Source organism: Lampetra planeri, chromosome 17, assembly GCF_965212315.1.
Source record: "Lampetra planeri chromosome 17, kcLamPlan1.2.h2, whole genome shotgun sequence".
Taxonomy (NCBI): Eukaryota; Metazoa; Chordata; class Hyperoartia; order Petromyzontiformes; family Petromyzontidae; genus Lampetra; species Lampetra planeri.
The window spans coordinates 11,553,587-11,809,886 of NC_136123.1; the positions used below are offsets into that span (position 1 = coordinate 11,553,587).

General features: G+C 47.9%; 1 pseudogene across 1 annotated transcript; it reads left to right on the top strand.

Annotated features, from left to right (window-relative positions):
* The first annotated feature begins 43,637 nt into the window (after positions 1-43,637).
* Positions 43,638-239,698, top strand: LOC144723373 (zinc finger homeobox protein 3-like; annotated as a pseudogene). The gene is made up of 10 exons (XR_013586152.1): positions 43,638-45,481; positions 88,099-90,933; positions 92,149-92,675; positions 128,520-128,787; positions 193,977-194,084; positions 216,410-216,567; positions 221,136-221,336; positions 227,799-227,922; positions 228,726-234,461; positions 234,732-239,698. The product of XR_013586152.1 is annotated as a zinc finger homeobox protein 3-like (transcript).
* Positions 239,699-256,300: the final 16,602 nt, after the last annotated feature.

A 256,300-nucleotide genomic window follows, 5' to 3' on the forward strand; every position in this document is an offset into this window, starting at 1 on the left:
GGCACTTGGGAGACAAACGGGGCTGGGCACGGTGATGGCCGCACGATCCCATCATGCGTCATATCAGCCTTAATAGGTGCTCGCTAACAACAGCATTCATGTTTGTACTGTGGATCGTTTCTTTATCTGTGTGTGAACAGACTGGAACCCTGCCTAAATATACAAAAGCCACTCATGTTAATCAACAACTCATTGTTTATGGATATCAATGATTTTTATTATTCAACATTACCTAACACGGAATTAGGACAGGACGAATGTATTGTGCCCTGATTAAATATCAGTAAAAGAGTTAAAGCCCTTTGTCAAACCACTGCTGGATGAAGCTTTCCCCGTAGCGAGTTTGTTATGGGAGGTGCGCTTCTGCAGCCGCAGAAGCGCACCTATGCAATTTTTTTATTATCGAGATTGAAAACTAATTTCTGTCGAACGTTTTTTCTGTTTAGTTTGTTGTCTTTCGCACATTCGAAGTTTACCGTTGGCTACGCACGGCGTGAAAGAAGTTGAACACACATACATACAGGCACCATGATCAGGGCTGGTTTGTGAAGTGAAGGGGAGGCCCGAGACGGGTTCAGAGGTCACTTGCCATTGTCGGGAATTGAACTCAGCTTGCCGGATCTCTGCAACCACTGCTTACCTCCTCTCCCTCCATTAACACGACAGTCATTCATATAAATGATTTGCGACGATGTAGATCACCTTGCGGTGGCAAAATGTTATCTCCCTTGCCTGCTATGCAGGAGGCTCATAGGTTCGATCACAAACCCTGACGATGCCTGTTGTATATTTGGAGTACGCGTGTTCTCTCTCTCCCCATGGTGATTTCTCTCCGTGTCCTCCGGTTATTCCCCCCCCCGCCCACATTTAGAAACAACAGCACGCGTTTAGATAATTTGGCTGCTGCAATAAATTCCCACATGTGATGATATAAGCCACTATCGATGAGTTATCATGTGTGGCCAGGTCGCCTCTGAAAAAGTGGTAAGAGCTGGTAAATACAATAATTTATTTGAGCTTTTTTTCAAATCGTGCAAGTGAGACTCAAACATTGCCACTTTGCAGCATATTAACAGGGCGTTGTGAAGAGGGTGGTCCTTTTGAACTCACTGCAGTAAGTGGAATCGTTTGTGGAAACAGTCCGTTGGGAATGTGGTTATCATTAGTCAGTCGGTCACAATCAGCGACGTGCAACACAAACCCCCGGTGGTAGCACGCTGCACCCGCTTGCTGTCGGCTTTGGCGTCACACTCCAAGGGAAGCAATCTACTTGGTTCACCGATGATGAGCATCGTGCATTTTAAGTATTCAGCACGAGACTTTTAGATGTTTAGGCTGACGCTGTACTCGCGAGTAAGAGCAGTCAACCCCCCAGGCTCTATAATGTTTGGAGCCCAAATTAAAACACGTTGCCTTTCAAAATTCTCTGCTTGTCAGCTTTATAGCCTCTCTCGAACGTAATGAGATGGTTGTGCGCATGAGATGGGAGCAGTGGTTCGCACCCTGTTGTCCGTGCAATGCTGCCGCTCCACTCGGCCGTGAGAGGTTGAACTTCTTTCGCGCCGCACATAGCCAGCAATGCTAACTGGCGGAGCTACAACGGATGTCATATTTGGTGCACAAGACACCAGATTTCGTACAGAACGGTGGTGCCCAGACGCATGTTGAGGATTGGCAGCGGTCGACCGCGGTCCAGGAAGGTTTTGGAGCCCCCCGTATGCTTTGTAGGCACAGTACAGTATGTATATGTGTACAGGAAACCTTTGTTGTAAAGGTATCCAGTTCTGACCGAGCGGTATAATTTCAGGCCAAAAGCAGGCTTTCAGAGAGGGGAAATCTGAGCTGGCCAGAGCGTTGCTCCGTCCCGCCATTGTCAGCGGCGCCGTGGGCTCACGTTGTCCGCACATTTTAGCAACTGGCGCAGTGACTTGCTCTTATTTCCTTAACGCTGCGGAATATTCATTGTGAAGGAAAATAAACTGAAATATTCGCCAAAAAATGGCAGTGAACGTCAATGCGATTGCTTAATATTGTAAGAAAATCTAATCAATTCCGTCGTATTAATGCGTGTGCTTTTTTTTTTACGAGCAGCTAATTGCTTATTACAATTCTAAGTTGTGTGCCTATAGACGTTGCCTTTACTTGAGCTGCCTGCAGATTAACAGCGTCGCCGTGTTTAACTGTGTTTTAATTGACTAAGCATTTGACCAGGAATTTAAATGGATAATCCAAAAACAACGGAATGGCCCCCCGTGCTAAGCGGCGCTTAGTCTCGTGTGAACACTCGCAGCCTTTGTGTAGCGGCTGGGCAGGAGACATGCTGGGGACGGAATAAACGGCAAAGCGTCTCCCCATAGCTGACGGGGAGGGTCCCTCGCCTGTAAACAGCTGGCAGTTTGCCAGCATTGCTTCAAGCGAGCCTGACTGCTGATGAGACACCCGATGTTGAAACCGTGCTCCAGAGTTTTGCTCGATTCAATCTCGCTGAATCGTGTACTCCCAGAAGGGCGTGTGGCTGAGGGGATGTGTCGAATAAATGTTTTATTTTTATTTACGTGGAGGGGACAGATATGGGATAAAAGTGTACGGTTATTTGTTTTGTTATATATTTATAAATTGCGTACAGCAGCTTCTACGGAACTCTTGTCATGCCCCCTCCACTCGGCTGCGGGAGATGTCACGTTTCCATAAAGTTGGTTCGCTCCCCCATAATTCAGTTTACGGCATTATCTAGGATCTCCCCTCCACGCACACACTCGATAACTCTCTCCGTGTAAGTTAATGTTCCTGGAGAAACCTCGGTTTTTTTCTGCAGATCAAGCCAAAATGGGTTCCTGCCCATGCTTGCGTTCCGCCAAATCTGCAGTCCTCGCGCGGAGCGTGAGCAGTTCTGCTCTTCATGGGCCACGACTCTCTGTGCGGGGTCTGCATTGGGGTGCCCGTCCTGTTTCCTTCCTGCCTATTGGGGTAACTTGCCCTTCCCATTAGCGCATACTTCTCAGCTAGTTGTTGCCTTGTATTCTCATCTCATACAAATTATATTGTGCGCAGATATTTTAATTCATGGTAACCAGCGTAAACTAGAAACGCCATTTGTTCGACGTGACTAAATGAGTGTACGTTTGCCTCCGCAGCGTGTGTGTAACAGTAGAAGCGGGGGGGGGGCATTGTGTCGTGCCAGTTGAGAGCCAGCGGGACGCGTTTTTATTTGTACCCAGACAAAAACAAGACCGCTACACAGTGCAGCGTGACTAAAACTCGCTCGGCGTGACTGCCGCCGTACCTGCCAACGATCACTTCTTCAGAGGCCCCCCCCACCCCCCCGACATCCCCGCCCACCAATTAGAGACGCAACAAGTGGGGGGCAGGGGGGGGCAACGCGCCGCCGTCAGCGGTGGCACGCGGCAGATCGCAGCCGGAGCGGGCGCCGCTCTTGGCGTCGTGCCAGCCGAGTCGCAGCGACGCCGCCGGGAGAGAGGGAATTCCACGCCACGCATCGCATCGCGGGCGCGTGCCACCAGCCAGGAGGGGAGGCGCCACGTGCCAGCCCGGGTACCCGCGCGGACACGTGGCAGCCAAACGGCGCGCGGGGCCCCGTGCGGGCGGGGCGCGGTGCCAGCCCGTCTCCGCCCTCCCCTCGTTCCCCTCCCTCCCTCGCCGGCGTGCGCACGTTCCCACGCGTGCCGTGCCACCCGTCGCCCACCCGCCACGCCGCCGCCACCTCGCCGGGTGTACCGCCGGAGCCGAGTGCTCGCTCGGCTCGCCCGACGGGGGTGGGCGTGCGTTGCGCCTCCAAACAGTCGCGCGAGCGATCGGCGGCGTTGTATTGATCCCCCTGCCCCCCCCACGATGAAATAGTAATGTCAGTTAAGCAGGGCCGGGGACCGCGTTCGCCTCACCGTGAGAGTAAAACGACGTCGCTGCGATCTGCATTCCTGTTGGCCGGGGGTTGCGTGCGCGCGCGCGCGCTCACTCGCTTCAGGCGGAGCCAGCAGCGACCCAGGAGGGCAGCAACCCCCCGTTAACATCGCTTACGTCGGCCGCCGACTTGTATCCAGCTCTGATTGACGAGAAGTATTGAGCGCTCGGTCATTACGAGGTCAAGGTGTCATCCCGCGTCTCCGGCGTTGGTATAAAATCCTGCGGCGTGGTCATTCTGGGCTTTCTGCATGGTGGTAAACTCTTGACGAGTGGGAAGACCTGTGTGCCGAGGAGAAGCTCACCCCGTGTGTGATTTTAGTAGTCGCAGGCTATTTTTCGTGCTGGTTTTTGTGAAACAATTGGCGTTATGCGGCAGACGTACTCGAGCCCGAACGTCGTTCGTGCGCGACGATGCATCATCACCTCAAGGTGAAGGAAGACGCGGAGCAGAAGGGGATTGGCGATGAACCAAGTCGTGAAATTGCCAAACGACGGAGCACAATGGAGGGACTTCCTTTGGACCTGTCGTTGGCGACAGACAGACGGACGGGACTTGAAGCAGAAGAGGAAGACGTCTCACCTAAAATAATGGATTTCACTCATTTATACAGGGTGCTTCAAAAAAATGTTATCGTTTTTAATGCAAAAGAACGGATAGTACACTGTAACATGATAACAATATATGTTAATAGCTTTAAAGAGTCAGTCTCCACTTGTTTGCCATCATTATCAACACATGGCTGGAATCTTCCCCAGGTGGTCTCCAGAGCCCAGAAGCACAAATTTCTTGTGGTATTGTTGCAAATTCTCAGAAGTGTTAAAAAAAAAAATTAAGGACCCTATATTACCAAAATAGTAAGCAAGTAGCCAGCATATTGCATCGGGCTTCCAATCGTGAAATTTCCAATCCAGATCGTGGCCAGGTTGACTTGAGCCCATCGTTCCGCCCGTGGCGAGTGTGACTGGCGTCACCTTGCCGTGAGGTCCCCTTGGGTGGGGTCGCCACCTTCACTCCGTGCCATTTCCACCGCCGGCTCGAAGCGGCAAGCGGACGAAGGTGGCACCGTGTTAGTTGGACTATGACCACGCGCCTCTTTCTTGTGAGAGTGGATTTTTATTTTTTTGCAAGCGCTGATGTTCCGCAATTTTTTTTTCCTTTTCTCAGAATGAAATAATTACATATATTTCATGAATTTGCCTCATCGTTAGAAAAGGATGATTGGTTTTGATATGTTTTGTATATCGGTGGCCCATATGCATTATTTAAAATGTATATATGAATGCAGTCGCTCATGCCATGATCAGTTAAAACGGCTAAGCAAAGTTTACCCGTAAACTTCTAAATACATGTGTGCTTTTTGACGTCGGTTTCAATGCAATTTTCTGTAAAACCAAGTCGTAGTATTTTATTCCTTTATGTTTTCCCAAGAATATCTTACTGAGTCTCAGTAAATTTCGATTTAAAGCTTTCGTGACTGCAGGGATTCATCTTCTTGGTTCTTTCGGTAAAGTCAAGTAGAAGGGAAGTAATAAAATAATAAAAATAAAACAAAATAATTCTCACGACGTTTCGGCCACAACGCAAGCAGCCGTTCTCAGGTGAAAACCAGGTCTGTCGGGGAGACAGCGTCTGAATGATACAGCACACGAGCTTGGAGCATATATATAAGCTGGGTTGGAAGGGGGGGGAAGGGCGCTTCGACAAAATAATTTGCATATCAAGAGGAATTTAGCATATTTATGGGAAATGCAGGAATGTGATTAGTACTACATATGCCTGTGCATTATGCAGGACTAGCAGCATCAAAGGGAGGGGATATGGGAAATGCAGGTATGTGAATAGTACTAATTATGCTCGTGCATTATGCAGGATTAGCAGCATCAAAGGGAGGGGATAGGGGTAGCATTAATAAAGGGAAGGAGTGTTAATAGTATGTAGCTGCAGTAACTAAAACCAACACGTAAACAACTAAAGTATAAACTACATAGTATCATCAGTATACTAACTATACTCTACAATAAGCTGAGTTACTAACAGTAAGTAATACATTACAATTCTACGTCGTGAAAATTATATAATATGCTTCCATCTAAACTTTATTCTCTTACATCACACGAGTCTACACCGTACTATATACTGCCATAGACAAACCCAACATTAAATTATATACTGTATTGCTATAAACCACCTTATACATTGTAATATAACACTATGTATTATTCTACCCACCCTAATGTATATCACACTGCTATATATTCACTATACAATTACGATACTATATATTACTTTGAACATTGTATTAAGCATATAAATGTTATACTATTTGTTATTATACACTGTACCATTGACCGTCGTGTCAATGGGTGAGTACGCTGTCTCCCCGACAGACCTGGTTTTCACCTGAGGACGGCTGCTTGCGTTGTGGCCGAAACGTCGTGAGAATTATTTTATTATGTTTTATTTTTATTATTTTATTACTTCCCTTCTACGTGACTTTACCGAAAGAACCAAGAAGATGAGTCTCAGTACTCAAGAGGACCATGCTTTGAAATGTTTTACTAGTTTGTATATATAAAATCTCATATAAAGGGAAATTAGTGCCAAAAGGACATCCACTCATACGAGGAGGGAACACACAAACAAGATTGACACCAACTTGTGGGCACCTCCATCTCTTGTAGACGGGCATCTCTTCCACACGGTGACCGCTTCTCAGCGTAAGCCTCCGGCCTGGTCTATGGTTCCCGCACAGTTCCAGCACCACACGCGGAGACTTTTAACAGAAGTTAACAGCGTCAGTACCATGAACTTTCTCCGTTTTTTTATTATCAAACTCTACGGTTTGATATAAATTAAAAAGCCAATTCATGATTAGATTACAGATGTATATTTTATTTAATACTTTTTTTACATTTCCAGAATACAATTTTCACTTGACCCAAAATAAATTTGTTAAAAGAAAATGAAGGAAGAAAGCTCTTTGCAAAACACGCAGAATGTTCGTCGGTGTTCCGTCTGTGTTATGCTGCAAGGAGGTTCGTGAAAAGCAGCTACAAAGTGGTGAGCAATATCGTGTCTGCCAAGTCAGGTGGGAGAATTTGTGTTGCCAGTAAAATACTGTACAACACTTCAATCATCTATAATACCACAGGTTGTGTAATCATTTATTAAAGGGTACTTTACAGTTATCTGTACTTGAATGTAAAAATTTGACGATAATTTAATTGGCAAAAATAAACTTCATGCCCATGCACAAACACGGTTCTCAAAGATACCCAATTTTAATTGCAAATCAGCTCATCAATAATACAAATATTGGCATCCAGCAGCAACAGCTTTTGCTACGTCCTTATACTGGTAGGAACCTCCTGATTACACCAGCCCACAGGGGATTATTGTGTCCGTCATGCAGGGAGGGGCTGGGTGGGGAGGGAGGGGTGGGGCTGGGTGGGGAGGGGCTGGTCACCCCGTGGTGCCCTTAAAAAACTCAACGTTTAACCTACTCGCGCCGGCTTGTGCCCGCCCTCACAGTCGGGCATATTTGCGGAATACACCACGCCGCCGTTGACCCTGGCCATTGACCGAGCAACCCAACGTTCCTACCAGCTCCCTCCGCAGGAATGTGTTTTCACGAATGTACGACTGTCTCGGCGCTCCTGTCGGCACTGCACGGTGCGGTCTGGACAAGCAGACAAAGTTGGGTGCATAGGCCAACTGGTTACACCATGTCACGTAACCGGACTTGGGTGTCCCTCTGTCGTCGGTGACCTCGTTAGACAGCGCCGCTGCCACCGCTGCCACCGCTGCCACCGCTGCCACCGCTGCCACCGCACCGGTTGCGCTCGTTCCCGCGTCACAGGACCGCGGGATGTGGCGACGGCCTGGAGTGGCCTTCATCCAGCAGCGGATTTGAGTACTGCTGCCGCTGATTGCCGACAACGATTCGTCAATGTCACCGTCTTTTAACGATACGTCATCGCGTTCTCCCGTTGATACTCTTTAACGGTTGCAAAATTTTGCCCGTCTTTTCCGTCGCGCTCAAGAGATTCGGCGATGTCCCCCAAAAGTGATGTGACGTGCGCCGCAGCGGGCACGCATTGTTAATGCAGTTGCTTTGATTGTCATTTCAAGTTTTTTTTTTCTGATTTGCAAAAGCATGAACCAGGTCCATCCCACAAGGTTCAAAGGTCGAGATAAGTAAATTTTTGACCCTGTCACCGGGGTGCTGCTGTGACGAATGGCTCCCTCGCTTGAGGCAGCTGAGGTCCGCTGAGCCTTTTATGATGATAAATACGGGAATGCGATTGTGTGACATTGCATTGTTAGGTGGCAGAATTTACTGCATGGAAGAGCTTTGGTTGATTAGGTTCACTGCGAATTACATTTGTTTTTTTTTAAATACCACAATCAAAACAAAATTGGCAATCAGAAATTGACAAAAATGTATAAAAGCAGATTGGACTCGAAGTCAGTGCAGTGTTGCTTCGGTATTCGCTTTCTGTGCATGGTGCAAATTAATCAAAACACGGTCATTGTATTTGTCGTCAGCAATAGTCATTTTGGACATGATAACACCATTTGCACATTTTAAAAAAAGTTTCATAAGCTTTAGCAAAAATAATAAGAAATGTGTAGCAAGTGTTTTAATAGAGTCTGAAAAATAAATTTGTACCACTGTCAAGACCGCGTGTGGTCAACATTTTGTTGATAGAGAATTCCCATTCAACTCATCATCTTTAGCGCGCGTGTTTATGCGATTGTGCAGTGAATGATGTGCATTCAATTAGAACGAGGCCGAGCGCTGTTTAAAGCCATTACCTCCGAGGGCTCCTGGTTGACTGAGGCATCATCATTAATGCCTGTCCACTTCATTCACCCCAGCCTGAGCAGAAGGAGCGGTGCTCACAGATATCTCGCATTGATACAACTACAGGGCTCCATCAAGGCACATGTGACCGAGGATAATCGTCATAAATAAGTCAGTAAATTTGGTATTCGCTGCATCGCGTCCTTTTAGATGCACTTCTGCGGCCGTCTGGAATGCTCTTCCTTCCGATATTAGGAAGCCACTGGAGCTGTCCACTTTTAAATCATTTAGAATGAAAACTCTTTACTTTATAACTGCGTTTTGTGTTTAGTTTGTTGTCCTTCCTCCCCCCACACCTCCGATTAGTACGTTTGGCTACCTACCGTGCGAAAGAAGTTCAATATACGTACATGCATTCACGTTACTGTTATAACGACGGCGCTGCTACGTTCCACAAGCGTAAATCTGTGGGTAGTTTTGCGGCAGGGTGGCGGTGTTGCTGTGTGTAACCCCAAACGAGTAATTTGCGTTTTAGAATTCGTCAAATTTATTTGGACCGTACCGCCGTCACCCGATCGCCTCTTTGTTGTTTTGCGTGACGTCTCACGCCTCTGTAACGGCCCAGCCTGCAGTGCACTGTGAAACGCATGGCGTGTCGTACTTGCTGTTGATGCGCGCGGGGCGCAGAAATAACCAGGGCGGCCCGCCGGATTCGAACCGCCAAGCTCTCCGACAAGAGGCGAGCGAGTAATAAATACGGTACTTAATGGCAATGCTGAACTGAAATATTTATCCAAACCATTCGCAATTATTTATTTGCCACGACCGATTGAACTATTTCGTATTTCACGTCGGTTTTTGTGGAATGTATCAGTGGTAGAAATGGGGTAAAGACAGATTAATTTGAAGGAAAGCTGTTCCAGTTTAGCGGTGATGTCTGGCATCGTGCAAATAAATAATTTGTAATTACCAAAAGTTAGATTACAATAACGTGTAATGCTTGTATGTATGCTGAACTTCTTTCGCACCATACGTAGCCAACTGTGCTAATCGGAAGTGCGGGATAATAATTAACACATTTAATTAGCACTTTGTGAAAATTAACACGTATTTAAATACTTCTAAATTAGTTACACACAAAAATGACGACTGCACAGGTTATCGTGAGCCAATTGGAAAGTTGTTTCGTTCAATTGCATGATTACAAGACGTCACACCTCATCTCGTACAGCCCTGCATGCTCACCACGGGACAGCGCTTGCCATTAACGACGGATGCACCGGCAGAGGGAGATGTCACTGAAGCGATGGCCAAATGGAGGGAAGTATTATGATGATTTTTATTCAGCCGGATAGAGCTTGCTTGATGGCTGAGCACCACGGTGACGAGGAGACGTTGACCGCCTCGCCTGGTATGAAGGAGGCCGTGGGTTCGATCCCTACCCTGACGCCTGCTGTATATTTGGAGTCTGCGTGTATCTCTCCCCGTGGTCAATGTGCGTTTTTCTCCGGGTCCTCCGGTTTTTCCCTCCACATTTAGAAATGTGCCTTTGGAGTATTTGGTTGCTATATATTTCCACGCGATGATGAGCCACTTCGTTGACCTATCATTTGTGGCCAGGTTGCGCCTAAAAAGAGCAATACAGCTCAGTGGGCCTCACCTGGTAAATAAAAAAATATTTAGTTTAATGTTAATAGTTTTTAGTTTGCATACACACACAAACAGCACTGCACATCAAATACTGTACTATATATGTGAGTTGTATAAACAAAAACCTTGCAGACGGTACTGCAGTACATTACCACCGATATGCAGAATAATATTGCACCTTCAGTGCAACTACAATATGTTTTACCGTGAAATGTGATCTTCATCCTGAAATTAAATAAATGATTTGCAAATGTTTACAACTGCTGTCGATATATATAAGTAGAAATATTTAAATTACAATATTACAATATTATTAGTTGATGTTCATAAGTGAACGTGTAAAAGATATTCGTGAATTAGTCTTTATTCATTATTCAAGTGTTTTTTAAATGTTTTTTTATTAATACGTTGCTTATTTTTGCACAATTTTGTCTGCTATTTTCCTATTTCACCCATGATTATTATTACGTGAATATCGATGCTCAAAATGAAGCTTCTGTCTTTGTTTTTTCATCGCAAAGCTAATTAATGACAACTGCTAATTAGAACCAGCAAGGCTAAGAATTAGTGTGTATTTGATGTTAAACACGTGTGTGTGCATGTGTAATTATAGATCTTTATAGCAGGAAGCGGGAGTGCAGCGGCTCGTGTGCTGTGCTTTGAACCCATCGACCCGAGTTTGATTCCTGCTCACGGCCAACACCAGTGACGATAATTTGAAACAGTCCTGGGCCTCCCGGAGGTCAACTAGGGTGACCAGGCGTGGTGCTGGCCACTCACCTCATAGGTGCTCGCAAACAGCACTCGCCCCGAAAGTCTTTAAGGCTATACGGGGGATCTTTGCCTTTGATAGACCTTTATTCAATACACACTGCGAGCGGCATTCAGGCGTCCAGGCGTCCGTAGATAACGCTGCTCCGCTGAAGCAACTCTTTTCTCAGGACAATGTTTGAGCATCGAGCCATTGACCTTTGAACTTTTCACGTGAAAGTAATTCGAGCCTCAGTCTGGCGGTGCTGGGACCTTCGCCGTTTGTTTGGTCTCGAAGAGTTCAGGATGGCGTGTCGAGCAGACAGAAGCATTGGGTATTATTCATCTGTATGGAGGAGAAACGGAGTATATGATGATCAAAATCCACATGTCATTTGCTGACTTCCAAAGCAAGAGAACCCTCAGAAAATTAATGCCACGCAGATGTCAATTCCCAACCCGCATCTACACCGCACCTGCCTGAGAAGGACGCGGTGTGGGTCTCTGTAATCCTTGGCTGAGAACAGCCCTGGGATGTAATGAAGCGTTGCTGCTGCTGTGCTGCTGTGGCCCTCCTGGAGAAACTGGGTTTCATGTCATTACATATCTGGTGTAATGCCTCATCCTGGTCTGATACAAATAAACTACAACTTAAACTAAACTATGTTTCATCCATAATACAGGCTTTTTTATTTACGTGATCAAACCCCAATAACCTGTATTATGGATGATATTGGTTGTGAAAGCCTACGTGATAAACTAACTAAACTATGTTTTATTTTACCAGGGAAGGCCCACTGAGCTTCATAGCTCTTTTTCAGAAGCGACCTGGCTACAAATGATCACTCATCGAAGTGGCTCATCATGTGGAAATGTACAGCAGCCAAGTATTCTAAACGCATGATTCTAAACAATGAGGGGAAAACCAGAGGACCCGGATAAATATCCACACGACCACGGGAGGAGAGACATGCAAACTCCGATTATACAGGCGTCGGGCTCGGGATCGAACCCACGACTTCCTGCATACCAGACGAGGTAGTGAACATCTCTCCAAATGATAAAACACTCGTTTTTAAGTCGAGAAGTACAATTGAAAGTGTCGGTGCCGCTCAGTGCTCCGAGCGGCGTTGGTTGGCACTCTGGACAATCGCTTGAAACAACAAACTGACAATGATGGGCGCTAGTCGACGTACGTGATGGCAGACGTTTGAATGATTTGTAATTTTACTTTGGTTATAAAAGGTCGTCCGTCCTCCGGGGCAGTTGCGTGGCACAGCGGCTCGTGCAGCTTGCAATGTTTGTCTTGCAGCGTTGAGTCTCGCGAGGAATTCAAATCGGTGTTTGGTTTCCGCACTGGACACCCTCGGTTGGTTATCACACTTTTACCCTTGCTCTGTTCCCCCCCCCCACCCCCACCAAAAGCACTTTTTAAATTGTTTTTGTTAGTTACAATACAGTTTTATTTATGTAACACAAACAGTGTTTTGCAAGTAATGTCATATAGTTGGTAAGGCAAAACAAAAAATCCATAGTAATGTGCATTGGCTATACGAACCACGGAGTTCTTAGTTATCACACTAAATTCGTATCAGTGTATGTATAGATGTTGAACTTATTTCGCACCGTACATAGCCAACCGCGCTAATCAGAGGTGCAGGGGAAGGACAACAAACTAAACACGAAAAGCAGTTCTAAAGAAATACATTTTCAATCTCGATTGAAAAGTACATAGCTCCATTGGCTTCCTAATATCTGAAGCAACAGTGTTCCAGACGGTCGCAGAAGCGCATCATAAATTGCGCGATGCAGTGACCGTCTTTGCTCATTGGCTATAAATGAGAGAATACAAGACTGAATGTCAATTTGATTTTGACTGCTGGGGAAAGTATAGGTGCAAGAAGTCAGGGAAGACAGCGAATTAAGTTACACAAGCAATATGAACAATTTGATTCAACTGGCAATCTAATGCAGAGTCCTTGAGAAAATATCGTGGACAAGAAGAAGCGTTCCAGATGGCCACAAGCGCATTTGAAAGCGCACAATGCAGTGGCCGTCTTTGTGTGACGGCCAGCCAATGTTGGCCGTGTTTGGTGGAAGAGCGTTTGGGGTTGAAGTTAAGAAGTCGGTATTGGCTCTGCAGCACGCGCGGAAGGCAGAGCTGAACTGAGAGAGCACAGCACGAGAGAGGACGTGGTCACACGCTGTAACGGACGTAGCAGATGGCACTGGTGGGGAGTGAGTGAGTGAGTGGGCCACATGGGGTTGAGGTCAAAGCCAAGTCACGGTAAAGGAAAGGAAGATCAGAGTCCGGCCGACCGTGCGAGAGGTTATGATGAATGAATGAGCTCCGTTTGAGAGAAGTTGAGAATTGAGGCGGATGATTGGCCAGGTGGCATTCAGTGGAATTTAGTATCCTGGCTTGGGGTCTTTCAGTGAAGGCGGTCAACATCAAATGCTCAGTAAAGCGCGTGGTTTATTATTTGCGTGCTTTGACGTGTGTGTAAATAATAATTTATAGCCCTTGCTAATCCACTGCTTGATGAAGGCCTCCCTGTCGGTCACGTGGCTATTGGAGCATACTTCAGCGTGGTGGTCAGTGCAGGTTGGTGAATGTGGGGATCAGGACCGGTTTCAGGTCGCCAATCTCGCGGTACGGTGTGGTAATCACCGTGCCACCGCTTCCCTCAAATGTACAAGTGTACTTGTATAGATACAAATTATTTTAAAATTCAAAAATATACACTGAACTCACCGAGATTATTAAAATAGAATTCCCCACCATTGCAGGACTTATATTTGGTTATTTGAACACAAAGATGAGACTTTAAATTACCCCCTCCCCTTTGTGATGCTGCCATATTTGGAATCGCACTCTAGATCCGGTTTGAATGTCTGTCACGTTGTGGGAGTGGACCCCGACGTCGTATGCAGGAAGCTCGCATGCATTTTGGGAGTCCATCGATGCCCTGTTTATGAGGCTCTCGGATGGTTAAAATATAGACTAAACTGTGTAAACGAAAATGTTTTTATTTTATTTTATCAGGTAAGGCCCACGGAGCTATGGAGCTCTTTGTCAGAAGCGACCTGGCTATCACAAGTGACAGCTCAATGAAGTGGCTTAACACGTGGAAATTTACAGCAGCCAAATACCTTAAACGCATCTTTCTAATGTGGAGGAAAAAATTGGAGGATCCGGAGAAATATCCACACGACCACGGGAAGTGAGACATGTAAACTCCATATATACAGGCGTTGGGGTTGGGATCCAACCCACAACCTCGTTTATGCATGGCGAGGTAGTTAACATCTCGCCACCGTGGCGCCAGATGCGCGTGGAGATCGGTACTACGGCGGTTCACGCGCTGCGCTGTGAACCCGGCAATCCAAGTTTGAGTCCCGCTTGCGGCCAACACCAGTGACGATTATCTGAACCGGTTCTGGGACTCCCCATGTCGACTCAGCCTCAAATGAGTACGTGGTGCGGCATGTAGACATCGCCACTAGGGAGACAAAGGCGGCCGGGCGTCGTACTGGCCCACCTACCTCATGTGCCGTGCCTGCCTTCATATGTGCTTCTCGCTTGCAGCACTTGCCGCAACAGTCTGTAAAGGATATACGGGGAATCTTTGTGAAGTGGTCGAGTAACAGTGGTTTGCCTACTGTGCTTCGGACTCGGTCAACGACAATAACACCAGAAGACTACACATACACCTTTCATCTTGCTCACCTTCACTTGACTCATCTGGCATGAGCACCTGGCGTGTTGTGGTTTACTTTCACCCAGGTGTGACGGAGATGGCTCCTGGGCTGTAATAGGTGCTCGCTAACAGCTGAAAGTCCTCCTCCCCAGACAGTCTGGTGTCAACACCACGTTTTGGGGCTTTGCCGTTGTATGCGTGCACTGTACGTTCACAGTAATGACAGTCGCTGATGATGATTATTGTTAGTTCTTCACACTAAATCCCAGTCAGCTGCCAACGTCATCTCACGCCCACCCCTTGCCGTGCGTCTCCATTGTCGATGCACGGCGTCGCGCGCGCGCTCGAGCGCCGCGCGCGACGTTACAATGAGCCGTTAATTTCGATTGCCTTGTGATGTTTTTTCGTGCGATATTTATTTATTTAAAAGTGTATAATCAAATGGAACTTGCAGTGTTATTAAAATATAACAAATGCCGTATCCAGCAGGCTTGCTGCAAAATCATTTTCACGATATGACACAAAATTTCCTCTCTACACGCCACATCCTTTCTCAGAGATGCCTACGATCGTGGCCTTCCTTCCATTTAGCTCTGTCCATGATATTTACTCAAGGACTCTGCATTAGATTATTGCCAGTTGAATCCAATTGTTATTGTTTATGTAATTTTATTCGCTGTCTTCCCTGACTTCTTGCACCATTACTTTCCCCAGCAGTCAAAATGAAATTCATATTCAGTCTTGTATTCTCTCATTTCTGGCCATCGAACAAAGATGGTCACTGCATCGCACACTTTCAGGTCCGTTTGTGGAACCCTCTTTCTTCTGATATCAGAAAGCCACTGGAGCTACGCAATTTTAAATCTGGATTGAAAACTCATTTCTTTAGAGCTGCTTTTTGTGTTTAGTTTGTTGTCCTTCCCCCACACCTCCAATTAGCACGGTTGGCTACGTAGGGTGCGAAAGATGTTTAGCATACATACATTTCACGCCCAAGATATCTAACCCTGTCTTTCTCTAATTATCCTCATGAATGTTCTTGTTGTGCACCATGATGCTCGCCATAATATATGTATGGTACTCGACTTGTATATCCGTCACGTCTTCTTAACAAAACACATTGCTGTTGTTTCAAGTTTGCTTTAAAGTCTTTGTAATTGTCCAGCATTCACATCCATAAAACAGAACAGACCACATGCAACACTGATATTGATCTTCACAACAAGACAATTATGATATCAGTTTCCTATAACTTTGCAATTTTATTTCACATTTCTAAGTATTGGTTTTGCACTTTGTTGTACCTCCCGTAAGAATAAAATGGCTTAAGCATTCTCCTACTGCGGTTTACAGCCTGCCATACATCTTCTAATCCTCGTGAACTTTACAAGCTTCAGAGTTTATGACGCACACAACCGTCCATTACTAACATTATGAGTTGATTAAAATGAACTACAAAAATAGATGACGTCATTTTACCTTCACGCCGCCAATTTAATAGGTAAAAGATTATTAATCAGAACTTTAATTATTGTGCATTTGTAGGTTCGTAAAAATGTCAGAAAATTAAATATTTTTTGAGAGTATAAAGAGCAATGATAATCACAATGTAACACATATTTTGAAAAGCAGATGATACAATTGTGGTGGATCGTCCATCGTACAATGTATCCTGGCATCACAGTGTCGTGGCAACCACACGGTTCTGTACACATCAACGCAACTCTACGGTAAAACGCACAACTCTTAGTTTCAACCAAACTGTATTGTGGGTAAATAATGCATTTTTTAAAAAGGTACAATCGCTTAAAACGAGGCTATTGTGTGATTTCGATTTTTGGGATTAGTAATCCGCATTTAGTTATCGACAGTCTGGTGGATTTACAGCATTGACTGGCGGTGTCGTTAGCGGGGAGGGAGGTGCGTAGCTTTCCTGCCCGAGCCACGCGGCGTTCACACCACAGCAGTGTTGCCCAACAGTTCCCAATGCACGGCCACCGTGGACCTCCACCAATCGGGGTTGGGCTTTGCGCCATCGCTGTCGGAACACAAACTCACGAGCCAGAATGTGTTGATGCCCGGTGATTGCTGCGAGGGTAAATGCCTTGCTCGTTTCACGCTTTCGCTGGTCAGATCTGTAGGCGGTACGGGTGTTTTGAGCGTCGACTGATTCACCCATTACCGGTTTTGATTTCGCTTAGCGCGGAGGTCATTCTCATTACTGGTTCTCCAGGGAGAGGAGATATGAGTTACAAGAATCGCAAGAATGTTCAGCAAAATGATGGTGAAACAGTACTCCCATCGGATGTTGTGTTGGCGGTGTAGCGGTGCAGTAGCTCACATACAGCACGATGGAGCCTGCTACTCGAGTTCGACTGCTGGCCTCGACCAACATCGGTGACTGCAAGTGACCTGGCCAAATCATTTAAACGCGTGGCATTGATTCTAAATGTGGAGGGAAAAATGGGAGGACCCAGAGAAAAATCCACACGGCCATGGGGAGAACACGCAAACTCAAAATATACAGCAGGCGTCAGGGTCGGGATCGAACCCACGACCTCCTGCATACCAGGCGAGGTAGTGAACATCTCGCCACCGCAAAATGTTTTTAGCCAATATGGTTTTATTATAGATTAGTGGGAGGACACCATGGCACCCCCACATTAACCAATGAGCTGTACTGACCAGTGTGGTGAAGTATGGTCAAATAACCCCCACAGCCGACGCCGTGTTGGAAGGATCGATTAAGGAGTTCAAATGATTTTTATTACAATAATTCTATCAATACAATTAAGATATAAGCTTGCATGTATATCCAATGAGTATATTCTTCTTTAGGCACAGTTCAATCGAGCACATTTTATAGAATATTGTATTGCTTCACTTAATATTGCTGAAGTTTAATATGGGGTGGAACTATAATGGACTTAAAGTTGCATCCTGCTTGCGATACACAATGTTACAAAATTGCCCTTTGTTGCAAAAGACAAATATAACAACAAAACCCGCGGCGTTTCATAACGCGAAAAAATGTTCCAAGCTAATGTTGTTTTAAAAGTAAAAAAATATCTAACATTACTCTTTACAAAAATGCGTGTGATCAGTTGAAATTGAGTCATGTGACTTGACAACATCGTTTTTGGGCAGCATCTCTGTGAGGCCTAAAGGTGGCTGGTGCTTGCGAGGGGATGCAAGCGCCGGCTAAATCCTTCCCCTCGCTCCTCGAAGGGATTTGAGAGCGCTGCAGTTTTGGGCACTGGGCATCTGGGTCTGCAGACTGGCACGGGAAGAACTCGTGGCCATGTATAAGCTGATGATATCGATCACTTTGTAACGAACGCGATTGGATACAATTTGTTTAATGACTTACGATTAAGGATTAAGTATCCCCCATTGGGACAGTTATGTCATTTAAACTAAAAAAAAACTAAACGATTTTTACTTTACCAGGTAAGGCTCACTGAACTATATCGGTCTTTTTCAGAAGCCACCTGGCCACAAATGATAGCTCAACGAAGTTGCTTATCACGTGGAAATGTATAGCAGCCAAACACTCTAAACACATGTTTCTAAATGTGGAGGGAAAAACCGGAGGATCCAGAGAAAAATCCACACGACCACGGGGAGAACACGCAAACTCCAAGGACACAGGCATCAGGGTCAGGATTGTACCCACGACCTCCTGTATACCAGGCGAGGCAGTTAACAACTCACGAACGTGGCGCCCTAATATGTAGACCGCCAAGAACATAGCGGTGAATAAGTATGCAATGTTTGATTTTATCGCTGGGCTTATATCGATCCAAAAAAGAAGAGCGTGCAATTAAAAATGTTGTGATTCAACGTTGTCTGTTGCTTGAGTGAAACGTATTGCACTTTCCCCACAGCGAGAGCATTTTGCATACACTACACGGTGAACGTGACAGCCGACAAGATGCACCGCTATCCTCTTCAAGAGAGGTCTGGCCAACAGCGAGCAACCCTACAGTTCAGCACGCAAATACACGTGCATATGAACGACTGTGCTTTTGCGTCCTTGGAAAAGGCCGTGACATTTTATATCTGCATGTAGAATTCTATTTTCCTTACATAGTTTTAAGCTTATTGTGCAATTAGTTGGAGATGAACGCACACACTGACACACACACATAAGTCATGAGTAAATATAAAATAAAAATTCACAGCCCGTTGCAAAAACCGCTGCCGGATAATAGCTTCTTTGCCCATGCCACGTCAGTTGTGTTTTGTTTTGTTTACCATACTTCACCATGACCGTCGGTACATTATATATATGAGGGGTATATAATTTATGCAGTATATAAATTATGACATAACCGCGTTCCATAAAGAAGGGCCATCGCCCGGAAACGTCGCTTATTATATATTTTTTCCTTTTTAAGGCCACGCACGGTGTTATTACCGACGAACCCGTTGAGCCGTTTTGTTACCGTGCGGGCCGCTGCCTACGGCAGCGTCCGCCAAATGGTTAGGCTCGCGGAGACGTTGTCGGTGGGTTTCATGAAGGAGGAGATCGCAGACAGAGGGAAGGAAGGGACGAGAACGAGAGGTGGAGCCGAGGACTGCGACGCTGCAGCGAGGAGGTGCAGTGAGGAGGTGGTTGTGGAAATGAAGGGCAGAGAACAGAGGGAGGACGGGGAAGATGGCAGTCGGTGAACCGCCGTGAAAGCAAAGCGTACAGTAGAATACGTGATGTAAATTCTACCATGCACGTTGGGTGTGCTTACTGGTGGCATTTGTTGCGCTTCGTATATAAGACGCAGCACAGGGGCTGCATATGATGCAGGGTGGTATTCCCTCGTTATTCGCGAGGGATACGTTCCGGAGATGCTCGTGAATAGCACATTTCGCGGATAATGATATTACTCTAAAAAAACGCATCGTATTTTAAATGAATTACCTTAAATAAATAAGCTATTAAATACATGAAAATTATCATAAACAAATTAGAATTGCTTATCATAAACAAAGTAAATAAATATAAAATTCTTAAATAATAGTTCGTAAATTAGCTTACCTTAAATTATGACGATGCTCTGCATCTTCCCTTAATATCATCACTATCTCATCACTTTCTTAACGCAGGCGTGTAGAGCTCCAGACGCTATTCATAGATAGCCAAAATCATGGATAGAAAGTTCGTGAATAACGAGGGAATACAGTATATTATCTGATATAAATTACGTTTACCTTATGTTTTGCTGGATATTAAAAATATGTAATTTTGCAGAGTGGCCCAAAAGTCAGGACATACAGGGCTATTTCATGTATTTTAACCCTGGCAGGAAAACATTTAAATTGTTTATTGTTTAACTTAATATTTTATCTGTTGTCATTATTTATATCTCGTGTTCCTCTTCCTGTGTCGTCACCTCGTATCTGTCGTTTATAAAACTCGACCAAGCACCCTGAGTGAATTGGGGCTAAACATAATTGATGAATGTTCAAAGATTATACCTCACATCTTTTTTTAAAGTGCAAAATTAATTTCAAAAGAAAATTAATGGGTGCATTAATGGTATTGGAAGTCTTCGTAGTAAAATAAAATAACCCCATGGGATTTGTTAAAATAAATATAACCCTATGTGTCCTAACTTTTGGGCCATCCTGTATATTGTACTGTGTGCTATAGTCTACACCACACATCAAATTAATATGATATTTTCATGAGAGACGATGTTGGGCCGGATAGTTTTGTCGGCAGAGTGCTCAATTCACAGCCATACAAGTTGTATATTCAAACCCAGGCTGAAACTTCACTCAGCTCATCGTAAATCCCTCTGGGGTCAGTCAATCAAAAGCCACTTTGCAGAAAGCCAACAGTCATAATCCTGTAGCCAGGACCCCACCATGGAAACGTGGAATTATTACCGCTGGCTTTGCACCACCAAGGGAGGCAAGAACTCCCCCCCCCCCCGATGCTTGGTTGACTGTGGAGACGGCCTCCGTCTCCACGCCGTACACAGGGCGGTCACTGCGTGGTGATGTGCAGGTATTGCCCCTGACACACAAGTGGGCTGGCGTTGCTGAGGTAGCCCTGCCAAAAGGGATACGACGCGGCGAGGGTCTGCGTCCCGTGCCTTGTTCCGAGTATTCCTTGTGGAGGACGAGCAGCAGTGGTGGATGAAGCTTGGCTTCGTTCATCCAGCGAGCTCTTCCATTGTATCTGCACCCCTGTTTGGTGGTTGCACCCACACCAAATTACATGCCCCAAACATCGTGACTTCGAGCCTCACTCGGAGGGATTGACCTGAACTCCACCCCAATTAGCCAAATGTGCCAGCACAGGTTTTTTAGTGTGCCCACCATCGGGTGAAACCATTCGATTATAACGTGAATCGCTTATATAACTATCAATCACGCAATTAACTCTGCATTGGCCATGCCTGAAGTGTGCAGAGTGGAAAACCTTGGGATGAACAGGGTGGAGTCTCATCTAATCTCCACCCAGTGGTGCGAGGGGATAACATTAGACAACAGACGCACTAATCTAGACACGGGACATAGCCGGCAGCCCGATACCGTCAGATAATCCTCTCTTAACAATACAATGGCAGTGCGCGGCTGAAATGGTGGTTCGCGCGAAATGCCGCCTTGCCCTGCTGCCCTAGTAAGGCTTGGGTTGGGTGCTGTGGATGGTCCCTGAGATGGAGGCGGGAGATTTTGACCTTCACCGTGGATGAACAGTTGGGTGTCCTCACGGAGATAAGTCGTCAGTCTGTTGCACGTGAAAGCGGCCATTTTATTTACCATCGTCTCACACTGTTAACAGGCAGAATAATAAATACTAATATATAGCGCAGGCACTTACGTTGAATTGTTTCTTTAAATGAACAACTTTAAAGATGAACAATTATTATCGAATAGAAATTCCCCCTGAAAACTTAATTTAGACTTCAAGAAAATCAATCGATCAAACTTTATTTCTTTAAAGGTACCTTTCTTAACACCATGCCCCCTGTGCCTAAATTATCCTCCATGAATATTAAAACCACACAGTTAAATTGTAATTGCGTTAAATATACACCCACACAATTAGTGACACTAATTAAATTGTAATCTGTGAATGCCAGGCTAAACAGGTAACGTTTATATTTTTAATTGTGGACAAATTGGATCACCCTTAATATCGACGATGATCTAGCTAAAATGCCACGCATTATTAGCCTCTAGACGCTGAAACATGCACGTTCGCTTGCTTGTTTTCTGGTCTTGAACACACACACTTCACAGGCCCACCAAACCGTAACGCGCGGACGGACGCGTGCAGCAGTAACAAAGCGCAAGTGGTGCGGCGAGCACGGCCGAACGCCTTGCGAGCGCGCGAACCTCCTGACCGAGCAACAATCCCGCAGCCGCGGCCCTAACTTGGCGAGATTAGGAATAGTGACCTTTTGCAAGTCGTTCTCTTTTTTTTTCAATCAGCAGCAAATGACAACCTTTTCTCTTTAGAGGTGGCTCCCGGAGAGTTTGACATTTAGCGATTTTAGCAGGAAAACTGCATCTGTCACGGAGAGCAGGGCAACTCATTACTCTGCTTAATTGTAGCATTGCCCAAGTTGCACGGGTCATACGTTATATTACCAAGGGTTTTTTTTCTTTCTGAAAAGGTTATTTTAGCCGGGGTTTTTTTTGCTTCATATTTTCTAAGCACTTTTACACAATGTAACAATTTCCAAGAGCATTTGCAGCGCGGGTAAGCAAGACGGTTTCAAGGTCAAACTCTTTGCTTCTCCTCGCAAAATGTAGATGTCACGCAGGTTAAAACACGGATATCATGTGTCAGCTAAGAGACGTTGAAGGAGCTTCCGTCGCTATTCACGCTAACTTTGGGAATCCATTTCCTGGCCCGTTTGCGTGGGCATTTAATTGCAGAAATGCCCCTCCAATCGATATCCGGCAGATGCTTTAGGTGTTGGTAATTTCATCATCACAACACTTTGGCCGGTCCTCTCAGCTTCATCATCCTTATTTAAAGCAATTCAGGCGAATATCGCTACTTGCGGCAGAGTCCCTAAATCACATTTACCGCGCACCTCGGTAATTGTAAGGATTTTATTTTTTGTTATTGTTGAAGAATCTCAATACAAGGAAGGCATCTCCCCGTCTCAGTGGATTACTATCGAACGGAAACACGAAATGCGTTTACACGATGTGGTGGTGGTGGTGGCCGTGGTGAGCGCCTGACAGGCGTCGTTAGAAGAGGAGGGACCCTCGGCTGCCCCTCACGTGCGTCTGCAGGAGGCTACGTCACAGTCGCACGCATAACGTCATGCTCAATGGCTTTTACAAGTTGCCGCGCCTTGGTGGAAAGTCGCCTTGCACTGCCCTCGGTGCCACGTCGTTCACTTTGTCCCAGACCGGCGGTTCTTAACCCTTACTGCAGCCTTGCACCCGTTTTGGTTCTCAAAAATTAGAATGTTAATAAACACATCTGGTTTGATGAAACAAAGTAGTTGTTACGTGCCCATGCTTCATTTGTGTGTTTCGATGATTTATCAATAAAATCTGGCATGTCTCGCACCCCCCGCCCCGCCCCCCCAGAGAGGGCATCTCGCACCCCCCCCCCCCCCCAGAGGTTGCGGTCAGCCCAGGTTAAGAACCACTGTCCTCGCCGTATCTGGTGCGGGGAAGTTCCAAAGCTTTTATGGATCGTAGCACTCCATGCAGATATAACGGACTCTAACTATCCCCTTTAGTTTGTACTATGTTGTACTTCTTTCGCACCGTACGTAGCCGACCATACTAATCGGAGGTGTGGGGGAAGGACAACAAACTGAACACAGTTCTAAAGAAATGAGTTGTTCCATCTAGATGTAAAAGTGCATACGTGTCCATCACAAATATGATCTGTCAGGCCGATGCAAGTGGCTGTAGCGCCGTTATAACGTGTTACGTGTCATCATCTTCTGCTGCGAGGCCGTGCGTGGTATTGACACTGCCATCTGAGCGATCATCGGTACCGGTCGGCGCTGGCGGGTGAAGGTGCTGTGGTGTGACTTTCGCCCAGGGGTCGGCAACCAACATAACAAGTAGAGACATTTTTATTTTCAATCCGATAAAAGAAACTCAACATCTCAAGAGCCGCAATCGCATGTGAAGGACGTGGCGACGTAGTCCGCAAAGAGGCCGCATGCGGCTCTGGAGCCGCAGGTTGTTGCCCACCCACCTGGAACGAGGCCCAGCGAGGCGGCGCGACGCACTGCGCTCACCCCACGTGCTACGCGCAGCATCCAACACGAAGCGCGCGACCCGAGAGACACAAACACGCGCTTTGAGAGGGGAGCCGTTTGGCTGTGTTGAATTCCCACGCTGACGATGAACCGCAAACTTCGTTGAGCTATCATCTGTGATGTTTTATTTGACCAGGTAAGGACCCACTGTAGCGCCGGTGATGCGTTTCCGCCTCGTAGCGCCCGTAATGCCTTCGTTATTAAGTTGTTTGTTCATTATAATCACCCACTCGGTAACTCACACGGCGACGCGATTCCCGTCGCAACGAAATAAAAGTTCCAATAGAGGGAGGAAAGGACGCGGTACGCGGCACGTGTGCCCAGGTGAGCCCGCGACGTCTTCTCGAGCGCGGTGTCCCGACGTTCCGTGCCCAAGCCTCCCAGGGTCGTCGTTGCGGGTGTCGACGCGGCGTCTGGCGACGGGAACACTGTGGCCGTCGGCCGTGCTGCTCGGGACACTTTGAGTCGCCTGGTGGAGGGGTAGGTTGGGGCACACGCCCACAAGCCCTTACCCAGTGCGTGAGTCGGTGTCACAACAACAACACCCGAGCGCCGCCTCAAGTCACCGTGCCATCCCAGGTCACCGAGCGCGCCGTGTCGCTCGTGGCCATACTTCACCGCGCTGGCATGTGCCGTGAAGACGAAGCGTGCGTGTGTGTGTCTGTGTGTGTGCATGTGTGTGCGTGTGTGTGCGTGTATGTGTGTGGTGTGTGTGCGTGCGTGTGTGTGCGCGTGTGTGTGTGTGCGTGTGTGTGCGCGTGTGTGTGCGCGTGTGTGTGTGCGTGTGTGTGCATGTGTGTGCGTGTGTGTGCGTCCGTGTGTGTGCGTGCGTGTGTGCGTGCGTGTATGTGTGCGCGTGTGTGTGTGGTGTGTGTGCGTGCGTGTGTGCGCGTGTGTGTGCATGTGTGTGTGTGCGTGTCTGTGTGTGTGTGCTGTGTGTGTTTGTAGCCGAGAATCAAAAACTCCGGCGGCTGCGCCGTGAGCCGCTCCGCCGCCGCGCGCACCGCGCTGAGTGGAGGCGGAGGCGGCGTCGTCCGCGCGGGGGTGCAGCGGCGTCGCGACCCCCAGCCACTACCCCCCCCCCACGGGACGTGACCCCGGGCCGACCGGCGATGCACCGGCGGGGTGGAGAGGGGCGGGGAAGGTGTCGGGGGGGGGGGTCGTGAGACGGGCAACGGATGGCGCTAGAGAGCACCGAGGCGCGTGCAGGAGGAGGCGGATGAGGAGCGCGAGCGGCCTCCCTTCCCGCTCTCTCGGCGTGGCGAGGGGAGGAAGCTCCGTCAGCTGTTGGAGTCCGTAAATCTGTCGTCGCATTCTTGATCTGAGGCCAAGGCTGCGCATCCCCCGCGCGCGGCCCCCGCGGGGGGGTGGGCGAGAGAGCCCGCGGGGGCCGCGCTGTCAAAATATTGTGACCGGCGACAACAAACAGCACAACATCGCTCAGAGCGGGGGGAGTGGAGTGGGAGTGTGTGGGAGAGTTTGGGAGAGCAGGGAGTGTGTGGGAGAGCCTTGCGGCCACTTGTTCAGCACCAACTGTGCTCCAAATGACACCACCACAACGTGAGCCACACTCGTGTTAAATGTTCTGTGTGTCCACGGTGTGGACAAGATTCGGTTAAACGGGAAGGAACCCGGCCACCTGATAAGTTAAAGTCCCGGTCACGGCGAACGCAACCAGTGGTCTTAATTGCAAGGCCCACGGGCCACTAGCGGGCCCTGGTGGCCTTCAGTGCGGCCCCCGACAACACACAGATGGTGAAAACACCCCCCCCCCCCCCATCATCATCCCATCGTCGTGCTGTTGCTGCTGTCAACCCCCAACGGTTTCAAGATGTGTGGTTGCCCCTGAGTTGATTCACATTGAGATCACAGCTTGTGAGTACCTGGTGCGGTGTGAAAACATCGTCGCTGGGGAGACAAAGGCGGCCTGGCGTGGCGTTGGCCACCCACCCTGTCGCGTGCCATGCCGGTCTGTTAAGGCTACACCGGCGGGGGGGGGGGGCATTGTCGTTGTGTTCCATGTGCAACACGCTGGGGATCTCTGTTTGTGTTGCGTGTGCACGTGATTCAGGTGTAGGTGTGCACGTGTTTCAGGTGTAGGTGTGCAAGTGATTCAGGTGTAGGTGTGCACGTGATTCAGGTGTAGGTGTGCACGTGTTTCAGGTGTAGGTGTGCACGTGTTTCAGGTGTAGGTGTGCACGTGATTCAGGTGTACGTGTGCACGTGATTCAGGTGTGCACGTGTTCCGCGTGACGCTGAGAGCGTTCGTTGCTTCGCGCGTCGCGTGTTTAACAATCATCGGGCGCGTGCAGCGTGGAACGAGTTTAATTTGAAGGGGGGGGGGGGTCAGTAAATAGGTAAACGCAGAAAGACGGGACGTGGTGGGCCGCGTGGACTAGCCTCTGGAAGCCCCTCGCCGCCGTCGACTTTCAGAAGTGTTCTCGGGTTACGTACATTGGATGCTATTCTTAAAACACTCCGGACGCAATCCCGCGGTAGTTTGACCGGCGATGTTGTTTCGCAGTTGTTGAGAGAGGGAAGAGGCACACGGGGTCTCGCCACGAGCCCCCCACGCGCTCTGTCATCAAACTCGCACCGCTTCCATCCCCGGACACGCAGCCCGCCCTGCCAGGGGGGGGGGGGGGCAGTGCACGCGAATGTCCATGGTGGTCCCGATGTCTCGTGACCCCCCCCCCACCCCAATGAATTGACCTCTTTGTTTTCCTTTGCATATTCCTGTCTGTTTTAAATACACATTTAAAAGAAGCAAGTTATTAGAGAATCAATGGAGATCAGAAGACATCTCGACCACCCCCCCCCCGTATGTTGAACTTCTTTCGCACCGTACCCAGGTGCGGGGGGAATATTTATTTGCTCGACAAGTCTGCCAACATTTATCCCACGATATTTTAAGCTACCGCACTCAGACCAGCGTGGTGAAGTATGACCCATACCACGTGGGGGTGGGGCCTCGTCCAGCAGTGGATTGAGCAAGGGGGCTGTGCATTATTAATTAACTATAGGATTACCAACACGCGCTGCAGTTAACTGCGAGATTGTTATCAGATGGCTGATTCAGTGACTTCGTACATAGAATATAACGCGTGGACTTCAGCAGAGCGCGGACGTGTTTTCTTTAATGCTGCCACTGGGAGGAAATGAAGATCTCGACGTTTCGGTCGACTGGCCTTCAGGAGGGCATTGTGTTACTGTCAGGGAGGTGAATAATACATAATACAGTAAGTCATTTAGAGGCCTGTAACACGGACACACATTCTGACTCCAGAGTCCTATACACACACACACCTTGCGACTCGACTCCCGGACACACACACACTTTGCTACCTGAGTCACACACACACCTTGCTACCTGACTCACGTACACACACACCTTACTACCTGAGTCTAGTGCACACACACACACCTTGCTACCTGACTCACACACACCTTGCTACCTGAGTCACACACACACACACCTTGTTACCTGACTCACGTACACACACACACCTTGCTACCTGACTCACACACACACACACACCTTGCTACCTGACTCACACACACACCTTGCTACCTGACTCACACACACACACACCTTGCTACCTTAGTCACACACACACACACCTTGCTAACTGAGTCTCACACACACACCTTGCTACCTGACTCACACACACCTTGCTACCTGAGTCACACACACACACACCTTGCTACCTGAGTCTCACACACCTTGCTACCTGAGTCTAGTGCACACACACACACCTTGCTACCTGACTCACGTACACACACACACACCTTGCTACCTGACTCACACACACACCTTGCTACCTGACTCACACACACACACCTTGCTACCTGAGCCCCGTGCACACACACACACCTTGCTACTTGAGTCTCACACACACACACCTTGCTACCTGAGTCACACACACACACCTTGCTACCTGACTAACGTACACACACACACCTTGCTACCTGACTCACGCACACACACACCTTGCTACCTGACTCACACACACACCTTGCTACCTGACTCACGCACACACACCTTGCTACCTGACTCACGCACACACACCCCTTGCTACCTGAGTCACACACACACACCTTGCTACCTGAGTCTCACACACCCTTGCTACCTGACTCACGTACACACACACACACCTTGCTACCTGACTCACACACACACACACCTTGCTACCTGAGTCTCACACACACACCTTGCTACCTGAGTCTCACACACACCTTGCTACCTGAGTCACACACACACCTTGCTACCTGAGTCTCACACACGCACACCTTGCTACCTGAGTCTCACACACACACACACACACCTTTCTACCTGAGTCACACACACACACCTTGCTACCTGAGTCACACACACACACCTTGCTACCTGACTAACGTACACACACACACACACACCTTGCTACCTGACTCACGCACACACACACACCTTGCTACCTGACTCACACACACACACCTTGCTACCTGACTCACGCACACACACATTGCTACCTGACTCACGCACACACACACCTTGCTACCTGAGTCACACACACACACACACCTTGCTACCTGATTCTCACACACACCCTTGCTACCTGACTCACGTACACACACACACACACACCTTGCTACCTGACTCACACACACACACACCTTGCTACCTGAGTCTCACACACACACACCTTGCTACCTGAGTCTCACACACACACCTTGCTACCTGAGTCACACACACACCTTGCTACCTGAGTCTCACACACGCACACCTTGCTACCTGAGTCTCACACACACACACACCCCTTTCTACCTGAGTCACACACACACACCTTGCTACCTGAGTCACACACACACACCTTGCTACCTGTCTAACGTACACACACACACACCTTGCTACCTGACTCACGCACACACACACACCTTGCTACCTGACTCACACACACACCTTGCTACCTGACTCACGCACACACACCTTGCTACCTGACTCACGGACACACACCCCTTGCTACCTGAGTCACACACACACACACACCTTGCTACCTGAGTCTCACACACACATCCTTGCTACCTGACTCACGTACACACACACACCTTGCTACCTGACTCACACACACACACACCTTGCTACCTGAGTCACACACACACACCTTGCTACCTGAGTCACACACACACACCTTGCTACCTGAGTCTCAAACACACACACCTTGCTACCTGAGTCACACACACACACCTTGCTACCTGACTCACGCACACACACACCCCTTGCTACCTGAGTCTCACACACACACACACCTTGCTGCCTGATTCACGTACACACACACACACACCTTGCTACCTGACTCACACACACACACACCTTGCTACCTGAGTCACACACACACCTTGCTACCTGACTCACACACACACACACCTTGCTATCTGAGCCCCGTGCACACACACACCTTGCTACCTGAGTCACACACACACCTTGCTACTTGAGTCACACACACACACCTTGCTACCTGAGTCACACACACACACTTTGCTACCTGACTCACGTACACACACACACACCTTGCTACCTGAATCACGCACACACACACACCTTGCTACCTGACTCACACACACACACACCTTGCTACCTGACTCACGCACACACACACCTTGCTACCTGACTCACGCACACACACACCTTGCTACCTGAGTCACACACACACACCTTGCTACCTGACTCACGTACACACACACCTTGCTACCTGACTCACACACACACGCACACCTTGCTACCTGACTCACGCACACACACACACCTTGCTACCTGACTCACGCACACACACACACCTTGCTACCTGAGTCTCACACACACACCTTGCTACCTGACTCACACACACACACACCTTGCTACCTGAGTCTCATACACACACACACACCTTGGTACCTGACTCACACACACACGCACACCTTGCTACCTGACTCACGCACACACACACACACCTTGCTACCTGAGTCTCACACACACACACCTTGCTACCTGACTCACGCACACACACACACACCTTGCTACCTGAGTCTCACACACACACACCTTGCTACCTGACTCACGTACACACACACACACCTTGCTACCTGAGTCACACACACACCTTGCTACCTGAGTCTCACACACGCACACCTTGCTACCTGAGTCTCACACACACACACACCTTTCTACCTGAGTCACACACACACACCTTGCTACCTGAGTCACACACACACACCTTGCTACCTGAGTCTCACACACACACACACCTTGCTACCTGAGTCACACACACACACCTTGCTACCTGACTCACGCACACACACACACCTTGCTACCTGAGTCCCACACACACACACACACCTTGCTACCTGACTCACGTACACACACACACCTTGCTACCTGACTCACACACACACACCTTGCTACCTGACTCACGCACACACACACCTTGCTACCTGACTCACGTACACACACACACTTCTTGCTACCTGACTCACGCACACACACACCTTGCTACCTGACTCACGCACACACACACCTTGCTACCTGAGTCACAAACACACACACCTTGCTACCTGACTCACGCACACACACACCTTGCTACCTGAGTCACACACACACACACCTTGCTACCTGTGTCTCACACACACCTTGCTACCTGAGTCACACACACACACACCTTGCTACCTGACTCACGCGCACACACACCTTGCTACCTGAGTCTCACACACACACACCTTGCTACCTGACTCACGCACACACACACACACCTTGCTACCTGACTCACTTGCACACACACACACCTTGCTACCTGAGTCTCACACACACACACACCTTGCTACCTGACTCACGCACACACACACACCTTGCTACCTGACTCACGTGCACACACACCTTGCTACCTGAGTCTCACACACACATCTTGGTACCTGAGTCTCACACACACACACCTTGCTACCTGACTCACGCACACACACACACACACCTTGCTACCTGACTCACGTGCAGACACACACCTTGCTACCTGAGTCTCACACACACCTTGCTACCTGACTCACGTGCACACACACCTTGCTACCTGAGTCTCACACACACACCTTGCTACCTGAGTCTCACACACACACACACACACCTTGCTACCTGAGTCACATACACACACACCTTGCTACCTGACTCACGTGCACACACACACCTTGCTACCTGAGTCTCACACACACACTTTGCTACCTGACTCACGTGCACACACACACCTTGCTACCTGAGTCTCACACACACACACACCTTGCTACCTGAGTCACACACACACACACCTTGCTACCTGACTCACGTGCACACACACACCTTGCTACCTGAGTCTCACACACACACACCTTGCTACCTGACTCACGTACACACACACACACCTTGCGACTCGAGTCCTGCGCCCAGCACAATGCACATGCGCCGCGGCAGGGCCCCTGGGTGTGTTGTTGTTGTTGCAGCAGCAGCAGCAGTAGTTGTAGTCGTCGTGTTTACAGAAGCCCTGCAGGGCACCGTGACACGGAGAGCGGACGCCGAGTGGCAGTCGCCGTGCGCACGGAGCCTGCAACGCGCACTCTGCTGCTGTGCCGCGAAGACGATGACCTCCGTGCGCTCGTCAAGTCCCAACGCGATCGATGCGGGTCGTGTTGTGATCCGTTTGAGTGAGACAGATATGAACACGAGAAAGACACGTGTGTGTGTGTGTGGCAGTGGGTGTGTGGGTATGTGTATGGGTGTGTGTGGGTGTCTGTGTGTGTGTGTATGTGTGGGTGCGTGTGGGTGTGTGTATGGGTGTGTGTGTGGGTGTGTGTGTTGGGTGTATGGGGGTGTGTGTGGGTGTGTGTGTGTGTGGATGTGTGGGTGTTGGTGTGTGTATGTGTGGGTGTGTGTTTAGGTGTGTGGGTGTGTGTGGGGGCGGTGGTGTAGCGGTTAGCGCGCTATGCTACGGAACCAGCCACCCGGGTTCGATTCCCGCTCACGGTCAACACCAGTGACGGTTATCTGAACCCGCCCTGGGCCTCCCCCACGTCGCCTCAGCCTCAAATGAGTACCTGGTGCGGTGTGTAAACATCGCCACTGGGGAGACAAAGGTGGCCGGGCCTGACTGTGGCCACCCACCCCCCTTCATTTGCCACAGTGCCAATCCGAGTTCAATTCCCGCTCACGGCCACCAAAGCCAGTGACTATTATCTGAACCGGTTCTGGGCATTCCCTATGTAGACTCAGCCTCAAATGAGCACCTCGTGCTCGCGAACAGCACTTGCCCCAACAGTCCGCTAAAGCTACACGGTGTGGAGGGATCTTTGCCTGTGCTACCACAACCGCGTTTAGTCCCCCGTTTTACGCGTCAAAGTAGAAGTGACATCGAACTCAAATGTGTGCACGGGCATTGTTCGCGTTGAGAGGCGGCCCCCGTGTCCTGCCACCCGTTGGCAACCGCCGGCGCGTGGCGTTAGGTGCATGCGGACAGCACGGAGACCGCGGGAAATCAGAGTTATCTCTCGCGCTTTCATCGTGTCCATCATTCCGGACAATGCGACAAAGCAGCGGGCGACGTGAACGCAATAACTCTCCTGCGCCCCGCTCGGATGGCGACGCGGCTCTCCGCCCCCGGCTAACGCGCGCTCGTGGCAATCAAAACGCCGCACTTTACACACGCACACAAAATAATAATACTACTACTCAATAATAATAATAAACACAAAAACAGTCTATCTGTGACCCCAATGCTAGGCTCGTCTCTTGAAGTTCATTTGTGTCAACTTATATATGTAGAATACGATAATGTCCTGCTATACACGGGGAGCGCATTGAATGTACGAAGGTAATAGTGTAATTTTAATAACACATTTTCCAAACGTGTTTGACGTTCCGGAGAACGCTCGTCGGGCGAGTGCGTGTGGACGCCTCCACTCTGTGTGTGCGCCGGGACCTTGAGCAATCCTCCTGCTGCTGCTGTGGTGCCACGCATCTCGGCACGACCACGCACAGGTAACGCGTCTGCTACTCACGCCGTATGTCTGAAACCGCCTCGCCTACTAAAGACAAAGAATCCCCGTATAGCCTATAACAGACTGTTGGGGCAAGTGCTGTTAGCGAGCAGCTATGAAGGCCGGAACGGCACACGAGGGCGTGGAGTGGCCAGCACCACGCCCGGCCGCCTTTATCTCCCCGGTGGCATTATTTTTGCACACCGCACCAGGTACTCATTTGAGGCTGAGTCGACCTAGGGGAGGCCCAGTACCCGTTCAGATAATCGTCAGCGGTGTTGTCCGTGAGCGGGAATCGCTCCCCACGCCGCTTACCGAACACCTCTCTGACGCGCACGCGGTCACTTACTAGTGCGGAGGAGTTTCGATTATTGTGCCTCCTTCTCAAATCGGTATTGGCATTTAAATCGTGCGGTCGGAATGGAATTGACTGTTGTGAGACGACGCTGCTTGGGACACGTTGGGTCGGCGCTGCATGTGGGAGGGGGCGTGTGAATAATTGTGAAACTTTGCTATTGATTTCGTAATTACGATTCTCGGTTAATATCGAAAACAAATTAGACAAACGCGCGGATTTGGCAGAATTCCGCGTGTTGACAAAGACGCTTTGGTGCGTGGTGTATAACACGCGCGCGGGTTTTGAAAGGCGAAGCGACGCAGCGGTGGCTAGGAGATGTTATCTCTCTCGCCTGGTATGCAGGAGGTCATGGGTTCGAATCCGACCCTGTCGCAAATATATTTGGAGCTTGCACGTTCTCCCCGGGTCTTCCGGTTTTTCCCTCCACATTTAGAAACATTTTACGTTTCCATTATTTGGCTGCTCTAAATGTTCACATAAGCCACTTCTTTGAGCTATCATTTGTGAGCAGGTCGCTTCTTCTCTATAGCTGGTGAAATAAATATAAATAGTTTGGAAACTTAGTTTAGGTGCACAGCGCAATTCAATCTATCTGTAATCATGCAACAGCGCACGGAAGATCGACTCACGTGCTTAAACAACAGCCCTTACTTAATAGCATTAATTTAGCTGCTGCTAAAAACACGTTTTTTCTTAAATATATATCTATATCGATTGTGGTTTATGACCCTGGCGGGCGACGGCGGCGGCCTGCTGCTTCAGTGACCGGTGTTGGTACGCGATTTGAAATGTCCCGCATGGGGCTTCAGAAGACGGGGGGTGCGGTGGTGGTGGGGGTGGTCGCTTTGATCTTTACATTCATTCACGTGGAGGGCTTAACCGAGCCGGTGCCGGAATCGAACCGTGACGGATTTTAGCTCCGCGGCTCATCGCGACGACATTCGTTCCCCTTAGCTCGCCTTGGTCCAAGTCCTCCGCCTGTGCGACGTTGTCAAGATCCATCTGTGCGGAGTAATCGCTATTGTTTTTCCGTGCGAGCGTGCGTATATATGTACAAGCAACCGTTGCGGATTATCCCCGCAATTCTCCCAGCGTTTGCGCCACATTCCACGGGAGGGCGAATTTCTCGATTCACAGATGGCAATTGTGTTGCTTTTTACTCGCACAGGACTCGAAAGCAATGTAGAGAGGTCTTTTAAACACGTAGTCGATAGGTCTTGTATTCCGAGCCTGCCATGCGTGTGAAACCAATTCTCACGCTGGTCTATTTCTTGAGGCGCGTGCACTTGGGCATATTCGTTCCGTGATTCAGGGGTTGTAAGCACCCTGCAGAACTACATCGCGAGAACGACCGCAACTCACTGTCGTCGACCAGCGAGTGTCACTGTCACATCGAGTGGGCGAGCCGGCACGTTTCGCATGCGGATAAGCAGCACTCGAACAATAACAATAATTTTACACGTCTGTGTTTACGCCTCATCAACGAGTTTGATAACTGGATAAAAGTTCACAGTCATATTTAATAGTCAGCATTCGCAAATTTAAAACGAGAATGTCGAGCGCGTTAATGTTTCTCAAAGAAACGTCGAGTCACGCGTGCAGGTGTTGCTGCACCTACCAGGGCACGCGCACACAAACACGCTTTACATAATGCACACACAGGACATTATACGTGGCGTTTGCGATTGTGTGTACAGAATATATATTGTGTGTGTATATTTATATCAAGGCGGTCGGGCGTGGTGTTGGCAACCCACTCCCTCGTGTGCAGTGCCGGCCTTCATAGGTGCTCGCTTGCAGCACTTGCCCCAACAGTCTGTTACAGGCTATACGGGGGATCTTTGTCTGTATAGGGGAGCGATAGTGCAGCAGTGGGAGCGCGCTGCGCTACGGACCCGGCCACCCGAGTTCGATTCCCGCTCACGGCCACCAAAACAAGTGACTATTTTCTGAACCCATTCTGGGCCTTCCCTATGTAGACTCAGCCTCAAATGAGTACCTTGGGAGATGTGTAAACATCGCCACTCGGGAGACAAAGGCGGTCGGACGTGGTGCTGGCCACCCACCCACTACTCGTGTGCCGTGCCGGCCTTCATAGGTGCTCGCTTGCAGCACTTGCCCAAAACGTGTGTTAACGCTATATGGGGCACCTTTGTCTTTATATACACAGAGATATATCAAACACACACTCGCCTGCCGTACCGCAATAAGGTTCGGCGATAAGGCAGAGAGAGAGAGGGGCAGGCTGGCTGCTGAGTTCACTGCCGAATGCGCCGTTGTTATTTCTTAAGAATATATCGGTGGCAGGTAAAATATTCCGATGTGTGTACTGTATATATATTCGTTTACTGTTGCGATAAACATACGTTTGGCAACATGTACGTATACACGTGGTATACACTTATGTATTTCTACACGTGGTATACATGTATATATGTGTGTGTGTGTAAGCGTACGCACGAGCATGTTGTGTGCATTTGTGTAATGGGGCTCGCGGCGCCTTCGTGGAGTGCGCGAGGCCGAAGAGCGCGCGGCGGGACGCATGGAGATGGGAACGGCAAGAAAGTGCACTGGCATTAGCAGTCGTGTCAGCACGAAATACCTTTTGTTGTTCTTTGATTTTCAAAAAAGAATGTGCCGGGCAAAGCATGCGCGCGTGTGTGCGCATCGCAGCTATTAGCGTGCCAATTGCGCTTAAGCGTTACCCCCGCCACGACAGAATTGGTGCATTAGTTTTCGCTTAACGGGTAAATTAGCGGCACTGAATTTGCAGTTGTGTTGAGAGTTGTGATAACGTTATTTTGTGATTCACTGCCGTTGTTAGATGGTTTAAAAAAAAACTAATTTGCAGGTGACTGTAACATTCATTAGGTATATATAAAAAATAAACCCCGTAAATTACTAACATCTAACCTTCATTCGTAACGTGCACTCGGGAGGAGTGTGTGTGTGTGTGCACTTATATATGTATGCCTAGTCAATTCGCCCTCAAATGAGTACCTGGTGCATGTTTAAACATCGCCACGAGGGAGACAAAGGCGGTCGGGCGTGGTGTTGGCCACCCACCCCCTCGCGTGCCGTGCCGGCGTTCGTAGGGGCTCGCTAACAACACTTGCCCCTACAGTCTGAAGGCGACACGGTGGGATCTGTCTTGTATTATATCATGTATGCACACATCTGTCAGTGATGTCGGTCGGTTCGCCGCGATAACACCTGTGCCTGCCCCGTGACCTCCTCCTGCCCGCAGCGAGCGATCCGTCACTTCACGTGATCGCCCCAAGGTGCACCTAGCCGGCCACAAGAAGCGCCGTGGTTGACGTTCGTCACCGCCACTCAGTGGCGAACGGCGGCAGTTTGTTGTTTATATATACACATACACACGTGTGTGTGCAGACGTGCACGTGTGTGTGTGCAGACGTGCACGTGTGTGTCGTGGAATAGCGGGCGACGTTCAACATCGCGCCGCGAGGTTGAACGAGCGACGTTTGCTCGTTGCTAGAGGTCGAGGCGTCGTCACTCGCCGCAGTAGAATGTCGCACACGTCGCAGCGGTAGTCGTGGTTAGTGGTCGTGATCATGATGCTGCTATCTTAGCGCATCCTCTTGGAGTCTCCAAAGATGGGCGCGGTCCAGTCGCTGCAGGTAAGAGTGGCGGTGCTGTGGTTGGCGGTGATGGTGGCGGTGATGATGGTGGTGGTGATGGTGCTTTCCCTTCTTAAAGACATTCTTCGTTCGTGTTAAAAAAAAAGTTAGCGGTGCCGCTGTCAAAGCACGCGCATTCATTCAACACATCCTGCACATGCCCCCCCCTTCGTGTGCGCCTTTCACGTTGGGGGGGGGTGGGCTGGGATTGTCGGTGTGTGTGTGTTTGTATATCTATATACAGTCTACATCGCGCAAAGCCACGAAGAAGTGAGTAGAACATGTCCAGGGCGGCCTTGCCGCTGCCGCTGCTGCTCGTGCACAATACGGGGGGAGAGGGGGCATTGCAGTGCCCTGCTGTGCGTGGTTACTTATGGGGAGCGGTGGTGGAGCGGTGAGCGCTGCGCTACGAACCTGGCGACCCGGGTTCGATTCCCGCTCACGGCCATCACCGGGGACGATTATCTGAACCGGTCCGGGGCCTCCCCTAGGTCGACTCGGCCTCAAATGAGTACCTTGTGCGGTGTGTAAACATCGCCACTGGGGATACAAAGGTGGCCGGGCGTGGTGCTGGCCACTCACCCGCTCGTGTGCCGTGCCGGCCTTCATTGGTGCTCGCTAACAGCACTTGCCCCTACAGTTTGTTAAGGCTATACGGGGGGTCTTTCTCTTTGGTTACTTGTGTCGGAAGCGTGTCCGCCTTTACCAGTCGCGTCGGTCTTGCTGTCTGTCTCTTAGGGTAACAAGCATCGCGCCTCGGTCTGTCCGCGATGCATCCACGTGCAGTTTGACAGCGGAGATGATAACGGCGGTGACAATGATGGTGACGACGACGGTAATGACGACGATGATGATGACCGCGTGGTGGTCGTTAGTGGTGGTGGTTTAATATTGTAACTAGACGCGCTTGCCTCTGAGACAGTTTGCGAGGTTTCCAGGGATTTAAATCCGGCCACTGGCCCGATTCACGCGGCGTGAGTCGTGGTGGTGGTGGAGCGGACGATGAGCGTGTGGATGAGTCCTCGTGATTCCCCGAGTTCAGAGTGTGCGCTGCGCCATCCATGCTGCGAGTGTTCCGATTACCCGCGAGCAAAGTGCGAAAAACACAAACAACAACGATAACAACAACAACGGCTATTGTGCCATGCGCTTACCTGGTGGTAAATGTACTAGCCTGCCAGAGCGCCCACTCAGTTATGATTATGCAAAACAATCTGTATCTTCGGTAATGATAAGGAGTCAATGTTGTCCATGTCAGGGATAATGATGACGGCGGTCATATAACCCTGCAAGTGCACGTTCTGTGTATGCGGACTCACGTGAACGCACGTGTGTGTGTGTATATATGAACGCACGTGTGTGTGTGTTAATATGAACGCCCGTGTGTGTGTGTACGCACGTGTGTATGTACGCACGCGTGTGTGTGTATATATGAACGTACGCGTGTGTGTGGGGGAGCGGTAGTGTAGCGGTTAGCAAGCTGCGCTACGAACCTGCTCACGGTCATGACCGGTGACGATTATCTGAACCGGTCCTGGGCCTCCCCTAGGTCGACTAAGCCTCAAATGAGTACCTGGTACGATGTGTTAACATCACCACTGGGGAGACAAAGGCGGCCGGGCGTGGTGTTGGCCACCCACCCCCTCGTGTGTCGTGACGGCCTTTATATGTGCTCGCTAACAGCACTTGCCCCTCCAATCTGTTAAGGCTATACGGGGGATCTTTGCGTGTGTGCATGAACGCGTGTGTGTATACGCATGCGTGTGTGTGTATAAACGCGTGTGTCTGTACGCACCCGTGTGTATGCACACGCATGTGTGCATACTTACGCGTGTGTCTGTACGCACGCGAGTAGCTGTGTGTATGAACGTGTGTGTGTGTATTTATACGAACGCGTGTGTGTATGAGTGCGCGTGTGTGGGCGTGCACGCGTGTGTGTGCACGAGGATGCACGTGTGTGCACGCGTGTGCGAGCACTTTTAGAAATCTGAGAAAACTTAAAGGGATCGATTTTAAAAGCGTGACGACAAAGCTCGCACACGGTGAACGTTTCGCGAATGAAATGGATTCTTTGAATAAATAAATCACTCGAATACAATGATCGCTGAACACAGAAGTACACGCGCACGCACACACGCAAAGGCGCACGTGCTAACCGCTCGTCGTATGCGTGTTAAACGATATATATATAGTGTCCCTCTAGTTTGCCAAATTAGCCCAAACAGGAGGTGGCATGGCTCCCTGTAATGGGGTTTGAGTGGGTTGATATTAATGACGTATATATTTTGTGTCGAATTAAAGGCAAGGCAGCTATAATACGCGTTGGTTTGATGATTATAACCCCGCGTCGCCACCGAGGCGCTCCGTACGGCGGCCGCCAGACGAGCCGCGTGCACCTCCACCACCGCCACCACCACCACCGCCACCACCGCGACCACCACCACCGCGGAATAACCCCGGAGTCACGAGCGAGTACCGGGGCACCGCGGGAACTCTCCTCGCTTGCTCACCCCACTCACCACCACCGCCACCAACAACTCACTCGCGGTGAGTTACGCAGCACGCGCGCGATAGCGGGTGACGTGCGCGCTCTCTCTCTCTCTCGCAACTCGTCCCACGGCAAGGTTGTCATCCTTCGCCTTGGGGAGGACGGCTATCACCCGAGTCGCTCGCACGGTAGACGGATGTCGTGTGTGTGCAGCATCGTTTTACACGCGCGGCGATTATCTGTGGCATTGGCAGACACCACTGGGTGATGGACTTGACACAAGAGCGTCGTGGACGGGGTCAGCGTGCTCGGCGCGTGAGTGTTCGCGGGGCTGCGTATCGGCTGCGTATCGAGAGCAAGGTGGAGGTGGTCGTAGGCTTGCATTTTGATCCTGATCTATCAGGAGGGGGGATTCTCAAGGTAAACCTGGGCAGGCGTCGAACTCGGTGCATTCGCACGCACGAGAGAGAGAGAGACAGAGAGAGCGAGCGGAGAGGGATGCGGCAGATCAAACAAACTAAAAACGAGAGAAGCCGCGGCGTGCGCACGGGCGCTGCGCGCGGTCGTCACACGGGCAGGTGATGCACACGGGCGGACGTCGTTGTGTACGGATCGGCACCGCCTGTGGAACTCGGGGCGAGCCGTGTACACGAGACGGATCCACACGCGCCGATGCTTGTTGCGTGTCACCCAAAGCAACGACCGCACATCGATACTAGGAGCGCGTGCATCGGTGTCTACTCGCAGTGCGCGCCTCGCGAGTGTAGTCCACACGATGCGTGTCCCGTCTGCTTCGTGTGTTGTTGTTGTTGTCTTAGCCATTCCAAGTGAGCTTTGTGTTTCTGTGACGCTCGTAGCGGTGTGTAAAAAATATAAGCGACGCGTAACATTTACCATGCCGGGTTTTTATTGTATCGTAAGACTGACGATTCTTACTCAGTCGGGTACAGCTACTTCGTAACGTGGTCTCTGTGTGTATGTTGAACGTATTTCGCGCCGTACGTAGCCGACCGTGCTCTCTATCAACATTTGACAATTTCCCCCAGAACCACGTTTGTATGACTGAATATATACACATATATACACACGTGTAGGCGACGTGCTGTGTGTATATGCACACAAAGCGGTATTCTGGCTGATTTTAAGAATACCACTCAATATGCATGCGACTTTATAAATATCAGTGTTGTGTATGTACAGTACATACGCGATCTTGCTTTTGTAGATACCAAATAGGCGTGTAATTAACACAATTGTGCATGCACATTGCGGTGTTGTGTGTTGGTAAGGTAACCGTGTCTCGTATCAGTCCGTATGCACGTATTTTTTTGTAAAAAAAATTCGCGTCGTGTTTATTTGTGATTTGATGCGCTGGTATTCAATGCACACAGACACACGTGCACACGTACCGAACGAGCGGCCGCAATCATTACTCTGCGATCATGACGTGGCTGAGTGGACCATAGATTTATGCGAGAATAACAACACTCTGACGCGTCTGCAGACACCGCGGGCTCCGGGTTCAAATTGTCACGAGAACAAAAAATGCCAACCGAAATTCGAGCTTCATTTTAGACGCGTACTGCTGACAAAAAAACGAGAGGCTCGTCAGCGTGGCGAGCTCATCTGAGTTTGTAGCAGTAGTTGAGTGAATCACGGCACGGTTCCCAACGCACCACACTGGCTGCGTGCTTGCACGGGCGCGGCGCGCTCCGCCTGTCACCTATGGATCGATTCGAGCAACAGAGGGCGTCTCTCTCTCTCTCTACACACGCGCCTCCTCCTCCTCCACCTCCTCCTCCTCTGCGCGCCGCTAGTGTGCAGCAACGCTTCAGCGCATCACCGAAACAAACGCTTATTTAAGAAGACAAATGCATATTGAAATGGGAGAGCACGCCTGATAAATATTGAAATGTGAATAATTACGCGCGATTCGTCCGTTCACATGACCGCGATATCCGATTTGTTTTTTTTGTTACTCGAGGTAGCAGCAACGCGCTCGTTACACGGTTAATGTCCGCCCAGTCAGAAATTAACGGCGATTGTGAAATCGTCGACACGCTTGGGTTTGCGTGGCGCGCGTTGTTGACGCATCGCCAGTCGAGTTTTGTGAACGCGGAGCGCGACTCGCCGAGCCGAACGCGCGACGATGACCACTCGGCTGTGTCGCGATTGACAAAGTTTTAACGGTGTGGACGCAACAACAACAGCCGTGAATCCAGATCGAACACCACACCACACCCTCCCGTCGGCGAACTTCTACCGACGACGCGACGATAGACTTGTTCTTTGGTCTGTTAACTTTCATGGCCAAGACCCACGACTCTCCCGTCGTCTGCCAATGGCGGCGGTTAATCCTGGGATTTTAAACTCTCTTTTTTTTCCCCCAACCAAAGCGACTTATCATTCTCGCCCGTAACGACACCACCAACACCTCTGCTCACGTTTATCTCTGTCCGCCTCGGTCCCCGTGCCAGCGCGCCCGCGCCTGCCCGCGCTCATTGCCCGACCCCGCTCGGCTTTCACGGTCACTCTCACGGTCATCTCGAGTGAGTGTCCACCTCCCTGTGCCTCCTCGCTTCTCAACGCGGCAGCGGTGGCTCCCTCCGCGCTCTCTCACTCGCTCACACTCTCGCTCGCGTCCCCTCTCTCTCTCTCTTCTCCGCTCTCGTGGCTGCCTCTACTGTCACTTCACTCCACCTCCTACAATAACTCACCTTTCCCGCGATGGTCGGTAAATAGTAACGGGCGTCTGGCGGCCACTCGGAGCCCCGCGGAGCGCGGGGAGAGGATCAGCAGCAGGAGGAGCAGGACGCGCCGCGAGCGAGTCACGGGGAGTTATTCGCGAGAAGATTGAGTGCGGGGAAAGGGCAGAGACAGAGGCGGCGGCAGCAGCAGCAGCAGAACGTGCTAATAAAACACACACACAACGACGACGCTGCTGCTGCTGCTACACACGAGGACGAGGCAGTTGGGGTTGAGAGGAGGGGACGTGAGCCACTTGACAAAACACGTGTACACAGCATGGGCACACACTGGCTGTACTCACTGACACGCACTTGTGATTATAAACACGCCGCAGAGGAATGAATGGTTGCTGCCTCTTATTTGTCTGACAAATGTCGCGTTGCATGCGGTGGGTTGTTGGAGTAGGGGCACTCCTCCCCCGTGTGTATGCGTCTAAATAGTCGGCGCTATATATACACACACACATGGTGGAGTACTTTCTAGGCCATTGTAATAATTACGCGTGGACACAAAAATAAAACCACGCGCCGAGTCTTTAAGGTGAAACGAAACAATAGCAGATGATGATGATGAGTCCTCTGTAATGACACACGACCATACTTAGACGGACCACTGCCGCGCCACGGACAGTGCCACACACACGGGCGGCGCGTCAACGTTGGAGAATCAAAGGAGGCGCGTGGAGCGAAGGGAAGAAGAGATAAGGGGACATGAAGAGAGGCAGGAGTGGTAGATGAGGAGGAGCAGGAGGAGGTGAGCGCAGAGGGGGCCACCCGCGTGCCGCCTCTCGGCACGCGCTGCACCCACAAACAAACCCGCCGCGCCTTCGATTTCCTCGCCCTAATCCTTCGATTTCACTTAACGATTTACGCTTTGCGCGTCTCCTCCGATTGAGATAGCGGCTCTCCCCGTGTTATTTACTGCTCCGCAGTCTTTAACGCGTTTAGCCATGGATTTTTTCCCCTTTTTAACGCCGCAACATCCACACCCTCCCCTTAATCGCCACCCCCCACACCACCACCAGCACCCCTTTACCTCACCCACCGTCGAGATGGTGTTCACGTTTTAAAAGGGAGGCCCAGGAACCCCCCGCTGGGCTGTAGAATAAAAGTACACGATATATTTTATATTGGGGGGGGGGGGGGGACCTGAGATCGCGAGAGGCCGCGATGCTGTCCGGACGCGGGGAGGTATGGCCCGGGATACATTCACAGGGGCAGCAGCAGCTGCGCGCAGACGCACGGAGGTCATCCGTGCCCCCCCTTCCCTCCACTAGTATGTCCCAATGCACTTGATTGAAAATTGAGAAATGTTTTTTTTAGTTATTGCGAAACCAGCCGTGACCATCATGTCAGCCTTACGACGTGTACAAGTCTCGGTCGTTACCACCGTGGCGTCAAGCCATGAATATGCACAGCCCCGTGTTCAACTGCGTCGTTTGATATGAATGGGGACGCACGGTGGTTGGTGGTGGTGATGGTTGTTGTCCATCGTAAGGGGGATGCTTAAGTGATGAAGCCGGTGGTCGTGAACACGCTGGGCTGGGCTGTGCTGGGCTGGGCGGGTGTGGGGAGCTACTTCGGATCGTCGTGGCTACCGCTGCGGGCCCCGCGAGTAAACACCGCGCACGGGAACCAAGTCGATGCAGCACGACCGATCACAGGCGGCCGACTGTGAGCAGGACGCAGATACCCAGCAACGCAATTGCCCTTTCATGAACACACAAAAAACCCTTTACCTTCTCGTGCGCTGAGCCTATCAGTATACTCCCCCCGACTACACAACGCGGGAAAGCTCCGCTGTTGTTACAGTCTTTGTTGTTGCTGCTGCTGCTGCTCGTGGCTGCGTTGATCATTACGGGCGGCCTCGAACCGCGTTTAAAGCGGCGCCGAGCTTTGCTCGCTGCTAAATGCGCAGCGGCAGCGGCGGCGTTGTTGTTGTTGTTGTTTAGCAACAGCAGCAGCAGCGGCAGCAGCGGCAGCAGAGCAGCGGAGGTGTTCGCTGTTCTCAAATGGCACAACAACAACAATAAACGTGGGTTACCCTTAAAGGTGTCGGAGGTGTTTCTGTGTCTCGGGGCGTCTTAAGGAGCCCGCCTCTCGCCGCGTTGCGGGCGGAGCGATCCTCCTTAACGAGTCGCGTTCGGCGCGCTCGGCGCGAGCTGATGAATATTGATCTCTCGCTAATTACACCTTCCCGGCGTGCCTCGGTAATGAGGGCATGCGCACTGAACTCAATCAGCCATTTTTTTACACGCCGAGCAAGAAGAGAGGGGACAGGCGGCACACAAAAAAGAATAAAATAATTAGCGCGGCTAAACGCTGCCCCATCGACTTTTTTTTGCTCTCTCGCTCGCGAGCGCGGCTCGACTCGGCACGCAGCAGCAGCAGCCTCCTCCTCACCGCCACCGCCACCATCCCCAGCACAGCGAGTAGAGCCGAGTAGAGAGCGAGCAGAGAGCGACTCCCCCCCCCCACCCAGCGCCTCTCGCTGCCTCCCCGCGCCGGGCTCCGCGCGCCGCGAGAGCCGCCCCCGTGCGCGGCCGGGCAGAGGGAGCCTCGTTCACGGAGCCCGGCAGCGAGCGGGCGAGGGAAGGAGGGGAGAGGAGGAGGAGGAGGCGGCGGCGATAGCAGAAGCCGGAAAGGGAACGGCGCGGCCGAGTCGAGGCGCCGGCAGCGAAGCTACCTACCAGTCTCTCTCTCTCTGCCTGCCCGGGGCTCGAGCGAGCGCGGCGAGAGAGAGAGGGAGCAGCGGCAGGAAGGAGGAGGGGACGCCGAGGGGGTGAGTTGTTGTGGGAGCCAGGGGTGGTGGTGGTGGGGGGGGAGAGAGGGAGGGCGAGCGACTGAGGCGACCGCACGCACGGCCGGAGAGGGACCGGGCGCGGGACGGGGGACGCAGCGGCCGTGAGCGCAGCGCGAAGAGGAAGAAGACGAAGACGACGAAGAGAGCCTCCTCCCTCGTTCCGTCGAGCCGAGCCGCGGGGCCGCCGCCGCGGGGGCGACTCGGCTTGCATGGGACCGTGCTGGCCGGGCGCCTTGGGGAGACCGACAGAGGGGGGGCGAGGACGGCATCGGGGGGTCGACGCGGGACGGCGCGGGGCGCCGGCTCCGAGCGCAGCGCCGGGGCGGATCGGCCCCCTCGTCGTCACCGGCGCGGGACGAGGTGAGTGGTGGGTGGCCCTGGGAGTGAGAGCCCGCAGAGCGGCGCCTGCCCCGTCCGTCCGGCTCTTTCGCGGCCCATTCACTTTACTTTGGCGGGGAGCTTGGGTTGGGGAGTGTGGGTGGGTGGGGGGTGGAGGAGGATGGCCGAGAGGGGTCGGCTGTGTGATGGTGCCGCGCTGTTCTCCCGAGTGGGAGAGACGCGGAGGGCTTCCCCTCAAAGTCAAACTCGGCGCCTTGGCTTGGCGATGGAGGGGACGGCTCGCTTACCCCGCGCTGCTGCGGGACACTGGCCACGTTTGACCCGTTGCCCCCCGGCGCTCCGGGGGACGAGAGAGAGAGAGAGACCGTCAGTAGAGGGACGCTAACGCAGCCAAAGCCGCTGGGGACCGGGCCACGCTGGACTCGAACGCGAGGCAACTTCCCGTGGTGGAACCGCTTCTCTCGCCGTTGCCATTCAGCCGGGCCCAGTGTGCTCCCCTTTCGCCCATCGCTGCCTCGTTCACTCGAGGTCTAAATGGGCGTTTTTATTATGCGCAGCCTTCAGTGGTTTCTGAGGATCTCCAACTTCACATGCTCGCGTCGCCGCTGTTGTCATGGTTGTACCGTGATGGCCGTTCAATGATGACACGTGAATGGGGTACAGCACCCTGTGGGTACTCCATTCATCGTGCCGCGTAACACGTGGAATCGTCTCCGTTCAAACCACCATCGTCATCGTGCGCCTTGGAAAACCCACGACAAATGTTCAGGCGAATTCCCTTAAAGTTCGTGTCACCGCAGAATGGTTCTTCACACGCGTGTGTCCAAGCAAATGCCATATTTACACGGGTGATTCAGAAATGGGTACAAATGATTTATGACAACTTAGGCTAATTATACTTACTTGCGAAAACGATGGCCGGGCGTTTGCATGCCGTGATATACACACATGCGCCATCTATTATGATGGCATTTGTGTTATTGCTCGGTGACATTCAATGGAAATGCCAGTGATGGCCATTAAAAGGACACACACCACAGGGTTAGACGGTGCGCTACTACATCCGACATTGTTGCATCTTTCTATTATAATTCTTTGTCACGCATTTCGTGGTCTCGTTCTCCGCCCGTCTTTCACGTCGATGTATTCCTAATATGGACTTATTTCAGTATACGCGGACAATTAGAAGAGAATTAAAATAATAACAATATAATAAACACGATTACAGTCGGTGTGACGTGGATTGCGTTCGGCTCGCATTTTAATAATTGCAATTTGAATTACATTTGAATAAAAATCCATCAGTGCTGTAGATAGATGTGGCCGTTCAAATTCCGTAACAACACCTCAAAGTTTCCTAACTTTTAGTTGCCTTTGAATTAAATTAAATGTGATTTTTTTTTGGGGCGGGGGCGGGGGGAGGGGGGGGAGGTCGGCTCAAGGACCGGTGATGGACTTCGCCATTTGAATAGCGCCAACAGTATCGGCGTGAGCACAATTGCGCTAAATGGGCTGCGTATTGACCCAACACACGCGTTACAAGTCCGCGTTAATAGCGTGACGTGGTTTGGGAGCAGCAGCAGCAGCAAGCCATCCAGCACAGCGCAGAGCTGTGCTTTTCACAGCGCGGGCTGCCCGAGTCTGCTTCGGAATCCCAAAATCAATCTATCGATTCCTGCTGTTTAACACGGCCAAAGTAAGTTTTCACAGCCTAATGTGCGCGCCGCGTGTAACTCGAATGCCGGAGCCAAACGCGGTCGCCGAAAGCCGCCCGCCTCTGATCTCGGTGAGTGTCGGGGATGCTCGATTTTCTCTTCTCGCTGTGTCGCCTCTTCAGGTGTACCATGGTCACCGTCATAATTCATCACCGCCATCGTCGTTGTCATCGTGAATGTGCATGGGTTTTTTTTATGTATACAGAGGGCGGTAGATAACATTATAGGCCTCGTTCGAAGTGAGTGATATCCCCGTACGGGGAACACCCCCGTGCGAGTTGGGTATTCACGAATTTAATTTTTAGCGATGCTCGGAAAGATGACAATTATTATTTGTGTTGTTGCACCATGCGTCATATTTATATTACTTTAATACATTGCCATTTAAAATGGCACACAATCACATCACTTATTATTAATATACGAATTTGTGCACGCGGATTTAAAGATTGTTCATATTTACGCAACGCACATATATTTTAAATGATAGGTGATGATAGTAGGGCTATTGTATTAATTCGGGCGGTCATTGGCGGACGTGAGTGACAGTGATGGTTGTGAGAGATATCGACAACACGTGGACTCGCGTTGCCCTTGCCGCGTGTGCCGTGTGTCTGTCCCTAGTTTCGTGCACATCCCTCATTAACTCATCTTCCCGTCGAATCTTATTCGGCTCCGCACCCCCGGCGTGAGCAGCAAACGGCGATAGCTTTTATGTCGTGTCGAGACGAAACGTTGCGGAGGAGACATCTCAGTACGGTGTCTGGTTGGTTGCTCTTCTTGAGTGTTAAGAACAATAATAATGAGGATTGGGCCCAGACTGCGCGGCGAGAGAGGCAGCATCGTCATCATCATCACGACCATTATCATCGCCTCGGTGTCGGGCAAGGAGAATTGGGCGGAAATGTGCGTTATACAAACAAGATGGGCATGGAATGCGAGCGCACTTAAATATTCCAGACGTGGCTGCTACGGGGCATGTCGCTCCTCTACACCACGGGGCTCATTGCCGCCGTTGTTGTTGTTGACTTCCAGTAGTGGCCCCAAACCCTTTGTGTTGTCTGGGCGGCTGTACGTCTGCTGTCTGCCTGGGCCGTGTAGCAGCAGCAGCAAGCAGCGTTAGAGACGTGTGTCAGTGAGTGGGGTTGTGGTTGTGGGGGTTCGCGGTTGTTGCTTTGGACGGGAGGTGAGATGATGTTGAAGTGGCTGGCGGGCGGGGTGTTGTAGGGGAGGAGGACTGAGAGGGGAGGAGGAAGCGGGGGGGGGGTGGCGATTAGGTAATGGGGGCGAGGCGGAGAGGCCGGGAAAGGCCAGCAGCGGTCATTATGCCCGCGCCGCGCACACCACCACGCCAGACCGGTTCGCCCACCGGCGCCGTGTGCCGGAACGGAATGCGCGCGGCGTGTACCCAGATCGTGTACCCAGCTCGTGTCCCCAGCACGGGGCCGTCATCCTCCTGTCTTCCCTCGGACTCGCGCGTCCACGGACACACATCCCGCGTGTGTGTGCGCGCGGGGAGCGGTGGTGCAGCGGTTAGCGCTGTGCTACGAAAACCCGGCGACCCGGGTTCGATTCCTCGCTCACGGCCAACACCGGTGACGATCATCTGAACCGGTCCAGGGGCCTCCCCCTAGGTCGACTCAGCCTCAAATGAGTACCTGGTGCGGTGTGTAAATATCGCCACTGGGGAGACAAAGGCGGCCGCGCGTGGTGTTGGCCACCCATCCCCTCGTGTGCCACAGTGCCGGCCTTCACAGGTGCTACTCACCAACTGCACTGAATAGTCTGTTGATCCAATATGGGATGGGATGGGGGGGTATTTGTCTTGATGCATGCGGGACAAGAGAAAGCCCGTGCTGTTGGTGATTAGCCACCACGTAGACAACGTGTAGTACCAATGCGAAGCGTGCAGAGGCAAATCTTTAGCACAGACACTGCTCTGTCGTGTGCATGAAAGTCATGCGCACAGACGCTATCCGACACACACAACCTGGCACACACACACACAACCTCGTACACACACACAACCTGCTACACACACACACAACCTGGTACACACACACACAACCTGGCACACACACACACACAACCTCGTACACACACACACAACTTGCTACACACACAATCTCGTACACACACACACAACCCGGCACACACACACAACCTGGTACACACACACACACAATCTGGCACACACACACACAACCTCGTAGACACACACACAACCTGGTACACACACAACCCGGCACACACACACACAAACCCGGCACACACACAACCTGGTACACACACACAACCTGGTACACACACACACACAACCTGGAACACACACACACACACAACCCGGTACACACACACAACCCGGCACACACACACACAACCCGGCACACACACACAACCCGGCACACACTACGTGATACACACACAACCCGATACACAAACTGGCAAACATACAACCCGGCACACACAACCTGGTACACACAACCCGATACACACACACAACGTGATACACAAGCTCGTACACACACTACGTGATACACACACAACCCGACACAAACTGGCAAACACACACAACCTGGTACACACACACACAACCCGGTAAACACAACCTGGTACACACACAACGTTGTACACTTACACACGCAACCCGATACACACAACCCGATAAACACAACCTGATACACACACACACACAACACCTGGTATGCATACAACCCAGCATATATATACACAAACAACCCTGGACACACACACAACCCTATATAGACACACACAACCCTGGACACACACACACAACCCTGTACATACACAACCGTGTACAGACACACACAACCCTGTACACACACACACATCAATGTACACACACAACCCTATATAGACACACACAACCCTGGACGTACACACAACCCTGTACAGACACACACACAACCCTGTATATACACACACACACAACCCTGTACACACACACATACATGTACACACATAACCCTGTACACACACACAACAGGTACACGAAGCGCTCTGAACGCACGCTCCTTGCGCGTGCGTACGAGGAGGATGATGATGAGGACACACATCGGTGCACGCGAGAGAGTGGACTCACGGTGGGGGGGGGGGCAAGGGAGGGCCGGGCTGGTCAAGCAAAAGGGACCCACAGGGGCTCCGTGTCCCCCTTCATCCCTCGTGTGTGGGACAAGGGAGGGAGGGCAGCATCGCTCTGCTGCTGCTGCGACCGCCGAGTGCTGCTGGGAGCCTTCTTCTCTGGGAGATGGAACACCACGTTACCCGACACTCTTAAATCAGCCGGCGTTGTGGCAGAATAGCAGCGGCTCAAGAGCAACCACGGCAATGTTCACGCTTTGATTTGCGTGCATAAGAAACAAAACGCGGCCGTCATTTCAGGTCTAACGTTTACACTTTGGCCGTGTGTTTCTTGTAATGCAAGGAATATTTTACTTTGATGCCTTATTTATGTCAGCAGGCATCTGTGTGTGTATGTATATACATAGGTGCGTACGTGCGTGTTGTCATGTGCTGTATATTCTCGCTAACAGCACTTGCTCCGAAAGTCTGTAAAGGCTATGCGGGGGATCTTTATCTTCGTGTGTTATTTATGTGTATGTGCAGTGTTTAAAACAAAGTAACACGATATTTGTATATTCCAAAATACAAATTTACCACTGTGCAGCGTATTATAAAACACCGTCGCCTTATTCATGTTTTGAATTTTATTCCACTATTTTTCCAGGGTTCCTGCTTGGGAAATAGGACTACATGTATATTTGTTCTTCCCATAGGGCGAAAATACTTTATCCAATAATAACCGGACACTTCCCTGACATACATATGATCGATGTAGGCACAGAAATGATGGAATAAAAAAAAATATTTGACACCAGAGCCATTCCAATTAAATAGCCAAACATATAATTTTTTTCGCGTTGGGAGAGAGCGAAGTAAACATACGCGGTTTAAATTTGAATTTGAATACATATTTTGCTCAGAATGGGAGAGTGGAGGGGCCGTCAATGCGTTCCACAAAGTGTGACAAACGGCGCGAGGAACACGTCCCGCCGTTCTTGCGCTTCAAACACCCTTTCGGCCACGTTGCAATAACAGCTTCAACGGGGACACTGACCGCCCTTCGGCCTGTGCGAGGAATTTCCTTCGCGAATAATAATAAATACGTGGGATATTCAGAGGAAATAGGCCCCGGATGAAATCGGGCAATAGATAGTGGTCCCGATGCCGCGAATGGCCAATTGCGGGAAGTCAATGCATCATCGCGAGAGCGGCTTTTAAAGTTAGCCAATGGCATACATGGAGATTTTCCCACTGCAGTGGCGTTGTGACCACGCAGCAGCAAACATGGCAGATGCGACTGTGAGACCCTGTGTGGTGGTCGTGGTGGGGAGGTTTCGAGCGTAGCCTTTGGCTTGCTGCACCATCAACCTGGTGACCAGAGTTCGATTCCAACTCAACAGTTCAGTTCAACAGCCGACACCAGTGACGATTAGCTGAACCAGTCCGTCCTGGATTTCCCAAAGGCTGACTCAGCCTAAGACGAGTGCCTGGTACAATGTGTTGACATCGTCACGAGGGAGACAAAGGCGGCCGCGTCTGGTGCTGGCCACCCACCCCCTCGTCTGCCGTGCCGGCTTTCATCGGTGCTCGCTAACAGCACTTGCCCAATTCTCTGTCCAGCCTATACGGGGGATCTTTGTCTTGTTTTTTTTTTTACAATTGCATAATTGTGCATTTGTGTAGCTCTTGTTTATTTTCTTGTTTGGCAGTAAATCATATTTTCATGCGCTGGCATCATCCGAGACCCTCATGGGAAGTGTGATCCTCAGCGATCGGCATGTAGGAACACACAAGCCGCTCATTGTCCGCGGTGTGTGATTGTGTGCGTAAACTATATGGGGGTTTGTGGTTATCGTGAGGCAGTGGCGGTGGGGGGGTTGCTGAGATGAAGGCAAAGAGTCAGAGAGCCATCGTCTGACAGCCTTCCCTGCTGGGCTACACTATTTAGCGGCAGTCTGCTGAAGAGGGCTACATATAATGAAGACTATTGACCCCGTGATTGGAAAATCCATATATCAGTGACTTGACTGGGGATGTCTCTATTTGTGCCATACAAACAGCAAACCCACCATCACATGAAACCACCAAATATCTAATTTCACACAATTTTTTCTTTGCAAACAATACAAAGGACGGGCGCTTCTAACTTAAACCATATGGCACCAAAAGCTATCCCATCTGTGAGTTCCGCCAAATAAGATTGGGGGGAGCCGGTCGTCATCTTCCCGTGGAAGGGACCGTCATGTTTATGTTCCCACGTCCGTGAGTGTGCACGTATGTGTGTACGCCGTTTCGTGTAATCGTGTGCATATGGGCACCTTGTATTTGTAATAATACTTTCATTTTATATCGCGTCGTTGTGTGTACGTGCGTTGAACTCTTTTTGCGCCGTGCGTAGCCAACCGTGCTAATCGGAGGTGCTCTGCACATTCATCATATTCTATAAGGACCAAATCCCATATACAGACGCTATCAGGCAAATGAAAACCCTACAATTTCATTTCTGTGCGCATATTCTTGCAAACACGTGACCACTGTCAGGTCGCATCGCAAACACCGTTCCGCCTCCTCCCGCCGGGGCAGCGGCACGAGATGAGTTGTCGTGAACGATGAAGGTCCGTCGGTTGCGGTGACGCCGGCGGTGTTGCAGGAGCCTCGAGCACGGAGTGGGGAGATTTTGAGTCGGAGATTTAAGGGGGAGACTTTTGGTTTAGAGAAGATAGCCGCGATCGAGTCCGCTTTGCCTAACATTACACGCTTAGAACATCAACAGAGAATTGCAATATCTTTAAAGGGGGTTCCGCTCTGCATTTACATGCCTTATAATACCGTTAATTCCCTCTAATTTGGTCACCACTAATGTAGAGTTTGGCAAACGTATAATAATATAAACTTACAACTAAATTGCTGCTCTGACACAGATGTGTTTTAACTCGAGAGTGAATATTCAGAGCAGATTTAATCACGATCGCTGTTAGGGTTTAGCAGTATTTCATTTAATGCTTATTACCGTCTCAGCGTCAAATATGAGTATTTATACCGTTGACGCGAAATATGAATTGTTAAAAACACATTACGTTCTAAATAATGCCACAGTTATAATCTATCAATAATATTAACAGGTAATTTAATATTTAGTGATTTGACATAATATCATCTGGTCTAATCTATTTATAATCTGTGATATGTATTTGTGTAACATGTAATTTATAATCTGTGTACGGTGGTCGTTATACAAACATAACGACCACCTTACAATGTGAAGACCAAGTTTCAGTCCACGTATATCATTGTTCGTGAATGTTGCTACGAAGCAGCAAACTGGAGACACGGTGTTAACACACCGCACAATAATACCGACTGCAAGTACCCACGCCTGTGTCCGTGACCATTCCCACTGATGGAAAAACGCTTAACCTGGATTGGGCTTTACCGAGGTTGACAGCCTAAAATAAGTAGCCACGATGTGATTTTTTTCGACACGACTAACTTTGGCTGGGATGAAGAAGGAGTGGCGCTTATTCACTGCCGGCTGCCTCGCGTCTGTGTGGGGGCCCATCGTTAGACGTTGCTAAAAGCGCAGTCCCAACAATCTAATTAGACAAACAAGAATTGTGTCTCCGCATATAAGATTTACATTAAAACATGTATTGTCGCCCATCCCGGCGTAGCCGATGCAGGCTTTTGGGGCTGTGGCTGCACGTGATCACATGTCAAGGCTCACGTGGCACGCATGGGGCCAGATGGGTTAGTGGGTGGTGTGGCCGGAACCATCCCGCGCAGCCTTGGTTGCCGCCCCCCCCTATGGTTTGACCTCATAGAGACCCAGGCTGGTTCACTTATCGACTGCCCGGAGTTGAGCATGGCTTGGAATCAAATCGGGGCTGTTGGGCTTCTATCAGAGTACAATAACTACCGCTCACCATGCTGTGTGCTATAAAGACAAAGATCCCCTGCATAGCCTGCACATGTTGGTGGGGCAAGTGCTGTTAGCAAGCACTTGTGAAGGCCGGCATGACACACAAGGGTATCCAGCACCATGCCCGGTCGGCCGCCTTTGTCTCCCCAGTCATAATGTTTACTCACGTACTTATTTTACGGCTGAGTCGACCCTAGGGAAGGCCCAGGACCGGATCAAATATTCGCTGCTAATGTTCATAGCACAGTGCGCTAACCACTACGCCACGACTCCAAACTCTGCACTGTAAACACATTTACAAGCAGAAGCTGCGTCTGTTGTGAAGTCGCTGTTTTGAATGTATGAGCATTTACATTAAGTTGTGTCCATTTCTGTGCGCATAAGAAAAATACAAAATGCCCTCTACTAAAATATGTTATTTTCTACCTATCATTTATACCAGCATCATTATTATTATCTACTTATTTTAATCTGATGACATGTTCGTGTCTCTATAAGTTACCTATTCGCATACAATCACTTAATATCTCTAAATTGAGGGACAGGATACTGCTGTGGGAAAACTCATGGAACTCGCTGAGTGTAAGTGCGCGTTCATTCATTGTAAGAAGCACATGAATACTATATTAACACTAATCTGAGCGTAGAGCCCCAAATAACAACTAATTCTGTAATCGACCAAGGTCCTGGTTCTGGTTGAAAGCAAACTGATTAGTTTCTAATGAAGCAGTCTTTTTTAACGTTTGTATAACTTTTTATGCATTTTTGCGAAATTTGTCGGATTATTTTGACTTGGCAGAATGGACCCGACATTCCATCGTGAACCAAAAGACATGGCACCAAAAATGAGACAACTGTGAAATGGCGATTTGGCGAAGCGACGGCGCCCTTAATGAGACAACTGTGACGCAGTGATGCCTCTCAAGCCGCCCACAGGCTCCACAGTTGCGCTCCATAGTTTTGGGCGCCATTTTGACCCTCAAATTTACTCTTTGGGTTGCCAGTATCACAGTGGGCTCGCATTCTGGTCACCTTCGGGAATAAATTGACCCGTTTAACTCCTGCTTTCGTACAGGCGAACGCGTGATGATGTTGACATTTAGCTATTATTTGCTCGAATGTGATGCTGTCCTATGAATGTTATGATTCGTGTATATTCCGTGCGTATCTATCTGAGAATTAGACGCATTTGGCGGATGCTTTATGGGTTTTCTTCAACTAAACTCAGTTTATATTAAAATGTTTGATACAAAATAATGCAAAACTTAACACATTCATCAAATAACACTGCCCTTTAAAAAACTATATGATAGGTGACATTTCAGGTAAAAAATGTATCTACTTTGAACTTCATTTGCACCGGGGGTGCAAAATTAAAGCATTGTTTTGTGTGTGTGCAGTAAATACAATTTTAAGAAGGATTTCCAATTTTTTTCATAAATTACTTTTCATTCAAATAAATTATGATTTTGCAGCCCTATGTCGATCCACTGAAGACAAAGACATGTTGGCAATGGCGGTTGTTGTTTGACCGTGCCTCGCTACATTAGTGTGGGTTTGACGAAAGGTTGAATTCGAAAATTACCAGCTTTGCGCTGTATAGTAACCCATGTCAGCCCCCCGGTACATAACCGGCCTATACGAGCACAAAGGTAATGAATAGTCGTAGATAATCTGGACTTGAATGGCACTATCAGATGTGGAAGACCCGTATACATTTTTTCAGTCAGTGCCGGAAAAGTCCAAATCAGACTTCAACCCTCTGCTCCAAGTGATGCTGCAAAATCTAAATCCCCATGTAGTATTTTCATCTCCATGCTTGCCTCCTCCACTGCTCCGACGGTTGCCAAGTGTGACCATCTCGTCTCCTGTTTCCCTGCAATGGTCGAGAAAATTAGCTAAAGGCATTCCGGTGTCTGTCTCCACTTCTTCTGTTCCTTGCCCTTTCGCCTGCCGAACTACCTACCCTCGACATCCCTCAGCCTGTCGCCGTAAACAACATCGCCAGAATCATCTCCAAATTAAACACATCTGATTCAATCCTCAATCCTCTGCCCCCCAGACTCATCCCTCACTGTCACTGTCCTTTAGCTTTGAATGCTGCCGCTGCCACTCCCATCATGAGAGAAATCTCCACTGGAGCCCAGCATCCCTGAAAATTTCCATCTTTATTTGGAGAATTCCTAGAAAGGGTTATCTTCTCCAAATCTATCCAAACGTCTTCCCATGACCCAGTACAACTCGCTTTCCAGCAAGGCTAATCTTCTGACACTACTCTCCAATGTGTGGGACACCACCTCCTTCTATCCTCCGGCCCTGGATCACTCTCACTCTTCATTCCCCGAGGCCAGGGGTCGGCAACCTGCGGCTCCACAGCTCCATGCGGCTCTTTAAGGACCGCTGCTTCGTGACTTTTTGTTGTTGTTTTATTAAGGCCCACCGTCTCGTATTCACATGCATTGCGGATCTTGAATTTTTTTACCGAACAAAAATGTCTCTTCCAGTTATTTTGGTTGCCGATCCCTGCCCTAGCCCGTTCTGCTGCTTCTGATACCACACACCACTCCATAGCTCTGCAGGCGTCTTTGGCACACTTCTCTCCTGGATCCGGTCTCACCTCCCAGTGACCCTTCTTCTCGGTTTCCATGCAAGGGCTGTCTCTGTCTTTCTCTAGGAAACCCCTGCGCTACGGTGTCCCACAAGACTCCACCTCTCAACCCCTAGCAATGCTCAATATATCTCCTCCCTGTTGGCAACATCATCTCCAGTTTCAATGTTGACCTTCACCTCTGTGTCAATGACACCGAGAGCCCTGCGTCGCCACTGATGCCGCGAACCCAAACACTCGCCGTCCGCTCTCATGTCCTGCCCTTGACACGGCTCTCAACTCCGGTCGCTTTCTACTTCCTCCACCTTTTAATGTTTCCAATGCAGAAGCACGCATCGCCAGCTAAGGTCCACCCTCGGTAGAGAGGTGCACTTCCTTAAACCCTGACGTGGCGCTGGCGACGAATGTGCAACGTCTCAGGTGCCGTCGCTGATCCCGAGCTCTCGTTTCCTGCCCACGTCTCTCAACTCCGTGGGACCTCACGCGTCCATCTGCACATCTCACTCGCCGACTATTTTCTTACCCCAGCCGTCGCTGAGAGAGACACTAATCAGAATCAGAATCTTTATTGAGATTGCAGGAGGAATCCGATGAGCCATGAACCTCTTTTTCACAGATTTCCACTATGGGCGGGTCAGCAAGTTACAACAGAAATTGACACATCAAACGATAGGAGTGCTAAATGGACAAAATGGTAAGTTAGCAAGTCACTGAATATAAAACGTGATAAATTAACTAATAATATCAGTCTAATTTATCAATATTGGATGAGGCAGCAAAAACAACGACAAAACAGTCCCAGACCACACCGAGGTGACAGCGCACAGCAGTAGACCCTCAATACGATGGCCACATTAACACTGAACAATCACTCATCTCAGCTGCCTGTCAGATCCAGACTCGATGACGTGGCCCCGACCGGGAAATGAACCCATGCCTTTGCCATTGTGTGATGGGTGCCCTTGGCCGCAGTGCCACTCAGATTCGGTAGGCCCACGCTTCGGCAACGTGCGGCTCTTTAAACACCGCTTCGTCTAGCTCTTTATTAAGGACCCACCGTCTCGTATTCACGTTTTTTTACCGAATTCGAAAAATATGGCTCTTGTTATTTTGGTTGCCAACCCCTGGGTATGCCCTTCATGGTAGTGCATAATGTACGCTAACACTAATGTTGGTCAAACATCCCGGTTGGTAACAATTGCCCGCATGTTACTCAATTGGGATTGCACATACCAACATCGCCCCTAGTGCACAATGTAACCTGGCAGGACTCTCCTAGTAACGAGTCGTGAGACTCAGTGAAACGTTTCAATGGTTAAAATAGCACAATAATAAACTCCTATGCACTATATATCACTGTGTATATCACTATATAATCATTTATATTTCAGGCGAAATTATGCACTGCATTACCTTTTGGCAAGGCAGGTTGCCATCGCTCTATGCGGATTTGGTTTGCGAGATTTTTTTCGCCGTACATGCGGCTAACCTATTTCTACCCAAAATGCACTATATTGTGCGGTTTTAATTCACTCGTATACGGTTGGATATGGAACAACATTGTGTGTGTGTATTGAATGCAATACTTTACAGTATGTGGTTGCTATAAATGTCCCACGTGATAAGCCACTTTATTGAGATATTGTGTGGCCAGGTCACTTCTAAGAAAGAGCAATGCAGCTCAGCGAGCCTCGCCTGGTAAAATGAAAATAGTTTTTTCTTTACTTGGCAGGTGGCTGCCACCTCGTGTGGTTTAGCTTCGTGCTCCGGTTATTTTTTTTTGGAACTCATCTACTACTACCGCACAAAGCGAGAGAAGCCTGTATTGAGAAGAACGTGAAGTTATATTTATCTGCACTCAGTGCTTTCTCGTGCAAGGTGTCGCACACACGCACATGTGTATGTGCCCACATTAAATATTTTATTTTATACCTACGTGACTTTACCGAAAGAACCAGAGAGTACGAGTTTGAATGTGAATTTGTGATTCGGGATAAAATTCGACATCTTGCCAACATTCTCAATTGCAGAATTCCGATTTCAAAAATAATTGCGTCTGCAATGTGAACATATATATGTAAAAAAACGTAAATTGAGTTAGTTTTTTTAAATATATGATCTCTATTGCGATCATATTCCGCTTGCTCGCATTCATTCAAACCATTCTTGACGATGCTCACCGCCTATCGTTTCACGAAATGCAACAGTACCACTGCTCTCCAGATGCTGCCAGCGATGTGAATATTAAAGGGAGGAAAACCCCCGTTGTATTTATTTGCACCGACGGTATCCCGCTCTAGCAGTGAATACACGCGGGGTATGGAAGCGGTGGCGTGTCGGTTTGTGCCAGTGATGGACCGTGATGCCCTCCTCCTACATTTGTGAAACGCACGCCGCCTCCATTGGAGGGTGGAGTCTGTGTGGCTGTTAGCGGCTGTAATTTGGTATTTTAATATACTCCTCTGACCCATTTTTTTACATTGTGGCAGCTGCTTCTATTCTTAGACGGCGGCTCTATATACGATGGAAAGCGGTGCGATTGTGTGCGGGTTTTTTTCGTGCGACCCTTTGCCGCACTCCTGCCCAGTGTTTCCCCCCCCCCCGTGAGCAGGAGGGTTGTGGGCTCGGCGTAATCTTCCTGTGTTCCGGCATTTTGAGGTGCGAGCCGAGCCGTAATGAGAGTACTCCTCCTGCCCGCGTGAGCTGCCCCATGGCTTTGCATATCAATGCTGCTTGAGAGCCATTATTAAATTTTCAGGGCAACACAAAAAAACCCCCAAATAACCACACTGTACGCGCGGTGTGGGTCCAAATAAAGAGAGAGAGAGAATCACAACCCCGACCGCAATGATTGCGCGCTCGTTACGCACCGCGCTACGTCATAAGCGTCGGGCGCGTCTTCATCCTGACGCCACTGAAATCTCGGATGTGCTCGACGTGCGCGCGCGTGCGCGTATTAAATCCCCGACAGTTCTTCCCCAGGTACTTTTCACGCACGGCGAGCGCCATTCTCCCCCCTCCCCAAAATAGCTCGGCAGACGGTTCGCATACAGTTTTATTGTAAAAAAAAAGGCAAGGCAGCCGACGACGTTCATGGGTTTTACACCGTAGGCTTTGGAGAAGGCTGGCTGCCACCTGAAAAAAAAATCTGGCTGCCGCCTGATGATACCGGTTGTAATTACTGGCGAAACGTCGTGCTCAGATTGTAAATGTTGTGGATTTGCTCTCCAACACACCGGTGTGCTGTACTAGTAACGCATTGGCATAGTCTGTTTACGTGACTAACCTTACTAATTGGCAGTGTCGGGTGATGGCGAGTTTAACGACACGTTTATATTTACGCGATGTAACTAAAAAAAAAAACCCCGTGTTATGGATGTTCATGGGATTTGCATATAGGCATTAATGAAACGCCAAGGACGTTTTCTGCACACGCACGGAATTTCCGGATGACTTGCGTGGTTGCCGAACCCAATAAACGGAGCTCGTCCTCCCCTTGCAGCAAGCCACCTTGGCAAGCGTCCGTTCAAGTGGGACACGCGTGAAGCACGCATTTTTCTTTTTGTTATCGTGGAGCCCGATGTGATCCCCCCCCCCCAACAAAAAAACCGTTTAAAGAAGAAAAAATCCCAATCGTCCAACATATTACGCATCTTCGCATTCCGCTTCTCTCTGAAATGGGACCAGTGTCAACCACTGGCCGTCCACCATTCACAGCCGCCGGGGTGTTTTTTTAGCTGTTGTCGTTGTGCCAAGCCACGCGTTCACCCCGCGGATGTGCGACCGAATGTAAAACGTCACAATGGGCTAATTACCCTGACCCTCCCACCACCCACCGTTCTTCTCTCTTCGAGAATAAATGAATTGGCATATGCAAATTGCGGGGGCGTCGCCGCTTGGCAGGCAGCCAATCGGCATTAAGCGGCGGGTGGGGTGGCGTCCGTAACCCCCCCCCCGCATTGTTTGTGAGAGGAAGCTCATAAAGCTGGCCGACTTGTCGTGATCAGGCATGGCCACAAAGAGGGCCCACCACCACCCCACCTCCGATCACACACCGGCCGCCGCTGGGCCGTTTCGGGGCTGAAAAGACCAGTTTAGGATTACAGGCGCCTGTAACAATGTTAACCTTAGATTATTGTTGGTTTTAGTTTTTTGTTTGTTAGCTTTGCCCCATCAACTTCTTCTTCCCACACCCCCACACTCCTCCCCATTCGACAGCCCGTGCCTGTGATTTGGTTAAAAAAAATGGACACTGCGGTGTGAAAGGAGACCCTTTTGCTTTATGATATATCAGTGGGTGAGAGAGAGAGAGCGCGAGAGTGCCTCGCAATGTTTTTGTTATCCACCCGTGAAGTTGTTGCTTTGTGTCTGGGTCGAACCAGGGTGGGTAAGGAAGGCGATGGGGGTCGTGTTAAAAAGTTCAAGGTGCAGAGTCAAAAGAAAAGAGGATGCGCTGGAGGGGAAAAACACACACACACAGCACGGAGAATGGGGACACACGGCAAAAAAAGAGCAAAAAACACAGTGTTGATTATCTGCAACTTAATCCCTGGCCTGGGTTGACATCAACCTGTCGGGCTGCATTCCTGCCTAATTTCTCACTGATTAGACGTGCTGGCTGTCTGTTGCCAAGGCGATGGGGGGGGGCTGTGCGGGCGTGGAGGGGGCGGTGGAGCTGTGCGGCTGTGAGAGGAAGACACGAAAGGTCAAAGTTGAGATGGGGGTAGGGTTAGGGGGCCAGTGGGAAAAGGGGCACAAGCAGGGCGACCCAGGGCTTTATCCAAGTTTAGCAACGCAAAAAAAAATACTTTCGCCCCCTCGGGACACGTAACATTCACACGCGGTGGCACGCATGTGCGTGCCATGTTACGTCGGCTCGACGTTCACCGCGGCGATTGAACGACGGGAGCTTGTAACGAGGAGGATAACTCGGTACAGTGCCTCGTTTGTTCTTCTTCATCTGAGGTCCACTCGCTCAGTGCCACTTCACCGTTTGTGAACGCGTGCTAATGGCCTCGTGGAATTGTGGTGGTAGATGTGTTGTTGTTGTAGTTCAGAACTGAATGATAATAATATAGTACGTTAGAAGAATATTAGTACAAAAAAATGAAACCGCCCAAGCAAGAACAAAAGCGTTGGTCCGCCACAAGTGAAATGTGTGTGATGGATTAAAAAATGTTTAATAAAATTACGACAATCAGATTTGGCTTTTTTTTCCTCCTTAAAACAAATACCTATTGACAGCATACTTCTCTACGTCCGTGTACACGTATGTCCGGTTGTGGCGTGCAGCGCGAGAGGTGGGTTTGTTACCTCGCAGGATCGCAGGACGTGGCGGTGGCCTGGGAGGCCCTCTTCGTCAGGCTAATCTATCTCACTTCGGATGGGGTTGGGGGGATCCACTCCTACAAAGCTGACGGGGTTTGCGCGTGCGCACGCCTCCCATCATCCGGACCGATCCGAATTTCTGGGCCAAAAATCGGGTAAATTACGCTTGGCATACAGTGCAACTCGATGCACGCATTTTGGGTGAAAACATTAAATCAAACTTGCGAAACTGCTTTTGCTTAGAAAGGGGCAAAAAATACTTAATGAAAAAAATCCACAAGTTAACATTCAGGGAAGTATCCTTCTTTAGAGCACACAAAGAGAAGGTGTGGAAGGCAGCGCAGTGGCCATGACACAAGTCTCCATCGTCTGCTTCCCCTCTGCGCTCTGAAGAGGGGCTACCGCCTGAAACATTGCCTTGACTTGAGCACTGACATTCTTCAGATAAAGATTGTTGCTTGCCAATGACAGATGCAGTAAAGTACAGCACTCTATGAATAGCCTTCACTGTTGCACGCCGGAGGAAGGCCCTCATCCAGCAGTAGATTGACATCACCATCGTCGTTGGCCGTCGCCAATTGACTTTTGGCCTAAAATGCGGATCGGTTCTGATGATCGGACTCGCGCAAGCAGCACCCCGTGTGATCGGACTTGTTAGATCAGGCCAGATCCAATATTAATCAACTTAAATATGTAATTTGTAGAGCCAATAATAATTACACCTGATGGCTATAGTTACGGTAAAATAAACACTGTGCACCTACACAATAGACACACCGATAATATAATAATTGCAAACTCTACAAGGTGCCCTCCGTGAGTGAGCAATGCATGTTTCCTTATAAATATGAAAGGTGTCCGAGTGTTGATTGACGGGCGACGCAGTGTTATGTAGATTCACATCCAAATAACCACGCATGTGCAGTTTTGTGTGCTGTACGTGTACAATTCACGGATTTAATTGAAATCACTTCTTACGTTCACGACGAATGTGTGTGAAAACGGATTTACGGTTTATGCAGATTACTTGCACGCGACATGGCTGTTACGTCTACGCTAATAGAGTGAACACAGCCACACAAATCGGACAGAAAACGAGCGCATGGCAACGAGAGAGCATGATTGAAGCCTGTGTTGAACCTTAACTCAGGACCATGACGATCGAATCGCTGTGGTGTGAATCGCGAGATACCTGGACTTCGCCAGAGGCTGTAGTAATCACGATTTTGTTCACCGCAAGAGTGGCTGCAGCTGGAGCAATACAAGGGGCGAACCGATTATCGTTTTGATTGTGGAGAATGTGGAATCATCAGGAGTGGCGCCAATAATCGTGTGTTTTTTAGATTGGATTGTTATTACAATTGTTTATGTTCTCTGTGTCGAGATTTGAGTGTTGGGGTGCCAAGGTGGCAAGATGTTAACTACCTCGCCTGGTATGCAGGAGGTCGTGGGTTCGATTCTGACCTTGATGCCTGTATATTTGAAGTTTGCGTGTTCTCCCTGTGGTTGCGTGGAATTTTCTCCGGGTCCTCTGGTTTTTCCTTCCACATTTAGAATCAACATCACGTGTTTAGCGTATTTGGCTGCTATATAGTTCCACATGATAAGCCACTTCGTTGAACTATCAATTGTGGCCAGATCACTTCTGAAAATGAGCTATATAGCTCAGTGGGCCTGACCTGGTAAAATGTAAAAAACATTTTTTATCCTCGTACGTTTTTCTCTCCAAGTACTGCAGTTTTCTATCACACTTATAACACATTGTGTGTAATATAATTGTATTATTGTTGTTGTTGTTGTTGTGCAATAGTTGATCGGTCACGATCGGTGATCAACTCATTCAGGATATACAGATCTGTTGGTGATCGTACTTTACATGTAAACCGATCCACGCGTTTTTATTCAAAAGTACCCGAACCATACAGGAGGCGACTTCTAAAACTGTTGGGCCGTGACATGCAAATCCGAAACTTGGGCACCGGCAATGAATATCAAACCAGAGCAGAAAGGTGCAGCAGAGAAGCAATTTACACTGAGAGACCGAAAGAGGGACACACGGATCGGAGAACGAGAATACGAATTAAAAACATCAAAACCACCGTTCAAACAGGCAAGTGGGCTTCGGGGCAGCGATGGACGACGAAGGCTCGCGGTCGTTGAGACGGACGACAAAAGTGGCGCAGCCAGGAGAGGAAACGCACCCCAGAGGATCACCACCACCACAGCCCTCGAGACGGGGCAATCCAATTGGTTGCTGCGCGCACAGGTGAGACGGACTGTGGCATAGCAAGGCCATGAAGGGGGGATGACGACAATGTGAGTAGGGCCCTATCCAGCAGTGAATAGATCGTGGTTGATGATGATGACGACTCTTAATGATGTACTGCGTTGCATGTGACGGTTCGTCCGAGGGGAGTTGGAGAATGGGACTTGTGGGCTGTCGAGCTATACAGAATCGGTGCACTGTGTACACTGTGAACAGGTGCATTTGTTGTGTAGAGTGACTGATTTTGAATTAATGACTTCCAGTTATAAAACTGCCTTCCGAAAAATCTGTTTCACGTGCACTAATATTTTATTAAAGTGTTGTCAAAATAGTGATTACACGTATAGCGGTCATGGATAATCCCAAAGTGTAATATTTAAAAATTAAATCCCCGTTAGAGAACTTGACAGCATTTTCCGAGAAAAGTGGAGACGTATCTTAGCAGCAGAGTCTAACATGTTTGCTTTAGCGTCCACACCATGAAGAGTAATGTCCTTTGACCATTCTCTTCACCTGAATGCTTTAGTTTTGTAAAAGCTTACATCAGAACTTTTGTAAATAAATCATAATCCTAAAGTTAGCTCAGTGGGTATTTAATAGCAAAGGTTAACGTGTCAAGCAAATAGTGTGCGTTATTTATAACGGCGTGATGTTGCGCTATCGCGGTGATCAAACCAAGGTGGAGTGTTGACACTGCCTGTGAAGGAGCACCAGGGGCTGGTCCACGTCTGTCTGGTGGCCTTGAGCCAGTGATGGAAATTCCACATTTCTATGATGGGAGGCCAGTCTCTTCTCTTTGCTGGCCATCCCGTAGGTTCAACCCTACGGGATGGGCAGCAAATCCTTCTAAACCCTGGGTTTCCCAGTTCGTTGCGTTTTTCCTGTGGCACAAGAACCGTCCCGTGAAAAGCACCTGGGGTCTAATGCTTATCACGCCCACCGTACGTGCGTGAAATCGTACCTCTGGGAATAGGCCTCCGTATTTCGTGCAAAATACGTTCACGTTATATGAAAACCTCAAAAGTAGGTTGGTCGAGCGAAGAAAACTGTGCAGACAAGACAGAAGCATTGAGAAACGGAAGACAAGGACTTTTTTTGTCGATGAGCAATTTTATTAGATTCATAAACGTAAATAACAGTCATGAATTCAAAACCAGCCGCTTATTCCATACATACGGATCGGTAGAAGAATGAGACGGAATCGTGAAATTTCTTAGAAAATCGCTGTTGCTTTTGTGTAGAGGATGGTGGGGGGGGGTGACATACAAACCTCAAAACCCTCAAAGGCTGTTCCCATCGGTAGCTGTGCCAACCATTTACATGCAGTTAAATTCGTGGCCAAGGATTTTGTATTTACCCTCATTGTTCAAACAGTTTTTGTCACGACATGGCAGCCAACCCGTGCCACAGCCTAAGGGGGCAAAGAGAAGTCGCCCCCTTGGAGAGACGACGATCCGAGTTGTCTCTCGACCACCAATCTTACCCGCAGAATTCTCACATGTTGTGTACTGTATGTACGTACGGCTGTCGGACTTCTTTCGCACCGTACGTAGCTAAGCGGGGTGGGGGGGGGACAAGAAACTCTAACGCAAAAAAGCAGTTCTTAAGAAATTCGTTTCCAATTTCGGTTCACGATTGCTTATCTGCAGTGACTTCCGAATATTGGAAAGAAGGGTCAAGTCGAGTGCTCTTTCACCCAGAACCATCTGGCTTTATATCACAGTGGGAACACCAATGTACATCGTATGCCTATTTTATCAAATGCACTTATAAGTAAAGAGACACTATTTATTATTATTATACTGTGACCCAATGTTGTGTAGAAGAGACTGCACTAAGTTGAGTGACTGTTAAATTCTTCATTTACGCTTGGCTGAAATGGCCATGTAAAGTCTGTGATGCAAAGTGGCATCTCTGTGCTATTCCAATGATAGTTGCTCGCCTATTTTGTTTAATCAGCTGCATTGTGTGACCGTTTATGTTAAGAAGCAACGGCTCTCAGAGTTTTTGGTTGCACCAAGGGAAGACGAAGGTTGTGGCTGGGTTTGGCGTCATTCTGGCCTTAACAGGCACTTGGTTAGCAGCACCGGTCACGCAAGTCTCCAAGCACAATGGGGGGAATCAGCTGATGTCGTCCATGTCTACGTACAGATGATCTGCTTGATGCGCCATCATGAGACATGCGGTTCGATGGCTCCCAATAATCCGGTGGCCAGTGGCCAATTTCAATGGCAGCTCGTTGAGCTAAAGGTATGGAAGTTCAAAACACAAACAACAACAAAAACCTTCTTGGTTCTTTCGGTAAAGTCACGTAGAAGGGAAGTAATAAAATAATAAAAATAAAACATAATAAAACAACAAAAACGTAACGCAAAAAACCCCACATTCAGCCGCTCTGAACCCGTTGCATTTCACCCTACACTTGTCGCAATTACGTGGGAATGTTTGTGATCGCAACGGACGGCAGAGTGGGCACTGTCGTGGGGCACGGTTGGTCACGCCTGGTTCTGCCTCCCAGAGCTCAGGGCGGCTCGTCCTGTTGTGGCAACGAGCTCCGTTTTGCTTGCAGATCACCAGATTCATGATGTTAATGGGCTGTTGAAACATTCGGCGCCCATGGAAACTGCAGTATGGCCCCCTGCCTTTCAATGGAGTCCAATGAAGCATTTGATTTGTTTGCTCTTTTGATGCTCGTTTGCTTATTGCTGTTATTATTAATATTTTATGCTGAGAGCGACAACTTTTCAAGGAAGAAACAGAAAACTCTGCCTTTTTAAAGACAAAAAAAATACACGGTGCTTCGTCAGGTACAGGCAGTGCTTGATACAATTGGTGGCTGAAGCTATTATTTAAAGATTGTTTTTATTTTACCAGGAAAGGCCCACTGAGCAGCGACCTGACCACAAATGATAGCTCAGCGAAGTGGCTTATCATCATGTGGGCATTTATAGCAGCCAAATACTCTAAACGCGTGATGTTGATTCTAAATGTGGACGGAAGAAACCGGAGGACCTGGAGAAAAATCCACGCGACCACGGGGAGAACACTCAAACTCTAAATATACAGGCGTCAGGGTCAGGATCGAACCCACGAACTCCTGTATACCCGATAAGGTAGTTAACATCCCGCCTTCGTGGCGCTTTACCGGTAACAGCCTGAACTTCGGAGAACTGCGGATAATTCTATGCTGCTAAAAACACCATGCCGATGGCTGTAGACTATCCGCTCGCCACAATTGGAATCGCACGGTCACCGTCGTGATGTTAACGTTTTCACAAAAAGGCAGAATTGGATGACTGCGTGGCTCATTTAAGGGTATCGACGGGCAGAAAAAAAATGCTTAAGCAGAGCCAACAACAAAAGAGCTTGTGCCAGCAGATGTCTTCCCACCCAAAACGCACAATGTGTGCAGCCCACACAGCCCACTCACTCTCAGGACCCCCACTCAATGTGGTCCCATAGAAAGGGGGGCGGGGGGGGGCCCTAATTCTCCTTTTAAGAAACTTCTTCTGGAATTTGTCTACCAACTTAAAAAAAAGTGCAGAGCTCAAAGGTAGACCGGGGCCCCATTAACGTGACAGAAAGTGCAGCTGCTAATAAAAAAGCATAACACAGAAACGTGTGTGTGTGTAAACAGCGACAGCCACATGGGCCCACCTTGATTATAGCTGCGCCTGTTTCCACGCGTGCGGATCTGGTTTCCGAGCCCTGTCCCTGATATTCACCAGTGTAGGACACGGGGGGTGGTGGGGGGGTGTGCACACTGCGGACCCATTAGCATCCTTACTGTTAGGCTCGCACGCTGCCAGGTGACATTTCCGGGAACTTTCCTCAGTTTCCACGTACAGTATCGGTGTAAGTGCGAATGCCCCATAGCCAATGCACTTGCGCTTTTGCCCCAATTTAACAGGCCCAGGGAGCCGTTCTTGTGAGTGAGCGAGTGCTGCCCCCTTTCCTTCGGTAATTCTCTCTCTCGCTCTCTCCGATTGCCATGTGGGCGAGTATTTCCGTGGATCTCTTTCTTCCAGCTCTTGTCTGTAATTCTGGCAACAAACTAGATTATGGTGCAAGGTGAATGTGGGGGAGGGGGGGGAGTCACTGAACCAATCGGTTGGGTGCAGCAAGTTTGCTGTGAAGCACAAGAGCACTCTTTTCTTTAACCTCGGGGTTTTATCCCATTAGCCTCCGTGATCTCGCGTGCCAATATTACTGAATATCAAAATGCTGCCACGAAAAGAAAAAAACAATTCTACCCTTTACACGACACAAAATATCCCAAAAATGTTACAAACCTAATTTGTTAGCATTTTGGCTGTGGTCTAGACGTTTCGGTGTGCCCCGCCAGCCCCCTCTTTAAGCCTCTGGAAAACGTGAATTGGTGCGAGCTCGCCGTGTCAATGAGCCAGCGATGCTGCTGTGCTGCTGGGTTGGGTGGCACGTGAATGGCAGAGCAGTGAAGGAAGCTGAGCCCGCAGCTCCTGGCCGCACCGCGTCTACACAGATCCCTCACTCGCGTCCGCACTCCTCCACGCAGCCCAGAAGATGCACCAGACTGTGCTCACCCAGCTGAGCCGCGAATTCCATCCCAGGCTGAACCCAAGCCTTACCCCAGGCCTAAAAGCTTAGTCAAAAGGATTACCATGAAATTGTACATAGTTTTAATCCAAATGTTAAACTAAACTAATTTTTCTTAATGTTACCAGGGAAGGCCCACTGAGCTGTATAGCTCTTTTTCACAAGCGACTCGGCTACAAATGATAGCTCAATGAAGTGGCTTATCATGTGGAAATGTATAGCAGCCCAATAATCCAAACGCATGTTTCTAAATGTGGAGGGAAAAACTGGAGGACCTGGAGAAAAATCCACGCGACTACGGGGAGAACACTAAAACTCCAAATATACAGGCGTTATCTTCGCGATTTAACCCACGATTACCTACATACCAGGCGAAGTAGTTGACATCTCGCCACTGTGGTGCCTTTGTTATGTGTATCATAACGCAAGCTCCCGGTGTATATTGTACAATGTGTTTTAAATATTTGCTTCATTTGTACCTCATTGCTACGTTGCATGTTTCATGTTTCAGTTCAATCGCGTAATTATTTTTCTGTTCCTTCATTTTAAATGCAGTTTAATTTAATTTTCTGGTTTTATTCGAAATAAAATAAGCTCACACTTGTGGTCAAAAAAAAAAATCACAGTTATACAATTACCGTTTTGATACAATTAGAAACCAGTCCTTCCACTGGTCAACCCCTGTAGACTGCCCACAAAGTGGTACTTTAAAAAATTATCTGCCCCAATGATGGGGCTGACGCAACCCGTGACGGGGATTTCAACTCGCAGACCTCCCAAACGTGACGGCTGAGGACTCTGTCACACGGCACCGCCTGGATGGATTTTGACACGGAACGATTTTTGAATGTTACACTTTTCACATACAAGCATGCGCGCACCATTTTGCTGGTAGAGGGAGAAGGGGAGAACATGGAGGCATCTCCAGTGGGGCTGTTGTAATGATATGTTATTGTCTAATACAATCACTCTCTTTTGCCATAGATACACGCAGAGGAATCTGCCGTTCAGTTGCCGATTGCCCGTTCCGTGAGAGCGGCCCCAGTAATTGAACCCGTTGTCACTTAAACGTTGCAATATTTTTCTTAGTTCCTCTCAGCGGGATCACCCAAAAAAACTACACAACACGTGATTGACCAGACGTCTCCCAAGCAGGAATTTTCGCACCACTCGGTGAACGTTTCCTGAGAAAGTAATGAAAGTTAATATCAGTATTTAATTTATATCGGTAGTGGTAGACGTTTGTATTCTACTCTGTCTGTAGGCACGGTACATAGAGCACTTCTCTCGCATTCTATTTAAACTATTTATTTTACCAAATGGCTCAATAAAGCGGCGGATCGTGTTTAAATGTATAGCAGCCAAACAGTCAATAAACGCATGTAGATTCTAAACCAGAGGACCTGGAGAAAAATCCACACGACCACGGGGAGAATATGCAAATTCCAAATATACAGGCATCAGGATGAGGATGGAACCCACGACTTCATGTATGCCAGGCGCAGTAGTTAACATCTCATCACCGTGGCACCCATTCAGAGCTCAAATAGCAGTTGGGAGTTTACACAGCTCCATCATCACTCCGGGATCAATACATTGACAACCACTTTGCGTTAAATCAACAGTGGTCTTTTTATGAAGAGACTTTGCCATGAGAATGTGGAATTTCTACCACTGGCTCCAGATCACCAGCAGACATTTGCACCATCCCAATGATGGTTGAAACGTGGAGGCGCTGACTTTAAATGCGGTAATCGGTTAGCATCGCTACCATAATCATATACTTCACAATAGTCATCATCCATGGACTGACTTGTAGTGCCCTTAGCACGGAGAAATATGAACAAATTTAACAGGGGAAAGTATTCATTCACAGTATATTTGGTGCGCATGAAATTGTGTGCAGTGCTGTAATTACCATAGTCTCTTCACATCTTTCCGTAACGGTTAGCGACGTGTTTTTTTTTTTACGAAACACTGAGGTGCTATATTGTGTTTAACAGTCGAGGAGCAGACACTCGCCACCGATGTCACCCGTGGCGGGGAATGAAACTTGCGTATCCAGGTTCATGGCGCAGTGCGTCAGTTGCCCACCCACCCACTCGTCATGGTGCATTAGCCGTATCAATATTGCCGGTAATTGTAACGATATTGGCGCCGTTATTGGCACGTCAGGCACGACTCGACATCCACGGTGAAATTAGCGCCGTGTGCCAGTTTCACATCGTCATCGGAACTAATGCGCGTGTCGTGCACCCACAAGCGGTTACATTGGCAGGGGAACAAGAAAATGCCGGTAAATTCCTGAGAACCAGATTACAAATGCAACGTCTCTCTGCCAAAGAAAGTAGGGCCCTCTGGCCTGCCTACGCTACTCGTATCAGCGGTGTTATTTTGATAAAAAATTCAAACTTTTTTAAACGTTCTTGGAAGCACGCGCATGGTCTTGCAATGCGTGTTAATTGGTAGGGGGCATAATGATTACCCCCCCCCCCCTTTAATCGAGAATCTAATTAATATGATTCAAAAACTGATTCTTTGTTTTAACATCGTCAGAAATGTAGTGGCCAGCAGTACCTGGAGGGATTGCATACATCCATTACATGCGACATGGTACGCATCATAAATTAGCGATTCTTACACAGGCGGGTATCGTGAGCTGTAACAGTTGGCGTTCATCGATGAATCGATGAATCGGCACGTTCCACCGCTGTTCGTTGAGCTCTGTTCTTGGACATTGGCCTACGTCGTTCCCCACAGCGACAGGAGTTGCTAAATTAAGAGTCAGGATAGACCAGTATCGATGCGGCAGTGTCTGTAATGATCATCAGATTGTAATAAATCTCCCTAATAGGCCCTCTGTGCAAGAGCCTGACTACATTGCTTTGCCATCACGTACATTCCAAGTGAGCTTGATTGATTTGGGGAAAATATTATTTGCAAATGGGTGTCCATTTCGCTGTAGTTATAGTGTGATGCGATTGGCAATTTTATAGTTTACCCCCACTTAAAAAAATAGCGTGCGTATTTGTGCATCACAGTTTGGGTGACCATTTTTTAGTAATGTGCGAAAGGCTGGTTGTGTGTGTGTTTTTTTATGATTAATAACCGACAGTATATCTTTGATGTTCTCTCTTTTAAAAAATGTGTTACTCGTTTAAATAAAAAAGCAGCTTCACCAAGCGACGTTGTGGTATAAGGGTCCACCACTCAACTGAGCAAACAGACCCCCGAACACAATACCGTGATTCAAAGTCGTACACAGACTGCAGGCTCTGCTGGCTCTCTTCCTCTCTTTCTCCCCCTCCTTCAACCTCCTCCACTGTTGACTTCATTTTGACATGTATTCACACCGTGGGGTTCACATCAATTTAGGGTAGGGTCACAACTGCAGCACTTTAGATGGGGCCAAAATTGTGCATGTTTTTGTTAATGAGAAGCACTGGGCGAAGATTACCCTTTTAAGTTTTTTATAAGCCCTGGCCCAAGAGCGCCAAAGAGGTCTGAGCACATATTATTTTCAGGCCTGTAATTACAAGCCATTAGGTGTGGTATAGGGGGGTGGTGGGGGCCCAGTTTGGGTAAGGGAATGGTGGTTTAGAGAAGTAATTTAGCTGTTAAAAACTATGAAAGTATGGTACTTTTTAGAACACTTGGAACTTAAAAAAAAGTGGGTAATGTCACCTCTCAGTGCTGCCTGAAGGCGTTTGCGGAACTCTTAACGCAAAGTGCCGTGTATCGCCGATGTTCGTTAATGAAGCTGCAGTCCAGGCAGACAGGTTTGTACTCATTTCTAAGACTTGGGGTTTTGCGTATTGGGGTTTTTTGTCACGCGGCCATAGAGGGAAGTAGGGCGTCACGCTTGCATGCAGTTCTCAGGACAGGCGAGGCATCCGAAAGGGTGTCACGGGGCCAAACAGTGTCAACACTGCCAGCCTGTTGGGCTAAAATAGGTCGTCACCTCGCAAACGCGCTGCAGAAGACCGCGTGTAAACGCAGCCTAATTGGACTGCTGCAATAGGTACTTAGTGGTGGTATCCCCCAGAACCTGCAGGGCCGGACGTCTCTTTAAGATGCACTGTATTCCCCTGCCAAACAATCGTAAGTGGAATCACCACCAGCGGCAAAGGAGCTGTAATTATGAAGCCTCAAGGCGTCTCAGCGACTCAACTTTGCAAGTCACCAAGGAGCGAGCGCATGGCCGTCTTGGCCGTCTTGGGACAAGGAGTGGAGGAGCACGCTCCTGTGACTCGAAGAGAATGTTTACAGTGGCTCCGAATGTGTCACACTTTGTAAAGAAAGTCACCCGTAAACTCTTTGGCACGGCTGACAAGTCAACAACTTTCCCAGAGACTCTAACCCAGCGATGTTCCGGTACCTTAAACATTTCACAGGCCACACGTGTACAGTGACTGTGTTGAGAAAAATATACATTCAAACACTTAACGCGTGTTGAATGCCATTATCCGTGTCCCAGGAGCAACTTGGTTGTCAACGTGGCCTTTTGATGTTTGTAGAGATTAAAAGGTGTACAATTATCAATAGCTGCTAATTAATGCACCGGCCGTGCCTGGGCCTGTTTGCGGGATTTTATTTTATTCTTTGTTCCACCTCGGTTTTTTTTATTCAGTTTTTTGTTATTGCCCATATGTTTGTGTCCTGGCCATAGTTTATTGGAGCAGTGTAATGAACACACTCGTGCGCTGTGCGTGGTTAATGGCAGCGTGACTGAGCTATTTTAATCTCGTAGCTTGGAGTGGCAGTGTGCCACCTTGCTCGCAACTCTTGTGGTTTTGAGCACACTACTACAAAGGTATGTTCGGAGTGGGCCATTGGTGCTTTAAAGTCTCCCCTTCACTTGAAAAGCAAAGGAATATTTGGAAGCGGAACTTCAAGACTTATTTCATTTTTAAGCCAAGGACTTGCCTTTATGGGAAAAAATAGCACAGTCCAATTCACTCAATCAAGCCGAGTCAGATCTCACAGAAATTGATAATTTACTGAACCACTAATTAAATTCCTTCATCCTGTGGTCCAGCTTCAGATATGGAGATTCTTCAAAGTAATTCCTCGCTCACGTGGGTGATATCTCCGTAGTTTAAAGTTCATTAGCGTCATGTAATTTGATCGTGACATGCTGGCAGGTTTATGTCACGAAAAGCAGCGGAGGCAAGGCAAAGTCACTCTCCTTTGTTTAGGAAGATGATGCACTCTCCCAGAGGTGTTTACGAATGCTCGGGCTCATAATGTTTGAGCAGTGGAGATGACTGCGCAGGTTGTCAGCTGCATGGCAGTGCGTTCTCTCATTGACCCAGATCTCACGGGGGAGGATTTGTAAAATCATCGTGGATTACGCCAGCCACCTCCCCAAACGAGTCTCTCGCCTCACCACTCCACTAGAAAAGGCCACGTGCACACCAGCAGCGGCGCCTTTACAATTCTTCCTCTCGGATAGGGGAGCAGTTTGAGACGTACGGTAATTATTGTTCACGAAATATCTGTGGTCCGAATACTTGCCACCGAGTCAGTTCGTAAAGGATCGGGCGTTCGATTTGGAAATGCTGAGATCCATTCGTAAAATTCTGTGCGCTGTGCAATGTATGTTAAAAGACCCTGTGATGTGTGACATTCCAAAACGTAGTCAATTGTGTGCCAAACATTAAAGTGGTGTATGAAAAATACTGCGTTTGAAGTTGTGATACATTGCGTAGCATTAAATGTCGTTAAATGGCATTATTGCTCTTGTCTCCCTTGCTCGAGAAATTATTTACACTCTGCTGTACATATTCAACTTCAATAGGAACTGGGATTTCATGGCACATTTTTTGAATGAAGATGGTAAAATTATAATCCAACAAACACACGGAAGATTAAAAAAGGACAAACTGTATACGCTCTAGAGCTTTGCTTTTTGCCAAATGTTACCATGCTCTGTGAATAGAATACGACTGGTATTATATCATAAAATACGTCGTGCATCGTGAGATTACTGTATTGACAAAGGTTGCTCAACATCAGTACTGCACGCTTTAGATTGCTTCTCTTGCGATGATATTCAAATTGCGCAATCAGCACAATGCCACCACGAGATGAATGCATTTCCGTTTTGACAGAACTCCGGCACTGTCCTTGTGGGTCCCTACAATTCGGCATCGGCAGGTCGAGTCGTCCACACCTTGTGTGCGTCTCATGCCATGCAAAGAGCGTACATTCCGTGGGCAACGGACTATTTTAAATCCTCCGAGCTGGATTACGTCAAATTAAGCGAAACAATAAAATTGAATGCCGTGTGATGGGTTGTTTTATGCAGTAATTTGGTGTGCTTGGGCTAAAGACAATTGACTCGCTGTAGTACTCCTTGAGACCGGGTTTCACCGTGGGGGTATTCCTAAGACCTGCATTGAGACCCAGGACCTCAGCTGTGCTCGCTCGGTACTGACTCAGTATGGGCCCTCTGAGCCACCCCCCTCAATGCCCTCGAGGCTCGCAGTGGTTGTGACATTGGCCGGAAGGATTTGCTGCACGCCCTGTAATACGCGGTACAACGGCATTAGGTTGTTACAATGTGAAGTACTTTTAATACTGTATAGTATCATGCTGCTGAGACATTGCATTGTGGGTCACCGTGTTGCAGTGTGGCTACACTTTAGGGTCACCCACGCTGCAACGTGGTTACTCGCCATGCAATGTTCCATTACACTACAGAAATTCTGTCCTGCATTTGTTAAACACAATGCACTGTGCAGTACTTGTGTATGGTTGCTTTGTAAGATGTGTTTTCATTGATCTCACTACGACCACATTAATCATTGTGATACCTGAGCATGTTCTACTAATAACTTGAATATATATTTTGTTTACGTGGCTAAAATTAGTTAATGTTTGATCTTTAAAAAAGATATGGCTGTGGTGTCAGTTGGACGAAGTTGTAACGGTTAAGATTATAGTTTATAGTTTGGACAACAAAACCTATAATAAGTGTCATACGCAATACACTGTAAATTGTACAGTGATCTGTAAGGTTTTACAGCTGGTTGTGAGAATGCGTACACAAAACAACATTTTTGGGCAATAAAGAAAACATTACGGCGGAGTGTTTGAACATTAAAGCCAGCCTTATGTGCCCCTTAGGATTCCTCAAACTTTTTTTTATTGTTTCTCGGTTTGTGATTAGCAGTCGGTATAAAAGACAGGGTAAGAGAGAGGGGGGGGGGGAGAATTGAGGGAGAGGGATGGGGTCGCTTCATGCCTCTTACATCTTGCACACAGAACCCACAACATAATTAACTTGGGAGCTGTTGCCAGGCAGTTGGGGGGGGGGGGGGTCGGGGAGCTGGTAATTAAAAACTCGCCAATTGCTTGAGCTTTGTAGGGGGGGGGGGCTCCTCCATGCTGCATTGAAGGAAGAGAAAGAGACAGAAAGACTCCGGGGGTAAGCTGCAGGCAAGAGTGGGAGGTGGCGGGGGGGGAGCTTAAGATACAGAGGGCGAGAGAGGAGGCAGGGCATAAAGGCTTTAACAAAATTCTCAGAATCAGCGGACACAAGCAAGCAAGGGAAGGTCTTCAGTGGATCAGAGTCCTGTGCTCAGCCCTGTGCCACTTTACATGGGGTCCCCCCCCCTCTCTTCTTCTGGCGAGTTCAAAGTTTAAGAAGCTGCTGTGGAATGCGTGTTTTGCTCATTATCTACACTCTGGCGCCCTATCTGATGAAGACAATGGGTTTTTTTGTTCTCGGGGAAAACTTTACTCATCCATCCCCTGCCTCTCTCTGCTTTTGCTTTACGTTGGAATGAAATTCCAGGGGCACGGGCCGAACAACGGCAGGACCCCGACTGCTGTTTGTGGACTTCGCTGAAATTAGCACAGAGCACCGGAAAGCATGTTTATAAGCAGATTGTATATATATACACGTTTTTGCTCGCTGGATTTTAGTCTGCGGTGGTTTCTTAGAAGCTGTAACCCAGTTACTTATTATAACAAATTACTCTGTGCGGTCCAATCTGGAGGCGCAATAAAATGCCTTAATGGCTTTACAGTTTAAAGTCAAGATGTCTTCCTTTCATTAACGAGATGAATAGCTCAGGGCGATACAGTGCTAATGTTTTGAAATGCTTTTAATATCGTGTCTTGAGTTTTTGTGTATCAGGTAGATGTGACTAGACCTGCCAAGATAGAGTTCAAAGCATTTGCTGTCGCTGGATTTGCCCGTTTCTAAAATCCCCTCTTGCAAACTGCAGTGCATTGCTTGGCTCCCATTTCACTGGAATGGAAGATTTCGATTTAAAGCTTTCATGGCTGCAGGGATTCATCTTCTTGGTTCTTTCGGTAAAGTCACGTAGAATTGAAGTAATAAAATAATAAAATAAAACATAATAAAATAATTCTCACGACGTTTCGGCCACAACGCAAGTAGCCGTCCTCAGGTGGAGAACAGGTCTGTCGAGGAGACAGACTCTGTCTCCAGACTCTGTCTGGAGAAAGAACCAAGAAGATGGAATGGAAAAATTGCAGTTTTTGCTTTATGAATGCTGCCCTAATGCTTTATGTAGAATCTCTTTCTGTATTTAGTTTATTGTCCTCCCCCGTACCTCCGATTAGCGCAGTTGGCTACGCACGGTGCGATAGAAGCTCAGCATACGTACCTATGTGAATGCCACTTGCAATGTATATGCACGTGTAAGTAGTATGATATCTCTTTGGTTCTTTCGGTAAAGTCACGTATAAAGATAAAATAATAAATTAAATAATAGCATACGACGTTTCGATTGCAACACAAGCAATCATCATCAGGTATAAATGAAATAGCAACAAAAATCTAACCAGAAAACTATAGACAGACATTTAAACAGACAGATATCACCAAGATACATAGAGAGAGAGTAACACAGGCACAGAGAGGGAGATCGTTTCTGTGGCGAGGCCTTAAATAGACAGAGGGTGGGCGGGGGCGGAGAGAGGGAGGGGTTAGAGAAAAAATTAACATGTCAATGAGTACGGCGACGCGTGGTAAAGTACGCAAGCTTGAACATTATGAAAGAGGGAGAAAGAACACACAAAATTATTTTTTCTTGCTATTTCATTTATACCTGATGATGATGATTGCTTGTGTTGCAATCGAAACGTCGTATGCTATTATTTAATTTATTATTTTATCTTTATACGTGACTTTACCGAAAGAACCAAAGAGTAATTCCTGCAGTCACGAAAGCTCCAAATTTAAGATAGTATGATATCTTAATCTGCACACGTGGTGCGGTTAGTGTTGCCCGAGTTGAGATTTTCGGCCACGACAAACGTCAGCGGCGAGCGATATCTCAGCCATACGCCGGCCATGAATTGTCATGGCTGGAATATGGGTAAAAAAACCCCAGGCTCAACGCAGCAAGGGGAGACCATCTAGCAGCGGATTGAGAAAGGATGGCACATTATGAATATTTCACTGATGCAAGGGGTGCGTGTGTGGCGTGCCACTGTGGTGTGACGGTTGACCTGCAAGTTGAAGGTTGCAGGTGTGATTTTATGGCGTTGGAAGTTGTAACAATGGGCGAAGTTTATTAAACCGCTTTCTCACGTCTGTGTCCACCACCCAGCAGTGTGAGGATGCCAGCGAGTCGATCGACAGACGACAAGGTCTCTTGAAGTCGGGTTAGAATGTGAGTCCTCCTCCCCGTGCTCTTACAGGACTTCTGGCAATCATGGAAGAGTGGGCTAAACAACATCCTCGAGAAAGAGCTCTTAGTGGAGGCCCTTTCTGTCAGCCTTGGTACGAGCAAGCCATTGCGCGGCTGCACCTTTGCATTTTGTGAGACGTACCAAAAGTACGTGGCAAATATCAACATTGTTGACAGCATAAATGAATTTGCACATTTCTTTCAGGGGCTATACCCCAATCAGAGCAAATACGTTACAGCACCATCAGTCAACTCATTATAGAAATGCAGCATTTCTGACCATCTCTCAAGCATGTATGTGTGTGTTTGTTGATGCTTTTTTTGTCATGTAGATATAAATACATCCGGCGTCTATAGTACAGTAGTTATAGACTAATTATACACGCAGAGGCTATGTCCTTCCAAGCCCTGTGTGTGTGTCAAAAAAACCCACCCTACACTATACATACAATGTGACGAGGTTTTCACTTGGGCGCAGTGTCTTGCAATAAGGCGGTAACAAATAATTGTATTTGTGAGGCACCACTGAGTGGCAGTGTGTCCGTGGCAGTGCTACCCTTTGTGCCGGAGTAATGCACCCTGACGGATTGAAGAAGGGATTTTCCACGAGGGGAAAATGGCAAAGGAGAAAAGAGGTGTAGTGAGGAGTTGGGGTTCAGCACATTCACCCCTCCCCCAGAGGCAGCCAATGGTTTTGTAGTCGGATTTTAGTTTTAATTATTATCACGTGTTGCCTATTTATGTGCTAAGAAGAGTCCCATTTATGTGGCGGCGTTCCAGTTCGCTTGTCCGACTTGCGAGCTGTTGTTGTTGTTGTTGCCGACCCGTTTGGCATCACCGCCAGCCGATAACGGGGCGTGTGTTACAAAGTTGTGGGCGCACACACACACACAACACGCACACACACACAACACACGCACACACCACGCACGCAACACGCACACACACAACACACACACATGCACACATGCAACACACACGCAACACACAACATACACACGCAACACACACACACCACACGCACACACGCAACACACACAACACACACACGCAACACACACCACACACGCACGCAACACACACACACGCACACACAACACACGCAACACACACACAACACACGCACACAACGCACGCAACACGCAACGCACACACACACGCACACAACACGCACACGCGCACAACACACACACGCACACAACACACACACGCACACACACACACAACACACACACGCACACAACACGCACACAACACACGCAACAGACACACACGCAACACACACGCACACAACACACACTCCACGCAGCACGCACACGCCGTGCCCGCGTGTGGCTCTCGGGGGCAGTGTGCCCCGTGTAAGAAGACTGTGGTGGTGTGAACGCGGGTGGCGGGTGATCTCAATTGAGAGAGGTCGGCGGGGAACGCGGGCATTGGGAGTGGTGTGGTTATGCCTGTTTGTGAACCGAGTGTGTGTGGGGTTTTGTTGTTGCACGTTTTGAGTGCTGGAGGAGGAGGAGGAGCGGGTGGGGACATGGTGACTTGAGGGGGTGGGGTTCGGGTTATGGGAGGTGGTGGTGTGGGTTTGGAGGTGGGTTGGGGAGATAGGCCGCGGGTTTTTGGGGTGAGTTTGTGTGACAGAGGTGGGCGGATTTGTAAGAAGACAGCTGTGTAATTAGGAATGTGCGTGACTGGCCCTTTGTCCCTGCGAGGCCCCACACATACAGGTGAGGCCAGCCATGTTTGTACCCAACTAATCTCCCACCTTATCTGTCTGGCGAGAAGCCCCTTGTCACGACAATCACTCTGCGTGTACCACACCACACTGCCCCAGCTCTCCGCCTTGGTGCCACGGACTCTGGGGCGTTATCAGATGGCTCGTGTCTCCAACCCTGCGAAAATTACCGGTTGTGATGTTATTTCTTCGTTGTTGCTATGCTGTCAAAGAGACAATTCCACTCCCGGCGTAATGGGTTAAGCACCCACTGAAGGTGCCTGGCCGCTGTGTGGCTGGGAAGGTAAAACTCTCTAGGACTTGAAGGCAATTTACCTTTTTGCCATTTGTTCCATTCTGTCTCTCGCCTAGAGCTGTTTATTTTGCGTCTCGCGGTTGTTTTTTTGGAAGTCACTACAGTGTTTTGTTTTGGGAAGGAAATCGCGACGTGTGTTTCTCGATTTGTACTATGTTTATTTTTTCTTGGGATGACCACCGATTTTTTAATTGGGTCCTGGAGAATCGACAGGAAAACAATCTCTGCCAGAATAGTGCTTACGGGACACGCAGAGTGATTAACACTGCTCAAAGACGACATCAGTCGCCAATATACTGTACAGTGAATAATAGTTTTGACCAAATCTCACCCGTTGCACGTTCGGGACATTTTTGTAATTCCACTGCTGAATGAGGACTTCAGCAAACCTCTTGTCCATACTTCACCACGCTGGACAGCACGGGGTAGTGAGGGTGAGTTCCACCACACTGCCCACAGTGCCTGTGTTACACCTTTGGCACGTGGAGGTCACCCATCCACGCTCTGACCCAGGCTCAAACCTGCTTCGCTTTTCGAGATCCGATGAGATTGGGATCACTCCCCGGTGATTTGCTCTTATTTGAAATGCACTTATTTCGGGCTTTTTAAAAATAAAATAGTTTTGGGGTTGGATTTGATTGGTGTCAGCCTGGCATGCTTTTATTGGTATTTTGTTTCGTTCTGTACAGCGCCTTGTGTGTTACCTTTGGTTGAGAGGGCGTCTTAGAAGTGTAAATGATTATTATTTAGCAACGTTTCTACGTAAAACAAAATCGCCAGACACGTATGTACCTTACTGTACAACAACAGTGAATTAATCTCCTTGCCCATCGCAGCACGATGCGGACAAGCCGAGCGATTTCATTGCAAACGCAGAGCGCGTGCGGTGCACCGGAGCCAGCCTGGGTGAGTGAGGTGTGCGCTCCCTGGCAGGGAGAGAGAGGCGAGGCCCCCCCCCATACCGCCCGGCCCCCCATACCGCCCGGGCGAGGTGTCGCGCCTGGGGGCCCCTCTGGCGGAAGCCGCCTGGCACCGAGGGGCCTCCTCATGCTCCCCCGATGAGCCGCTGCTGCCTTTGCTGTGCCCACCCCTCTCCCCCTCCCGATTCCTCCTCTTTATCAGCTGCTGCTGCAGCACTTTTAGGCCTGGATTGCACTCCACGAGACTTGTTTATTTTCCTCTTAAAGCCAATGACGGGCTAAATATAATGAGGTAAACAAAGAGAACTCTGGCCGTGGCTCTCTCTCTATACACACACACAGGCCTCTCTCTGTAGGCTGGAAGTCAGCACATTTTCCATCTGAGACGCTTGTGCACGGTTGGAAGCTATCTTCTCTCCACCACGTGTTTTGCTATTGGCCATTGAGGGTATGCCGCCTGCTGTAACGTGGATATTGAATACACTCGAACATCATTTGCAAGAAGAGACGTGTTTGTTAGCGCCAATCAAAAAATCCAAACATTTATGTTGGTCTATATATTTTTGACGATCGTTGAAGTCTCATTTGCAAATGAGGTGTGCCTAAAATGACTTGACACCGTGGAAAAATTGTATTGATTTCTATATACACATGTTTATGTATGAGGAAATAAGAACATGGCACTGAATGTTTCATTATTTTTACGTCAGCATATTTCTAAGACTGTACATTATCATATTTGTATGCATATTTTAACGGTGTAATAACATTTTTTTTGTTCGCCGAAGTGCAATGATCTTGGTGTTATTTTAGCCCAGTACGACGCGCACACCCTTGAAGTTCAGGACAAAATCGTGACAGGTTTATTTGAGAAAACGCAGAGATTTTTCAACAGCACGCTTCAAAAAAAAAATCAGGGATTGTCTTCATCCCGCTGACTCGCCATGACGCTTCGCAGGCCCAGCCGCGTGGAATTACGTGCCATTAATAATTTTCCAGGGAATTCCATCCGTTAAAGACCTTTTTCCTGAACCTTTCAGCAAATAAACATTAAATTGTAGAAATTGTGAATGTCAAATGAACATGTTCTGCCACTTTTGCAAACTCCCACTTGTAAAATTTGTTTTTTGAGTACGTTTAATAACGTGTTAATTTTGTCATTTAAATTTATATACAAAGTAAATTTTTTTAACATAGTTGTGGAGTAAAGTTTCATGCTTAAGTGATGAACAATTCCTTTCAGAAAAAAAGTATTTTTACTGAGATAAAAAATAATTTTGAAGAGCCTTATATGTTTTAATATTTCAATTCCTCATTTAAAATGTTTATACCTACTCTGTGCTTATGTATTTCAAATGATATTTGTACCGCATCAGCGAGGTGCATTAAATAAAGTATGTAAAGGTGCATTTAATCATGGACAGCGCTCAATCTTTACATCAGACTGTGCTGATATAATACCATTGCTAGTCTACAGTTGGGCATGGTTCACTGATGAGTCCATATAAGGGTGAAACAACCCATGTGCCGCACGCAGGCCACCCCAGTTGCTTGCCTGGAGTGCGACTTTGTTGGCTGATAGGTTACACAAATGTGCATTTGAATTCCGAACGATCATATGTAAATACAGTATCATTGAGTACGTGTTATATCCAGCACGATATACGAGGTGGTGATGGCGTCAGCACCACACCCAGCCCTCGTTTGTCTCCACAGTGCTAGTCTTGACACTGCCACTCCTGACTTGTTTAAGACCTAGGGAAGGCCCAGACTATGCACATATTCCAGTTTACCCACTGGTGTTGTGTGTGTTGAGGAATGAAACCAGGGGTCCCGACTACCGAATGGCTTGTGCAATTCTACAAATTGTGCAGGCCAAGATTTGTCAGAATTCTGAGCCCCTAAGGGATTTACGCAAGGAGATCGCATAAATGTCAACAATAACCTAGGGGCGGTCGGGACCAGCCTCAAATCTGTCATTACATCCACACCTGTACTCTCAAACACATGCACACACACACACATAGACACTATCACAAATACACACGAAGAGAGACGCACACACATCTGCGTACTCAAACACCAAACACACACGTACAATTGGATACAAATAATTTCCCCACACAGTCACGTACTGTCATAATTAGACAAAGATCCCCTCATGTAGCCTTTTAACAGATTGTTAGCGAGCATCCATTAAGACCGACATTGCACACGATAGATACATTAAGATAAATATGAACACACAAAAACACTCTCACACACGCACATAAACATAAAGACATTTCCACGCAAAGTAGTATACTCAAACAATTACATTTGTGAATTCACGCACTTGCACAAATAAATGCACGCAAAATGGCAATCATATTACTGAAAAAAACCATGAAGTAACACGTGCACAATGTACAACTTACCTCAGCCACAGCCTAGGCCCAGCTGAACGCACGGAGCATTGAGTCACGGTGGCCATGTTTCACGTGGACTTGATGCAGCAACAACAGCCATGTTGCATCAGGATTGCATTTGCGGCAGCTGATTGGCTGGTGTATCGGAAGTGATGACGTAATATCTAGCAACCACTGACGCGTGCGTCCATCTACGTGATCTCGCTAGCGCAGATGCTCCGGGTTTGCACTACACACTTTTGGAGCGTACGCAAATAGCTGCCTGGTAGCATTGACGCAGTTTGTCTGTATTCAGGCCCCTGATTGTTAAGGTTCAAATCGTTGACCACTATACCACCATTGACCCAGCAGTCTATCTATACTGTGCTGTAGTTGTATACTGTACCATCAATATATCATTTGCCTACACACATACAAAGCTCTGAACAAATACACACTCCTGAGTATACGTACACTGAATGGTTTGACACCATTCATATATCGTCGGCATAAAGTTTGTGTTTCAATGTGTAATGTGTGTGTTTTTATAAATGGTTAATTCATAATACCTATGGGAAAAGATATTACGTACAAATTAAGATCAAGATGGTATCATGAGAGATGGCGGCGGCTTGAGGAGACCTTAATCCAGCAGTGGATTGAACATGGCTGACGATTAATAGGTGTTAATACAACAATTGCAAATGTGTCTGCGTTTGTGTACATTTATAACTCCTCTCATCCACAGTCATGTGGGGGAACCCATATTGCAGATCCTGTGATTTGCGGGGTTGTCCTCGATGCTACTCATCCTGTCTACGGAGTAAAAAACGTGGATATTAGGATGAATTTGCTTTACGGCTGCATATCCGCAAAAATATGGTGGCTCATCATGGGGCACCGCGGTGGTGAGATGTTAACTACCAACCTCGTCTGGTATACACACGTTTAGAGTATTTGGCTGCTATACATTTCCACATGATAAGCCACTTGGTTGAGCTATCATCTGTGGCCAGGTCGCTTCTGAAAAAGAGCTAAAATAGGTCGGTGGGCCTTACCTGGTAAAATAAAAAATAAAAGTTTAGTTGCGTTTTAGTAGCTGTGGGAGGGGGGGGGGTCGTTCTCTGCTTCAAGGCTGTGCCTCTGGGGAATCTCAGTCATGTCTCTGTGCTTCTGTCTCTGTATTTGGACTCTCCCTTTCCCTGTGGCTCTCTCCACGTGTGTCTGACTACCTGTATCTCTGTGTGTATCTGTCTCGTCTCCCTCAGTGACTCTGTTTTTGTGTCTCCGTCTGTATGTGCGTGGAGCGGTGTCTTTCTCTGTCTCCCTCTCCATGTGTATTCTTCTCGGTGTTTCTCCATATATCTATGTTAGTGCCTCTCTGTGTCTCTGTGCGTGCCTCGTGTCTGTGTCTCCTTATCTTTCTGTCTTCGCATCTCTGTGTGTGCATGTCTCATTGATTTTGTCTGTGTCTCTGTGTGTGTATTTGCGTGTCTGTGTGTTGTCTCGTGCAGTGTGGGCTCAAAGTCAGTGCCGCCCATCCATTTTCCGTGCTTTTGCTTTAATCAAAACTCTTTAAAAAATTAATCCCAAATAACCTATTTATGTTTTCAACTACTTTCTTTTTTTTACCAGGTAAGGTCCATTATGCTGTAGATGATGATAGGTTCAAATTGCCCTACGACTCCTCTTATCCGCAATACAATCACGGATATTAGGATTCCATTCCACACTCTTTGGAAATACCGCACGGACAATTGCTGAAGAATAGGGCTGCGGATAATACAGTAAGAGTTTTCATGGACCCTTATGGCTGTCATGGATAATCAGAGGCTTGGATAACAGGGCCGAGGATGAGAGAATTTCTGTAATGATGCATCTCGTTATGTGAATGTTTGCATCTTTTCATCGACCTCTATGCCAGCCTGTGCGCAGGCGTGAAACCCGTGTGTCGTGCTGCCAAGAGTAGGTGGTGCCCATTATCGGTGCCCACACTTGCGGTTCTGTGAGACTAAACGGTGTGGAGGAGGGGGGGGAGTAGATCTCTCTCCTCTTGACTCAAATCCTAAGACATTGACATTTTTTTTGTGTGCTTGTCAACGGACGTTACCCTGGCCCCGTTTGTGATCACCCACCTACCACGCACCCGGCACGCAGTGCCTTATATAAAATGCGCGCAGGTTTTCCGTGCGTTTGGCGTGCGAATCGCACACGATCACGAGTTTTGTGTGGGAGCCAAGAGTGGCTGGCAGGTGGGGTGGGTATGCGTGTGGGCGGGTGGGTGCCGTGTCAGAGGTGCACGGCTAACCAGGTAGCTGCTGCACCGCTCGGGTCAGGCTCTACGCAGCCTCCAGGAAGCCACATTTCCCCGAGAGGTTGTGTCCTCCACGTTCTAGCCACCACCCTCCACTCTTGCCCAAATAATATCTGCTTACGTGAAAACATCTGTTAAGGCTTTTCAATGAAGGAAGTGAAGGTCAACGTGCTTGAGTTGAAACCGCTGGTGTCTGCTGCAAGTGCCGTATTTAAGCCGGTCCAAAGAAAACAGCCTCTTCTTGTGATGCGTCCCACCACGTCGCTTCGACCGTAGCTTTGAATTATTTTAATGTCATGGCACGAGTGTCAAGAGCGGACTAAGTGCGAGAAACAAATAAAGAGAGAGCAGATCGTGAATGTCCTCTTGGCTAAATGCACGGGGGTTAGTGCTAGCAGACAATGCCTGCGCCCCGCTCGGTGAATGAAGCGCAAAGAAGCCCTCTTAATCGCTTCGTTCACACACAAGCCTCGGGTTAATGATTTTTACTACTTCTCCCATCGGTGCCTATCCCTCCAGCAAAACAAGCTGTGAGTTTATTTCAAGCCAATTTCCTATATTGATTACCGCTCCTCGCACTCACTCATGAATGCTTTGTCCTCGCTCATCCTTTTCCCATGTAAGTGTTGCTCCTTTTTTGTGTATTTCTTAATGCAGATAAAAAAAAGAAAAACTATATGGCTTTTATAGTAATATTATTAATAAATTAATAATAATTTGTCCAATTTTCTTGGGTCTTTCGGTAAAGTTACGTCGATAGGTTCAACAGTTTGCCTTTAGAGCCTAACCCCCTTTCCTGATGACGACCGCTTGTTTTGCGATCGAACGTCGTAGTATTTTGTTATGAAAGCTTTAAGTCAAGATTTAATTTGTTCATTGCTTTCCTTGCGATGCGGTTGATTCGTGATTATTTATATATTTGTTTTAAGTGGTAGTGGAGGGGTGGATTTTTCTCTCTCTCTCACCCCCCCCTGTTACTGTCGGCATGCCTGTCAAGGTGTCCGCTAATGGGAACGTGGCCAGAACGTCAAGCGATTAATTATTGATCACAAGAAATGTTTCGTACGGCGGTACTTAACGCCGGAATAGTGAAGATGAAAGGGTGGTCAGCCCCTTGACTTCATTTCAGCAAAGATCGACAGTCCCCCCACCCAACCCCTTCTGAGCCGGTATTGGCAGATGATTTGCGTCCAATTGATTTTCGGCTTCTGGGCCATCGATTAGCTTGCGCGGGCCTCGTTTGGCGGGATTTGTGGAGTCGCGGATGGCCAATTGCTTGAGCATTGCTCCGGTCTACGTTGAGTTATTTAATGTGCTGGCAGCTTTGTGTCGCCCGTTCACGCCCGCTCACGTCTCTGCATGTGTTTATATCTCTTAATGTGCTCAAAGCCACAGATGTTTCTGCGCGTGTTATTTTATGGAACGATTATCACGGCACGTCATAACATTACTTATTTGTTTAGATAAATTAAATTGTATAATATATGCCCATTTGAGTGGTTGCGTAGTGGTCTTTGCACTGCACTCTGTTCTGGTGGACCGGATTCAATTCATTGCCTCGCGCATCGGTGGCAATTGATACCCGATCCTTGCCTCCCGTAGGATGACACCACCTGTAATGAATACCTGGCGCGGTACGTGAACATTGTGGGGATACAAAACGCGATCAGGGATCGGTGCCCGGCAGGAGCACTCGCCACGGACGTCTGTACGGAGGAACGAAACCTTTGCACCGTGCGCGCTGTACGATCGCTCGCTGCATTTGCCCATGCGTGCACGTGTGTGTAATCGCCGCTGCTGCTCTCTGTGTTTCCTTGGCAGGCTTGCGTCGGATGGAATGAAATGAGATCGACGTGCAAGCGCCGCCATGGAGAGCTGTGAATTCTCGGCCGCACCGGGGGGACACGACGGGGCCCGCCGCGGCGGCGGTGGCGCCGGGAGTCCGTCGAAGGGGGAAGGGGGGGCGGGGGCACTGGCGGCCGACCTGGGCCCGGCCGAGGGCCGCTCGCCGGCGCCGCCCGAGCCGAAGGGCGCCACGCGCGGCCGCACGGAGCGCCGGCGGGCCGCTCCGCTCGACTCCGACGAGAAAGAGAGCAACGGGGAGGGGAGGGCGGACGGAGAAGAGGAGGGGGACGAGGAGGAGCTGGACAAGGAGTTTGAGGAGTTTGAGGAGGAGGAGGAGGCCGACGAGAGCGACGTAGAGAACCTGTCCGGAGAGATCGTCTACCAGCCGGACGGATCCGCCTACGTCATCGACGGCGGATCGGGCCCCGGTGGGGGCTCCCCGCGCTCCCTCGACGGCGTCCTCCCGTCGGCGCAGGCCCTCCTGCTGAGCGCGCTCGGCCAGCGGCCAGACGGCGCGCCCCCCGCGGCCGCCTTCCCGCGCATCATCAGCACCTGCCACATCGCGGCGGCCTCCTCGCTCGGCAAACGCCTCTGCCGGGACGCGGAGCCCGCCACCTTCCCAAATACCTCAGCGCTCGCGCGCAGCCCGGTCCTTCACAGCTTTCGCGTGTACGACGTGCGACGGGGCGTCCCCGGCGGCGATAGCTGCGCCAAAACCCCTCTCGTGGCCAAAGACAATTCGGACCCGGCCCAAAGGCGGCCGCCTGCTTTCGAGAGGCCGGCGCGGCACGGCGACGGGAAGCAGAAGCCCATCTTGATGTGCTTCCTCTGCAAGCTTTCGTTCGGCGCGGCGAGGTCCTTCGCGGCGCACGCCGTGCAGGAGCACGCCGTCGCGCTTGTGGCCGAGGAGCGCCGGCTTCTCAAGCGCCCGGGGACGTCCGCCATAGTCCAGGGCGTCGGCAACGACAAGGAGCCGCTCGTCAGCTTCCTGGAGCCCGAGGCGACGGAACTGCCAGCGCCGCAGGCCACGGCGAAGGCGGCGGTCGGCCTCGTGAGCCCAGGGCTGTGCGGTTTCATAAGCAGGTCGCCCAACGCGGGGGCTTCCCCTGCGGCCGCTGAAAAGCCGGCGCAGCCGCTGAGCGTCAGTTCCGGTGCGTTCCTGGCACCCAAATCCCCTTTTACCTCAACTGCTCCCCTTGGGCGACTGCCCTCCAACCTCTGTGTGGAAGACCTCGGGAGAGGAAGGTCTCCTGAGAAGAGCACAGATGCGGGATTAAGTCAAAAGGGCTCCTCCCACGAGGAGCTTGAAAATAACAATCCTGAGGAGGAAAATGACGATGACCTCAATGATGATGAGATGTACGATGATGATGATGATGACATAGACGATGTGGATGAAGTACCTCGAGTTTCACTAGTTGACAACCCTCACAGCAGCAGTGAGCTTTTAACCCTCTCAAACCAAAGCATTTTTAAACCTTCTTTTCTGACGCCTAGCGTGCTAAACTCTACTACTCCAAAGGCTAACTCATCTACCTTCATAGCTTTCATGGACGGCAGTGCTGGCGCGAGCGCGAGCGGCGCCGGCCTCGGCATTGCCGGCAACACAAACAGCAGCAGCAGCGACGACGCGGATCCGCAGAAACTGCCCAAAGACGGTCTCACAGACGAGGAGAGGACGGGCGAGGCGAGGGCCTCGGAGGAGGGCGGCGTGCCGGCCGCGCTGCACAGCCCGCCGCCGCCGCTGGCCATGCCAACGCTGGCGCTGCCATTCGGCGAGTGCCACGGGCAGCACCCGGGCGGCTCGGTGGAGTGCCCCAAGTGCGACATGGTGCTGGGCTCGTCGCGCTCGCTCGGCGGGCACATGACCATGATGCACTCGCGCAACTCCTGCAAGACGCTCAAGTGCCCCAAGTGCAACTGGCACTACAAGTACCAGCAGACGCTGGACGCCCACATGAAGGAGAAGCACCCAGAGCCGGGCGACGCCTGCAACTTCTGCAAGTCGGGCCAGCCGCACCCGCGGCTGGCGCGCGGCGAGAGCTACACGTGTGGCTACAAGCCCTTCCGCTGCGACGTCTGCAACTACTCCACCACCACCAAGGGCAACCTGAGCATCCACATGCAGTCCGACAAGCACCTCAACAACATGCAGAGTCTGCAGAACGGCGGCGCGGTGCCCGCGCGGTCGCCCGGCGCAATGGGGGGCGACCAGCCGCCGCAGTCGTGCGCGGCGTACGCGGGCACGCCGTCGTCGCCCGTGCAGTCCCTCGCCGGCGGCGGGGCCACGGCGACCTCCTGCGCGGCCGCGGCGGCGGCGTCGTCCTCCATGTCCACCGCCGCCGCCGGTACCCGCCTCCGCCGCGTCGACGTCCGGTTCGGCGGCGTCCGTGCCGTCCCCGTCGCCGTCGCCGACCAGGGCCAAGCCCAAGCCGACGTGGCGCTGCGAGGTGTGCGACTACGAGACCAACGTGGCACGCAACCTCCGCATTCACATGACGAGCGAGAAGCACATGCACAACGTGGTGTTGCTGCAGCAGAGCATGAAGCAGATGCAGCAGCACCAGCAGCAGCAGCACGGCCTGGCCGGCCTGGCCCAGGGCTCTGCGGCGGGAGGCATGTCGGGCCCGGCGGGCCTCGGCCCCACCGAGGCGGAGCTCTACCAGTACTACCTGGCGGCGGCGGCTGCGGCGGCCCAGGGGATGGGCCACCCCGGCCTCAAGCTGGACAAGGCCACGGAGCAGCAGTACCTCCTGGGGGGATTCCAGTTGGACCCGAGCACGGGCCTGGCCGCTCTGCCCCCGGGACTCGGTAAATTGAGATGGCAGTGGCACTGGGCTCTGGGCAGCGCCGCCAAAAGTCCTTGCGAGCGCACGCGTAACGGCAGTAGCGTAACGGCAGTAACTTAATTCCTGCACGGCTGCGCTGTTGAGATACTCTTACATTCACGCGTGTTATTTTACACACACGCACTCGGTATATATTTTTATAATATTCCCTCATAATGGTTACGTACGCGCATGAGCATATAATACAATGAAGCAATGATTTAGGTTTACGCAGCATGAACAGCAGTACATATACGTAACATACATAACATGGGATGGTAAGGGAAAAGTTATTTTTTAAGTAAACATGCCTTGGTGCGTGGGTGTATATGTGCTTTCTTCGTATAATCACTACTTATCCATGCATAGTCAACAATATATTGCATCTTCTTTAAAGTTTCTAATATATTTATACGCTGTTTACATATTAATCACAGCTTAAAGTACATATTGATATTGAGCAGTATTTGTAGTTACGTAATCATTGGGGTTTGTAATTGAGTCTGAAGAAACACATGAACAACAGTCACCTCAAGGTGACTTCCTACTAAAATGAGCATTGGGGCAGTGCTCATCTCGTGTTTACAGCCCTTGGCCAGTGGTGTAGATTCCATGTTCCTAAGGCAGGAGCAAGACTCATCCATAGGCCAACCACTGTTAGTTAACCTTCCCAGAAAATTCGTCCTCATTTTGTCGGCCCATGAAGGATGAATTAATCAACCCTCCAACCAATGTTTTGAACTCCGCAACCTTGCAATCGTGAGCCTACTCGTTCTTCCTCTGAGCCAAAAAAAACGCAATTGTAACACAAGGGAGGCAAACGTCGATAGCTATAGGGGACACAATAAACAGAGCAAGGGCGCCATGGCATTCCGTACATTAGACACATCATCTAAACAAAGGCCAAATATGGCAGCCAGATATATATACGTAAGGAACAACAATCAATCTTGATTTTTAAATCGTGCCTTGCGCAATAAAATTGCCTCTAAAGCGCTGCACGGTGAAAAAGATAAATAAAGCAACAATAGCGTATAAACAAATTCAGAAGGATTAATGAACACAAGATGATTACTTCTCGTTTATTAAACTAAACTTAACGATTTAACTAGAGGAACAGAAAATGCCGTTCGTACTCCCTACAGTCGGTGATTCTTCCCCTGCACCTCTCCCCCCCCCCCCACCACCGCACGCCCAGTGGGGAGCGACCTCGCCATGGACCCGCGCCTCGCCTCCATGGGCGGCCAGCACCTGGTGGGGGTGGACCCCGAGCTGCTCGGCCTCTCCGCCGGCTCGGCCGAGCCCTCGGCGGCCTCCGCCGACCCGGCGCTGCGGCTCTTCCAGTGCGCCGTGTGCGGCGTCTTCACCACGGACGCGCTGGAGACGCTGGCGGCGCACGCCGCCGCCGAGCGCTCTCTCCCCGAGGCCGAGTGGAAGGCGTCGGGGGCGGACGGCGCGCACACGTGCCGCCTGTGCCAGTACGGCACGCCCCTGCGCGCCAACTTCCAGCTGCACTGCAAGACGGACAAGCACGTGGCGCGCTTCCAGCTGGTGGCGCACATCCGCGAGGGGGGGCGCGCCAGCGAGTGGCGCCTCAAGTGCGCCGCGCTCGGCAGCCCCGTGCAGCTGCGCTGCAACGCCTGCGACTACTTCACCAACAGCCTGGAGAAGATGCAGATGCACGCGGCGAGCCCCCGGCACGAGGCCAGCCTCTGCCTCTACAAGGTGAGCCCCCCCCCTGTCTCCCCCCTCGCCCCCCGCCACCAACGCCCCACTGCCCCCCCTCCGTGTCCCCCGCATCGCCACCGTGTGCCCCCCTCTGTGTACCGGTAGCCGCGCTGTGACACTGCGGGGTGCCCAACGGGCGGGTGGCTCCCGGTGGTTATTGCTTTGTCACAGATGACAAGAGTTCTCCTGTAACGGTAATTGTATTACATCTACTGGCTACTGACTCCGCGCCGAGCCTCCTGTTTGTGTGCTGCTGTGTATTTAAAGGTCCCGTCTGCCACCCTTGTTGACGGGAGAGAAACATCGCCTCGACAATTCCAAGTTTTTTTTGTGTTGTCGTCCAATTCGTCACCGTGTTGTAGTTGTGCCTCGCGTCTCAACTTCACGTTTCGTTTGCCCAGTTGAGCCGTTGTAGTCCGAGCGCCGTATTGGATTTCCCAAAGTCGGCGGGAGATATGCTCCACGTCAGTGAATGGCCCGAAGAGGTGACACCTGAGAGGTACTAAGAGACCCAGTCCCAATACCTCGCCATGTGTGAGTGCACCCCACTTTCTGAGCAGCGTTGAAGAGTAGGCCAAATGCCCTCTGGTGGGTGGCCCTTCCGTCGGCTGTCATGTGAGCGTTCAATTACAGGGCCGTGCCTTTACCTTGCCTCTTGCCATACCTCTCTCTGTCTCTACTACACCTTTATGGTGGTGCTTGCTATTATCTGCAGAGTGATTCGCTACATTTAAATAATGACATTAGTCTGTACGTTTTAGCTCCTACAGCGCATAGCTCAGTGGTGTGCAACTGTCAGCTCGATGCATGTGAGAACCCTGTTTTAATTAAGAGTGGCTTCCTGGATTCGAACCCAAGTCCTCAGCAGGTCCCTCTCTTGGTGTTGTGTGAGATGCCACTGAGCTGCTCCTGACATCTACAATGGTCTAAAACATTACAAGGGGCATCTTTGTGTCTGTTTAGATCAGTGGCTTTCATCATTGAGATTGGGGGTAGATACCAGTAGAGAACTTTCATGTTTATCTATAACAATTATCACCAAATGAAGCTAAATTTAAATACTGTAATTGAAGGTCTCACGATGGAGAAAAATGCAGAAATCTTTGCTTAAAAGATCAGATTCAGAAGCTGCAATTATTCAGAAGAACGGCAGTTTTGGCAAACTGGAGGGCTGACGTTTGGGAAGACTTAAATAAGTCCACAAGTTCCAGATTGGGAATCGAAACAAGTGTGTCGGAAGGAAGGTTCTGTGGCACAAACCATCACTTTACACGATTCATTGTGGCTTCCATTTTCTTTACTGAGAGTTATTTATTGTAGATAATTGCTCATCCGTCAAAGTAATGACAAGTTCAACAAAATGTGTTACGAAACCACGAGGGCACTCGCCTTCTCAGCCTCGGCATCTGATGCAGCTGACCCCAGCCATTAGAAAAAAAAAACCCAGCAGAGTATGATTCCAAACGTAGCTCAAAAACCACCAAGATTTGGAAAAGTTTCAGGCTGTAGGATAACCCCTGAAGGTGGCCTACTGAAGACCGCAAAGCTGGATTTGCTTCATTGCCCACAATTTTCACAAAATTAAGACGAGGGCCTGCCAAGCTGAGGGGTTCAATTCAGGACCCAAGGTGCCCCACCAAGACACACACACTGTGAGCAGCAGAGTTACTTCCCTGTTTGGATATATATGCTGCACTGTTCAGCAAAGCAATTGTTAGTCACTACAGTGTAAGCTTGAAGTTTCACTTTCGACGATTTACTAACTGCGTACGTATGTTCCGGTTTTTAAACGTGTCTGTGTGTGTGTGTGCGCGCGCTCGCCCATGTGCACGCAATGTGTGCCATTCTGCAACATGTTCGGGTGCGACTTTTTCACACCAATAATAGCAATCGGCTTCCATTTCATGGCTCCTATAAAATGGAGCTCTCGGCTACTAATGTGTTTTTTTTTCTCTTTCCCTGAAGAAAATTAAATTTTTGTCCTCAACATATCGCAAAGCAATAGGGCGGTGTGCGAAAAGTGGGTGCGGTGCACACCTCGGCAAATTGAAACGCGAGCGCGCGCATTCCACCGAGCGCGCACTTTGTGCACGCACGGAGCGGCTCGACACGCGGCGCTTGTGCGCTGTTAGTGCGAGGGTCGAGACGCCGCGCTGTTGCCAACACCGGCGCCTCTCTCGTTTCCATTGTAACATTTTTTTTAGTTGGCAGAGAGATAATGCAAATCGTTATTTACTCTGCTTCCACGTGCACCGTGATTAATACAGGAGACGTGCAAACAGCAATGGGCATGTTCTATTGAAAGTTATAATTAATATTATGCCTCTTAAAAAAAAGTTTTGAGTTGCAGTCACAATTATACAGAGTTTACATGGCGAGGTCAAGTGTTAACACGCGCATAGCTGGTAAGCGAGTGAACCTCATTATGCAGCTGATTTTAAACGTTTTGACCCGTGGCCTGCAAAGCACTACCTCAGTGCAACATCTGCTCTGCAGAGGTATGTGGGTACGGTACCGTTACCAAAATACTGCCCATGTTTCATACATACAGCGGCCAAAGGGCTCGTCAAGTGTTGTCAAATGAGTGGCGTGAAATTATCAATCATCCACTCGTCCAAAATTGGTTGAATTTTTGTACATTCTATAATCATCAGCTGGCTGGATTATTGGAATTGAGGTACTCATAATTCAAGCACTGTGGTCATTTTGAATGTTTAATTTTGCTCGTGTTCAAATACAACGCAATGCCTGTTCCCATAATGTTGTGGTAAGCTAAGAGGACAACTAATGCAATTTGTGTAATGTGGTGCATGGCAAATATATGCTGGAACATTCTGTGCATGCCTGTAAACAAGATACTTTGGTCAAGGCAAGTTCAATTAAGATCCATATTTGCAATTTTCCTGTAAAATGCTCAGTTATTTTTTCATGAACGCTAAAGGAAAAACCAAGTAATGTAATGCTCAGTAATAGAATCGATTTATCCCATTTCACAGGGAACATTGTGTTTTCAGAGTTTACACTTCAACAGAGGCCCATGAATGCTGATGATTAAACTGCCCATGGCAATTTAACATGGATGCCCGTCATTTCTATAGCAACACATTTGAAATGGTTGCTATGAGCAGAATAACACCTCTGTGACTGCCACAACGTCAATAATTGGTTTAGTTTGCACTCAATTTGCACTAATGAGCTCGGATATTGATAACGCTAGCAGCTGAGAAACCCACAACTGGAAGTGACAGAAAAAAATCCGCTATCGATGACCACGCACCATGCGCTTGTTCGCACGTTCACGCACAAGGCCTTCTCCGATACAGGGAAAATCAAGCCCGCGCGTTTCCAAAAAAAACAACATCAGGCGCGTTATTCTAACGACAACATTTTAACCCAATTTGTTCATTTCCAAGCAAGTGCCGGTGACAGCAGACATTTGCAATTAAGTGGCTGCATCTGCCTCTGACGCAGCCTCAGACGCAGCCCAAGAGGCTTTGCTGCAGTGGAATAAGCCATGGCTGGGTCCGTTCTGTGCCAAACATTTAAATCATATTGCTTTTATTGACTGATTTGTGTTGTACTAGGGAAGAGCAACACACTCAAGTCACCTTTCCTTTAGAGAGCACTGCCACCCTTTTTGATGACACCTCCTGTGTCGAAGGCACTCGCTGCTCATGCGATATCGAACACGCCCGGGCGACCTTCTTGCCGCGCCCTAGGTACCACCACACGGTCCGCGAGACGGACACGAGAGAAGGGCAGCATCGCTCACTAGGAAATCAAGGCCGCATCGTCGTAAGATAAATCTATAAAACTACAGACAAGTTTTATTTTACCAGGTATGTCCCACTGAGCTATGTAGCTCTTTTTCAGAAGCAACCTGGCCACAAATAATAGCTCAACGAAGTGGCTCATCACGTGGACATTTGTAGCAGCCAAATACTCTAAACGTGTGTTTCTGAATATGGAGGGAAAACCTAAGGACCCCGTGAAAAATCCACAAGACCACGGGTAGAGAAACGTGCAAACTTCAAATATATAGGCGTCATGGTTGGGATCAAACCAACGACCTCCTGTATTACAGGCGAGGTAGTTAACATCTCGCCACCACACGATCGTGCCGAACGATTAGCTGTGCTGAACAACGTGACGTATCCGACTGTTGCGTATCTGCCCTGACCAATTATCCACCACACCTAGTTCTGGGAAAACGATGTCCCACTATGTCCGCCATTTCTGTAATGGCTATACAAAGAAGCCCTTAAGTGTGAGCTGGTGTCCATTTCGTAGGCATTGTTTAATATTTCTTGTAAATGTTTTATATGTCGAAGGCTTCTTGACTACATTGAAAACCATGTTACAATGCACAGTACTATATTCTTCATCGCTTACTTTGCAGCTTTTTTCCCTGTGTTTAAAGAAGTTTTACTTTATTTTTGTCCAGCACCCTATATGCGCGTGGTGTAACTGTAATTTTTTTCCCAAGAGATTTTTCACGTATATATATCCGTACGTACCCAGATCCCCCCACAGATAGTCGGCTACGTGACGTTGTACTGCACCGTGATTGTGCAGTTCACCTGTCCTCGCGCACGGTTACGGGGAATAAACAAGAACCCCGAGAGGTGACCCCGGAATGTTCCCTATTCAGCCACAGCTCTGTGTCCATTTTCCCTTGGCTGTGCGTGTTCTTTTGTTTTCTACTTGCGTGGGCAATTTTTTTTTCAAATTTAAACTGGCCCTTCCCTTGCCACCAACTCCCACCTCTTTTCCTTAAACTCCCCATGGTGACGGTGGTGGGGGGGGGGGCTGTTAGGCAACTCAAGTTGACTCAAGAATTAGCCTGTGCAGTTATAGGCGATGACTTGGGGATCGGATCTCTGTGGACAACGGGCCCCGTCTCTCCGCCTCCACTGTAGCCCCTCCAGACGTACCCGCCACCCATGCCGCACGGTGTGTGTGTTTGCCGTACATGCAGCCCTTTCTAACAACAATTTTTTATATTATATTATAACAATTATAATGTAAATGTGGGTTTACTCTCCAATGCATCGGTGTGCTGAACTAGTAACGAATTGACATGCTTTGTTTACGTGAGAAACTTTACGAAATGGCTGTGTCGGGTGGTGGCGGGTTTAATGCCACATTTATATTTACACGATCTAAACCAAAAAACATTCTCTATTACGGACAATAATTATGTCTGCTTCTCTCAAGGCAAAGCCCTCCCTGTACGCGCCGGACACGTGTGTCGTTTTATGAAGGTCTTCTTTTTTTTGTGCATGCTAACCCTGTGTTCTGATTCTCTGACATTTAAAAAAAAGACGTCTGTTGACTTGTGGAACTCAGTAAACCCGTCACACCACTCTGGCTAATTCGTTGGTATTTAGTCAGTCAGAAGGCCCCGCTTGCACCTTTGTTCCTTGTGTTGTGTAATACCAAACATCGTCCCCGTGTTGTTTTACATTGGCTCAATGTTATTTTTAGATACAGTTGCCCTGCATTTTTCATTGTGTCCTTACTCCGTTGTCTTGTCAGTTCCTCGTGTCGGTGCTGTCAGGTGCTGTTTTATGATTTGTAGAGCATGCGGCACCTCTGAATAGCTACTAAATGTGAATCAAACAAAGACCGCTTAGGCCGTTTATTGTACAACGTCGCAGTGTTGTTTCCCCACCTGCACATTAGCGTACAGTGAGTGGCCACGCCATCGGAATGTCAAAATACTTTTCGGCGCAGATCCTGAAAATCCATTCACACAACGGCGTCGCACCTAACTAAAGAGACATTTTCGCTGTAATTGTTCTCGAACGCGCACACAAAAGTGATGGCACTGGCCCGGCCAGGCGCTAATGGTGGGTGTGGAACGCCGGGGCTGCGCAAGAATCAGAAAGGGCGATTATACCCAAGACTTGTTGCACCAGCAATTACAGAGAACATAATGGCAGCCCCCTTTTGCGTGATGCCACTTGAATGTAAAAAAAAAAGTCAGTTTAAATGACCGACGTGGAGATTTACCTCACCTCAACTTCACGAAATACGGAGAATGTTATTATTGTGATTTCCTTCACTTGGCGTCCCCCTCGGAACTTGTTTTAACTTGAACACCGCAGCGTGTGGGGGCTTAGTGACGATTACATTAAGTGGGTCGGCCTGCGATGACCCTCACGGCCAGTGTTTGGAGTAAAGCTGGACCGTGCAGGTCTGTTTGCTTATGTTTCACTGCCGACTGGCATTAACAAATGGCAAGGACAGGGCTCTTTTCTTTCGCTCTCCAAATGCCTCATGCAATAATAACAAAAAAATTAAAGCAGTTTTGCAGGAGTATCTTGTTACAACAAATGAACGTGCAAGCCTCATTGTGCAGTGCATCAAAATGGTATCTGGCGGAAAAAAATGGCATTTGAGATAAGTCTTCTGGTGAAGCGCGTCAGCTTTACTGTACCACGAATGTGAAAGTTATTGTTCTTAAGCGCTTGGCCATTGCGCCCGTCGTTATTCAAATGGGGGTTTGGCAAAAAACGCGGCGTGGTTATCGCGGGGCAGTTTACAGACTCCCGTCTTGTTTTAGCCTCACTTTTCCCGATAAGCAAGCCATTTCGGCACAACAAGTGTGGGATAAGCATCCGCGCGGCGGGCGCTTGGAAGGCAGACGACGCCGCCGCCGCCTCCTTTGTTCCCCCGCAGGACGGTGCTCTTATCGAGCCACCCCCCACCTACCCCCGTTGCACCTGTAGGGTCAGCGCCGCCGCAAATAACGTGGCCGAGCGCACACGCAAAAAAAACAATCGCGGGCCAAGGAGGGGAGATGGGGCACGGGGCTTGGAAGAGAGAGGGGGGACGTTGTGCCCACCAGAGTTCGCTCGCGCGCACCGGAGCGCCGTTTGCATTCTCCTCGTGTAATTTTGATTTAGCGCACCTTCCAAACCCCGCGAGCTGTGACGATCCACTTGATTGCCTCAGAATTGCAGGAGCCTGATTGCACGTCTGCAAAAGCGTGCCTTGAAAACGCTGGCCCAATCTGGTTACTGTACTTCATTAACTGCTCGCTCGAAATGCATTCTTAATATCTTCCTCAATATTTTGTCATCGCACAACACTGCGGGTTTAAAACAAATATATACATGTGAAAATCCAGATAAACACGGACACGAAATAACACCAAAAAAATATCATAACGGCCGTTCACCCAGTGGTTTTACCGCCATAGTGGCGGCAGCAGTCTCGGTACGCTCCGACGGACGTCAACACGTGCAAACGCTTTTATTCTGCTCGTGCACAAAAACACAACCTTCAGTGAATGGGACAAAGGAAGAGTCAGAAACATTTCACTGAAAAGGCTTCCTTAAAGCATTAGCGGATATTAATAATGGTGATGAAAAAATGGTAAGCAAAGTATTTTTTTGTCCCAGAGTGGGAGAGGCAGTCAGCATCCGAGATGATTCTCCTTTCCCTAGATTGCACAATACGCTCGGGCCATTTCATACATAGGATTGCCTCTTGTCAATGACACACGTTTTGCAAATTACGTTTCTATTTAAATTGCCTCGCAAAACAACTACTCACAGTGTAGACAATAGTCAAAGCAGTATTCTCTGTACAGTATACTGTAGGATGAGGAGTACGACACATAAATCATGCCGCATGTAGATGTACTTTCCAACTGCATGTCCATATTCCACGTGCAGATGTACAACTCCATGTGCAGCTATTGCACCAGAGAAATGCGAAGTTCCCAGCAGTGGCTCAGGACAACCAACAAGGAGATGAGTGCCAGACACATGCTTGATTTGACTGTGCACTATGCATTGCATTTTTCTTTTCTGTGCGCTGTACAAGCACGATTACAAACACGCACAATGATTGGAGATGTCAGGGACACCGAGAGGAGTACTCTTATCGATTGATTATTAACGCAGCAGCGCACGCCAAAGTTTTAACAACTTCGCTGTTTGAATGTGGAGCGCTTCATACCCGTTGGCCAGCAGCCACACGCCGAGACACTTTGACGAGCTGAGCGTGAGCCCCGCTTGCATCGATTGGCTTGTCGCTGAGCATACGCCTTCTGATTGGCGCTTCAATTGGATTGGCCACATGGGATCTGAAGGGATGAAAGGCCGGGAAATTCGACTTCATAAATTATGGTCAGTTAGAGACCCATTGGGGAGATTGAAGTGGGATTGGCCGGGAAGGAGGCAGTTAAAAGAAGCTAGAAAGGCCTGAAAAAGGATAAATAGGGCCCGCATCAGGAACTCGGGACACCTTTGATGAGATACTCCCTACATGTATGTTGTTGCTCCCATATGTATATATGTTGGCCTAATCAATAATAAGCCCTTACAAAAACATTCTACGTCTGGACCTCCGTTCATCTGGTGGCAGCGTTGGGATTACTCCAACTTGTCCCATCTCAACTGCAAGAAGAACCCCCAAGGAAGAACCAGTGAGAGCAGGAGCAGCCGAAAGGTGAGCGATTGCTCTAGGCTTTCCGAGTCCTTGACTGGCCAGAAGAGGAGACGCTGAGAAGGCTTTGCCTACGGCACTGATTGACTAGATGCTGGCCATATTCTCCGCCATTCCAGCTGACAATGCTTGCTAGGAGATGGCAGTAATCTTCCCCTGTTCAGTGGACCTTACCAGGTTAAAATAATAACGAGTTAAGTTTAGTTTAGGGAGGAGCAGGTGTGGCTATTGCAGAGGCGGCATTGGGAGGACGTTGGGAAGACGTTGGGTCGATGGTGGTGGCCATCCGGAGATCTGTCGGTGATGCTCCAAGGAGACCATGCAAGCAGGCAGCCTGGTGGACACTCGGGCACTCTGAAGCAGCGTCTCATACTCTGGTGGTCTGCCACCGCTATGGCCAGAGCAGCCACATCATCGCACGGGGTTGCCATAGGGGTCCAGTTGCGCCTGGGTCGGTTCTGCACTACAATCGGCGCTTATTTGTGCAGGTTCTTAAAGCCTCCCTCACTGCCACCGCTGTGCAGGCTGGGACAATCCTAGGTCCCTGGATCTTGTGTGAGGACGATTCCAAGTTGGTAGGTGTGGTCGACAAGTCCTCAGGAGTGGTTGATGACTTTTCGATGGATGCCATATCCGTGCACAATCCAGAGTGGTCAGTTGTTCAAGTGCAGCAGATTCGAGCAATGTTGCAAGATTTTGGCGATGTATTTCATCGAAGCCCATATGACCTGGGATGCGCTACGTTGATGGAACTTGACTTGTATAAGGGGGATGTGGCTCCCATCTGTCAGATTTTGCACAGGATGAGCCCAACTGAGAAAGCCCTTGCACAACAGGCAGTGCAGGAAATTCTGCAAGCTGACATTATATCACTGTCTGCAAGTCTGTGTGGTGCTCCTGTGGTCCTCGTCAAAAAGGCCAGTGATTTGTTGGGGGTTTTTTACACTTCCGTCGTCTTAACAATGTCAGGCTGGCCGACGCTTACTCATTCCCACATATTAGTAACTTTGGATGCTGTGGTAGGAGCAACATTTTTTTTAACTCTGCATGTCACGATTTTGGCAACTCCCTCTTCATTCTGAGTCCCGATCTCTTTCAGTTTAACTATCTTCTGATGGGACTACAAATAGTGCCAGCAACGTTTTACGTTCAATGGAGTTGTTCCTAGCTCGTCACCAATGGTACATATGTCTAATTTACTTTGACATTGTCGTTGTCTTTGGTCACTCTCGATGAACGTGTGAGCCAATTACGACGCGTTTTCGCTCGGGTTTGGGATGCTAAATTCAAGTTGAAACCCTCTTAAAAGGCCACCTAGCCCAATCCTCCATTCGTTACCTGAGCCACTCTGTTAATTCCACTGGCGTTGCCACTGATCCAGCTGAAACAACTTGTGTGCGAGACTCGCCCGTACCTAAGAAGAATCGAGTAAGGCCCGAAAAAGGATAAAAAGGGCCCTCAAATGAGAAGCTCCCAGCACTTATGTTGTTGCTCCCTGACGCGTATTTTGATGTTGAGTTGTCGCTTAATAAATAAGCCCTGTTATATATACAGTCTGAAGTTTTAGAACACACCTTTAATTCTCCACGATTGACTTCCAAGTACACCATGGTTTAGTGTTGAAATTACTGTACATCTTAAAATAAAAAAAAATCCAATCGGCATTTTATCCGTTTTTTTAAAGGAGGGTTTTCTTCCCCTTTTAATTGTTCGCGGGATTAGCCGGCTAACCCTAACTTTGTGCCGTTAGCTCTGTGAAGGCTGGCACTGGAATAAAGGAACGCACGCAAGCCACTTAAAACAAACTGCCTTCCATGTCACGAGGTGACAGCTTACACAGTGTTTGTGAGTTTTAGTTCTGGAAAACAGCCAATCTGCGCCGTAATTTAAGATATTTCAGTGTCACAATGTCCTGCCGCATCTCTAAAACGCACCTCGGTTTACAGCCTGCCCTTTGTAAAGCATGTTTACTGGGGCCTCTTGTCAGTTAAATGGGATCAAATTGTGCAAGGTTCGTTTAAGTATTGAACTTTTCACCATGACGTGCTTGTGTTAAGTTGAATTAAAGTTTTTAAGAGGCGACATTTAAACAGGGCATTTACACTTTTAATGAACTTGCTGTTGATGGCTTGCGAGAAAAACACCCAAATTGTAACATTATAAAAAATGTCATTGGAGACGTATTCTTCGTTCGTTTCGTCAAATACTTTAAAAACAAAAGGAGTTTGTCATTTTGAAAGTGCTGTAGTTTAAAAAAAGAAGTGTTAAGGGTAAACTGGTAGTTGTCGAACGATGGGATTGTGTATGTAAATACTGTAATAGCTGAGCATATTTGTCGGAACTCAAATGGTAATGACATTTTCAGCGCTCCCAAGGATAGAATGGAAAAATAATATTCGAGTCCCCTTCGAGTGAAGCGTTATTACCTCTGCAAGGCCCGACCTCCAAGAGCGTTCGGTTGAGATGGCCCCCAGCTTTTGTGACGGGGTGGGGTGGGGGTTTTGTCGCATTCGCAATCACCGGCGGTGGCTCTCGGGGCGAAGTCCCCTTCGTTTTGCGAGTGCGTCTCATCGCAGCGTGGACGAATTCACCTGTTCATTCCTGCCGATTTATTTACGATACTCTGTGACGTCTCCTGGTTGAGGATGTACAAGTATCTGAATTTGTGGTTCCAAGTCTTTTTTTTACCACGTGTCTGTTGTATTTGGCGGTACATAAACACTGCAGATCAGTGTACAATATACAATACAGTATGCATATACTGTGTTGAAAGGGGTGGAGCGGTGGCGCAGTGGTTAGCGGGCTAAGAAACGAGCTACCCGAGTTTTGATTCCCGGTAATATCGAGCATCATTGGCAAGCGAAATCACTCCTGCCCTCTCGCCCCTTCGCCAACCCCCCACGGTGTGGTGAAGTATGCCCAAAATACCCCCAGGTCTGACATGGGGTTCATGCAATGGGGGATCGAGGATTGCTGGAGAATGTATTATTATTATTCATAATTATTATTTATTCTGTATCGTGAAAACACATGAAGGCATGCCGTCAGCCTTGCAGACAGCTGGAGCAGCTGTTGTTAGTCATCACTTATTAACACTGTCACAGCAAGCGAGGGGGTGGTGTGGGTAGTAGCTCCACACCCAGCCACCTTTGTCTCCAAGTGCTCATGATGATTTCTACATATGGCGCCACACGCTATGCTAAGCGGGCCGAGGTTGGGATGCCAGTTGCTAATGACGTGCATCGTTTTTTGTTGTTGCGGTTCACATTCGGGAAAGCGGATGAATCGAATGTGGGGCTGCCTGTATCATGGCACATTGTGGGAATGGCCACTCCAGTGTTACTTCCCACAACGACACCACACCCAGTCCACACACACACACATTCATGCACAAAGACAAATATCTCCCATGCAGCCTTTAGCAAACCGTTGGGGCAAGTGCGGCAAGGGAGCATCTATGAAGACCATCACAGCACGCAAGGGGATGGGTGGCCAACACTATGGTCGGCCACCTTTGTCTCCCCAGTCCTGATGTTTACATGCTGCACCAGTTACTCGTTTAAGGCTTAGTCGACCTAGGGGAGACCAAGGACCAGTTCAAATATTCGTCACTGTTATTGATCATGAGCAGGAATCGAACTCGCCTGGTCCCTAGCGCAGGGCCCTAACCACTGAAACTACTGCTCCCCACACACGCTCAAACACGCACACGTGCACATTCATACACCACACACACACTTGCTCCTAAAGGTACACTTACACATATTTTGTTAATTACAAATGCTGTACTTCAATTTGTCACGTAGCATGCCTGTTGCTGTACTGCATATGATTCATAGGTACAGATGGGACCACAGAAAAGCCTTCCGTTGGGTTTGTACGTGTCCTTTAGTGCCGCAACTCAATCTTAAAACTGCGTGTATGCTGCTGAAGCCTATGTATGCTGCTGAAGCCTATGTATGCGAGCATTGTACTTTTTTGTACACACAATATTTGTAGGTTCGGAGTAAAATTATTGTCATAGGCGGAAAAGTGAAAGCAAAAGCACGTACATTTATTTGTTTATTTACATTGGTCCCAATCTTATACCATTGCTATACATAGGTAGGTAAGGGCTTTCTTCAATTATTGAGTTAGCATGTGTGTGCTGTTGATATCTTGAGCACAACACATTTTTCCCAGACCTAAATGCGCGTATGTATAGATATTGATGCTTTATTTTTTGACCATGGTGGCATCCCATTGATATTCATAATCCCTTTAGTGAAGGAGACCTGGCAACAAGAGTGTGTAGTGTATTGCAAGTTCTTCTCTGTTTATTGCCAACTTTTGTTTTGGAGAATCCTTCAGCTGTGGATCATCACAGACGATGTCGTCCTGTTGTGTCTGTGTACATACGTATATTCTTCTTTCACACCGTACGTAGCCAACCGTGCTAATCGGGGGTGTGGGAAATACACATAGATGGATCTGTGTGATGGATCTGTGTGTGTGTGTGAGCGTATTCACCGTTGTTGTCATCGCATGTGTACATTTTCTTCGAGAGTAGGTGTCGATTCAAGTAACTTTTCATTGCTTTCGATAGCCGCGGCCTTAAAAGGCTTTCCCCTCCCCCCTTTTTTCTTTAATCCACTGAGATAATTTTTCATTATCAACGGTAATGAAAAATGTGTGGGGGGCATTCCTCACCCCAAACAAAGGTTGACGGGATTGCTGCAACAGGGGTGTCCATAGCCGCGGCCCTGTTAAGACAAAGGGCTACATTGATGGATCTGAGGTCACCTCTTAATGGAATTTTTAAAAAAAAATCCGTCTTCACCAAAAAGGTGGAAGAATAATAGAATGAGCTTTGGTTGTGTGAATATCCCTCAATGTCAAGCAGGAATGAAAGCTGCTCTGAGAAGGCAGGGAGGGGGAGGGGTGGTGCTGAGGCTGAGGTGGGGGTTGGGTGGGGGATAAGCCTTAGGTTTTTTTTCAGCTGGGGTTTTTTTTGTTTGGTGCGGTGGGCTTTGTTTTAGACTGGGGCTCAGCAAGGCCAGAAGGTTGATGGATTAACGTTGGAACCCAGATGATCCGGCCAGAGTTCCACGGCGTCGTTTGTCAGCCCAAAACCACAGCTTCATGTTCCGCATTATATATTTTTTTTGTCTCGCGAAAGAAAAATGGCGCAATTTTTTTTTTTTAAGCGGCAGCCAATACCACCCATGGGCTCTCGGTCCGTTTGTCTTTTGCGCGATGTGAAATTCTTCTTCTTTGTTGTCACTGCTGCGGTTAATCCATACGAGGTATTTTTCATGCCCCTTGTTTGCCTGCGCGGTCGACGTGAATATTCTGCGCACAGCGAATTGGCCGCTCTGCTGCTTTAAAGATAGCTCTCCTGCTTCTGAAGGCTATAGACAAATTGACGTTTTGACCTGATGGCCTCCATATTTTCTTCTCACAAGAGCCTAAATCGCCGGGGGTTTTTTTCTCTCCGAACAAAAGAAAAATAATCCAATGGTTCATTATAAACGTGACGCACAATATAAAATTTGACACTGCCATCAACAATCGTCTGCTGTTGTCGATGGTACCGCGGGATCTTTAACTTCTCCGTTAATGATGCACTTTGGTAATGCCCTGCGTCATTACCAGTTGGCAGCACGTTGTGAACTGCATGACCCGTCCTCACTGTCCCAGTGGCAGGTGTGCAGACCGCCGGTGCTGGGGCAGCTGCCTAGGCTGGGTCAACTCCCAAGCACGCAGAGACACACGCATGCAGAACATGTACCGCGTTCGTTTGGGTACAGCTGTGTACTTATTACGCACTGATCATATTCATCCATGCGCATTGCCACTCGTGGGTTTGGAGTTTAGACGTCGGCAATTTATTGCTCTCGGGGTTTTTTATTTGCTCGTGGCAAAATGATACCACAATTGTACTATCGATGTCAAAACAAGAGGGGGAATAAGTGTCTTTTTCAGAACTCCTCCAGTCAGCAGAACACAACATTTCATGGAATGTCTCTGGAAGGTAAAAATCAAAGAAATACTTTTGGAACCATTTCAAAAGTGTCTCGCCAGACCAACCTCCTCCTTCCCGCATGCCAGTCAATCGGTATATATTTAAAAAAAAACATTTTTTAACCCTCAGGGTGATCTCACATAAAACGACGCAAAAGACACAAATAAAATTTGTATCTGAATTTTTTTGTCACGTGCAGTTGCTAGCGACGTCGCCGCATGGTCAAGTCGCTACACTTGACAACGGCGATTTGATCACGGGTGGCTTGCCCAGATTCAAGCCGGCTGCGGCGATGCTGCCTCAAGGGTGCGATCCCCCTGAGCCTCCCAGGACGGCGGCTGCAACCTTGTAAATTCCTCATTGGAAAGAACAGGGATATTGCGTCATTTGAAGATGATTTGCCGCAGCCTACGTTAAGTACGTCCGCAGGACCAGACGACCCAGCTCTGGGCTTCTTAGCAACACCTCTGCATCGACGTCGGCTCGCGAGAGCACTAATCGGGAAAAGACCTTTGTTGGTTGGTCATGTATTCGGCTCAAAAGTAATAATAATAAAAAAAAAGTCTCCACGCTAAAATTCAATGGCGAGCTTTGTTTTGGGGGCCTAACTTGTTGATACAATATCTATATTTCTATGACAGCGTCCCGGATATCCATAGCAAAAGCAGATCAATTTAAAGGTGAAAGATCATTTCCGTTGATGCCACCACACCTTACTCTCGCTCCCTTCTGTCAAATCCTGATACCACTGGACGGTCAATACCAACCACCAAGGCCTGTCCCATAGAATCCTGTCATCATGTGGCATCGAGTCGTTTCGTAGGTCGTTGCCCGTTGAGCGCCAAAGCACTTTGTGCCTTGGTAACCTTGGTAACCTGCCCTCCTTCATCTTGCACCAATGCTTCAACTGGCAATTTGTTCAAACAAAAACAAAAAAACACGTGCGACGACTCCAAGGTAGAGCGGCAAAATTGAGCGTGGTCTTTGTGGACTAATCTTTTGAAACAGTTGCGTGCTCTCCTACAGGTGAGTAAAATGTCACCTAATATACTGAGCCCTGGGTAATGCTTGCCACCGCGTCGGAGAGATTACACCGTGGACGCCGACTCAGCACACATGCATCCTGCGACCGGCCACGTGCGCTTTTAAACAGGTCACAAGCAAAACTCCTCACATTTCTAATTCATTTAAGAGCGGTGTTGTGTACTACGTTGGAATACAACTGCTTGCTGCGTGAGTGTCCGTGTACACGGTTAGCATGTATCATAATACGGGGATATCTGGTATGATGAATAACTTACCGTACTGTGTTCTAAGGACCCAGGTAACTGGATATGTCATGGACATCAGTGACAATTATAATTCGAACCTGGTGTGACCCTCCCTATAGGGCATTTCAACATCGGTTGCTTGTGCTGGGGAGTGGCACGAAGATGGACGTTCACGGTGCTGTCCACATTCGTATTAATAGGAGCTCGCTAACAGTGCTTGTGCCAGAAAAGCCTTCATGATCACTTGAGAGTCATCCTTTGATTAGACAATGACACGGTGAAAGCTTTTTTGAGAATGTCTCGTGAACAAATCGCAGTCGTCTGATTCTACATTGATTTATTTTTACATCGTGCACATTATTACTATTAACGGCATGCAGAATGGGTGTGAGGGAGTACGCCATGATGGTTTAGGGACAGGTTGCCGGCGAAGACAGTGAATTGAGGTTACACCTCAATTCGACTAAATGGATGCAGTCTGAGTGGAGTGTCTGACGCGAAGTTCGTGAGTAAATATCAAGGACAGAGCAGAATGGAATGGAGGCCAAGATCGCCGGTGTCTTTGAGAAAGGCGGTGGATTGTGGAGAGAGAGGGGGAGAGACGGTGTGCCGTGAAGAGGAGCCGTAAAGAACGGCGGGTTAATTAGTGCGCACTTTAAATGCTTTATTTTTTGCTCATTTACTCTCGTTGTGAATTATATTTTGGGAGGACTTCAATGCACACCGACCCGCGTGGTGAAATATGGTCACCACACAAACCCCCCCCTCACGATACGGCATTGGGAGTGGATGGACGAAGTGTTGTAAACATTGTTTTCATTACAAGGTTAGTGAAATCGAATGACAGTTAATAGTTCTCTAGTTAAAGTTACTGCAAACATTTTAAGTCAGATTCAATGACTTGGCAGTGGCATAGATAGAATGCTGAAATCCAGTATATACCTCGTGTAACTGAAAATGCAAATGTGCTTTTGTCATATTACTAATTTGTTCTTGTCGCTTAATTTGTATCTCAACACTGTGAAATTTATCATACTTGCACGCTATTGCTTTGACATGTTGTAAGGTCTCCTACAAAAATAAGCGCCAGATATTACAAACAGTATCAAGTCGCGGAGCAAAATATTTGAGAAAACACAACACTAAAACGATTGAAGGCGTCAACAGCAAAAGTAATGTAAGTGATGACGGACCTCCCCTAGATGCTGGAGCGTCACTCCGCGTGGCAAGCTACCGTGGATGAGACAGCAGAATGCTCCTTTTCTTGTTGTTCTAACAGCATTTGAATGCAATTGCAAGACGAAACTTGTTTGGCTCCTTGCCTTTGCTGATATATATTTTAATCTCTCGTAGCTGGGACAAACCAGACTGAGCACAGGAGGCAAAGCGAGCGAAGTGAGTTCTTTATTCACCCTGGAGAAATCCGATGAGCCACAGAGCTCTTTTCCACAGATGTCCAGGAGCGGTTCTTGGCGCAGCCTTTGTTGTGGGGCTGATGCTGTTGCACTCGCTGGGTGTGAGATGCCGTTTGTCTCTGGTTGGTCATCTAGCGCTGAACCCAGGATTTCAGCAGTTCTAGCTCAGTGCTCTGACACACACACTGCCTGCCTCTACCTGGCAACCTAATTTCATCACTTTGCTGCAAACTCAAGTGTATATAGGAGGCTTGGTGACAGAATCTGGCTGCCGATTGCAGATAATGACTTATCCTTGGACGAATTCCACTTACTTACGTTTCAGCTGTGAATATAGTTCCTGGCTTATATCTGTCAAATGGTGGCAAGTTGTGTCTGTGAAGTGTCGCAAGACACTGTACATGCACGATGACATGTTGACGATGTGGATGACGACGATGATGATGTCGTCATTTTGCCATTGCACGTGGAACTGCTGTCATTGATTATTTTCCAATGAATACATTTGTGGCGACGGTGGCTCACGCTCCGACCCCACGACTGTGTAGCCGTGAGTGGCCAGTGTCAGCTCTCCCTGCGGTCACTTGTTCCTGGAGGCTTTGCCACTTGAGCTCCCTCTTTGTTGTGGTCTGATTTGTGTGTCCAGCGTGGGCTTTTGCAGCAGCAGTAGCAGCGGCGGCGGCAGCGCTAGCGCCCGCGATCGCCTGTCAAGGGGAGACAGTTAACGTGGTGACTCACCGTTTAGTTGTAATCCCCCCCCGCGCACCTCCGATTAGCGCGGTCGGCTACGTACGGTACGAAAGAAATTCAACGTATATACGTACATGCGGCAAGGGTGCCCCGAGCTGCTTGAATGCAAATCTAGGCAATAGTCAAATCACGGTGCATGCTGTACTCATATGCAGTCGCATTGGTTGCATTTTTTTAGATTTTTGTTTGCACTTTTACCTTTCCCTGTCATTATGTTTTTAACTGCAACCATCCCAGGTCTCCCTTTAAAAAAAAAGATTGTTTATCTCAGTGGGTTTTCATCTGGTCGCATCAAGGTCCATGCTGTAAATTGTATGGACACATTGTAGAACCAAAAACGATCACGCGATTATTTTTGTTAAATGCACATGTACAGCATACTGAACCGATGTGCATCGAATTTATTTTAATCGTAAAGTTATTTTAAATGGGAGTATGAAAAAATGCTGAAGAATGATCGTTTTCACCGGCGGAGACGTGAGTTATTGCTTATAGCTCGGGGCCCCGTTCTAAGATTATTATGCCTACCGTAGTAATGTAGTATTAATAACTAAGATTAATAGTAATCTTTTTTACAGGAACCAACATGTTTTCATTTTTAGAGGTGTAGGGGAGTAAGTGAGAATGTTTTCATTGTTTTTGAAGGGTGTGACTGAACGCCAGGCTGCTAATAGGACATCTGGATCAACTTTCATGTCCTTTGTTTTTCGCCCAAAGCCTCCATGAGAGTGCAGGCAATGCTAACGTGCGTGAATAATCTTAAGAACGTACGGGGGTGGGGGGGGAGAAATATGACTCACAATCTGACCGACGAGCGTGTTTTGTTCGTCGAATAAGCAGACTGCATTTGTCTGTCTCCGCTTCCAAGTTTTTTTTTGCATCTGATAAAAACTCGTAGCCGCCGCCCCCGCCCCGCTTGCGACTACGGAGTTGGATGGCTGCCCCGATCATTTGCGGTCAGCGCCGATGCCAGGGCCCGCTGTCGCTTCTGCGGGTTACGGGCGGCATGCTCTGCTCTGGGGGGGCCTCGGCGCAGAAACAAAGCGCCGACGTCGCTCTGACCGTCACTCCGACGTGTCCCCCTTTGGGGAGAGAGGGGGCATTTCAATACGGATATGTCGCCACCGTGGTTTTTCCGCAGCCCCACGGAAACACGCCGATGCTCGTAGAGAATGGCAGTTAACTGCCTCAATAGTGAGCGATTTTTTTGCCCTTGTACGATGACAGAATCAATGCTGGGCAAGGTGGCTAGGAGGGACTGAGGTGGATGGTGGTGGTGGGGTCTGGTGGGTAGGGAGAGTGTGGGTGGGGGCGAGAACGTTGCCTTACACCAGGGGGGGAACTCTTTGTGGTTTGGCGTTAAGGAATTCGCCAAGTCGGCCTGCGTAATGGAACCAAAAGGACGGGGGGGGGGAACTCCACCTTGAGAATGATTGGGCTGCCAGTGCTCGAGGTTGTACGACCAGGATGAGTTTAAGAAGCAGATGGGGGGGGGGGGAGCATAAATCTGCTGATATACTGGGCGGTTGGAGACTGGATACAGACAGGGATGGTCTCATTGATTCGGGCAACCGTGCCTATGAGTCAGTGTCTGAACACATGGTGGCAAGCCGGGAGCACTCATGCCCGTGTCTGGCTCCGTTTCTGTGACTCACGCACAGGGTAATAAAAGATTAATCTTTACTTTGCTCTGCTCTTCCTCAGGGCACGATGTTTGTGGTATCGGGTAGTAATTGTTGTGGCATAGCAAAGTATTTTATCTGTGTTGTATATCTCAACGCTTTTTTGTTTAAAAGTTAATCATGCTTTTAATCTGGTCATACGAGAACATCGTTTCGTTCGTATAGACGGAAGGTGCGGTTCATTGTACGTAAATTCTAACAATGTACCGCCCTTTGCCAATCCACTGCTGGCCTCCCCACGCCGTGATGGCCACGTAGGCTGCTTGACCATACTTCACCACGCCGGTCAGCGCGGATTGTTGAAGGAGGAAGCCAAAGGATCAGTTAGGATTATTACCTGCCCGTTGACGTGAGACGTAGGCTGGGAATCGAACTCGGGTCGTGGTGCGGTCACAGCGTGGTGAGCTAACCGCCGTGCCACCACGTTCCCTGCAAGTGAGGTGAAGCATCCTGTCAAGCCGGTGACTGAGTGCCTGTCAAGGTGGCTCGTCTGTTGCAATGGAGACTTGCAAGGGACCCTGTGGAGAAATGCAGCTCTTGGTCAAAGTTCAGGATGCGAAAGAACTGAAAACTGTGAAAACAAAAACCATTTTGAAGATATGCCTGTGTAAAATAAACAGATGTAAAACAGCATAAATTACAAGACAAATGTAATAGCTTTACTGGCACCTTTTTAAATTAAATTATTTTAAATAGGTTATATATGCGTATTTTGAATGGCACAAGCAACAACAAAGTTTTAAAAGGCAGCAGTTTTGTTTGCGGTGCTGTAATGGGAATCGTGGTTTGCCTTGAGAAAATAATGCAAGTCGGGCCTATGCTTGCTGTGCAAGTTGAAAAATGACGGCCACTGTATTATTAGGCAGTGCTTCCCGTGTGCGCGCACGACATTAATGGGATGCAGATGAAAGGCAGATATGCCACCAGACAAACCAACACTCTCACCCTGGGAAGCAGATGGTCTTTGAGAAGATGGAGCACGCGGTGTGGCATTCTGTTTAAACTAACCACCATTCCATGACCTTTTCCACTGCTCGCCGCTAACCCTGCCTTTTCTTTTCAGCTTTTATAATCCAAGACATTGACCCCAACACTCTGCACACACAATTCCTACCTCCCAACCACCAAAAGGACAAATATCAGGCGTGCTTGTAGAATTAATTATGCACAACGCATCCTTGCCGACATTACTTCAACTTTCAAAGTCCTCTTGCTACTCACTAGAGACGTCAAGAGAATATATCATGTTGTTTTGATTATTCTTCCTAATAATTTAAACCTGCGCTTCGTTATTGGGTGGGGAAAGACACCTCATTAATAAATAAGTTGCGGTAGTTGTACATTTTAAAGCGATGTATTCATCGATGCACACTGCGCTGACTTCACAACGTGTACACTTCTCTCCACGTGTCATTAGCGCTGACAGCGTTTTAGGCAAAAACTCGCTTTATCCCGAGCACGGAAATTTTGGGGAACGGAACGGTTCATTATAAGAGATTCTTTTAGACGACCGTGCAGAATTAATTTTTTTCCCCCCCACATAGTTTATCTCCTACATCATTTCTCACCAATTATTTTCGCTTCGCCAGCACGGGGCGGCTGCCGAGCAGAGCCTCGTCGGTACAGTTTGGACGTCCGTACTCGTTGGGGGATTTCGCGAGCTCGTCGCCCCCGCAGTATATCGCCAGCTCGTCGGAAATAAGCAAACGGGCGCGAGGGAATAAATATGCGACGCGGGCCGCCCTCCGTGTCGCCGCGCCTCCGATAACCCTCCGGCCGCCGCCCGCCTCCTGGCCGCTTCCCTCCTCCAGCACGGCTACCCCCTCCCCCCCATCCCGGTGCCCGCTGGCCCTCTCTTTAATTCTCCTCCGGCCTTTTCATCGGACGCAGCCAGAGGTGACGGTCTCCTCCGCGCACGTTATTAATACGCAGATGAGGCCGGGGGCCCGGCCCGGGGTCAGACGGCACGACACCGGCGCCCCGCTTGCCCAGTTTTGTTTGAAGCCTGCGAGGCGTGAAGTCTTAGCGAAGCCGAGAACAAAACATGCCCCCCCACCCACCGCCGCCGTCCCCGGGGGGGGGGGGGGGGGGGAGAGGGCTGTGGGAGACCCCGAGGATGGAGGAGGATGGCTCGCCATATTTTCCTCTTTTTTATTTTGGGGGTTAGGAGGGTGGTAGGTTGAAGGTTGGTGGTTGGGGGCAGTGTCCTAACAATCAAACACATGCTCGCAGATGTACTGTCAAACAGAGACATTGAAACATTCACAAAGACAAACACTCTCACGCTTACTCCATCTTGTACATACTTTCCCTCAAAGCTAACAGGTTTTTTTCTAAATCTCTTTCAAATCCTGTTAGCATTCTGGATTGCAGTACATCACACTGCCATTCAGCTGACTTCATCTCCTTCATTTATAATAAGGTGAGAGCCCGAAGGGACAACTAATTTTGGAATGGGGATTGTGGGGTATAAATAAATCATATATACAATATACAGAGAGAGAGAGAGAGAAAGTAAATGTTCAGCCCTTTGTCAATGAAGGCCTCCCCATGCCACGTCATTTACGTTATATGACTATACTTCACCATGCTGGTTAGTACAGGTTCGTGGGGGAGGGGGTACGGAGGGGACGTCCAGGACCGGTTCGGATATCACTCGCCACTGATGTTAGCCATGGCTGGGAATCGATTTCAGGGCACTTGGGTTCATCGCGCGACACGCTAACCACTGTACCACCACTCCACCCAGGAGAGTGAGAGAGCTAATTCAGAGACAATCCTACAGGACCGCAACTTAAAACATTGCGACGCAGTTCGCGTAAATCTAGCCGTTTATTTTTTCACAGTTTTTAAACATTTCTGCAACCCCCGCCATCGCTGCCGTATCGCACGCACCTCCCTCCAAAGAGTGTTAAACACGGGCAGGGGAGCGGCGGGAAAAGAAAAAAAACACACGAAACGGCTGTGGGCAGCGACAGCTGGTGCGCGGAGGACACGCAGCGGCCCCTGCCCCTGGCTTCCGGGACTCGTGCACAACAGCAGTATTCAATGAAGCCCTTTAAAGGCTCACTGACGGTATAAGGAACACGTCGGGGTGAACTGAAATCGCGAGCACTTGGGGGGCATTGAATCTCACGATACAGTGAGGTGGACCAAGGCGGGGGTTAAGGAGGGAGCTGCGCACTCAGTGAGATGGCGAGGATGGGAAGGAAAGGACGCTGGCGTAGATCGGGTGATGGATTGGTGACGCGAAGGCCAGGGTAGGGGAGGGTGGGAGACGTCATGAACTGGACACATCAGTAAGCATCAGTCACACCGCCTACTCAGCCACGCATAAAACATTGGCCAAAGATCGCCTCTCCGCACCGTCACAATTTGAAGCACATTCGCCACAGTTAGGTTCTTCTCCTTGCTCATTTAGGGGTGGGGGTGGGGTGGGGGGTGGTTTGTATCTAATGGATGAGCCATATGCCAGCCAAATGGGCCTTCCCTATTTATTTGTTCAACAATGAGATAGAATTGGCATATGGTCATTAGGAAAGGTAATGCGGGATGTGCCGTGCCGCATGAATGGTTTTCTGTTGTGTGCCCAGTGTTTCGAGGTGTTTTTCCTCTGCGTTATTAAATTGCATGTTAATGGACCTGCCCCCTCATTAGCACCCTCACACCTGTAAAGCGTGCCACGTTGCCCTGCACTAACCACAACCCCATGTAAATGACCAACAGGCGAAGATTAAATAATGAGCACTCAATCCTAAACGGCGTTTTTAATCCGTGAATTTTCCGATTTAAAGGGGGGCGACCGTCAGGCAAATTGACCGCGTGCGCCGAGTCGGCAGTTACCGTTCCAGCCGCCGGATTAAATTCCAGTGCAAGCACCGAGGTGCACACCGCGCCTTCGATCGGCACAGTTGGCTACATGATGGTGCGAGAGAAGTTTAGCGCGCGTGCATACGCACGTCGCTTCAAGTGACCGGTATTAAAGACACTGATGGCTTTTTGAAAGGGGCAGGTCATTGAGCACGGCTGTCGCGCGCACGACTATAACGAATTTGACATTGATCTGCCCCCTTCAGTTTGAATTACCCCATGCCAACTAATGGGGCCGAAACATGGCGCTGGTTGGCGGTCAATGAAAACTGTGGTGCATTTTTAGGTGAGAATTTTGATGGGAAGGGAATGTTCGCCAACATGTGAATTGTGCGAATAATCTATCCCCCCGGTCTCTGGACTATAAAGCATCCTCTGTTCGCTGTATTTTAAAACAAAAGTGGGGCTTGTTGCATCTTGTAATCCGTGGGTGTGTGTGTGCGCGACAATGTGTTGAGACGCCAGGCTTGACTTGCTGGGTGTGTATCTTACTTTCCGGAGCGCCTTGTCATAAGGAGAAGATGGCACGTGTTTGGGTTCTCACCTGGACCGGGGCGACGAGGACAGTACAATTCACATGTTTCGTTTTCCTTGCGTTAACCAAACGAGCGATGCAGGTACTTGCCAAGATGCTCGCTGGTGGTGGCTATGCAACCTGAACGTGGCGATACTCACGCTGAAAGACCCAGGCACCTCTTGAGCAACTCTGGGGCGGGGTGGGGGCTTGGGGTGAGATTACACAATGTGCAGAAGAAAATAAACCTGAAACTTTATGTTTTTTTTCTCAAGTTTATTCTCTCTACCTTAGCCAAACAGGTGGTTTGTGTCATGGCTGCACATGGGCCCAAGGTTTAATTTGTTGTTCATTAAGTGCCCAGCGCCCGTTTAAACAAACGCTGCACTGCAGGACAGATGGCGGCGAGTCTCGCCGCCTCTCGTTTGATTAACGATTTTTGTTAATCGCACCCCTCCTCCCTCCCTCTCCTCTCCTCTCCATCCCCCACCGCGTGTGTCCGCCAGTGTGCTGCGTGTGCACATGCATGTGAGGGAGGAGGGAGGGGGGGGCCTCCCTCGTGGGTAGCGTAGGGTCAAGGGTAATTTCTTTCATATTTAAATGCGCAGTGATTATGGAAAGTGTTGGGGTCACCGGGGCGATTTAGATATCAGCTGTGCCTAGTGCACTAAAATATGCTGCCGAGTACGTTTTGGGAACGCCGAGTCCTGGAGACAGCTGTTATTGCTCACAGAAGAGCCCCTGGTTTTCTCTTGTATGCAGATGTGTAACGAACTCACGGTGCACTTCATCAAAATTATCTGGTTTGAGAGCGGGTGGTTACGTTTTTTTTTCCCCTGAACCTGGGCCAAAAAGCGGAAAAATACCTGGCGTTGATTTTTTTTTGCCGAGCGTCGTGAAACCGTCCACCGGCGCTTGGTTTTCGTAAACCTCGACGGCACCATCGTAGTTGTTCGTACTTGGACGGCGTCGTTGATTTTTCTCGGACGTCGAACAAAAAAGGCACAGCCTTCGCGGGGCTGTTCTTTTATTTGAACTCTCCTTCCTACCCCCGCCCGCGCTCCACCACTCTTCGGCAGTGACAGTTTTTGTTAACAAACACCAGGAACTCCGAGCCGACGAAGTGGATCGGGAAACAGTCGCACCCCGGCGTACAATGTTTGGAATGTGTGACAATATTGCGCTCGTATTCCGAGGGCACGTTTTCTTGCAGCGACGATCGCGCGGCCCCGGCGGATTCGGCGTTCACTCGCCGCTCGCTCCCCGCTCGCTTCCCACTCGCACCCCACTCGCTTCCCACTCTCTCCCCGCGTGCGACGCTCTGTGCCACCCGCACGGAGCGTCGCGCGCAAACGCCAGCGCACAGTTCTCGTAAAAAAAAAAACCTTTTGCAAATGGAACTCGTAATGCTTTCTAAATGCCTTCTTTTCGTACACACATCCGGTAAAAGTTTGAAAACTGTCCGACTTTGTGGGAAAGCTTTAATTTATGCCCTTTTATCCAAAGGGCCCCCCCTGATAATCAGGAAGCGATGTGAAAATGAATGCATTTCGTGTGTAGTTTTGCTGCTTAATCTCCTCAAATTGTTTCTCGGTTGAAAAGACGAAAGAGAAAAGAGCAGGGCATGAGAGAGCATAGCATTGGCGTGGGCTCTCTCATTATCCATGCAGATCCTAAACCCTAAACAATCGTGGCCCTCACGCTTGGACGATCACACGAAGCTGCGTTCCAAAGGCACAGTGTGGGTCGCCATTTAAGCGCCTACTCTCCACATCAGCAGTCCTGCGTGCGTGTGTACGTGAAAATGCGTGTGCGCACGCCCCTGCATGTGCACGTGTGTAAGTCCGCAAGCGTGTGCACGAGTGCGTGTGTGTGCGCACCGTCTTGGAGCGGTTAGCGCGCTGCGCTTACGAAGCCTGCAACCCGAGTTCAATTCCTGTTCACGGCTAACACCAGTGACGATTATCTGAACTAGTCCAGGGCCTCCACTTTGTTGACTCAGCCTCAAATGAGTACCTGTTGTGTAAACATCACCACTTGGGGAGACAAAGCCGGCCGGGCGTGGTGTTGGCCACACATCCCGTCTTCTGTGCCGGCCTTCATACGTGCACGCTAACAGCACTTGCCCAACAGCCTGTTAAAGGCTATACGGGGGATCTTTGTCTTCTTGTGCACATGCACATGCGTGTCTTTGTGTGCACATGTATGTGTTCTTGTGACGGGAACAGTGGCATAGCAGTTAGCGAGCTATGATCCCAGCAACTATGTCCAATTTTTGGCCATGCAATCCACCAATAGTGACTTGTGTTTGAACCAGGTCTGGGCTTCTCCTATGTGGACTCAAATCTTGGTGCCATATTTGGCCTTTTCTGATTAGCATGGTTGCCTATGTATGGTGCGAAAGAAGTTCAACACCCATACATTCATACGTCTCCTGCACTGGCCTTAATAGGCGCTTGCTAACGTTCCTAAATGGGATCTTTCTCCCGTGGATGTGCACACGAGCAGCGCTACACGTGCCGCACGCGTGTCGCTCGCCACCCGCGATTACCCGGCGGTACCGACCGACACGGCGGCTTGGGGCGCCGATCGCGGCTCCCGCGGCGCTCGCTCCTTCGCTGGCCCCGGCTTCCCACCGGGAGAGACGCCCACGACACCCGAAACCACGGCGGGGGAGGACGAGCGGTGCCATGTCAACCTGGCCTCGTCGCGCGCTTCCGCGGACTCTCTCTCTCCCGCTCCGCGCCGGGCCGCCCTTCCCTCATCGCGCGACTCCCATTTTGTTTGTTCCCGGAAAGGACGTCTGCGACGGCGGAGGGTCGGCGCTGCCGAGAAGCGGCGGGAGAGCAAGAGAGAGAGACCGAGGGGTTCTCGCGTGACGGCGTGACCGTGAACGGCTCGGAGACGCTCGCGACGTTTGGAGACACGCCGCGTCTGGCGCTCCGGCAAACGTGCCCGGTGTACGATAGAATGCGAAATACCTATCGTGCGTACGCGTTGAGCGCACGTGCGTGCGTTCAGTTGTAGCGATTATCGCACCGCGCTATGAACCTGTTGAGCCCGAGTTCACCGTTGGTGACGAATGTCTGAACTGGTCCTCGGCCACCCCTAGATCAGCTCGGCCTTAAAATGAGTACCTCATCTAGTGTGTAAACAGCAGCACTGGGGCGAAAAAGGCGTTCGGGCGTAGTGGTGCTGGCCGCCGATCCTCTTGTGCACCGCGTAGGCCTTCGTAGGCGCTCGCTCACAGCACTTGCCCCAACAACCTGTGCAGGATAAACGGGGGACCTTCGTCTTCGTGTGCACCTACTTGTTTGTGTGTAAGACGGTGAGATCTTACTCGTCGTTCAATGCCGGTGGCATGAATGGATAATTTTTTGGGCATTAAACTTGTAAAAGTTGAATTTACCTTTTGAGCAGCGCATCTGGCATGCACGCTACATTAACATACATTTATATAACTGCGTGTGTTTTTGCGTTCGTCCGTTTGGGAGGAGGATCTCTTTCGGGGGCCCGCTGCTTGCCACCGCGATCCGCGCCTCCATTGTCGGACGCCTCTCTCGCAGGATATGAGACTTTTGGGCGACCCAACAAGCTCTACGCACGCAACCTTCAAGGGGGGTAAACAACCGTTCGTCCTAATTGACAAATGGTTTTTTTTCCTCTCCGTTATAATAACTGGAGTTTGAGCAGGTGCGGGTTGGGGGGTGGAGTAGGGGAGGGGGGGCAGGGGGGGGACGATGGGGGTCAACTGGAGGGAGGCAGCTTAGAGAGGTGGGGGGGAAGGGAGGGCTTCTCGTGACCTCAACGAGAGAGTGCTTTGTGCCGCCGTAATTGTGATCGCTTAGTTCCATTTCAGCTGCAATAAAAAATATACACACGTCACTTGATGCGCACAATTAATACACTTCCACGGAAGATGCTCTCGCGTTTCTCGTTGTGTGGCATGCGCGGTAGTATAGAGCGCATTCCAATTATCGTAAGAATATTTAGTGTGGTTTAAACCCTGGGATATGAGGTCCATTGTCTGATTAAAATTTTAAATCCAATTTAGCCATTGTAACGCCATGGCAAAAAACCTTAATGGAGTAATAATTTAGACAGGATAAACATTCTGCTTCCACTTTCAAATCCACAATTTCCTCCAATTACCGAGGCAGATGACAGGGGAGCTTTGGAACGGTAAAATGGGGTGTCTGTGCCACAACGCTGTCGTGCTTTTTCCCGTGCGCCGAATCCACGCGTTTCCACGAGGCCGCGGCTGCCATCCTTGCACGAGATGTCTCAGAAGGCGCTTGGGCACAATTTGTCACGGGAGTAGTTTATCTGCGCTGAGAAGCATCCTCTACTTTTCTTTTCGGCGCACAAGAACTGCGTAATTGGCACACATACATTGTCCCCTTTGTTTCAATAAATGGCGTAATTCTAAACGTGTTCGCGCGTGTGCCAAAGTCGCGGTTCGTATTGATTTTTGGCAAATTTAACGTAATTAAATGCAGACTTTGCAATCTAAAAAGTATCTCTGGTAAGAGAAAATATCGCTCGTTAGCGATGTGCATTCCCATGGAACGATACGTCAACTTCCATTCAATTGCTAACCCATCACTTTTAATGCCTTTAATTTGCGTATTATTCAACAGAGGGAGGCCCTGCCTCACATTGCAGTTAAGTTAAACATCTTAGGTGGCCTTAAACGCCGAGCCTGGCTGAGAGAGGGAGGTCTTCTAATTGCTGCCTTTGTCCCCGGAGACTTAACTCTCCCACACAGGTGCTCGGAGCCATTACTCACCGGCTCCCATCTGTGCCCCTGCCGGCGGCGCAGCGCTGCGACCGCCGGCAGGGGTTACTCGCTAACGCTCGTGTCCACCGCCGCATGTCTCTGACGTCGTGGTGCGCTCGCTTGTTGCGGTGGCAGCAGTAGCGCTTGGACGGTGCCTCCGAGCGCCGCGCTCCGAAGGGGCGGAATTATGTTCGTCCGTCTGCGGCTATCGCGCACGCTCCAAGGTGTTTGACCCGGGCGTTGCTTTTTTTATATTATTATTCCTCGTTTTCTGGCGCCTCCAATTGGCACACTTGGCTTAGTACGGTGCGAAAGAAGTTCAACGTGCGCGCGCACACACGTAATGAGAGCTTGTGAGAGGAAAGTCTGTGCCGTCTTTACCGCGGCTTGTGTCCCCGTGTTGGATTGTTGCTGGGATTGGGACAAACCGTGCGAGTAATTTAAATTCCGTCCGCATTTGCGAAGGAAGTCGGTGGTGAACGTCTCCTCAGCTCTATTAATCCGAGCGTCTTTTTTCTTTGTTGGCCACTGCCGATCCCAAAAAATCCTGACCCAGGCGCGTTTGTGGCTGGCCTTTTCCTTCCCGCCCACTGAGCACTCTTCCACGAAATGGTAAGTAATATCACAAAGAAAGTTAAATTGCTGGAACACTGAGGCACTTCATGTTTAAATTGAGACCCATTACAAGTGACATTTAGCCAGACTGCATTGAGGAGGAGGATGAGGAGGAGGGAAAAATTACATGAACGAAAGCCACGGGCATTTGTTGTCCAATTTTAAGACGTTATATTCCGCACCGTTTTGAAGTTACTGAACAAACTCCTCCTGGTTGCGTGTCAAGCACGAGATTGTGCCTTAGTTCGGCTGAGTGCGTCCACACAAGCAGTCTGTTAAAGAGGCATTTTTGTGTTGATGTATGTTCAGGTCAGTGTTAAATGCCATTGTTAGCATCAAGTGAAGTCCAGTATATCAATAACCTTTTTATTATTCTCTCCTTTAACAAAAAATCAATTTGCAAAGGAATTCTAAAAATGTAAAGTGTTTTCCCCCCCTCACTTTAAGTGTGAGAGAAAAAGGTTGCATGAAATGACGTGTAATACTCCATTGATTTATATTCTGCAGTGGTGTGAGGTACTCGGGGCGAGGAGATGGGTTTATATTTAATACGAGTAGAGTAGGCACGGCTCTCTCTCTCTGGGCAAACAATTCCCTCATTTTTGGAAGTGAGGAGTTGCTTGTGCTTGGGCCTGTTGTATTATTTCATTAAAGCTGTGACTTTGGTAAAAAACATTTCAGCTGTGTAAGTGGAAGCTTCACGTAATTTGTTTGCCCAAACAATGGTGACTGCAAACCATTAGCGTAAATAATATTCTCCCTGACAAAAGTTATTTACCTACGAGAGTCACGATATCCAGTTTCTGTCAGGTAAATCGGTGCCATTGTTTGAGACAAAAAGTTTGAGGCCCCCGCGATATCCTGCCCTAAACCACCGTGAGCATGAAACCCGAGCAAAACAAACACCGCAAAAAGGCCAATCACAAAGGCTGCCCGCCAAACGCAGCCAACGCCTCCACTCCAGCGCTGCGCTTTTGCGCCACAGAGAAGCTGCGAAGTCTCCTTGCAGCAGCACCGTGCAAGCACACCGGGACATCGCCCAGCATTGTTGGCTTTTTTTCATTTGTTCTCTTTTTGTTCATTGAAGGTGATGCGCTGGCGATTAATCTCACTCGCGCGGCAGTCTTACGCAACCGTATTCACTGCTATTAGTGTTTTGGGAAGGCCCTTCATTTGTTGTGATTATTTTGGATGAATTATACATGAGATTGATTAAAATGTTCTCTTATTAATATGCTTCCTCATTGTTAATATTTTCATTCTCTTTCTTGAAAGCCACCCCTGCCGCTACCCTATTTTTTCCCCTCCTCGTCATCAAACCGGTTATTTGTGGCGTCGTTTGAATAGCCAAAGAGTAGTGGAACGTTTGTGCGCAGAATTTCACACATCTGTTCTTATATATTTTTTTCACTTCATGCGATGTGGTGCAAGCGAAATCCGGTAGGATCCAACATTCTTGGCGAAAACTTCCTCAACACCGCGATGCGTCCTCCATGCTGGAGTTTGCGTAACTATCGTGTCTGTGCCGTGTAAAATTGTCAGAGCGCACTGTTTGTATCGAGGTCTGCAAGGGCCACGGCCATGCGTCTGAAACTCTTCGTTAATCTCTGTGTACCAGCGCTTGCCAGAAAAGCATCCTTCCACGGCCCCCAATTATAATCCCAGATGTCTAGAGGATGCTTGCGAGTGCAAGGATCAAATCAAGGATGCTGCTGAGCGATCAGGGCAGAGGGCGGGGGGACGGTGGAGCACAAATGTCGGGAAGGGAAATAGAACATGCGTGAAAAAAAGTGGTGGAAACTTTTTGAGAGAGAGTGGGGGGGGTAGAGCTAATGAGAAAGTTGTGTGCGGCCTGCATGCGATCCCTCAGTGGGGTCTCGTGTGGGCAATAAATGGCTTCCCGGGAAAAATCTCTGGGCTCCGTGCACCTGCAAGGCTGTTTATGTCTCGCTGGGCCCGAAAAACACACTGACCCCTTTGTTTTAGTCTTAATTATCTGCACATATCTCCTCCTCCTTTAACAACGGCATGGCAATTTGTTGCTGGAATTAATGAAGCCTGTTAATAAGCTAAACACATTTGAATAAAGCACGCTTCGCTTCGCCTTCTCTCGGTTTGCCCTCCGGAAATAATAATTATTTCCTAAAACCGCCACAACATGTTTGGCACCAAACCTGTATTTACTGGACCCTGGCCAGCAACTGTACTCCCTTAGGGTCGCAAATTAAAGTCTTCTTAGGTGAGAGAACGAGTTTGCTGTTAAAACAGAAACCCCAAAACATAAAAGAATGTAGCCTACACAATGATAATTTGACCTTCGCGTAATCAATGGCTTCTCAGTGCGGGTTACGCTGACGCAATGCGTCCGAGGTCCCCGCGTGTATTATTTAGTTTTGGAGCCACGCCGCCCCCCTTGACGGACGCCGGCAGTGTCGCCTCCGCGTGGGAAGTTTGCGCGGCCGTCTCGGCGCGCAGCGGTCGCGTGCTCGGGCACTGTACTCGTAATAAGCGCGGGCTAATTGTGACAAGTGCTCTTTGCCCCACCGCACACAAAACGTCAATAAATATTTAATAAGTTTGGCGCGTAATGAGTACTCCGCGTTTACAGAGCGAGGCGCCAGCCCTCTGGCTCATTAGCGTAAACACTTTGATAACCAATTTGCATACATATAGATAGAGTGTGGGAGAATAACACCGCACGTAAACACTTGTAAGTGTGCGTGTAAAGTGAACATTCGCACGAGCGTTTACCCGATTTACCCGCAGCTCGACGCTGAGCTTGTGCCCACGATATGCCAGCGTGCCAAAATGGCCCTGACCTTTTTCCTTTTGGTTTTTCTTAATCGGACAACCCCAAAAATGCACCCATGGGCAAAGCCACGGGCAGGAGGCATGCAACTGAAGTATCTGTTTATTAAATGAGGCGCACCGTGATTAACGCGGGACACCTGCGCTAGTCCCAGTCTGCTGCTTTGGCGAACGCTCAACGGTGGACGGCGTCTGCGGGGGTGGATGGGGGGGAACTCGCTCGTGGTCTTTTTTGCACTATGCATGTCCTCCTCCTCCAACCCCCTCCCTTCTCCTCCTCCTGTGGGGGACCCCCCTCCCCCACCTTTTGAATTGCGGAATCGCCCCCCACCCCGCGATACCTCGCGCGCTGTACGGAGTGTGCGCCCGCGCGCCCGCGCGCATTCCGTTCGTCGACACAGGGGGTGCCCCCTTCAAATAAGCAGATGGGGCCAGAGCCAAAAGGCCATTCCGGCAAGTCGGATCTTTTAATATTACGCCAGACACCCCCGCGCTAAGTATAGACCGTGCCGTATTGAATGAGCGCCGTATTCTGATATTATGTTTTCGCTAACAAAGTGGCGGCAGAACTAATAATAAAAGGCCATATATTAAAATCTGAATGCGGTGCATAGGGTTGGAGCCCATTACGGAAAACTGTATATAAGCAGCACCACATGCGCCATTAGAACAGCCATTCAATTACATTAAAGCTACATCCAGGAGGTCTTCATGAGGGCCTGTTGGCTGAAATATTGGCGGACATGTGTGTTTTTATTTAAATGTTTGCCTTTAATATCGTTGTGCTTTCATGAACTACAAACACTAACCGAAGCAGAAAGAATGCATGCGCGTGTGAGTGCTCGTACACGATTGTTGTTGCTGGCTCGTGTTTACGTAGGTTTTTTTTACTGCCTCTTCACTTTTACATTTACCAGCATTTCCAGTGTTTACCCATTGGTGCAAACGGATAGCAGTTACCCCCCACCCTTAGTCCAAAGCCGATGGATGAAGCGAAAGAAGTTCAACACACATACGCACGTACGGGCAACGTAGAATCGCTCCTGTTCTTGCGGAAGTGCGCATCGGAGTTGCATTGCACCAGGCCTGACTGGACACAACGCCTGAGTGAGTGACCATGTCAAGGGAGGTGATGGCCCCACATCTGCATTGACTTCCACCTGAGTTGACCCCCACCTGGGTTGACCCCACCTGATTTGACCTCCACCTGAGTTGACCCCCACCTGAGTTGACCCCACCTGGGTTGACCTCCACCTGAGTTGACCTCCACCTGAGTTGATCCCACCTGGGTTGACCCCACCTGAGTTGACCCCACCTCCACAGGGAGAGAGGCATCTCGTGTGTCTGATTGAGCAAGTTCTTTTGCTCCTGAGCACATTCCCACGATGGGGACCAGTCTCGCCGTCGGACAATCGCTGTTGACTGCCTGCCCCAAGTGATTACTCGTTTTTTAACAGCCCCCTGTGGGGTGATGGGCCTGGTCTACCCCAACCGGGCATTCTGAGTCGACTTATCTGTCACGGCACAACCTGGTTGCATCAGATGTGTCTGTGTGTGTGTAAAATAAACTAAACTTTTTCATTTTGCCAGTCAAGCCCCACTGAGTTACATAGCTATTGTTCAGAAGGGACCTGGCCACAAATGTTAGCCCAACGAAGTGGCTTATCATGTGGAAATGCTTAGCATGCGGAAATTTATTGCAGCCAAATACTCTAAACGCATTTAGATTCTTAATGTGAAGAAAAAAAACGGAGGTCCCGGAGAAAAATCAACGCGGCTACGGGGAGAACATGCAAACTTCAAATTTACCGCAGGCGTCAGGGTCGGGATCGAACCCACGACCTCGTGCATACCAGGCGAGGTAGTTAACATCTCGCCACTATGGCGCCCTATATATATAGATTGAAAACAGACTTGCGTGAAACACACATATTTCTTAGTGCACAGGGCAGTGATAGTAGGAAGCCTGAGATTATAATCCATTAGCCAGGTGTGGGTCCTTCTGTTATATTAAAGCAAAAACATTTTTGGCTCAGTCTTATTTTAAGCAAACATTGTGTAGTTCTCGACACATTACAAACCCCCCTGGCCACACGCTGCGGTTACCTCTCGTGCCGGGGCCTTGGGAACTTCACTGAACAGAGCCAGGGCAAGCCCCAACGCCGTCGCCGGTGACGCGGCGGGCCCCGCGTGAGCCTCGTGGAGATGTTCCGACCCGGTCAGTGGTCCAGGCTGGCTTAAGAGTCATCCTGCCAAAACGTGGCCATGTAATGAGGCTTAGAGGAGGGACTACGGCGACCTTCGTGTAGGCCTCGTCACAGCACAGTCCTGAGATGGGTAGACAGGCAGGAATGAGAATACTTCACGGGCGCAGCCAGCATTTGGAACATTCAGAATATAAGTTAAACGTTGTTATTAGTGATGACATTAAGGTCTCGTAATGTTTGGGTGTAGCTCAAGGTCTGCGTGTTTGAGTTGTATTCGCTACCAACAGTTCGTCATATTAACTGTCACTCATTTTGAGTTCATAATGTTTTACTCCCCACCCTCTTTTGTCTTTTCGTGTCCTCACGTATGCATATGTGTGTGTGCGTGTGTGTGCGTGTATGTCTGCGTGTGTGTCTGCGTGTGTGTGCACGTGCTTGTATGTGGGATCACGGCCGACATCGGCGGCGAATGTCTGAACCGGTCCTGGGGCTCCCCTGAGGTCACATGGCCACAACTTAGTACCTGGCGCAGTGTGTAAACTTTGGCATTGGGGAGACAAAGGTGGCCTGGCGTGGTGGTGGCCACCTAACCCCTCACGCACCGTAGGTGGGCTATAGTCTATGTACTACAACTGCACATCGGATTTCTCCGGGATAAATCGTGGTTTTGATTCTATATGGCGGATGTTTGTTTTTAGAATCCATTTTCAAGTGCATCTCTTTGTGTGAGTGTATTACAAATGGACGTGCTGGCATCCATTCGTATGGCCACATTATGCGACTGTTCATCCTTGTACCGGTGCTTGTGTGTCTGTGCCCCTGCGTTTACATGTTGAGCGGTGGTGCAACGGTTAGCGTTCTGCGCTACAAACCCAGCCAACTTGTGTTCGATTCTCAGCCATGGGCAATATCATTGGTGACTATCTGAACCGGTCATGGACCATCACTTTGGTCGACTCAGCATTAAATCACTAGTTATTTTTTGTACGAGCTTTAATAACAGCATAGCGGTGGGGGTGGAGCGGTAGCGTAGCGGTTAGCGTAGCGGTTAGCGTAGCGGTTAGCGTAGCGGTTAGCGTAGCGGTTAGCGTAGCGGTTAGCGTGCTGTGCTACAAACCCGGCGACCCGAGTTCAGAATCTTTGTTTAGATTGGGGGAATCCAATGAGCTATGAAGCTCTTTTTCACAAATTTCCAGTATGGGCGGTCGATTCCTGCTCACAGCCAACACCAGTGACGATTACGTGAACTGGTCCCGGGCCTCCCCTAGGTTGACTCGGTCTCAATTGAGTACCTGGTGCAGTGTGTGTAAACGTTGCCGCTGGGGAGACAAAGGCGACCGGGCGTGGTGCTGGCCACCCAACCCCTCGTGCCCAATTCCGGCCTTTGCAGGTGCTCGCTAACAGCACTTGCCCCAACAGTCTGTTAAAGCTACATGGGTGGGGTCTTTGTCTTTGTCTCTTGCAGTTCCTGCAGCAGCAGGACGCAGCTGTGCGTCCAGAGGCGCGCTCCTACCACTGCACGCTGTGCGACTACGGCACGCGCTCGCGCCTCAACCTGCTGCAGCACGCGCGCTCCCTCAAGCATCAGCACAACGAGGGGCTCCGCCGCATGCACCTCACCGCCCAGCAGCAGCAGCAGGCGGTGGCGGTGGAGGCGTCCGATCGCAGCGCGAGCAGGGAACGAGCTTTTGCCCAGTTCTTTGTGGTGCGCGAAGCTCCGGCGAGCGAGAATGGTGAGTGTCCGTCCGCGCGCTGCCCTCCCCGGCTGCTCCGTCGTGAACTCACGGCTCCTGTATTGCTGTGCGTGTTTGTGCGTGCGTGTGTGTATGTGCTCGCTAATGTCAATTGCCCCAACAGTCTGTTAAGGCTATACAGGGGTTCTTTATCTTTGTGTATGTGGGGTTTGGTAGAGTAGTGGTTAACGCACGGCACTACGAACCCGGTGAGTTCGATTCCCGCTCATGGCCAACACTGGTGACGATTATCTGAACTTCTCCTAGGCCTCCCCTAGGTCGATTCAGCCTCAAATGAGTACCCGGTGCGATGTGTAAACATCGTCACTAGGGAGACAAAAGTGGCCGGGGAGTGGTGCTTGCCACCCCAACCCCTCGTGTGTCGTGCCGGCCTTCATAGGCACTCGCTAACAGCACTTGCCCCGATAGTCTGTCAAGGCTGCACAGGGTGGGGGGAGACTGCTACGGTCATGGTCTCAGTTCGTGGCCACACACAACACGAGTGGCTATTGGTGGCTGATCGTGGTCTAGACCGAGAGTTAAACCCACAATATTTACAATTTGAAAACGATGTTTTGCTGGTGATTGCAACCAGCTTCATCAGGCAGTTTGTTAATACCACATTTATAATTAAGCCATCTAGCCCAAAACAAACTTTATTATTGATGACATTGGTCGCGAAAGCCTACGTGTTAAACTGTATTTGCTCTGGCAGTCTTAGGCAATGTAATAACATCGTTACATTTGAATACATACCACTATCACACCTACCAAAGCTACACGGGCCACAAGCAAATTGCTGTCCCTTACAATTCAACCATTTATTTTCAGAATTATTACCTGCAAACTCTTACACTCGGATTTTTCAGTTTCGTGGATAGACATTGGGACGCAGGCCTCATCGCCACGTGTGTGTTTGTGTTCGTTATGTAGACCCGCCATGTGAGTTTGTGCACTACAAGCCCGTGTGTGTGTACGACTGCGTCCGTGTATGGTGCACGTGCGCGTGATGTGTTTTTATATTTAGCCATGTTTGAATTGTGGGTACGTGCATATGTATGTTGAACTTCTTTCGCATCGTACGCAGCCAACCGTGCGAATCGGAGGTGTGAATTGTGTATTCATGATTTTACCATGTGCACATTGGCGTTACGTAAAAAAGGCAAAAAAAACTTTGGGAACAGATTTTTCTAAGCACACACACGGCCTCTTTCATCACCACTACTGTGATATAAGAGCTAAATAACGAGCACGATACCTTTTGGGCTCTCGCCCCTCTTCAGGGTGGCAGTGATCGCTACATGTTCTGTTGTTGTAAATCAAAGCAATCCATTAACATCACGACACTTCATCAATAGAAGGGGGCTTTTAAAAAGAAGCCAAAGAGTTGAGCCGGCCTCCATGTTCACAACCAAAGACAAAGACCCCCCATATAGCCTTAACAGATTGTTGTGGCAAGTGCTGTTAGCGAGCATCTTCGAAGGCCGGCACGGCACACGAAGGGGGTGGGTGGCCAGCACCAAGCTCCGACCGCTTTGTCTCCCGAGTGGCGATGTTTTACACACCACACATGGTACTGAATTGAGGCTGAGTCGACCTAGGGGAGGCCCAGGGCCGGTTCAGATAATCGTCACTGGTGTTGGCCGTGAGCGGGAATCGAACCCGGGTCGCAAGTTTCGTAGCGCACACGAACGGGGCGACCCGCACCGGTTTGCGTCAAAGCACTCAGTTTTGTGCCGCGTGTGCGACGATGCTTTCCCTGACCGACGCCTCATTGTTTTGCATTGCCGTTGGCTCTTTGGTGCACGTCGTGACTAAAATAGACGGGCCCATCAAAATGGACAACCGACCAAATGGGGAGGACGGCGCGCGAGAACGTATTTCCGTGGGCAGATCGCGATCTCGCATTTTTATCGCGAGCTCAGGTGCGCAGCAGCGGCGGCGGCACGGCTCTCGGGCTTTGTGCGGCGGAGTCCCGACTGTAATCCCTCTCACGCGCCGACAAGGTGACGGATGACAGTCGATACCCCCCCCCCCGCGCCAAGTGTACAGAGCGATGCGCCGCAAACGGCTTCTGCCGCCAAGGAGCAGGTCGCACTGAACTTAATGGAAGGACAAGGAGGGCGGCAATAGCAGCAGCGGCAGGGGGTGAGCGCAATGTCGAGCACTTAGTCTGTCAGGTGCACCTCTGTAATAATCATCATCATCATCAGTCATGGTCAATCCACTGCTGAATTAAGGTCTCCCCCGAGCTTCAACCACGATCCTCCAATGTAATGATCTTCCTAGCGCACGCACATGAACCGATTTCATTTGCTTCTCCTCCTCGGTGTGCTTCTTCTCCGATTGCGTTCCGTTCCTTGACCGCCACTCCGTTATTAGTCTTGACCATTGGCCGTGATCCTCTCTGGCTGTGACGTGTCCCTGCCCAAGCCCGCCCCACTTACTTCTCTGGACCGTTTGAACGATGCAATATATACGGTATATGTACAGTAGGCAGTAGCGTTCTCATTCCATGTGCAGATCCGTCCCCGAGGGTTACACGGGAATCGGGGCGACTGCCCCGGGCCCCTCGCTTTGGGGGGCCCCCCCGCGCTTCGATGTCACGGTGTCAGATGTAACATTGCTGGTTTAGTTTGAAGGTGTCGGGGGGGGGGGGCCCGTACCCCACTATGGCCAGCCCTGTTCATGTGTTCTCTGTTTGTCTCTCAATGTAAGGCCGAGAATGTATTATTTTTATCGTCTATATAGGCTTATTGGAGGGATCGGTGGAGCAATGTTTAGAGCACTGTGCTATTAATCCGGTATCCCGACTTAGGTTCTTGCCAACGGCTAACATCAGTGGCGAGTTGTATCTGAACTGCTTCTGAGAAACGCAGCCTTCCCCAACCTGCACTGACCAAAACAAATCCCCGGAATCTAAAATGGTGTGGGGAGGCATTCATCCAGCAGTGGACTGGCAAAGGGCGGTAAATTATTGTTATTATTAATTATTATTTATAGGCAGAAATCATATTTAATCAATACCTGTATCTCACCCGTAATCTTACTAGCTCTAGATATATATTTTTAATTGAGAGATGGATTATTTTTATGCTGGATTTAATTAGATATACGCCTTTATCTCCTCGCACATTTGACGAACCTTTGACCCGGAGAGATTTTGCACATTTTGCGTCGGTGGCTTCAATGAGAGCTCCGCTGCACACATGGACACCACGGCTCTTCCATAAAATCCCCACGGAAAGGTGGAGACGCATAAAATATTGGAGCTGCGGTGGCGATGTTAACGACCTCGCCTGGTATACAGGAGGTTGTGGGTTCGATCCCGACCCTGATGCCTGCTGTATATTTGGAGTTCACATGTTTTCCGTGTAGTCGCGTAGATTTTGCTCCGGGTCCTCCAGTTTTTCCCTTCACATTTATAAACACGTGCTCTGAGTATTGGGCTGCTATACATGTCTACATGATAAGCCACTTCCTTGAGCTATCATTTGTGACAGCCAGGTCACTTTTGAAAAAGAGCTGTGTAGCTCAGTGGGCCTTACCTGGTAAAATAAATAATAGTTAATAATTAAAAAATACCTCACGATCTCAGCAACAAACTGAATCCATCCTCTGTATAGAGATAGTAGAAGCCCTCTTGTAAGACACCTTGATTATAAAACAACCTTGGCTCTAAGTTCATTAATTTCTCTCAGTTGCTTGAACTGGACATCTCAATACTTCCAATATTTGGCAGCCAGATGAAACGAGGATTTTTTTTGCACATTTTTAGCAAATGCATCATCAACTGGAAGAAATGAATTTACAAGTCAGCCGATGAAAAAGATCTAAAAAGCTGGAAGATCACATTACGAGCTCCTTTTGCAAATGTGTGTTCACTTGTTAGGTTTTTTTACATTAAAAAGTCACTTAATATTCATGGTATGCTAAAAAAAATGACACGACCATAAATATTAAGTGGCACATTGACATGGACCCCAGATACTGTATTAGTTAAGACATGATACAATGTCATACCACAGACCTCATAACACGCCGTGTGGCTGTATCGGGTTGTCATAATAAGTGGGGCACCAGTCACTTCGGCTTGTGTGGTGATAACTCAATACCAGTCCACGGGGGACTAACCCTTTAAATATCACTTTCATAGAAATGCACTCCTTGGCACTCGAAATGAAAAAAAACAACGGGCGAGTTGTCGTCGAAAATTACTCGACAGTCACAACGGCCTCCGTTTGCTATCCGCGACCGTGGGCACGCAAGCGAGAAGGTGCCCATGCGGAGGACTCGCCCTCCCACTCGCGCGCCATTCATTAGCGGCGCCTCCTAAGCGACCCGCATTGGCACCGCAGCCAGGTGCAAGAGCCGTCCCTTAATGGGTACTCAGCGGCGCCCGCGGTACGACGAGCCTGAGTGCAGAGGCCAAATTCCAGTAGGAAAAACCCACAAGCGGCCAGAGCGCGCGTGGAGCATTGTTTACACCTGCAGGCCCCTCGGCAGTGCTTGTGAGCCTATACAGGCGTCGCTGATTAGCCGTGACATGCTGCCCTATTTGGAGGGGTGGGGGGGGGTGTACGTAGCGCTGCTGATCCACCCCTGCAGTGCTCGCTGCTCCCTCGCGCACAGGGGAGAGCACTTTCGGGTGCAGCTTGCGTGGGTGTGCAAGTGGCTCTGTGGCCGTGTGCGTGCGGGGGAGCGCTGGTACGGTGGACAACGCGCACCGCACTATAACCCCGGTCATCTGAATTTGATTCCTAACATCAGCGGTGGCTGATGTTTGAAGTTGTCGTCCGGTGCGTTGTGTAAACACACCGAGGTGACAAAAGCAGCCGGGCCGTGGTGCTGCTTACACAACTCCCCCGTGTAGTACCGTGCAGGCCTTAATAGGCGCTCGCTAATAGCACTTGCCCAAACGTTCTGCTAATGGCTGGAGGGGGGTGGGGAGCCCTTTGTCTCGTTGTGTGTGCTGGCGAGCGGAGAGCAGTGGCGTAGCGCTTTCACGCCGCAGTGCAATCCTTGCTGGCTTGGGTTTGATTTCTGATTCTATACAAAAGTGACAACCTCAACGTGCCTCTACCAGGTCACTGGGGTGCTGTCGGCGAGTATCCGGGGCAGTGTCAACACGCGCAGGGGTGGAGATGAAGGCAGCTGGCTCGGTGTGTTACCGCTCGCGCTCCGTGCCATAGCCAGCCCAAGGCGGCTCTTGTGCGGCCACCTACACTGAGTGGTTTACTGGGTGGACAGTTGATGGCAGCGCTGCAATGGGGTTAATCCATTGGCGAGTGTTATCCCCTCGTGCGTGTCGTTGTTCTCCGGGTACTCCGGTTTCCTCCCACGTGCCCACTCACTAATGAAATTGACCAAACATCCGAAATGCAGGACCCTCTTGAAACACACACAGCCTTGAGACTCGGCAAGTCTTTCCTGTCTAAACAAATTGTAGTTGTTGTTTTATTAATATTATGCAACTTTTCCTTCACCGAGTCAAATTGGGCCACTTTTTCTTTGTCGTCTGCGTGCGGGTGTGTGTTGTACTTGCCGTTGCTTGTGCGCGTATGTAAAATGAGGTTTTAATGATCCAAGTTATAACGTTTCCTTCGGAAAGAATGAACATCGTTCTAGGCACAATGCGTACGTGCTGAGAAGGATATTTGAGATTTCCTGGCGAATGCACATTTGTCCCCTCAAATTATCGTTCATCTTGTCAATTAATCGCGTAATATGCACCATGAATGTGTTCTTTGTAATGAAACACGTTTGAAAAAAAAATTGGGTAATTGTATTTGGTGCTAATTATAACAAATTGCCAAGTCTTGGATGCAATTTGTAAATTGTTACTTTTTGAATGCGGAGAGTGTGCACGCTGCTTTGTGTGCCGTCTGTTCGCTCGGGTTTTGTATTTTGTGGCGGGTAGGTAGGGCCGTGGCGGAGACGCAGCGATGAATTCAGCTCACGAGCAATGCGCTGGGTGGAACGTGGCATCATCGCACGATCGTGAGAGATGGCTTGGAGAGGCCATCATACAGCAATGGGTCGATTATAGCCGATGATGATAACGACTTGATATATATTTTTTGTCATTTAAGCTATTCGGCCCTCATAGAACAATCACTTTAATTTACATTGTTTATTCACTCACTCACAACCAGATAAATTCAGAGATCCACCTGCTCTTGGGTCGACCAAATCCTTCAACGCATAACCTCATCTCGTGTAGCCTCATTGGGGATGCGTGACCACCGGGGCTTGTCAGGTGTTGTAGGTGTGGGGCTGCGAGGACGGCCAGGAGATGACAGCGTTGAGTGTCTCCTCCTCGTCCGTGCGGATCTTATCCGGGGTTCTCTACTTTTCTCCCACATGAAGCCAAACGCTCAGTAATAGAGAGCATTGGCCAAGCGTCCCATTGCAGCACCCTCATAAAAAGGAGTCTGAGGCTCAGTGGGGGTAAATATTTTACTTTACTATTATTTTGCATGTTTGCATGCTGGAGTTCGCATGTTCTACCCGTGGTCGCGTGGATTTTTCTCCAGTTTTTCCCTCCACATTTAGAAATACGTGTTTCGAGTACTGTGTTCGGCTGCGTGACATTTCCACATGATAATCCACTTTCTTGAGCTGTCATTTGTGGCCAGGTCGTTTATAAAAAAGAGCTACGTAGCTCGGTGGGCTTAACCCGGTAAAATAAAAAGTAATTTTTTTTTGTGTAGTTTATTATTATTTTGTGTATACATTTTGTGTTTAGTATTTATGCTCCGGATGACCCCTGTGGAATTTAATTTGGCTGCAGATTGTGTTTCATAGATAATACTTTGGTAAAAGCAGGAAAATTTAAATAATAATGTAGAACACATTATATTGGGCAGGCCTGTTTAGTTTTGACCATTTTGCTTATTTCAAATTGCAGTTTTGGTTTATGCAGACGTGTTCAGCATTCAGCTAAACATAAATGCATTTTTGTTAAATTGGAATGAGCATCAGGCTCCTTGCCTTAAATTATACGGCAAATATTGTTAGGTGTTATACACGAGCTCATATTTTAATGGATAGCATATGAATATGTCTGTAATATATACGAAGGTGAAATTCATGGTAAACTGCAAGGGCTGTTCACGAGCGCCTGTTGAGGTCGGGGTGATGATTCAGAATTGCACGCGAGAGCCAGCTCCAGTTGCTCGGGCTACCTTTGTCTGCTCAGACCACTTGCAGATTATCAGCGCGTTTGGCCTCATTTATTGTCGGTGGCGTCGACCTCGCCGCAAAAACCTTGGGCGCGATTTGGTATCCGCGGCCAAGAATGACCGGGAATGGAATGGGGAATAGAACGGTAGAACGGTGGGGGGAGAGGGATTCGATGTCGTTGCAGCGCCGCGTGGCTGGCGGCCGTGCACGCTGCTGTCCACGAGCTGCGCGCGCGACGCCGCGTTCATAAGCATCTTCGGCTCCGTTCGACTGCACGGCCACGGAGCTCGTCTGCGCGTGACTCGGCGCTCACGCCTCGTGATTAAACCGCGAGCAGTGTTGCACCTGAATGCGTTGTGCGTTCACCGGATTGCAGCGTCTGCTTTTGAGAGGATATTAAGTCCACCGTTCTGAGCCACATTATTTCCTTTTGGACTCTTGAGCGCAAATCTGGAGCACGCTTCGGTGTGCGCGACTATATTCCACCTGGCGCTGCACAAACTTGGCGAGGAATATAATTACGTTCACAGCTTGGGTCATCTGGTATGCTCTCGTATAGAAGCTTATGAAGGGGTAAGTGGAACCAAATGTTAAATCCCTTTAGCAGCGGTAAGGGGTTCACTCTTTGTTCCACTGATCTATTCATACACTGGTGATAGTAATGCAGCGATACCTTTCCATTTCAGATTAGCAGCAGTTAAATCAATAGGTTCTGGAAAAACGAGGCACTCTTGACAACAGCAGAAACGGAACATTCCCAGTCGTTTTCGCAGCGCTTTGTTATTGAACACCGAGGTGGGGTGTTCATGTCCGCTAGGACAATGGGAGGCCAGCGGTCAGGCAGGGCTGGCTTGGGCTGCTTTACCCACTAATTGCAGCTCTGTGAAGATTGCACAGATTGGATATTCCAGTGTGCTGCTCAACTAAGCAGTGGCCTGCACTCAGTTTTGTCGTCAACACCTGAGCCCGTAGTGGAAATTCCACATTTGCTACGCTGGAGTTATTCTCTGTAATAGGCAAGCCACGTTATGATTCCAGCTAAGTGTTAGTTATTTTATTGACCCCAGAGGAATGATGGGTTAAGTTGGACCCCCCCCAAGTAGGGCGTAAAGTATCAATCAACCTTCCGATTGTGAGTTGAGTTCAAATCGTACTGCGTGTGAATATTTTATTTGCGTTTGGCAGCTCGTGGCAATTCACGCGCTGGCCGTCGAGGTGTTTCCTCCTCTTTTTTTTTCAAACGGTAATTTATTCAAGCGGCCTCTGTTTTGTTGTTGCCTCCCGCCAAGCGCGTCGGGAAGCGATCGCGCGATGGCCACGAGGCCCCCGTGGCGCCGGGAGGTTCGTCGCAGGAGGCCGAGCGGTGGAACCAAATGGGTCATTCGGCCTTTTGGCGTTGTCCTCTGGTCTAACACTGTTTGAGACTCGACTCTAAACAAGGCTGTCTCTGGTGTGGAGTAATCAGTTTCAAGACAATGCATCATATACTACCAGAGCATGTTTTTTGTTTGCATGTGCGCCACACGTATATATGTGGCTAATGCAGACATGATTCCTTGCAAAAGGTTTCAGTTTGGTGTTTTAACATCTTAATGCCTGTTTTATTTCCATGAAGGGTGAAACCTATTTTCATATTTTGATACTGGCAAGGGAGGTCCCATGATGACAAAGCTCAACATTTTTATCAGCCGCCGCCTCCTGATCTGGCATTACTGGCAACGTTCGGCATCGAAGATTTATTAAGCTCCTCTGGCCAAGTCTTTAGGGGCCACGTTATTACAACACCCAACTCCTCTCTCACCAATAACAGTACGGCACGTGTGTGTTTAGTGCGACGTGATACGTGGCGCAATGATTCACGCACAGCCGGCGACTTTGATTTGAGTCCCCACCGTGCCCATCAATAAGGCAAGGCGAGTTGTATCTGAACCTGCTGCGAGCTTCAAGCAGGTCACCTCAGGCTTAAATTAATAGTTGGGGCGGTGTGTAAACATCAGCTCTGGGGAGGCGATGGTAGCCAGGTGCTGTGTTGTCTGCAGGTGCTTGCTAAGAGCTCTTGTACCTGCGATCGTTATGGCGAAATGGGGGCGGGATCTTTTGTGGTACATTGTAAGTTGTTGAATGGCATTGTGCAAACAACTTCATAATATTAAATAATTATTGAATGAAGGATACTTTGTCAAAAATAGTGTTTACTAAGGTAACATTAACACGTAGGCTTTCGCGACCAATATCATCCATAATACAGGTTTTTTTTGGGTTAGATCGCGTAAATATAAATGTGTCGTTAAACCCGCCACCACTTGAAACAGCCAATTAGTAAGGTTTGTCACGTAAACAGATTGTAAATGTTGTGGATTTGCTCTCCAACACACAGGTCTGCTGTACTAGTAACGAATTGGCCACGTTCTGTTTACGTGACAACCCTTACTACTTGGCTGTTTCAAGTGGTGGCGGGTTTAACGACACATTTATATTTACGCGATCTAACCCAAACATTAATTCACAATATGCATTATCTTATTTCATAAATGACAAATCAATTAAATTTGGTTAAACACAACAAATGATTAAATTGAGACTGCGTAAATAATTATTTTAACTGAAAGACTTATTCAATGTAGAGAGGATTTTCATATGATGAGCCGCTTATAATCTTAATAATCTTAATGTAGGCTATGTAACACTCTACACACAAACTAAGTTTGCCCACATGAGGGCACATCCGTCTTGGGTCTTGTCTCCTCCTGCGCGATCCCTTCCTACAACTACCATTATTGCTACTATTTTTATATTTACCAGGTGAGGCCCACTGAGCTCTATAGCTCTTTTTCAGAAGCGAACTGGCTATCACAAATGTCAGCTCAATAAAGTGGCTTATCGTGTGGAAATTTAAAGCAGACAAATGCTCTGAGCGTATGATTGTAAATGTGGAGGGAAAAACCGGGGGACCCGGATAAAAATCCACGCGACCACGGGAAGAGAGAGAGAGACACGCAAACTCCTAATATACAGCAGCAGCCGTCATGATCGGGATCGAACCCACGACCTCCTGTCTACCAGGCAAGGTGGTTAACATCTCCTAGCCACCTCCTACCACGCCCTCTCTGGTCATCACACCTTCCTCTTACCCTCCCCCTGCCCCAAGCACCTCAGAGTCTCCTTACTGCTCCCTTCCGCACACTCGTTCCCCCCGTCTCACACATCCCCGCTGTTCCTGCCCTCGCCACCGCGTTCCGCATCTCTTCACCCCGCTGCTCCCACTGCACGGTTATCGCAGATGGCGCAACGACCGTTGCTCACCGTGACATCTCATTTCCTCCGCGCGCCCCCCCACTCGCCCCGTGTCAGCGCCCCGAGCACTGCACCCTCAGCCTCACAAGTTGCTCACCTCACTCCCGTGGGTGCTACATGATGTTGACGTGTGGCGTCGCTGCACGACACAACAAACGTTGCCTATTCAACGCAATGCAGGAGATACGTTGAAAATGCGCACGCGCTCTAACCTTCGCCTGGGAAAGTTACGTTATCTTTAGTTGGGAAAGGTCTAAAATTTGTCCGGGCTCTTACTAAATTTACATTGATTAATATGCATCAAACAATTATGTATATAACCCAAGGAAAACTTAGTGGACTACTTTTGGAAGTGGGATAAAAGCATAGAGCAAACATATCTCACTGGGGGGACCGGTGATGTGTTTTCCATCAACCAATCAGACAGGCATGTGATAAAAAAAAAACCTGAACATTATTTTAAGGATTTTCTTCGTGTTAGAACGTCCCGGTGCTCAAACTGGCTAGAAGCCAGCGCTGATCTCTTTTGGCAGCCGTGAGCCGATTGTCCAAATGTTGCGTCCCCGTGATGGACACTGGTCGCGCTGTAGGAAGACCGCCTTCCCCACAGCGTTTATTTCTATCGATCATCTCCCCCCCCCACCCCCTAGGATCGCGATTCGATCGCTCCGCGCGCACAGTGCTTCCCCGGCCGCGGCTCGTCGTTTTGGTAACAGGCGGGGTGCGATGGTGTCCGGCGTGGCTGCCCGCACACACTCATTCGCGTTGTTTTGGAATGCACTCTAGCAACATGCATGGCAATCGCCCCCCTTCTGAAGAAAAGGCAAAAAATTCTGAGAGGAGGTGTTTTTTTTTTAACAGAAATAATTCAATTACACCAGAGACAACCCAAAGGTGTGTCGGAGAAAACAGAGCCTCGTTCCCCTCGCCCCGGCGTCGGCCCCGCGCGCGAACGATCGCGAGCGGGGCCAACGATTTGCATCCCCGGCGGGGGTTTGCAAAACTCTCGTGTTAACGCCGAGCGCGACACGGCGCCGCGCTCTCGGCGGCTTTTGAGGTGGCGCGTTTGTGCTGTCCGTTGCGCTCCGCAGGTGCCCGGCGCTGGCGCTGTGCGGGCATCGTGTTCTAATTGCATTCCTGCCTGTGATCCAGTTTGCACGCAAGCCCCAGGATCGGGTATCATTTAGGGTCTCGCAGCCACAGGAACATTCCGAAAAGAAAAAAACACAGAGAAAAAAAAAGGGGCTGCCCCCAGGAGAGCGGAGCTACGAAAACTTTGCGCTTGCGCTGTAATCTTTCATTTCCTATCGCACGCCCGATATGCCTTACGGCTCCAGGGAGTGTTTCCAACACTTGGGGTTTTTTTTCGCTGTAATTTCTAAGTTTGGGGGTTGCTGGCGTTGGACTTTTGCGGTTAGAGCGCGGAGCCGAGTGCTGTTAGCATCAGTTCTTATAGTTTGGAGCGGTACGAATCAAGTGATTAATACGTGTAAAGAAAAGGATTTTTTTTTTAAAGGTTTCACAATTTTTGGGTTATTTCATCAGTCTGCTGAAATGTTTACGCCACAGAAAAGAGAAATTATGGCCCGAAAAATGACAGTGATTTATTCAAAATGCGTACACTCACACAATTGACGCTTGTCACTGCAGCTGAATTAATTTGTATGAATTACCCAACTTTCTGACTTCTACGTACAGTGTTGAGGGAACGTATTGTAATTCTCCACAACAGGAACGCTCGGTTGTATTACACACGCCACCTCTGAGATATGTACACTGTACATTGTCTCAAACACATTCACGTGAAATATGTAGGAACTGAATCCACTGGGGCAGGTTTCTTTTTTTTTTAAACCTGTCACAGACGATATAAGCGTACAGTATTACATTGTAATTGAATAATGAGACCATTTTATTAAAAACACCAAAACTTTGTTGTAAGGGATTTTTATTTCCTGAAGCCAGATCAAAGAACTCCTTTTCAATAAGCGTAACCTTGGAAATGTTCCCCCTGCTAGGTTCGTGAGAAACTTGAAAAAATGGAAAAAGTTACAAACAAGACGAACATCATCACAGCGCACGACTTGCACCTTCGTCACTTTTTATCTATTGTCTGTTTAGTTATGACGAGCGGGAGTTTACCTCCATGCCATCGTAACGTCCACTGCCCGGGCTGAGCGGACGTCACTCATAGAGATGTTAGCTTCACCATGCACCGCATTGTTGGTGTGTTATTTAAAGTTAAATATAGTAGCGGGCCTCTCAGCTTCTCAATTCCCTTTCATGTTGGCCCACGTAATGCATACCACCGCTGCACATTCTCTTCAAAGGAACTAATTTGTTGGTATTTTGAGTTATTTAAATCATATATTTCTCCTTTTAAGTTGGAAACATTGAATAAGGTATACTTATATTATATTCCCCAGAAACGTGACGCGTATTATTTAACTTTATATCCTCGCCTGGATCGTTGCCAAACAGGCACACTGCTTTAGTAGCAAGAGAGCGCTAAATTGATACAGCGTGGTCGTGAAAACTCATATCCTGGTGCTTCGCAGCATAAACGAGTCTATTGAAAGTACGCACACCGAGACAGAAACATTTACACGCACAAGCCGTAGGAGATGTTTGCTGGGAATGTTTCTAACGGAATGTTGCAAATTGCTAAATGTTTTTTGAGAGCGTGGAGACTCGCCCTTGGCTGTGGCTTGTGCAGGATGTTAATAGTCAATATTAATAATTGTAGAAATGGTGAAGAATTCGATCTGCATTATTGTAACAATTTATTGCCCTCGTGAAGGAAACGTGGCAAAAATGCCAACGTGTAAAAACCGCAAACGATCGCGGCGATTCAAGCAGGACAGGTTTTCAAGGTGACAGACATCCACAGACTTATTTGTACGCATCCTTTAATCTGCATTACTATAGGGGTGAGCCTCATGCAGAGTCGGTGTTGGTTGCTCTGCAGCTAGACTGGTTCCCATCAGGGAAATGCAGAATTTCCACCACTGGCTTAGAACCGCCAATACAAGCCAACTCCACCCAGTGCGTACGTGAGCGTGGGTGCACCTCGTGTCAAAATGTTTTTACGTCACCGTGGAACGGCCCAAACGCCTTTGCCCTCGCGATATTCCCTCCCTCGCTCGTCGAGGGCAATGTGGCCAACGTGCGACGCAGCCATGGACGTTCCCGAGACGTTCAACCGGGACAAGAGCGGGTTTCAGCGTCGTGGCGGGTGAGCGGATAGCGGCTGACGGGTCCTTCTAGTGGAACGCCCGGTGCTGGCACGAGACACGCCAGGGCCATGTGATTCAGCCCAAGGTTTTTGACTTCTGTGTGTGTGTGTACACTTGCCCACATGTGCTTCCTTTTTGTTCCGTGCCACTCCGTTTGAGGGCCGGCTGAACCGTGAGCACGTGTTCATAGTTATGAAGCCTTCGCTAGTTTCTAGGCGCGGCATCTGGTCCGAGTTTTTTTTTTTCCCGGGGCCATGGAAATATTGACTCCGGCGCCCAAAATGCCAAAGTTAATCAAACAGCTCGTGTGTTTCATTAATTAGGGAGGCGTTGTTTCAACTCGTGACCTTGTTTACCATGCATTTTGGAGAGTAGACAATGGGTTTGGTTGAGTAAATTAGTCTCACGAGGTGTTTGTCTAGAAATTTTCAAATTGTTTTTTATTAGTTTAGTTTCCATATACAGAATACAGTGTGCGGTGCACATATGACCAATATATAGACGTGTGTGGGTGTGTGCAATTAGCCGAGTGGTTTTTCTTGCGCATCTGTTAACGCACACACTTCATTTGTTGCAGTCGCAGACTTAAACTCAGCGGCAGTGCATGCGGTCGCAACGAGCCGCTGTGTTGCGCACGCTCCGCATTCAGTCTGTTCCATTCCCGTAGGAAAATTGCAAAAGTGCTTGCCATAAATGAACCACAACATCTTGCTGATCTCGTCAAGGAGCATGAACTATCACCCCAACTCCGGTCATTCTCGCAGCAGCGACTTTTCGCCAACCGTCAAACAAAGACGGTCACCGCCTCACGCGCTTTCAGATGTGCTTTTGTGGACGTCTGAAATGTTCTTCCTTCTGATATTAGGAAGCCACTGGAGCCATGCACTTTTAAATACTCGAGATTGAAAACTCACTTATTTAGAACTGCATTTAGTGTTTAGTTTATTATCCTTCCCCCGCACCTCCGATTAGCACGGTTGGCTACGTACGGTACGAAAGAAGGTCAGCATACATACGACCTTCACAGACTTCACGAGCTAAAACATGCAGCCGGTGCGTCGCCTGCCAACGCACCCTCCACCCCTCTCCCGTGCGGAGACGCCGCTCCGCTGGCTCACATGCTCCGTCCTCGGTTGGCCGCTCGGCGCTCCGATGTAGGCCCACTCGACCGACTCAGCCGAGCCGGCTTGGCACAGGCACACCGCAACGACGGGATGCACGGACGTTTGGACGCGGGTGACGTCTGTCCCTGATAGGACCGAAAGGGGCGCTTGTATGTACTTATGTTGATCTTCTGTCACACCGTACGTAGCCATCCACGCGAATTGGAGGTGCCGGGGAAGGACAACAAACTAAACACCAAAAGCAGTTTTAAAGAAATTAGTTTTCAATCTCGATGATTTAAAAGTGCATAGCTCCATTGGCTTCCTAATATCAGAAGGAAGAGCATTGCAGATGGCAGCAGAAGCACATACGAAAGCGCGTGATGCGGTGACCGTCTTTGCAAATGGGTGGAGGGCGTGTACGTTTGATGGAGGGTCGGCTGGTTATTGAGAACAGACCTCGGCATGACAGCCGGAGGTCAGCGGCCAGATCTGAACAGATCTCAGAGGTCAGATGTCGACTGCAACCACTGTGACAGAGCAAAGCGATGGTTTGGTGGCATCAGTGGCATTGGCCATGGTTACCGTTTTTTCTCTTGAACCAATGCTAAATGTGGGTAATATCTGTAAACTGGAAGGTCTTCTTGGTTCTTTCGGTAAATTCACGTAGAATGGAAATAATAAAATAATAAAAATAAAACATAATAAAATAATTCTCACGACGTTTCGGCCACAACGCAAGCAGCCGTCCTCAGGTGAAGAACAGGTCTGACTCTGTCTTCTCGACAGACCTGTTCTTCACCTGAGGACGGCTGCTTGCTTTGTGGCCGAAACGTCGTGAGAATTATTTTATTATGTTTTATTTTTATTATTTTATTATTTCCATTCTACGTGACTTTACCGAAAGAACCAAGAAGATGAATCCCTGCAGTCACGAAAGCTTTAAATCGAAAATTAAACTGGAAGGTGTTAGCGAGAAGTTAATCCCAAGGTGATGTAATGAAAACGAAGGATGCTGGTTATTGAAGATGAAATTATATTCTGCTAATCGAGTTGTGATACTTTGGGTGTAAAATATTTGTAAACTCACACTTGTATTCAGCAAAAGTTGAAAGTCAATCAACCAATTGTATCATCTCATACCCTTCCAATGGTTATTCTGGTGCCAATTAGGCCACATCTGTGGATGTCTGGTTGAATGTGTAGGAGGAGACACACACATTCAGACATAGGACATTCCTCTTTTTCTCTCTCTCTCTGCTGTCAGCACGTTGTTGGCCAGTTCCAGTTGTAAATTTGTTGCTGCTATGCCACCATTTCATTCGATCAAGGGACTTTTCCTTCAACCCTGCCACTGTTTTCACTCCTGAATTTGTTTTTCACGCAATCAAAGACATTTCCTTCCATGTATCGCTGTCTGCTTTCCCTCAGTCTGCCCTTCTCATTATATCTTCCGCAGACTGCGCCTTATGATAACACATCCCATCCATTTTCATCTCAAAATTCCAATAACCTTCATTATTTGGCACTTTGTATCCACTCCCTTCGAACCACTGTGTTCATCTTTCCCTCTGTCTAGCTTATAGTCTTCTATTCGGCCTCAGCCTAATGCCAATGATCATATTGATACCTTCTGCGCACCTCCCATCCTTGCTGCCTTCAACACGCTGCGTGGGTTATTCCATCTTCCTGGAATTAACGTTGATATCCACACTGCTTTTCAGTGCATGCGGAAAATTACGAGGATGTTTGTCCCCTACGTGCAGCGAGCACGGAGCAGCCCTGTGTTAGGCCCATTACTAATCCACGGATGTAGGTATGCTCAGGACACTAATTGTTTTCAAGTGCTCGGCACGGAGCTGCTGATTTCCTGCTTTATCATTACTTTGCGACTCACAATGGTGGCCAATGCATCCAGCATGTCAGACGCTTTATCGCCGTTGTTATATATTCCTGTCATATGCAATTATGCAAGGCACTTATGAGTGTTCTGGACACTGGCCCTTTCTGTGAGTTACTATAATGAAGGGCCTTTGCCAACAAAACAAGATGTTTTATATATTGTTGTGTCGCATATGGCAGTGTTTAGTAATCACAACAGCAGGCAATTGGAGTCTGTGCTCTAGTGCCACAGGCCAAGTGCTTCTTGGGAATTTCTGTGAAGCAGAATATCTGCTGCTCCGATCGATTTGTGTCAGGGACGCTCAACTGCACGGAGCAGAAACAGCACAGCTGCTCATAGAACCAGATCGTGGCAATTCCGGGTTCGACCCTCCATGTGCGACCACCATGGCCACCACCACCGCCGCCGCCGCCACGGAACTCGAGGCAATGTGGCTCCACCACAGTGGGGGACAACGAACACCGCACTTTCTGCAACGGACGCACATTCCTGCGAGCGCTCCGCACGAGACGTGGCATGGGATGTACCTTCACGATTTATTCATTTCAATTGCGTCTCGCGTTGTTCAATTTGACTTTGCGGTGAACAAAATTGCGCTCGGTATGCGCTTTTTCGAAGTCCGCTTTCCCCTCCCTCTCGCCCGCCACTCCCCCCCCGCAAACTCCAGCGCCTATTTTTAAATATCGTGGGCAACTTGGCTCCGCAGTTGTTGAACTGTGATTTACTGCATATTTGACAATAATTGAATGTAATGATAACATTTACAAAACTAAATTACAAGTTATAAAAGGAAGGTCGGTCGCTCGTATATATTATTATTATTTTTACTCTGTGGTGGCTCCTGGGTTTCAGGATGGGGGACCCAGAGTTTAAAAGACGAGTTTTGAAATGGGTAATGTCAAATTTATACCACTTTTCACATTTTATTTTCATCCCCGGCATAGCACACCATTGCCGGGTATTTTATTACCAAGAATAACAAAGATTCAGGAGAAATCATGTGATCTGTACACTTGCTGTACGTCTTAGGTAAATATCAAGGGGTTAAACTTGATATCAATTGGCAACCCTCTCATAATTACTCATGTGAAAACTGTTATAAGAGCCTTAACACGTTGATACATTTATATTTTAGAAAGACCTGACATTTTCTCATTGTGGTTGATACATTTTTTCACTGAATGGGCACTTTTTTCGCACATGTCAGACACAGATACACCCCCACCCCCCGCATGCATATCTATCATAGAGACATGTGCGCAAAGGCGCAACGAGTCTTAGAAATCTATACCAAGACACACTTGTGTCACAAATGCACGGACGAAAGTCTTCTTACGCAGAAAAACCTCATCGAGTGTTGAGACTTTTTTTTTGTGAATTGGGTCCCGCACTGTGAATTTATTCCCCAATCTTCTTAATCGAGTACCCTGCTTTACGGACGACCAGTGGCAATCTGCAAGCGATGGGCGGATAGGCCGTTTGTTCAAACGGCATCTTTCGGGCAACGTGTCGACTCTACGGATTGAGTGTTTGAGCGGGCAATGACATCCTGCGTCGTCCATCAACGGCTGCCTCCACAGTGCCGTATCATTAATTAATGGACGTTTGGCACCGCTCCCTTCTCGCAGTGTGCACGTTGTATCTGGATGTAGAAATCGCGTTAGAACGATTGCAATGAATTTGCTAGGAGGCTCTGAAGGGTGGGGTAGGGGGCAGCTGATTCCCACGTTGTAGCGTTGAGCGGCGAGGTGTGTTGGGAATGAGGAGAGGTCGAGCGCGAGAAGCAGCCTCCCTGGTTCAGAAGCAGTTTCTCAGACGTAGCAAGTTCACCGCATCGTGTACATTTGTTTGTTTAACTTGATATTGACTCCCAGCCACGGCGGACATCGGTGGCGAGTTATATCGGAACCAAATCCCGGCGCCCCCTTCACCAAACCACGCTGGCCAGCATGGTGAAGTATGGTTAAACAACTCCCATGACTGACGCAGAGTGGGGAGGCCTTCATCAGGCAGTGGATTGAGCTGGCGATTCTGATTCTAATTATGATTTAAGTTACTCTGTACTAGGCATTGAGATGCATGTGCAGGGTTGGGCCAGGTCTAGGTCGATTGCAGTTGCTCTCGAGGTCGTGTTTGTGGCATCTTCCAGGACTGCTTTGTGTGAAGATGCGTAAGAGGCTTTGCTCACAAAAGAAGTTCCACTTTTTGCTGTGGCGTCAAGTTATTTCTAAGCCAAACTATGACCGTCAAATTTCAGCACTTTGTAAATCGGAGTCTTATCAGAATTTTTGCGTGTGATATATATGCATATATACTGTAGTTTATATAAGTATAAATAACATTAGTAATTTATAGTAAAAAAAAAAATGTATTACACAAAAATAAATACACAGGTCTCATTCAAGAAGTTGACCGATGTGCATGCCGAGTGCCTTAGTTTGTTGTTCTTCTCCCATGCCTCCGATTAGCACGGGTGGCGACGTATGGTGCGAAAGAAGTTCAGCGTATGTACATATGTGCGCATCGGTTGCTCCCACGCTCCCTGGGCTGTCTCTCTGCAGCCCTGCAGCCTTGCTCCTGTGCGTGGCCGTGCTGCCCCGATGTGATAACCCTGGAGCAGAGCCCCGGCTGGGTACACGAGCCGGGCGGGCGGGCGGGGGTGGCGTGTGGGTTGAGTTCTTGTGGGAGACAGGATTTGTCTGCTTCGAGTGGGCCGCTACTTCTCTCTCCCGTGCACTGTTGGTGTCAATGACCGCCGTGCAGGGACGGTCCGGGGTAATTCTATTTAGTAAAAGTTGTTCATGGCCCCCTACAGTGTCCAAAGTGCTGCATGAACTGACAAGTGACCGAGAGTTGTATATTGTATGCAGGTGTCACAGCGTAGAGCTACAATTTCCCAATAATGTATTCGAGCCTCTGCTGTGAACTACTGCAGCGCCGTACTGTGTGCCCATACCGATAGCCCACCTGGTGGCATTGGCTTGCCACGCCAAGCCTTTATCCATCAATGCCGCCGTCCGCAGTTCTTCTTCTTCTAAACATTTGAGCAGATTCCTGCACGGTCATGGCACCCGTGTGCAGAGTAGACTCTTGGAGGCGGGCACTGATCGGTCGTCCGTGCCTACCTGACTTACCCTGCCGGCCGGGTACCCACAATCCCTCACCTTTTTTTCCCTGCACAGTGGTACAAAACCTGATTTCACGCGAGTCGAAACTTCGGCTTTCGATTTTAAAAGATACTGCCGAGAAGCAATCTGGAACAAGCCTGTGAGCTGATTATGAAAAATAACCCAACGCTATTTCCTTTGAGCCAAACCCATCATTGTGTTGTACCTTTACGCTCCAATACCTCTTGCTTCCCACCTTCACCAAACCGTAAAGACCAGCTTGGTGAAGTATGGCCGGATAACACCTGGCGATGCCCTGCGGGGCAGGCAGGTTTTACATCCCACGATCCAAGTGGGGACAGCGCCCGCTCATTGAGAGAAGGGGCTAAGAGGCGAATGTCTTTGCACGGCGGTGAGAGCAGCCGCAGCAGCTGCGTGTCTCCTGTGGCGCACGCCTCCTCACCAGCCACTCCCCCCCCCGGGCACCATCACTTGTTATGAGAATCTTTCAGCGCGGTGTAAACGTTACCGCCGCTGTCGCTCCTCATAACAAAGCGGCGCGCGTCCGCGTGGCGCGCGTCACGTCCGTGCCGTGCCACGGCGTGATCCCGGCGACCGCCCGTGTTTTTGCCGGCGTCGTCGTCGCTCGCGCGTCAAGTCAGCGCCGACCGGCCGCTGTGTCACAGCGGACGAACGCTAACCTAGCCCGTGGAGTGAAGAGGAACTGGCAGCACCTGCGAGATGTTGACTACCTCGCCCGGTATACAGGAGGTCGTGGGTTTGATCGCAACCCTGACGCTTGCTGTATATTTTGAGTTTGCATGTCACCGCGGAGATTTTTCTCCGAGTCCTTACTCCGGTGTTTCCCTCTACATTTAGAATCACTTTCGTTATTCTTCATTTCATTTTCAAATTCCTGAGAAATGTTGGATGAAGAGCTCTTCCTTCAAAATGGGGCAGTAGTGGGAAATCGGCTCCCATAACAGTAAGACGTGAAGGAAAATATGATTTCGTCCAAAACAGAAGTCAAACGTAAACATTGAAACTGATTGCGCGACTTCTTTAGTGTTTGATTTCAACCAGAAGATGGTGGACATCCAAGCAAAATGTTATCATTATACAGACGTTGGCCATTTGTGTGATGAATCCACTAAGGTTATTTTAAACCGTGTGTACTACGGGGGTCTCGTTTGCAAGAGTAACCTGAGGTATTAATCTGTCAGTAGGGGGCGATGATTGCTATCGCTAAAACCCAACTGAGTAATTTTTTGACAGATGGACAGAAACACACATGCATGTAAAGGCAATTTCTACACGGTCAATTATGGGGTGTCAATAAACGCAACACTTAGAAATGATTTATCAAACATGGCGAGTGATTGCGATGTTCCCATTATGTTTCCCCATAGCACTCTGCTATATGTACACATATTTAAAAAAATCCTATACATCTTATGTCATTAGTCGTAGAGTCCTTACGCTTAATAGTTAATGTAAAGTCTCACCTATGAAGAGGCAGATTTGTAATTTTGGAAAGACCCGTCAACATTATCCACAACGCCACGCCAATTGCATGACATCCGTTTGAAAGTCACGATATGGATTCGCTGTTTTGTACCCAACCTTCACCGTGGTGAATAATAGGAATAATTGTGTGAACACTCAGCACCACTTTTTTGTTGTCAACCGACCGCATGCTCCGAAGCGTCTTCGCGTTGAAGCTTTCTAAGCATCGCTTGAGAGGCAGTGCGCACGCCGCTTGTTGTTGGTGTCCTTGGCACGTTGCTGCCCTTCCATTTAGTTATAGCACGATTCTTTTTTGGATGAGGAAAAAAAATATCTTATTTTCTATTATGGAGTGATAAAAGGTAAGCCTAGTGTTCCTTGGCTTTGGCCCCTGTGGTCCTATTTGTTTGCAATAATGTGCCCTCAAAAATACGAGCTTTGAAATTTGTCAAAGGCACAACAGGATAGATTCATAATAGACTTGCAGTTACACACAGCCTGTGCTGTTATTACAGAATCGTGTAGACTCCTCGAGTTTATTGGCAGCGTGTGGTTCTAGTGCAAGTGCCTACAAAATGTATATTTGCACAATACTTACACACCACTTGTAATTAAAGCGTGCACGTGCTTGTGTGTGTCTTTGCCTGCGGTATAACAGCACACGCTTCATTTTAGCCACTGTAAACAAACAAGAGATTCATAATGCGCATCGGCAATTTGATTCAAACGTGCACGAGTCCATGTCCCCGTCAGGGTTTACTCAGGCCCCATTGTGCCTGTGGGTTTGGTAAAATGGGAACCAGCAGAGGAGCACCGCCAAGCAGCAGAGCGGCTGTGGCTGTGCGGTGGAGACGAATCCGAGATTCTATACTAAACAATTTTCTATTTTATTTTACCAGGTAAGACCCACTGAGCTGCTATACAGCTCTTTTTCAGAAGCGACCTGGCTATCACAAATGATAGCCCAACGAAGTGGCTTATCACGTGGAAATGTGCAGCAGCTAAATACTCTAACATATGTTTCTAAATGTGGAGGGAAAAACCGGATGAACCAAAGAAAAATCCACACAACCACAGGGAGAGAGACACGCAAACTCCAAATGTACAGGCGTCAGGGTCGGGATCGAACCCACGACCCACTGCATATCATGTCAGGTAACTAACATCTCACCACCACAAGCTTAACTAAAACTTTAATTTAGACAGCGCCGTGCACACAAGTCCTCATGGCGCTTTATGTAAAAATAACCCAACTCTTTCACAAAACCCTTTACGAATAAAACTGAATAAAACATTCAACAAGTGAAACCAAATAGAATATAAACGACGATTTGAAAGGCACATCATGACCACAGGCTCAGCAGCGCCAGCGGAGGTGAGGGGCGAGCAATGGCCGCTCGCGTGTGCGGGCAGTCTGACACTCGGAGTGGAGTCCACGTGTTGGCAAAGAGGCAGTTTCCATCAGCAAGTGGCGTAAAGATTGCTAAATTGCAGTCATTTGATGAAAATAGGTGGACAACATGGTTTTCCTCCTTGACTGCAATGTTCTGTTTCCATTACGCTGCCCCTCTGTCCTGGAGTGGTTAGCGCGGCCCGACAGCACGGTCACGTCTCTCACCCATGTCTCTCTCCCACGTCTCTCACCCACGTCTCTCTCACCCACGTCTCTCTCCCACGTCTCTCTCCCACGTCTCTCTCACCCACGTCTCTCACCCACGTCTCTCTCCCACGTCTCTCTCCCACGTCTCTCTCCCACGTCTCTCTCACCCACGTCTCTCACCCACGTCTCTCTCACCCACGTCTCTCTCACCCACGTCTCTCACCCACGTTTCTCTCACCCACGTCTCTCACCCACTTCTCTCTCCCACGTCTCTCACCCACGTCTCTCACCCACGTCTCTCACCCACGTCTCTCACCCACGTCTCTCTCACCCACGTCTCTCACCCACGTCTCTCTCACCCACGTCTCTCACCCACGTCTCTCTCACCCACGTCTCTCACCCACGTTTCTCTCACCCACGTCTCTCTCCCACGTCTCTCACCCACGTCTCTCACCCACGTCTCTCACCCACGTCTCTCACCCACGTCTCTCACCCACGTCTCTCTCACCCACGTCTCTCACCCACGTCTCTCTCACCCACGTCTCTCACCCACGTCTCTCTCCCACGTCTCTCATCCACGTCACTCACCCACGTCTCTCACCCACGTCTCTCACCCACGTCTCTCTCACCCACGTCTCTCACCCACGTCTCTCACCCACGTCTCACACCCACGTCTCTCTCACCCACGTCTCTCACCCACGTCTCTCACCCACGTCTCTCACCCACGTCTCTCACCCACGTCTCTCTCCCACGTCTCTCACCCACGTCTCACACCCACGTCTCACACCCACGTCTCACACTCACGTCTCACACCCACGTCTCTCACCCACGTCTCTCACCCACGTCTCTCTCACCCACGTCTCTCACCCACGTCTCTCTCACCCACGTCTCTCTCACCCACGTCTCTTTCCCACGTCTCTCTCACCCACGTCTCTCACCCACGTCTCACACCCACGTCTCTCACCCACGTCTCTCACCCACGTCTCTCACCCACGTCTCTCACCCACGTCTCTCTCACCCACGTCTCTCACCCACGTCTCACACCCACGTCTCACACCCACGTCTCTCACCCACGTCTCTCTCACCCACGCCTTTCACCCACGTCTCTCACCCACGTCTCTCACCCATGTGTATTATTATAATGAAAAGGTCCACAAAATATTACTGATTTTATCGTATTTTTATAGTTGATAAGTAATTGGCTAAAATATCGAAATATTCACATATATGCTTATATATTTACTTATGAATAAATGTTTTATTTTACCATGTTGTGCACGTGCTTATTCAACATCCTTTCAACATATTCCTTTTCAACTTGACTGCTAAAACAACCCTTTTTGCATAAATGTCCAGTGTGCTATATATATTGTAAAGAAGTGTCTCTATGTTGGCGAGCATTGAACATCCCTGGGCCTAAGTGATAGAAATGTCGAATTCCTCTGTCAGGATCTGGTATCTTCATAACAGCCATTATTGTCCCAATATTATTTTTTGTACGTTTATTTTCGTTGCATTTTTGTACGTGTGTTTATTTTTAATATTATGTTGTATTTATTTATTATATCCACCGTCAAGGGATGGGTAAATCTTGAGCCAGGCTGTGAACTCCCGACCTCCCGATTGACTCGGACGCCGTGTCCTGTGTCTGGCCAGATAAATGTGCCCTAAACCCACGCGTGTGTAATGTGGGACATTAATGCAAACCATTTTTTTGATTATTTGAATAATTTAAATATTCATTGTAGCTCCATAAGGAGCACAATAGGGGCACAGAGTGGATGGGTTATCAGCAACGAAGAGCAGCTTTCTGCTGAATAGCACTAAAGGACCTTACGATTTCACTCTCACAGAACCTTAATAATGGTAACAAAAGGCATTTTTCATGTAAAGTGGATAAAGTACTCTTTGCATCATTAGACATCGGAGTCCCTTAAATGTAAATAAATATGCAAGCTACCCATGTTGCCATAACGATTATGTGAACATCTTCTGCGTTATCCCCAGGTTCTGATGCTGCCACCGGCCATTTTAAATATGCAACGTGTTTGGGCTCATGCAGCGTCAACCATTCTAAATATTAATCATTTGAATCGTTATAATTTTCTTAAAATCTGTATACTTGTTTTTGTTTTTAGAAACCGTAATCAGAATCTGTTTTTATACTGGAGAAATCCGAAGAGCTATGAAGCTCTTTTTCACAGATGTCCAGTAGGGGCGGCTCAGAAAGTTACAACAACGAACAAATTTAAAACGAAACTGTAAACGGTGAAGGTTACGGTGTTAAGGGGGGCATTAGTGTCCGATTAATTAAATTTGGTAAGTTCAGTAAATAGGGTTGAGCTAATTCATGTATTCACATCGGTGACACGCCTGTGTAGAAGTTGCACATGACGGGCGTCTCGGAGATCGTGATGTGCATGCGGCGGTGCATCCACAGGACGGTAGAGCAAGTAGGTGTCTGACCTCTGCCTCTGTGGCGTTGGATCGCTATCACCTTGTACACCTGAGTCTTCTCCAGGGACTCTTAGTCTCCTCCAAAATGCGGTAAAACCAGTGAGTAAAATAATCAATCTTCCAAAGTTGGGTCTTTATGAAAAACACCCATGGTACTCCGTTGAGGATCTCCTCACGTAATCCACAAGTCATTATTATTGCCATTAGTTCCAATGACATTCAGCGTACTGTAATCTCTCACCTGATAATTGCTGCTTTATTTCACCAAGAAAAAGCTCACTGAATCTTCAAATTCCATCGGGGTTATACGTGTCAAGTTCCACTGAATATCAACAAATATTAAAGCACGTGCATATTTTCATTAAACACCTCTTCCCCAGCCCGTACATGATTTGAAACGACAAGGAACACATTTTTACAACGCGGGATTTACCCCTTGAGTTTACTTGCCTGAGCATCGCCCAGCGCACGCACGCTGTCTCGCCGTCGGACCTAACGATGGCGATCATTTTCGCTCGGCAAAGGAGGTGAAGGATCGCGGAGAAACTTTCTCTTGGCACTACCGCTGTTGCTTGACCAGGGCCAACGAGAGGTGGGTGGGGAAAGAATCGATATATGTTTTATTTCACCAGGCAAGGCCCACTGAGCGAAGGAGTTCTTTTTCATGAAAGCGACCTAGCTATCACAAATCATAGCTCAACTTAATGGCTTATCACGTGGAAATGTATAGCAGCCAAATACTATCTAGACTTGTGTTGCGCCCAAAACGTCGTGATTTAATTTAATTTATTTTATTTTCTATACCTACGTGAGTTTACCGAAAGAACCAAAGAATACAACCAAATATTATTAAGTGCATGTTTTTAAATGTGGAGGGGAAAACCGGAGGACCCGGAGAAAAATCCACACGACCACAGTGAGGACGTGCAAACTCCAAATATAGAAGCGTCAGGGTTCGGATCTAACCCACGTGCTTCTGTATACCGGGCGAGGGATTTAACATCTCGCCTCCGTGGCATCTCACCTCTCTGCTCACACAGTCGGACAAAGTACAAAGGTATTTGTCTCCAGGCATGTTCATTGCAATCTGTTAGTAAATTGTAATCTTTTGGACAAATGCGTTGTGGAATGCTACATGATAGCTAAAGCTGTGTTTTTTTGTGTAAGAGCACAAAAGTATTCACGGCGTATTTCTCAAGAGCCTTCCAGCAAGTTCATTGTGCAAAGTTGTATGACGGCTGCTCTGTTTTTCAATGATTTTAAAGACGGACGTTGCCAAACTCGACCCATGTTTGCCGTGATCTATGACCATGCTGTGGGCCTAATGGATAATGATGAAGTCGCTCGACTCTTAAGCAGCAGATATTTGCTTTGCAGATGGGAAATTAATAGCGCGCCATAAAAACCCCAAGATGAAGATCAATGTGGTTGCTGATTTGATTGTGAGGTCAAAGTCAAGTCAAAGAGGGTTGCGTGCGCGCGCGCGCGCGCGCGAGCGCTGGCCAGTGCTCGTCACCACCGGTGGCCAGGAGCCAGGCATGGGGTTCACGCGTTCGCTCTCCAGAGGCCTCTCGTGACGGAAAATACAAAGATCCCCGTATAGCCGTCACAGACCTTTTGGGGCAAGTGCCATGAGCGAGTAGCACCTATGAAGGCCAGCACCATAAAAAACAAGGGGGTTGTTGGGTGGCCAATACCACGTCCTGCCAGCCACCTTTGTCTCCCCAGTGGTGATGTTTACACACCGCACTAGGTACTCATTTGAGGCTGAGTCGTCCTAAGGGAGGCCCAGGACCGGTTCAGATAATCGTTCCTGGTGTTGTTGGCCATGATTAGCACGGTTGGCTACGTGCGGTGTGGCATAAATTCGACATACATACATACATACGTGAGCGGGCATCAAACTCGGTTTAACGAGTTTGTTGCACAACGCGCTAACCGCTGCACTACCACTGCACCCATCGTAGCGTCTTGCACAGATAGTGCCATACATTGCATCCACCCAGGAGGGATGATGGGCTGCGTGGTCACGAAACGGAATTGAAAATGTAAAACTTGCAATTGTGTCAAGTTCATTTCTACAACTATATTTTGAAATAAAAAAAGATGGCGATTCGCATGCAGTTATTATGAAATGATGCAGATAATCTTAAGCCACGTTAAGGATAGTTATGGTACATTGGTAGCAACTGACGCTTTCATCAGTTTTGATTTGAATGGAACATGTGGAATTAGTGTTTTAATGCATTCTGGGCATCTCTGTATGTCGTGCCCATCCTTAGGGTTTGTGCAGGCACGTTAATCAATACTGTATATTGTCAACAGTTTAACTTGTGACTACGTCTGCGAGTGTAGTCAAACGGTGGCGGTGGATGTCCCTGCTGCGGCCTGTTGCGATTGGGACAATCAGCTGCTCCTCGTAACATTTTCAGGGTCTGTTGAGGAGTCGCACGCTTCAAGTACCAATCCAAGTTCAATTGCCCAGCACAGAAGCGCACTGACTCAGTCACTATTAATAGAACGCTGGCTAAGGTGTCGCTGTTCGTGGAAACCATGCTTTATTATATAATTTTAAGATGTGTCTATTTTCAACGAGTGCTTTTCAGGTAAGTATTAAAAATATACCTGGCGATCGCTGAGGGCTCATTCATGCCTGGTCCATTTTGCAGATGATGCAGACTCGCAGGCCTGAACCTGGCTGGGCCGCTGCCACTTTACGCAGTTATAATGATAAAGTGTTAGATCATAAACAGCTAAGTTAATGGCTGGGCTCCTGAATGTTTACTGCGGGTATCAGCAGGAAGTGTAAAATGTGGAGGTAGAGCATGTCTCGAAGGTTGCTGTGCCTAATGTACAACCATTGTAGGTTCTTGCAGAAAGAAGTAAATTATCACGATGTGTGTGTATGTGAGGGCATCAGTGGAATTGGTCAAGATAACCTAAATGTATAAATAAAGTACATTAAATCCATAGTATGCTGTGAACCTTATGTTCGAGTTGATGAGGGAGCACAGTTGGGGAAGAGAGGTCTGTGGCAGCGACTCCAGATGTAGTCCCGTGTGCAGTCATCTTCCAGAGCCATTCCCTCGCTCCGTCGTCGCGCCGAGCGACGATCGGAGATGCAGCCATTGCCTGACACAATGCGAGGCTCTGCTGATTGAAGCCGTTCCTGAAGGGGTTTTGTCATCCCTTGACCTGATTCTCATCGTACTAATGGACTGTGCTGCATTCAGAGATAAATATGTGCGTACCGTGTATAAATACCTGACATTGTTTATCTCTTGGCCAGAAAGAGCATTCAACATTGAGTATTTTAAATGATGCTGAGATTTTCTGCACATCTCGCTGGGCGTTGAGCACAGACATTCGTTACTTTCACAGGGATGAAGGACACAGAGGTTCAGTGGGGAAAGAGCAATTGATGGTGAGGTGGTGTGCACCCTATTTACATTTTATATTCAGTGTAGCTTTAATGGGAGGAGAGTGAACCACGTGGATCTGGCTTTTGATCCACGTTAGAGTGTTCTCAATGGGCTTAATGGCATTTCCCCATTCAGTAACCTTTTATACGTCTGTGTCCCTCCGTTTCTAAGGAATATTAAGGAGGCTTTGCAATCTACGGTCGTAAGACATACTACATGTAGAGTGACAACATGATATAACTGAATAAGCTACATTTTCCCATTGCTGTAGGATCACGTGATGCCTATCAGCAATTATGCGTTGAAAGGGATGGTGGGTTGTGAGGTGGCTGTTGAATTCGAGGTGGGGGTCGTTTCAGCCATCAGCAAAAACCTGAGGCCACAGGGGCCCCCATAGCCGGGGGGAAGGAGGGGGGGTCAAGGAAGGGCACATTACACAGGCATGGATTAATTAGGAATTTGCTTACCAATTACTAATGTATGGGTTTTGCTAAAGACGCATGTTAGATGTATCGTGGGGATTGTTGGCATAGCGGTTGGCGCATCGTGGTGTGTATGTATGTACGTTGAACTGCTTTTGCGCCGTACGTAGCCAACCGTGATAATTAATCGGAGGCGCGGGTGAAGGACAACAAACTAAACGCAAAAATCAGTTCTTAAGAAATGCGATAGTCCTGGCAATACCCCAGTGGTGGGCATCTGGCGATCTTGTCGTACACTCGCCCTCAACTTACGTACATGTGTACGTTGAGCTTCTTTCACACCGTACGTAGCCCAACCGTGCTAATCGGTTAGCGTGTAAGCTCAGTGCCATGTGACGTCAGCAGTGGAGAGACGCCAGCGAGCGAGCACGGCTCCGCCACGACCGCTCCCGCAATGCGCTGTGCCGGCCCTGACAGCCACCCGCTCGCAGCACTCGGCCAACAGTCTGTGTGGTTATACCAGGGAATCTCTGCCTGTGTGCATAAATACCACTGGCTGGTGGATGCTATGCCGTGGCGGTGAAAGCGAGGAGGCATAAAGTGTGGGACATGGCTTCGTCGCAGTGTTAGGCAGTGCGCTGCTAACGCAGCAGGAAACCAGAGCATTAATGGGGGTTAGCTTATGCAAATCGAGTTGACAACACGAATGTGGTTTGATCGAGAGTGGGAATCGAACCCACTGGTCAAAGACAATGCGCCGGTCAAGATGTGTGACACGCACCGAGTCACACGATCCCGTGGCACAAATACTGGCGAACAACCGCGATAGTCCGACACAAACTCCATGGTATTCTATTGTTGCGTATGATGGCAATACGGTCATGAGCTGGATGCCAATGTTGAGGTCTGCTGGCCTTGAGAGGGCTTCAGGAGAGGAGTTTTGCTTTTCCTCCTCTATTGAAGGGGCACAGACTACAGTGGTTGACTGTATGGTCCGTGCTTCAGGTTGCATGGCCGCATTTGCACTGTGACTTGTCTTTAATTTTGATGCTTAATGCTTTGTGTAAACTAATATGTAGTGTAATGTCCATGTGTCTCTAGAATTAAGACATTTTTGCTTTTTAAATCACAAAATTGTAAATGTATTTTCAAAGTCGAAGTGATCGCCTACTCAAGTGAGCGCTCATCTCCCGTTTATAGCTCTGCAGGGCCAGTGATGGAAATTCCTCATTGCTATGGCGGGGGTGAGTCTGTCCATAGGTCAACCACTGCTGACTTCCCGAGTCAAACTCCGAACCAGGATTTGAATCCGCGACCTTCTTGGCACGAGCCATTCTCTCTCTACCGCCGGGCCACGTGGCCAGTTCCGCGTTGTAATTATAAAGCAATCGCAAATCCATCGGCGCCTTGGAGTCTTCATGATGCCGCCATTGTGCGTGTATGGTGCGTGTGTATGCGCGCACATGGATATCCGGCGACCACCGTTGTGTTCCCGTCAACGCAGGGCAATTTTATTTTTCGCCTGAACTCCCAGCCCGAATGGTGCTTCGTCCGTGGCAGCCGCAGAATGCAGGATAAATATCGAACATCGGGAGTGATGAATCCACTGGAGTGGGCCCTCCTCCATTTACGATCCCAGAAGTTAATTTTTTTGTAATAATTGGATCACTTGATGAACGAGACTTCACCGGAGATAATTGCCAGAGGTGATGCATGCAAATGATATCCTAACATTAGCACATGGCCATACATCACAGTCAGCACAGTGCAGGGCACTCGCTCTCGTAACCGTGGCCGTCCTCTGCCATCAACAGTTTCCTCCAAAATCGTATTCTCAAACGGATTTGTTCCATTGTATTAGCATCTGTGCATTCCAAACCTCTTGCTTTATGTTTTCGGAATACGTAAACATTTTATTGGTTAACTTACTCACCTGACCCATGACGATTCTGTTATCAGACACGCTGGCCGCGTGCACATACTTGTTGTATTACGTACGTGCGCTGTGTGTGTGCAGTGGTAGCGAGTGTAAATGTGAGCTCATCACACACTACGATCCCAGCCACGTGGGTTTTACGCTCCAATCCTAGACAACACAATGGTAATTTGAAGGTACATGTGAACCACCAGCTGTCCTCTAGGTCATCTCTTATATGAGCACCTGGTGCAGCGTGATAAACATCAACCCCCGTAGAAGTGGACATGGTGTTGGCTATTCCGCCCTCTCTTCTGCCCTGAGGGCTTTAATGGGTGCTTACGAGCAGCGGCACTTGACCTACGAAGCGATCTTTAAGACTCCAAGAGGCTTCCCGTACCCGCACTATAAGTTGCGCAGTCCCTTGGCACAGTGGAGGCTGAAATGTCCAACCGTGGGTGATCGTGGGTTCTACCCTAACACGAGGCCTCTCCGGGTGACTGCGTTGTGGAGCGTAGGCAGCCTTTGTCAGAGGTGGCTTGGGTTTCACCTGGTGGTGTAACGCCCTTTGACACCGATTCTCCCCCGTTCCGCGTGATTGCCTGTCCTGTCACATGATGCTGCTCCCTAATTGTGCTTAGGTTTTCCCACCTTTTCTACAGACCAACACCGGACATATTTTCCCAGTCAGCCTAAAGCTCTATGATCAAAACTGTGCAGTAAACTTTAATAAAGCTCAGTGCGGCAATACCAGTGGTCACTAGGTCTCGGTGCACGTCAATCCCTGCCGCCCCGAATCACAGAGGCCGATTTCTGATCTGTGCAGGTCAAATCCAGACAGGTGGCACCAACTAGTTGTGGTGTCTGTAATTGCGTGAGTATGGGAATAGAAAACAAACTCCCCTGGCGAAGGATTCCAGGTTAATTAAAGCTTTAAATTAAAACTCCCATTGTGGCTGGGTGTGAAGTGTTGCTGGGTAGTTCAAGTAAGCTGGGCCACTCATGACTGTCTATTACAGAGTAATAAGCCACTACCTCTGAGATGCTGGACTTGAATTATTATTACGCTAGGAAATCCTGAGTCTCCTGCCAAGCTGTCGCAGTCGTGAGCTCTGATTGCTCTACAATAATCCCACTTAATGAATTTGCGGGTAATTTTTCTATTTAGCAGATATGGACCATGGCGAAATGGCACGCAATGACCTGGACATCTGTGAATAAGAGCTTTATAGCTCATTGTATTTCTCCAGTATAATTAAATATTTTGATTCAGATACTCTTGCGAGTGATGTCACGGGATCGTGAACGTCCACTGCGATTGTCATTACAACCACAGTCATAACCAGGGCAGCCGCTGGTTTTGAACCGCAACTTTCGCAAAAAGCGGCGAAAACCGTCACCGCCGGGCTGTGTCACCGCCCAAACGAATACCAACAACAGGCCACGATTAAAGCCTCATGCCCTAGTCACTGAAGCATCAACAATTAGTTTCTCCCAACACTTGTTTTATCCCATCTCTGAGGGCTACCATGTTTCAACCGTAAACAGATGATGTGGAAAGCACTGTGTCTGCAGGGCATGGAGGAACACGGCTCCTGCAGTTGGGAGACCAAGACTTCTGACAGTGGGACTAGAAATAGTCCCGTGGTGTCTTTGTCCAAGCCATTCCCTGGCACAGCGTGATGCTCTGCACGCTGTGGCCTGTCGATGATTTCACTGATTGTGAATTGAAGGAAAGTTAGTGATGAGTAATAATGTACTGTACAATATATAATCGACATCATCAGCCCTGATCTATCTACTGATGGATGAAGGCCTCTAGCCTGACTATAAAGGCCTCCAGCCTTCATGGTTTTGCGATGAGTTGATCTCAACTCTCATGTTTCACCAGTCTCGTATATCGGCCATTGCCCAAGGGTGGAAGTTTGAACTTTTATTCAGTCGAGGGGCCTTACACCGTTATCTGTATAGAACATACATTCTGAAAAATAAAGCACATAATAGAACGCATCATATGCAATAAAGCAGCGGGGAAATAGCTCTTGAGCACATTTCGCCTTACATTGGGAAAATAAATGGATTACATAACATCGAGCAAAAACACTTCTCACCGAGGGCCTCATAACCAAAGCCTCGTGATGCACACAAAGAAGACGAGGCCTGAGTCTAGGTCACGGCGAGAAAGAAAGAGCACCTTGAATTGGAAAAATAATAAGTTGAAAGTAAGGATATATGTTTACATCTCATTATGTAGTTTAAACCCCACAAATATATTGCATGTAAAGCTGTGGATGGGGCAGAGGGGTGAGGAATACAGAGTGAATAATCTTTGTAAAAAAAAAATTCCAGGATCCCAAGGTGGTGTTTTAATGCTAGCTTTAGAAATTAACGGTGTGCTCAGAACATGCACGCTTTACCGATGGAATGTAATTAGTAGATGTGATGTACTCCTGATGACAATGGTTTTTATTCGAAGCCATGCCCATCAATAGGATACATCTGAGAGATGGCGGCTGGGAACATTTAATCAAATATCAGGACAAAAAAATGTAATCTCGTCTGTTTTTCATGGGGGACCCAAAATGTTACAGAAGTGACAACATGGTGAATAGTAATAGTAATACTAACAAAAGTATTTAATTTTTACGTTTTTTTTTTACTGGAAATAATGATTTAAAAGCATAAAATAAGACTCAAACATCTAATCTCCCTTACACGTATTTCCCCCTAATCTCAAATAAACAGTGTGGTGTTTAATAACGGGTTTTGGCGGCAATGTGTTATAATTATAAAATGGCTAATCCCTCGGTGGTGGGTGGACGAGTGAGGGCTGCAGACACGGGGCGGTGGGGGGGTGCGTTGGCGGGGGGATCTGCACCCCCACCGCTGTGATGCGACGGGGGTCCTAATCTTTCGGCCCGAGCCCACCGCTCGCATTGTTATCCCGCGAGCCCCTTCGGTGCTCTGCTAGACACCAAGGTCACAATGCAATCAGTATGAGGCCCAGCCGGTTATTGGGGAAAGCTTGTGGTTAGGCTGGTGGTGATCCAATTTGTGCTACATCGTTCATTTCCCCTTTTAAAAAAATGGTGAATATTTTCTTCCGTCCACAACTTCCCGTAAGATCGGTCTCTTCTGCTTTCTGACCGTGCCGCACTTGCGTGCTCGGCTGTCAATGGCACGCCTGCGAGTTGTGGCTTACGATCCATAATGGTAATATTTATTTACCCCTCGGAATACTGGTATCGGGTTGTATCGCGTGCTGTTTGGCGTGATTAAACTGAAATTAATTCCGCCGAAGATGTACACGGTGCGTGGACCGAAACGTCGGACATCATGCCGAACAACACGCGGTACAAACTGAAAACAAATCGAGGAGAGGTGTGCAGCATAAATGTAAAGACCTGTGCGGAAGTATAATTATTATTTGTTTATCTATAAGAGCTCCACTGAGTATCACAACATATTCTTGTATTATATGATTGTTGGTCTCTTCAGTTTTTTTTATATATTTTGTGAGTGGAAGAAATTTAGCTCAGACAAAACCTGCTTATACAAGGGGAGAACACTCCACACATTCACAAACATTTCACGAGATATGTCTTTAACTGCTCCTTTAAGCACCACCTTTTTTGGTCTAAAAATTTGGACCTCTGTATTTGATGGTTCTATCCCTAACATCACCCACCAATCCCACCTGCAAGACGATTGATTACTGGCTTTTCTACAATTCATGCTCGGTTGTTAATATCTTAACAATTATATAGCAATCCTGAACCAGTGTATACGTTTCCACATTTCAATAGCAGCAACCAGTAATTCCATAGAAGGACCATTACAAAATGTTCACAATGTAGTAAATATTTAGTAAACACCACAATTTACAAACATCTTTATTTAATCTGATAGTAGATGTAATTTAATGATGATCATGTATTAAATATTGTGAGCAATTTCATTTAAAATACTCAGGTCTTGCCCTCGGCCTTGATAGCAACCCTCGGCCTGGAGGCCAGCTCGAGGACCTTCTCTCTCAGCTCTTGGCCTTGTGGGTGTGGCCTCTGTAAAAAATTAGCTTAGAGTCCCCAGCCTTGATACTGCCTCTGCCTAGAGATGCCGGCCTTGACGCTGGCCTTGACGCTGGCCTTGACGCTGGCCTTAACACTTGCCTCCGTATAGAGACTCTGACCTTGACAGGCCTTGACATTGACCTTAACACTGGCCTCTATAGAGGCTCTGGCCTTGACACAGGACTTGATACAGGCTTTTCGCACAGGCTTTTTACACTGGCCTTGATATTGGCCTTAACACTGGTGGCCTCAACACTGGCCTCATCTTAGAGGCTCCGGCCTTGACTGGCCTTGACAATGCCCTCAGGCTAGAGGACCCTGACCTTTACTGGCCTGGACACTGGCCCCTACCTAAAAGGCGCCTGGCCTCAGCCTGGGCTTGGCCTTGTGGTTCCCAGCCTCAAGCTCAATATTTGCTTTGTGGAACCTGACTTTGAATTGAACACTGCCTTCTGTCCATGTGGATAATACACAGCATTCACACAGCCCGGATGCGGTGGCTGCGTGCTCTCAGAATCATATTTGATGACGCCCCTGTTCCCAGCAACTGCCGCAGCATCACTTTTGTTCGTTAAAGCCTAATGCTCTGCAATACGGTGTAAATTTTCATTTCTTAAAACGAATCTGATAGGAATGTGTTATTCTGTGAGCCATGACCTTGAGTTGTGTGCTGCCGCCTGTACGTCATTTATAGTGATGCCTCTTATGGCTCCAGGGATATGAACCCACATAGATACAACATAGAATGTAGGATTTTCTAATTAATAATATAGAGAGCACCTTTACAAACAGTCAAAAGTCCATTATACATTGGAAATAACTTGAATGTAGCTTTGACAATGAGAGCAGAATACATCTAATACGCGTCCTTGGGTATTTACTATACATCTGGATATGAACGTATGTTTTTAATTCTGTATAGTACAAGCAAGGGATGAAAAAAATGAATTGATAAACATTCCACATCATTATTTCCTGTCCAATTATAATTATATTATTTCCTCTCGATAATGTAAATTGACAAAACACAGGACTGAATAAGGAACCTTGAGTGTTCTTGTGAATTAGAAAAGGAGCGATGAAATTATACAAACACGGATTACCGGTTTGATTTTATAGAACGTTAGAAAGGGGTTTGCAAAGACATCCCGTGGTGTTGTATGCTGGCCAAGAATGATCGAGCGACTCTCCCACGTGTGTTCGTGTTATTCGTGAACGATATGTAGCGATATGTACCAATATCGTACAGCGCGACATCTGCGGATGCTTCTAAAGCGTCGAGAAGTTATCTCTCTCTCATTTCTTTATTCTATCACTTTCTCCCATCACTTTCTCTCTCATAACTCTATCGCACGGCTTTCTTTCTCCCTCCCTCTCGATGCAGTCATGCACAGTTTCAGTTGCAATTCGCGGAAAGACAAAATTGCGAATAGCAAGTTCGTGAATAACGAGGGAACACTGTACTGCACATTATTTGGCATGATATCCGACGTGTGTTTCGTTCCACACGCTCTTCAGGAATTCAGGTCTCGAATTTGGTTCCTGAAGAAGCTCCCAGCGCTTGGAGTTAGACGTCGCAATGTCTCGCCAACTAAACACAACGGTGGAGCACAACCATGAAACCCCTTGCAGCGTGAGCAGGGTTGAGAGGGGTCAGAGCTGTCAGAGGCTCTGCTGAGCCAGAGACCCAACGGAGAGGAGGTGTGGTGGAATGACCAGCTGTGAATTGGGATTGCTACGTCCACTCAGTGTCGTATGGCAAGAGTGGTTTCAGAGGATAATCTTTTAAGTATTTGCTGAGAAATTAATCAGAATCTTTATTTAGACTGGCGGGATCCGATGAGCTATCAAGCTCTTTTCCCGCAAATGTCAAGTCGGGGCGGGTCAGAAAGTTACAGCGGAAAACAAACAAACATGTAACGACAGCAGTGCAAAATAGAGAAAGTGGTAAGCAAGTCGGGCAGCAAAAGCAAAAACAGTCACAGACCACAGCAAGATTACACTACACAGTCCCTCAAAGTGGCAGGTTAGAGAAAGGTGATGATTATCATATTCAGGTCTGGATACGGTGGTTTCTTAGCAATATGAGTTGTATAATTAATTTGAGTACATTCAGATGCTCTGGCACACAAACACATGCCCGCTACCGGGGTTGGTAGACAAGCGACAAATGCGGGACGGAGAGAGGTCCAAGAGCCTAAGATGACTTCACGAGGGGATTTGTTGATGGAGGAGATTCCTTGAGGATCGTGCGACAGGCAGCAAGGTGAAGAGAGGGTGGCTACCGGGCAACACGATCATCCGCGAGGGTGACCAATCACCGCTGTTAACGTAATGAGCTGAATATATATACTATAATACATTTAAACAATCTTTAAATTAGGGGGGGGGGAAATTACTGAAATTAAATGTAAAAATTAACGGTGAAAAAAATAATTATCAGTCATTTAGACTTAACAGTGAGATATGGAAATTAAGTGGCTCCTGTATTTAAAAAGATGCCAGTTGCGGTGTGAGGCGGGGAGTGGCAATGTAGTGGTTAGCGCGCTGCGCTACAAATCTGATAACCCGAGTTCGATTCTCGGTCATGGCTAACATTGGTGACGATTATCTGAACTGCTCCGGGGCCTGCCCCTAGGTCAGTTCAGCCTTAAATGAGTACCAGTTGTGTGCCAACATCGCCCCCAGGGAGACAAAGGCGGCCGGGCGTAGTGGTAGCACCCACCCTCATGCGCCGTGCCGGGCTTCATAGGTGTGGCAATTGTGATGTATAAAGGAATCCTCTGCATTGGGATTTCAGTGAATGTAGCAAATATACATCATTGCAAAAACAAATCTGAAAAATGTACGTTAAGAATGGTGAAGGAGAGAATTATTTAATCGCAAAAATAGATTTGAATATTGGTCAATATCAATTATATTCCTGACTGTTCTGAAGCCACAAACTCAATTTCACAAAGACATTTGTTTTATAAATGTGGTTAAACAAATCGTCCATTCACTGGTATAACTTGCAGTTATCAGTTATAATTTTCACAAATAATATCCCATTTATTCTATCAGAGGCATGTTTTCAGTTTGAGAAAAAAATCTCCAGGATCTCCAGAGGCAGCAGATGATCACACTATTTTCTGGGAATAGCCCCCAGAAGATGACACCACAGAGCTACTCCCTTAAGTCGCTACAATAGGGCTATGTTACACAACACTAGATGGCACTCCTTCACGCTCTTGCAGGTCGCCGCTTCACTGCGTGCCAGATGAGCCATATATTTACGGTGGTTATCGACCGAAGGCTGTCTGCCAGAGGACCATGCCGAGTCGGGGCCACCTGCCCGACTCGCGTCCAGAATCTCGGCAGCGTCAGATTACGAGCGTCGGTCCCCTGATCTGTGCATCCGTATCTTCCAACGATGTCTCCCGCACATCAAAGGATTTTTTCCGCTTCACACAATCGCGCATTTCTTCACGTCGACGAAGCAATATTCGTTTCCACCGCTGTATAAATGTGTATCGTGCACATTTGTCTGTATTCATGGATATATATGCATAACCCATATATACGGCTATCGCTCTGCGATACGAACCCAGCAACACAAGATCGATTGCAACTTGCGATCAACATCAGTGACGATTATCTGAACCGGTCCTGGGCCTCCCCTAGGTCGACTCAGCCTCAAATGAGTACCCGGTGCGAAGTGTGAACATTGCCACCGCGGAGACAAAGGGTGTGGTGTTTTGCCACATCACCCCCTCGTGTGCCGTGCCGGCCTTCACTAACAGCACTTGCCGCAACAGTCTCTTGAAGGCTATACAGGGGATCTTTGTCCTTGGTATGCATACACATGATATTCTGCGATTATCACAGTTGGCTAAGTACGGTGCAAAGGAAGTTCAACATACACACATTGTTGTTAAATGCGTGCTTCGTGCCTTGTGCATGTTTCAGTCACCATATCCGTTGTTTTTTCTCGTGATTTGTTTTCCTCTCCTGTACTTTTCACTCTTGTCGCGCTTCCGCATTGTCTGTTGTTACTTTCTAACCCGCCCCTCCCTGGACATCTTCTGAAAAAGAGCTTTATAGCTCATCGGATTCCTCCAATACAAATACAAATACATATTCAGATTTTGATTTTACACCCTTCTTGAAATGGGCTCCCTGCGCCACGGGCATTGACAACGAACCCTAAGAATGTCAAAGGTGCCTCCGTCTGGCTCTGAACCTCCGGCATGAGCACTGCACTCTCACAAATGTAAAGGTGCCTTTTCTGCCATTCTCCCAAATGTCCGTGATTGTACATGTCGCACGGGTAATGCTGCTGGCGCCACTCACAGATTCGGCTTGTGTGCGCTCCGAGGCTGTGTCACGACTCAGTACCTGTGGATGCTTTTCGCCTGCCTCGGCGCGTGCCGCCACTGCGCGCATATCCCCAAAATATTGAGAGATTCTCGTTCTTCTGCAAAGAAATAGTACTAAAGTTGGCATCAATAGAAAGCAAACACGTGTGGATGCTAAAACTGATAATAATTTTTGCATTCATATTGAGTTTTTATTATTATTATTACGGATTATAAAAAAACATCACTCGTGAAAAATTGTAAATATGATAATTTATCAAGTAAACAAGCATAATCATATACGTAAGATTTGAAGACCATTATTGTGATTCATAATACATTTATCTTAGTCGTGGAGGTATACTGTCAGTGTATTGAACTATGACCCTCCACCACCCAACAGAGCCAATCAAATAAATTTGTCACGTGGGCAAATGTGCCAATTGATTTGGGTGTTTTTGGCGACCCGGAATGTCGGAGAGCAATCGAAATGTAGACATTTGTACGGACGACGTTTCGCTAGGTTGTTACATCCAGCATCGTCAGGTGTTGGCAAGTCGCTCAGCTTTTATTATTGTGAAGCATATACCAATGTATAATAATCGGCCGATTAATAATGCCCTTATTAATGATTGATATACTCGTAGCGGGAACTCTTCTTTGGCTGAGTGAACCCGAGGGGAGGTGTGGCAGGTTCAGGGTTGTGTGTCGGTATCCTTCCTTGTAGCGTAGTATACTAACCCCTGCACCTTCACGACCCGCATTATAAACACACACACGGACAGATGCGTAACAATTGACGCGCAGTGTAAGGGTCCCCCTTCCCCTCGATAAATAAACTACATTGATGTACACTTTCGAAATACTCTGAAAGGGGTTAACAGCTATTGTAAATTCTAAAGTTGGCTGCCTTTTTCCACTGTGATAATGGAGGCTTAAATGGCAGCGCTTGCGTAAGGTCACTGGGGGTCACCAATTGCCTTTTCGGAGCAGCCAGCAAAAACAGTACTTCCCGTTTGGGGTTAATCCTTTTTCCATCGCGTTAAATTAAACGATAGCTGATACTTCACCATAGCCCGCACGCACTCTCCGCCTTGTGCCGTGAGTGCCACTGAAAAATACAAAGCGCGTCTTTCCGTCCCCCCGGTCTGCGCCTCTTGTAATTATCATTCAGGGCATGGGCCGACCGCATGCTGTGGCAATTTTTTAAAATTGTAGCCTTGCTTCTGTTGCACTTGAAATGGTTCTCTTTATTTGACTAATCTTACATAATTGAAACATGTTTTCAATAGCACATTATGCCCTCCACAAAAGGTCGGCATGGCAACGATCATGAGTTTTTTTTACCACGTTAATTACCTACACTGTTGGCAATTTTAATTTTTGTTATTTACTGTCTGATTGCTTTTTAACTTTGCAGCTGCATTTTTATCTGACCATGAACTGTACACCTGTGAGGCAGCGGCAGCAGCGTGCCATTGGCCCGAAACGCGCGCGCGCGACACTTCACGTTCCGTTTACTCGGAGCGCAATTAAGCGGTGAATGGGGAAACAAAAACCGAAACGCCATCTTTAAATAGCACGTCGAGGGCGAGTGCACGGAGGAGCCGGAGACCACAATCTGAGCTTTACATTTCACTGGCAGACGCCGACGTGTGGCCAAGGATGCATTCGGCTGGGATGAGCAGAAGCACAAAGGGAAACAATGAAGCCAAGGATTCGAGGCCACACCAGGCGGCCCTGCCTCGCGTTCAGGCCTCGCACCGGGCCACACCGGCCGTAGGGGAGAACAAAACACAGCCATAGACGTACGCAGAAACGTGGGTCGGGTTCGTGCCATTGTTGTTCGGCTGAATCCGTGCAAATGACAGCATTTGCTCATCGATAATGGAGAGGATTATTTAAATTTCACAGCCATTTATGAGTCCACTGCTGGATGAAAGCCTCCCCACGCTGCATCTGTTAACCGTACTTCACGGGGCTCTGAGGTGAAAGGGGTCCCCAGGACCATTTCCAATATCACTCGCCACTGGTGTTAGCCGTGGATGGGAATAGAACTCGGTCAGCCAGGTTCATAGCACAGCGTGGAACAACTGCACCACCGCTGCACCTCAATGGAGAGATTTTTACGGCTGGCCTTGGTGATATACATGTTGCGTACGCGCGTTTACTTGTGTGCAGTACGTATTTATGCATGTATGTACCCAATCGTGCTAATCGGAGGTGTGGGGGAAGGACAACAAACTGAACACAAGAAACAGTTCACGGGCTTGACACGAGAGCACTTGCACTCTGAGAATACAGTGAACAAGTGCTTCCACCAATCTTCAAACAAAGCAAAGCTGCCATGAAACTGCGTAATATCTAGCGCACAAAATACAATTGGCTGCTTATCTTTACGAATGCAGTTTTTTAGTATTTTTTTTACCCATGCATTTTCTCACGTTATATAACGACGAAGTTTCCCATACAGTCCACGTGAGTTTAGAATTGCGCGCACACACACAATTTGTTTGAGTGGATGTAACCGTATACACGAGAGGAGTTTAAATCCGACCTGGATGCTCTCTGCTGTCAAGAGAGTGGACACGTCGACGGCCTCTGTGACTTACAAAGACGCCTTCGGGTGCAGTGGCTGCATGCAGGCGAGCGCTACACAGGAGAATTGTTGGTAAATATCGAGGGGGTCTCCGTGCGCTTTGTGTCCAGTGCTTTTGGCGGGGTGTTTGCATGTTGATATTATGCAGCTTTTGCTGCAAATACACAAAAGATGAGTTGTGCAATTTGAGAAGAAGAAGATAGTGCCGGTCAGGGACCCTTTTGAGGAAGTCGTCCTGACTGGCACTCGTCAGAGTAGTGGACTCACGCTATTGAACTCCGTCAAGCCATCTAAGATGAAACCACATTCTCATGTTCATGGGTTAATGGTCTGATGCTGGTAGACGGTGACACCATAAACAAAAACTAAACAAAACCTACACCGGGATTGTCTACTTAAAATTGGAGTATTGCCCACCCTAGAGCCTACCTTTTCATTTATGTATCCAGCCGAGAGATGCAGAGTGAGTCACTCGGCTCTCGAGCAATGCCAGCGAGCTCTCATCCACGCGGAACACGGCCTGGCGGTTATGAAAGGTTGACCGTGGGAGGAAGAATGCTTCTGTCTATTAATCCCGGGGGCGGTGTGGGGATACGGTTGGTGAAAAATGCAAAGGCAAAAAAAGTTACGCTTGTAAACCTGCAGTTGCTTGGAGAGTTGTGTCAACCGTGGAATCAACGAGCACGATAGTGCCATAAAGAAAAGAGCGTCCTAGGTGTCTTGAGAAATACCCTGTGACCCATTGTCTTTTTTTTTTAAACCGTGAATCCTGTCATCTGTAGCGTCCAGGCAATGCATGATGTCTCTATTTACCGACTGGCACGCAACGTGACAGAAAGCAAACGTCACGGTGACCACAACATTTAATTTATTAAATAACGAACCTGTCCAAGGTCACTGAAACAACACCTATTCAAATAACTATATACAGGAGGACATTGTATGATACATAAGAATAGGCTTTACCCTTTCTGACAATAAAACAGGTGTTAAGATGTATAAACACCAATTATGTGCCTTTTTCAAGGAGCCAAGGCTGCAGTAACCACACGTACTTGTGGTGAACATGCAAACAAACATGCTCTGATAAGATATGTGTTGTCTTTGAAACTGAATGGCCTACATCAGAGACAGCAGCTTTCCTTATGGCATAGTCTCACCAATGTCAGACCAGAGAACGCCAAAAGGCGAACAGGTCCCACGATAGGAGTACATTACTTGATCTAAGTATGTCATTAGCTGAACACTTGCATACTCAAATACAATTACACTGAATTAAGTCGTAATTTTAGACTCAGTTCACCTAGAGGAGGTCCATACCAATATTCAGATAAACGTTGAAATGCATGGCTAGGAATTGAATCCATTATGCAGGAATTGTAACGTGGTAAAGTGATCACCAAGGCATCAAATTTATGAGCGAGCGTGTGTGTGCACGTGTGTATGCGTGTGTGTGCGTGTGTGTGCGTGCGTGTGTGTGTGTGCGTGCGTGCGTGTGTGTGTGCGTGCGTGTGTGTGTGTGCTATGTCGGGAGTAACATTGAAGGCTTCATGGGGGATCTTTGTCTTTGGGGAGTGCTGGCATAGTGGTCAACGCACAACAAATCCAATCACCCGAGTTTGATCCCAGCCACGGCTAATACAAGTGGTGAATGATATCAGAACTTGTGCTTGGCTTCCCCAAGGTTGACTTGGCATTAAGTGTGAGTACCAGCTGTAGTGTGGTGTGTAAACCTGAGTACTTGGAAGAGACAAAGGTGGCTAGGCCTGGTGCTGGCCACACCACCACCTCCTGCACTGTCCGTCTTAATCGGCACTTTCCAACAGCACGTGCCCCAACAGTCCGTGTAGGCTATGCGGGGGGGGGATCTATTCTGTAGTGTATTTACACTTGCAGACACACATATGTTAGTTAATGTCTTCTGCTGGGCGCATGAATGTTTAAATTGGCAAAAGGCAACTTGGCTGGCATTTAAGTAAACTAGTAACGAGCGCTCAAGTCGATCATGAAGTGTTCCCAGCAATGTCGCACAGCAATGCAGAGTAGAATGTGAATTCACCGTGCGGTTTATGCGCCATGCTGCTCTCATCAGCAGCCAGCTTGCAGAGCTCATCTCTCGAGCCAGCCATGGAAGCTTTCCCGTGATCGTCCTCTCGCGTCCTGCCACCACGCTCGTACGTTTATCCACCATTGGGCACGTGGTGAGGACGATGATGTGGTCATCGGTGGATAGACCATGGCTCGTGATGAGGATGATGATGTGGCACGGTTTGTGTCCTCGGGGAGGTCCTCCACGGTGCACGGCTGCCTCAGGAGGATTCGACAGGTCGAAGTTCAAAATGCGAAAGTGGGGCGAATCTATTCCCGTGATGGGGAAAGTCTGTTCACAGATCAACCGCTGACATCCCCCAAAGTGGTGTCTCTATTATGGATAATATTTGTAGTGTTCAAATGTTTGTCGTTTGTATCGCTTCAAGTCCGCAGTTAAAGAGTTAGGCGAGTGGCGATTTATCGGTAAATTAATATGTAAATCGCACGCATCTTTCCCGGTCTATTCCTGGGCATGGCTAACATTCATTGGCTTGTGACATCTGAACTGTTCTTTTTCACGAACCCACTGACTAGTGCAGTGAAGTATGGTACAAACCCCCAACACAGCTGATGCGGAGCGGGGGGGGGGGAGGCCTTCATCCAGCAATAGATTGGTAAACGGTTGTAAATTATTATTGTTGGTATTTATCATTGTATGTACAACATACACATGGGAGCCAGTCGAAGCGTTTTGAGATAAATAAACACACGAACACAATGTTATACTTCATTTGAAGCTTTATCCTTGTGCAATCGGCATTGAATCGAATCAGTACGTAGATTTTTACTTGAGAGCAGTCACACAGTTCTTCGTGTTGATGTTTTCGTAACCCTAGCATCCCAGGTTGCATTCCTGGGCTTGTGCATCATTGATAATTTTCAGTCCGTGAACTTTGCCTGCAACCCCTCCTTAAGTCAGTGTTCACTTTAAACCAGTGGTTCTTCTTAACCTGGTGTGTACGTGCACCCACTGCGGGTGCGAGACGTGGTCCGATTTTTTTCGAAGGTAAATCAACGAAATGCAAATGAAGCACGGGCACATAAGCACAACTACTTTGTTTCATCAAACCCGATGTGTTTATTACCATTATAAAAAAATGTTGACGATTGAGATCCAAAGGGTTGCAAAAGGCTGCAGTAAAGGTTAAAAGCCACTGCTCTAAACGAAGACTTGTGGAGTATATTGCCTGAACGTCGGCAATGGTTGGGTGCGTGCGTGCTACCGGCCCGGGCGTAAACCCCTTCCCCGTGTGCTGCGTCGGCTCTAACAGGCGATCGCTAACCGCTCACTTCGTCCTGACGGTCTGTTAGGCCACCGCGAGGGCCTCTTCGTCTTGGTGGTTACAGTGTCACGAACGACCTGTTGATCTCGTCTGCTGGGAGTGGGCAGCAGTGGAGGGGTGGAGAGTGGTTGAGGAAATGGGCGGGGGACCCCCCACCCCACGGCAAGAAGACAGGACACTGGGTCGCTCCGGGGCTCTGGGTACACGGAACCTGAAGTGATACTGCCTACGAAATGAAGGGGGGGGCGGGGGGGAAAGAACAAAACTCTGTGAACTTGAATGAAGGCAGCCTCACCTTGGCGACTGAGGGATTAATGTAAAGCAGTGGTTTCAGACACTCCGCTGTCATCTGCGTTCCCAAGAATCCTAAGGCCTCCCATCTTTTGTGCTCTCCCTGTTTGCTCAGCTCTCAAAACATCTACTGGCCAAGCCCCTTAGACCTCTAAATGAAAGCCTTTTATTTCTCAGAGGAACTGGACATTTGCTAAAATAAGCACGCATGTTAGGTGAGGGATTGGTACTACAAAGCCTTTATGAATTATTGTCATTCTTGTAGGATAGCAACTTGTGAGATCTTGAATGGGGAAGCGATGAAATGGTTGAATAATTTAATAAAAAAAAAACAATGCGGTCATAACAATTAAAAATTGAAGACAACTTTTGAAGGTTTTCCTTTGTACGTGTTTTTAATGAGTTACCGCTGTTGAGTGCCATTTCCACTGGAGGCAACGTGCAGGCGCGTAACGGTCGAGTGTGGCCTCGCAGAAGGTATGTATGTGTACGTACAGTGAAAGAACATTCATAATGAGGGAGCAGTGTTCATTTTACTGTATAACATCAAAGCGACGGCTAAAAGTGGAGGTTAATACAACCCACATGAAGAGCCTTCCAATCCAAAGATGAAACTGCCTGGGCCTTTTTTTCTTCCCTCTCCCTTTTTTCTATAAATACTTTTGGCAGTGTGGGTGTTTGTTTTCCAGTATATCAATGTCATTCTTTTAACTTTTAGTCGTTCATTGTCTTTGGGTTTTTCAGGTTTGAGCCGTGGTCATTCTAACGGCAGCTGTGAGTCGTGAACACACGGGGTACACGTGCGAAACGAAACGTAACAGAGCCGTGCTCATGCCCGGCACCGGGTTAATCTGTACAACAGCAGCACAATTACCAAGTGGCATCGTTAGAAAATTGCCTTGCATATTAATAAGATTAACACGTAGGCTTCCGCGACCAACATTATTCATAATAAAGGTTTTTGGGTTAAATCGTTATCTAACCCTAAAACCTTTATTATTAATAAGATTATTACGAACTTAATTTTATTTTATTTAGCTTCTCGTACATTTATATTTATTATTAATATCATCAACAAATTATTCTGAAACAATATTTTTGGAGATAACTAAAAAGTAACGCTCCTTGTTTAGGATTGTTTGCAATTATTGCCCATCGTGGCCTGCCACTGATTTGTGAATGCACTTTCCTTGTCTTTGGCCACGTGGTCGTAGGCAGGGAGGTGTAGCCACGCACACGTTTTGGGGCACCATGGTGGCGAGATGTCAACTACCTCGCCTGGTATACAGGAGGCTGTGGGTTCGTTCCCGACCCCGACTCCTGTATATTTGGAATTTTCATGTCTCTCTCCGCGTGGTCGCACGGATTTATCTCCAAGTCCTCCGGTTTTCCCCTCCACATTTACAATCAACATGCGTTTAGAGTATTGGGCTGTTTTTAATTTACCCTTGATAAGCACTTAATTGAGCTATCATATGTGGACAGGTCGCTTCTGAAAAAAGGGCCTTACCTGGTAAAATTTGAATAATTAGTAGAATTTAGTAAATTATTTATTATATTACTTTCCTCTGATGTGCCTCAAGAGAAGCACACACACACTGTGCTTCTCTGCAGTAATTCCCATCTCTGCCGACTGGCCTCGCGCTGTGCTCAAGTGGCATCATCCCCAAGTGGGGGGGGGGGGGGGTGCTCGTGGTCAACTGATGGAACTCACCCAGCCAATTACAATGTCGACCAGAATGTCCAAACAATTGAAGATGAAACGATGGATTGGGTTATTCAGTTATCACATGGAACTTCATAGCAGCCAAATACTCCAAACGCATGTTGATTCTAAGTGTGGAAGGAAAATCCACGGGGAGAACACACAAACTCCAAATATACAAGGGTCAAGGTCGGGATCGAACCCACGGTCTCCTGCATACCATTGAACTTCTTTTTAGTCCTGCCCTCGCATGTTTGGCCAATTACATTCACAAGGCCTGTCTGCATGTAATGCTCTTGAGCGTCACGGCACGTGCGGCGGGATCGTTGTGAGAATCAGAAGAGCATTGAAGCCGTGACCATTGGCCCCGTGGCTCACGCAGCGTTTCAACCGCGGTCGTCCTGTGGACCATCGGTGGGTTACCGTGGTTACTGACTAGCATGACGGACAAGCGGATGCGTCGTGCGCAGGGACGTGCTTTACACACGGCGTAACAGCCCTCGGCCGCCGGAAACACGATGGGGGGGGGGTGGGCAGAGAATGCGAGCGAGCTTTGGCGTCCACGCTGTGCGGCCCGCAGCGGTGAGGCCGCGGCTGCGCCACCGTCGCGTTATCCACACCCTCGTGCGGTGCCAGGCCCCATGGGGGCCTCCTCGGGGTCTCGGCAGCTGCAGCGGGCATGGCCGTCTTCACCACCACCACTACCAACAACAATAAAAAAGGGCTGAAAAAGTTCCAAATATTTGAACTTTATAGTTTTCAGAATTTAAACAGTTTGGTAAAGAAATACAGTGTTGAAGTTGTGTTTGTTTCCGCCAACTTTAATGAATTCCATAATTCGAGTGTTTATTAATGTTTTAACATTTTTTTTGCTGACTCTTTTTATTGCATCAGCATATATATTCATAGATATGCATGTATGCAAAAACAAACATACACATACAATCCAGCAGTCACAAAAGCTACTTTTTGACAGCTTCTGCCTCTGCAGCACTGGGTGTTTGTGATCCCTCCCTCCAATGCTACAAGCACACACACGCAAGCCCCAACGTTCACAATCAATCCAAAAATGCTTCACCCAGTATCGAGACTAGGGCGGCACACGCTATTACAGATGGAATTCACCACAACGTTCCAACGGCTCAGGAAATTTTCAAAATTTGAAACTGGTACATTTACATTTGAATAACGTTTTCACGAACGTCTTAATTTATTACCACGTAAAACCTGCAAACTTGTTTTCTCGAACAAAAAGTTGGCACCCCCCGTTTTACAAGCAAATATTGGCGGAGAGCACTGTGGGTCATCGCGTGCATTCGGCCGTGGCTCTCTCTGTGAAACAGGAGACCCAGGCCAACCTTGAAGAGCACAACAGCTCCAGCGTTCCCGTGACCCTGTGTTGTTTGATTCACTCGATCGAGTTCACGTCAATTCGCGCTCATCTCCTCTACAACCGCTCTTTACCACCTCCTTGGTTTTATATATATATTTTTTTGTACATATATATTTTAATATTTTTTTACCAGGTAAAGTCCACTGAGCTAGACAGCTCTCCTATAAGCATCCTGGCCATGACAAATGATAGCTCAACAAAGTGGCTTATCATGTGGACATTTATAGTAGCCAGCCGGAGGACCCGGAGAAAAATCCCCGTTACCACGGGGAGAGAGATATGCACACTCCAAATATACAGCAGACGTCAGGGTCTGGATCGAACTCATTACCTCCTGCATACCAGACGAGGTAGTTAACATCTTGCCACCCTGGCACCCCATGTTTGGTGCAGTGTGCCTGTTTACTTTGTTAATATGGTTATTTGTTTGTTCTTCAACACTTTGATGTTGTTGCTCTTGATAATAGGTTTTTCCCCTTTTTTCTGGCAACAAAACAGTTGTTAAGATGTTAAAACACCAAACTGAAACCTTTTACAAGGAATTATGTGTGCATTAGCCACAATGCTTGTGATCAGAATGCTAAAAAATACATACTCTGATAATATATGCATTGTCCTTTAAACTGATTGGTCCACACCAGAGACAGCTTTCTTTTGAGCCTCGTCTCAAACGGTGTTAGACCAGAGGACGCCAAAAGTACGCCTTTTGATCACAAACATTGTGGTTAATGCAGACATGATTCCTTGCAAAAGGTTTTAGTTTGGTGTTTTAACATCTTAACACCTGTTTTGTAGCCAGACAAAAGGGGGGGGGAAATGGGAAAACCCTATTATCATATTTTGGTACTGGCAAAGGAGGTCCCATGATGTTGTTGCTCTTGTTCTGTGCAGTTGCACCACAAATCTCCCTGGCAAACTAGCTGGGTAACTGGCTAAACGGGACTTTCTGTGTAACACGTAAACATTGATTGATTTAATACATCACCGATATGGTAGATTTCATATATTAATGAGACATCCAAACTTCAACATGAAGTGACACCTATGATGGTATAACGGTAAAGCAACCATTATAATCTAATGCCAATTGTTTTAGCAAATCTGAAATAATCCCTCCTGTATAGTTTTCACCCGCAAGCTACAGTGGCTAACACCTGTTCTGTGGATTTCACATTCACAGATGTGCCTCGGTACTCGTGAATCTGAGGTCATGTAAAATTAAGGGTGGTGTGTCTAGAATCCTGCGCATTGTCAGGAAGGCTTGAGGACAGCATGGAGACCTATGGGTGGCGTTTAGAGTCGTGATATATATCGTGACTGCAGCATTCTAAACTAAACTATTTTTTTTTATTTTACCAGGTAAAGCCCCACTGAGCTTTGTAGATTGTTTCCATAAGCGACCTGGCCACAAATGATAGCTCAACGAAGTGGCTTATCATGTGGAAATGTATTGCAGCCAAATACTCTAATGGCATGTTTCTAAATGTGGATGGAAAAAACGGAAGAAACCGGAGAAAAATCCACGCAACCACGGAAAGAGACACGCAAACTCCAAATATACTGGCGTCAGGGTCGGGATCCAACCCACAACCTCCTGTATATTAGGCGAGGGATATAACATCTCACCACTACCAGTCGCCTGGTACAGGCGATTACTGCACAACAAGATAGCTCGAACAAAGCAGCTCTCATATTCAGAGAAGGCATAGTTGTTTACACCTCACCCAAATGTATAAACTGTTTCAGAAAACAGTGTGAGATGTAACACTTGTGTGCATCTTAACACTGATTTCCTAGCAACAGAAAAATACGTTGTATCATTTCGCAAGCATAAGAAATAACAAAGGTGTGGAGCTAAGATGAGAAATATCAAATTTATCCGCTGCTCATTTTGCTGTGTATTTGTACCATTACGTTTTAGAATGCTAACCCCGTCAAAAAATCCCATGACTGGAGTAGAATCATTGTGTTATCATAAACAACACAATGTACCTTCACGTAATTGTTTAAATACATACCACTGTACGTACACGCATGCGTATATATACACGTGTACAGTATCGATAGACAACGTCGCCTGGGGAGCGGTGTGCAAAGCGGTTAGCGTACTACGCCATGAACCCGGTGGCCTCAGTTTGATTCCTGGCCATGGCTAACTAACATCATCGTCTACGCGATCATCATTTATTATTTAGAACGCACCTCCCATGCCCCACGTGCAGCACATCTTAGTGGCGAGCGATATCTGGACCGGCCCCTCCTTAACCGACCTGCACTGACCAGCATGGGGAAATGTGGACAAACAAGACTGCCGACGCAGTATGGGGAAGGCGTTCATCCAGCGGCGGTTTGACAGAGGGCAGTAAAGTTAGCGAATTCAATGCAGCGACCCCCGTAAGTGCTGTTTGTGAGCGCCCGTTATCGCCGCCAGCACCGGATTAAGCTAGTGCGGGGCCTGTAGCATATGTTTTAAAGGGGCCCTAAATAAATAAATAAAATATGAAAACACTTTTTTTACTTGCATAGTAAAGTAATTGTAATTTTTCATTTGCTATACAGCCAGATAATACGACAAATCGCCAACCTTAAAAGACCCATAAAAGTCGAAGGCAGTATGGTACTATAGTAATAGAGCAAGTGCAGAATCACTGAACCAGAATTGATAGCTTGAAAGCATTTAGTGTGGGGGCCTTGAAAGTGCGGGGCCCGTAGCTACATGTGTAGCTACTTTGCTGCTGGGATAATCCGGCGCTGATCGGCGCGATGCTTCTCACGAGGGGTTGCCATCGCCGGTTTGTTTTGTGCGGTGCTCAAGATGATAGCGCAGTGTGCCCAGACGCTCCTTGTGAGGCTGCACTAACCTGAAGAGAGGGTCACACCAGGAATATCGACACCAATTGCCACCGGCATTGATTGGTCATGGCCAGGAATGAAACCCAGGCTACTAGGGTTGTGGTGAGGTGAGCTAATGGCCATGTCATCCTTACATAAATGCATGTTTTTACGTACACATTTGCATAAATAATTAAAGTAGAAATATGCATTTGTGTACGTTCACATAAAACACTTAAGGATGCATAAATAATACATTAATACATATGTTCATTCATATAAAAAGTAAATAAATAACTTTAAATAAATTAATGACAAGTTGTTAAGACACATTAGGACACCAGCCAAGTTTTTATTGGTTGTCAGCAGGACTGCTTAATAGCCTCATTTGCATAATTACCTCATTATCACCAATGAATAGCATTTGGGTAGTGCAGAATCCATTGTAAACGAGTATGAAATTAACACGCTTTAATTGCTTTAATTAATATAATTCCTCATGACTTAACGTTCTTGTGTTGGATTTTTTGTGTGGGTTGCTTATGCCTATGGATTTAGGAACCGTGAGCTTACGCAGCAATCGCAATTTTTTCTCTTGTCGCCAAATTTTAAAGAAAGAAAAAGAAACATTCCGGTGTATATACTACGCCCGTTTACATTCTACACGCTAACCAATAATTCAGTTTATTTGGGCAAATTTAGACGAATTTTTTTTAAGACCGCGGCGCCGTTTATTTTTTCCCCCCATCAACATTTCGAGGTTCAATTCGTCAAAGCGAAGCGAACGAGAGGAGAAGCGGCCAGCTCTGCAGGGCTGCACTAAGTGGGGGGGGGGGGGGCTGCACTAAGTGGGGGGGGGGCTGCAGGGCTGCACGCAGGGGGAGTTTGGGGGGGGAGCCGCGTCAGCAGCTTCGCAATGCGAGAACAGAGGGGCAGTGGGGGCGGCGATTTTAAGTGCCCGCCTCTATTGTGGGCATCAATTGCATTAATGGATTTGCCGATAGCTGCCCTTGTTACTGCTTTTAGTTAAGCCAATGATAATGAACTGCGCTAATCAATGGGAGCCGGTGTGGCGGCGGCGTTAATGAAGCAAAATGGATAATTGACGCCTGATACGCGCGGCCTGCCCGCCTCACCGGAGGGTCCGCTTCCTCGGCAGCGATATCGACAAGCCTGTCCTCTCTGCCGTCGCGGCATCGGGCCCTCTTAAACGGGGCCCTCTATTTAATTTGAAACTCAAACGAGTGCGAGTTAGGGAGAGAAAACTGCGTCGATTGTAGAAATCAACGCGGGCGCACAAGAAACCCACCGGCTCTCGCCGTCGGCACCATCGCAACGACGGCGAGTGCCGGCGGCGTCGCGTCCCAAAGGCAGTCGCCGCTGGTCGTGGCACCCTCGACCTTCGGCAGGTGGAGGGCTGCGCACGCGGGGGGGGGGCCCCCGTCGATAGGGAGCGAGACGCTGAACACGGGCGCTGGGATCTCGGCCGCTGTGAACTCTCCGGCACCGGAGAGTCCGGCCGGGAGCATATTGACCGCACGCCTCCCCCGAGGGGACCCTAATTGTAAAATTAATATCAAATCAATGCCGCGCGCCGTTTGCATATTGATTATGAAAGTGGAGACAGTGAGTTGTCGTGCTTAAACATAAGGAGTGATCAATGTGCTAATAGCAGACACTTAACACTTGGACATAAACCGAATCCAGCTACAAGGCTCGCTCCACAGACTACTGACAATGATAGAACAATACTTATAGATTACAGTCCTTTGTCATTGCACTGCTGGATGAAGACCTCTCCATGCTATCTTGGCGGTGTGTGTGTGTGCGTGTGTGTGTCGTTTAACCTTACTGCACCACCATGGCTGGTGCAGGTTTAGCGAAGGGGGGGGTGCCCACCAGGACTGGGTCGGGCATCACTTGCGACGACGAATGTTAACCGTGGCCTGGAATCGAACTCAGGCCACGGAGTTTGTAGCGCAGTGTTCTCGCCACTACGCCGCTCCTCCCTTGACAGCGTCACGGCGTAGTTTATTTGACAGAATTCCTCAGCCTATGCGCCTATTTCATTGCTCGTGCCTGGCGTTTCAATAAATAAATGACGGACGTGACAATGACACTTTGTGCTCCCCCTCCCCCCCGTTGAAGTTTTTGTTGTTAATTTGTTAAGGAATAGGGCATTTCACGTCCGCTGATTAATTACATAGCTGTGAGCAAATCTCTGCTATTCATTCCACCCACCCCACCTTCCTCCTCGACACCCTTACGACATTGCTAGACCGGGCGATCGTCGGCGACGCACGTGGTGCCTGGTGTACAGACACCGACGAGCTGCAGGTTGTTCCAGACGCTCGACAAGACGGGCGGTGGGTGGCGCGTACCTGGTAACGGGGGGGGGGGGGGCACTGTTTGCGACGGACGTTTGGTTTGGGCGCTGCCCACACGCCATCGCATCACATTTGCCCACGTCCGCCAGCCCGCGCGCTGTCGTGTTGTTTCAAACGGCAAAGTACGTTAAAAAATTTAAAACAGCGGCGTTCGCCAAGGTTAGACCCTATTGCCAAATGTCACGATATTTTCATGTCATTTTGCAGTAATCCGCGGGATATCGATACGTGTTTCTTTTTTGCAGTTATAGTCCGATTACGGGAAGAGTACATAAGCCATTACTGAGGTAGTCTTTTTCCGCAGATTTTTCTTTTGAAGGGATAGATAATGTGACCCACTAGGAATGTTGACATTTGTCATTTACGGAAACCGAATAGGTCTGTGATGAACTCATCGCCACGTCAATTGGCGCAGCACAGGTTTCAATTTTAAATCAAAGTTTGCAGGTTTGCAAAAATGTTTGCGGTAGGGAACGTCTAAAAATACAATTCTGCTGACATTAATTATTTGTATCCTCGTTGTAATAATATCAGAGCAAGAGTGGTATCTTTAAATATATGGTACACATGCTTTAAGGAGAACTGCAAATGAACTAAGCCTAAAATTATATTGACATACATCAAGTGGCCCAAACGTGACGCTGCCAAGCATTAATGAACACGAACAATGGATTAGGTTTTCAGAGGAGTTGTTATTGAAATGGCCCAAATTATGATATAAGTGGCCCAAATTGTATCATCACAATTTAACTACAGGAAAAAACGATGGTCGTACGCATTGAGACAGAGACTTGTCTTGCAATTACTTATTTGTTATTATTATGCACTTAAGCAACTCCGACAAAAACGAAATTCTGACGCTTTCCTTCGATCTCCAAAACAGAACGAGTGAGACATAACTGTCTAACGTTACGAGGGATAATTTTGGGAATGCAGTTTTATTGTGCTTGGCCCTAAGTGGGCTCCAGGTGATGATGTATAGCGAGCGTATTTACGTCCCGGCACCCGCAGTCTTTTAAAAAAATCTTTCACGCCGGCGCTGAGCTGTGTGGGCGGAAGCTGCGGCGGGGAGTGCGGCGGGCCTCTCTCTCCCCATGCGATTGAGGAATACGTTCTGTGCTTTTGTTTCTCGTGGCTCTCCAATGACGCGCTTATTTGTATAACATACCGCCCTTTTACAAATTGACTTATCTCTAAACATTTTACGAGCTCAAACAACAGCAACAAAAACAGCACCCATACAAGCCATAGCTTGGTGCAGTTATACGCTACTGCACCATGAGGATAAAAACACATCTAATTAAAATGTGCCGGTGTGCAGCGTGTAAAGTGAACGGACTTGATTCGCACGCCACGTGAATGTTCTTTCGTGCGAGGTTGTGGAGGGAGTATGCCGATGTCCCCGTTACCCAGAACGGTGGGGGGGGAAATTGCCAAGGAGAATACTTTTCAAAGGTATCTTTTCAGGAAGTAAATCTCTGAGCCGGTTGTGTTTCGTCATTCACAAATGAATGTAAAAAAGTAAAAAAAAATTGCTAAACAATTAAACAAGACCACGCAGCTTGCAAATTCCAGAATCATTTATTCGTCGGCTTAATTTCATTTAGGCTATTAAATTACACTTTGGGTCCAAGAAGTATTGATTTTATATTCTTAAGGAGGGTTTTAGCCAATTTATATTAAATTACTTGATGTTGCTCTGTGGCCCAAAAAAATCATTAAAAAGTACAAGCAGTAAAAATAACTGGAATGTTCCATTTGCACATTTCTGTGGCTAATTGGTGTGTTTGTTGGGCCAGCTGTGTATTTCCCTCACACAGCCACTGCTTCTCTTTTTTTTTCTTCCCACCTTAACTTCATCCATCAGTGTCACCTGCACTTAATCCCATTACCAGGAGAGCTTTTGTACCCGATTATAAAGTGTTAATGCCTTTCCGATTGGGTACTGCATGGGATTTGAGCATTAATTACGGAGTATGTTGTATTATTTTGTTTTGTTTGTTGCTGAGTATAACTTGAAGAGGGGTGGTTGTTGTTTTCTTCTAATTTTAATTTGACATTTGTAGACTGCCATGGCACAGGAAATCAGCCTTTAACATTTTACAAACTTTTTTTCTCGAAACCAAGGGATGAAAGCAAATAAGAGCGCAGTTAGTTGGCTTTATTAAAATTTCCAGGCACCGTCACAAAGGTTCTTAAACATTGCGTAACAAATAAAAACAAGGTACGATTGTGAAACACCACAAATCCACTGCTCCTCTGATCCACGAATCCCTCGAATTAGGCGGTGCCCTCCGTGGTTAGCGATCTCAATTCTGCAGTGGGCAGAATTCCTTAAAAAATAAATCACTAACTTGGGAGTTTTTTTTTTTCCCGTGGGGCATCACAGATTAGAGGATTCAGAAGTCGCGTCTCGCCACATCGATGGGAAGAGTTTCATCGCATCACCAGAAGAAATTACTTTTTGTAAAGCACATCAACGGCGCCCACGCGGGCTCGACGTTTGCCTGTCTCTCCGTCGCGCGCTCCATTTCTGCAGCCCTCTGCGCCGCCCCGCACTGCACTTTGACTGCCATCTCGGGCCCGTTGGGTGTCTGCCAGACCTCGGCGTAAATCCGCCACGAATCGGCTTAAAACAAGATTGAAACCTGGAGTGGTTAGTGCAGCTAAAAAATGAAGCGCAGTGCGGAAGGGGGCTTTTTTCGCCGATGGATTAAACGATGGGATTTGGGTGCAAAAAGAAAGTCGAGGTGGATGAGCTCATAATGAGCAAATGAGATGCGTGCTTGGGCCTAGAATATGTTAACGGCACGAGGCCCAGGCTACTGAACAATACGGCTGAGCATACGAGGGGTGCCGCATTTGGCGATGCGCAGAACAGCAAATCTGTTTGTAACCGTCACGCGAGGGTCCATACGTGTGTGTGTGTGTGTGGCGTGTAAAATAGTGCGATTGAGCTAGCTGCAGAGACAACTTGGGTGGATATTTGTAAATAAAGCACAAACAATGAAGAGAAGCATAAGAGAGAGAGAGAAGTCACATGATAAGGGGTTGGGTAAGAGCTATTAGACATTAGGAGAGGGATTTGTGTGTTTTTCACTGGGCAGGTCAGATAATTTGCTCAGATCCACGATTACAAAGTTGTTGTGTACATGCTGTGTTGCGTGATCGACAGCGTTGTGTGCAGGTTGGCCACATACGACATATCCAATAAAGCTAATTGATGAGATAATTCGCCCGTGCGATGATATCGACACGAATGCCCACATGTGGATAAAGCGGTCTTTTTAGGAGTCGTAAAAAATAAATAGGGGCTTTATTAATAAATATGAGACCACGATGGATTGACCTATCAACACGAAAAAAAATGCCTTCATATCTAAAATACTCTTAATTTAAAGTACTCCATTGTTTTAGTTGCATGAGCATCAGTGTTCCATCGATTTTGCATGGTATACTTTGTATTATTGAACGAGGTTCTAAAAACTTAAAATTAAACAATCCCTATTAAACTATTTATCTCACAACTGTGAAAATCGCAAAGCCGGAGGTGTCGTGAAAAATGTCGACAAGAACGGGTCGGCGTGCACCGTACACAAAAAGGAACGGGGCCCACAGCCGGTGGTGGGAGTTCGTGAACAATCGGCTGCATGGTCGGTCGTGCCGCACTCGCGCTCTCTAACAAGGGGTTACCTTGCTGCCACGCAAATATACGGTCACGACCCCAGCTGTAAAACGCTATTGATCCTACAAAGCCACTTGCTGTTATTGTGCGCGGTTGATGATAGAAGACCCCAATTGTTTGTAGGCGTTAAGTCCTTTGCATACGCGTCGATTAACTTTTGTTTTGCGTATGGGCTGTTTGTGAAACTTTGCCATTTCGGGATAACTTGGCGTCACGATAATTGCAGTGAGTAAAAGTAACCACTTCTGTAAGGTGCAGCGCAAGTCACCCGGCAGGAGCTGTATCTCGCGATGCGTTTCATCGGGTCCCACTGGACAGCCACTGAAGCACTATTGTTCAGTCTGAAGGACTTCTATATAGAGGTGCTCACATCTCCAGGGATCCAGGCCCGGGAGCTGAAAATATGAATTCACATTCCTGAGCAAAGGAGGAAGACGTCGACAAAGCGCGATGGTGCTGGAGATGACTAGCTGGCGGTATGGATGTGAACGTCTCGTTAAAATAGATTTGAAGAAATTACGCTGATGTTACGAGTGACCTTGACGTGGGGAGCCTAAGGACAAGAAGCCCTGTGAATGTTCACGAGAAATGTGTCTTTGACCTCACGTGGCCTTGGGACCGTAGTGGGGCCGATGATGAGGAGTTACGCTGGCATTGAAGCCATTGTTGGTTGTGCGTGCTGCTCCATTGTATCAGTTCAGTGGCCTTAATGTTTTTTTTTATTTTTGCCATGAGAGTCCTCCACGAGCATGCATCTGCCTTTGTGATGGAGTGCACGGATACATCCAGAGGATAAATACAGAGATATGGGCAAAATAATGCATTACTAAAAGCGGCACACCAAGGAATGATGTTGATGATTATGGTCGAAATCTTCTGCAGTCCATTTTATTTCCAAAACAAATATTTAGCTCTCTCTTGATCTGAGAAATCAGAAGCAAAAAACGCATTTGAACATAAGAAGCAGTCGTGCAACAGAACGTGCATTGCAATCTGTGATACCTTTGGAACAATCAATCAGTGATTAAGACTGAAATATTTAGAAATGTGTTTCGAACGTCTTATTTTTCTTACTATTATTCTTACGTAGTCCTGCCATTTGGTTACATCCTGAAAACGATTTAACAAAGCTTATGCAATCCTACATATGTATATTGATATTCTCTGGAGCATGGATATCGTGCCAGGGAGGGAGTCGCTCTGATAGAAAATAGCAGAAGGTTGAGTCCTCGTTGCAGTCTTTGCTTCATCGGTATGATGCCAGCAGACCCTGCCACGTACTCCTCCTTCCTTAAGACTGTGTTGACGGACGTGAGTCCCAGTCCAGATGGTTGAAGTCTGCGTAGCGAAGTATCAATCCCAGGTAGTTGGGTTTTGTAGCATTGTGCAATAATTACTGTACACCAAACCACTCCCTACATGCATGCATGCATAGATACAAATGCTCTGCAGACCATAAGGTTATTATCCAGTGAACCCACTGCACTCTAAGAATCAAACAGCCATTCATGCGGTCCCACACTGCGCTCCTCGCCTGTAGGCCTTTGGTGCTCGGTAGTCTCCTGGGGTGTGCAGAAGAGCCTGGGGAAATAATCCCAAAGATGAGTTGAACTGGGGCACACGCGCACACAGACGTACCGTCAGCGTACACACACATGTACGCACACAGACGTACCGACAGCATACACACACGCATACAGATTTACTGACAGACAGCTTGCACACACGCCGGCACAGACGTACCCACAGACAGGTCACACACACAGACACGCATTCACACACCGGAGTTGGACCCTGGTTGGGGTGGATGGGAGCTCCAAACCAAAACACTCCCCTGCAAAACTCAAGAGCGATTCGTAGCTAATTGTCCAAACATGTGGCTTCAAAAGCACTGCTGCGAGGCATACAGGTGTAAGCGTCAATTACAAAGCGCTCCAATTTATGTACGGATTGGGCCCCTATCTCTGTGGGGCACGCACACACACGCACACACACACGCGCACACACGCGTGCTCCAACGACACCAATCCCACTTCACTCAGCCATTTAGACTGCTGGAACAGGTCCTTCTCAATGTACAAATACAAAGATCCCCCGTATAGCCTTAACAGACCGTGAGAGCAAGTGCTGTTAGCGAGCAGCACCAATGAAGGCCTGGCACTGCACACGAGGGGGTGGGTGGCCAGCACCACGCCCGCCCCACCTTTGTCTCCCCAGTGACGATATTTACACGCCGCACCAGGTACTCATTTGAGGCTGAGTCGACATAGGGGAGGCCCAGGACCGGTTGAGATCATCGTCAATGGTGTTAGCCGTGAGTGGGAATCGAACTCGGGTCGCCGGGTTCGTAGCACGGCGCGCTAACCGCTGCACGAGCGCTAAATGTACACACACACATACGAGTGGCCACAGCCAAAAACAAATATCCGTGTTCCCCTCGCCAGGGGTCATCGGCCCCGGCGATGAGGTCAATTATCGTCTTGTACAACGGACGATACTGGGCCTCGTGCATGGCCCGGCCACCTTTGTCTTTCTCTCACGCTGCTGTTCGAACAACCTCAGCGGCGTTTCATTCCATAAGCTCTTGAATGCTAGCAAGACTCACGGCACCAATGTCTTGCTTTCCATTGATCACAAAATCAACCTATGTTAGATGTTTTTGTTAACCTTTACAAAATGCTTACATTTTTTTCACAAAATACCTTGTAAGTATTTACGTGTTGTAGTACAAACACAATAAACGACGGTAGAGCTCTGATTTTATGATGCTGGGCAGCTGCAATTATTGATAAGAAATGCGGAAGGTAAGAGGAGTCAAATATTATAGCTGCTTACGTGCATGAACATGAAATACATTGAAAGTTTTATTGCATACCCTACAAAACAAATTATCTGCCAGCTTTACCGAAACGTGTGATGGTGCGCTGTCCATGCTGGTGGGCTGTCCATGATGGGCTGTTGTACTATCGTGGGTGCACTGGGGGTTTAGTAGGGCCTTGCCACGCTCCGCGCTATCACAATCCGAAGCCCATTACAGGGGCAAAAACATGTGCTTCACTACCAAAGCTTATTTGCCACAGTGTACATAGTATAATGCATTTAATGCTCGTGCATTAACCCTTTAAGTGACTCTAGCCAAATGGATTTGTGGTAAAAAGCACAGAACAAATGAGGTTTCAGGTTCAAATGCTGGAGGAGGGCACATTCAACAAGTCATCTGTTTTTGGGTTGGCAAAATCATTTCTGGCTCCTGCCATGGGCATGTGGAATTTCCACCACCTGTTGGGAGGACCATCAACAGAGGAGATCGTTCCCAAAATCTCACGCAACATTTTATTTTATGTTTCCAACACTATTCATTCGTTTAAACCATTTTTTTTCATTGGCTAGGTTATGCTTCTCTGATCGTGGCCATATGTATCTTGGAAATCAGCTCTTATGTTTTGGAGTTAAGCTTACGGCAGTGTGAAGATTTCCACCAATACAAGGCGGCCCGATGTTCTACTAATGCCGTGGTATTTAAGATCCATAGGTTCGCGTAGCGTGAATCTCGATTTGATTAAGTCGTAGTGTTTGGTCAGTTTCTCGTTTGAAATCCTGCGTGGAGCGTTTTACTCAAGGCGCGTTCACACGCCACGGGCCCGAGCGGCAGCGCCGCTCAGTTCACACGGTGCTCATGGTTCAAAACCAGCAGCCGCCCTGGTTAATACTACGGGTGTATAAACAAACAAAACACATACCTAGCGCTGTCTGCTTAACAGTGGACATTAAAGGTCCTGTGGTGTTAATTAAAAAACTCAAATAGTAGGCCTCATGTGCCGATGTAGAGGCGAAAAAGGCAAACATCGCCCCCTTCCTGTGGAACTCCCACAGTCGATGCTGGCCTGGGAAACACAGTCTTCATGATCATGCGCGAACAGCAAACAACGTGACGATATGATTTGGTATGTACGTATGTTGAATTTCTTTCGCATCGTACGTAGCCAACCGTGTTAATCAGAGCTTGAGGGAGGGGTGGGGGGAGTGGCAAATACCCCAGTGCAGGTTGAACGGGGGGGGGGGTGCGTTCTGTGAGCGTTGCTTTCTCCATCGCGACAGCCGCCCTCTTTGCACGAGGTAAATGCGTCCGCGCCAGCGCCGCAGCGCAACGTCCCAGGTGTGCCAATAAAAAAAAACCGCTGCCACCACGCGATGGGGTCAGCTTTCAATTGCCCTCCAATGCACAACTGCCACTCCCCCCCCCAACTGAGCACTATGCTTCTAATACGGGCTACGCACACCGGTGGGGGCTGCCACATCATCCAGATCTGTTCAGCAACGCAGGCTTTTCACGACCGATGTTATCCATAAAAGATGGGGTTTGTTTTGGGGTTAGATCGCGTGAATATAAACGTGTCGTTAAAACCGCCACCACCCGACGCAGCCAATAAGTAAGAGGTTTGTCACGTGAACAAAACGTGAGGCTGGTTGTGATGACTGGTGAAACGTCCTACTCGAATTGCAAATGTCGGGGTTTACTCTGCAACAGTAACAAATTGCCACATTTTGTTTACGTGACAAACCTTACTAATTGGCTGTGTCTGGTGGTGGCGGGTTTAACGACGCGTTTATATTTACGCGATCTAACCCAAAAAAAACGTTTATTAAGGATCATCCAGATCTCTCATCGCAAGTTTGTGGCATTAGCTTCTTGACTTACAGCCGCACCAAGTACCTTATCCTTATTTTTCTCTTAAATTGCAAACATCTTAGCACGGCCCTTATTAACGAAAAGAAAATAGAAATCTTTACGAAATTATGTCTTGTGATTATTTTTGTTACATTCACGAATTGTCAGACAGAATGTAGCTGTAGAGTAGTTGGGCTTCCTACATGAATATTGTTGGTCTGGAGTGGCAATAATCTGGATGCTGGAAGCCCGGGATTGGTTTTGGAAAACTTTGGAGCCGAGAAATAACTTTCACTTTGATATCTCTGTCAATTATAATCGATGGGATGAAGCAAATGCAGTATTAGGAGGGAAAAAATGGGTTTGTAATTGCAAAAAAAAACCCGATAGAATGGCATAACTTTCAAAGGCTTAACCGAACGTTTTAATTATCGGAACTTGGAATTCTGAACGTACTGTACATGAAAGGATCTTACGTTTTACATATTGAGGTGATTCAGTCTTCTGCAACAGTGATTTTGGTCTTGGTTATTTTGGACTGTTCTTCTATTTTGATTTAAAGCTTTCGTGACTGCAGGGATTCATATTCTTGGTTCTTTCGGTAGAGTCACGTAGAAGGGAAATAATACAAATATAAACAATAAAAAATTATCACGACGTTTCGACTGCAACACAAGCAATCATTATCGGGTGTGAAATCCACAGCAAGAACATTTCACACCTGATGATGATTGCTTGTGTTGCAGCCGAAAAGTCGTGAGAATTTTTTATTGTTTTATATTTTTATTATTTTATTACTTCCCTTCTACGTGACTTTACCGAAATAACCAAGAATGTCTTTCTATTGTTTTGCTGCCTTGCCCAAGCTTTGGGGATTAGTGAACTTATTCAAATCGAACTTAGATACTTGATCTATTTTACATATTTATTTTCACCGATTCGCTTCCCTTTCCCATACTTTGCACTCCAATAGGTTTTTTTTGTCATATAGTTTGTTATAACTTTCTGACCCCTTGCTCCTACTGGACATCTGTGGAAAAAAAGAAGAGCTTCATAGCTCATCGCATTCCTCCAGGATAAATAAAGATTCCCATTATTTAAAACCACATATGTGGGTTCCTCGGCGCCACTTACAGGCGTCATCCTCCCGTCAATTGAGCTTCGCGGATACGCTCTGGACGCACCCGTGAAGCATGCAAGCACATCTTAGGCTGCCCACGAGGGGCAACAACGTTAAAGACTCGCACTCGCGGCTCTCATAGCAACATCGATCATAACGACGAGTCAGGGAGCGATCTCGTTCAAGGGATTTGCATCGCACTTTCTGCCAAATTTCATCGGGCACAATTTCGTGCGGTTTTTATTATGCAAGCAGGAAAACATTTTTGTTCGTCTTAAACGACGCATTGCGTAAGCGCAGGTGAAATATAATTGGGTTGCATTTAGGTCAGGATGGTCATGTCACGTCGGTGCTTTGAGAATAATGCAATGAAATCTATTTGTGTTCCATAAATATTTATTGGCAAATGTCTGCAAGAGAGAGAGAGGGTGCTCTTTGTTGTTGCTGCTGCTGCACCAGTCATTCATTATGAGAATTATTTGCTCTCCCTAGAAAATGTCTCACCCAATTATGGAGCATTTGCGCAAAGAATAGATTGCCGCTCAAGATTATGTCGTCAACCAATTGCACTTTATTGTGGAGAGGCGAGGGAGGGGATGGGGGAAGGAAATATATTAATCAGCTTTTTTGCCCAAATGCTTTCTGCTGCCGCGCAGAACAGATTAGAAAATTAAGACCACCCCTGCGAGTGCGCGTTTGTGTGTGTTGGTGTAGAGGTGTTTGTGTAATGCACAATGTGTATATTTACATATGTAATCCCCACGCTTAATCCCCCCAGGGGGATGGGCGAGCGTCAGACCCTGTTGCATGGGGAGGCGTGATGTGATGGTGGTGGTGGTCGGTGGTGGACCTGGGCAGACAGCCCGGGCCAAAGTTGCTTTTGTTTGAACCGCTGTCATTAGGCATCCACGCGCGCCGATTAAACTACAAACACTTCATGCCACGCACAAAGGCGCCGCTTTTCAGCGGCTTTATTTCCACTGAAAAGCGGGACAGTATTTCACGCGGGGCATTTTTTTGTTGTGTGTCGGTGGCGAAGGCGCCCTGTGCCGTTTGCGCGGTGCTGCTTTTGTGTCGTTTCCGAGCAAAGTGCCGTCATAGTGCCCCCTGTAGGCGAGCGGGCGTGCCCCGTGACGAGCTTGCGCCAGCAATGGGCAGTAGCAGCAGCAACATCTCTGCCACTCGTGTGGACTGCCTACCAGTGTCATTGTTGTTGTTGTTGTTTTTACAGCTCCGTATGAATGTTGTGTTCAAGGTTGTTTGTCGTATTTTTTACACGATGGGCAATTTTACCTTTCGTCACCAGCTACATTTAACGTTTTTTTTTCAGACGTAATTTTCCAAATATCGTTATAGAAGCATATTCTTTTTTTCTTAATTCTTAAACGCGTACAATATCTTATCTTTTTATGAAACTGAGTTTTACCGAATCTGTTTGCAGTTGACAGCACGTTTAGATTTGTCCGCAAAAGTTTATTGTTCTAAAAAAATTCCTAAAATTGATATTTTCGTTTGACGGCTTCTCCCATATTCGTCAACGTTTAGTTACCGGGGTTGTGCGCATTTTTATCCCACAGATAACCAAACAGAAGATGCCAAAGGTAGTGCAGACCCTGCCGCACTGGACAAGGAGGTGGCCAAGGAGCCGTGGGGAGAGGAGGAGAAAGCGTCTGAGAAAGAGACAGGTACAGATTTGGGTCGGGACACCACGCAGAGCTGCCACCAGTTCAGCAACCCGGTCACACAAAGACGCAGCCAGCGGCTGCTGGAGTGAGTGCTCGGAAGTGGACTCTGCCTGGGTTTGCTGAACTTAATGGCTTTGATGACGAAGCGCCTCTGGTTAGCACGGTTGACTGCGTACGTTGCGAAAGAAGTTCAATATATATGGAGTGCACCGACCAGTGAGCGTCTTTGCATGGAGAGCTCCAGAGTGAGTGCAGTGCTTGGTGCGTATGTTGCCACGGTGTAAGGTGAGTGCACCACGTTTCATTGTGCGGGCAGCATTGCACACAGCTGTCCTCTGGTTCTGTCCACTTTGAGTTTTGTTAGTCTCTTCGCGGCGACGTTGAGTGAAATATGTGAGGAACGTCCACGGCATGGAAAGCTTTCGTTTTAAATTTCTTCCAAGTTATTACGTGGATCATTGTATGTGTCTTCTATTGGCACGGTTTGTACACAACCGTGTAAACACGGTGTACACAGCCTGCCGTCCAATACAAACCCAATATGTCTTGGTTATTTATGAGGAAAACATGAATGCATTATTTCCCTACATTAAACAACTTACATTAGTAACACCGTAGCATTAGATTGTATGCCATTGCTTATTTTATTACATTTTCTTTTTTAAATCACTCATTCAATACTGTACCATTTAGGCCTATTTGAGATGGTAAAAATGTCTTGGACTTAAACACTGTAATTATTTTAAAAATGCAAATGTATTTTAAAATACACTTTAATTAAGCAAGTGACATTAATATCCCTTGGAGATGGCTCCAATGGCTTTATAGGTCTCGTAAAAACGTATCAGAACTCCTTCGCTGTGCAATAGATGGTTCTCTATTTTCTCTCTCTCTCGGGCACAAAGCACATGGCTTATTGCATCGCGCGTAATGGCAGAGCCCCGGCCTCGTTCATGCAAAATGGGAGAATTGAGACAAAATGGCTTTCGCCTGCGTCACGCAGAGAATCTCATTTTCTGCCGCGGGAGTGTATCCCTGATTTAATGGCCGCTCGGCTGGCTTTCATATTTCGCCCGCGAGATAAGCAGCCGTTTGCACTGGGAGCGGGCGGCGGGTGGGTGTGGCTCTAGCACAAGCAATGACGTTTCCCCTTCCCCTCGATTTATTTTCACGTTTGCTTACCTCCAAACTTATTAGACGATTGGCTGTTGGAGCACTACATCTGAAGTTAGTTAGCCGTAATGAGTCAGGGGAATTTACAAAAATTACCTTTTTTTTCCAAGGGATGTCTGAAATTGGCTCTTTGCCACAGCTGAAAGATATATCGCCCAGAATGTAATGGGGATTTTTTTTGAGGGGGAAGGAACAGGAAACTTGAAAAAATATATATTTTGATTTACATATTCATAGAAAAACCTTAACATTTTTTAGCGCGATATTGAATTTGAACGTAACCCCCCCCCACTCCATCACTCTTACAGAGCAGCGGTTTTGCAGCTAAATGTACACCTCGGTGACCGTGACGGGTCGCGGCTGTCGCTGCCGGAGGTGGAACCCCCGAATGCCATCATATTGAGCAGCGTCAAAATAAGGAACGCAGCTTCCGTACACCGCAGGGTTTTTTTTTCGTCAATCGTTCGTTCCACTGTTGCACGGCTCTGCCCGTCCGACCGGAGTGCAGCTGCAATCGTAGTAAGTGTGAGTTGTCGACAGCCTGGGATCTTGTCGTAGTAAAAAGAAAAATAATCGCATTTACACTTCACTCCATGGCAGACATCTCCACGCCTGTTTAGAGCTTTTGATCAAAGGCTGCAGTGGGTATCACAGGATGCTTTAAAATGCATTTTGCCTCCCAAAAAAAGGTTTCTTGGATTATGCAGCGAAGCTATGATAAGATGCAAATACATGTAGAGTTAATGACTGTATTAACAAAATGCATCACAGCCCTGCTCCTGTACTTTAAAGCTTCAAAAGATGAAAAAGGGAAATGGATGCGGGTGGAGCGGGAGCTTCTTTGATGGGTACACGGCAGCATAATAGATTTGAAATCTCAAATATAATGATTTGACATAACATCGGTTGCTCTAACCTTTGTAGGAGGCTTACAGAGTAAATCCCGCTGATGTATTTTTAAACATTGGTGCTTATCGCACTGTTGTGTCCCCTGATACACACACTTACCCATTTTAATTTAAGTGCAAAAAAAATGCACATCATTGTGCAAAGAAACCCTTATCCAGATGACAGGGGCATACTGGATTTTTTTAATCTTCCCATCATGTCATTTTCTGCAAACCCCCGGCACCCCCCTCCCCTCTCCTCCTCTGCTTACATTGCACTCCCTCCCCTCCACCGTCTGCCCCTGCTGCCCAAATGCATCTCCCGAGACATGTCTGTCTTTCTAGTGTTTCCTATAAATTACCATAATTTAAGAACGTTGTCAGGACAAAAGGCTCACGAGTAACGCGGCATGCGAGCATTTGCCAATCGGCCACGCTCGTGGCCTCCCCTCCGTCAGCCACTAACGAAGCGCTCCGGGTTCTGCGTGCTTCGACGTTTTGCCGTTGAAGCCCGTGATTATTGAGCGAGAATTAAAAAAAAAACCTTTTGGATGTTTAAATTCGTCTATGTATCGCCACTGTGGAAATTCTGTAATGCACGTATACCTACGTTTATTTTATTTTCTCCGAGAAAATTTTCAATTTATATCTGAACAATCATACAGAAGGCCCTTTTTAAATTGTTCTTTAATGAAGTCATAATTGAATTGCAAGGCCCGAATGAAATATTGTCAATTCTTCGCTCGCAACAACAAGCCGCGACATTTTATATATACCGACGCACAACATAAAGCTGCATTGTTCCCCTCTCTGCAGCCTGCCCTATTATCGTATTTTAGTTTTTGTGTTTTTTTTTATATATATACAGAATGTGTCTCGTGCTTCCAATGGAAAGAAAACATATGCGTGCAATTGAATATCTAAAAAAACAACTACTTAAAATCTAAATCGCACACCAAAGAACAAAAGGTAACCACGAAGAGGGTGTTTGATTATTTTGCGTAACATGGTGATCCTTCTCGGGGGGGGGGGGGGGGCGGAGGCAAGTCGCGCGTCAGTTCCTCAGTGCAGGTTCAACTCAGCGCCGTGTTCGCGTTGTCGTTGTTTGCGTGAGTAATTCAACAAGGTGGGGGGCTCCCCATGACACGCTTGGCTTGTGGTGGGGGCGGGGGAGAGGGTACGGAGGCACCGAGCGCCAACTGCGGGGCTGCACTTAAGTCTCGTGCACCTGATGATTGTGCGCACGCGCTGTTTCGCGCACGCGCTGCTTCCCGCCCGCGCGCTAGCGTAGCCAGGCACTGTGTGGAGGCGGGCGGGGGCCTTTTAGTAAAGTCACCGGGCGGTGGGGCGCGGTCGAATCTCGCTGCGTTTGCACCTCGTGCCGCGTGAAGGCGATCTGCGGTTGTTGCGACTATGAGGAATTTGAGAGAGAGAGAGAGCGACCGAGTCGTGCCCAGCATCACACGCCAGTGGGCAGCAGCTTGTACCCGCGTGGCCTTTAGCGTCGAATATTTTCTCTTCCGCTGAGTCTTCGCACCGTGGCCGGAGCCCAAACGCATAGAGCTAGAAACCTACGTACGGTTGGCTACACGCGGTGCGAAGGGAGGTGAACATAATGCATAGCTACCGAACATTTTGGACAGTGCCCCCTTTGGCCTTCGCTTGTACGCCGCTGCCAAAAGAGTCCTTAATTTTTTTTGTTTTGCGCGCGAAACGAAATTGCGCACACATGCTTATTTTTGTTATTGCTTTGGAAATCTTCTTGGTTCTTTCGGTACAGTCACGTAGAAGGGAAGTAATAAAATAATAAAAATAAAACACGACGTTTCGGCCACAACGCAAGCAGCCGTCCTCAGGACGGCTGCTTGCGTTGTGGCCGAAACATCGTGAGAATTATTTTATTATGTTTTATTTTTATTATTTTATTACTTCCCTTCTACGTGACTTTACCGAAAGAACCAAGAAGATGAATCCCTGCAGTCACGAAAGCTTTAAATCGAAATTTAACTGCTTTGGAAATGTTTACGCATTTTGGCCCTACTCAGTTTGATGATGTTAAGAGCTGAGGAATCTCACTCTATGAAGACCAGAACAAGTCCAGGCTAAGCCCAATCGACTTAAACATCCCATATGAACCACGTTATTGTTCTCTCTTTTTTTCTGGTGGACATTCATTCTACACAAGTGAGAGCGCAAGTATCTTCCCACTAGCGTACACACGCAGAAGTTGACACACAGAGGTTCAGACTCGAGAGCCAAGGTCCCACCTGTAGACCTCACATAGTGCCGGGAGGAATGAGTAAAATGTTTTCAGAGTGCATTTGCACATCTCTCCTTCATGTGTAAAATATGGCGAATGCTCCACTAAGTGTGCCCAAAGAAAATCAACAAACTTTACTCCACAGAGAGTGATGGACAATGTAAGACCCGGAGCCATTTGTAAACGTGAAGCGTCTTGCACGTTAGCGGGGCACGGCACACGCAATAATAAAGGTTATTGTTATTTTAAATCCACAAATGGCCCATGAAGGCACGTTTGCAGCTCGTTGGCGTAGACGAGAAGTAATCTACACGGGCGCCACCGGTGACACTGGAAAGCTTCCAAAGATATCGGCCAAAAGCTGTTCACATTTGGAGAGACTTCTAAGCTTTTGGGAAAGTAAAACAGGTTTTTGGTGTCTAACAGGGGAAAAGCCCGTAACCAAACAACCCCACTCTCATAGAAGTTACACCATATGCTGTGACGATCGCTGATGTATATATATACGGCTCATTACCGGTATTTTGGAATTATTAGTCATAGAAAACTTCAACCGGTATCCAGGCTGCGAATACCGTTCACAAATTGAATTTTGTTAGGATCAGAGTGTTGATTCGTTCTTCCACTGGACGGAATATGCCCCTAAGTGCGGTCTGCTGGTTTTTGTGGCAATTATGGCACAACCCCAGTTGTGCTTGGAAATGTGGTCGTGATTAAGGCATTGGTAAATGTTGATTTTGTGGAAGTTGTGATTGCATGAAATCTGATGTTATTTACATTTTTTTACGAGCACTTAACAACAAATGTTTACCAAAAAGTATTTTATCCTCCTCCCCCCCCCCAAAAAAAATCTAGAATTATACGAGCGCTTCTATGATATAAACGGCACTGATTTTAAGCAACACCTAATTTAGAAGGATCTCACAGTAAAATAAATAATATGCTAGTTCCTAAAACCCTTATTTAATTATTATTATTTTTACTCAGGAAGCATCAATGAGGCTTAAAACTCCTTTAATGAAGGTCCGACTTGGTCATGTTTAGAAAATTCTCTTTCTGAGTGTTTCCATGCCTCGAGATATGTCGGGAATATGAGCCCTGTTCCTTATTTCCCCCCTACCCCCCGCTTGCATTTGTCGAGATTAAACTATGCACAGATGCTTCTCAAACCTATTTGCTATAGGTTGTCTCCAGGAAGACACCGCACACTGCTTGCCACAGGAGGAGGGTACCATTGCGCATCACGCTCCCATTTCTGGCGTGATCCACCAACCGTCACTTGCAGCATGTTGTGATGCGTGCGCACACGTGCTGTTAAAAACCGTCAAGTCATCATTTAGGGTCCCAAATTGTATTTCAGACCTTCGCACTGCCGGAAAAGAAACTTCTGCCGGTTAATATCTCGAGCAATAAACTCATTGTTCATTACCTCCTGGGCAGAGAATCAACAGGGCCTGCCACGGCGGCCTGGCACCGCGATTGCTACAGTGGGGGCAGCTTTCTTAAATTCCCACCACCTCTGTCCACCAAGCAGCATCACGGGTACTCCGCTGTCATTTGACATACGACTCGGTCGCAGTGGAAGAGTAGAACAGATGCCCTTAGCTCCGTCTGGCGGAGGTCCTCCATGTCACCAGTGGTGTGAGCAATTGCAGCGCTGCACCTTTGCCTGTTACCTTAATTGAGAAACGATGGGGGGTAGAAAACCCAGTTTTGACTGGAGCTAAAAACGACATGAAAATATATATTTGCATTTCACTGGGTAGGCCCACTGAGCTATATCGCTATTTTTCAGAAGTCACCTGGCCACAAATGATAGCTGAACGAAGTGACTTATCATATGGACATGTATAGCAGCCAAATAATATGAACGCGTATTGATTCTAAATGTGGAGGGAAAAACCGAAGGACCCAGAGAAAAATCCACGCGGCCACAGGGAGAAAGATGTGCGAACTCCCAAGTATACAGCAGGCGTCAGGGTCGGAATTGATCCCAAGGCCTGCTACATACCAGGCAAGTGAGTTAACATCTCCTAGCCACCGTGATGATGAGAGAGAGAGACGCAGACTCCAAATATACAGCAGCAGGCAACATCAGGGTCGGGATCGAACCCACGACCTCCTGCATATCAGACGAGGTAGTTAACATCTCCTAGCCACCGCGGAAGCGCCCGCCGTCACGCCACTCGCTCTGATCGGAACGCCGCGTTCGCCGGTGCGCGTCCCTAAGTCTGCGCACTGCTTCATGTTCGCCTTCGAACGGAGACGCTGGGTCAGGTGCTCTGTTGTTAATGCGGATCGTGAGTGCAGCCCTGTCTCTTGTCCCTAGGTGGGTTTGAGCAATTTGAGTAATGGGCCATTAGTGTGTTGACCGCCAGGCGTCCGTATGATAGGGCTAACCCATTGGAATCAGCCTCGGCGGGTAAAAATAATGTTGGCAGAATGCAAAAAAAGAAGAGGTTTTGCTCATTTTACACGAAAAACTTTTTTTTTTTGCATCCAGTGAAATAGCAAAGGATGTAGGTTTATGTTCACCAGATGGCTTTAATGTTTAATTATGTGGTGCGAAAGCTTGAAGTAGATGCCAGTGCTTTGTGAATGCTGTCTGATTCCGTGATTGTGCTTACACTGTCTGGGTCCGCTGTTTAAATAACTGTGGCTTGAGAGAGTATCGTGGGGATGTATGATATGGGTAAAATATATATAAGGTTTCCCCCTCCCATCATAAATTTAATTTGGGAGTTTTCAGATGAAAGTGGGTTTCAAACGAATTTAAACTTGTTTTACTTTGCTGCAACGATACTGGTTGTTTTCAGTTTTGTTTGCACAGCGACGGTTTTACTGTTATTCATTTTACATATTATTTAGTACAAACATTTTACGAAATATTAATTCCTGCAAAATTAAAACACTCGCATCGGTCTTATGTGATTCGTTCTAATCATTTTACATGAAGTAGCCTTCAAATATCCGTGCTGTTTTAGAATTGCTCGCCAAAGCTTGTGCATTTTTATATCTTCACGTGTACATTGAACAATACCTTCAACACGCCAGATTATATACAGCTATACATTACGTGCAGGTTTAAATCACTGATAAAGTGGACGCAAAATAGTTACACAATAAAAATGGGCAATGTACAACTTGCTAAGTCTATCTTTTTAAAAATAATTACAAACGCATATTTGGCTTAATTGTTAAATCATCAGGATATAATGATTTACACTGTCAACAAGTCAGAGACTGATCATGGCTGTTGGTCACAGGAGGGTTCATGAATGATGTTTGTCATTGCACTCCATGCAGAAAATATCTCGCTATGAATCTGTGCAACCCATAATGGTATAAACGTACATGAATCAAAATATAATTTCTTACACGCATGATGAAATGCATTGTATTATGCGCATAGGACCCAATTTTAATCAATCAATTGTTACATCCATATCATTCAAGGTCAACATTTCCCATTGGTTACTGTGAAATGTGACGAGTGTGGAGGAAGACGGAGTGAACTACGAACTTGTGCTTGCAGAGGGAGTCGTTCAGCCCTTACTGTATTGAGTAGCAGCTTCTGATTATTGCGTATGATTGTATATATGTTGAACTTCTTCCACACGCTACATAAACAACCGTGACAATCAGAGGTGTGGCGGAAGGACAACAAATACGTTTTAAATCTGGATTTAAAAGTACATAGCTCCAGTGGTTTTCTAACACCGGAAGGAAGGGCATTCCAGACGGCCACAGAAGCACATCTGAAAGCGGCGTTACAGTCACCATCTTTGTTCGATGGCCAACCAAAAGCCGCTGCGAGGATGTCCGGAGTTGGGTACAGATACATACAGACAACGCCGGCAATTTTATGGTAGAAAACTGTAAACAGCTTGGCAGGTTCGGAAAGGATGTAGCAAGAGAGCATTATAGATGTGATGAAGGAGATGAGGTTTCAATAGGATGGGTCCGTGTGCTGCATGGAGGAGGGCAGGTGACTGAGAATGGCATTGGGGGGTAGCTCCCAGAGCTCGGAGACGAACGGGAATCCCACAGCCATGAGAGGGGTGATAGTGCAAGGGCAGACCTCGGAGGTCAGATGCTAACGACTGTGCAGCTGCTAAGGAGTCTAGCAGAATGAACAAAGTGATAGCAAGGTGCGGTGGCATCAACGACGTTGGCCGGGCTGACCTCTTGACCTCTCGTTAGGTCTGCCTTTGTTGATGTGGCATTTGAAGATTCCTGCAGAGATAAAAAGTGTGTACCATTCACAATTTCATTAAATGACATCTCAAGTTATTGTTGGACAAATAAGGAGTAGGCTAGACTTAGTATTCAAGTTAAGTGATCCAATTTTAGAGTCTTGATTACAATTGTTTTAAAAAGTGTTTTATTTTTATTCAGGATGTCATTGGAATAGATTCATGCTGGAGTTTCAACAGCATAGTGCTGGACCCAGTCATTTAACACTGTGTCATTTTCACCAAGACTTTTAGAATTGGTAAATTAATGTCATTTAATCCGTGTTGAGAACCCATTGAGATTCTCCATTTATTTTTTGTGAAGGAGGATGGTGCACAGCGGCATTCTGTTGTTTTTTTACGTTTGGTTGCGGTTCATTGTCATATTTGGTCTACAGGCTACAATGCCGGCAACTTTTGCAGACTGTCTTTGGGGGCCTTTGACATTTACTTTGGAACAGATGCCACATTTTGTAATTCTCGAGAGAAATAGATGGTGGCTGAAATTGAACCATCAACTCCACGCCAACTGGCTCAATGACGAGCACGCCGGCCGCCAAGGCAGGCCGCCTTATCACCCGTGAATAAACGTGTCACCTCTTTTGGCAAACGATGAATGTACGGCACTCACAAATTGAATTGTACTTCCCTCGGCGGAGCGTCCTCCGTATATCAAAAAGGTCGAAATATCTGCGTTAGTCACGTGATAGTCTCCCTCTGCAAGTAGGCCTCAGACGCTGGCCGGAATGGAGGCACGGGAGATTTGGTCAAGGTCTGGGGGATGGCACTGCCTGCCTTGCCCCCCTTCGCGTTTGTCGTGCACCATTTGACGCCGCTATTCACAGCCGCTATGGCAATTATTGTCATTTCCACGGGCGCGCAATCGGCGCTCTTTGTTTGCTAATGAAAAAAATTATTGAGTCTGCAGCCACTCTCGTCCAGAGTGCCTTGAAGGTTCTGAATGGTTGGCACCATCTGTGCAAAGGGGGCCAGACTTTATAAAGAGTATAACTGTGGCAGTTTTAAAGTTCCCTCCTGCTTTCGATTTGGATAAATACCGGGTGGGGAATTGAAAAAATATATCTTGTAATGTACGCCTGTTGCGTGAACCGGAGTGCAATGTTCGGTGGAGAACTCTTGAGGCGCGGAGACGGAGCTCAAGGAAAAGGAGACAAGCTGAATCAATTTAAACGTTTTTTTTCATACTTCAACTTTCCACCTTAAGTGGAAGTTTTGCACTCAGAATCGAGTTAAACGTCAAGCTATATATCATGTATAGATCGTGGTGGCCCTGTCCAGCATTAATGCTGCACATGTTACCATGTACAGAAAAACAGCAATTGAATTGTCAATTCATTACCCAGCGTACCACAACATACGCTGTCGACTTGAATCCAGCATGTACGCTGCACCTGTATGCGCATAGCATACACAGCGAAGTCAAACTATTTTGAGGTTTGTGGTTCTCGTCACGTGACTTCACGCCTAGCCCGAGAGGTTCCCACTAGAGCCCGGTGGTACGCGGTGGCCTTCGCGGCGGCTCGAGCGAGCGACGGTGAAGCGAGATACAGGTACAGCGGTACACGGTGGCCCTCGCGATGACACCGGCGAGCGACGGTGAAGCGAGACACAGTTATGCAAGCGAATGCTAATGCACTGTGCACATTTAAAATTGGCGCAGTAATTGACATCATTAACAAGGTGGATTTTAGTGGGGTTTTTTTTTCAAATGTAGCATGTCCAATGTGGCATTGGGTTGTTAGAATTAGATGGGATGGGAATTACTTTCATGATGATCCCGATATGCAGTTTGGTTGCTGCTGCTGCTATATATGAGATATATATATACCCTTTTGGCAAGAAATTAATGTTTAACCCTTGAAACCTGGATGCCACTGGTTACTTGTAATGTTGGGTGTTACTAATGCTAAGGTTCATTTGTGTGTTCCTGTGTAGCCCTTTGTACCCTTTGCGTTAATTGTAAATTACTGAGACTCGGACATGTTAGAATGTTGGGCGTGTGTGCCATCTTATTTTGTATGCTTTGCAGTGTGTGTTAACTATGGCCGTGTGTATCGCTAGTTTCCAATCATGAACGCAATGATCTTAGAATTTCACTCCTCATTTCTGCTGGCCATTGGTAACATTACTTTTAATTGTTCCACTTGCGTCTTCCGCACAGTGCGTTGCTTGCAATTGTCCTTCTTCCTCACTCAAAGTTGCGACAGGTCCCTCGAACAAACACGATTTAGTCGGCCGAGAGCTGAAAAAAAACCCAAGCGGTAAATAAAAATAAACTCCAGATGAGACCGAAAGACTCGCAGGCATTTCCGGTGCGGAGCAGCGCAGAGAGGGCCCTGCATGGTGCCCTGGCCTCTGGAGCCATCCCGATGATTACGACAGCCCTCCCTGAGCGCAGAGGCCAAATCATCGCTGCACAGCAAGGAACCTCTCTGAAGCACCTGCTGGCTATCTGTGCGCTACGCCTCCGTCTGGGTCGTGTAGTTCCCTGGCTCAACGCCATGTTCCGATCGCGTCCAATGTGTGTGTGCGCGCACGCAGGAAATGCGAGTAAAATCCAACGGGTGGGATTTAAATCACAAATCGTGCAGCATTGTCGCAACTGAGTGCGACTGATCTTGTCGGAGGTCGGAGGCTCAGCGGAATTGCATTGGTTTGTAATATCGTATGGGGGTGGGGGGGTGGACTGCATTGTGATGCCAAGTCGTAGATAGAGGCTTGGGATGTGAGGGGGCCACGAGATGGCAGTACAGCAGCGGATTGTTGAATACATCTGTGTGATGCTTTTCATTATTACCATTTGTATTCGTGGGGTTTCTGCAACTGCTCCAATATCCTACCACTTGCCACCCAATAGGGCAATTGGGCAAAGAGTATTGAGACTCGGTGAAATTCTTCTGGGCAAGGGGCATTATTTTCTAATTATTATGATAGCTTTGTTTATTAGTTGCCCTCACCTATAGCTGTACACCTAGCCCACTGTTACACGTACATTTATACATCCCCATACCATAGTGTCCCATTTCTATGACACCGGACACTACGGCTTGTAATTAAAACGTACATCCAGCTGTCGGTGCACGTCTCCGCGATCGTGGCAGCGCCACGCTGTGCGTGCCGTGACCACCGTAACGGTTCCCCGTATGGAAGGCTCCCCCTGTAACATGGCTGTTCAAGTCACTCGCGCCTCCACCGCCCCCACGTGTCCACCATCCTCCGCTCTGATTTATTCTCTCCCTTCCCTCCCCGTGCATCTCCCCCTTTTCCCCAACCGCGGTGTCACCATTGTTTTGTCCTCCCTGGTCTCTCTGCCACGGTGGCGAGATGTTAATGAACTCACCGAGTCTGCAGGAGGTCATGGGTTCGACGCTGACCCTGACGCCTGCTGCTGCTGTGTATTTGGAGTTTGGGTGTCTCTCTCTCCCCGTGGTCGTGTGATTTGTCTCCAGGTCCTCTGGGTTTTCCCTCCACATTTAGAAACATGCCTTCAGAGTATATGTCTGCAATACATTTCCACTTGATAAGCCACTTCGTTCAGCTATGATTTGTGACCAGATCGCTTCTGAAAAAGAGCTACATAGCTCAGTGGGCCTTACCTGGTAAAATAAAAATAGGTAACCTATATATATAACTATATACTTCCCGACAGGCAACATACTTGAAATTTGGCATGTGGGTAGTTTACAGACTGTACACAATGCAAAGAGTATAAAAATAGACTTTTTATTTTTTTGGGGGAGGCGCAATAATGGATATAATATATTGCATGGCAAGTGAGCGGATGACGTCACATCTGTCACGTCACCCGCATGCGGCAGCGTCACGCGGTGTGCCTGCTGACGTGACGCATCCCCCCCCACCCTCCGCGTAGGCCGTGTATTAATCCAAGACAAGAATCCAAGTCCCGGACGAAGCCGGGTAGTAAAGCTCGTAGGTCGTGTGATATTTAAGAATATGGTTTCCATGTGGTAACCGTCATCACATCTGAATTTTAACGGGCATTTACATGTCGAGACTCGAATCTCAAGATAATAATAACAACAACAAAAGAATGTTTAACATTTCAAATGTAAACCAATAAATGTTATTCTGAATGTGGTATTTTGGCACAGATCTGGGCCGTTCCTATGTACGCAAGGAAAATGCATTTATTGCACAATAGGTGCGTGCGTGTTTGTAAGCGTGTTAAATGCGGTACTCCTAAGGTGGGTGCCGTGGGGCGAGGAGATGTGATCTCCCTCGCCCGCTACTCAGGAGATCGTGGGTTCAATCCCGACCCTGACGGTGCCTGTTGTATATTTGGAGTTTCATTGTTTTCCCCATGGTTGCGTGGCATTTCCCCTCCACGTGCGTTTAGATTTTTTGGCTTCTCTAAATTCCGACATGTGATGATAAGCCACTTTGATGAGGTATTATATGTCCAAATCAGAGTATTTATTTATTGTGCTACTATTGAGCCATTCATTTTATAATAACGATTCCAATCTAAAAGCCCCGCTACTCATCCAGGCTTGCGTAATCAGTGCAGCTGTTTACCAAGGCAAGCCTCTGAACAACCTATGTTTCTTTTGATAGCTACCAGCCCATTCGCTACGAGACTGAGGGGGCTTTACCTCAAGATATTTAGGGCCTATCGTGCGTGGTTTATTCCATTGTAGTTGCGTGCGCTTGTAAAACTTTGTTCGCAGTATCTTGGCTTCACCCCGGTGCTTCGGTGCAACTCTCTCGCAGATCTAGCATCGGAGGCTTCCGTTTTATCTAATGGACGTTACATAGTAGGTGGCAGATCGAGATAACTGCTAATCACTCCCGGTCAGGGCATGCCCAGAGCTTGCGGGAAAACATTTCGGCAGTGGGAAGTACATATCTCAAATCTTGCTCCGAACTGATATCAGTTTGCTTTTTTTGCTCGGAAACACTTAATGGCATTTGAAGGCAGCAGTGTCAGCAGACCGCTGCAAATGCCAATAATGATAAGGGAGTGGAGAGAACAATGACAGCATTGCTCACTGTGCTCCTGACCAGGACACTGCAAGTCATACCGTTGAAAGAGAGAGTCTTACAGCAACCTATTAATCTCATTTAACAAGAAAAACGTATTAAAAAAATTTGGGCACGAGAGAAAATGGGCAGAGTGCTGTCTCTGTCGTCAGAAAGTGAGGAACCGGTTGCCTTTTGCAGTGGAACATCATGAAACGAATGTGCCCATTGGCTCGCGAGAACATGCAAACGGCACGCCACCCAGGTCACCGGGTGGTGCGTCTCCTCCGTTTCTTCTATAGACGGTGAAAGTGCAGCTCTGCAATTTGCTTGCTCGCTCCACTGCTGGCTGACGGGGCTCTCCACCAGTGGGAGCTCTGGAGAGTACTTGTTGTCCTCTTCCACACTCACCAGACGTATTGGAAGAGGTGGATAGTACCCACGCTTGAACCCACGACACACTTACCTGAGGGTCGACTGACTGCAGTGAACCCATTCACATTGCTGGGCGGACAGAGGTGGGGTGGGGGATTTAAGAAACTTGGAACGTTGTTTGAACCGTTGAGCCAAGAGATGGAATCGAACCGGTGACCTCTGGATTGCACCTCCAATTAGCGCACGGTTGGCTACGCGAGGTGCGAAAGAAGTTCAACGTACATAGATTGCAAAGGCCACAGAGTGCTGACCGTTACCCCACGGTGGCAGCAGTCTTCGCTTCTTGGTTAAACAAGGTAAACATTTCTCGTTTATTGTTCTAGACATATTCTTTGGGTCTTTCGGTAAAGTCACGTAGATAGGTTCAAAGAAAATAACAAAATTACAAAAAACTACGACGTTTCGATCGCAACACAAGCGGTCGTCGTCAGGAAAAGGGTGTTGCGATCGAAACGTCGTAGTTTTTTGTCATTTTGTTATTTTCTTTGAACCTATCTACGTGACTTTACCGAAAGACCCAAAGAATATTAATTCCTGCAGTCACAAAAGCTTTAAGTCAAGATTTGTTCTAGACATCTATATTATGCTGAAAATCAGTCATAACCGTTTTTAAAAAAAATTTCATGCTGTTACCGGAAATACGAAAAAACACAACTTTAACAGCACTATTGTAAAAGTCTGATCGTCATTGGCTAGCGAAGCAGTACAGGGCCTCTGTGGGATCAACTCAGCCTCATATGAGTATCTAGTTGGGCATATATTCTAATTGGACGTGTTAATACAAATATTTTAGCTTTGAAAACAAATGTATTGACAGATTTTTTTCACCAAAGCAATTGTTATAAATATATGTGCATAATTTTATTAGGCCCACTTTAAGATGGGATTTGCAATAGGGTGGTTGCAAGGTTCATTGTAAGTTCACCATTATGAAAGCGCACACAACGCTTTGTCTGGGTGAGTTTGCAGCCCAATTCTGAAACCACACGCACATTTAGGGTCCAACACAGCTTTCCTCGTAGCACACAACATTAATGATACTAGCCTCTAATAAAAAAAAAATACATGTGGCCACCACCACATTTTATATATATTTTAAATTCTATGCAAGACAAAGACAAATTTAAAATGCAAAAGACACTGCTGTTTCTTGTAAAGATGGTAATATATTTTAGGATGATGATGGATTATGAGTCTTGCAAGATTTTATGATGTTCGTCATCTTTTCACGAATACTACACGAATTTGTATGTTCGCCATTTCTCAATCTCATTACCTTGCCCTAAAGTATGTCATACAATAAGAATGATTAGCATGAGTTATTTCCAGCCCCTTGTGAATCCCCTGCTGGACCAAGGACCCACCATCCCGTGTTGGTCGTGGTAATTTTTTTTGACCATACTTCACCACACCGGTCTGTATGGGTGCGTCAGGGTGGGGTCCCAGACCAAACGGATTCCAATGTACTGACGTGTTAGCCATGGCCCGGAAAAGAACACATTTATAGCACAGTGCACAGACCGCTGTCCGCTCGCTGTCCCCCAATGTACTTCATAGTGCGCGTGAATCCAAATCCAGAAGTACAATTGTTTAATTCCTTTCCGTGTATTTATTTCCTATGCATTAAAAATGTCAAAAACTAGGCTCTCAGACTTCTACTCTTGGCGGGGGTCTTGCATTACCTGCCTGGGTGGACCTCTATACATTGACTTGTGTGTTTTATAACAAATCAAAGCCACCTTAGGTTACATTTGTAAACTAGCATCGCCAGGATCAGGTGAGCAACATTGAACAGATAACAAAAGTGTTTTTAGGATTTCATTCCGTCTCGAACAATACGCCTGCACGGAGATGGTTATGCTTATGAGATGAAGGCAAAAATCGCGAATTTGAGTAGGGTATAGAAGGCCCTCTGTATAGCAGGCCGCTGTGTAACATGGGCTCTGGAGAGATGTGTCATTACTTTAGATTTCCCCGTGTCCAAAGAGCCTTCTTCCACTTGAATAAAACATCAAAGGTTACAATAATGCAATCTACATGCAGATGGGGTAGGCATTTTAAAGCATTATATATTTATATAGTTGAGCAAATGGCATGAAAAATACCGTGGTTCCATTATAGCCTTCAAAATGTGGGTTCCTTCAAAATGGATTTCGGCAATTTTTGAATGTGCATTAACACGTTTCATTAATTTATTTCAAATAAAGTAGGATTTTCTTCTGGTCTGCTGACGGGGATTAGAAATTAAATCTGTTTGGCTTTCAGACAGATCAGTTTTGGAAAAGATCTTAACACAACTTATTTTGCGCAGGGCACAGCTTAGCAAGTCTCCAGCAATTAGAAAGCTGCTCTACGGAACTGGGTTCATGCAAGCGCCAGCCTCTCTCTTTTCCATGAGCGATGAAACATATTAAAGCAGATATAGATTATTGGATGCAAGATTTAACACTTATTGTAATGGATTTGTATTGGTCTCCGTTCACATTGTATACGCACGAATCGCGAGCTGTCAAGATCACGCAGCTTAAGGTAGCGTACGATTTGCCTCGAACACCGAGTCTGTCCCCGGTGTGTTCGCGATTCTGCACGTGGATTATGGACTGCGAGGTGCGTCCACGGGTTGGCGTGGAGACTCGTTTGGAACCCCGCGCGCGCAACTCCCGTTTATCTCACCCTCCCCGGCCGCGCGCCGTGGCCGAACGCGTGGGCACGCGCTCTGACGAGGCACAAAGCCGTCACTTGTCCGTCATGCGAATGTAAACAAGGCCCTGGACATGTCGTTGATTAGAAAGCCCGCTTTCCCCATCTCATTAATAAGAGGCAGAGCGCGGTGCACTGTACCGCTCTGATTTTCAAGTGTGTGGTGAATCTTTCAATGCGGCTGGAATCTAAATGCCTTCATCGTAACGCCGTTTTGCCAAGTTCAGATCGCCATTTTAAAGTAGGCGCAGGGGGCCTTTGCATAAATGAGCAAAATCATGGCGGTAATTTCTGACATGAAAGGGTTTGTTTGGCCCATGACAATGCCCCATTGCATCACAGACACCGTTGATTAAACGGTGCAGGTGTTGCCGATGTGTTATGGAGCATTTCATTTTGCTTAGTTGTAAATTTAAATGGGAATACCAGCCTAGTAGGGGCTCACTGCTGTAGTTGCAATACTTATAAATGAATGTTTTACAAAAATGCTGATTTAGTCTGTTAATCTGTGTTGTGTGTGGTTTTTATTTAGAAAAATCGCAAACCTTGGCAACATAATGAAATATAATCCATATCAAAAACAAGTTGCCATTCGGAGAGAGTTATGATTTATTGAAAACAAATTTTTGGATCCGAGTAATAATAAAAGAAATCTAAATGGCATTTCATAACACTTAAAACTAATGATTGAAGTTAAGGCCTCACTTGAAAGCGCTGCCATCATTACACAATGCTCGTACTGATGCATCAAGCTTACTCTTTGTAAAGCCTGAAAAAAGTCATGTATCCATGTGTAACCGGTGCATTGATAAAGTACTGTGTGTGCGTACGTGTACAGCGCTTTGTCGATCCACTGTTGGAAGACAGCCTCCCCACATCGCAGGGATTGTTTGGTCATACCTCACCACGCTGGCAGAGACATATAAACGAGAGAAAAACACCGAATAATAGTCCAATGAGGCTTCTCCCTGAAGCCATTCTGTGCTGACCACTGTAATTTCGCGTTGTATGTAATTTGTATAGCGGAGATCGTCTGCTCTGGCAGCGAAGGAAGCCACGTGTCCTGCTCAACAGGACAAACTGCTGATGAATCTGTATTTTTTTTTTATCCATCGTCAGCTTTTAATAGAATAACATAATCGAAACTCCGCAGTAAGATAAAATGTTCCCCGCCTCAAAGGGCATACGAATTTTTATTCTACCCCTGCGACACGTTCCGGTGGACAAGTCGCCAACTTCACGACCCCGGTTACCTCTCTCCAACTCGAGGGAGATCCTTTTCCCCACTTGCATAGAATGAGTGAGGCTCGTGCACCGCACACAGTTGGCACTCAACGCAGGTGGACCATAACAGGCTTGGCAGCAGGACATTCTCCAAAAGCACAATCCGCACTGGGTAGGGTTTCCCAAGCTGGGGCAGAGAGGTTGCTGCTACGTGTGAAGTCACAGCAACAAAAAAGGATATTTTACAGCAAAGGTCTCCTTTTGGTGGATTGTGTGGGTGGGGAGTGTTGAGTGACGGTTGCGTAATATCAAGAGATTATTTGAGATGAGAAATTGAAAAGGAATGAAAGAAAAAAAAGCTCTTGCTTGGAAATTGGACATTTTAATACGTGTTAATTTTTTTTTCATTAAAAACAAGAACGAGGTACACACATATCATGTCTAAATGTATACCACAAAGGCTAACATTAATACCGGCTTAAATTAACGTCAGATAGGACTCATTGCCATGGATTTCCATGAACCAGTGGTGAAAGGTCCACATTATCAAGGTGGATACGGTCTCTTCATGGGCATTCAACTATTGGCATCCAACCAGACGGTACTCACTCTACAGACCTCGGCGGGCGGGCGGGCGGGGAGGGGAGAGCGATGAGCCGCCGAGTCAGCCGTGATCAGGATTTGAGCTCTCATGACCGGGAGCCTCTGCCACTCTTCTTACGCTCACGTTTACTTTTGCTGTGGTAGCATGTTCCCAACCGTGACACCGTGACTCATAATCATGGCTCGGGTCATCAGAAGCCATCGACCTCGGTAGGATCGTGGAAGTGAGCAACGCTGGGTGATTGCCTCGTCATCTTTAGTCAACAAAGGTTGGCCATGCTGTGAAGATACTGGTCCCTGTCATGTCTGTGTGGAGTTTCCACTCATTCAGGACCACTGATGTAAGCGCTGCCCCGTGATCAAAAGAGCACGGGGATATGTTGATGACATATGTGATGTCTGTCCTACGTAGAAGCTTGTGGGTTCACATCCCAATTGTGGGTCTATTCATCCCATAATTGCTCTGAGGTCAATAAAATAAATACCATTTATGTCTGATGGATAGACTCGCCCCTCCCCCCCCGTTATTGGAATGTGGAATTTCCTCGACGAACTCAAAGTTGCCAGTCGAAATTAGCACCAGCCAATGCTCGTTTGAGCATGTCGGAACTTTGACCTGACTTTTTATTTTTAAATAAATCCTGCATTTACCGACGGTAAAAAAAAAATTGTACAACAGCTTACAAGATGCCATCAATGGATACCGGGGCGGGGGGCCCCCGACACCAACGCAGGCGGTCGGTCGTTTGGGCTCAGCCACACACGCCGATCAATCAGCGGGCAGCGGGATGCGAGGCTCACGCACCAGCAGCAGCAGCTGGGCCATCGCAGGAGCCGTGCGCGCGTCCTTGCGTTTGCGCGCGCGCGAGTCGTGCATTCCACACGGCCGTGTGTGGGGTCCAGCGCCGGAGAAGTTCGCCTGTCTCTTCCCATAAAAGCAGCCCTCGTCAGATGTTAATCAGCAGGTTGGAATTACAATGTGTCGGAGGGCTGGTGCGAATGTATAATTGATGATTAAGCTAGGGCATGCGGTGTCTGGTGCCGCGGGGCATGCATCGCCGCGGGCGGCGGAGAGGGAATAGCATCGATCGGAGGCCGCGGAGCCTCTTCCTGAGCTGTGTAATGAGCCCAGTGTATGTTCAGCCAGCAATTAAATGCTTTTCTGTCTGACTCATCTTTTAAGACTTGCCCATTGGTTCTGTCTTACTTTCATCTTGTGTTTTTCATTAGCATGTGGGGGGTGTCTTGGTCCTTTATTTGCATGTAATTAGAGCGGTGGTAGTAAATATGAAATCGCGAGCAGATAGTTTTGCTCTGTAATTCGCTTTAATTGCTCAGATTTTTTTATTTGAAGTTTGGTACATTTTGAAACAGAAATGCGTTGTTGTTGTTTGATGTCAAAGAACTTTCAATGAGATACATTGACTGAATAATATTAATTATGTGTTTACTCAGACAAACCTTGCGCCCCCCAGCCCCCCATATGGGTTAATCAGCAAAGTAAACTAGCTGATTTGAAGTGGACTTTGTTTTATATGTCTTTAATTTGATTTGAAAGTAACGTCAACAGCTGTCTTGCTCATTAATTGATTAATCCGATAACCAATTGCATGGCGCGGGCTCCTCTCGTTTGTCGGGGCGGCAGTGCGTGCGTTTAACCATAACCTGTCCGTGGACGCTGTCCGCGCGCGGAGATTCGCTCTTGCGCCGAAAGCTCCGGTGCGTACTCTTAATGTAGAAAGAATAAAATCAATTCCGTACATTTGGTTTGAAGCTATAAACACGACCATCCCCAGGGTGCTCCTGTGGGTACAAAAGCAACCAATTGTCTAATTATTTTTTTTTAACTCTGCACTATCAGTACAACAGTGCAACAGTGTACCGCCATGCAATTAGTGTAATTTGTTTAGTAACAATACAAGTGATTTGAAATGATGCTAGGCAAGGAAACGCAATTTAGCAATCGTTTTATACACGAGGATGACTCCAATTCCTCAGCTTCATTTTAATTCCTTTGATTCCCCCCCTCTATAAAAAGAAAACTGCAACTCAGCATCTCTGAAATGCATCCCGTGCAGAAGCAGCCTCCATTTAGGCTGCATAAAAAAAGACATGAATTAGGTAAGAAAATAAATACATTATTAAATTCATGTTCAGGGCTCTTTAAAAAAGACAACACTGTTTGGATGCAGGAATTGGTGGGCTTGCGGACGTGCTGACTCAAGGCAAAACCACAGTGGCTGATCGTTTTGGAAAAGCAGATAATTTTCACTGCCTGAGGAGCAAACTGCTCACTCCACAGACATGGGTAATTAATGGCGGTGGCTGTGTAACTGCTGCGGCGCTGTAATGGCATTGTAGGGATTAATTTACTCAACATAAAACTGCAAACTCTGCACCGCTCCCACTTGCACTTTGAAAGCCTCCGTTGAAGCACTGTCAAGGACAGTACAATGTGGTGTTATTAATAAAAAGGCTGTTTTAGTTTATATAATTGGGTTTCTCCCCCCCCTCCCCCCACGTTTCTCTTTTAAAAAAAATGTATTATAAATCGTGTAGTATTTCTTTAAGCAGCACGAGGTTGGGGGGGGGTTACATCCACGCATCAATTCACGTGTTTTAATTTGCTACACGCTGCAATATTATAACGTTTGTGAGAAAATAATTGAGTAGCCTTCCTCGACGATATCAATATTCCGATGATGTCATAGTGGCGAGGATTTGGGACCACTTGTGTGTGTGTTGTTAGCTATGCACATGCCTTCCAGAGCATTCCCACACTAACTACCAGAAAATGGTGGTGATTGTGCACCCAAGTTAATTTGACAGTGCGCGAGCGTTTTTGAAATTGCAGTTTAATGTTTGACGGCGGTATGCATACCCTCGTCCCGCAGTTATAAGAGGGTGTGTGCTTTGTAGGGCAAAACAAGATAACCTTGTACATATTTGGGTCCTCGTGTAAAATAGTGGGGCCTTTTTGTGGCTGCTGCCATAGGCAAAACGGTTCAATGGTATTCGTGTGTGGAGAAGACGTTCAAGTAAAAAAAAACCTTAGTCTGCATGGGGTAATTTAAACATCACGATCAAATCACCATGTATCAAGCATCGCTTTGTATCAAGGCGTGCCGGATGTTTATTTTAATATTTTCAGACTCCTTAAAATGGTAATACAAGCAGATACAAAATAATGCCATAAATGACCACGTATCACAGAACCACTCCACCCCACACAGGCTATCCCGAGCACAACGCTTCCATGTGATGGAACTTAATGAAACTAGAATACGATGAAAAAAATTAACAATAATTAAATAATGATTTTAACAAAAACACACAAAGCTGGTCACTGCATCGTGCGCTTTCAGATGGGCCTCTGCGGCCATCTGGAACGCTTTTCCTTCCGATATTCGGAAGCCACTGGAGATTTGTACTTTTAAATCATGAGATTGAAAACTCACTTCTTTAGAACTACTTTTTGTGTTTAGTTTGTTGTTCTTCCCCCACACCTCTGATTAGAGTGCTTGGCTATGTACGGTGTGAAAGAAGTTCAACATACAAATATACATAGAAACCCATAGACTCATCGCACAGAGACCCATAGACTCATCGCACAGAGACCCAAAGGCTGGCATAGATTTTAGACTGAAAACTAATTTCCTAAGAAGTGATTTTTGCGTTTGGTTTGTCCTTCCTCCGCCCGCACCTCCGATGATCGTGATTGCCTACGTACGGTGCGAATGAAGTTCAACGAGCGTACAGTACACATATTGCAGCGTGTCACGTGCTTGGTGTCTGCCCCCGCCTCAGGTGCTGGGGATGGAACCAAAGATGCGAGCGGCAGAGTTGCAGCGGGGAAACGGGTGCCAGCCGACGGGGATGAGGACAAAAGCGTCGCACCAAAACGAGCCAAAGCTACGGAAGACGGCGGCGGCGGCAAGCCTGACCAGCAGCAGCAACAGCAGCAGGTGCGGTGTCAGCGGTCGCTGGTGCCACCCCACGTGCACACACACACATGGGTGTGATTGCTGCCTTTTTTATCGCTGCCAAATGTGGCGTCGTTTTCATCGGGAAAGGTTTCCGCAGTTTGGCTGTGGAAGCGTGAGGTTGGTGTGCATTTCTAATTGCCAGCGGTGGGTTTTTTTTGTCCCGCGTGTTTCTATGCGGCGCTAATGAGCGCCGTTTATTCCTTCCCTCGTGAAGCGCAGCGGTAATTATAAATACATTTAGCGGTGTGCGTACACGCGGGTTGTTGTTGTTGTTTGTTACGGGCGAGCCGGGGAAACGGACGTTGTTTCACGAGGCTTCGGAACGGTGTGGACGAACGTAGCCGGCTCCGACAGGTCGGCAAGGCCGCTGAGGAGCACACGCTGCCCAATGCAGCCCGCACAATTGAAGCAATCCAGCTGTCAGTTACACTCGCACCTGTGGCGGCCGCGATTTCGGTTCTGGATTTGGTCACTCATGACCGCGCCTGAGTGCGAGGTTGCTCCCGTTTGATGTCCACCATACGACGGTGACCCCCGAATGTGGAGGTTTGCTGATCACAGAGAAACGCAGGCTCATCATGATGGCCGCAGCCAGTCACTCATTAATGTCCGTGTGGGAATGTTCAGAGGAAGATTTGCTGCAGAAATTACCTGGCATCTGCGTTCACATTCGAGCTGTGTATTCGTGCTTGCTGATACAACCTCATTGTGTCTGCAGAAGTAAATAATTGGCCTGCGAGAGTCTCCTCTCTGTATCGTGGCTTACTGCGGCATTCACGGCGCTAACCTTGTTAAAACCCCTATTGCGTTTACACCTCCACCAGCTGTTGAATAGAAGGACAACCGTGCTTAATTTAAAATGTCGGTTTTTTTTGTAGCCAATATAATGATCCGTATTTGTTTTGGGTTAGGCCATGTAGGTAGTTGTGATGCCAACATCCTTGCCACAGCTACCACGAATGGCCGAACCCAAAGGCAAAATATGAATCACGACAACAGCGGCATTTGATTCCAACTCCCTAATCGGAGTGTTGGCACGAGTCTGCAAGGACACACAAGAGGAATAACAATTGGCAGAGTGGCATCTGGGGGTCGGCAGGAAGACTTAAGGACATCCCTATCACTCGGTCCATGCGTGACATCAAGAGACTTATCCGCTTAATAGACACTCTGCACAATGACAATTGGCAAGAACACTTTTGCTGTTCTTCAAGGTGGACGGAGGAGAAGGCGAATCTCTGGATTTGTGGATTATCAACATTGGGAACAATGGCAGATTTTTCCAGTCAAATACACGAAAGATCTAATCTCTCATCTCGAAGTGCAATACACAATTGAAAACGACCTCGGTATTTCTGAAAGCAGCAGCAATGCTCTTAAAATACAGCAATGCCATTAAAAAATAAACTTTCCACGGAAATGGAATGAAGCTCATGCTGTGTGTTCACAGGTTCGCTCCTCATTTCAGCTTCAGTATAGTTTCTCACTTCTTAGCAATGAAACCAATTGTGTTAGTGTGTGTGGGTATGGGGGAGCGTGTGTATAGGTGACTATATCTGAACCAGTCCTGGGCCTCCCCTAGGTCGACTCGGCCTCAAATGATCAAGTGGTGCATTGTGTCAACATCGCCACTGGGGAGACAAAGGCGGCCAGGCGTGTTGCTGGCCATCCACCCCCTCGTGTGCCCTGCCGGCCAACAGCACTTGCTCCAAAAGCCTGTGAAGGCTACACGGTGGGGGGGGGGGTCTTTGTATGGGGGAGCAGTTGTTTAGTGACAAGTACCCTGAGTTTGATTCGTCACCAAACCACTGCCAATTTATACCTGGACCTGATCTGGGCCTCCTTGTGTAAAAAAAACAACAACCCCATTTTAGCCTCATAGACCTTTGGAGCAAGTGTTGTTGTTGGTGAGCAACTCTCAAAGTCACCATGGATTACAAAGGGTGCTGGGCCCCAGTGCCATGCCCGAACGCCGTTGTGTCCGTTGCCGATTTTCATGTTCGTGCTTAATGTGGACGTTTAAGAATTCGGTAACTATTACTGTTTACTAGTTTTATATCAACAGGTAAAGCCCACTGAGCCGTGTGGCTATTTTTCAGAAGCAACCTGGCTCACATAAATTATAGCTCAACGAAGTAGCTTATCACGTCGAAATGTATAGCAGACAAATACTCTGAACGCGCGATGTTGATTCTCAATGTGGAGGGAAAAACCGGAGGACCCGGAGAAAAATCCACGCAACCGCGAGGAGAGAGAGATAGACACGCAAACAACAAATATACAGCAGGTGCCAGGGTCGGGATCGAAACCACAACCTCCTGCATACCAGGCGAGGTAGTCAACATCTCGCCACCGTGGCGCCCTTACCACAAGAAGGCAAAAAGTGAGCTCGTATTGGAGGAAGTTGTACAACACATTCCTGCGGAGGGAACTGGTAGGAACGTTGGGTTGCTCGATCAATGGCCAGGGTCAACGGCGGCATGGTGTATTCCGTAAATATGGCCGACTGTGAGGGCGGGCACAAGTCGGCGTGAGTAGGTTATAGGTTGAGTTTTATAAGATCACCACGGGGTGACCAGCCCCTCCCCACCCAGCCCCACCCCTCCCACCCCCCACCCAGCCCCTCCCCACCCTCTCCACCCAGCCCCTCCCCACCCAGCCCCTCCCCACCCTCCCCTCTCCACTCAGCCCCACCCCTCCCATTTTTGGGTGCAGGACGGACAGACACGATAATCCCCTGTGGGCTGGTGTAACCAGGAGGTTCCTTCCAGTAATATCCACTGTGCAACTTACAGTTGTTTCAATCAAGTGAATGGATTAACGAATTTGACTGTGAGGGCTCATAAATGAAACAGGAAAGGCATGTCCTTATTTTAATTTGCTAGATGTCCAAATGATATAGCGCCAACAGATTTTGCTTTTGCATTGCTCATGTGTACACACACACCGAGCCTGAACGTGAAAGCAAGACGCATCGCTCTAGACGGCCTTGTGTAGAGCCAGATTGTTTCTAGAAAAGTCTATCTTTAGAGGTTAGATTTTTTTTGCGTGGCTGAATTAGTAATTTGTGGTAGATTTGATATAAAAAATATCGTAGAAGTATGTATGTACGTTGAACTTCTTTCGCACAGGACTTAGCCAACCGTGCTAATTGCAGTATGTGTGGTCTAGGACTGTGACACACCCATACAGCGTATATAATAGAGGGTTGTGATTGAGTGATGTTACTCACGTGATAGATGATTTTGGCACAATAATAATACAGATCAAAAGGTGCTGATTCTGGTAAGGCCTTGACTTTTCAGGTTTGGCCTCATTGAAGAGGTTATAATATAACCTAAATCATACGAAGCACATTCAAGGCTGCCAGGAGGATTAGACTTTGGTGAGGCTGTGGCTGACGTGGCATATATTTCTGCCGTTATGCCTCAAAACTATAGTTTTGCCACACTGTATGTCTATGCTGCATTATTTGCATCTCCTTAGGGTGAAAAACGATCACGCATTTACGGGGATTCTGTGTTGGTTGTCGTATGGATATATTTCTCCTGTCATAGGAATGTGGAATTCCCAGGGCGACCAAACAGAGACAAATGCTAATTAAACTAAGGCAATACTTTCTCTCCACTGTTAGATGGAGCCTTATCCTTGCCATGTCGGCCATTGCAGTTATATGACCGTACTTCACCAGGTCATTGCAGGTTGATAGAGAACCCGCGACCAGTCGGCCCTGACGTCGCTTGTTTTACAGCGCGACGCGCTAAACCACTGCGCCACCGCTCCGCCCCCGCGTGCATGTCTATGCTGCACATACGCAGCCAGTGACATTTGCTGATAACCGTTTCTCCCGCGGGTGAACGTGCTTGTACCTTGCTCATCGACTGCGACCGCATCAAGACATACAAATGTCGAGAGTGGCCGAGGCAAAACATCCGGTCTTTGTGCTTGCGCAGAAACGATCGCCGTGGTACATGGAGGTAGGAATGAAAAGCGTCGTTTTTTTTAATGCTGTTGTGAAAACGTTGAACGTTTCAATGGTACGTAATCTCAAAAGTATTTTACTTATTTAAACAAAAGTACAAAAAAATACCCATTTCACTCAGCGTGTAAATATTTGTATACATATATTCAATGTGGAAGAGTAGGCAAAATACCCTCTAGAGCAAGCTACCTCCAAATCTGAGGGCTGCGTTTCTACCTCTACCCTATATAGATACATACCAGCGCACAATCTAAAGATGTGCCTGGGGCTAGTCACTTTTTCCGTCCCACAATTTCACAGCATTTGTGTCACTAAACCACCACGAAATCCATCACAATCGTGACAGGGAGTCAAAATAAAATGCGGCTGCAATTGAAATATCTAAAAATACCTCCAGTCATTTTTTTGGTGTGTGGATTTGTTTTGTGCTCCGCCGCGATGCAGCAAGCGCCGCTGAACGTATTTCCTGCGTTTATTTTCTATTTAATTATTTACCTATCTCTTTCCCCCCTCCTGCCCCCCCCACTCTCTCCATGCGGTGAACCTTGCCGCGCGTTTGGCGCAGGTGTTCCAGTGTCCGTACTGCACGTACCAGAGCGGCGACGCGGCGCGCATCCGCGTGCATGTGGTGTCTCAGCACTCGGTGCAACCCGCACTACGCTGCCCACTCTGCCAGGACCTGCTCGGGAGCAAAGTTCATCTGCAGCTGCACCTCACCCATCTGCACAATGTCGCCCCGGACTGCGTCGACAAGATCATTGCATCGGTGATGTTTTTCTTTTTTACCTGTGTTTGCTCTTTTTGCGTTTCTAAAATTACTCCGGGTTATCTTCTGGCGCAATTGGTCCTCCCCGCCCGCCCGCCCACCCACCCACCCACCTCCCCCATTTGTTTTCAAGGTTCGTACTGCGGGGTTATTTTTTTTCTCGCAAATGCCTCTGCTGTTTCACAATGATGGCACCTGCCGATGCATGGCTTGTGCTAGGGTGGCTTTTTTTAAACGTCGCAAGGTTGGGATAATTACACGTGATGAGAAGGTGCAGCGTAAACACCAATAGGTCAAAGATGCAGACGTTCCAATAAAAAAATTAACATTTTCATAAACATTACCTATTGTTCCTCAGGAAAGGTAATCATAATCTATACACGATAGAATATACTTACTTAGGATGGTTGGCCAATTCCTTTGAGAGCATGGCTTACCTGTGAGGCAAACCATGCACGCAATAAGATGATGCTGAAACGCCGTGAACACGTGAACACGACCACTCAGAACTGCAGTGCTGCCCAGGCCTCTCGATCTCTCAGTCGGCTCGCATCGTTGCCGAATCTCTGTGAGACTCACCGACCGAGCCGACCGCCTTCATTTCTGGTCAACGGGCGCAGCATTCCCACCACGTCAGGGCGTTGTCAGCGGGGGGAGGGGGTGGTGAGCGAAGTGTGGTGGGGTGCTAAGGGAGGGGACGAGACCCGGCAGACCGGCCACGTCTCTCCGCAGCGACGAGCGATGGCTGCCGTCGACGCGCCGAACGCCCCAACGCCCCAACACCCTCGTGGCTGCAGGCAGGTGCTGCCACTGCCTCCCGTCCCACTCCGCACCATGGCAACAGGCGCCATTTCAGGACCGAGGGCCGAGGCTCATCACGCTGCCGGCCAAGGACATTTATTAAAAAGCTATTATGCACCATATGTGGCTCTTTTTAACCGCATCAGCGATGGGGAGCGCACCGGCGGCCAAGCCGGCGAGCCGTTTTACGATTCCCTTCTCATCAAGGTGCCTTTAAGTTGCTTAATCTGTACACAAGTTATCGCCCTCGTGATGCCATTACCTTTGTGTAAATTCAGCAAATTGTCAAAATTTATATATGACTGATTCATTTTACGATGTTATCTTTCCTGTGAGGATTACCGCCGTACAGCTAAGAGGTTTATCATAAATACTACATTCCTTTTTTTTTGCTCTGTCCACCCGGTTACTCACCCCTGTCTTTTTGGAGGATGATTTTGTAAATGAGGTTTCGCTCGATTAAAAAAAAAACCCAAGAAGCAACTCTTATATCCGAATGAGACCCTCTGGATGCCGCTAAAATGATTTGAAGTAACTGTTACCTGCTAAATCACTGAATGTGAAGTTAATTACTGTGCATTTAGTGCTTTATGCATGCAGATCTTGCAGAGAAAAAACAAAAACAAACTTGGATGTTGTAGCACTGTATTTTGTTCGACTTGATTCCAGGTTCTTTATATTATACAGCAGTATAGTGGCATATATGTTCGTGTAAAAATACATAGAACCCCCGTATAGCCTTAATAGACTGTTGGGGCAAGTGCTGTTAGCGAGCACCTATGTAGGTCTGCACGGGAAACAAGTAGGTGGATGGTCAGCACCACGCGCGGCCCCCTTTGTCTCCCCAGTGGGCATGTTCGCACCTCGCACCAGGTACCTATTTGAGACTGAGTCGACCTAGGGGAGGCCCAGGATCGATTCCTATGTACGTTGAACTTCTTTCGCACCGTACGTAGCCAACCGTGCTAATCGGAGGTGCGGGGTGAAGGACAACAAACTAAGCACAAGAAACTGTTTTAAAGAACCGGTCCCAAGGAGAAGCTCAGGACCGGTTCAGATAATCGTCACTGGTGTTGGGAGCCATGAGCGGGAATCAAATTCAGGTCTCCAGGTTCAAAGCTCAGCGTGCTAACCGCTACACGACGACTCTCCGTGCGTATATATACGTGTGTATATATGTTTATTTATGCTGCATTTCACTTCCCATGACTTAAGTTCAACCCCTGAACGTTGTCATCACAAAAGCCGATTTGATATCCAGGCCCGGCCTGTATCTCACTCCATGCCAACTCAACCCAAAATGAGTTCCCCAGGGTGGTGTAAACTTAACGAAACATTTTTATTTTTCCAGGTAAGGCCCACTGAGTTATTAGCTGTTTTTCAGAAGTAACCTGGCAAGCACAAATGCTAGCTCAACGAAGTCAATTCGCACGTGGTAAGTTATAGCCAAAAACTCTTAAACGCGTGTTTCTAAGTGTGGAGGGAAAATCCCAAGGACCCGCAGAAAAATACACGCGACCACGGGGAGGACTTTTCAAACTCCAAATATACAGCAGGCGTCAAGATTGGGATTGAACCCATGACCTCCTGTATACTCAGCGAGGTAGTTAACATCTCGACACCGTGGCGCTGCCAAGCTCCCGTGTGCGGCACACAACCCTTAATAGGTGCCTGCTAATCGCACGATCCCCAACAGTGTATGAGGATACCAGAGGGCCTCTGTGAAGTTACAGCGAGTTAAACTGCTGCCATCAAAGCAGTGGTATGCACGTTGCTTACATTCTTTTTTAAACAACATTTGTTTGGGGTGGAACAAAGGTTCAGTGTTTTATTGGGATGGTTTCCTATTGAATATATCTCAGTGCGGTACATAGTCATATCTTATGTACATATATATGTGGCGTGTATGTGTGTTTATTCTTATTTACATATATAGTACTTGTGTATATGTGGTGTGTGTTATATATAGCAATTCCCGTTGTGTTTATTGAGTTCTGTTTTCCATTTTAGACGTATTAATATTAGCTATTAGCCAATATTTCTATTTTCATTTTGGTGACATCCAAGGTCACAGCAGTATACCATAATAGTAGCAGAAGGGATTATTAAGAATAGAGTATGATGGAGGTTTGGTCCTGTATATTGCATTGCCCTAATTCCAGGACAGATGTGAATGTGCTCTTTAATCCTGGATTATACATTGATTTGTTAAGTCTGCACTCACAAACCCTCTTTCTCCTTAGTATATTAAAAATGAATATTAATGATTAGAGTCAGCAAATAATTTAATAAACATTCCCCATTTCTATTAAGTGCTCCCCTTTATAAGAACACCATTACAAACAAAGGGTCTTCAATTTTTAATATCCGAAACTCGATAAATTAAAATTCTCTCCTAAAACAATAAGTCCGCAGAATGTATTCCACCGTCCATGTGGATGTCTTCACGTGTTTTTACACTGAAGACATCTCGACGATGTTATCACTGAAGACTCTTCTACGTTTGCGGTTTCGTGAGCGTTCGTTCAGACGTTTGTTATTGAAGATATTTTACAGAGGCGGTCTATCGGGCTGATGGCTTTCTGTTGGCAGCAGCGATGAACATCTGGGTACACGGTGGACAATGTTGGCTTCCTAGGAGTTGCTGACATCACACATCTGCCACGTAAATACAAATGTTTAATTCCAATTAGACGAAAAGGTAGGCAAACATTGTCTCTGCTTATACATATGAAAATTTTATCCGATTAATTAAAACTCAGATACTGTACTGTAATAAAAAAAAATATGAAACTCTACACGATCATAAAATGAAACGTGACATTTTCTGAGGTAAATAGTGACGGTCTTTTTAAGTGCTTTGATCTCATCTGCATTTACTGATTTGAGAAGTGGCTCATTCCAGGCAACAAAATGAATGTTGCAGAGTAAAAAAAATATACTCAAACACATTCGTTAGCAACACCGTGGCCTCAAAGAGAAATGCAAACCGGTGAAGTTCCTGGCAATTGACCTTCTTCATGAAACACAGCCAGAGAGAGTGGAGAAGAATGATGAATAAGGGGGGGGGGGGGCCATGGTGCACTTGTGTCGTGAATTCTCCAGCTATCCTCATCTCCCTGGCCTCTCTGTCTATGTGCCATTAAGCAGGGCCATTGGCCCTCACGTCGCCTCCTGCATATTTGTCCTCTTATGGCCTCACGGTGTTATTGACGGACGTGTTGAGTTATTATTTGTGCTTGTGCATCACTGCCATTCGTAGTATCACCAAACAACGTGTTGTAGATTACACGTGTTTAAAGTCCGTTCCACCAGCTAATGGAAGACGTGGATCTAGGCAAGTTCAATGAAGCTCAGACTCTTCCCTTCCTGGATCTGACCAGATCCAATTATGTCCAGTCCAATCAGACCCAAATTAAATTCTGAGCTATTTTAATATGAATAGCCCATACCATATTATAATCTCATTTAAATTATAGGAATATGATTATAAAACAACAGAGTGATAACTTATTATACAATCGTTTATTAGTTAAGTAATACAAAATCAGATAATACAATGATTATAAACTGCAGTCAATGGCACAATCTTATAAAATTGACATGAAAAACCCATTCCAGCTTCCCATGTTTCACGCAGTTTTAGTGCCATAGAATGAAAATCAATGTTCCTGCTTTTGATATTTGCTCGGAAAAAATGTGAATATTTTAAGTAAAATACCCATCCCCCTACCCACACATGCATTTATTATTTGCTAACTATATATATATACTGTTCTAGAATAATTATAATATTGTGCCTACCGGTTTCGAACTGGGAGGTGCAGGGCTCCCTTGTGGGGTGCACACCATTGATGTTTGGTAGAAGTGAGAATATAGCCCGATTCTCAGCTCTATAGGGTGTCCCATAAGTCTGGAATCATAGAAAAAATAATACAAAAAGGCAATAATAGCGCTTTTATTCACAGAACGTGTGCAATGTGTCCACATCTGTTCCTGATACACAACTCCAGATGAGATACCCAGTCAGCAAGCACACGGTAAAACGGTATTAGGGGCAACGGTGTTACATGCGTCAATAATGCGCTGCCGCAAATGTTTACTCGGAATTTTCTCCGTGTTGGCCAGCGCCTTCAAGTGACCCAAGAGCTAAAGATCCATCGGTGTGAGGTCGCGGATTCTCGCTGGCCATTCACAGGCCCTCGACGTCCTATCCAATGACCAGGGAAATATGAATGAGTTCTTTTTCCCGATGATTCCAGACTTATGGGACACCCTGTAGATCTCTCACTATCGAGCGCATTAATGCTTACATACCAGCGATATTAAACAGTAGAGAAAATGAAGCACCCACGATTATTCTTCTGCAATAGCATTTTCGGTACTTGCAACGAATATCAGGACGTGTGGTCTGCATGCACAACTCGCTTGATTCAACCAATTTCGTTTGAGTTTTGAAGATAAAATCACATTCAATCCTAAACAGAACCAACCCAGGGCATATTTTAAATAAATAAATAAACAACCAAACCCATGCATGCTGAATTAAGTGTTGAAGTGGAAACATCGACAAATCAATCTGTACTCTCGGGCAGCATCGCACGTTGAGCCAGAAACACGGTCACTGTCAACTTAGGTGTCACAAGGGGTGAATATTAAACCGCAAGTTGAACACTCGGCATTGCACAGAGACAGAAACTGCGGGAGGAAAATAATAACTTGGACCAAAAAAATCTGAGCCATCGGCTGTGAAAACTGCAAAAGGCGTAACAAGTAATTGACAAGAAGAGTTACGGGACCACGGAAAAGGAAAGATGCGCAGACGCGGAGGCTGAGCAGTGTGGATAGAGAATGGATGATGGTTGCATTTATTCACAAGCGACATTGCATAAAACCCAAATTGAATCGGCTAATGTTACAACAACAACAGAACCCATTTGTAGTCCAAGCATGGTGATGGATGTCAAATTTCCAATAAACAGCTCTGTAACACATGTACCCCGTGCTGGCTACAGTCAAAACGATGCAGCTCACCTTTTGCACAGTTTCTCACATAACCTTAAAGCACAATTAGCCTTCTTTTTTTGACAGAGCAGCAATTTTTATCGTCTCGTTTAAAGGCTCCAGAATGTGGCTCAGGAACTGGAGGCTGTGTCAGGGGCTCCATGTTTAATGTGTGCCTTTAATTAAGAGCCCTCCATTATGTGCTTGTCCCCCCATTGAGCACTGCTTCTTGGCGAGGCGGCTAATTGAGCGCGCGTAGCCAAACGGCGTGGCCCTGGCAGAGGCGGGCGGGGAGAGAGAAGGGAAGGCGAGCCAAGCACGGTTACGTGAAACCGCGCTGTCCCACGCCGGTGGATGTTTTTTCTCTCCCCCCCACCACCACCACCTCACAGCCACTTGTGCCATTAGTGCACGATGGCGTTTGTGTTATTTCTGTGACGGTTTGTGTTGTCGCCGTCCGCTAAGTCGTCGAAATTGCACGGAGATGTAGAATAACGTGAGGGGGGGGGGGCGCGGAGGGGGGGGGAGACGGTTTGCAAGTTTTGGTGAATGGAGGGAACCACGTGGTGTTCACTACCCGGCGGTGGTGGCGGCGGTGGTTAGCGGCTCTCTGCGGCCGCCCTAACGATGCCGCTTTCTGCCGCTCGGCGCCTTTAGATGTCGTCACCGGAGATGATGGTACCGAGTTCTGCGTTCCTGCCGGCCGGGGCGTCGGAGGGCGATGGACACCAACACAACAGCACCGTGAGAGTCGCTGCTGAGGACGCGACAAAACCCTTGGGTAAGGTGTCCATCCCCCGCCCCCCCTTTTCTGAGAGAGGCCCCCGCACTTGTGAAAAATGTGTTCAGCCTCACAAAAGCCATTGGCATTTTAAATAATGCCTCAAATTTTTGAATGAAACCGAGGCAAAAACTCGGGTATAGCTCCAAGGTTTTATTTTTCATAAGACCGCAGCTCTGAGATTGCAATAAAATAATGACAATTGGAATTAATAATTTGAATCTACCTTACTCGAGAATTGTATTCCTTCTGTCTGAAAATAACATTAATTTGATTTAATTCGGCGTAACGTTGCATTATTTTTAACAATAATTTTTAATTTGTCTAAAATATTTTCCAATTAAATTTTATGTTTAATTTGGCATAGAGAGGTAAAAAGATGGGAGTACATTGTAATACTGTGCATTCTAATTAAGCAACGAAAATTGGGTGCAACAGGAACCAAAATGTTTTGGGAACCAGCCGCTGAAAACAAACTTGCCTACTGCATTATCCATCGCTCAGTTTAAAATGCAATTACTCCCACGTCCACCTGCATTAATTTTTAATGCGAGGTCATTTTATGCAGTCACTGTCACTAATGGAAAAGGTGACTCGTGTAGTGAAAAATTAATGGGATGAACAGAGACGACCTTGGTGTGTGCATACAAAATGAAGCCATAAATGTAGTTTCCAGTATCGTAAGGTCAGTCTGGTTATGAAAATGTGCAATGTTTTTTAGCTCGTCTTGATCTCATACTAGACAGTAGTTTTCATTTCTGGTGCAACTTTTTTTTTGCTGATGCTGCTACTGCTGTCCGCAGGCAATAAGGAAGACTACGAGAGGGCTGGCACCTCGCGCGAATTGTCAGAACATGCCACGGAGCGGTCCGGCGAGCAGACCACGAACAAAGACGACAAAAAGGAAGAGCAGCAAAGCAATGCGAGGGTTGCGGGCGCGACGCAAGGTTCCTTGGCGGGAGACTCCGTGACGAAGCGGGTGCAGTTGCCCGTGTCCGACCGGCACGTCTACAAGCACCGGTGCCCACAGTGCAGCCTCGCCTTCAAGACGCCCGAGCGGCTACAGGCGCACCTGCAGTACCACGTCATCCGCGCCGCCACCGCGTGCGCCCTCTGCCAACGCAGCTTCCGCTCCATCCCCGCGTTGCGCAAGCACCTGGAGACCAGCCACCCGGAGCTGGCCGACATCCAGGTGCAGCAGCTCTGCGGAAGCCTGCAGATCGCCAACGGCGACTTCAAGTCGCTACCCGAGACGGAGGAGGAGCTCTCCCTCCCGGCAGAGGCGGACAAGGATGAGGACAGCGACCCCGACGGGAAGCAGAGCCCCACGGGAAGCGACGGAGGGATCTTCGGCCAGGAGGACTCCACGATGGAGGCCAAGCGAGCTGTGATTCCCCGCAAGTGCACCAGCTTTGCCATGGAGAAGTTTCTGGACCCCTCGCGGCCGTACAAGTGCACCGTCTGCAAAGAGTCCTTCACCCAGAAGAACATTCTCTTGGTGCACTACAACTCCGTCTCGCACCTGCACCGCCTGAAGAAGGCCCTGCAGGAATCGTCGAGCCCCGGCTCCGGAGGCGAGCGGTCAGAACCGGCCAACGGGATTGACAACAAGCCCTACAAGTGCATGACCTGCAACGTGGCCTACAGTCAGAGCTCAACGCTGGAGATCCACATGAGGTCGGTCCTGCACCAGACCCGGGCGAGGGCGGCCAAGTTGGAGGCGGCGAGCGGCAGCGGATCGGGCAGCAGTGGCAGCGCGACGACTGCGAGTTCCTGCAAGTCGGCCGCGCCTGACGTGACTGGTGGGGGTGCGGCAAACGCCGCCACTACCGGCAGCAGCGGCGCAAACAAGAGCAGCGGCGGCGGTGGCGGAGGCAACATCGGCGGCGCCGGCGGCAGCAGCGCCACTGCAAGTTCTTCATCGTCCTCCATGGAGCAGAAGGAGCTGAACAAGAAACGGTCATCTGAGGGATCGAGCATGAAGCAGAAGCAGCAGCAGCAGACCGTGCAGTCAACAATGCAAGCCCAGGCCCAAGCACATATGCAGGCCCAGTTTCAGGTGCAGGTGCAGGCACAGTTGCAGGCGGCGCACGCCCAGGCACAGCTGCAGGCACAAGCACAGGCCCAGCTGGAGTTTCAGCAGCAGGCGGCCCTGCTGCAGTCGCAGCTCTTCAACCCTGCATTTTTCCCGCACTTTCCTTTCTCGCCAGACGCCCTGCTGCAGCTGCAGCAACAACAGCAGTTCCTGCTGCCCTTTTACATCCCAGGAACCGAGTTCCAATTCAACCCCGCCGACCTCGGGCTGCCCATGTCTGCGTCGGTCGCCATGCAGGGGCCTGCCAGCGCCGTGCTGGGTGAGCTCAAGCACCAAGCTCAGAAGCAGCAACAGCAGCAACAGCAGCAGCTACAACAAATGCAGCAAGACCAAAAACAACAACAGGATCTTGAACAGCAGTGTTTGGAGCAGCAGCACAGGCAGCTGGAACACCTGCAGCAGCAGCAACAACAGCAGCAGCAGCATAAGATGCAAATTTTGAAGGAAGATTCCGAGATGATGCATTATTCATCGCAAGATGACGCTCAGCCAATAAATCTGAAACAAGCTGAGGAGAGGCACGAACAGTCGGACGACAAAGAGTTTTTAGAATCAAAAGCCAGATCGCAATCCGAGATTAGGGCTGTTTTAAAGCTGAGCCATTCGGACTCCAACATGCCGCCCCCTCGCATCCCGTTTGGCTGCCGCGGCAACGCCACACGGGCGCTGCTGGAGAACTTTGGTTTCGAGCTGGTGATCCAGTTCAACGAGAACCGGGGACGGACCCAGAGACGCGGCCGCAACGGCGACAACGGCGAAGCGCTCGAAAGGCTCGAGTGCACGACGTGCGGAAAACTCTTTTCGCACATTCTCATCCTCAAGAGCCACCAGGAGCACATCCATGGACAGTTTTTGCCCTTCGCCGACCTGGAGAAATACGCGAGCCAGTACCGCGAGACGTACGACAAGGTGTACCCAATGGAGACGATGCTCTCCGAGCCCCTCGCCCTGCCCCCGCTCCCTCCCCCACCCGCAAATGTACAGCCGCAGCCCCAAGCGCAGACCCCATCGCAGCACCAGCCTCAGTCGCAAATGCAGCCGCAGCAGCAGCAGCAGGTACCACCACCTCAGCCGCCACAGCCTCAACCTCAGTCAGCTTTGTCTGCTCCTTCTCCTCTACCTCTACAGCAGCTCCAACATCAGCAGCAGCAGCAACAACAGCAGCAGCAGCAACAACAGCAGCAACAGCAGCAGCAACAACAGCAGCAACAGCAGCAACAGCAGCAGCAGCAACACCAACAACAACCACAGCAGTCCCCAAAGGTTCCTACTATGGCGCCACAACTGTCAACCACTCCTCAGCCAACACAAACTCAAGTCAGCCTTGTGCCACCGCCTCTGGACATGCCGCTGTTCTCTCCTCTCATGATGCAGTCCATGCAACTTCCTCCCGGCCTCTCGCAATCCGCAGCAACTTCGGTGGAGGCTCTGAGTGCCGAGCTAGCTCAGTTCTACCAGCAGCAGCTGGACGCCAACTTCATGCAGCAGCAGAACAAACGGCCACGCACACGAATCACGGACGATCAGCTGCGCATCTTGCGTGCTCATTTCAATATCAACAATTCTCCTAGCGATGAGCAGATACAGGAAATGTCCGAAAGGTCTGGTCTGCCACCTAAGGTCATTAAGCATTGGTTCCGAAATACGTTGTTCAAGGAGCGACAGAGAAACAAAGATTCCCCGTACAACTTCAGCAATCCTCCCACGACCTCACTGGAGGAGATGAAGATCATGGAGTCACAACCACAGACACCCGAGTCAGTAAAATCAGATCAATCTTCCAGCAGACGTTCCTCGAGAACTCGATTCTCTGACTATCAGCTGAGAGTTTTGCAGGATTTCTTCGATGCAAACGCGTACCCAAAAGACGACGAGATCGAACAGCTGTCGACGCTGCTGAACCTTCCGACGCGCGTCATTGTTGTTTGGTTCCAAAACGCGCGACAGAAAGCCCGGAAGAATTACGAGAATCAGGGCGACGGCAAGGAGCAAGTTGAGCGGAAGGAGCCGGGCAGTGAACGGTATATCCGCACGGGGAACATGAGCTACCAGTGCAAGAAGTGCGAGGTGGTGTTTCAGCGCATCTTTGACCTCATAACGCACCAGAAGAGGCACTGCTACAGGGACGAGGAAGAGGAAGCTGCTTTGGACAGTCAGGCAGATGATTCCATTGATGGCGTGGATCAAGGATCTCAGCATCAGTACGCATCCAGTTCTGGGACTCCGGGTCAAACATCGGCAACTCCTCCGAGTCCCAACGTGCTAGAAAAAGACAAAGAGACGAAGGCTGAACCTCGGGTCAAGGCCCCACACGTTAATCCTGAACCCAAAGAAGAAAGAGAAGAGAAACCAAAGCGAGCAGAAACTTCCCTGCCTCAGCAATTGCAGCAACAGCAACCTCCGTTGAAACGACCAGCACAGACTGCCTCCGAGTCTTTAACACCGACCCAGTCGTCCACATTTGCCCAAAACCCTTTTCAACTGCCGACCTCATCGCAGTCCCAGCTGCCAATGAACTACCAGTGTGAACAGTGCAAGATGGTTCTGCCCAGCTTTGAGCTCTGGCAGGAGCACCAGCGACTGCATTATCTTGCCCCACCTGGCCACTTCTTGCATTCGCAGCTGATCGACCAGCGGCCGCCGGGACTTGACATGCCGCTGCTGTTATTTGACCCGACGAATCCGCTCATGGGAGGGCAATTTATGCAGACGACAAACCTGAGCTCTGCACAGTCATCCTCCCAGTCGGCGTCCTCTCCCACCTTGTCAACGTCTGCGAGCGGTGCCCTCAAACGGAAGCTGGACGAAAACCCAGGGGGAAGCCTCGGAGATGCTGACACGTCCACCAACAGCTTAAACAACTCCGAAGACCAACCGAGGGACAAGCGACTCAGAACCACGATCACTCCGGAGCAGCTCGAGATATTATACCAGAAATATCTGCTCGATTCGAATCCTACTCGTAAAATGTTGGATCACATTGCACACGAAGTCGGGCTGAAGAAACGCGTGGTGCAGGTCTGGTTTCAGAATACCAGAGCGCGCGAGAGAAAGGGACATTTCAGGGCCGTGGGCCCCGCACAGGTTCACCGGCGGTGTCCATTTTGCCGAGCTCTGTTCAAAGCACGAACGGCGCTCGAGGCCCACATCCGCTCACGACATTGGCACGAGGCCAAGCGGGCCGGGTACAACCTCGGCCCTTTGCCGTCCTCCCAGGAAGCAGAATCTTCTGCTCAAATGCAGCAACTGTTAGACGACGGGTCAATGGATCAGCATGACCTGGGCGCCTCACAACCGTATAAAATGATGTCCGACTTCATGGCTTCGCACGAGTCAACATCCATGCTGAACAAACCATCCGATTTATCACCGGGGTCGAACCTCAGCCCCGGGTCCGTGAAGGTCGAGGGCATGGACGACATTGAGAGTCCAACTCTTTCTTCCGCTCACACGAGTTTCGATCACGGGAAGATCGACAATGACGACTGCTCTTCTATTAACACGGCCATCACAGACAACACCACAGGAGACGAGGGACATAATGACACAGACAGCAACTCTGGGCTGCTCAGTGACATGAAGTCATCGGCACGTGGCGACGCACAACAGCAATCGATAGCCACTCCGACCAGCGATCAAGGGAGCGATGACAGGTCCTGGGCAGGTCTAGTGAGCCCTGGCATGAGCTACAGTGCTCGGGATAATGACAACGAAGGCATTGTGGATCACAGCGAGACCTCCAGCATAGCAGACCCGGGCTCCCCCAGCGTTCAGAGCAACAGCGGTTCCTCAACAGCGAAGACATCTGGAATGTCTTATAGCGGAGACAGGCCAGGCTTGAAACGCTTCCGCACCCAGATGTCCAACTTGCAGTTGAAGGTCCTCAAGGTCTGCTTCAATGATTATCGCACGCCGACCATGCAAGAGTGCGAAATCCTCGGCAATGAGATCGGACTGCCGAAGCGCGTGGTCCAGGTTTGGTTCCAGAACGCCCGTGCCAAGGAGAAGAAGTCCAAGCTGAGCCTCGCCAAGCAGTACGGCATCGACCAGCCCGAGTACGACAGCCCCAAAATGGAGTGCACCGTCTGCGGCGTCAAGTACGGGCCCCGGCTGACGGTGAGGGACCACGTGTTCGCCATCTCCCACATCGACAAGGTGCGGGAGAGCGTGGGCAGCCAGCTCGACCGCGAGAAGGAATACCTGGATCCCTCGACCGTCCGGCAGCTCATGGCGCAGCAGGAGTTTGACCGCATCAAGAAGGCAAACGAAGTGCTCGGTATCTCCTCGGCGCAGCAGCAGCAGCAGGGAGGGTTCGACGGTTCGCAGATGCAGGCCATGAACCTCGCTGCTGCAGCCGCTTCCTCCTACCCCGGCCTGCCTCCCATGCTCCTGCCGGGCATGGCCGGCCACTCGTCCCTCCCAGGGTTCCCCCCAGTATCCTCGGGTGAGTGCGAGCACATTTTTTCCCGTTGCCGTTATGATTCCTAGCTTTCTTGTGAAAGTTATAACGCTCTATATTTACCGAGGTATTCGCCACTTGCGCGTCTCAATTGTCGCTGCCGGCGTACGGCAAAGGGACGGCAATTTGCACCGCAAAGCTATGATCTCATTGTATATGGGGGGTGCTCATCAGCATAGATTTGTGCCTTCACTGGTATTGTGCACGCTCATGAATGCTGTTTGTGCATTAATGCAAACACGTTGACCTTTGCAGCTCTGACAGCGCCAGGTGCCGGCGTGCTCAGCCTGCCCACTGCCGGCATTCCTTCTCCTGGTCTGCCGCTGCCCGTGAACGCCGGAAAGCCGCTGAAGAGCCCCGACCCTCAGACGTCGAACACCTTGACGGTCGCATCCACGACCACGAAGCCTCACCCCAGGCTCGAGAAGGAGCAACTTGCAGAGAAGGGCAAGGAGAAGGTGCATGAGCACGTGGCACGAAAGGACAGAAATGCCGAGAGCAAAGTCAAAAACGAATTTCCCAGCACGAGCGGGGCGGTCGCGTCGACGTCCGCGGCGCAGACGGCCCACGAAGGAAGCGTCGGCGCTGGCGGCGGAGGCATGGACCCCGCCCAGCTGCAGGCTCTGCAGGCCGCCCTAGCGGTCGACCCAGCGGCGCTGCTGGGCGGACAGTTCCTGCCCTACATCATGTCGGGAATCCCACCGTACTACACGCAGCAGATCCCCACGTCGGCCGCCACGGGCCTGCCGCCGGGCTACCTGCCGCCCTTCTTCGGCATGGAGACGAGCTTCTTCCCGTACAACGCGGCCCTCTCGCAGGCCGTGGCGGCGGGCCTCTCGCCGGGGTCGCTGCTGCAGCAGTATCAGCAATATCAGCAAAGTTTGCAAGATGCTCTCAGCCATCAGCAACAACAGCAGCAGCAACAACAGCAGCAGCAACAACAGCAGCAGCAGCAACAACAGCAGCAGCAGCAGCAGCAGCAACAGCAGCAGCAGCAGCAACAGCAGCAACAGCAGCAGCAACAACAGCAACAGCAGCAGCAACAGCAGCAGCAACATCAGCAGAGGCAGCAGCAGCTTGGCTCGCCTGGGGTTGTGGTACAGAACGCAGTGGAGCAACGGAAGGAGCCGTCCGTAGGAGAGCACGAACGGAGCGACAAGCCGAGGCTGACCGAGAGCAAAGGCACAGATTCGCTGGATATATACGTGGTAACGGTGGTGACGGGGAAGCCTGGGGTGGCGTGCCGGAAGTGCCAGGCGGTTTTTGGCGACGAGGTCTCGGCGCTCGCGCACCAGCGCTCGCTCTGCTACGCCGGGCAGAGGCCCGCCAGCGCCAGGGAGACGCTGGTGCGCGTGCCGCCCACCGACGACATCCACTGCTGCCTGGCCTGCGACGCGACACTGAGCGGCCGCGAGTCGCTCGCTCGCCACCTGCGCTCCGGCGAGCACCGGCAGCGTTCCGCCCGGCGCGCCGCCCAATACGCCAAAGAGCACGCCCGAGTATTACCTCACTCCGCACGCGATCCCGATCATGACGCAGCATCTACCTCGCAGACGGACGCCACTCACCCAGCCGATGGAAACCGATCGCTCTCCTCCTCCTCGTCCTCCTCCGCGCCGCAGAACGAGCCCACGCCCCGCGGAAATGGCGGCGCCACCGCCGCCGCCCTCCCCCTCGGCGTGTCGACGGTTACCTCAGCGTCATCCCGCAGAGCCTCAGGGGTCCAGACTTCGCCCCCTCCTTGGGACAGCTGCTCGGACGAGTCTGAGAGCGAGCTGAGCCGTGCATCGGAGGACTCCGAGCGGCCCGCGGGGAGCAGGGCCCCCCGGGCGGTGGCCCCCCTGAACAGCGGGAGCACGGGTAGTGCGCAGCTTGCCACGGACTTCCTTCGCGTGTAGCCTAGCCATGGGGAAGGGAGGGTTTTATTGTGTGTGTTATTTATATGATGAAGATAAATGATGATGGTGATGACGACGATGGTGGTGGTAGCGATGATGGCGATAATAATGACGATATTATTATTATCGACAGTAATAATAATATTAATGAGATCCTCTGGATCCTCAATAATAATAAAATAATAATAATGAATGGGAAGGGTTTTATCAACAGTCAAAAACCAATTACTACTAACTACTATTCCAAAGCTCCTAATCAAAACCAAAAATAATTTGACTTCGGATTGTTCTTCCCATATTGATATGCTGGCTTGAGGAATAGTTTCTAATTGTGTGTGTTTATAAATGGTCAAAAAAGGCACAGTTGCTGTTACGTTTTTATTTGACACTTTGTTTTTATTTTGTGCTCTACTTTTAAAACGGCAAAAGAAAAGAAAAACAAAACTTTAAAAAAAGTTTGGAACATTTCTGCTGAGGTGCGTTGTGACGGCGCTTCGAAGGGGGTTCAAAAAGCCAAATACTCGGAGAGGTCACGGGGGGGGGGCATGGGCGGTGGGGCGCGCGGTGGGGCGAACGGCACAACTGGCGAGCGCATCCCGCTAGCATGTGTTATATGGGGATAATGATCCAGCAACATTCTTTGCCTAACTAATCATGAACTATACCAATGGCTAGCTATGAATCTGTGTCTGTATATCTCAGGTCAGTAGCTCACACTTAGTTCAAGTTTAAAAAGCTTTTGATTTCTCTTCTCATGAGTTGACTTGTCCATAACAAGCAAAAGCAACTCTTCTTAATGGGGTTCTTAAAAATAAAATAGATCTTTACTCTCTTGTAGGTCTTCTGTTACGGTAGAGCTTAACAACATTAAGACGAGAATAAAAAAAAATTAAAAAAAAGTAGCTCTCCTGTATTTATAATAAAATGAGTACTGTTTTGATGTTGGATAGTTTGTTACTATGGAGCTATTACACAAGTACAGTGATACCTGTGTACACATTTATAATGTTTCACAACTGCTATGTCTTAGTGTCGTGGACATTTTGTTTTCCTTTTTTAATGTGCGAGATGGAGGCAAAGAAATCGAATTGTGTAAATTTGTGCCAATGTTCATTTCCCCTTTCCTCCTTCACCTCTCTATCTGAACGCCCGATATTGATGATACAGCTAACACGGTACCGTAGTTTTGTAGCCGCTCGGATGGACGTCGTGTGATCGGACATGTGACGTTTAGGGGATGTGATGTTTCCTAAGTGGCTGTTTTAATTTCTTTATTCCATTTATTTTGCATACCTTTTACCGCAGCACTTCTTCAGCTCTACTATAGGTGATGGTGACGATGGTGATGATGATCATGACGATGATAGCTCGTTATATTCTTTATTTAAAATATTAATCTTTTACGTTTAAAAATAGCACTGTCATTTATAGTTTTTTTGGGGGGGGGGCAGGGGCGAGCTTTAGCGCCGCACCTATTTCCTCTTTCCCATCGTAGTTTTGTTCCCCTTTTAATGATCCAAAGACGTAACTTGGTGCATAAACGAAATAGGTGTTGGTGTACTTGAAGTCGGCTCTTTTTTTGGAAAAGGACAAAAATACGAACAAACAAAATGGCGTCGAGAGGGGTGGTGACGCCGCCATCTTTGTTTGTCCTCGCAAACAAAGATGCTGCTCTAAAATGTTAAAACGTAACAATTTTAAATACGGTGATATCATGAATTAAGTACAGGTGAAGCAAAGTGAAAATGTAAAAAAAATTACGGACGGAAAAACTTTCCGCAGCAAACTTTAATTTAACACTGCCAGTTAATAGACGGAACAGCAGTCTAATTTGTCAGTCGACTTAACAGCTCCCCATCCTTGTGCTGCTATTTTGCTTGTGGTTCCGGGTCCGTCGTTGTTGTTGTTGTTGTCGTTGTTATTTTATGTACACACCTCAAGTGGCTGCACGCAGCGGGGGCGCGAGAGGCGCCGATCACGGAGACCGCCGCGCGCTCTGTGGTGATGGTGGTGGTGGCTTCTCTTTGTATGGCGCACGCTCATGCCCGTGACTGTGAATATCTTTGAAGTGTGCTAGCAAAAGGATGTTATCCACATTCATTCCAAACCGGCGTTTTATCATCTGTCTACCCAACATGTTCTTTAAAAAAAAACGTACGAGAAAGACAAAAAAAATGTACTTGGATTTTTACTTTTAGCATTTTTTTACACCCGTGCTGTATATATTTCTTTTGCAGTCAGTGGAAATAAAACACTTAGCTTTCCGTACTATGTACAAAAGCATGACATTAATTTCATCTTTTTTGCACAGCTAAACATGGCTTTGAAGATAAATTACCCCCTCCCCCCATTACTGTTCGACTAAAGAAGTGTGCGATGGAATTTTCTTTCTTTGGTGTTCATTGTTTCGTTGTCGTGTCTGTCTCCCTGTGTTTTATTATTCAGTCGAGGAATTCTGTTTCGTAAACATCAAAGCTGAAACTGTAGCATTTAAACGAAGGTTCACAACAGATGCACATTTGACAACGCTTTCCACTGGATCTTTTAGCTCTTTTTTCAATGTTTTTGAGATGCTGTTTTCATAATTTGTTTATAACCAACACTGCAAATATTGATATTGTTTTTCAGAGTGAATATCAAATGCCATCACTTTAAATGTTGCATGATTGTATGGTGTTCTCCAGGTCTGTGTGTGTTTTTTGTCAGAATTGACTGCTGGGCAGATCGTACCAAGACCTCTTAAGTCCACGGTATCAACACTAAACGTTACAAAACAAACAAACTACATTAGCACGAAAAATGCTTTAATTCACAAATTTTTTTTAAAAGCCAAAAAGTTCCAAAGGACTTGTAGCGTGTGGGATTGTGCCACGTTAAACATAGGACGTATAAATACAATTTGGTTGTTATTGAAAAACAAGTTAATGCAGAGTGCATATATTCCTTGACAGCTGAAGCTCGTGTCCCCTCATACTTTTGTTACCTTTGTACACATACCCTTGATGATTTTGCTTATTTAATCAATAGCTGTAACTATAAAATGCAGACTAAACCAAAAAAAGCTGTTGATGTTTTCTATTACGGAACGTAGTCTTAATAGTTTTTGTTACTGTACTGTCGATGAGAATGAGCTGTACTATAATACACTCACTAACATAACGTACAGAGATATAAACTTTTTTTTTTAATTTGTCGCAAACTTGTCGTTGTCAAAAAACTGGTTTATTGTAGAATGTATTTGAGCTTATTTCTCTGAAAAAAATGACATCATCAGTATGTTTCTTGCTCATTGTGAAACATTAAAATTATAATGAGCACATCTTTTTTCCATGTCCCCATCTGTTGTGTTTTTTTTTTGCCTGCACGCGGGGCGCTCGCCGCTGAGCAACAACTCTTGCACCGTTGTGACAGGACCGTCCGCACGGCGGGGCTCCCCGCATGCAGTTTCACACGGAGTGGTGGCCTTTCGTGACCAATATTATCTGTAATAAAGGTGTTTTTTTTGTGGGTTAGATCGCGTAAATATGAATGTCGGAAAACCCACCACCACCCGACATGGACAATTGGTAAGGTTTGTCACGTAAACAAAACGTGCCAATTGGCTACTACTTCAGCACACCGGTGTGTTGGGGAGTAAAGCCACAGCATTTACAATTCGAGTGCCGTGATGTTTCGCTGGTGATTACCACAACCAGCCTCGTCAGGCGATAGCCAGAGTTGTGAAGAAGTCGCCCTGTTTCGGTCTCATGTCATCACTGTCGGCCTATCGGCTTAATGTAGTCGTATAAGTTATAATGGATCATTAATCTGAGAATATATGCAGTGATTATTGCTTGGGTTATTCACAGTTAATCAACATACAATGTTGTGGGTTTCCTCTACAACACACCGGTGTACTGAAGTAGTAGCCAATTGGCACGTTTTGTTTACGTGACAAACCGAAAACCGGCCGGTTTAATGACACATTTAATGCCACTGCAGTTGCATCTTCAACTGGCTCTCAACATTTTAAAAAGGCAAAGGGTGCTCGCGTGCAATCGCCTGCGCATGCCACTGGAGGTTATTCCAGCGACTCTTCCACACGAGCCAGACAAGGACAAGCACCTCCGCTTTAGCTCACCACGCGTGACCTGTCGATCGAATTCACTGCGATGTGCCGACTTACACCGACTGCTTGGTGGACAGGGCGAAGTGGTTACAGAAACATGCCCATTAATTTCGACTGCCGCGCCGGGATATTGAACCGATGGCGATCTCTGAATTGCAAGGTCATCATGCTGACCATTCCCCCGCCCCACTGTGGCAGTGGGAAAGAAACTATTCAAGTTATCCCATGAACAAATAACCGTTTGGCAGTGTGTTGTCTTTCCTGGTGGTCCAGAGCCACTGGTGGGAGGATTCCACATTCCGTAGAGAGGACAAACAATTTTGATTTGCTACTTGGTGTTGAAACGAGCCAGGTGCATATTTTAGCGACCTCAAAAGGATGATGGGGCTGAGCCAAATTCCTGCCAGAACGAGAGTCCCGTGCCCTCAGATGAGAGAGCGTTGGTGCCGGACGGACCCACACACCGACCTACCCCAGTGCGTGCGCCTGCGAGAGTGGCGGACGCCACCAAGTTGGGCAGCTCCTCCTCTCACGTTGCCATTGAAGATTCCAGAGCAGGCTTTGAGAGTGCAGCGCAAATCATTTTTTCCCACCTGGGACCACAAGCACTGAATGTGCAACCTGGCCATGGCTCAACATCGCAATGATACATTCGCCACACCTGGGCTTGTTTACACCTTTTTTACGACGCCTATTGATGTTGAACACAATTCAGTGTAAATAATTAAGAATGTGCAGCATTTGGGTCTCTCGTTTTATCGCAGACTTATTTGTTGCTTTAAAATATCCAGCGCTGCGGCCGACTCGATCAAGTTCACCTGACGTCGTCGTTGTTGTTTGTTTTACAACTGATGAAAGATATTTTTGACGGAGTTCAAAAATCTATATTGCTTGAGAAGACGCACACACGTATAATAATAATAAACTGGCTCAGCAAACGTGTCCAAGTCAGAGGACTGTAAAGTTATCGTAAAGCACGGAGAGGGATCCCTCGTGTGCCGTGGACGCGGGGCGCGCCAGGTCGCGCGTAACCATCGTGGGTGTCTGTGGAGGGTGGGTGGGTATGTGGGGTGTGTGTGGGTGTGTGTGGGGTGTGTGTGTGTGGGTGTGGGTTTCTGTGGGGTGTGTGTGTGGGGTGGGTGTGTGTGGGGTGTGTGTGGGGTGTGTGGGATGTGTGTTGGGTGTGTGTGTGGGGGGTGTGGGGGTGTGTGTGTGGGGGGTGTGTGTGTGGGGGGTGTGTGTGGGGGGTGTGGGGGTGTGTGTGTGGGGTGTGTGTGTGGGGGTGTGTGTGTAGGGTGTGTGTGGGTGTTTGTGGGGTGTGTGTGGGGGTGTGTGTGGGGGGTGGGTGGGTGGGTGGGACTGTGTGGGGGGGTGTGAGGTGTGTGTGGGGTGGTTGGGTGTGTGTGGGGGTGTGGGGTGTGCGGTGGGTTCGGTGTGGGGTGTGAGGTGTGTGTGTGTGTGTGGGGGCGGGTGTGGGGTGGGTGTGTGTGGGGGTGGGTGTGTGTGGGGGTGGGTGTGGGGTGTGTGTGGGGTGTGTGTTGGGTGGGTGTGTGTGGTGTGTGTGGGTGGGTGTGTGGGGTGTGTGTGGGTGTCTGGGGTTGGTGTGTGGGGTGTGTGGGGTGTGTGTGTGGGTGGTATGTGTGGGTGTGTTTGGAGGGGTGTGTGGTATGTGTGTGTGTGTGGTGTGTGGGGTGTGTGTGTGTGGGGTCTGTGTGTGGGGGGGTGTGGAGTGTGTGTGGGTGGGTGTGGGTTTCTGTGGGGTGTGTGTGTGGGGTGGGTGTGTCGGGTATTTGTGTGGGTGTGTGTGTGGGGTGTGTGTGGGGTGTGTGTGTGGGGGTGGGTGGGTATGTGGGGTGTGTGTGGGGGTGTGTGGGTGTGTGTGGGGGGTGTGTGGGTGTGTGTGGGGTGTGTGTGGGGGTGGGTGGGTGTGTGTGTGGGGGGTGTGTGGGGTTTGTGTGGGGGTGGGTGGGTGTGTGTGGGGGGTGGGTGTGTGTGTGGGGGGGTGGGGTGTATGGGGGGTGGGTGTGGGGGGGCGTGACATTGGGACCCGAGGGAGAGAGAAAATCAACACGGCAACATCAGTACCATTTACAAAGAGGTGATTTGACGAATGGCATTCACACTGGAGGCACACAGGCAACACCTGATTTGTAATTCTCATTTTACTCCGTTATTTTACAAAGCAGAATGCATCCACGAATGACTACTCCACTGAATATGAATGCTGCCGAGTCCGGAACCCAATGTAATGCATGTATGTTGAACTTCTTTCGCACCGTACGTAGCCAACATTGCAATGCCTTTCCCGCGACAGCATTCTTAACGATGTCGCACGCATTCTGCCACTGGCGCGCTTGGTGACTGCGTCGGCAGATCGTCCCGCCAGCGGTGCCCACCAACATCGCGTGCGGGCTCACAACCTCGTAACACGTTACCAGCGGCAACATCGTTATCGGGAAATAAGCTCCTCTGAGAACTAAAACGGTGACTCCAGTCGTCTCATACTGGGCGGTCTCACGCTTGCTGACATTACGGCGGCCCGCGTCCGCCTGCTCGTATGAGCTTGCCGCAGCTCTTATCCACATTTCTACAGCGTGGGCCAATCTATCCAGGAACTAACCGCCCTTGACTTCCCAAAGAGTGGTATTTCTTTGATGAACCCCAGAAGGATGTTGGACTGTGCCAACCAAAGACTCAAGAGTCCAGGTTATGAAGTGACACCACAGACAACATTGGCGATGGCACACACCCACCACAGCTCTTCCACTTAGATCCGACAAGCTGTCGTGAAGTCATCACCTGACCTCCCGGGGTCACGGTCTCGTCAGCACCACCGTCTGGCTCTGGAGCCCCCCCGCGGTCGCTGACCTCTGGGTGCCACTTGGACATCTGCCCTCCCCCAATCTAAATCTATCCCACCCATTACAACCTCATTTATTTCCTGAATACATCTGCAATGCCGTTTATTGCCATTCCAATCTGAACTTCCACGTCATTTACTTTATCCCATTACATACCTGTCAACCCGTACAGTTTACACCGCATTCTTGTACAGGGTAATTGGGTTTTCAGGCCAATACGCCGACAGCCGTTTCAATACGGGCACAATTTTTGTGTCGATTTGTTTGTGTTTCTCCCTTGTGATGGGACTTTGTTAGGATGGACGTTGAGGGCACGGGGTGACCAATACGGTCTGGATTGGTCTGTAATAAGGTAGGCACTGATGCCATTATGACAATTCTACTATTTTTCACACGTGCATTCAGATTATTTTCGACTTGTTTTGTTAAAATCCAGCCCCTTTGGCAAACAGTCAGACAGATATTGCCAGAACCACTTCAAGTTGACCTCTACCCTTTCAAAGTAGTTTACGTAGTCGATAAGAAGCCCTCGGTATTGCGGCACATCGTGACTGTCTCATAACTCGATGCACTGGACGTGACGGTGGTTGATGGTATGTATGTTGACGAGTCGCTATTTCTCTCCCAAGCATTTGTAACTCAGCTTTTTATTTTACCAGGTAAGGCCCACTGAGCTATATACAGCTCTTTTTCAGAAGCGGCCTAGCCACATTTGATACCTCAACGAAGTGGCTTATCACGTGGACATTAATAGCAGCCAAATAACTCTGAACACGTGATATTGATTCTAAATGTGGAGGGGGGAACCGGAGAATAATGTACTGCGGCCACGGGAACAACATTGGCAGATGCCCACTGCAAGCTCGTCATCTGCCTTTGATTTATGAAGAAAGAAAAATGGAGATCGTTCGGGCACCTGGTGAGGATGCCCTCAGGTAGACCCCCTGGAACTCTACCGGGAGTGATGATGATCAGTGCACAACACCGACAGGAGGAGTAAGAATCGGTATAATGTGTGTGACCCCACACCTCCAAGACTCGCTCACACCTGCAGCCCCACCCACGAAACTTCAAAGAGCTGCAACCTCGATGGCAGCGGCGAAGAGTTGGGGCACATTGACAAACATTTACAACCACGCCGATCAGCCGCTGTGAAAGAAAACGCGTGAGTTTTTTTTATGTAACCTGGAAGTTTAGAGAAGTTCGTGGGGGAACACGGCATTCGAGATGCGGTAACAGTCAAGGTTCACGTGATCGTCAACGGCAGTCAAACGCAATACATGATGCTAAAAACCCATCGTCATACGTTTCGGCGAATGTGACAGACTTGTAAGGCACTTCTTGAGGAGCTGCGGCAACAATAGCACCCGTGTTTTATCAACAGCTGGATGAAGGCCTCCCCTGCCCCATCACCATCCCTCATGGTTCTGAAGTCCACCTCACACCTGCACGTCATCTCAATTTATCTGACGACTTAAACAGTGTTTTGCGCCATACAACATCTTTTCGTGCCACTGTGCAAAACTCTTGGAGTAAATGTTGTATGTGCATGCACACACATGCATACAGATATATACTGTTAACAGGGGCGGTTTCTTCATTAGGGCGATTGGGCGACGCACCACCAATGTCATTCAACCACAGAGTCACGCTAGCCGTCACTGTGCCTCTGGATATAGTCCAATCAGCGTCATGCTACGTTCTGTGGAGTACCGCCTCTTTTTGGGCGATTTCCCTCCAGCTGAGAATCGCCCCGAGTGGTCCCATAGACTTACATTCAAAGATGTTTTTTTTCGAACGGGGGCGCTGCAATGCATTCTCTATGGCTTCCGGGAGGGCTCGCCCTAACGTGCTTACGTCATCATACGTGCTTACGTCATCAACGTAAGCACGTTTCATCCAACAATATAATTTGTCGCCACCTAGTGGAATCTTCAATAAAAGAAACTTGAGTGGTTTGTTTTAATAGTGAGTATAGAAACAAACAAGATGTATTGTAAGAGTCACTTTATTTTTCATTAATATTAAAGAAGTGAAGTTGCCTTTACATGCTTAAGTTGTTAATTTATCCATTGCATGGGTGGACCTTATCCTTATCAATCATCCAGACATTTGCCCCCCCTGAGAGATTTTGCAGGAGCCGCCACTGCTGTTAAAGATCACCCGTAAAGCCTTAACATATTGTATAAGCAGCACCTATGAAGGTCGGCACGACCCACGAGGGGGTGGGTGCCCAGCCCCACGCCAGACTGCCTTTGTCTTCCTAGTGACGATCATTTGACGCTGAGTTGACCGAGGGGAGGCCCAAGATCGGTTCAGATAATCGTCACTGGTGTTGGCCATTAGCGGGAATCGAACTCGGGTCGCCGGGTTTGTATTTCAGTGCGCTAGCCACTGCGTTACCGCTCCCTAAATATACATACTGTACACACATACTCATACTGTACACACATACTCATACTGTACACACATACACATACTGTACACACATATACATACTGTACACACATACTCACATGGACACTACACTGCACCACTATACTACCAACACTAATGTACACCACCACACTACACCACAAAACTACACACCACACTACACCATAAAACTACACACCACCAAACTACACGGCTACACCAACATACACCACACAAGAACCTCTACACTACATTACACCACTGCATTGTTACCCTGAAGCACTTCTTCAATTTCACCACACGTTGGTAAAATGTGAAGATAACGGGAACATCTTCCTCTCCGGGAATACCATCCTGTTATTGCATTTTTTTTGCAGACAGAATAAAAAAATACAACCCATTTACAAACACCGACCAGCGACACTAAGATTGCATGAAGAAAATACAAACATGTATATTGAAAGGGGAGCCAGGCAAGGTGGCACACTTTCACCAAGGTTATTCGCAGCAAATCTGATTGGAGAATCAAAGGGGTCAATATGTCCGTTCGTTTCTCAGTCCGCTTGTCCTGGTGAGGGTCATGACCCGCGACCCGCGACCGCGTAAATATGAATGGATGAAAACTTGACCCGTCTCGTATTTGCCGCCGACGTAGTCGTTATGATGTCGACTGGGAATGAAGCGCAGGGAATGTTGGGAGCACTGCAAAGTTTGGCTCCGAATAAATATAAGAGCAAAGGTCACGGAATACAATGACCTTTTTTTACCTTAACCCACTTTAAATATGTACAGGCAGTCCTTGAATTATGAACACCCGACTTCCGAACGCACGCCAGCACTTAGGAACCAGCTTCCGTAAAATATAAAAAGAAATTACATCGACTTAAAACGCGAACCCGCACTTGCAAACTGAATTGCGGAACTATTTTGTTCAGCGGAGCGATCCTCCGCAAGATGTAATGAGTCGGCCTCGGCTGGGAGTGAGTGGTTTGTGTGTGCGCACGCGCAGTGTTACATGCAAATGTACAATATTTATTTTTAATTATGAGTTTAACAATGCTTCCATTTTTTGCTGAACCGTAACACATTTCACAACACTGACCATATGGGCCTTGTTATTGTATTATTGTGTTCCAACTTAATGCGTTCCAACCTACAAACCGTTCGACTCACGAACGGGTCACAGGAACGAATTAGGTTCGTAAAGCGAGGACTGCCCGTACAAAGCGTAGGCGAAGGAGCAGTCCTGTAACTGCCGACTCACTCCCCTGCTATTGGAGCGGCCTACACCGGAGGGCGCTCTGGAGCTCCCCATCTGGGCGGCCTGCACGGACACCGCGTCGTGCGATACTCGTCACTAATTGGCACGTTTTGTTTATGTGACAAACCCCTTACTGATTGGCTGTGTCGGGTGGTGGCGGGTTTAACGACACATTTATATTTATGCGATCTAACCGTCCCAGCTAAAAAACGTTATCGTGGACAATTATGGTCGCGAAAGCGTACGTGTTAAACTGACCTTCATTGGCCCTTCATTGAAGTTTTATTTTGTTTCCAGTTCTCACATTAGCTTTCTTAAAGTCCGACTCTCTTACACTTGCATGCTGTACTATTTCTCCTTTAGCCATTTCAAAATTGAAAATTAGATGGTTTACATGGCCTTCTACGATTGTCATGAACAGATTTAAACAAATGTTCGGAGGCCAATTGTAAGTCTTAAAATCACATTTGTCTCTCTTTCTGAACGGAATAAAATAGTGTGGAATTGTTCCAGGATTGCAGAATTACATTCATGTATAAACGTTTGAGGAAATACGTCCGATCGTTTAGTTTAAAAAGCTGGTGGTGCTTTCTTCCAAGGCAAGCAGCTATTTCATAATGAAGCAACTAATGGACAATCGAGGCTAACCAACTACATGAGCAATCTGGATTTCTACAAACGTCTCTTCTACGATTGACTACATACACTCCAGCAATCAAATCGTTGAAAAGACACGGGGATTTTACCCACCGTTGTACATCGCTTTTCGTAGATTACGAAAAAGGCATTTGATTCGGTGCAATCGGATGCAATAACACTGGTCAACAAATAAAAAACTTTTTTTCTGGCCTGGACTTTTGCAGCTGTTTTAGACTAATTTCAGAGTGCTGGTTCCAAATCTGATCTCAGATTTGCTCTATCACATCTCATTTTTATGCTATCGGCATACCCCATTTTCATTGCAAGTTGTTTCGAGTCAGTGACTGCTTTAGTGTTAAAATATGGTGCTGTATTTTTAGGATAGTGTGTTTATAATATCATTTTATGTAAATATCCACATTTATTTAATATTTTTCTTCTGCAGTTTTTATTGAAAATGCAATATTTGATATCTCAAAAACCTGATTGGATAGACAAAAACTGATGCCAGATTTGGAATCAGCACCCCAAAATTACGTTAAAACCGTTGGAATACCTTATGCCAGAAAAGGTGTGTTGACCAGTGTCATCATCCAAGCTCTCACGAACCAAGGCATTCACAAAAAACATGGAAGTGATCACAACCATGTATCAGGATGGACCAGCTCCACTCAGATTGTTGTGGATTTACTCTTTAACACACCGGTGTGCTGTAGTAGTAACGAATTGCCATGTTCTGTTCAGGTGACAAACGTTACTAATTGGCTGTGTCGGGTGGTGGTGGGTTTAACGACACATTTATATTTACACGCTCTAACCCCCCAAAAAACCTGTATTATGAAAGTAAAAAAATATAATTCAGGAGTCGGACAACAACAAAAACTGTTGCCAAAACTTTATAGCAACTGTAGTAGATGCTTTCCAAAACTTGAATTGAGAAATAAAGAAATAAACATAAACGGAGACAGGAATTCAAATTCGTAACTGACGAGAAACTCTATCCCAACAATTCGCCATCTCATATTTGCTAACAGCATAGTTATATTAGCAACCAATGGAAAATAACTTTAGGAAATGACTGAATAACGTCATAGAGAAGGCTGCAAAGTTGGCCTCAAGATACATGTGAGAGAAACAAAAGTAACGTACAAAAAGTTTGCTAAATGATTGCTAGAGGGACACAAGTGAGAACATCATCAACCTTGGGCACTTCTGAACTGTCGCAGGATGCCCATGAAATAGGGCCTCGCGACTCTGAGTCTTTCCTGCTTTAATAAATACAATCTATCTATCAATATAAGATGAATCAGGATCAAAATAATGACATAGAGAGGCACAAGAGAGCAGGATGGATTACTTTTGGAAAACTGAATTTGATCATGAAAATCTAAATCCTACTGTGCCGAAGGACGTACTTCAGTCGGTGCATATTACCCACTATAAGACACGGATTGGAAATATTTACACCGCCAGAGGAAATGGAACCAACGTTGACAGGTATGCAAAGAAGCGTGGGGTGATGCGTGCTTAAAATGAAACTAAAAGAGATACACACAGATCAGGCAACAAACACAGATTTGAGACATAACACACCGTAGGTAGCCAACCGTGCTCATCAAAGGTACGAACATGAAGAATGTAAGAGTTTTTTTTTGGGTCAGATTGCATAAATATATAAATGTGTCGTTAAAACCCACCACTATCCGACGCAGCCAACTAGTAAGGGTTTTCACGTAAACAAAACGTGGCCAATTCGTCACTAGTACAGCACACCGGTGTGTTGGAGAGCCAAGCCACAACATTTACCATCTGAGTACGACATTTCGCCAGTAATTACAACTAGCTTCATCAGGCGACAGCCAGATTTGTGGAGAAGTCTAACCGTTTCGCTCTTGTGCCACGTGGGGGCGGGGGGGGGGGAGATTACTGAGGCAACATACATGATGCGAGCCCTTTGAACTTGTCCTTCCTGTCTATTGTGTGTATTAAAATAGCCGTACCAATGGTAATCTCTATTGAAGTACGCTGCCCTTTATAGGCATGCATTTAAATAATGTATTATTTGATGATTCACTTCCACGCAGAACTAAGGCGGTAGCTATCCAAACGGTTAAAGTTTTTTTCTTTTAATTTCGATAGATTATCTAATTAGTCTTGGCCAGTAGTAGCTAGTTTTGCACAGAACGTCAACATTATCCAAATCAATTGAGTGTCCTTGTTGGCACACGTGCTCTGCTACTGCTGACAGTTGTATTTGGGATAATTTAATATTTCTCTGATGTACTTTTAGTCTCATGCTGATCATTCGTCCTGTTTGCCCAACATAACATTTACCACAGGTGCAGTTAATCCTGTACACACCTTCTGCTAATAGCCTCCTCATGTTTAGATGTGGCCAAGACACGCCTGCAACACTCCAGACAATAACCATTACGTTATTTTTTTTGTCCGCATTTTTCTCCCGTCAACAAGGCAACCTGGATGATGATTATGCTGACGATGCGATCTTTACATACACAGTGGCACACAAATAGCAGCCTCAGTACTGAACCAATAGCCAGTAGTTGTGTGGATATAATATAAACGTATGTTAAATAGGGTTTGCAAAAAGAGTACACTACTCCATAAAATGTGACGGCACAAATGTTTGTATAATGCAAATTACGGATCACAGTTATAGTTCAATAGTCAATTTTAACTAAACCATGAACCGAGATAAACCATGAACCATCACATGAACTCCGGTCATCTTCGGAGCAGCGACTTTTGGATAGCCATCGAACAAAGACGGCCACTGCATCATGCGCTTTCTAGAACTCTATTCTATCCGGTACTAGGAAGTCACTGGAGCTATGCACTTTTAAGTAATCTAGATCGCAAAAACATTCTATTTCGACTGCTTTTTGTGTCTACTTTGTTGTCCTTCCTTAGGGGCATGTTCCATAAATGACGTCACGCACCGAGGGGGGGAAGGGGGGTCAGACATTTGTGAGGATGTGTGACGAGGGGGGGTTGAGAAATGTGACTACACATCAAAATGCGCAACTTTAAATGAATGTTAATTAAATAAAATTGTTATAACACTAATTTTTATTAATTTTCATGATTAACTATTTAATTATTTAAATTTACTAAGGTCACCTTTTATTTATTCCATGAAGGAGCATTTTGCTTCTCCATGGGAGAATGGAAAAGCATGCATTTTGTAAATTTTTTGAATGATTGTTATTAAACATTTTCATCATAATGATTCTACCTGGGCTTTTCATTCTGTGGAATGAATATGTGATTGTTATAATTGTACTCGCCATTTTTCTTCGTTCTACTACAAAGTTTCAAGTATTTTTTATAGTTATAATTACTTTTTATATTTTATAATAATAAGAGAATTTCAGTTTAACACGTAGGCTTTCGCGACCAATATTATTCATAATCAACGTTTTTGGGTTTAGATCGCGTTATTTATAAATGTGTCGAAACCCTCCACCACCCGACACGGCCAATCAGTAAAAAAGTGTCACGTTGACAAAAGACAAATAGTTCACTGCTTTAGCCCACCGGTGTGTTGAAGCGTAAAACTACCACATTTACAATTTGAGTAATTCTGGCGAATTGCCCGATGATGCTGGATGCAATTACCAGCGAAACGTCGTACTCAAATTGTAAATGTTGTGGTTTCACGCTTCAACACACCGGTGGGCTAAAGCAGTGAACTATTTGTCTTTTGTCAACGTGACACTTTTTTACTGATTGGCCGTGTCGGGTGGTGGAGGGTTACGACACATTTATAAATAACGCGATCTAAACCCAAAAACGTTGATTATGAAGAGAATGTCAATATAATATTCTGAACATCTGCAGTTTTAGTTAGACGTTGAATATTTTCGAGTGAATTTTATGCTAAATTTCAGGTTTCCAACGCCCCCTTTTAAAAACGTGTTTTCTCCTACAACATCAGAGTGCAGCGCCATATTAAATACACACTACAATGAGAAAAGTTTAAAGTGATTTGAAGCATACTCTTTGGTTCTTTCGGTAAAGTCACGTAGGTATTTTATTTTCTACCTACGTGACTTTACCGAAAGAACCAAAGAGTATGGATTCCTGCAGTCACGAAAGCTTTAAACCAAGATTGATTTGAAGCATGTTTCATTTTCAAAATGGAAATATGTTTTTTTTGGGGGGAGGGGTGGGGGCTGAGCTTTGTAACGTCATATTTTAGGAGGGTCTGACTTTTTGTGACGCCGTGTGACGAGGGAGGGAGGGGTCAAAAATAGGCCAAAACCGCGTGACGTCCTTTATGGACGGCCCCTTTGCGCGGCTGGCTACATAGTGCGCGAAATAAGTTCAACGTGCGTGCATACACAATAGCCACCGGGAAACATTCGCTCATTGCAGGACCTCCAAAGTGCGACTGTGGCCATGCTGGCGAGGCAGCAGTCCCTGTCATGGGGACTCGGGGCGTTTTGGCCGGGCGCTGCCTCTGACACGATGCCCGGCACGGCTCCCAGTCGTGATGGTAACGCGGCAGGGGGCGGTCGCGCTAACGAGGCACCTCCCACGTGTGGGGAACCGAGACAGGCCTCGAGGGAGGGTCGGTAGGTCACGCGGAGACGGAGCCTGTGTGAAGCCTTCACCTGCAGTAGGAGGCAATGCGAGTTGGCAGTTGCCCGATCTGTGGTATTGGAGAATTATCACCTCACACAACTGGGTTTTCTCCTGATGCTGTGATTTCCTCTTTTATAAAATTACCGAATCAGAGAGGATTTAAGCAAATATCCCAAGTCGGGATGTCCTGAAATATCAAATTTCGATTCTTCGTGAGGGTTTCCCGGTTAAACAAAACCAATTATACATTTTATTGGGGGGGGGGGGGGGGAGTTATTAAGATTGTAAAATGTATTCAATTTCTTTTAAATATAAAGAAAAAATATATTCCCTTTGGGAACATTAAAAGTTCTCTGCATTTAAAATGCAGGAGAGTATTGAGAATGTAATGAAGATTATTTAACGGGAAAATGTTGAGGCTAGAGGCTGTACAGCGATTACGGGACGGGCAATTGTCTGTGCGTGAACGCGATGAAAAAGAGTGGCGCTCACCTCGAGGCTGCGCAGCATCGTGTTCATCGAGGAAATGTCCCGTGGTGTTCATCGAGGAAATGTCCCGTGGTGTTTAGAGGTAATATCCCATCGTGTTCTTCAAAGAAATATCCCATCGTGTTCATAGAGGAAATATCCCATCGTGTTCTTCAAATAAATATCCCATCGTGTTCACAGAGGAAATATCGCATGGTGTTCATAGAGGAAATGTCCCATCGTGTTCATAGAGGAAATATCCCATGGTGTTCATCAATAAAATATACCATCGTGTTCATAGAGGAAATATCCCATCGTGTTCATAGAGGAAATATCCCATGGTGTTCATTAATACAATTTACCATCGTGTTCATAGAGGAAATATCCTTTCGTGTTCATAGAGGAAATATCCCATCGTGTTCAGAGAAGAAATATCCCATCGTGTTCAGAGAAGAAATATCCCATAGTGTTCATCAATAAAATATACCATCGTGTTCATAGAGGAAATATCCCATCGTGTTCATAGAGGAAATATCCCATCGTGTTCAGAGAAGAAATATCCCATCGTGTTCATCAATAAAATATACCATCGTGTTCATAGAGGAAATATCCCATCGTGTTCATAGAGGAAATATCCCATGGTGTTCATTAATAAAATATACCATCGTGTTCATAGAGGAAATATCCTTTCGTGTTCATAGAGGAAATATCTCATCGTGTTCATAGAGGAAATATCCCATCGTGTTCATAGAGGAAATATCCCATCGTGTTCAGAGAAGAAATATCCCATGGTGTTCAGAGAGGTAATATGCCATCGTGTTCATCGATTAAATATACCATCGTGTTCATCGATTAAATATGCCATGGTGTTCATCAATGACATATTCCATCGTGTTCATCGATTAAATATGCCATCATGTTCATCGAGAAAATATCCCATGGTGTTCATCAATGAAATATGCCATCGTGTTCATAGAGGAAATATCCCATCGTGTTCATTGAGGAAATATCCCATTGTGTTCATTAATAAAATATACCATCGTGTTCATAGAGGAAATATCCCATCGTGTTCATAGAGGAAATATCCCATCGTGTTCATAGAGGAAATATCCCATCGTGTTCATCAATAAAATATACCATCGTGTTCATAGAGGAAATATCCCATCGTGTTCATAGAGGAAATATCCCATCGTGTTCATCATTAAAATATACCATCGTGTTCATAGAGGAAATATCCCATCGTGTTCATCGAGGAAATATCCCATTGTGTACATCGATTAAATATCCCATAGTGTTGATAGAGGAAATATGGCATCGTGTTCATCGAGGAATTATCCCAACATTCACCGTTGGCTTTCCCAGGCAGTATTCTCTCAACAAACTCTCCCTCTGCGGAAGTAGTGATTGTCCCACATCATACATAGCGCTGACATTTTAAGGAAACCAACAAAATATAAACTTTGGTAACAAAACGTTGTAGAACTTTTACAAAAACAAGGGATAAACCAATAAAATACATTGTACAGACACAGGCTTATAGCTTTGTAAAGAATAACATTACGGAGTGAAAAAAACCCTGAGATCTAAAATAACAGTTTCAAAAGTATAGCAAAGAAAAATTAGAGCATAAGTTTTAGAATTAATAGGCAATTTGTGTCCCAGTAATGAGTTATTGGTCTTACGGGGATGACGGCTTATTTTGCTTCTTTGAACAGAATTAGTGCCCTGCATCTGTAATTAGCAAAATAATTACATCGCCCAAAGTGTGTGACAGTTAATGGGATGATTTTCACTTGAATTAAATTTGGACTGCTTTGCATTTTGATTGCATCTAATAACATAGCTAGGAATTAGATTAAATGTCTTTAGACGGATTACTATGGTAACACGGGAGGGCGTGTAACATTGTAACACTACCTGTTGGCGGGGTATTTTTCATATCTATAATTCAATTTTATTTGGACGATCTTTTTTATTTTCATGAAGCCTGCGCATCTCTCTTTTCGCAGCTGTAATGCGATTTGCCGTTATCAACGATGTTAATCTACTTATTGAAGAGAGTGGACTATACATGCACAAACCAATCCAAGCAAAGACAAACATCCCCCGTGCAGCCTTGACAGACTGCTGGGGCAAGTGCCGTTAACGAATAGCACCTACGAATCCCGGCACGGCACGCGAAGGGGGAGCTGGGCCGCACCATGCCCGGCCGCCTTTGTCTCCCGAGTAGCAATGTTTACACACCGCACGAAGTACTCATTTGAGGCCGAGTCGATGTAGGGGAGGTCCAGGACCGGTTCAGATAATCGTCACCGTAGTTAGCTATGAGCCGGAATCGAACTTGTATAGCGGGTTTCGTAGAGCAGCGCGCGAACCGCGACACCACCGCTCTCCATATACAACCAATCCACAGACACACACATTTATTACACGGATAATAAACAGCACTTTTTATGCCATGGTTTTCTTAAAGGTTTTTTTTTTATCTCTTCGTAAAGGCAGTAAAACACTCCCAAAACTGAAATCATTTCTCCATATGGTTTGCAAAAAGATAAATCACTCCGGGCTAACACAATTTACAAGTGCACGCACACACGCACACACACGTACATCGCACGCACGCACACACATACGCACAAACACACACGCACAAACACACACGCACACACACACACGCACACACTGACACACACACACGCACAAACACACTCACACAGCAACAACCGACATTCGCCACTAAGTGGCGGTGACGTCACCACGACGCTTGTGCCAGGCCAAGTGCACCTTGAGGCCACGTGAAGTGTCAAACGCCCGCTGGCAGGAGGTCACGGGCAGACCCAGCAGGTGCCACGGGTCGACTGATTGAGATGACTGGCTGATGCACCACCTGTGCCCCCTACTGTACCAACTTGCTGCGCTTTAGCCACCCGGCGCTCCGCTCGTTGTTGTGAGCGTCGCTCCTCCGCCCTCCGTTGTTGGAGGGCGACTGCCTCCAACTGCCCAGTAGCGTCCTTCACGAGCCTCCTCCACAGAGGCCGATCTTGACACCGCTGGTACCAATCATAGGTAAGTCCACTCAGCTCCACATCCTCCTGTACCACGTCACTCCATCTCTTCTCTAGCCCGTGCCGCGCCCGTTTAGCCCCCCTCGATCCGGCCGAACAAAAGCTGTTTAGGCATGCGGTGGCTGGGCATGCGGGCTACATGACCCAGCCAATGCAGCCTTGCCTGCCGGAGGAGCTCACCGATGGGACTTTGTCCAGATCTTTCGAGGATTTGTGAGCTCCTCACACAATCCAGCCTGGTTAACCCCAGGATGGATCGTAGGCAGGCCAGCCTAAATCTTTCTAACAGGCGAAGATGCTCCATTAGGGGGGTCCATGTTTCGCAAGCGTAGAGAAGGGAGGGCATGACCGTGGCCGAGAAGACCTGAAGCTTCATGCGGTGCGACAGACCTGGTAGCTTCCACACAGCGTTACGCAACCGATGAAAAGATATTGCCGCTCCACTGATTCGGAGTGAGACCTCTGCTGTCAAACCGGAGCAGGTCATAAGCACACTGCCCA